We start from the raw sequence: 243,793 nt of genomic DNA on the forward strand, positions 1-243,793 counted from the left end.
AGTCACTTCTACAGATTGAACCCAGAACATTCCTTCAGATGATCCAACAATCTTGTAAGAGCCTGTTACTAAAGCTAAGTCCTCCCCCAAAAGATAATAAAATAAAGTTGTCCCTCTCTGCTCTAAGTTTCTAGAGTGACTTCTGTGTTCTATCAAGGCATACCTGTACCTGGTATAGAGGAGATGGGCACCTGGAAGCCCATTTAGACCAAGGAGAGGATCAGATCACAGAATTTCATTCAAACATCTGAGAAACACAGGCTAACTTTCTGACGGACTTAGAGGTTTCAAGGCAAGAGCATCTGGCTGCAATCTGGCCTCCACAAGAGGTCTGAGAAGAGAGACAACACAAGAGGATCAAGCCAAGAGATGAGAGAATCCTCATCTTGACACCATTTGAGTAGCCAGATCAAGCAATGTCTTGTGCCAAACCTATGCTTGGACTTTCGAGTTACACAAGCCAATAAATTTCTCCTTCTATGTAAGACAGTTGGATTTGGACTAGTCCATCGTTTGTCCAAAATATAACTCAGCAGGCATAATGATGATCACTGGAGAGAAACCACAGAAGAGCAGGGGTCAGAAGGCTGCAAATCACATGTTCTCAACGAGGAGTCAGCATCAGAATCAGAGCATTTTACAAGAGACAAATGGGCCTGGGCCTTCAGATCACATGGGGGGACTTCTTTTAGAGGAGGTGGTTCTCATGTGCACCATGGCAGAACGTGGCTGCCATGGATCTTCCCCCACAAGGAAGGGAAAACATAGCAGGGGACGTTCCCTGAACACACTTGAATGTTTGAATCCCAGTTTCAGGTACAAACATTAGTTTTTACTTAATTTTTATTTTCTTCTTTTAGGGTTAAAAAAAAAAAAACCTTAGCATCGAATCAGTCAGTTCTGTAACCACCAGATGAGAATCCTATCAAGTGAAATATTTCAGCCCCGCTTGTGTGAGCTGAAGCAATTGGGCCATTTTTAAAAATTGTAATAAATAAGTGAATATATAATCAATCCCTTGAATGCTGGCTCTCCGTTCTGTGTGCTCCCAGAGCTGTGCTTTTTCATCTTGATTCTATGCCCCTGAAAAGAAAAGCAGTGCAGGGAGAAATGTTGACAGACTGTTCTCCGTGACGTCAGCCAACAGAAAAAGCTGAACGATTGATGCTCATTCCAGAAACTGTTTCTACTGTGGGTTTTTGGTGGGTGCAGATTTAAATAACCCTTCCTTTTGTGGAGTAAGCATTAACTATTTGATACCAAAAGCCACCCAAGGAGAGAAGGCAAACGTTTTGATGCCTGCAATGTGGATAAGACAAAACAGAGATGGAAATACAGCTATGGAGTGAAGAACTTCACAGCTAAATACTGATCAAGGATTTCTGAAGTGCCTGGTCAGGGCTCGAGTAGCCAAAGACAGACCAGACAGGCCCCAGTGGGTCAAGAAATTTGCCATCTCCAGAGAAATGAGCTTGGTGAAAAAGCATAATTATTTGATAGAGAATTTTATCTTTGGAATCAAACAAAAATTACTCAAAGGCAAAGCTGGGTAATCAAACCAGCTGACTCTAAAGCATGACTCATGGGATGGTTCTGAAGTCAGTTCCCAAAGATAATTTCTGCAAATATCGTGAGTGTCTTGGAACGTGTGTGCAATCTTTGTGGTCCCACTTTATTTTTTTATGGAGGTATAGTTGATGTACAGCATAATAAAAGTTTTGGGTAACAGTGCTTCACAATTTTTAAAGGTTATAATCTATTTATAGTTATTATAAAATATTGGTTTTAGTCCTTGTGCTTTACAGTATATCCCTGTAGCTTATTTATTTTATACATGGCAGTTGTACCTCTTAAGCCCCTCTGTTGTCATCCCTCTTCCCACTGCCTCTCCCCACTGGTAATCACTGCTTCGTTCTCTAGTTCTGTGAATCTGTTTCTTTTTTGTTATATTCCACATATAAGTCATATCATATGGTATTTGTCTTTGAGTTATTTTATTAAGCATAATACCCTCCAAATCCATCCATGTTGTTGTCTGAGCTGCCACTTGAAAGAGGCAAATTCATTTCATGTAGAAATTCCATTTTTGTTTTTTGTTTTTAGGAACTTATACAGGCTTAAAAAGATCATGTATTTAAATACTTGGTTGATGGAAATTTTCTCTAAACTGAATTTCCCCATACCTTTCCTGGATGTGGGGGCTTATTAGGCCGCTTAAACATTAACATTAAATTATGCTGGCCCATTGCCTCTTCCCAGGCGTCCCCTTTAAGGCTCCCTCTGGGTATTTCTGGAGTCTTGTCAGTGTGAAAGAACAGTCTCATCCCTCAGGACCTTCTGCCTGGCCTCTCATTGCTGACTACGGCCCATGAAGATTCTCATGACCCTTTTGGCCCAATCTTTCAGGGCACCACCTTCCCTTTGAGCCCCTATATACCCTGCAGACGTGGGCCACCCCATGTTGTATTTCCTTCCTGGACCCGGTTCTCCAAAGTCCCTGCTGCAAGCAGCTCACTGACCCTCTGCAGCTTCTTTCTAATCCCATCCCCTCATCTACAGGGCAGAGGGACAGATGCCACAACATCCAACTCCATCCTACCTCCCCACCAGTCTCTGAATCAAGGTCCATCACCTCTGCTTTTTATGCCAGCGGATCCCTGAGCTGCCTGCTAGCTCGTGACTCCACCTGACGATGACTCCCCATCGGGTTCAACAGCAGCTGAAATAAAGATCAGGCAAAGGCCTTGAGAAGTCAAATTCCGTCTGTCACCTCTCTTGATTCTGACAGCTGATTTCAGGCCAAAGCTTACATTTATTTAACAGAATGGGGTATGGGCAGGCGGCCACTGCTTTCCATGAAAGGGGTCAGAACCATGTCTGCAAGTCACCATTTGATCAAGACACACCTCACAGAGTCCAGGGGCCAGGGATGGTCAACTACCTGGCAAGACCAGTGGGCATGACAGTGCCACAGATACTATATAATAAATTATTATACCAGGTTTCTTTTAGGGACTTCTGTTGGGGGGAGGTGCTCACAGTCTGCTCTAGAAAGGCTGTACTGTTTCGATTCTTTTACAGGAAAAAAAAAAGGCTCTACCTCATATGGTTATGGGGAGAATTAAATGGAGTTTCAGATATGGGGGTTAAGTCCTCGCATCTTCTCCTCCCCACCCAGCGTCCTTCTCCCAGCAACTTCATAGAGCTGTACAGTTTATTTGAACATTTGAAGAAAATGATGTATTTATATTAAAATAAGCATGAATATATTATGGAATCAGATACAAAAATTCACATGAATTTTTAAGATAGAATGAGGGACTTAAAAGAAATTTTATCTCTGCTGCTCTGGGGCATGCGTTACTCTTGTTAGTGATCCTTTTGCAGTAAAGTTGTGAAAGTTCTGGCTTGGGCCCCAGGGAGGCACCCACAGCTCTCTTACTGACAACCCACAGGGTTGGCCTGTGTGTTAGAGGAACCTCTCTGAATGCGGCGCAGTGAGGCGGAGGAAAGGGAAGCTGGGTTCTGAGCTCAGCCCCGTGTAGGAGTTGTACACGGTGCCTCTTGGATCCAGAGCCTCCTGTGCCAGGAATCCACAGTGTTTCTCTGCAGGTCTCCCACGAGCCCACATCACCCAAGGACAGTGAGTCTCAGGGAGGGGAAGAACTCTCAGCTGCATGCTGCTGAATCTCCCTACTCCTGCACCTTCTGATGAAGGGTCCCCATCCTTGGCAGCTTCCGGCCTTCCTCGGTTCCAATATGAGGATCCCTGAGGCTGGCTGTCCTGGAGGAGGCCACACTGCCTCAGCTGCCAGGCTGTGTCCAGGAACCGGCCCTGGGGCTCTCTTGGCCCTCCCCTATCTTCACCCGCCCTCCACCCCATCAGTGATCCATCCCAGACAGGACAGTGTCAGCCACTCCACATCTAACTCCAGGAGAAGGCGACTTCATGGTTTTTCCAGAGGGGACACAGGACATTGAGTTTCTAGTGGTCTTGGATTCTGAAGCATGAAGATGAGGCTCCTGGGACCCCCAGAGCATTGTGTGGTAGGGGAAGTGTGTGACCCCAGGTCACCCTCCCTTTCAGGAAGCTGAGCCCCTCCGGATGCCTCAGAGAGAAAAACCAGCGCTTCCCCACATGGTTCTTCAGTGGCCGCCACCCTGGACATCGGAGGTGTGGCTTCTCCTGCCAGATGCATGCCCACAGCCCCGGAGAGAGCACGGACGTGACGACTTGAAAGGCTTCCACTTATCACCGAGAAAGCAGGAGGAGGACAAGGACCCTCTGCCTGTGCGTGCTACGGGTGAACAGGAAATGGCTCCAGCCTTTCCTCCTCGTTGCCTTTGCTTTCTGTTTCAAGTCTGCTGCCTGCACCTTTGAGTCACGCCAGACACGTTAGAACAAACAGTAAGAAACAAGTCTGCTTATAAGGGGAATGTCCTGAATTCTAATAAGTCATTTTCTCTCCTAAAGGCAACAGCATTGCTTCCAGGTTCTGAATTGGACTCTGACTCATCTTTCTCTGTGTGTTTCCGTCCAGGAATGTGGTAGACATGAAGCTCCGGGGATGCTTAAGAGACCAAGTAGGGTCACCAGGGTCATTGCAGCCACACTTTCAGAGGCCTCAGCCATGGCTACACCTGACAGGCAGCCAACCAATATTCATTGAGTAAGTGTTGACAGACTCTGTGATAGCTGCTTGAGATGGAGTGTGGAGCAACATGGGCAAAATCTCTACCCTCCTTAAGCTTGAATCTAAAGGGCAAGAAAGATAGGAAGCAAATGTGCTTATTATGAAGGAGAAGGACGTGATATCACAGGCACAGGTAAAGGGGACAGAGCTCGGCTGGGGGTGAGGGAGAGTAGGAAACCTTCTCCCCAAGAAAACGGCAGTTAAGCTCTCAAGGAGTCGGCTTTGAACAAATGAAGGGAGGGGCGGAGAGCAGACGGCTCCAAACTGAGGGATCAGCTTACATGGAAAGCCCTGAGGTGAGAAAGTGGGTATGTTTAAGGAATTCAAGCAGTCCAGAATTCTAGAGCAGAGGGAACAAGGGAGGTGTGCAGGGAGGTGGGCAAAGGCAGTGAAAACGTAGTTGGCACTGGGAAGCAATCCACAGGTTCTGAGTAAGGAAAAGGCACTGGCAAATTTGCATTTTGTTGCTTGAGATCTGAGTTCCCTGACCAGTGATTGAACCTGCACCCTCAGCGGTGAAAGCACTAACCACTGGACCACCAAGGAATTCCCAGATTTGCATTTTTAAAGGATCTCTCCAGCTGTTTGGGAAGAATGGAGTTGGAAACTGCGGAAATTGATTCAAAGAGACTATTGAGCTATTGAAATCATCTGGATGATAGAGGGTGAAGATTTGCTAAGGGCCAGTGGCAGAGAAGCTAGAATGGGGAGAATGACTCAACAAAAGACTGAGGAGTGACTGGGTGAAAAGTTGGGTCTTGGCTGCATGCCAAGGGAGGCATGGGCAAAAGGAGAATCCAGGATGACCCGTACTCTGCCGCTTTCCACAGTTAAGTATTCATTGCTTCCTGAAATGTTCCACACCAGCTCCCATAAAAGCAGAGATGCTCCATTCAAGGGTGCCATCTTGAATTTTAAGTCCACTTAAGAAGGATGAGAAGTGTGGGACATATGGATGGGGGAGAAGACCAGCAATTTCATTTCTAATGTGTGGAGAAAGCCAGAGCCTTCCGAAGGCTGCAGACCCTCCCTGGCCACCTGTTTCTTAGAATGGCCTTTCTGAGCATCCCTTTATTATAAAAGTTGTTGTTGTTTAGTCACTAAGTTATGTCCAACTCCTTGCAACCCCATGGACTGTAGCCTGCCAGGCTCCTCTGTCCATGGAATTCTCCAGGCAAGAACACTGGAGTGGGTTGCCATTTCCTTCTCCAGATGATCTTCCTGACCCAGGGATCAAACCTGGGTCTTCTGCATTGCAGGCAGACGCTTTACCTTACTAGCCACCAGGGAAGACAATTATAAAAATGGATCAGCATAATTTCTGCAATGAATGTTCTGCCAAGGAATAGAGGCCATTGTATTCCAAAGACAATTCACAGCAACAAGGGCTGGGCACAACATTCCTGCTGATGGCAAGAATCTTGTGTCTGGAGCTTCCGGTTAGTGGCATTGAAAGCAGGATGGTCTGACATTAGGAAGAATTGTCTCTCTAGGCTCAAAATAGTGCAGGTTGTTCCAATGCCACTTCCTTCTGCTACACCTCTCCACCCGCTGCCCTTTTCTTTTATCTTACACTGTCTGCTTCCCGCATTGCAAACAGTGGTGGTCACTGGGGGATGGGGCTCCCTCCCTCTAGTGGAGACCTCATTTCATGATAGTCAGGGGAGTGTTCACTGAGCATTGTATCTGTTAGGTTACTCTTGGTTATATACATACTTGGCTGAAAAAGGTCAAATTTGCTCAAACAACAAGGAAAGCTGTTATATCACATGATTGGGAGTCCAAACAGAGATGGACTTCAAGTTTGTCTGATCCAGAAGCTCAGCACTTGTATCACGGACTCAGGTCCATGTCTCTGCTCTGCTGTTGAATGTGTTGGTTTCATCCTGGGCTGACTTTCCTCTAGGATGCAGCATGGCTGCTAACGGCATTTAGGCTGCCTGTTGGCTTCTGGCAGGAGAGAAGTGCTGCTTGCAGCAGCTCCCCAGGAGAGGAGGGAGGAGCCTTCTCAGAAACCCCAGCAAACCTCTCCAGAGGTTTGACACAAATAGGGCTGGAGGTAGGAATGCAGTCACTTTGCCTTGTTCAAAGGTGCTGTGTGTGTCAAAGGGGACACCTGGATAGAATTGATTGTTCTTTTCTAATTATATAATTTTATTTATTTAGGCTGCACTGGGTCTTCAATGCTGCACACGGGCTTTCTCTAGTTGCGGCGAGCAAGGGCTACCCTTCGTTGTGATGCGTGGGTTTCTCATTGCAATGACTTCTCTTGTTGTGGAGCACGGGCTCTAAAGTGTGCGGGCTTCAGTAATTGTGGCACACAGGCTTGGTTGTTCCATGGCATGTGGGATCTTCCTGAACCAGGGATTGAACCTGTGTCACCTGCATTGAAGGACAGATTCTTAACCACTGGGAAGTCCTGGAATTCTTATCCAGAAAAGTCCTGAATTGGACACTGGGTAAGCAACTCCCGGGGTCCACCACAAGCTCTGACTGGGATAAGCAGTACAGGGGCTGCAGGAAAAGAGAACTGTGAGTTTTAAAAAATCATTCATTATGGAAATTTTCAAACATATAAAAAGTAGACAGAACAGTGTAGCAAATTTCCATGTGTGCATTGCCAAGCCTCAACAATGATCAACTCAAGGTCCTTTCATCTATTTGCTTTCCTGCTCCAATTCGTTATGAAGCAAATCCTGAACATCATATTACTTCATCCAAAATTGTTTTAGTTTGCATCTTTAAAAGGCAAAGGTACTTTTTAAAACCAAACCACATCATCATGATCTCAGTTAAAATAAATAATAGTAATTCCTTAGAATCATCAAATTATCAAGTGTTCAAATTTCCAATGGTCTCATATATGACCAACATTTTTTTTTCCATTTGTTCAAAGGTAAGTTCTTAGAGATCAGCATTGTCCCACCTTTTATCTAAGAAGATCAAGACACTGAGATATGAAGAAATTTGACTTATCCCAGAGCCAATAAATAAATAAGACTTTATTTATTGATTGATAATTCTATCCTACCTCTTTTTATGATATGTTTGAAGCAGGTGATTACATAGTAGAACACCCACAATTCATTCATCACTTAGCAAATAATTGTTGACATCAGCTATGTGCAAGGTACTTAATGAGGCCACTGCAGTCAATAACACTTGAGTCTATAATCAGAGAAATTGAGCATTGATTCTAGGGCCTATGACATTAGACACGTCTCCCCCTCCACCTGCCATGGTGCCTAAAGACCCCAGAAGAGGCAGCTTTTGGATTAGAATTGTCTTGGGGACCCTTATGAATATGGGTTGTTTAGTTCTAAGTCATGTCTAACTCTTTTGCAATCCCATGGACTGCAGCCCTTTAGGCTTCTCTGTTCATGGGATTTCCCAGGCAAGAATACTGGAGTGGGTTGCCATTTCCTTCTCCAGGGGAACTTCCTGACCCAGGGATCAAACCCATGTCTCCTGCATTGGCAGGTGGATTCTTTACCACAGAGCCACTGGGAAGCCCCTCTTATGAATATACATGCATATTATTCTAGAAGACAGTTGTTCTTTTGGGCTGCCCACATTGAACACGTCTTATTTAGGAGGAATTCTAAAATGAGAGCAATCCTAAAATAGTGAAACAGGCTCCGTGTTCTACTATAGAAACAAAATTTATGGATAATCTTTTTTCCCAGCTCCTGACAGCTGGAGAGAGACCCGGAACCTGGTGCTCCAACCAAATACTGTAGCTGGGACCATCCATCTTGGAGAAGTGGTCCAGGCCAACTGGAGAGTATCCACAGGTGCCATGGCCACGTCGAGTCCAAGGAAACAGTGCCAAGCATCCAGTCACAGGGGCAGCAACCAAGAAGATGGTTCCTGAGGTTCACCTTTGCCTGGCTTCATTGCCCACTGCACCCTGGTTTGTGCCTTCTGCTTACACTGGATGCTGCCTTGCCTTTCAGTAAGTGACTTTTCTGCTTAAGTGCCTAGAGTCACTTCCAGATCTGGACAACTGAAACCTCTGACTCAGTCAGCTGAGAATAATCATCTATTAACACCTTAGCTCTTTTATGATGTTCTGTCTTGCCCGCTATTAAGAAGCAAAATGAACTCCAGGATAGGGACACTTTGATGAACCCTGCAGGGGATGTGAGAGGTTCAGAACTTCCATGTAGAAGTCAAGAATATTAGTGTAAGATGCTGGGTGACTAGAGGTTGTAGAGAAACTGTCACCTCCTTTCCAAATCTGCTGAGGGCTGACCCTGAAAAATAGGTCAGTGTTTCACAGTGATTTGTGCTAATTACAGCACTGTGTCTGGAAGGAGGTGATATATTTTTCCCTAGAACCCCAGATGGAGAAATGGGCTCCACCAGCCCCTGCTGTTTCATTCTGGGCTGGAATTCTGGCTGAAGCTCTCAGAGCAGAGATTTACAGGGTGCTACTGGGGAGTCAAGCTGCTGTGAGTTCCTGTCTGTAGGAACTGGGTGGACTGGGCTGTGTGTGCTCTCCCATGTGGAAGAGCTCTGCTCCTCCAGGCAGTTCTGCCAGCACCAGAGCTGAGGTGTCTGTCAGCCTGGTCTTAGGTCCACAGCTCAGGGAGACCAGTCTCAAAATGCCACAGCCCTGGGCTTCTCCCATGGGCTCTTTCACCTTTTAAACCAAGATGAAGCAAGAGCGTCTGCTTGCTGGTCAGAACACCCACTGCCCTTCTAGCCTCATGCAGGAAGTTGCTTAATGAACTCAAAAATAATTACTCGCAGAGAGGAGATTTCCTACATTGAGTCTGTGGTTTCCTGCCCTTCAGATCGGGCTTCCTGGCCTCCTTTCCAGGGCCTCTCACTGCCGGTGTATCTTCCTGGGCTCAGATACCTGTTTTCCCTCTCCACCAACTCAATCCTTATTTTTGCCCTACTTTATCTTCCTTTTACTTTCCGCTGCAAAACTTATTTTATCCCATACCCATACCCTTGTGCCCATTAATGTTTGCTTTCTGGAAATATTTCCACTTCAAGAGAGTTTTATGGCATCCTTGGCTCTCTCTCCTGCTGAACTAGACTGAGCATACATGTATCTTTGGCCTTCACCCCACTTCTTCCCAATATGATACTGTTAGGGTTGAATTGTGTCTCCCTGAGAAATATGTTGAAGTCCTAATCCACAGTACCTCAGAATGGAAGATATTTGGAAACAGGGTCATTGCAGATGTAATTACACTGGTCACTGTTTGTGACCCCCATGGACTGCAGCATGCCAGGCTTCCCCCATCCTTCACTGTCTCCCAGAGTTTGCTCCAATTCATGTCCATTGAGTCGGTGATGATTATCTAACTAATTAGTTAAGATGAGGTTGTAACGAAGTAGGACGAGCCCATACTTATAAGGACCTGATCCAATTTGACTAGTGTCCTTATAAGAAGACAACCATGTGAAAACACAGGGAGAATGCCATGTGACAACAAAGGCAGATGCTGGAGTCATACCGGTGTAAGCCAAGTAATACCAAGATTGCCAGCAATCACCTGAAGTTAGGAAGAGGCAAGTGTGGGTGGTTCTCCTACAGCATGTCCTGCTGACTCCTTGATTTTGAACTTTTAGCCTTCAGAACTGTTGGACAATAAACATTTGTTGTTCTAAGGCATCCAGTTTGTGGCATTGTTGTGGTTGCCCTAGGAAATGAATACAAATGCCATAGGGAAGATCCCAGGGACTTGCTTCTAGACCCTCTTCTGCCACCAATCCTGAACTTCACCAGGCTTCCAGTACTTACCTGAAAACCTCCTTGGGGCAAATAAAACTGATGTTTCCATAAGTGAAGAAGCTCTCTAGAAATTTAAATTCTGTAACCCATAATATTTGAGGTGGTTGGTTGACCCTCACTGCCTTATTGTGTTTCCCCACCTACTCCAGCTGCTTTTTTTCCCTCACAGTGAGTAACCACTCAGCATCTTGCATGAGGCTATTATGGATTATGTGCATGGTTTGTTGCCTGACTTCCCCCTGCTGGATGGTAAGCTCCATGAGGGCAGGGATCTGATTAATTCACTGGCACAAAGTAGGCATTCAATAAACCTCTGTTGAATAAACAAAAAGTGAGCCAGGACATTTCCAACCCGACCACACGGAAGGGGTACAGTTCCTCTGCAGGAGGCAGGGTGGGGTGGAGTCGGGACAGGGAGCAGGGCTAGGAACAGTGAATATAGTGTTCAGGTGGGTGGAAATGGAAAGGTTGTTTTTCACTTGTCTGAGGAATTCAAGCAAGAGATACAGCAAAGGCATGGCCTACCTTGGATCTTTCCATCTTGTGATCTTAATAGATCCCTGCTGCTTGAGGGTGTCAACACCAGTTGACTATCAGTATAATCCCACCCAGAGTGAAAGAGGCCACCCCAGGATTCCTTGAGCAGCTGACGTCACCCACTGTTGACCTCTTGTTCTCAGGCTGGTTTGTCCTTGTTCTTTCTCTGACCTGTGTAGGGTGAGATGAGCTATTTAGGTAGTAGTCCAAGGGAGACCCCTCTGAGAGTTCACCTCAGCACACCTACCCCCTTGGCCTTTTGAGAAATGGACAGGGTAAGTTGTTTCTTTTATATATCATTTTGTATATATATTTATTTATTGGCTGTGCTAGATCTTCATTGCTGTGAGTGCTTTTCTCACAATGATTGTTGTTTTCAGTCACTAAGTTGGCTCTGACTCTTTGTGACCCCCACGGAAGCATGCCAGGCTTCCCCTGTCCTTAACTGTCTCCCAGAGTTTGCTCCAAATCATGTCCATTGAGTTGGTGATGATATCTAACTATCTCATCCTCTGCCATTCTCTTCTCCTCCTGCCCTCAATCCTTCCCAGCATTAGGGTCTTTTCCAATGAGTTGGCTCTTCGCATCAGGTAGCCAGAGTATTGAAGCTTCAGCTGCAGCATCAGTTCTTCCAATGAATATTCAGGGTTGATTTCCTTTAGGATTGACTGGTTTGATCAGCTTGCAGTCCAAGAGACTCTCAAGAGTTGCGATGATCAGGGGCTACTCTGTAGTTGTGTTGCACTGGCTTCTCGTTGCGGTAACTTCTCTGTGGCTTCTCTTTGTTGCTGAGCCCAGGCTCTAGGATGTATAGACTTCAGTAGCTGTGGCATGAGGGCTCAGTAGTTGTGTCTCCAGACTCTAGAGCACAGACTCAGTAGTTGTGGCTCACAGGCTTAGTTGCTCCATGGCATGTGGGATCTTTCTGGACCAGGGATCAAACCCTGCTTTGGCAAATGGATTCTTTACCACTGAGCCACCAGGGAAGCCCCTGGACAGTATAAGTTTAATGAAGGGGATGTGATGGGAGAAGAAAATCAGCAGCATGGAAACAATCTTGTGACAGTGTTTATAAGGACTAAATTTCCAAGAACAGATGAGCACGTGTCACCAAGGTGGACAGGATAGAATAAATGGATACAAGTCTTTAAAGTTGTTAAACCAACCATCTTCATAGTAGGCACTTGCTTTTCTCTAAAGTGAAAACTATAGGCAAATTGATAATGTATTGGAGAAGTTATTAACTGATGTTTCAGATGCCATCCCAAGGCAAGAAAAGGAGGGAAAAATGCCTTACTGGTTTAAGCTTCTTCCACTGAAAATCATCAAACTGGCATTCCTCTTGGTGAATGGAGGGCCTTCATTTTCCAGACTTAGCTCATCCATCTTCACTTTCAACTCGATTTGTTTAGCTGCTGTGTGTCTCTGGGTTCCTTTTGCCTTTCCCCAGCACAGGCTCTATCCAGACCCCCATTTGATCATGAGGTGTTTAATTGCTGCCACTTTTGCCACTTCCTGGCAGTCTCAGGGACCTTGCGTGTGAGAAAATTGGCCAAATGTGTATACCTTTCTTGTCACCCATATCTCTTATGACTCTGCAAGTAGACAGTGGTAGAGTTTTTAAATGGATTGTGGGGTGAAGTTGTGGGGCTCCTGTGCTAACCCCTGTCTGACAGAGCTACACAGATCGCTCAATGCAGGGCTGGGCCTGGAACCACCACCCACAAATACCTGCTTCCTTCCTGCAATGGCCAGAAACAGTGGAGGAGCAAGGGAATATGGTAGAGACGTTTGATACACAGATGCAGGCTTACAAACTTCAGCTCTAAGTCACAGGGCCAAGAAAGAGAAATAGGGGGATTTTTCAATGGCCATTTACGCCCTGTCAGTGCTTTTGCCCATAAGTCCTGCACTGACATGAGGAAGGCATGAGAAGTGGGGCTCTAGAGGGCCTGACTTCGGAGGTCCCAGCTCCCTCTTGCCCCATGTGAGCACCCATGTACTAAGTATGATTCTCAGGTTTAAAGAAATACACTTTATATACAATATAATGCTTAGATGTAAGCCAACCACTCCTCTAGTGTTTGACCAAAGAGACACCAATTTGTCCTTACTTGGCCAAAAGAAAAAATGTGGTTTTCCCACTGGATTTTTTTTTTCCCCTGACACTCAGCATGTGGGATCTTAGTTCCCAGACCAGGGATCGAATCCATACCCCTTGCATTGGAAGTGCATAGTCTTAACCACTGGACTGCCAGGGAAAAGTCCCCCCCTGGGTGTTTTGAGAGATGGTCTCCAATGTGGCACAAAAATACCACCCCGTGAGCTGTATTCAGAGGCCAATTTCAGAGACTTAGAAGTTTTCAGCACGTTTAATTTTCATCACTTGAGTGCCCCCCAGGTCAGCTCTGACTGCGCCATGAGAAAGACCTTGTAACCAGCTCCGCCTCAGCCTGACGTCAGCTGTGCTGCAGTGAGTCAGCGCCTCTCAGCCTCATACCCGCTTCTGGTGAACTGTGCTTCTCCAAGTCCATCTCCATTCCATCTGGATTAATTCAATGGGGAGGGGAGAAGGAGGTACCAGTGAGGAGGGAAGTATTGGAGCTGAACCTACTAGTAGGAAGGAGCTAAGTCTTGTCCTTGGGTTCTTCCCAAGTCCTGAAAGAAGGCTGCCCTATGTTTGGTCCTTCCCACATAGAATAGACTTAAAAATTCCAGACAAGAGAAGCAAGCTTCGGTGGAAGAAACCCTGGGCATAGTTCTGCCTTAGTGACAAGCAAGGCTTGGAGAGTGGAATAGAGGTCTGTGGTAGGGACACAGACAGGGCCACTGGGTCTTGGTTTGAGGGGCACCAAGGAAGTGTCCTCATCTTTACTCCTTGGCAGGTTTCAGTGGAGACTTTCATAGCAGCAGCAGCAGTCACCTGGGTGTGTCAAACCAGGCCTCCATCTTCCTGTGACCACTGTCTTCAAATCCAGGTTCAAGTATACCTGAGGGTCTATAGACTTTCAAGGGGGTAAATGTTGATGCATGATCTAAAGAGAATCCACTTCCAGAGTGTTAACTTCCAAGTACAGATTTCTAAAACCATTTCATGAAATTTCCCGTGTTCCCCTCACGCATTGCAATTTCATGTGGAGCTTTGCGATAGGGTCTAAAAACCTCCTTAAGCCAGAAAAAAAGGGGAGATTGACGTATTGGTTTCTGGGGAGCTTCTTTAATGATTCATCAAGGCATCTTTGCCCCGTAGGGCTTTCTGTCCTTCCCTGTCTTGTACGTATTTCTGTTAAGCGTGGCCCACATTGAGATGCTCTAAATTTAGAACAACTAAAGCAGGATAGGTTAGTGGTGCTAAATTTTTTACATGATTTCTTTCAGACTCAGTCTGCATTATTCAGTAATTAAACCTATCTTATCAAACCATCTCATGAAATATTTATTCTAATTATAGTTTGTTCTCATCTTATGAAATGTTTAATCTTTTATAACTCCTAACAAAAATAAACTTTCAAACTAAGGATGAAGCATTTAGACGTTAACTTTAATTTCTGCAAGTGGGTATATATTTCTTTAGAGTTTTTTTCAGAAATACATGTCTAAAAATATTTGGAGACCATTGACCCAAAGAATGTCATGCTCCCCACCCTCGTTCCATTTGTGTGAGTGCCTCCCACATTCTAGAGCTGTGCTGACCAAGATGTAGCCACCAGTCACATGTTATTATTTAGGACTTGAAATGTGGCTGCTATGATTAAGAAACTAAAATTTAGCTTAATTTTAGTTGTAATAGCCACATGTGATTAATGGCTACTATATTGAACAGTGCAGCGATATTTCTATCATCACAGAAAATTCTATTGGACAGCAGTGGTCTAGAGTGTCCTAGAAACTGACATGACCTCTAGGGGTACATGTAGCTCCAGAAAAAGCTGTGACATGATCAAAAATATTTAATTTTTGGAAAAGGTAATTCAAGCACATGATGAAAAATTATAAAAGACAGAAAATGACTTAGAGGGCAAAATGAGTCTTTTTCTGACTTCTGTCCTCAGTCATCCAGTTTCTCCCCTTACCAGTTTCTTGTGATTCCCTCCAAAGATATTCTACACAAATGTATGCATAAGTGCATGTGTCTCTGTGGCAGCTGAAAAACATAGCCACAAACATTCTTTGACATTCCTCCCACTGAGAAATGAGGTGTATGCTCCCTCCCCTTGAGTCTGCATCAGTTCAGTTCAGTTTAGGCACTCAGTCATGTCCAACTCTTTGCAACCCCATGGGCTGCAGCACGCCAGGCCTCCCTGTCCATCACCAACTTCCGGAGTCTACCCAAACTCATGTCCATTGAGTCAGTGATGCCATCCAACCATCTCATCCTCTGTCATCCCCTTCTCCGCCTACCCTCAATCTTTTCCAGCATCAGGGTCTTTTCAAATGAGTCAGCTCTTCACACCAGGTGGCCAAAGTATCTGAGTTTCAGCTTCAACATCAGTCCTTCCAATGAACACCCAGGACTGATCTCCTTTAGATTGGACTGGTTGGATCTCCTTGCAGTCCAAGGGACTCTCAAGAGTCTTCTCCAACACCACAGTTCAAAAGCATCAAGTCTTCGGCGCTCAGCTTTCTTTACAGTCCAACTCTCACATCCGTACATGACTACTGGAAAAGCCATAGCCTTGACTAGACAGACCTTTGTTGGCAAAGTGATGTCTCTGCTTTTTAATATGCTGTCTAGGTTGGTTATAACTTTCCTTCCAAGAGTAAGCGTCTTTTAATTTCATGGCTGCAGTCACCATCTGCAGTGATTTGGAGCCCAAAAAAATTAAGTCAGCCACTGTTTCCACTGTTTTCCCATCTATTTGACATGAAGTGATGGGACCGGATGCCATGATCTTAGTTTTCTAAATGTTGAGCTATAAGCCAACTTTTTCACTGTCTTTCACTTTCATCAAGAGGCTCTTTAGTTCTTCGCTTTCTGCCATGAGGGTGGTGTCATCTGCATGTCTGAGGTTATTGATATTTCTCCAGGCAGTCTTGATTCCAGCTTATGCTTCATCCAGTTCAGCATTTTTCATGACGTATGCTGCATATAAGTTAAATAAGCAAGGTGACAGTATACAGCCTTGACGTACTCCTTTTCCTATTTGGAACCAGTCTGTTGTTCCACATCCAGTTCTAACTCTTCTTCCTGACCTGCATACAGATTTCTCAAGAGGCAGGTCAGGTGGTTTGGTTTTCCCATCTCTTGAATAATTTTCCAAAGTTTATTGTGATCCACACAGTCAAAGGCTTTGGCATAGTCAGTAAAGCAGAAGTAGATTTTTTGTGGAACTGTCTTGCTTTTTCTGTGATCCAGCGGATGTTGGAAATTTGATCTCTGGTTCCCCTGCCTTTTCTAAAACCAGCTTGAACATCTGGAAGTTCATGGTTCACGTATTGCTGAAGCCTGGCTTGGAGAATTTTGAGCATTACTTTGCTAGCGTGTGAGATGAGTGCAATTGTGTGGTAGTTTGAGCATTCTTTGGCATTGCCTTTCTTTGGGATTGGAATGAAAACTAACCTTTTCTAGTCCTGTGGCCACTGTTGAGTTTTCCAAATTTGCTAGCATATTGAGTGCAGCACTTTCACAGCATCATCTTTTAGCATTTGACATAGCTCAACTGGAATTCCATCACCTCCACTAGCTTTGTTCATAGTGATGCTTCCTAAGGTCCACTTGACTTCACATTCCAGGATGTCTGGCTCTAGGTGAGTGATCACACCATCGTGATTATCTGGGTCATGAAGATCTTTTTTGTATAGTTCTTCTGTGTATTCTTGCCACCTCTTCTTAATATCTTCTGCTTCTGTTATGTCCATACCATTTCTATCCTTTATTGTGCCCATCTTTTTGCATGAAATGTTCCCTTGGTATCTCTAATTTTCTTGAAGAGATCTCTAGTCTTTCCCATTCTATTGTTTTCCTCTATTTCTTTGCACTGATCGCTGAGGAAGGCTTTCTTATCTCTCCTTGCTATTCTTTGGAACTCCGCATTCAAATGAGTATATCTTTCCTTTTCTCCTTTGCTTTTTGCTTCTCTTCTTTTCACAGCTATTTGTAAGGCCTCCTCAGACAGCCATTTTGCTTTTTTTCATTTCTTTTTCTTGGGGATGGTCTTGATTCCTGTCTCCTGCACAATGTCATGAACCTCCATCCATAGTTCATCAGGCACTCTGTCTATCACATCTAGTCCCTTAAATCTATTTCTCACTTCTACTGTATAATCATAAGGGATTTGATTTAGATCATACCTGAATGGTCTAGTGGTTTTCCCCACTTTCTTCAATGTAAGTCTCAATTTGGCAATAAGGAATTCGTGATCTGAGCCACAGTCAGCTCCCGGTCTTGTTTTTGCTGACTGTATAGAGTTTCTCCATCTTTGGCTACAAAGAATATAATCAATTTGATTTCAGTGTTGACCATCTGGTGATGTCCATGTGTAGTCTTCTCTTATTTTGTTGGAAGAGGGTGTTTGCTATGACCAGTGCATTCTCTTGGCAAAACTCTATTAGCCTTTGCCCTGCTTCATTCTGTACTCCAAGGCCAAATTTGCCTGTTACTCCAGGTGTTTCTTGACTTCCTACTTTTGATTCCAGTCCCCTATAATGAAAAGGACATCATTTTTGGGTGTTAGCTCTAGAAGGTCTTGTAGGTCTTCATAGAACTCTTCAACTTTAGCTTCTTCAGCATTACTGGTCGGGGCATACACTTGGATTACAGTGATATTGAATGGTTTGCCTTGGAAGCAAACAGAGATTATTCTGTCATTTTTTAGATTGTATCCAAGTACTGCATTTTGGACTCTTTTGTTGACTATGATGGCTACTCCATGTCTTCTAAGGGATTCCTGCCCATAGTAGTAGATGTAATGGTCATCTGAGTTAAATTCACCCATTCCAGTCCATTTTAGTTCGCTGATTCCTAGAATGTCGATGTTCAATCTTGCCATCTCCTGTTTGACCACTTCCAGTTTGCCTTGATTCATGGACCTAACATTCCAGGTTCCAGGACCCAATGCTCCAATGCTCTTTACAGCATTGGACCTTGCTTTTATCACCAGTCACATCTCTGGTCTGCATAGGCATATGACTACTTCAGCCATTAAAATATGGTGACATTGTGTTGCTTTCCATCTAAAAGGCCCTAAAAGTTTGTACAGCTTCCAGCTTGTTTGCTGGGACACTTACTCTTGGAGCTCTGAGCTGCAAAGTCCAGCTAGTTTATGGCCACCATACTGGAGACAGCACATTCAAGGATGCAGGTCAACGCTCCCAGCTAAGTCGTACTTCAGCCACAAAAGCTAAAGCACCAGACTCAAGAGTGATGAAGCCATCCTAATTCATTCCCCATAACTCATAAGAGGTATTTTACAATTTGAAAGGTTTGGTAAAAACTTAGTAGAAGGTACTTTTAAAACTGAGCAGTGAAAAAATGAGTTAATTTGTAACCCCAAGGAAACAACTTTGCCCCATCAAAGAATAACATCCTACATGGTTCAGCTGTGAGTACTTAAGTCACAGTAACACAAACAATGAATATTGACTTAGCCCCAAATGGTGATATTACTACATTGGGAGGATGGAAGCAGGGAAATACACGTGAGGAGGAGGAAGGAAAGCAACTGAAAATGTCTAAAATTGAAGAAGCTAAAAATAGCCATATTATTTAGAAGTACAGATATAAATTACAGAAGAAACAGATGGGAGATACTAACGCATGGGTGGATGCCAGTAGGCCTGATCCATCAGAGAGGGAGATTGAATGAATGAGGAGAGGTCACTCAGGGACTGACTGGCCTTTGATAGGCAATGGACACATTGACCAGAGGGAAGGAAACAAGGCCAATGACTGTAGAAGTGTAAATTAAAGGTGGAAAAGTGAGGTAATTCACATCTGAGGTTTTCTCTTTTCTCAGTGAAATATGAGCAGAGTTTGTCAGCTGAGAGCAAGAAGCAGGAAGGGCTATGGGAGTTTTAAAGATAAAAAAGGGTATAGAAAAGTTGCTTCAGAAAATATGAATGCTGGTTTACCAAAAAACCACAGTAGTGTTGTTGAGCTGTTTTGAGTACCCCTTTGAGGTCTGTGATCAAAAACTTAAAGAGAAAACAGTCTTCTGACATGGCTTTTCCATAGTAACAGTAAATTACTTGAGTGCAGGTATGGAGAAAAGGATGGTCTTTTATAGCATGAGATAATAAAAGATGAGGGGAATGTGAGGATGAGAGTTTTTTGAAGGGAGTGTACATGGTGATGGACCATGAACCCTAAGCTGGACAAGAAGAGTGAACACAGGTGGCAGTTGCTGGATAGTAAAAAGTGGTGGAGTCAATAGAAGATTGACAGAGTTGAGTTGCTGCAATGGACACTTGAACGAGTGCATTGAAAGAGAGGAGGATGTGCAAGACAGTGGGCATTTGAGCTCGCAGAAGCCAGACGATGTCTGGTGGTGACAAGGTTCAGACTATGACCCTGAAGTGAGATGGAGGAATAAAAGGTCATTAGAGATGAGAAGGTCAAGGAGAAGGAGAAGCCAAGATGCTAGATGGGACATCTGTACGGTTAACATCTCTGTTAACAGGAGCTGTGCAGAGATGGAGAACAGGGGGTGTAGCCCCCAGTGAACGAGAACATGTGGTCTCGTCATAGAATCAGACAGCAGGATCCTCTAATGGGCAGGGACTTTGTGAGAAGGGATAGTAGTTACACCCTGGGAGCAACAGTGGAGAACAGGCAGGCACCAACATTCCTTCCTGGCCTTAAAGAGAGCTGTCAAAATAGTGTGCTCAGGACCAGCCAGGCTCTCACTAAGGCAAGGAGGAGTGGGGAAGGTTGTTACAGGCTGAACTCAGGAGTCGGGGGTCAGGGGTGTCTGGAAGACACAATGGAAATGTTTGTGAGGAAATGGAAAGGAAGGGTGGAAAATTGGGACAAATCATTTGATGAGCAAAGCAGGAAAGAGATGCAACTCTAGGTGGCAATGGATACTGGAAAGGTCTGCTCTTCTGGTGGTGGTAGAGGAAAATAAAGTCCGATCTTGTCTCTCGCTTGCTTGGGATCCTCCAATGACATTCCACCAAATAGAGTACAACTGAACTCCTGACAAGCCCTTACAAGGCTCGACATCAGCGGTGGTCCAAGTATGGTCTCTGGACCAGAGGCATCAGCATCACCTGGACCTTGTTAGAAATGCAATTCTTGAGCGCTGCTCCAGAGTGACTGACTCTGAAGCTCTTACCGCCACACTGGCTTTTTTTCTTTCTATTCCCAGGCTCATACTGTCCTCAGGGCCTTTGCTCCAGCTGTGCCATCTGCCTGGAATGTGCCTGCTCCAACCTATCTCGTGTTCTCTCTCTCTTTCTCCCTCTCCCTCACTCTCCTCCTATTCAGAGACCGCTGTATCTCACCCTCAGTTCTAATCCACAGTGATCTTATTTCTTCCAGCACTTAACACTTCCTGAAATCTTCTGTTTTTTAAACTGTTTATTTCTGTCTCCCACAGTAGGACATAAAGTGCGTAAGAACTGGGAACTTCTCAGGTTTTTTTACCACTATGTCCTCAATACAGGGCTGTTGAATAGTGAGGTGCTCAGTAATTGCTTGTTGAATAGATGAAAAAAAAGATGGGATGAATCCTGGTATTTCTTTTATTTTGAGGGACAAGAGATACACATCCCCTGGGGATCTGTTCGAACAGAGATTCATCTAGGTGGGATCCCATTTTCTGCATTCCTAACAAGGTGTCTGGTTCAGAGGGCTCACTTGGTCTCAAATACTTGGTAGTTTGGCAGCTTCTGGGCTGCCCTGGTGGCTCAGACGGTAAAGAATCCACCTGCAATGCAGGAGAACCAGGTTCGATCCCTGGGTTGAGAAGATCCCCTGGAGAAGGGAATGGCAACCCACTCCAGTATTCTTGCCTGGAGAATTCCATGGACAGAAGAACCTGGCAGGCTATAGTCCATGGGGTCACAAAGAGTCAGACACAACTGAGCAACTAACATTTGCAGCTTCCAGGCAACATCCTGGACATCCAGTCACATCTGTACTGATTGTATTTGACTCTGGCCAGAAACAATGGTAGTTTTCCTGAACCAGCTCTCCTTGGGGAGGAGAGATGTTTGGGCTGTTTCCAAAGATTACAGAATAATTAAAAGATGCTTACTATGGAGGCTACTGCTTTTAAAGGAGCCAAGTTTGGCTGAGAACAAGTCCAATTTTTCCAAAGTAATAAAGAAATAAGAGTCTAGATAATTGCAATCTGTGACTAATCTGTTAACTATAAAGTGAGGAATTATTTAAATCTGTTCCCAACTAAATCATTTGCTAGGAAAGCCAACAAGAACCAGGAGAGGGTTCAATATGCGTTTGGCCTCTTCTCTTTCCTGTTCATGTGCTCTGGGGTGCCATTAGCCAGGGAAAATGGCAAAAGAAGGAAGTCTAGGGCTGTGTTATCTGAAAACTCAGATAGCAAACACTGCAATTGAAGACCACAAGCATCAGATAAGCGTTTCTCAGAATTGATTGCTAAGATATGATCATGCAACAAAGAGTTTTTCATTAAAAAAAAAAAAAAGTTTGGAAAATGCTGGGTTATGCAAACAAATTAGAATTTTCCAGCTCCAGGACTTCTCAGAGGCATCAGTATGCTAAGCTACTTGTGACTCACCAACAGCTTTCAGTACAGAGCTTCTGCTAAGAGTGTCTCATAGGACCTGTGTCCCGTGGAGAGACCCTTGGGAAGGTTCATTGGAGGACGCTGGCTCTCGTTTAAGTTTTTCTTAAATGAGGCAGGCTGAGCAGAGATGAGAAATAGGACCAAGGAGAGAGGCACAAGTAAGTGATTTAACATCAGGCCCCTCGCTCAGCTTTCTGCCTCCCAGGGACTTATAATCTGAATGACCCACCTGTTCCAGCATTCCCCAAAACAGTCCCTTCATCTCCCCTTCTTTATCTTCTGTATCCCATCCCCTCAGAGCTCTGTGGAAACACTGAAAGAATTATCCACTGTTGTGAGTTAATTTGAATATCTCTCCCAAGGGTAGTAGTATTTTAAAGAGGATTTATGGAATGGTCCTATTTGACCCAAAGAGATGGTTGTCTATTGAATTTCAGGCTGGTGGGAGTGGTTTTTGACTTGACGAACCCATCTATCCTTACTGAAGGATGTCTACTTCCAGATCCTGGAACTGAGAGGCAGGGTGGTTGGCTGATGAAGAAACATCTCTATCTCCACCTGTCTTGTTCTATGAATCTGGGTTGGTGGGCCCAGCACCACTTCACCACCACAATCCTTCAGCCAATTCTCTTCAAAGTGGGACCCTGGAGAACACTTGCTACAGTTCCAAGTATTACTTTACAAGCATGCGTGCGTGCTCAGTTGTGTCTGACGCTTTGTGACCCCATGGACTATAGCTTGCCAGGCTCCTCCGGCTGAGAGATTCTCCAGGCAAGAATACTGAAGTGGGTTGCTGTTTCCTTCTCCAGGGAATCTTACCAACCCTGGCACCAAACCTATGTCTCTGGCATTGGCAGGTGGATTCTTTACCATCTGAGCCACTAGGGCTTCCTATAAGTGCCTAGCATGTAGTAGGTTTAATAGTTATTTGCTAAACTGAGTGTCCAGTTATGTTCACAGAATTGTTTTTAGCAGACTTTATTGCTGTTATTTCAGCAATATTCCTTGATTAATGTAGTGGTTGACTATAAATCTTTACACATTTTGCTTTTCTACCATTTGCCAACCAAGTATGAGCACATTGAATGTGTCATGAACATTTTTTATGAAGATTTTTCAAGTTTTTTTTTTAAAGGTGCTGGGATATTTAAAGCTGATTTAACCAATCTAATTCTCTATCAATTAGTAGGCTTCCAGCCACTAACAACATAACTGCAGCTTGAAATAAGCCATAGAAATGTATTATGTGACAAGAAGGGCAGGCCTACCTTCAGGGCTGACAGATTGATTCGTTGGCTCACTAGTTGCTTCAATCTGGTGTCGAGACCAATGCTGCAGTTGCAGTCATCCTGCCGAGACATGCCCAAGTCTAGAGGAAGGAGAGGGATGGATGGAAGGACCATCTCTCACGGTGGTTCCCACACTGGAGCAGTGAACAGTCTCAGAAGTCCGCTGATTTCCCTCTGACTTGGCCAGATTTAGGAGACGGCACGGACAAGTCGGGCGCCACCTCTGGGAGGGCACAGGCAGACACCGTGTGAGATTGGCTCTAGGCAGGAAACGGGTGGCTCATGAAAACCAGGTAAGGCGAGTTGAGTTAAAGGGTGGGATTCTTTACAAAGGTGTGAGGACGGAATGGAGAGACCAGAAAAATACCATGGCCCCCGCGGATTATAACAATGGGGACACAGTTACCGCCTGTTTTTAATTTCTGGAAGTTACTGTAACAAATGCCTACAAACAGGTGGCTTAAAATGATAGAAATGTTTTCTCTCATGGTTCTGGGGGCTAGAAGTTGGGGACTCCCTCTGGATGTTCTCAGGGAGTTCGGTCTTTGTCTCTTCCAGACTCTGCTGGCTGTGGCAGTCCTCGACTTGAGGCCACGTGGCTCCAGTTCTGCCTCTGTGGTCGCATTGCTTCCTCTCTTCTGTCTGTCAGACCCCCCTCTGCCTCTCTCTTGTGAGGATACGTCATTGGATTTAGGGCCCAGTTGGATAATCCAAAGTTATTGCCGCTTCTCAAGATCCTTAACTTGATTACGTCTGCAGACCCTTTTCCCAAATAAGTTAACATTTTTGATCTGGGAAAGAGGATTTGGATGTCATTTGGCGGCTGCCATTCTGCCCACTGCATCACCCCAAGGCCTGCAGCAGGAGGGCAGGGAATACAGAGACAGAAAGAGCTGTGTGGAGTGGGCCTTCTGAGGGAGCCACAGGCTCCTAGAGAGAGACAAGGCCAGCCCAGTGGGAGGAAGCCAGAGGAATCAATGCCATAGCCTCACACTCCTGTCTCCCTTTGATCTCCTACTGGAGTCCCACACTAGCCAAACCCAACCAGAACTTTTGATGTTTTCCACAGATGTCAGCCTCTCGGGGCCCAGAGTGAGGAAGAGAGAAGTGGGTCTGGGAAGGGCAAAGGGAAGATACGGACGGAGCATGATGAAGACAGCATCTATAGGCTTCTATAGGAAAGATGAAGGGGGAATAGTTGCTCTGAGGCAACTAGCCATCCCCACCAAGTTCCCAACTCCCTGGACAACAGCCCACTGACTCCCTGACGCTCCCCACAGTTTAAAGGAAGCACATGCTACGTTTAAGTAAGCAGTTACTGTCCTGTTTACAAAACAAGACACATTGGTTACAGAGAATTTTTAACTTAAGGAGGACATGAAGACAATAGATGTTATCCACAATGCTTCTTTGTGGGGCTTCCCTAATAGCTCAGTTGGTAAAGAATCTGCCTGCAATGCAGGAGAAGTGGGTTTGATCCCTGGGTTGGGAAGATCCCCTGGAGAAGGAAATGGCAACCCACTCCAGTATTCTTGCCTGGAGAATCCCATGGATAGAAGAGTCTGGCAGGCTACAGTTCATGAGGTCGCAAGAGTCAGACATGACTTAATGACTAAACCATCACAATGCTGCTACACGGAGCTAACCATTGTGGACACATTGGCAACTTCCAGTTACCACACTTCCAGGATGTATATGCGTATTTCTGTGTGCTTTCAACAAAATAAGGGGAATCTGTATGTGCTGTTGGTAATACAAGCTTTTTTCCACTTATAGATACATCATGAGAATTTCCCATCCACTTAAATAATCTTAAAGAAGCAGTGTGGTTCAGTAGTATGTGACTATGTAGTATGTTCAGTGGCTGTATGGTATTCCACGATATGGCCATGCTCTGCTTGTCACCTGAGCTGGCGCTGGGCCGACCACTCAACTTTGAGCTTCAGTGTCTTCCGTTCTCTCTCCTTCGCCACCTTCCCCAGAACTGTTTCTCCAGAGATTCTCATGTACCCACATGACCTCCTGTCTGAGGAGCACCCCTCTGGTGGAACCCCTTAACCAGGCGCATAACAATGAATTTAGGGCCTCCCTGTATTATCTTCATACCTCTCCCTACCCTTGCCAACTTCTCTGTTAGCTGTACCTTGCAGAAGGCTTCCTTAGTAAAATATTCTCAGCTTAACATTACCCACTTTGTGGGGTTTTGCAGCTGACAGTTTCTCAATGTCCCTAAAGAGTCAGTTTAAGGAATTTGGGGGCAAGACAAGAAACCCATGTCCCTCTGCTCTCAGTGAAATCCTAACTTTTTAGGCTGAGGTCTGTCCCAAAGACCATTCCTTGAATTTAGGGAGCAATCTCATGCCTGAGGCCTGAGAGGCCAGGAGGTAAACGAGACTTCTCAGGTGCTCCCACAAGCAGCCTTGGCATCTGTCTCCCGTCCTTTACAGACATCCCCCAGCCAAGGTGGAGCCTCCATCAGGACCAGCCACCTGTGTGCTGTCCCCAGAGGTGTCCACAGCCATCCAGTAAAGAGCTCAGGTTTCATGGCCTTTTCTTACCAGAAGGTTTGAACAAACTCAGGACCCTGCACAGCTGGGAGTCATTAACCTGGAATCAAAGGGCAGCATCAAGGGGATGCAGGGCCTCAAACCCAGTCTTTGGGAGTTGATGAATCAGCCTCAAGGCAGAACTAAGGGGCCCCAGCTGGATGTCAACATATATCCTGAGCCATGGAGGATGGGCTGAGGGGCATCCCAGCTGTTTCATCTTCAGGATGAACAGCTGAGGGCGCTTTACAGAGAGGGAGTGGTTTTCCCTTATCCATTGGTCCCTGGTCCTTCTGCTAGAGTCCAGGCTGTTGCCTTGGCCTAGAAACCTCACTGCGTTGGTCAAGAGAGGGCTGAGATAGACTCCTGGAAAAATCAGGGCTGGTCAGGGGGTCTCGGGCAGAATCAACACTTCAGGCCACCAGCCAAATTGCACTTTCTGTTTCCCAGGGCTTATAGGGGAGCCTATAAAGAATTCAGCTGACACATGTTTAAAAGACACTTGCTCCTTGGAAGAAACACTATAGCAAACCTAGATAGCATATTAAAAAGCAGAGACATCACTTTGCTGACAAAGGTCCATATAGTCAAAGCTACGGTTTTTTCCAGCAGTCATGTATGGATATGAAAGTTGGACCAGAAGGAAGGCTGAGCACTGAAGAATTGATGCTTTTGAACAGTGGTGCTGGAGAAAATTCTTGAGAATCCCTTGGACTGCAAGAAGATTAAAACAGTCAATGCTAAAGGAAATCAACCCTGAATATTCATTGGAAGAACTGATGCTGAAGCTCCAATACTTTGGCCACCTGATGCAAAGAGCTGACTCATTTGAGAAGACCCTGATGCTGGGAAAAATTGAGGGCAGGAGGAGAAGGGGGTGACAGAGGATGAGATGGTTGGATGGCAATCACTGACTCAATGGACATGAGTTTGAGCAAACTCTGGGAGATGATGAAGGACAGGGAAGCCTGGCGTGCTACCATCCATGGGGTCACAAAGTGTTGGACAAGACTTAGTGATTGAACAAACAACAAAAAAATGAATAATTCAGCTGACACATAAGTTCAACACGTTCAGTTCAATCTGTCTGTATTCTTAAGACTAGGTGATTCTTGCCTTCACTGAAGTTACCCCAATGCTGGATTGGAGGGCCATTATAGTTCCATTTCCTCTTGGGAACACCCACAGAGGCCTCTCTCCTCAGGCAGGAAGGCCTGCCCTCTGATTCCCTCTCCAACCCCTCTCCTCTACTCCCCAAGGCTGTCCTGTCCCAGGATCTTTCCAACAAACCCGGTCCCTCCCAGCCATGCTTAAAGTAATATTCTCTCCACAGAGCCCAGCATGAGAGGCGACACCAACCTCCCCCTTCCTCCTTGCCAGCTCTGAGCAGGCCTGAGCTCTGGAAGGGCTGCAGCAGCGGCCTCTGAGCCCCTAGGTGGGAAAAGCTGGAAGGGCCAAGAATGTGCAGTTACAGACCAGACTTCCTGCCTCGGGTGCCCTCTGATCTTCCGTAATTACAGCTTCCGGAAGTGGTTGGCTCCCCATCTAGAAAATGGAGATAATGAGCCCCAGCATCTCGGGGCTATTGAAGGTGTAATTGATTCATGGTGGCGACACGCTTGGGAATCCTGGCCTGGAATCCAGCGGAGGCTGCTGTCAACAAGGTGAGGGCACCCGAAGCAGTGTGGGGGTGGCCTCCCTCAGCCTTAAGTTCTTCTCAGCCCCAGATTCGTCAGACTGTTCCTAACTGTTCTGCTACCAGAACCCTCTGTGGGGCCAGGATGGTCTGTTCCTTCCCCCTGACCTGGAGTGCCCTACCCCTAATTCCTAGTCTAGTTAATTCGAATCACACCTTGCTGAAGCCCCACCTTCTTTTAGGCCTTACTGTTTCTACCATGAGCCCTGTTTGATTCCATTTCTGTGAAGTCCTGTAGATCAAACGTTTCTCAGGCTCTGCAGTACATGAGCTCTTGTCAAAATGCAGATCCTGATCCAGAAGGTCCGGGGTGAGGCCTGAGAGTCAGCATTTGTAGGAGCAGTAGGACAATGCTGATGCTGGTCTGAATGATACACTTTAAGGGCCAAGCCACGGATCTTACACCCTCTACCAGAGGATATCTTTTTAGTTGCGTAGGCCTTTATTTTTTTTTTTTCCAAATAAGACCACTATTTCTTTAATTCAAGCCTATTAGTTCAAACCTTACAACCTTTACTCTTAAAGTCAATCATTTAGGCTGTTTGATAAAAACAAAAATATGAAACTAAGTGATGTGGATGACTGTATAGTCTTTGTCACTTTTGGCCTCCAAATTTGTTTCTGTATTTTGTCGAGAAAACCTTGATACATGCAAATAGTTAGAAATGGTTAAAAAAAATGTTTAAGTAATGACTTATTTGGAAATTTTAGGATATTCTTCATAGTATGTAATCTTGCTAAGAAATTGTTCTCCTTTACAATCACTACACTAGGAAGATTTAGTCCAAGTTCTCCACAAAAGCATTTAATTTGGCAGCACAAGTTAATCCTTTGCTGAATACAATGTGTGAAAATTTAGTCTGTAATAATTTTCAGCAAATCTGTTGTTTTATTACTATTTTAAAGTGTAATTTTAAAACAAATTCAAATCAAGGAAATTGGAGAAGCCTGGAGCAGGTTTCCCAACCTTGGCCCTATTGCTGTTTTGGGCCGGATAAGCCTTTGTTGTTGGGGGGTGGGGGAGGGGACGCTGTTCTGAGCCCTGTAGGATGATTGTCAGCCTCCCTACCCTCTGCCCTCGTGGCTCAGATGGTAAGCAATCTGTCTATAATGCAGGAGACCTGGGTTCAGTCCCTGGGTAGGGAAGATCTCCTGGAGAAGGGAGTGTTCTCCAGGGGAGTTCTTGCCTGGAGAATCACATGGACAGGGGAGCCTGGTGGGCTACAATCCATGGGGTCACAAAGGGTCAAACACGACTGAGGGATTATCTTTCTATGTATCTGTCTTCTACCCAATAGATGTCAGCACCACCTCCCCATGTGCCACCCTCCCACCCCCCTACCCCGCCTCGCCCAAAGTTGTGAGACTCAAAGAAATGTCTCCTGACGGTGCCAAATGGCAAAATTTTGCCAAAGGGCAAAATCATTCCAGCCTTTGAGATCCATGGCCCTGGAGGCACTAGGAAACAATTTGAAAACTCACGGGTCTGTAGCCTCCATTTGGCACTTTGCCCACCTGCCTTATGTTGTTAGGAGGCCCCCTGTGGCAACTCTAGCAGTTGTAAACTCCTTGCCAGCAGGACCATGAAGGAAACGTCAGCAAACACTGTGAGCAGTGACTTGCTTCCTGGGGATGATTGACAAATGTTTGTTTATTGATAGAGCTGTATGTATAGGCACTCATGTAGATATTTAGTGAGAAATCTGAGATAAGGAATGTGAACAAGTTTTGAAAGCATGAACATATTATAAAATAAATGTAAGAGTCTAAGTGCATTTATTTACTTCAACATCTCATCAGCCTATCCCCTTCTCCACAAAATATGAGCAATGAAAAATTCTTACTTCTTCCCTAAGATTTTCTTTATTCTTATGGAGTTGTTTCACCTCTACAATTGATTAACTCTGAGGCTTTTAGAACATTTCTTAATTGCTTTATATCTTACTTTGTTCATCTGTAGACTAGAAATGATGATATTCATTTCATAAGATCCCCTTTTGGGGATCAAATGAGATAATATAGGTAAAGTACTGAACCACCTGAAGAAGTCACAAAAGAAACACCTAGTAAATGTCAGTTGTTGGTTCTGCCTTTGGCATGCCTTTTTTTTTTTTTTGAGTGCTGAAGAATTGATGCTTTTGAACTGTGGTGTTGGAGAAGACCCTTGAGAGTCCCTTGGACTGCAGGGAGATCCAACCAGTCCATCCTAAAAGAAATCAGTCCTGAATATTCATTGGAAGGACTGATGCTGAAGCTGAAACTCCTGTACTTTGGCCACCTGATGCGAAAAGCTGACTCATTTGAAGAGACGCTGATGCTGGGAAAGATTGAGGGCAGGAGGAGAAGGGGACGACAGAGGGTGAAATGGTCGGATGGCATCACTGACTCAATGGACATGAGTTTGAGTAAAGTCCGGGAGTTGGTGATAGACAGGGAGGCCTGGCGTGCTGCAGTCCATGGGGTCGCAAAGAGTCAGACAATACTGAGTAACTGAACTGAGCTGATAATTGCTTTGTAATGTTGTGTTTCTACTATACAACTTGAATCAGCTATAGGTATACATATATGCCCTCTGTCTTGAGTCTCCCTCCCACACCCGTCCCACTCCTCTAGGTAACAACAGAGCACTGAGCTAACTCCCTGTGCTATACCGCAGCTTCCCACCAGCTGGCTATTTTACACATGTTAGTGTATATATGTCAGTTCTACTGTCCCAATTTGTCCCACCCTCTCCTTCCCCAGCTGTGTCCCCAAGTCTGTTCTCTTCATCTGTGTCTCTATTCCTGCCCTGCAAGTAAGGTCATCAGTACCATTTTTCTAGATTCCATATACATGTGTTAATATGTGTTTGTTTTGCTCTTTCTGACTTCACTCTGCATGAGAGACTCTAGGTTCATCAACATTCGGTGTATCTTTAAATATTCTTTCTCTAAAGAAGAGAGGTGGCAAAGACAATATGAAACAGCAAATAAGCTAAATGTCTTCTCCATTCAGCTTTAGAAAGTGTCTTTCACTAACTCAACTTCTGCTTATATACACACGTTCCCCTACTCGCCCAGCCCCTCCTCTCCATTCTGCATCCAGAAAGGAAGTTATCTTCCCCCACCTTTACACACACTGTCTCTAGAATTGCCATCATCCTCTCAACCACACAAACCAGGGAGCCATCCCTTCCCTTATTGATAAGCTCTCCAAGTTCTACTAATTTCAATTCTGAAAGGTGAATTGCCACCCCCGGAGTGTATTAGTCACTCAGTTGTGTCCTATTCTTTGTGACCCCATGGACTATAGCCTACCAGGCTCCTCTGTCCATGGAGTTCTCTAGGCAAGAATACTGGAGTAGGTTGCCATTCCCTTCTAGAGTCTTGCTTTAGCTCAAGCCTTCATCCGACCTACTCGAACTATTGCTGAGGATCTCGTTTTTTTCCCATGTCCAGTAGTGGTCCCTTTGAAACCCTACTCCACTGTGTTTCTAACCTGACTTCCCTGCTCAACACCATTCAGTGATTAATCACAGCTTAGAAAGATCAGGTTCAAGTGCCCAGACATGATACACAAAGTCCTAGCCTCGCCTCAGCTCTCAGCCTCATCTTCCTCCCCTTAATAGATCCCACATGCTGCAGCTAAGGGTTTGCATGCTACAGCTGAAAGACCCCACATGCTGCAACTAAAGATGCTGCAACAAAGATAGAAGATCCTTCATGCTACAGTTAAGACCCATTGCAACCAAATGAATATTTTTTAAGAAATGTTAAAAAAAAACACCCAAACCTGAAAAGAATAGAGAAAAAAGAAAACAGATAATCTGGTTCTTCCCATGCAGTTTCTGTATGTCCTGTCATCACCACACGTGCCACCCCTCAGTGGCAGAACCTTGGAATGCTGCCTTCTCAGTCATCTTTCTATCCTAAGTAAACACACAGCTGTTTGTCAGGGTGGAGACATTTTCCTAGAAGCAGCCTGATTACAGAGTGATCTTCACCACCTCATTCCACCACAGCAGTTGGTCTTGTTTCATTTCTTCTGTGGACCAGCTGACTGATGCCATAGACTGAACCAGATTGCTGGACCAGCACAGTAGAAAGCTTCTGGTGAAAGGAGATGGCAAATGAGGTAAAGGTTCCGAAAAGTGTTCAATAAAAATACCTGTGCCATGATGGAGCACAGTGCTCTGTCCTTATGTTGAACCAGAAGGCTTCCTAAGCCTCAGGGTGAGCGTGTTTGCTGGACTGCAGTCATCCTCATGGATTAAAAGCATTTCTAAATGAAAAAAAAACAAACAAACAAAAAATGAGCTTTCTGGACTGCCATAGGTAATGTGCCCTTTGGGGCTAATGTTGCCCAGACCTAGGTGTGAGCTGGTGAAAGTAGTGTGGGTGTATGTGTGAACACATTGCCTGGGACACCTTGAGAATGTGTGGCAGTGTTTCTTAGCATCACCCCATCCTGGCTCTGTTAGTGCTAGTAGGTACAAAGTGGCTCTTCTGTGGGGCCAGCTTGATAAAGCTTTCTGAAAACATCCCTGTCCCAGTGCTCAGGAAAGGAGTCAGAGAATGATGCCAGGAAAAGAAAGGAAGAGGATCAGGGAGCCCACAGAGGAAGAGTGAGGGGCCTGGGCAGGGCTCCACTGAGCTTGCGCTAATTCCTATAACTGCCTATTCCTGCCTTGAGATGCAACGTTGTCTGCTGGAGGGAATGCACACTTATGGCTCAGCCTTTGTAAGAGAGGAGAGGAGACTTATGAGGAAATTGATCCTTCTTATAGTAAACTGGCCCTTCAGTGGCCTGAGGAGTCTCAGGTGTATCAGATAGCGTCCCTCCTACAAACCAGTCCTTCCCTGCGTGACAAGAAGTCAGGGACAGGCAGAAGTAAATCCCTCCAGTCATCTCCTTCCATGCACTGGTTGGCACTCACAACACCCTACTTTCTGCCTGAGAGGAGAGAATTATGATTCAAACAAGTGGGAGTCTCCTGCCAGTGCTCCTGGGGCCTGGACAGTGAGCACGGGGTGGGGAGAGGGTTGCAGGCTGATTGAGCAGGTGTCTCTGAACCTCCCCGTGGCCTGCAGCGCCATCTGTGTGAGTGCCTGGCAGCAGCAAGTCTTTATTTCCATCATTATCGTTCTTCTACTTGCCACTTGTCCCTACCCCAGTGCTGACCTTAAAATGGGGCAAATTTTACATTTGGGTCTGTGGAAAATCTGGCTAAAATGTACACAGCCGCCTTCTAACTTTGCGCTAGGCTCCCAAAACACAAGGGTTATCTTCCGATTCATTCACTGTCTTTAACTTTGTTTCTGGTCTCCTCTAAATGTCTTTCTGGTGACTAATAGCCTGTAAAGGCACATTGAAAAAGTTGAAGAGAATTGAAATATGAAGAAATAGTTTTGAGGTTGATGAAGCTTCCTTTTGGATAAATCTACCTTTTACTGTAGGCTACTAAAAATATATTTTGAAAGGAAGATATTAAGCCAGGTCCTGCTTGGGACATTGCCCTTAGTTTCTCTTTTAGGAGACATTCAAGAGCAGAGTGGAAGGAGCACCTTTATTTTCACTGCTGGTGTTTCAGTTCAGTTCATTCGCTCAGTCGTGTCCGACCCTTTGCGACCCCGTGGACTGCAGCACACCAGGCTTCCCTGTCAATCACCAACTCCCGGAGCTTATTCAAACTCATGTCTCCTCAAACTCATGTCCATCGAGTTGGTGATGCCATCCAACCATCTCATCCTCTGTCATCCCCTTCTCCTCCTGTCTTCAATCTTTCCCAGCATCAGGGTCTTTTCCAATGGAGGTAGTTAGCTCTTTTGCTGATCACTTGACAGGATGCTGTCAAGGATGCCACAAAAGGAAGAATAATCAGTGCAAAAGAGCAATGAGTTGGGTCCTCTGCTATCAGGCTCTATGAGAAACCTTGAGAGAAATGGAAAATGTCTGAGCCTGTGGAACTCCTGGCTTTGCTCCTCCTGCTGCTGTTGCCCTGAAGAGACAGCCGTTAGCCAAGGATGCAAGGGGGTATTTCTGAGAATTCTCTGCAATCTTTTGGCATTCCCCATCCTCAACTTACCTCAGGCTTCTCAAGGATGCAATGGTTGGTGTCCACAAAAAAGCAGGTGGAACAAGCTTCTAAAACGTCCAGTTACCAGGATTGCAATTTGGGTTTCCTAGGAGACAGACTGTGAGATGGAGATTTGTGTGCAGGTGGATTGTTGGAGTGTGCTCTCAGGAACAACACTGTGAGGGAGTGAGGGAAACAATGGATAGGAGAACTGTAACGTAATGAACTGTGATGGGGAGGTCTCTTCTCTGAAGCTAGGAAGACCCTCTGGAGTTGTCTCAAATTAAAGCAGGGGGGCCAGGCCTTTGGACCCTCATGTCAACTAGATCCCAGCTGACCAGAAAGGGGTATAAACTTGGGTGAGGTAGCTTCCTTCAGCCAAAGGCAGTTCTTGGGAAGAGGCTCAACTGAAAGCTGAGCCACTGGCAAACAGCTCTCCTCCAGCAGCTGAAGGAATAAGTGCCTCATTCCTGAAGAAGGACTCCAGGCCATGCACCACAGCATCCAGCACAGTCCACCCCTTGTGAGTTCAGTATGCCTTTCAGAATCATCAGTTTATCCCACTGGAAATGCTCTACTCTCCTCAAGTGGAGGAAACATCCTCCTTAAGTTTCCTTTGGGGAGCTTAAAATAATGTTAGTGATACAAGCCCCAGCTCCCACTGCTGTAGCTGGTCTTAATAAAACTGATACCCATCATCTGTTACCCATTCTTGACTTTCTTCAACCTCAGCTAGCACCTCTGCTAGTCTCTGTGGCTACCCTGTTGGGGGAATCAGGAATCATCCCTGAGGTTTCTGAGTGCTTGGTTACCATGCACTCCTCAGGCCAGAGTTGCTGCACTTGTGATTTACCATCACAATTGGACCGAGGACTAGGAAACAGAAAACAGATTTACAGACATAGAGAACAGCCTTGTGATTGCCAAGTTTGTGGGGGGGAGGCGGTTGGTGAGGAGGGGAAAGGAAGTTTTGGGAGTTTGGAATTAGCAGATGCAAACTATTAAGTATACGATGAATGAACAACAAAGTCCTACTATATAGCTCAGGGAGCTATGTTCGATATCCTGTGATAATAATGGAAAAGAATATGAAAAAGTATATACATATACATATATATGGGCTTCCCTGATGGCTTAGTGATAAAAAAAAATTCACCTGCTAATACAAGAGACATGGGAAACACAGGTTCAATCCCTGGGTCAGGAAGATTCCCTGGGGGAAGACATGGCAACCTACTCCATTATTCTTGCCTGGGAAATCCCATGGACAGAAGGCAGGCTACAGTCCATGGACTCGCAAAGAGTACACAATTTAGTTACTAAAAAACAACAACATATATGTGTGTGTGTGTGTGTAACTAAATCACTTTCCTGTACAGCAGAAATTCACCCAACATTGCATCAACTATACATCAGTAAAATTTTTAAAAATGGGCAGGAGGAGTATCAGGAGACACCCAGTGGATTATCTGGGTGCCAAATATAACCTACTTTGTCCCATTGTGTAAAAGCAGTCTATTTACTCCTGCTGATGAGGAATAAGTTCTCTCCTACCAAGAGAGTAACACCTCTGCTTGTCTGCTGTCCTCTTTGCTCAAGGAGCCCTAGCGAACAGGCGGCAGTCATAGCTTAAAGCTGAGTGGGACTTTTTCTATGATTCCTGGTGGAAGAGTTTCTCCCTCTGGGAATCAGGACCTCCAACCTGCTGAGATTTTCAGGAGCTATAAGCACAACCATCCTCTCCCATCCTTCCCCCTGCCCCTTGACTCCTGGACATATGAATTCTACCTACTGGGGATACAACCCTTCATAATGGTCATTATTTTAGGGTGCATCCTGGATCCTAGAAGATGGCACCTCAGTTTTGTCATCCTATTATTCAATCAGGTTGGCGAATTCTGGGTAGAATGGTATAGAATCATGGTCATGTGTCCACAGCATGCCTCCCTGGCTGTAAAATGAATCTCTTGGTCTTTTGTGTTACTATGCAGGATTCTGTGTTAATGGATGAAACATTCTGGAAGCCCTTGGACAGTGATGTTGGAAAGGAAAATTGAAACCTATGACATGTGTCCATTCCAGTCAAGAGGAAGCACTGACCCTTGCAGAATGGGAGGAGTCCAATGTAACTAGCTTACCAGCGATTGATTGGTTGATCCCACTTTATGGGGAATTCAGCGTTGTTCCTGTTGCCAGTCTGTTAGACATTCAGCAGTGGCGGTAACTAGACTAGCTTTGGTGAGTAAGAATATAGATTACCTATTGTATTTTTTCTTGTTAACTAATCAGCTTTTGGGGTTGTTTATATTAGTTTTATTGTTTTCAGTTCATTAATTTCTCCTTAAATTTTTATTAATTCCTTTTTCTTGCTTTGCTTTTTTTAATCTTGCTATTTTGTCATGACGGTTTTTTCTTTTCTTTTTTTTGCTGATCTCCCTGGTCATGCTGCTTTTTCAGTCAACATTCTCTCTTGAATGGCTTGTCACAGAAAGATCTTGGATGAGGTATCAGCCCAAAACTGCAGAGTCTGCTGCCCCAAAGGCTCAGAATGGCTTCCCATCTTCCCTTCTTCCCTTCCCCTCCTAATGGATATTCATTTCTGGCTGTATGTCTTCATCTTGCTATAATTCAGGAGACTAAACTGTTGTCAAGAAGTCATTAAGGTACCTTGCTAGGATAAGAGACCTGTTGTACTTTTTGTGATTTGTATGTGTGTGTTTTTCCTTGGTATCCTTGACTCTGCCCTTGGCTTAAAAGGATAGTAATAGAGAACATAATCTTGGACATTAGGGTCCAAGGAGTAGCTTCTCATGGATACCAACACATGGACCAGGGACTAGTCTGAATTGTCCTGTTGTTGTCCAGAAACTGTTTGAGTTTCTGCAGTTCAGCTAGGGAGGGGGTTTCCTTCAACCTGCCTGAGCCTCAGTTCCCTGTCTCTGTAAAATGTCCTGGCTGGTGCACTGTGTGAACTGGATGAAAAACCTCCCAGTAACACTTAGCACATAGTACTTGCTCAATAAATATTTGTTGACAGGACATTATTGTAGTAACAGGCTCCCTACATGACTCTCAAGTCTTCCTGAGGGCAGTTAGTCATCTTAGTCACTTCATCTTCCACCCGAACATTGAATATACACAGTAAGTGCTTGTTCAGGCTGACTAATGTCTATGGGGGAAAATCTGGTATCCCTGAAAAGTGCCCAGATGTGAATTTTATAATGCAGCCCTGTGCATGGGTGTAGTTAGCAGGAGGTATCTTACTCGAATACAACCCGCATACAGCAGCAGTTAATGATGGTGCCACTTATTGGGAATCTCACCACAGACTCATTTGGCCTGGCCAGCCCAGGTAGGTTTGCCTATAAAGCCAAAAGTGTGCAAGATGCAGTTTTATTTTTAATTGCCAAAACTTTGAAGTAACCAAGTTGTCCTTCAGTAGGTGAATGAACAAACTGTACAGCCAGGTAATGAAATATTATTCAGCACTAAAAGGAAATGAGCTATCAAGCCATGAGTAGACATGAAGGAAGCAAATGTATATTACTTAGTAAAGAAAGCCGAACTGGAAAGGCTACATAGTACATGACTCCAACTATACTGACATTCTGGAAAAGACAAAACTATAGAGACAGTAAAAAGATCAGAGGCCACCAGGGTATAGCTGGGAGAGAGAAATGTATAGGCAGAGGACAGAGGATTTTTCAGGCAGGGAATCTATCCTGTATGACACTCCAATGGTGAATACACGTCATTACACTCTTGTCCAGTTCACACAATGTACAATACCAAGAGTGAACCCTAGTGTAAATGGTGGCTTGCATTGTATCAGTGTAGCTTCATCTACTGTAACAAATGTACCAACTTGCTGTGGGCTGTCAGTGGTGAGGGAGATTATGCAAGTATGGAGACAGGCTGTGTATGGGAACTTTCTACACATTCTGTTCAATTTTTCTGTGAACCTAAAATTGAGCTAAGAAAAGAGGGGGAAAAAGTCGGTTGGATGAATGAGTGACAGATTTATGTGATGGGGATGCTATGAGGGCAGTGCATCTAGGGAGTTAAGGAAAGTGAGACTCTATGATGGGCCTGTCTCCTCCAGTCTTTGCTTGCAAAGGATCAACTCAGAAAAAATAAAAAATGATTACAGCCACATATTTTTCTAATCATTCAAAATGAAAATAGTTCCTTTTGACTCTGATAAATAAAAAGCCTACTTTTACAACCTAGGTGGTCTATTTTATTGAAAAGAAAAATGTCATTGGTACTAACTTTACTTTGTAAGTTTAGTTATGTGATCGTGGGCTTCCCAGGTGGTGCAGTGGTAAAGAATCCACCTGCAGTGCAGGAGACATAGGTTCAATCCCTGGGTCAGAAAGATCCCCTGAGGAAGAAGTGGCAACCCACTCCAGTGTTCTTGCCTGGGAAAACCCACGGACAGAGGAGTCTGGTGGGCTACAGTCCATAGGGTTGCAAAGAGTCAGGCACAATGAACTGAGTGACTAAACATGCACGCACATCTGATCGTGTTTAGAAAGTAACAACATGAAGCCAGGTATCTAATTTTTCATTCTGAAGTCAGGGGATTGACTCTTGAAGCTCAGTAGATCACTGTCAGCTCAGTTGACCTGTCCTTGTGCTAGCTGTCCTTGCATTTTCACACAACTTGGGGAGTCCAAATCCCAGGTACTAAGCAGTAATGTGGTTAAAGTGGTATTTTATAAAGATTAGTATGTCAGCTGTGACAAGAATAGATTCTACCAGGGGACAAACAGAGCCAGAGAAACCTACTGCCTGATGTTACCACAACAGTTGGGAAGTGTCAACTGAAAAAAAAAAAAAAAGAAAAAATGCATAACCTAAAAGTTAAGAATTTTTTTTTTTTTTTTTTAAATTTTGGTTGTGCTGGGTCTTCACTGTAGTGCATGGGCTTAGTTGCCCCAAGGCATATGGGATCTTAGTTTCCCAACTAGGGACTGACCCTGCGTCCCCTGCATTGGAAGGCAGATTCTTTTCTTTTTTTACTTATTTTAATTGGAGGCTAATTACAATATTGTGGTGGTGTTTGCCATACATTGGCATGACTCAGTCACAGGTGTACTTGTTTCCCCCCATCATGAACCTCCCCACCCCACCCCTCTGGGTTGCCCCAGAGCACCAGCTTTGCGTGCCCTGCTTCATGCATTGAACTTGCATTGATTATCTGTTTTACATATGGTAATATACAAATTTAAATGCTATTCTCTCAAATCATCCCACCCTCAAGAAGGCGGATTCTTAAGCACTGGACCACCAGGAAAGTCCCCAAAGTTAAAAGTTATGTTTTATTTGGCAGCTAAAACTGAGGACTTACGCCCAGGAGGCAGCCTCTCAGATCAGTCTGAGAGACTGCTCCAAGAAGCAAGGGAAGAACTAGGTTATATAGGAGTTTTGCAACAAAGACCAGGTAGTCAGAACATTGAAAGGTTACTGTTAATTAAAGAAAACCAGACATCTCAAGTTAATAAGTTTAGCACTTTTCTGTGTATGTAAGATACAAATGACTGGGCTCATTGAAATCATTCGTTTGATAAGTGCCTCAGCTATCTGAAGCCAGGATCTTGGGCTGTTTCATCCTGAATCTCCTCAGGGTTAACTTGTAATGTGATGGCTTGACGCAACACCCTTTGTTTGCTGATATGGCAGACAAAAATTTTTCACTGTGACAGTTGCTCAGTCATGTCCGACTCTTTGTGACCCCATGGACTGTACAATCCATGGAGTTCTCCAGGCCAGAATACTGGGGTGGGTAGCCGCAGGGGTAATAAGGACCCAAACTCTGGTGAGAGCCATGGGATTATAGAAAGGAGTGTGAGGTGGCAAGAGTACATGAAATGTCAAGGCCATCAAGGAGGGGCAGAAGTTGGGCACTGGGTGTTGTCACATGGCCTTGTCTCTTGGGAGATACACATGGTAAGGCCTAAAATGAAGGCCTGAAATTGTGTGCTACCTTGACAACTGGCTTTGGGCTTCCCAGGTGGCTCAGCTGGTAAAGAATCTGCCTGCAATGCAGGAGACCTGCTTTTGATCCCTGGGTTGGGAAGATACCCTGGAGAAGGGAGCAGTTACCCTCTCCAGTATTCTGGCCTTGAGAATTCCATGGACTATTCCATGGGATCACAAAGAGTCAGACATGACTGTAATCTTGCTCATTACATTACAAGTAATATTGACAACTGGTAAAATCCAAAGAGCCTCAAATGGTCTAACAGCAAGCCTCTGTCCCCACTTGGCTCCCACAAATGAGATCCTCCAGCCAAACAACCCTCCTCATCAAAGGGACGCGGCACTATTCCTGCGTATCTAGAGGTAGATTCCAGTTTCCCAACCAGCCCACAGAATCTTTCAAACAAGCCGATCATATCTTTCCATGGGAAGCAGGGATCACTCCCACCCTCCTTTTTTTAAAATTTATTTTTAGTCGGAAGATAATTGCTTTACAATGTTGTGTTGGTTTCTGCCACACAGCATTGTGAATCAGCTCTAAGTATACCAATACCGCCTCCCTCTTGAGCTTCCCTCACAATGCCCCCCATCCCACCCCTCTAGGTCATCACAGGGCACCAGGCTGAGTTCCTTGCACCCCCACCCTCTTGATACTAAAAACCTGCCTCCCACAGCCCCTGGTTGTTCACTCTGTTCCCAAGTGCAACCCTCCTGTGACTTCGCATGACATGAGTGTCTTCCTTCCCTGGGCTGTGAGCATGTTTGAGCATAGGTGGCTGTGAGTACATGTGAATGTATATGACCAGTGCTGGGCGTCCTTTGTTCAGCCATTCCGTGACCCTAGGGCAGGAATCTCTCTCTCACCAGTGAGGTGAATCACCTCTTGGTAACTCAAAGAGGATGCAGCACAGTGAAGGTGAGGCAGAGTTCAGTTCCACACGTAGAGACAGAAAATTTCAAAGCCGGATAAACCTGTCTTACCCCAAATAAGGAAATAGATCTCGAGGCCAGGGTTCTTGACTGTCTGTGCCTTTTCCACATCTCAGTAAGGATCTGAAAGGCAAGGGGTAGGGGAGCTATATAAAGGTAAACATCATTGAATGATTGTATGAAAAAGTATAGAGGTTCTGAAGGGTGTTCTCCTCCTCCAGAGTGGATTTACTTTTGCTTCTGGAAAACAGAATCAGGCTATTTGCCTTAATCCAGACTTGGAGTGCCCTGATCTGAGTTGGAATTCAATCTTACTGTTGACAGAGCTGTTTCTGGTTCTTTGTTACATCTAGGTGCAGCCCTTCAGGGATCACAACTGTGAGCCCAAGGCCCCTTCTCCTTGGGGAACCCCCAGTTCCAGTTTTTATTTTCTCAACCATGTGAGACTTTGCTCAGCTTCTCTGTCTCTTAGGCATCCCTTTCCTTTTTCCTCAGAGCCCTAGAAGCATTTGTTTGGGGTTCCCACCGCAACCCCCCCACCCCCCCACCCCCCGCCCCCAGCTTTACTGAGATACAATTGATTAGCAATCACTTTCTGATTGTATCCTCAGCCTCTCAGCCCCACTTCTCCTGTGAATCAGCAACTTCCTGGAGAGGAGAAATAGCCCCAACCTTTGCCTCACCCAGATGCATTTCCTTTCTCTCTAGGACCCTGCCCCTAATTTCTGCTGCTGTGGATCTCTCTCTTCCTCTTTTAAAATAGACTTCATTTTTCGTTTTTATTTTTTTGGCTGTGCCTCAGGATATGTGGAATCTTAGTTCCCAACCAGGGATCTAACCCTGGTGCCCTGCATTGGAAGTGAAACAGGAGCAACGAGGGCAGAGCACAAGCTTTGATAGAAGGACCTAGTCCTAGGACGCAGCATAAACTGATTAGAATCAAATGGGTCCAAGATGGCAGACAAGTCAACTTCAACTAGACCTTGATCCTCAGTATATGCTCATTGTAACACATCAGCTAGCTGAATGACACACCCAGAGGCACTGTGACAGTTCCAAGGCTAACCTTCAAAGACCAAAACGTGAGTGGTTTTTGGAAATCTCCGCCCCCTTCCTCAAAATGGTTGGAATAATCCTCCCACTCATTAGCCTATGAAATTACCCAGCCCATAAAAAAAGCTAACCACCCCACATTTCAAGGCCACACTCTCCCTCTGCAACAGCCCACACACTCCATGGAGTGTGTTTCTTTCTGCATAAATCTACTTCTTACCTATCACTTAGTCTCTCACTGAATTCCTTCTGTGATGAAACATAAAGAACCTGAGTTTTATTAGGTCCTGAAACCAGGTCTGTGATCTCAGTTGGAAGACCATGGGTTTTGGCTGGGTTCGAGTCCCAGCCTCCTGGGTTTGAGTCCCAGCACATGAGTTCATATCCCAATCTGAGGAAAATGGTTTCAGACACATGGTGTCTTAACCACTGGACCACTAGGGAAGTCCCACTATGGTAATTCTCTGATGACTTCAAACAGATCACTCTTTAAATATCCAGCTCTTCTAGTTGTGTTCAGTGGAAAGTTGTGTATTAGTTGCTCAGTTATGTCTGACTCTTTGCGACCCCATGGACTGTAGCCTGCCAGGCCTCTCTGTCCATGGAATTCTCCAGCCAAGAATACTGGAGTGGGTTGCCATTCCCTTCTCCAGGAGATCTTCCCAACCCAGAGGTCAAACCCAGGTCTCCTGCATGGCAGGCAGATTCTTTACCATCTGAACCACCAGGGAATCCACCCAATGGAAAGTTGGTCCATCGTAAATTGACTGTTATACCTAGAGTGAAAATTCAGTTAACAAAGCATTCACTGAAAGTCTAGTATTTGCTCAGTATTGTGGAGCTTCAATGCATAAAAGAGAAATAACAGACTTGTTCTCTGACCTTCATTCATGTGGAGAGACAACACATGTAGTGACTGTGTGGTACAAAAAGAGTACACTGTTAGGAGAGAAGGGAGGCACTAGAGTGAGCTATAATAATTCAAGGAACTCTCCTTGGTTCCTCAACTCCGACACCAGAACAGCACCAAAGTCTCTTTGTTGATCAGTAAACGTGTGTGCAAAAACCTGCTTTTAGAAAGAGACTGAGTCTGGATTGGGGAGCATGTGGCCAGAGCGTGCCTGGTCTCAACATAGCTTTGGCCAAAACATTGCCTCATAGTACGTGGTGCCCTGTGGGCAAGTTCCATGCAGGGAGATGCTTCAGCATTATGTAGCTTCTTTCCTTTTCTCTTTGAGTGTTTCTCATTTTCCTTTCCTACCTTTGAATCAAAACTAAATTGAAATCCTTCTATTGAAATGGGCAAGAGAATTTGCCTACAAATGACCTGTCATTGTCATTCTGCATCATCTCACTTAATATTCACCCTTGAGGCAGGAATTATTTTCCCATCTGGCAAGTTTAAAAGGTAAACATTGAGGTTCAAAAAGATTAAGTCACAGCATTGGAAAGAGGTAAATATTTACCTTCTCCACCACACCCAGGTTATGCCCTTTGCCAAAAGTCTTCTCAAACAAAAGGTGCTTTTCTTTTTGTCTTTTCTTAGTCTCTCAATTCCCCCTAGTAATCACCTTTCTAGAAAGTCTAATGCCCAGATATATTGGGAGATGATTTTCAATAAGCTTTCCCGGTCTCTGTATGAACTCAGTTAGCTTACAAGTTTCCCTGAGGCAAAAGTACCTTTTATTTTGGTTGATGTCAGAAAATCAAAAGAACACAAATGTTGTAAATGGTTTAGTTGAGAACAAACTGCTGTCTTTTCCATTGGGAAAACAAAAGAAAAACAGAACCACCTACACCACCACTTAAGTTTGCAGCTTTATTCCCTTAGGCCTGAGAGACAGTTAAGGGGTATGTTCTGTCCTGTAACAAGGAGGTCTAGAAACATCATGGGCAGGTTGGGAAGATGAACCAAAACTTCAAGCAGAATTCTCTAGATGGTTACGTGAACTCTTCCATTTACTATCCATTTCATTCAGCTCCTTTCACCCCCTCACCTCCATGTGGGGTTTTTGGCTCATCCCACTGACCCCTTCACTCACAGATAAGCCTGTCGCTGATCTCCGGGCTGAGAGGGACAAAGGGCTCACGGCAGGAAGGCTCAGCACATCTGCTATTTGAGAAAGATACCTTGATAAGCTGCTTCCTTGGCTTTCTGCAAAGCAGCAGGTAGTGACCAGCCAGAGTAACTTCTGGGGAGGGTCAGAAGAAAATGTCAGATGTGGCTGCAGCTTGGGAGAAGGGGTGGAGCGTGGGGAGGGATGAGGAGAGATAAGAGCAAGGACGTGCAGAGCAGGGAGAGTGGGCAGGCCCTTTGAAACCTAGCCACTATTTTCACTCTTCAGTAATGACTCTTTCCTTTGAAATGATATCAAGTGAATCCACTGTCGTGTGGGCAAAAGGCTGAATGAAACCAAGAATTTCTGCCCACTGTCTAGTCAAGTCTGCTGCTGAAGAAGCCAGACGGAGCCCAGTTCAGCCACACACAGCTCAGAAAAAGTAATCCCCTGTTAATTCAACCCTGTTGAGGCTTGAGTTGTGTCCCCACAAAATTTGAAGTCCTAACCACTCCCAATACCTTACAAAGTAACCTTATTTAGTGACAGGGTTTTCATAGAGGTAATCAAGTTAAAAGGAGCCCATTAAAGTGGGCTCTAATCCGATATGACTGATGTCCTTATAAAAAGGGGGAATTTGGAGACAGACGCACAGGGAGGATGCCATGTGAGGATGAAGGCAGAAATTGGGGTGATGCTTCTACAAGCCAAGGAATACCAAAGATTGCCTGTGAAAGGCCAGAAACTGGGAAAAGGCATGAGACAGAGTCTTCTTCACAGCCATTAGAAGGAACTGATATTGCTGACACCTTGATCTCCAACTTCTAGCCTCCAGATTTGTGAAACAATAAATTTCTGTTGTTTAAGCTACCTAATTTGTGGTATTTTGTTACAGCAACTCTAGCAAACTATCCCATCTGGTGTCCTTCTCAAATATATTTCCCTAGATGATTGCAATCATTTCCTATCAATAAAAAAGCTGAGAAACTGAAGAAATATGAAAGGATAAAAAGATCAAACTATGGACAATGTAGTCAACCTTTTGTAAACAAAATCCCAGGAATGATTTGAGTCAGGAAAATAAAGACAGAATGACTGACACCTCATCTAATTTTCTTCATCAGTTGGGGGTGGGAGGGAAAGAGTTGGCTTGATAAAAGGATGTTTGAAAGTTTTGAATGCTAGAATGATAAGAGGCTATTGCAGAATTACAAGAGGAAAGTGTAAAGAAATATGGCAGAAGTTGCTAAACAGGCAGTTTGCAGGTGAAGTGGGATGAACTATAAAAACAAGGAAAGAATGAGATCTTTGGGTCTGTGTATTTTTATATGTTGTATAATGTGCACTGTGGATTTATAACTTATCTCCTTATTCTAGAAGTGAGGTGTTTTTAAAAATGTAATCAAAGAAAACAAAGTGAAGGTTTGAATAAGGGCATTAGTGAGAGACCCAGAGAGGAGGCAAGAGCTGGAAAAAAGTTGCTTAATTTGTTCATCGATCCTTCTCCTACAGCTATGCCATCACACAGAGGTGAACCCTCCTGGCAATGTCCTTGTTTCCAAATGGTATTGTGGAATAGATCTGTGTGTAGTCAGAGCTCCTAGAATTAAGAGACTTCCTGCTGCCTTTGTGTGTATTCTAGTGGTTGTTCCTTGTACATCTGTCAGAGAAACAGTGTATGCTTCTATTAGAGTTAACATCTTCCCAAGTGAGACACTTGGGAACTCTTAACTGCATTGCAACGGGTGCAGCATGTGACCTCCTCCTAGAATATCTTACGTAAGAGACACTGGTTACATAGATTAATCTCCAGTAGTGGAGAGTTCTCTATTATACTGGCATTTGGGGAAGAGGCTAACATCTACCAAAGAGGCTGACAATATCAGAACCTGTCTTTTATTATAGGCTTCATGGAAACAATTTGACTCCCAACTCCCACCTTTCTGTAATAAAATATTATAATGTAGAGGATGTTCCTATGATAAGAACATAATGTGATACATTTTGTATAGTATGAACCAAGACAACAAGATTTGCTACCTAGATTCTAGCATCACAGATTGTTCAAAGGAACTCTTTCATAGAACGTAAGATTTGAATACAGCTTGTAGACACATGTAAACATGCATAATATCCCTGGATCTTATGACTCTCATTCAATGCCTGAGAATTCAGTTCCACCATAGTCAGCCATATCAAAAAGGGAAGAATTGTAAAAGGGCAAAAGTTTGACTCCAGGTAAGTAAATAAAGGATTATCACAGCAGAATTCAGTCATTGGCTGCCAATGTTCTTGGAATTCTTTTTTCTCTTATGGTGCCGATGTTGTGTCTCATCCCACCCTACTCCACCCCCATTGAAGGCACTCCCTGCCTGCTCTCCCTTCTTGATCACAACATGACCCTAGCAAGGAGGAGCCTCAGATGAAGGAGGAGAGGGTCCAAGGACCTCTGCAGCTGGCCCAGGGCTCTGTGGTTCAACTATGGCAAAGAACTTATGCTAGTCATTTCCTGCTGGGTAGTAAAGTTCCCCAGAGCTGGGAACAGTGGAATTCTAGCAGAGTTTCTCTGTCTCCTTTTAATAAGGAAGTGATATGGCAATATGTCACCCCATCATCCCTGGAGAAGGAAATGGCAACCCACTCCAGTATCCTTGCCTGGAAAATCTCACAGAGAGAGGAGCCTGGTGGGCTGCAGTCCATGGGGTCGCAAAGAGTCAGGCACGACTGAGCGACTAACACTTATACTTACACACCCCATCATCACTCATTAATTTAAGCATTTTTTCATTTAATAAACATATATTTGATTGGGATGGGCCAGGCAGTATGAATATGACTTCAAGAAGCTTCCCAATCATCATCACTAAGATCTTCAACACATGTTTATCAATTATACATTGTAATAGGTACTGAAAATGAAAGACCTGGCCCATGTTCTCAAGAATCATAAAGGAAGAGGTTCTGTTATGTACACTGAAATCTCACTAAATTTACCACTCTTACCTATGAATGATATTAAAATACTATAATGTACATGTTTCAAAGCAGTGATTCTCAACTTTGGCCCATGTGCAGATCACCTAGGGAGTTTAAAAGAAAAACTCTGATGTCCTCAACCCCACCTCACCAGTTGAATCAGAATTTCTTTGAATGAGATCTAGGCATTAGTATTTATTTTGAATGTCTCCAGGTGATTCTACTGTACAACTATTACCGAGAACCATTATGTTAGAATTTCTGCCTGAAACAAGAGTCTGAAACATACCTGGTACATGGTAGGTCACCTGTGATATCTTTTATTCTAGTATTTTGTCTATCTTTATTTGTCACCAAGCTCCCAGGAGGCTGTCTGGGTACCAAATAGGAGTAGAGTAATTTGCCATTCCTTCCCACTCTTCCTCCTTGCTAGAAATACCTGGAGAGAACTAAATCACATTAATATTTAGGATTTGAAATGTGCTCATCAAAATGTTCTTACTGAGGAACCTTTAAACTCAAATAAATGACTCATTACTCTTATTCACATGGATATATCAAAGCCCATTATTATCTATAATTATAAGATAGTATTCTGACAGCAACATCTCATTACTCCCCACAGCTAATGTTGAGAGGCTAGCTGGAAAAATTTTAAACATATTGATAAAATAAGGCACAAAAAGAAAATGGTAGCAGTATTGGAGCCTGTATATTTTGAATTCAGAATGGAATAGGGAATATGCAAAAATAAAACATTTTTTCTCTTATACCTAAACATTGGAGTGTAGCTCACTTCAAAAGACAGAATATCCATGGTTATGTGCAGCCACTGGCTGTTTGTTTGTTTTCTAGTTGGCTTATTTCATTTTGTCTTTTTAATAACCAATTTCTACTTAGTCACTGGAAATTTTAAAAAATGCTTTTGATTTTATTCTGTTGATAGTATGGTAGAAAACATTACATCAAACAGATTTTGGAAAGAATCCAGAGTTTCAAGAGGGCCTGAGAAGAGAAGGAAGCTTTCTAGGCTATTGCCCATGAGGGGAAATGATTTCCTTCATTCATTCATTAAATACATATTTAGTATTGACTGACTGAATGCATAAGGGAAGGAACACGGGCCCTTGGATCACTAAAGGAGACCTCTGGGTTAATGCTTTCCAGGAAAAATGTTTTCTTATAGAATTGCCCATGCCTTCTCCACATAAAAGATGACACTTTCTTTTTAATGTGAATAAATTCACCAATAAATATTTTCATTTATATGAATCTTTATCACAGCATGTTCAAGTGAAGGCTTGCAGATTTACAATGGAGGAAAGATGTGTTTCTAGGCCAGTGGGTGCAGGGGGAGTGAGATGGTCAGAAGAAGAAAGAAAATGGGTATTATTTTAATCTGATTCTTAGATTCAGTCAGTTGTTGGATCACAAATTATGGCTTGGGGTTTTGATTTTAGTTTAAGTTGATTATTTTTCACCCTAAATAAAATATATCTTTGCTTCCTAAGTCTTCTGTTAAATGTGGCAACCCTCAAAGACAGTGGAGGGGAAACAGATGAATCTAATGTATTTATATCGATCAGGGACCTCTGGTCTCCTTGCTACCTGGCCTGGGATATGTCCTTCAAGGACCATTTTTATTTAGTTATTTATAATTAAGTACAGTTCCTTTCTAGTCCTAAAATAAAATGGCACACCATACCTACACATATCTCTCTTTTTTTATTTTTTTATTTTTTGACTTTTTGATTTTTGTCTTGGGAATAGCCAATGTTGTGATAAACGTTGTGATAGTTTCAGGTGAATAGTGAAGGGACTCAGCCGTGCATATACATGTATCCATTCTTCCCTAGACTCCCTTCCCATCCAGGCTGCCTTGTAATGTCGAGCAGAATTCCCTGTGCTATACAGTGGAGAAGGACCATTTTTAGATAAGCAATGACTAAGCTAGGCTCCCGTGGTTAAAGCAGCACTTCTCACACTTAGCATGTGTTTGCATCACCTGGGGCCAGGGAAAACGCAGGTGCAGTTCAGCAGGGCCGCGGTGAGGACCTGAGAACCTGCATTTCTAACAAGCTCCCTGTCTTGTCGATGTCCACCAAGTATAGTAATACTTTGAATTGCAAGGCTTAGGGGACCTCTGGCTGGTCATAATAAAAGGGAAGACTGAGTAATTTCTAAAATCTTTTCTCTACTGAGGAGCTTTCCCAGACTGATCAAAGCAAGTCTGTCCACTTATTTCCCGGATAAAATCTATAATATTTGGGACAATATTTAAGACAAAGGTTATATCTGAAATCACCCATGTGTGTTTCCAAGTATCAAGAGATCTGGTGCTTTTTATCAACATAAAACTAATCTTTAAGGTCAGGTGACTCCAACACAATTGTATGTACATAAAAGCTATATAAATAGTTAATTGGATCTATCTTTGTGTTTAAAAATATGTGTGATTATATAGTTTTCTTCTATTTGTTCATGTCTGTCTTGACTCTCAGATTGAAAACTTTGCGGGCAGACTGTGCCCCGCTTAGACCCATAGAAATCAGCAAACATAGGATCCAGCAAGACACCTGGGATCAGCTAGTTCAGAGTTGTCCAAGGATTGCACGGCTACCACTGGCAAACAAGGGGGATGATTTTTTATAGAATATGAGCAACATTTTACAATTTTTTAAATAGTTGTGTATATATTTTAATATGTTTTAGGGAAAGCTATAACTAGCACGTCATGTCCAGGATTTCGTGGATATTATTACTAGAAGAAAGCAAATCCCGGTTTGATTTCTGGGTCAGGAAGATCCCCTGGAGAAGGGATAGGCTACCCACTCCAGCGTTTTTGGGCTTCCCTAGTGGCTCAGCTGGTAAAGAATCTGCCTGCAGTGCAAGAGACCTGGGTTCGATCCCTGGGTTGGGAAGATCCCCTGGAGAAGGGAAAGGCTACGCACTCCAGTATTCTGGCCTGGAGAATTCCATGGACTGTATAGTCCATGAAATTCAGTCCATGACTGAACCACTTTCACTACATTTACTTAAATCTTATTTTTTTACTTATTTATTATTTTTCACTATGCTGGATCTTTGTTGCTATACGCAGGCTTTCTCTCGCTGTGGTGAGCAGAGGCTACTCCTTGTTGCAGTGCTCGGGCTTCTCATTACAGTGGGTTTTCTTGTTGTGGAATGCAGGCTCTAGGGTGTCGGGCTTCAGTAATTGCAGCTCATGGGCTCTAGATCACAGGCTCCATAGTTGTGACTCCTGGGCTCTAGAGCCCAGGCTCAATAATTGAGATGCATAGGTTTAGTTGCCACGCGGCATGTGGAATCTTCTAGGACCAGGGATCAAACCTGTTTCGCTTGTATTAGCAGGCAGATTCTTTGCCACCGAGCCACCAGGGAAGCCCTACATTTACTTAAATCTTAAAAGTGAGGTACTGTAAAGGCAAATATAATATGAACATCATTTCTGTAGCATATTGTTAGTTGTTTAGTCACTAAATCAGGTCTGACTCCTTGGAACCCCATGGACTATAACCTGCCAGGCTCCTCTGTCCCTGGGATTTCCCAAGCAAGAATATTGGAGTGGGTTGCCATTTCCTTCTCCAAGGGATCTTCCCAACCCAGGGATCGAACCCGCATCTCCTGCATTGACAGGCAGATTCTTTACCATTGAGCCACCAGGGAAGCCCTCACTGTAGCATATGCATATAACAAAAATTGTGAGAGTTGTATGCACATGATTGAGTTTTGGGAAATAGTATTAACTCATCATAATTGATGAAACTTGAGCTTAGACGTATCACCATATTTCAAAGAATTTAAGATGCTATGGATCACAGGCCGTGTCCTGATTTCAAAGGGCTAAAATGTAAGAAAATTTAATGAATAAATGAAATATGAAAGTGGCTTACTCAAACATCTATGATTGAGAGTGTTTTAAAGGTCATTTTCTTCTCTGAGAGCATTTCTGCCTAAATAATCATCACTAAGTGATGACCCAAAGGAATAACATTCTCATGGTGGAATGTCAGGTCTTACCTATGGCAGACGGATATGTGAAATGGATTCAAGCAAGAGCCATTGAGTGGTCCCCTGAAGTAACCCTTATAGAAGATGACCTGCTTCCCCCATCAGTGTTTCTCAGCTGAAGACCAACAGAAGAAACAAATCTGTAGATGAACAAGTTGGATGCATTACTCATTTGAATAAGGGAAAATAAACATCTCAGCAAGAGATGAGAGAAAGGACCTATGATGTGATTTGGGTTTGTGTCATGTGATTCTGGAGGACTTCCCTGTAACTCAAATGGTGAAGAATCTGACTGCAATGCAGTAGACCCAGATTTGATCCCTGAGTTGGGAAGATCCTCTGGAGAAGGGAATGGCAATCCATTCCAGTATTCTTGCCTGGAGAATCCCATGGACAGGATCCTGGCAAGCTACATCTCTGGGATCACAAAGAGTTGGACACAACTGAGCAACTAACTACTACTACTATGTGATTCTGAGGAGGGTCAAGGAAGTAGGCCTTGCTCTGGATTGGGTTCTATCAGAAATCAAAGCTGATTCTATGATTTGACATCTTAATACCTCTTATCTAGAAGGTGAGGAAGTGAAGAAAACCCAATGCTGGAGTTGATAAGGAAGCAGCACCCACTCCTATTAGCCAGGACAGGAGGATATTTGGTCATTGTTATGGTTTGGAAACATTAGTGCCTGTTCAGACATAAGAACAGAGTGGTCTGGTCTTTGCCTTGATCCATCGTGGTCATAGAATGACCTTGCCCTATGTTCGTGTTCTATAAAACTGTTTAACAGGAGAACAAGGCTTAGCTGAGAGTGCTAGACCAACTCCTGGATGCTGGGCTCTTTTTCTTTCTTACATCTTCCTCTGTAGCTCCTTCCTGAACCACCTTGCTCCATCTTCAGACAAAATGCCAGATACAAATTGTCAGCAAGAGTTTTATATTATGTTAATGAATTTAAGACCCAGTCTTGTCTCTGGGATGGCAAATGCCTTTGTTTAGTTCTGAAAGATATTGCCCCATTACTTTGTGTCTTCAGGAGAATGTGATCTTCAGCCATCCGTGACAATCAATACTGTACTTCAGCAAAGGCAATCATCCATGTGCTCATCAGTTAATCTTTCCCCAGACACCCACCACCTTCAACACACACACTCTTTTTTTTTTGTGTATGACAAAGAGGAATTGCCCTACAGAGAATTCTCTGTGATTTCTGTGCTTGGTCAATAGTATCTACTGATGGTGGCAGAAAAAGAAAAGCATCTTGGGAGACAAAACTCTCTCAAAATCTGTGATACTAATGGATACCACCTCCTCAAGCCTAGAGGCACTATTAACTATTGGTAAGTAAAAGGAATTAAGGTAGATTAGTGATTGTCAGGATCCTGAAGTTGGGGGGTGGGGAGGATAGGGGACTCCTTTTGGGAATGATGAGAAAGTTTTGAAATTAGATGGTCCTGATGGGTGAATATACTAAAAACTATTGAACTGCACACTCAAAAGAGTAAATTTTGTGGTATGTGAACTATACCTCAGTTTTAAAATTTTTTCGAAGGAAGTGAAAAGCAAGAGAGGGCGGAGAGGCTTCTCTTACTGGTTATTGTTAGATTTGCTTTTTTTTTTTTTTTTTAATATTCATTTGACTGTGTGTTGCCGCACTCAGGATCTTCAGTCTTCAGTGAGATGTGTGAACTGCTAGTTGCGGCATGTGGGATCCAGTTCCCCAACCAAGGATCAAACCCATGTGCCCTACATTGCAAGGCTGATTCTTAACCACTTGACAAGCAGGGAAGTCCCACATGTTATGGAGTTTTAAAGGTCATCAGAAATGTAGTGTTTAGTATTTACTTAGTTACAGATTTACTATTTGTAATCAAAGCTTTCTCCTCTGGATGAAAGTAACAAGTAGAATTGGTAACTGTGGTTGACCCAGTATTCACCACACTAACAGGGTTGTAAACTCTCTCTTTGGAAAAGTTTCAACTGAACCAGGGCTGTTCTGCCCTCTCAACAGTAGTTTCTAAAAAGATTTCTCTAAAGGCTGAAATCCAATTAAGAGTGAGAAGGAAAAAAAGCATTAGAAAGCATGTTTCTGCTTTCTGTGCAGGTTTATGGAGTGAACATGAGGGCTCATAGCATTCATTCATTCATTAGTGTGGCAGGTGTTCTGTCAGGCCCTGGGGGATGCAAAAACAGAGGGGTCACATAATCAAGGAACTTCAAATGCAGTTGTACCACTGAATATGCCTCTACATAGCTGAGCTTCTTTTTTTTTAATATCTACTTATACTGATTCCACAGCAGTGGAAATTAAGACTCTAGAACTTGGAAACAGAAAAGATAAAGGATAGTCTTATTCCTTAGTTAAGTAAAAACTCCTCTAAGTGAGGAACCCCATCTTTTCTAAGGACCTCTTTGAATCCAGGTGCCACTAGGGTAGTATTTATGTCAGTACAAAGGGAAAGGGTATCTGGCAGGGGTGCCCCATCTCAAGCCTTGTTCTTCCATTTTCCTACATTATATTGGGTAGTTTTCTCATGTAGACGAGAGACCCAATGCTGGAGTTCATAAGGAAGCAGCACCCACTCCTATTAGCCAGGACAGGAGGATATTTGGTCATTATTATGGTTTGGAAACATTCTTATTAGTGCCTGTTCAGACATAAGAACAGAGTGGTCTGGTCTTTGCCTTGATCCAACGTGGTCATAGGCTTCCAGATATTCTAACATGAGCACTCTTTTTTAAAAGAAAATCATAAAACTTCTGTATGATAGTGATTTAAGTAGCTGTTGGTTGAGAAAATGCATTCACAATAGATATGCAATAGAAATGCAATACAATTTTGCAATATTTTATATTTTAATAAGCATGGCAGCATCTGTACACATCTGAAACATATAATACTATCAACTCAGTTTATATACAATTCTTAATTTCTCAACTGTCCAGTTTCCAAAGATTTAAAAGTGAGAATGTGGCAAATTTTTTATACTCTATGAGTGGGGTAGAAAATTGATACCACCTTTTTGGAAAGTAATTGGGCAATATCTATAAAAATTTTAAATTTAATTGACTCAGCAATTCCACATCTATACAATTACCCTACACATGTTTACAAAATGAAGAATGACACTTATTGCAATGTTCCGCAAAAGAGTGTGAAATCTGGAAACAGCAAAAATATTTTAATGAGGGACTGGCTAACCAATCATGTAATAAACTACTTTATAGCCATTGAAAAGAATAACTTCTGTGGCATATTATTAAGTAAGACTTCAAGTTACAAAATAGCATGTATGGGATGATCTCATTGATATATATATATATATATATACATGTACATATATATATATACACACACATATATATACACATATACATATAGTCTGCAACAGGAATAAGCAACATTTTTTAGCCTTACACTGGAATTTCTCAAATTCAAGTAATGTATGGATCCTCTAAAGGAAAACAGTTCTTTGGATATTCTCTATTAACTTAAAATTTTTAATCCTATATTTTACTTAGGTAGATACAAGTATTAGAGATCAGTGTACTCTTTATACACTTAGCAGCAACTAGGGGATCCCAGAGAGTTAGAGCATTAGTAAAAATATAAATCCATATTGTAATGTATTTATCCTCTAATTAAAAATATGTATATAAATCCAAAGATAATTTATAAACTATGTGCTAAAAAATTATGTAATAAAAACTCAAACTGATAGATGGTCGTGTTATGCTGAAATGAGAGCTCTGATGAAACTACGATTAGAGAGAGGTGTAATCTCAATTACAAGTCTATATTAAGTCACTTTGCACCTGACTGTGGTAATACTCTTTCTATTTATTTATTGTGGCTATGCTGAGTCTTTGTTGCTGTGCACAGGTGTTCTCTAGTTGCTATGAATGGACGTCTCACTACAGTGGCTTCTCTTGATGCTGAGCACAATTTTAGGCATGTGGGCTTCAGTAGTTGTGGCTTGTGGGTTCAGTAGTTGTGGGTTCAGTAGTTGCGGCTTGCAGGCTCTAGAATGCAGGCTTAGTAGTTGTGGCAAGGACTTAGTTGCCCTGAGGCATGTGGAATCTTCCCCAACCAGGAATCTAACCTGTGTCCCCTGCATTGGTAGCAGATTTTTAACTCCTGGACCACCAGGAAAGTCCAGTAATACTCTTTATATTGCTATCATGCTATGAAATATGAAAAACTTCATCATGTCTATGTCTGAAACTCAAGATTGTCAGACCACATTTAACTAAATCTATGGATTGATTTTTAATAATATGACATGATAACTCTAACTGGTTTTACTCCCTTAAAAGTAAATTAGCCTCTAATTAAAATAAATTAGTTAATTTAAAAAAAAAAAATTTAAAGTAAGGTTACTATTGCAATGTTTTTAAAGCATCAAATATTGTGGGGAACAGGAAAATATCTGAACCTGCTCTATTTTTTGCAGATATTGAAAAGAAATGCAGTTTCAACACAGCGTTCACAGTCAAAGCTTAGAAAGAAAATGTTAATGAGTCTTTCATATCATTTACAAAATCACTATAATTCAAGTTTTCTTATCATTGTTTCTATTTCGTCTGCAAATGAAATGTTCAAACAACCACCAGTACAATGTCGTGTGGCTTTCAGATAGCCCCAATTCACCATCCACATATTAAGTCTGCTTCTGGCCTTTTCTCATTATTCCTCATTAATTCAAGTAGTATATTACTTATTTTAATTATGTTAATTTTCAGGATGTCAACTTGAATTCTCAACTTATTAAATACCTTTTTAAACTTGTCTTTATGTATGAAAATGCCTCTCTAGTGCAAATTAAAAAATAATTCAACTTAAGGTTGACAGATATCATTTTGATGTTGGGACCTGACAACCTTATGGCAGTTAGACCTGCTTTCCAACTTACAAACTGTTAAAAACCAGAAAAAGTCAGTCATGTTTATGGCACGAGAAGTAGGATTTTTAGTGAGTTTTACTTTTCCTTGTCCTTTCATGTGTAATTGGAATGTTTTTCAGTGATCATGATTATTGACACAACCTTAAATGTAAACAATAAAACTGGTTTCATTGTGGGAAAAAATAAAATATGCTGTCACTTGACTCCTGAAGTTATAAACACAAATGAAAACCAAGGTGATAAAACTGAAGTGAAGTGAAAGTCGCTCAGTCGTGTCCGACTCTTTGCAACCCCATGGACTATACAGTCCTTGGAATTCTCCAGGACAGAATACTGGAGTAGGTAGCCTTTCCCTTCTCCAGAGGATCTTCCCAATCCAGGGATCAAACCCAGGTCTCCCGCACTGCAGGCAGATTCTTTACCAGCTGAGCCACAAGGGAAGCCCAAGAATACTGGAGTGGGTAGCCTATCCCTTCTCCAAGGTATCTTCCTGATCCAGGAATTGAACCAGGGTCTCCTGCATTGCAGGCGGATTCTTTACCGACTGAGCCACCAGGGAAGCCCTGATAAAACTGAGGTCTAGCTTTAAGTTGAATGCAGTCATCTTCTAGAACCTGGATGATGGTATTTTTCATATTTAAGTATCAAGAAAGCTGTGCAAATGAACAGATACAATTACAAATTGTTGTGGTTGTTGTTTAGTAGCTAAGTCTTGTCTAATTCTTTTGTGACCGCATGGACTATAGCCCGCCAGGCTCCTCTGGCCATGGGATTCTCCAGAGAAGAACACTGGAGAGTTGCCATTTCCTTCTCCAGGGCATCTTCCCAACTCAGGGATCGAACTCACGTCTTCTGCATTGACAGGCAGATTATTCACCACTGAGCCACCAAGGAAGACCTACAGTTACAAATAATTTTGTGTAAAGAACCCACAGGCTTCAGACAATAGGTCTGTAACCTCTAGGGGTCCTTAAACCTGGCTGAAGAAACACTTTATATCCTTCTGTGTTGTTTAAAATTTTCACAATAGGTGAGATAAAAGTAGAAGTGGTGCCATCTTATAGTTACTTACCTTCTCACCGCGCCACCCTACGCGCCCCTTCTCCTTTTTCAGGTTTTCCCTCCCACTGTGTGTCTATTGGACATGCTCTTTCTCACCGACAGCCAGTGATGGAGAGTGATCACAACAGACCAAGAATTTGGTGCCGAGTCAGAAGCCCAGAACAGCAGAGTGCAGGCTGTGATTGAGGGGTTTTAGAAGTTAAAGCCTAAAACCACAGGTAGTGGCTCCACATTAGTAAAGCAGATTCTCAGAGTGCCCTGACTGGCTGCCAAGGTCTGGATTTGAGTAGGGGCAGCACAGAGTCCCCCAGAGGGACTCTGCTGCACGCTGGGCGGCTACCTGAGATGACAGGTCTAACTCTTCTGCTGTGTGGGTAGGATCTGGACTTTGGAGCCTAGCCAAGTTGGTGGGCTTGGTGACCCAACCAGGACTGGTCAGCCTCTCGAAGATGGTTTCAACCACCCACTTCACAAGGAGACTCAGAAGGTTAGAGGAAACCTTAAAAACTCACTGGTGTAATTCTTTATTAAATGGAGGAAAAGGAGTCTTATAGAGATTTCCCGCTTGCCCAGTGGATCATCTGGAGTTAGAATCCAATTCTCTTGATGGCCCAGAACTCTTTAAAATTATAACACATTGCAAATTCATTCTCGCTGAGAAAAAACGCCTTCCCCCTTTGTGAAAACCACCGACAGCGGCATGCAGAGTCTGTTCAGCGGGACAGGTTGGTGGCACCCACTAAGGCCAGAGTTCTGTTTTAAAAAGTTGTCTTTTAAGACCTTCTCTGCCCCTCCCCACCTGCTCCCTCTCTCAGAGACTGAGTCCCCTACAGGAACCGTGCTGTGACTGAGATTTGTGTGTCCCCAAGAGTTAAGAAAGTGCTCTCAGGGGGAATGGGGCAGGTGGGCAGAGTGGGGAGAGAAGCAAGTGTGTGATTCGGACAAGCCCAGAGGAGGGGAATGTAGCCTGATCCCACAGAGCACCTCTGAAGCGGAGAGTACCCTTTCGTCCTCTTGACCTGAGGCAAGGAGGTTAGTGTTTCATACCCCTGCCTCCTGGCCAACGGCCTGCCTGCAGGAGCTGAAATTCCGGGGCACTGCTAAGTGCCCCCATGGCAGGCAAAGCTGCTCCAGCAACCCAGGGGCAGGCCTCTGCAGAAAGCTGCGGGTGTGGGCATTTGGGAAGCACAGATGCCAGAGGAGGGTCACACGGAGCAGGATGGGGACCCAGGTGATGTGGGGAGCCGCAGCAGCCTCCACAACACTCCCCCAATATCATACTATCTATCAGATTGCTGCCCTATTTCTTTGGCAAACCAGATTGAACAGATTACAGACTTTAAAAACATACATCAAGAAAGAATCTTCTAGATCATGGGTTGGTAACCTTTTCCTGTAATGATAGTAAATATTTTAGGCTTATTGGGCCACAAAGTGTCTGTGGCAACTGCTACTCAACACTTGGAAAAGCAGCCACAGACAACACATCAACAAATGCACGCGCATCAACCAATTCCAGTAATACTTTATGAACAGTAGGAAATGTGGAAATTTGAATTTCATGTGATTTTCACATGTCATGATATATACTTCTTTTAAAGCCATTCTTGGGCTTCCCAGGTGGCACTAGTGGTAAAGAACCCGCCTGCCAGTGCAGGAAACGTAAGAGACATAGGTTCGATTCCTGGGTCGGGAAGATCCCTTGGAGGAGGGCATGGTGGTGCACTCCAGTAGTCTTGCTTGGAGAATCCCATGGACAGAGGAGCCTGGTGGGCTACAATCCATGGGGTTGCAAAGAGTCGGACGCAACTTAGCAACTTTGCACGCAAAGCCATTCTTAGCTTGTAGTCCATACAAACAATAGGCAACAAATTTGTCTTTGAACCAATTTGCCAACTTCCACCCTAGATCAATGGCTTTCAATTTGACCATGACTGTAAGAAAAGCACTTGATATTGTATTATAACCTACAACATACATAAATACCTATATACATATATATATGTAACTTGTTACATATATATATATATGTAAAACTTGTTTCATAAAATAGTTCTTACATTTTCTTTTTTTAAAGTTTTATTGGAGTATAGTTGCTTCATAGTGTTGTATCAGTTTCTGCTGTCAGCTATACATAACTTCTATCCCCTCTCTTGGCTCTCATTTAGGTCACCACAGAGCACGGAGTAGGGCTCCCTGAGCTGTGGAGTTGCTTCTCATTCGCTTCAGTTCAGTCGCTCCGTCGTGTCTGACTCTTTGCGACCCTTTGGGCTGCAGCACACCAAGCTTCCCTGTCCATCGCCGACTCCCAAAGTCCACTCAAACTCATGTCCATCGTTGGTGATGCCATCCAACCATCTCATCCTCTGTCGTCCCCTTCTCTTCTCACCTTCAATCTTTCCCAGCATCAGGGTCTTTTCCAGTGAATCAGTTCTTCTCATCTGGTGGCCAAAGTATTGGAGTTTCAGCTTCAGCATCAGACTTCCAATGAATATTCAGGACTGATTTCCTTTAGGATGGACTGGTTGGATCTCCTTGCAGTCCAAGGGGCTCTCAAGAGTCTTCTCCAACACCATAGTTCAAAAGCATCAATTCTTCAGCACTCAGCTTTCTTTATAGTCCAACTTTCATATCCATACGTGACTACTGGAAAAACCTTAGCTTTGACTAGATGGACCCTTGTTGGCAGAGTAATGTCTCTGCTTTTTAATATGCTATCTAGGTTGGTCACAGCTTTCCTTCCAAAGAGCAAGCATCTTTTAATTTTATACATAGTAGTGTATACATGTCAATCCCAGTCTCCCAATTCATCCCATTCCCCTCAGTTCCTGCTTGGTATCCATACATTTGTGTTCTTTACATCTGTGTCTCTATTTCAGCTTTACACATAGGATTATCTGTACCATTTTTCTAGACTCCACATTTATGGGTTGATATACAGTATTTGTTTTACTTTTTCTGTGAACCTATAAACTCTGATTTTTAAATTTTATTTTATCCAACTTGGTTTTATTTTTAAACACTGTCGTGATCCATTGACTTGTTTTTCCAACCCATCAATGGGTCACACCACTTCCAGTTTGCAAAACTCTGTTCTAGATCAATCGAAGTCTGTGCTCTGGAGGGTGGTGACAGCGCTGTCACAGTAGCTGTTTTGCATTCATCAGCCCTGACATCACTTGGAATTTGTCAGTAAATAACATAAAGACCAAAAAAAAAAAAAAAGATGCTATCACAAACCTGTCAAGGACAGCATGACAGGTTTACCTGCCTCAACCTGCCTGGTACCAGGTGTTTCAGGAAATTTCAGATGGCTCCCTGTCTTTCTTGATGTAGGAAGCATGAATTTTATTTGAACTGAGCAGAATTCAGAGCAAAAAAAAAAGAGAATTTAAAGCAACTGCAAGCCTCAACCTGAAACCTCAAGTTTGGCAGTTTCAAAGGAGACACTGGACCATTTGCATTATAGCCATGCTCACCACCAGCTGAAATATTTGAAAAGTGTGACAATTTCAAATAGTAACCTCCTGGTATAAATCAGCTAAATATTGAAGAGAAACCAGAGCACAGTTGGCTTTTTAAAAAACAAAAACAAAGCAACAACAATAACAAAACCCAACAAACCTATTCACTATGATTGGAGGCAAACAATGAAATGTCTGGTGCTTTTATCTGACGGAGGCTTGCTTCATAGTTTTCACCCTGTAGTTCAGTGGACATAACTGGCTTCTGGAAAACGGGGCCCAGGAGAAATTTGCCTTTGTCGTTAACAATTGTCCGCTTCCCTCTTGTCACTTTCCTCTGAATTTCCTGTCTTGCCTTTTTAAAGATGGGATGGAGAATGGGGAATATGTTTGAAATCCTATTAAATGATTTCAGGGTGAGTCCTATTTTAACGTTCTCCTCTTCGCCTCCTATATTCCCCCTAATGCATGTGGATCACTGGGATCCTTCTGCCTCTTTCTCTCCTCAACTTCAGTTCAGTTTAGAAAACACCTATTGTGCACACTGCCCGAGGCAGCTCTCAGGGACAGTGGTTAATGAGACAGGAACCTGCTCTTAAGAAACCCAGAATAGCATTAGAGCCTTCAGTTCAGTGAGGTGAGATGCACTGAGTTCTTTGTTAGCTGGGAAGTTATTGATAATCAGAGTGATGCTAAGCAATTAATCATTGCTCACAGGCACAGAGATCCTGTGTAGCAGGATTATGGTCCAAAAACGGAAGCCTCTTATTTCCAAAGTCCCAGGTCTTTTATGTTTCATGTAGAAAAAGATAAAGATTCTTAGTAACTCTGTGAGAGAGGGGGAAAGAAAACATTAACTGATGATGAACACATGTAAAGAAATACTTCAAAAAAAGGATCCCAGGATATCCTAGATTCTAATAAATTTTATTTTCTTATCTAAAATGGTCTTTTAAAATATCTTAAAATATGCCATAGTGTATCCATATTATGTTTTGAGTTTTAAGATAGTCAGTTGTAAAAAAAAAAAAAAAAAAAAAAAAAGATAGTCAGTTGTTATAAAGAGTAATTCATTTTTCTGATTATAGAAGATTTAAACATGCTTATTTTTAAAACTTTAAACAATAATGATAGAAAGTAAGACTTATCCCAAATCTCATCTTCCATTATTCAGTGTATGCTCCTCTGGTCTTTATACTACAAATTAACATGCATTCATACATATATTCATATATATATATATATATATGTTTATATAAGTGACCACCTTTGCCTTCTTGTGTCATGGTGGAAATTAGACACTGAAAAGACTTGTAAACCGAAGAAACCAAAATAAGCAGAGGGAACCGCTTTGGAAGTGACAGGTACAACAGATGAAACACTGTACTTAGCACTGACTACGTTGGAAGGGGCCTATAGACCTTGAGGGGAGAAGGAGATGGCAACCCACCCAGTATTCTTGCCTAGGGAATCCCGTGGAAAGAGGAGCCTGGCTGCTGTCCATGGGGTTGCCCAGAGTCGGAAACGACTGAAGTGATTTAGCATGCATGCATGCATTGGAGAAGGAACTGGCAACCCACTCCAGTGTTCTTGCCTGGAGAATCCCAGGGATGGAGGAGCCTGGTGGGCTGCCGTCTATGGGGTCTCACAGAGTCGGACATGACTGAGGCGACTTAGCAGCAGCAGCAGCATATAAGGTGGAAGTGAACTCCCTCAGTCGTGTCTGACTCTTTGTGACCTAGTGAGCTGTAGCCCACCAGGCTCCTCTGTCCACAGGGATTCTCCAGGCAAGAGTACTGGAGTGGGTTGCCATTTCCTTCTCCAGCAGATCTTCCCAACCCAGGGATAGAACCCGGGTCTCCTGCATTGCAGGCAGACTCTTTACCCTCTGAGCCACCAGGGAAGCCCCTATATATATAAGGTATATAAGTGTATACATAATGTAACATTTTAAAAAGTTATAGTTGGTATATATATATATATATAAATATATACACACACACCTATACGTACATACCATATATATGTATATATGATAACTGCTTAAAAAATTATATTTGGGGCACTCTTTCCATATAAGCCTGCCTTATTTTTTTTAGCAGTAGCTTAACATTCCATGCATTGTATGCTTATCCAATTAAATGGTTTTCAGTTTTTAACTCTTAATAACAATCCTACAGCAAACAGCTTTAAACATTACTTACACGTACAAATGTAAGCATAGAGTACATTCTTGGGATTGATGTTATTTACTCATAAGAGTATAAACACAATATGCCAGATTATTCTCCCTCCAACAGGACATAAGGATTTCTCTACAACCATGAAATGCTGTGTGTGTTATAGATTGTAAATTTTCACAATCTAGTGATGGGAAAAATGAATCCTGATTGTTGTTTTAATTTGAATATTCAAGATTGCTAGTGAGTTTGATCTCTATTTCCAGGCTTATTAGCCACTTGCTTTTTTTTCCATTTTGGGGGGGATATAATTCACATAACACAAATTCACCATTTTCAAGTACATATGTCAGTGGTGTTTATTATATTCACAGGCTTGTGCAACCACCACCACTTCTGTCTAGTTCCAAGACATTCGGGATATTTCCTATAAATGAAATCGCACAGTAATATATGGACTTTTGTGGACTTAGCATAATGTTTTCAAGGTTTATCCATGTTGTGGCAGATATCAGTACTTTATTTTTTATGGCTGAATAATATTCCATAGTATGGATATATCACATTTTGGGTTTTTTTTTTTCAAGATTTATTTATTTGAATTGAAGGATAATTGCTTTACAATATTGTATTGATTTCTGGCATACTTCAACATGAATCAGTCATAGGTATGCATATGTCCCCTCCCTCTTGATCGTCCCTCCTCTTCCCCGTCCCCTCCCACCCCTCTAGGTGGTCACCGAACACGGTTTGAGCTCACTACATACGGTAGTGTGTATGTTTCCATGCTACTTTCTATTCATCTCACTCTCTCCTCCCGCCAGCCGTGTCCACAAGTCTGTTCTCAATGTCTGTCTCCTCTGCTGCTCTACTAGTAGGTTCATCAGTACCATCAGTACCACAGATTCCATATATGTGCGTTAATACATGACCCTTGTTTTTTTCTCTTTCTGACTTACTTTACTCTGTATAACAGCTGACTTACTTCACTGTGTATAAACATTTTGTTCATACACTCATAAATTGATAACCATTGGGTTGTTTCCACTTTTTGCCTATTATGAATAAGGTTGCTATATACATTTGTGTACACGTTTTTGTAACAACATATATTTTTAAGTTTCTTGAGTATATACCTATGATAGAATTGCTGGGTCATATAGCAATTCTATGTTTAAATTTTTTCAGTTCAGTTCAGTTCAGTCGCTCAGTCGTGTCCGACTCTTTGCGACCCCATGAATCGCAGCACGCCAGGCCTCCCTGTCCATCACCAACTCCTGGAGTTTACTCAAACTCATGCCCATCGAGTCAGTGATGCCATCCAGCCATCTCATCCTCTGTTGTCCCCTTCTCCTCTGCCCCCAATCCCTCCCAGCATCAGGGTCTTTTCCAATGAGTCAACTCTTTGCATGAGGTGGCCAAAGTATTGGAGTTTCAGCTTCAGCATCAGTCCTTCCAATGAACACTCAGGACTGATCTCTTTAGGATGGATTGGTTGGATCTCCTTGCAGTCCAAGGGACTCTCAAGAGTCTTCTCCAACACCACAGTTCAAAAGCATCAATTCTTTGGTGCTCAGCTGTCTTCACAGTCCAACTCTCACATCCATACATGACCACTGGAAAAACCATAGCCTTGACCAGACGGACTTTGTTGGCAAAGTAATGTCTCTGCTTTTTAATATGCTATCTAGGTTGGTCATAACTTTCCTTCCAAGGAGTAAGCGTCTTTTAATTTCGTGGCTGCAATCACCATCTGCAGTGATTTTGGAGCCCCAAAAAATAAGTCTGACACTGTTCCACTGCTCCCATCCATTTCCCATGATGGTGATGACAGATGCCATGATCTAGTTTTCTGAATGTTAAAGCTTAGGCCAACTTTTTCACCTCCTCTTTTCCACTTTCAATCAAGAGGCTTTTTAGTTCCTCTTCACTCTTCGCCATAAGGGTGTGTCACTGCATATCTGAGGTTATTGAATATTTCTCCCAGCAATCTTGATTCCAGCTTGTGCTTCTTCCAGCCCAGTGTTTCTCATGATGTACTCTGCATATAAGTTAAATAAGCAGGGTGACAATATACAGCCTTGAGGTACTCCTTTCCCGATTTGGAACCAGTCTGTTGTTCCATGTCCAGTTCTAGCTGTTGCTTCCTGACCTGCATACAGGTTTCTCAAGAGGCAGGTCAGGTGGTCTGGTGTTCCCATCTCTTTCAGAATTTTTTAGGCACTGTCAAATGTTTTCCATGTGACTGTATCACTTGTGTTCCAATCAGCAATGCATGAGGGTTCCAGTTCTATACGTCTTTACTAATATTTGTTATTCTCCTATAATTCCCCAAAATATAGCCATCCTAGTACATGGAAAGAGGTACCTCATCATGGTTTTGATTTGCATTTCCCTAGTGACTACTGAGGTTGAGCAATTTCTGATGTGCTTATTGGCCATTTGAATATCTTCTTTAAAGAAATATCATTCAAATGCCTTGCCTACTTGAAAATTGGTTTATTTATTTGTTCATTTTAAAATTGTTTAATTGTTGACTTGTAAGTATTCTTCACATACTGTTGGCACTACCAATTCCTTATTACATGACTTGCAAATATTTTTCCCCCATTCTGAGACTTACCTCTTCACTTTCTTGATAGTGTCCCTTGATACATTAAAAATTTTTTAATTTTTTAAAAGTCCTATTTATTTTTTTCTTTGGTTGCTCTGCTTTTGCCATCATATCTAAGAAAATTTTGCCAAATCCAAGGTCACAAAAATTTACATTTGTGTTTTTTCCTATGAGTTTTCTAATTTTAGCTCTTAAACTGAGAACTTTGATCTATTTTGAGTTGACATTTGTATATGCTATGAAGTAGGTGTCCAATTTTATTCTTTTGACTGTCAATATCCAGTTGTCCCAGCACCCACTTGCCTTTTTTAACCCTATACGTTTTCCGGTCTTACCTTTTCCCCATTTTTTTCCTTCTTGGGTTGTTCAGGGGCATTTTTATAAATTTGTAAGGGTTATCAGTATAATAAGAAAATCAGTCACTTCCCATGTGGATTATAAATATTTTTCTCAACTTATGATTCATCTGTTAACTTTGCTTCTGGTAGGTTTTGTTTGTTGGTTATTTTTACATTCCTTTGTTGGATTTTTAGCTCTGCAGGTGTTTTAAATTTTTAGTCATCAAATTTACCAGTGTCTGTGTTTATGGCTTCTGGTTTCCCTGTCAAGATTTCCTCTGTAGAATGTCTTCTGAAGTGGTAATAAAGCACTGAAGTGTTAGAGATCAACATCATGAGAAATCTGCAAGTGACAAGTGAAGCTATGAGGATAAGTGAGTTCTCTGGAAGAAACTATACAGAGACAGCAGAGAGGTGGGCCAAGTACTGTGCCTGCAGAAGTATCCAGACCAGGGCTGAAGGGAGAAGATGAGAAAGAAATCCAGAAGAAATAGACGAGTGAGGAGGATGAGGAAGTTGACAATATAGACCACTAACCAACAGAAGCAAGCAGGGAGTTATTGAGAGGCAGATTCAGCAGGAGTCCCGGGAGAGCAGTGGGATATCAGATGGCAGTTCATGCCCAGATGTATATAGAGGAAAAAGGAGACAGCTCATCTAGGATGTGTGGCAGTGAGAAGATGATCATTACAGGAGGCTAAATGGTCTAACCAAGGTTTATTTTCTTTACAGGATAAGAAAAATGAGGTAATTTTGCTGTGGTTTAAGGTTAAGAACAGGAGAGTTTTACTGATTAAAAATAAGGATTTAGGTAGCTTAGTTAATTCCCGTGATGCTGGGGATTTAGATTCCAAGAAAATTTGAAAGCTCTGTGAGTAGAAGCTAGAAGGGGTGGGGTGGGGGGGGGGGGGGAGCCAAGCATTTAAGTGAGTTAATATAGGTAAAGTGCTTCTATAGTACATGTATAAGTTTTGGTCTCTGGGGAGCAGACACAAAGATGGAACTGGGAATGCAAAAGATTATTGGGCGTAATGCCATTAACAGATAAAAGGAAAAGGAGGCAAGACTGGGCAAGGAAAGCCTTGAGACCAATTTGCAGATCTGTTAGCAACTCTGCCACCCCACAGGGGAACTCTGGGGTAAGGCTGCTCATTAGAGGAGTCCTGAGCTAGGCAGCATCATCTTTTAGGATTTGAAACAGCTCAACTAGATTTCCATCACCTTCACTAGCTCTGTTCGTAGTGATGCTAAGGCCCACTTGACTTCGCATTCCAAGATGTCTGGCTCTAGATGAGTGATCACCCCATTTTGATTATCTGTGTTGTGAAGATCTTTTTTGTACAGTTCTGTGTATTCTTGCCACCTCTTAATATCTTCTGCTTCTGTTAGGTCCATACCATTTCTGTCCTTTATTGTGCCCATCTTTGCATGAAATGTTCCCTTGGTGTCTCTAATTTTCTTGAAGAGATCTCTAGTCTTTCCCATTCTGTTGTTTTCCTCTATTTCTTTGCATTGATCACTGAGGAAGGCTTTCTTATCTCTCCTTGCTATTCTTTGGAACTCTGCATTCGAATGGATATCTTTCCTTTTCTCCTTTGCCTTTAGCTTCTCTTCTTTTCTCAGCTATTTGTAAGGCCTTCTCAGACAACCATTGTACCTTTTTGCATTTCTTTTTCTTGGGGATGGTCTTGATCCCTGTCTCCTGTACAATGTCACAAACCTCCATCTGTAGTTCTTCAGTCACTCTGTCTATCAGATCTAATCCCTTGAGTCTATTTGTCACTTCCACTATATAGTTGTAGGGGATTTGATTTAGATCATACCTGAATGGTCTAGTGGTTTTCCCTACTTTCTTTGATTTAAGTCTGAATTTGGCAATAAGGAATTCATAATCTGAGCCATAGTCAGCTCCCAGCCTTGTTTGTGCTGACTATATAGAGTTTCTCCATCTTTGGCTGCAAAGAGTATAATCAATCTGATTTTGGTGTTGGCCATCTGGCGATGTCCATGTGTAGAGTCTTCTCTTGTATTGTTGGCAGAGGGCGTTTGCTACGACAGTGCGTTCCCTTGGCAGAACTCTGTTAGCTTTTGACCTTTTTCTTTTTGTTCTCCAAGGCCAAATTTGCCTGCTACTCCAGGTAGCTCTTGACCTCCTACTTTTGCATTCCAATCCCCTATGATGAAAAGGACATCTTTTTTGGGTGTTAGTTCTAGAAGGTCTTGTAGATCTTCATAGAAACCATTCAACTTCAGCTTCTTTGGCATAAGTCGTTGGGGTATAGATTTGGATTACCCTGATATTGAATGGTTTGCCTTGGAAACAAACAGAGATCATTCTGTCATTTTTGAGATTGCAACCAAGTACTGTATTTCAGACTCTTTTGTTGACTATGATGGCTACTCCATGTCTTGTAAGTGATTCTTGCCCACAGTAGTAGATAAAATGATCATCTGAGTTAAATTCACCCATTCCAGTCCATTTTAGTTCACTGATTCCTAAAATGTCGACGTTCATTCTTGCCATCTCCTGTTTGACCACTTCCAATTTTCCTTGATTCATGGACCTAACATTCCAGGTTCCTATGCAGTTGGACTATACTTCCATCACCTATCACATCCACAATTGGGTGTTGTTTTGCTTTGGCTCTGTCTCTTCATTCTTTCTGGAGTTATTTCTCCATTCTTCTCCAGTAGCATATTGGGCACCTACTGACCTTGGGGAGTTCATCTTTCAGTGTCATACCTTTTTGCCTTTTTGTACCTTTCATGGGGTTCTCAAGGCAAGAATACTGAAGTGGTTTGCCATTCCCTTCTCCAGTGGGCCATGTTTTGTCAGAACTGTCCACCATGACCCTTCTGTCTTGGGTGGCCTTACAAGGCATGGCTCATAGTTTCATTGAGCTAGACAAGGCTGTGGTCCTTGTGATCATTTTGGTTAGTTTACTGTGACTGTGGTTTTCATTCTGTCTGTCTTCTGATGGATAAGGATAAGAGGCTAACAGAAGCTTCCTGATGGGAGAGACTGACTGAGGGGGACACTGGGTCTTGTTCTGATGGGTGGGGCCATGTTCATTAAATCTTTAATCCAATTTTCTGTTGATGGGCAGGGCTGTGTTCCCTCCCTGTTGCTTGACCTGAGGCCAAACTATGGTGGAGGTAATGATGATAATGGTGACCTCCTTCAAAAAGATCAGTTTTCATTCCAGTCCCAAAGAAAGGCAATGCCAAAGAATGTTCAAACTACCACACAACTGTACTCATCTCACATGCTAGCAAAGTAATGCTCAAAATTCTCAAAGCCAGGCTTCAACAGCATGCGAACCGTGAACTTCCAGATGTTCAAGCTGGATTTAGAGATGGCAGAGGAACCAGAGACCAAATTGCCAACATCTGCTGGATCATCAAAAAAGCAAGAGAGTTCCAGAAAAACATCCACTGCTGCTTTATTGACTATGCCAAAGCTTTTGACTGTGTGGATCACAACAAACTGTGGAAAATTCTTAAAGAGATGGGAACACCTGACCACCTGACCTGCCTCCTGAGAAATCTGTATGCAGGTCAAGAACAACAGTTAGGACTGAATATGGAACAACAGACTGTTTCCAAATCGGGAAAGGAGGACGTCAAGGCTGTATATTGTCACCCTGCTTATTTAACTTATATGCAGAGTACATCATGAGAAACACTGAGCTGGATGAAGCACAAGCTGGAATCAAGATTGCCGGGAGAAGTATCAATAACCTCAGATATGTAGATGACATCACCCTTATGGCAGAAAGAGAAGAAGAACTAAAAAGCCTCTTGATGAAAGTGAAAAAGGAGAGTGAAAAAGTTGGCTTAAAACTCAAAATAACATTAAGATCATGGCATCTGATCCCATCACTTCTTGGCAAACAGATGGGGAAAGAGTGGGAACAGTGAGAGACTTTATTTTGGCGGGGGGGGGGGGGTGTGCTCTAAAATCACTGCAGATGGTGACTGCAGCCATAAAATTAAAAGACACTTTTTGGAAGAAAAGCTATGACCATCCTAGACAGCATACTAGAAAACAGAGACATTACTTTACCAGCAAATGTCCGTCTAGTCAAATCTATGGTTTTTCCATAGTAGCTATAGTTTTTCCATCCATAGTCATGTATGGATGTGAGAGTTGGACTATAAAGCAAGCTGAGCACCAAAGAATTGACGCTTTTGAACTATGGTGTGGAGAAGACTCTTGAGAGTCCCTTGGCTGCAAGGAGATCCAACCATTCAATCCTAAAGGAAATCAGTCCTGAATGTTCACTGGAAGGACTGTTGTTGAAGCTGAAACTCCAATAATTTGGCCACCTGATGGTAAGAACTGACTCACTGGAAAAGACCCTGATGCTGGGAAAGACTGAAGGTGGGAGGAGAAGGGGACAACAGAGGATGAGATGGTTGGATGGCATCACCAACACAATGGACTGAGTTTGAGTAAGTTCCAGTAGTTGGTGATGGACAGGGAGGCCTGGTTTGCTGCAGTCCATGGTGTCCCAAAGAGTTGGACAACTGATGGACTGAACTGAACTGGGCTAAGCAGCAAGGGGCCTGGCCCCAAACAACAGTCATGGGATGATAAGTGTCAAGGATGTTGGGACGGTTGTGGAGGGTTTATGGGCTTACAAATTTAAGTAGAGACCAAGAGGTGAGTTGGTAAGAGTGGAGTATTAGAGAAGATAGGGGAGGGGAAATAGGGGCTGTAGATTAATAGTTGATGAGATCAGAGAGGATGGGGGAGGGGAGGGAACATCATATAGAGTCCTTGTAAGACTTTGGCTTTTGTGTAAGTGAAATGGGCTTCCACCTGCCAATGCAGGAGACATATGAGATGAGGTTTGATCCCTGGGTTGGGAAGATCCTCTGTAGGAGGGCAGGGCAACCCACTCTAACAGTCTTGCCTGGAGAATCCCTTGGACAGAGGACCCTGGTGGGCTACAGTCCATAGGGTTGCCAAGAGTCAGGCACGAATGAAGTGACTTAGCACACATGCATAAATGGAATGAGAAAAAGACTGCAGGGTATCGAGCAGCGGAATGACATGACCTTCCTCAGTTCAGTTCAGTTGCTCAGTCGTGTCCGACTCTTTGCGACCCCATGAATCACAGCATGCCAGGCCTCCCTGTCCATCACAAACTCCTGGAGTTTACTCAGACTCATGCCCATCGAGTCGGTGATGCCATCCAGCCATCTCATCCTCTGTCATCCTCTTCTCCTCCTGCCCCCAATCCCTCCCAGCATCAGGGTCTTTTCCAATGAGTCAACTCTTCGCATGAGGTGGCCAAAGTACTGGAGTTTCAGCTTCAGCATCAGTCCTTCCAATGAACACCCAGGACTTACCTCCTTCAGGATGGACTAGTTGGATCTCCTTGCAGTCCAAGGGACTCTCAAGAGTCTTGTCCAACACCACAGTTCAAAAGCATCAATTTTTCAGCGCTCAGCTTCTTACAAAGATGATGGGTGCTCCTTTAAGAACAGGATGAGTTTAAGAATAAGGCATGGAAGCAATGAGCCCATGGGCCAGGGTGGTGGCAGTGAAGATGGTTGAGACAGTCAGATAGATTCTGGATACGACTAGAGCCAATAAGATTTTCTGATGGATTAGACATGGAATGTGAGCAAAAAAAGAAGAATTAGGGATATAGCTATGTGTATTCATTCTCCACTGCTCTGTCGCACATGACCTCCAAACTTATAGAACTGTGAGGTAATAAATGAGCAGTGTTTGAAGCTGCTACACTTATGATGATTTCTTATGGCAACCATGGAAAATGAACACTTTCCCAAGAAGCTTACCTTTGAATATTTATTGCACTAACATCTGTCACTCCATTCTGTCCACCATTAGACCTAATTTTACCTCTTGGAGCTGTGTAGACAGCACATCCTTTCTTAGAATACAGCCCATTTGACCCTTCCTTCCCTTCTTTGGTCTGGATTCCCTGGGCATTCTCCACCCTAGTTACTTTTCTCTAATGTATTGGTTTTCTTTAGTTCCCTGGATTTGCATTCTAGATAAATGTGAATTTACTATAACAACAATATGTTTCAAAGCCTTTGCCAATTTGCAGTATCTTACTCTTCTATTATAAAGGAGAACATTCCTGTCTGTATTACTGAAAATAAACATTATTTCTCTGGATCATTAACCATTTTATTGTCCATAATAGAAAAACATCATTTAGAATGACCTGGAATCGAGGACAATGAAGTAGAAAATTGTCAGAAAGCTTTCAAAAGTATGAATCTGCATGAACATTATAGATTGTGATATTTAATTAGGATTAAAATCCAATGCTTAGGATTTCTCCAAGTGACATAAACTCAGTGAAGAACAGCAGCATCTGGGGTTAAGATGTTGTATTTCATCTGTCCAGCCAGGCCTCTGCTTGGAATAAGTTTCCTTCCTTGGTTCTTACAACATGAGGCGATACCAGGAGCTTTGCGAAGACATCCGGGAAGGCAAATGGGGCTCCTTATTGTCATTATCCTCAGGTGAGAGCTCCTGAAATCTCCCAGCAGCATGATTCATGGCCAGCCAGAGAAAAAAAAAATGGATAAAATGAGGGGGGGGGGAACCTTTAGATTGAAAAAATGGAGGAAACCTAGGAAGGGGAACAACATCTGAAAGATCATTAAAATGATTAACTATCTCATTAAAAGGTGACTTTAAAGACAGAATGACATGAGAGAAGTGGGGCCACTGGGAATACTTTGGAAAGTGACCAAGAAACTAGGTTTGATAACTGAAGAGAGTGGGTGATTGTCTTGTTTTCTCTGTATTGGATTTGAAGTTACCAGTTTTATGCATAGATGGACATTTTTCTTCAATCAATAAGTTTAACTTCTTTGGAAGAATGGCTGTCTTATGATTTCTTTGAATAAGATAAATAATAAGTACTTGGAAAATAATTAATTGAACTGAAATGAAGTTGCCTGTTGACTGGCTAAATAACAGATGAAGGCATTGTTGTTCTAGTTAGAATACAGATCTCTTGGGAGAAAGCTAGATTGAGTCAGAAGAAAGCATATGTTTCTGATTCCTCCATCCTTCCTCCTCAAATAATCTACTGCTTGGTGATGTTTTTTTTAAAATGTGGTCCTAGGACTTCTACATTAGAATTGTCTGGTGTTGTTTATTAGTTGAGAATGCTACATCCTACTGCTCAGATTAGACCCACTGAATCAGAATCTGGAAGGTACTTGTGTTTTTCTAAAGTTGAAGTGTAATTTCACATACAATTAAATATATATTTTTTAATTATATCATTCAATAGGATTTGAAAAATATGTATACCTTATGTAACCACCATGCCAATCAGGACTTCTATCATTCCAGAAAGTTTCCTTAGGCCCCTTACAGTCAATTAACCCCACTCTCGAGAAGGAACCACTATTCTCATTTCTATCACACCACATATACCATTTTGAGTCAGGCTTCTTTTGTTCAACATGTTTTGATATTCATCCATATTGTTACATGTATTGGTAGTTCCTTTTTATTGCTAAGTAATATTCCATTTCAAGAATAATCTGCAATCTGTTTATACATTCACCTGTTGATAGACGTTTGAGTTGTGTATTCCTTTTCTAGGCAGTGTAATTAGTGTTGTTCAGTCTGTAAGTCATATCCGACTCTTTCGGGACTCCATGGGCTGTAACCTGCCACGCTCCTCCGTCCATGGGATTTCCCAGACAAGAATGCAGGAGTGGGTTGCCAGTTCCTTCTCCAGGGGATCTTCTTGACCCAGAGATTGAATCCACATCTCCTGCTCCAGCAGGCAGGTTATTTACCACTCAGCCACAAGGGAAGCCCCAGGCAATGTAATAAATTACCACCAATGACGCAGTTTAAAAAACACACAATTATTGTCTCACAATTTCCATGCATCAGGAGTCTAGACATGGCTTAGCTGGGTCCTGTGCTCACAGTCTCCCAGAACTGGATCCACAGTGTTAGCCAGGCTGCATTCCTGTCTAGAGCTCAGGGACCTCTTCCAAGCTCAGAAATCGGATCCTTGCAGTTGTGGAACTCAGGATTTGGCTTCTTACTGGGCATCGGTTGGAGGCTGCCCTCTGCAGTTCCCTGCCACGTGGCCCTTCCATAGACAGTTTACAATAGGGCTGAGTGCTCCACCAGGCCAGCAGGAGAGCCCCCCTTTCAGTGCACTGAAACAGAATCTTTTAAAATACAACTGTAGGAATGATGCTCTGTCATCTTTGCTGTATTGGATAGAAGAAGTCATAGATTTCACCCAGGCTCTAGGAGAGGGAAGTATACAAGGCTGTGGGTTATCCAGAGTCATGTTAGAGTGTATCTACCGGAAGTTGCTTCTAATTTTTAGTTGTTATGAATACTAGTACACAAGTCTTTTTAAAAAAACATTTTTTTACTGAAGTATAGTTGATTTATAATGTGTTACTTTCTGCTATACAGCAAAGTGAATCAGCTACACATATCCATGTATCCACTCTTTTTAGATTCTTTTCTTATGTAGATCATTACAGAGTTTTGAGTAGAGTTCCCTGTGTTTACAGTAGGTCCATGTTGATTATCTAATTTATATATAGAGGTGTGTATATGTCAACCTTAGTCTTCCAATTTATCTCTCCCCCTTTTCTCCCCTGTAACCATAATTTTTTTTTCTATATCTGTAACTCTGCTTTGTAGACTAGTTCATTTTTACCATTTTTCAGATTCTACATATAAGTGATACCATACATTATTTGCTCTTCTCTGTCTGACTTACTTCACTCAGTATGACAATCTCTAGTAAATTCATATCACTGCAAATGGCATTATTTCATTCTTTCTTATGGCTGAGTGATATTCCATTGTATATATGTATCACATCTCCTTTTCCATTCCTCTGTTGATGGATATTTGAATTGCTTCCATGTCCTGGCTATTGTAAATAATGCTGCAATGAACATCGGGGTGTGTGTATCTTTTTGAATTATTGTTTTCTCTGAGTATGTGGCCAGGAGTGGGATTGCTGGATCATATGGTAGATCTATTTTTAGTTTTTTTAAGGAAACTCCATATTGTTTCCCATAATGGGTGTACCAATTTACAATCCAACCAACAACATAGAAGGTTCCCATTTCACCACATCCTCTCCAGTATTAATTGTTTGTAGGTTTTTTGATGATGGGCATTCTGACCAGTGTGAGGTGGTACCTCATTTGATTTGCATTCCTCTAATAATCAGTGATGTTGAGCATCTTTTCATCTGTATGAAAGATATATGCCCTTTTGGTCATCTGTATGTCTTCTTTGGACAAATGTCTGTTAGATCTTCCACTCATTGTTTGACTGAGTTGTTTGGTTTTTTGTTATTGAGCTACATGAGCTATTTGCATTGATATATTTTGAAGAGTAACTCTTTGTGGGTTGCTTTGTTCACAAATATTTTCTCCCATTCTGTGGGTTGTCTTTTCATTTTGTTTATGGGTTATTGCTTTTTTTTTTTACAAAAGCTTTTAAGTTTAATTAGATCCCATTTGTTTATTTTTGTTTTTATTTTCATTATTCTAGGCAATGGGTCAAAAAGATCTTGCTGCAGTTTATGTCAGAGAGTGTTCTGCCTATGTTTTCTTCTAAGAGTTTTATAATATCTGACCTTACATTTAGGTCTTTAATCCATTTTAAGTTCATTTTTGTGTGTGGTGTTAGGGAATGCTCTAATTTCATTCTTTTACATATAGCTGTCCACTCTCCCAGTACCACTTACTGAAGAGACTGTCTTTTCTCCAGCTCGTACACAAGTCTTTATGTGAACATATGCTTTCATTTCTCGAGTAAATTCCTAGGAGTGGAATTGCTTGATCACAGAGTAGGTATGTGTTTAACCTTATAGGAAATTGGCAAACAGCTTTTCAAAAAGACTGTACAGTTTTACACTCCCATCAGCAATGTAATAAGAGTTCCAGCTGCTCCTCTGCTATACCTGTATTTGCTGTTGTCTCTCTTTGTCATTTTAGCCACTTTCTACTGGATGTGAAATCTGCATTTTTAATGAGCTCTGTGGGTGATTCTTACACATACTCATCCCTGGCCTTAGAGACATGAGTCATGGAGAATGGTTTCAAGACTAGTCAGTTACAGGTTCCTCAGACGTCAGTCCCCAAACCTAACTGATCAACTGAATCAGAGGAAGCATTTGTTAAACACAGATTCCAGGCCCTACTTCAGACTTCTGGAATCAGCATATCAAGGACTATATTTTGGGAAACTACATTTTCCAAAAACCATCTAGGAGATCCTTTTCCCGGCTATGGCTGGGAACCAATTCCCTCACATTTCCAGACCCAATGTTGTCTTTGGTATGCTCCTCACAGAGGCTTCCCTGGTTGTTCAGATGGTAAGGAATCTGCCTGCAATGTGGGAGACCTGGGTTCGATTCCTGGGTCGGAAGATCCCCTGGAGAAGGGAATGGCAACCCACTCCAGTATTCTTGCCTGGAGAATCCCCATAAACAGAGGAGCCTGGTGGGCTACAGTCAGTGGGATCACAAAGGGTAGGAATGAGTGACTAACACTCACAGAGGAATCGTCTGTGAAGCGGATCTAGGACTTTGAGAGGGCACCTGGGTACTCCCTTCATTAGTAAAAATCCGTTAGCATGCTGACGAGCTTGTTTGCTTCCTGTGTGTTTTCTTACCTTAATGTCACTGCTTCACAGGAGAAAACAAGTTGGGAAGTTGTAGCTCCGGTGGTTGGCTTGACTAATGAGACATTTCTTATTTGAGTACCTTTTTCTCCAAGTGTAACTCAGTGATCTCAAATAGTGACATGTTCAGGAAGATTTTAGTTTCTTTAAGAAATAATACTTTGAAAGATACTTTCTGTGCTGGTGAGAACTGGACGTGAGCCGGGGAGGAAGGCAGAGCACTCAGCAAGCAGCTGTAATCCAGGTGCAAAGAGCTGAGAGCCGGAAAGGGGAGGGGCCTCTAGGGCCCTCAGCAGGAGCACCCACCTGAAGAAGGGGTGACAAAGACCCCTCCAGGCTGCTTCTTTAATCATCATTTTTCCCATTACTTTAAAACATTTATTTCTCATCAGAGGATAATTGCTATGCAATATTGTGTTAGTTTCTGTCATACAAGAACATGAATTAGCCAGAAGGATACATATGTCCCTGCCCTCTTGAACCTGCCTCCAACCACTGCCCCATCCCCACAGCATCCTACCCACGTAGATCATCACAGAGCACCGGGTTGAGCTCCCTGTGTGATACAGCAACTTCTGCTAGCTGTCTGTTTTACATACGGTAATGTGTATGTTTCAGTGCTCTCGCAGTTCACCCCATCTTCTCCTCCCCTGCACTGTGTTCACAAGTCTGCTCTCTATGTCTCCATTGCTGCCTGAAAATGGGTTCATCAGTACCATTTTTCTAGATTCCACTCATGTATGCATGCTCAGTCACTTCAGGCATGTCTGACTCTTTGCAAGCCCATGAACTATAGCCCACCAGGCTCCTCTGTCCATGGGATTCTCCAGGCAAGAATACTGGAGTGGGTTGCCATTCCCTCCTCCAGGGGATCTTCCTGACCCAGAGATCAAACTGTTGTCTCCTGCATTGCAGGCAGATTCCTTACCAACTGAGCCATGGGAAAGATCCTAGGTTCCATGTGTATGTGTTAATATGCAGTATTTGTTTTTCTCTTTCTGACTTACTTCACTCTGTATAACAGGTTCTAGGCTCATTCACTTTACTCAAACTGACTCAAATTTGCTCCTATCTATGGCTGAGTAATATTCCATTGTATATACATATCACAACTTTATCCATTCATCTGTCAATGGGTATTGAGGTTGCTCCCACATCCTGGTTATTGTAAACAGTGCTGCATTGAGCATTAGGGTACATGTTTTTTTGTTTGATTTTGGTTGTTGTGTTTTTGTATTATGGTTTTCTCAGAGTTCATGCCCAGTAGTAGGATTGCTGGATCATATGGTAGTTTTATTCCTAGTTTTTTAAAGGAATCTCCATACCATCTCCATCATGGCTATATCAATTTACATTCCCATCGTAACAATCATTTTTTCAGAAAACCATGCTCATGTGAATAGATACAACTGAAGTCTTCTCTGATCAGCAGTCTTTTCCCCTCAGGACAGACCCAGGGTGGTAGTCTGTCAAGGGTGAGAGCATGGAGGAGGGCTGCTAGACACCCCCATGCTCCTGGACTTGAGAGGGACAGAGGGAGGGACAGAGGCCAGGGCATTTGACCAGCCACACACACCAGTGTGGGATGAAGAGTTGAGAGAATGTAGCCCCTGAACGAGGGGACCTCTCACTGTCTGCTGATTAGTGTCTTTGGGGTTCACAACCCTCTGCTTCAACCACAGGGAAAAAGAAATAAAATGGTGTCTCAACAACCTGAATATAGAGGGTGTCTAAAAAAGCCTGCGCACATAGAATAAACTTATTTTTAAACAGTGTACTACTGCATTTTCAAGTAATATGCTCCTTGCTATTTTTTTCTTTAACCTCCAGATACCTTTTCAGGTAAAAAAATTTTTTTTCTAAATTTCAGTACACCGTAGAACATTCACAAAAGTCTGAGTACTTCTTGTGCTTTTCCAGATGAACAATTGGACTCATTGCTTTAAAGTTAGAAGTTCTTCATGTGAAAAGGTCTAGAGATGGAAGAACATACTAAGCCTAGCACTGGAAAATATAGCCAACATACTGTTTAAAAATAACCTGTGCCAAGTTGCCCAGCTTTTCAAGCACACTGGACTCTGTCCCACTTAGATCTCGCAGCGAGTGAGGACCTGGGTTCAGGAAGATCACACAACTTGCCCAGGGTCCCCTAGTGGCTCAGGGGCAGAGCCAGGATTTAAAGCTCTCCTGTCTGAGGACCAAGCCCACTTCTCTCTCCTTCGAGCATCACCTCTGAGCTCTGACCTCCACATAGGCTTGTTTTGAGGCCGTGCGCTTTCCTAATACCCTGAGTTCAGCCTTATTCTATGACATCATCAGTTCAGCTCTTAACACTGTTAAGGGCTTCAGGAAGGAGCCATTCTGACACACCAGTGAAAGTGATGGACACTTCCCCCAAACAGTTGAAATTTTACTCATGAAGGCCATCCATGGACTCCCTTGGGGATCATGGTCCCAGGTAAAGAACCACTTCTTTTGTCTGTAAGGTTCTCTGTTTTTCTACCTCCACCTAACTTCAGGGCTGATATGTGGTGGAGTTCTGGAAATGTTTTCTCTTATGTGAAAATGTTTTAGAAACTGTTGAAAGAAATAGGAGGAGTCAGTGAAGCAGAGAATAAAGGGGAAAAATCTCTTCCAATAACAATGATATTATGGCTATTACAAGGCCAAGGCATGATGATTCCCTTCCCTTTCAACAGAGTCCATGGGATGATAAAGGCACGCTCACAAGGCAGCAGCTGTTGGTGGTCCACTTCCTGTCCGCAGCCAGTGTGCCCGTGATGTGTGCCCATGTACAAATCCAACCCTAACTGTCCCCTGGGGTGGAGGTGCAGGGAGGTCAGGGAAATGGGCATACGAGTCTCTTCCATGGGGTACCCAAGAGGCTTACCTGCTTCGTTTCCTATCTCCTGTACAAATAGACGCTGATTCTTTGAGGTGCTGGTCTATTTTTTTTTATTGTTGAGAGTCAGAAGGATCTATATCTCTGCTTTTCCAGAAAAAGGGTGCAATATTAAACCAATCTTCAAAGTCCCTTGAATACAGAATGTTCATTCCCTCCAAGCTCAGAAAACATGTTGAGAATGAATCAATACCCTTCAAATTTTCTTCCTGACTGTTCCTTGTCCCCATATCCCTCCCACCATCGCCCCAGAATCCTCTGCTGTACCACACACACCCTAGCCTGATGGCTTTATTGTCCCTCTGGCGAGCATTTCTCACAAACAAAAACAAGTGAAGCGCTCAGCTTGCATACAAACATTCCATACTTGCGAGAGGTGCTCATTCACTAATGAATGCCTCCCTGGGGCTTCAGGGACAGGAAGGCAAATGCAGGATTAGGGACTAAGAAATGCAATTACTGATCTCTTGGGCATAAGCATCTTAATGAAGTGAGAATGAGCCAGCGACCAGCCCAACTCTTGGAAAGTCTTTTCCAAGTTGCACTGCTTACATCGTCAATAAATATATTCTGTGTGCCCTCAGAGCAGGTCACCTTGACAGCTGCCCACATGAAGAGACTTCATGAGACATAAAGAGTATCTTCATGCATGCCTGCAATAAATCTTTTGGAGTACTCACTATGTGCTGGATGCTGTGCACAGTCTGGTGGATGCCTTGAGCTCAGGTCTAATGGAGACACGAGCATCTGTATTAGAGGAAAACACTGGGGACTTAGAAGCAAGTAGGAGAAGCATTGCCCCCAGGTAAGGTGGCTGCAGCTTGCCACTAGTTGAAGCTTTGTAGCAATTAGCCTGAAGTGTGTGGGGAGAAGTGGAAGAACTTGGGGAAGGTGGTTCTGAGCAGAACAGACTATGTGAAGAGCCAGTGGAAGTGGTGGGCTGGAGCCTGTTCACACCTACTGGAAGAGCCTCTCCTCCCAACCCTACATTTAGTGACTTGATGCCAATAGCCTGAACTCAGTTGTGGAGCACAGGCTCTAGGGCATGCAAGCTTCAGTAATTCCGGTTTCCGGGCTCCAAGCACAGGCTCAATAGTTGTGGTGCCCAGGCTTAGTTGCTCTGTGGCAGTGGGATCTTCCCAGATCAGGGATCAAACTCCTGTCTCTTTACCACTGAATCACCAGGGAAGCCCAGGACTGCCACATTTTGAACCATGCGATTCCATTCATAGTTTACAACTGGATGTATCTAAAAGCAATCAATTCTCAGGGTCGCCAGCCATGTAGGAAGAGATGAACTGAGCCATTAAATCCTCTGAGCCTGGAAGGAGGAAACACTTGGTGAGTGAGGCAGGGAGAAGCAAGCTCAGGGGCTGAGTGCATGTCTTGAGAGAAACTGAGAGGTACAGTTAGAGTCACACATGCCAGTGAGGTTAAGGGGAACAGAAGCAATAAGGTGAGGAAGCAAAAACTATGAGAAAGCAGAAATAGTGAAATGGAGGCGCAGGTGGGCAGAGGAACTGAGGAGGCACAAATGGCAGGCCACCTGTGTGAAGCTGGACAAATTCCTCCTCCACTTTCACCCAAGGTTACTCCAATTCCTGATCTGCCTGTGGCAGGGTATTTGGCTTTGAGGGGATGTTTCCCACTTTTTAAATTGGTAGCAATAATGGCACAAGTAGAAACACAGCTCCCAACACTTATTTTTAAAGGTAACCTGAGTGTGTCTCTGTCACTGAAACTATAGTTTTTACTTTGAATGATGTAACTGTAGCATGATTATAGCTCACACACACACAGCTTTTTTTGTCTGCTTCCTGGATGTGAGAGAAGTGAGGTGGTCGGAATTTCCACTCACACCCCCCAAATAAAGGCCATGACCCTTGAGTACCCCGGCACATCCTTGCTTACTTTTCTACATGGGCACAGACTTCTTCTGTGGGTCTGCAACAGTTTGAGGGGATTTGGAGTTCACTGATCTCAAATAACAAGAGCACTTTGCAGGAACACCCCTGCTTCCTGAAGTTGATTTTATTCTGATGAACTCTTATCAGTGAGCAGTTTTGCCCTAAAAATAGTTTCTGAAAAGGCTTAAGCATTGGCTACCTCCTAAAGAGAGAGAAACAGAATGTATAAATGGAAAATGCATCTGATGTCCGGCCCCATCCCCAGTTGCTTTGACTCGCATGAAAAAGAAATGTTTTGCAACAACTGAGATATTTAGCTCTGAAAATTAGCCAGTAAAGAGCTACTTGGATAACGTTGAATATTTTTTTTTTTTTTTACAAATCTCCCTTTGAAATAAATAAGACAGAGGTTCCTTTCACTGCCATGGGAGTTTTCAGCAAAAGGAGAAAGGAGGACTTGATAAGCTCTAAACAGCCTCAGAGGCCATTCATAGACTTCCTAGCATGTTCTGTCATTTCCCAGCGCTGAAGGCCCTCAATGTGGCTTCTCACTATTGGCATTGTCCCCCTCCTGCACTCCCTTGCCAGCTGAGCTCTATGAAGCTTATAGCTGTGATGTGTAGGAAGAAGCTGCCATCAGACATGGTCATAGACTCTGCAGAGAGAGAGATGAGCTGGGAACTGTGGCTGTCGGAGATGAAGCATATAGGGCTGTTTTTGTCCCTCCTGAATCACACATCCGGTCTCCTGAGCCCAGAGCTCTAACAGCAATCTGGAAAAACCCCTGCTGTGGAGCATGGAGGGAAACCATCCCTTTCTGGCAGAGAGTTCTCTGATTTTGCCTCCAAGCTGCCTCCAGAAACAATATCTACGTTGCCTGCTTCTTCATTGAAATGCCCTCCTCCCTGCTCCGTTGCTGGTGGGAGTCCACTGACTTGGCTGCAAGATTTCCATCATTTGGGGGGTCCTAAGCAGATTCTGACACCTGAGCAGGGCATCATGTGCGAGCTCACTATTTCCTCTCCTGGAAAAGCCTCCTCCCCTTCAGGTTATTATTTCCTCAGATTTATGACGACACATTCATCTCAAATTTTGTTTGAAAGGGTAATAGGTATAGCCTCTAGAACACCCCCCCACCTCCTCCAGCATTCCCTGAAAGCCTCTTTCATTCTCTCTATCTATGAGTCAACTTCTTTGTTATAGACACTGATTTGTGGTAGTTTTGATTCCACAAGAGTTACCACTGGGGAGAGGGATGAGGGGAGGGGCAATAGAGGGGTAGAAGAGTCAGAGGTACAAACTGTCAGGTATAAAATAAGCTACAAGGATATATTGTACAACATGGGAGAATGTAGCCAGTATTTTATAATAACTGTGAATAGAGTATAACCACAATTTTGAATCATTATATTATACACTCGTAACTTACATAATATTGTACAGCAATTATACTTAAGAAAACAGCTCTTCCATTTATTTGCCAGCTGTGAATGAATTTCCCAGATATCCTTTCTTGTATGCATTCAAAATAAGTCTGGATAAAATAATCATGAGACGATCCTAATGACATTGTACCCTAGAAGGATACCCTGTAAGTCCCTTTAAGAACTTCAAAGTGACGTCCATCTTTGATTGATTCAATTATAATAGCTGAATAAACCCACATAGGTCCAGAGGGAAGTCCACAGACCCACTAACATCTCCCCTCCCATTCCATACCAGCTTCTCCTCACCTCCTCATAATATGGTCCCTTCTCACTCTGAGCCTGGGGCTCTTTGACATTAGAGCCAGGTCGGGCTTTATAAGGAGGTGTTAACTACAAAATGTAATCTAGGAAACTGAAAAGACAGCCACACTTGCAATATATTGCCCTCCCGTATTAGATAGGGAGTCTTTGGGCTGTAAGTAATAGAATGATGTAAGTAATAAAAAATATAAATTGGGTTTAAACCATTTTTATTGGTGAGAGCCATTTTCGGTGGCTCAGTAGTGTTGGCACAAAAATAGTCACTCTTCACTCTTCCACTCAGATCTCCTCAGAGAGTTGGCCTTCCTCCCTCCTGCCTGTTGTCTTACAGTCACATGGCATCTCATCTCCACACAAAAGTGAATGGGCAGAAGAAGACTCAGGAGCTTTCTTCTAAAAGAGTCTGCTTTATTTATTTATTTTTGAAGTATTGATTTAAAGTTTGTATTAGTTTGTGGTGTATAGCAGAGTACCAGTGTGTGTGTTCTTTTTCATTGTCTTTCAATCATCGTTTATTATAGAATATTGAATATAGTTCCCTGTGCTATACAGTAAGCCCTTGTTTATCTATTTCATATATACTAGTTTGTATCTGCTTGGAGAAGGCAATGGCAACCCACTCCAGTACTCTTGCCTGGAAAATCCCATGGACAGAGGAGCCTGGTAGGCTGCAGTCCATGGGGTCGCTAGGAGTCGGACACGACTGAGCGACTTCACTTTCCCTTTTCATTTTCATGCCTTGGAGAAGGAAATGGCAACCCACTCCAGTGTTCTTGCCTGGAGAATCCCAGGGACAGGGGAGCCTGGTGGGCTGCCGTCTTTGGGGTCGCACAGGGTCGGACACGACTGAAGCGACTTAGCAGCAGCAGCAGTTTGTATCTGCTAATCCCAAAATCCTAATTACCCCTCCCCAAAGTCTTCCCCTTTAGTAACCATAAGATTGTTTTCTATGTCTGAATCTGTTTCTGTTTTGTAAATATTAATAAGTTCTTCTGTGTCATATTTTAGATTCCACATATAAGTGAAATCATATGATATTTATCTTTCTCTTTCTGACTTACTTCACGTGGTATGATGATCTGTAGGTCCATCTGTGTTGCTGCAAATGGCATTATTTCATTCTTTTTATTATGACTGAGTAGTATTTGATTGTATGTATATACCGCATCTTCTTTATCCATTCATCTATCAATGAACATTTAGATTGCTTCCATGTCTTGACCATTATAAATAGTGCTGCTATGAATATTGGGGTGCATGTATCTTTTCAGATCAGAGTTTTTTCCAGATGCATGCCCAGGAGTATGGATCATATGGTAACTCTATTTTGAGGTTTCTTAAGGAAGCTCCAAACTGTTTTCAAAAGTGGCTGCACCAGTGTTACATTTCCAACAACAGAATAGAAGGGTTCCATTTTCTCTACACCCCATCCAGCATTTGTCATTTGTAGACTTTTTAATGATGCCCATTCTGATCTGAATGACGTGATAGATACCTCTTTGTAGTTTCGATTTGCATTTCTTTAATAATTAGTTAAGTTGAGCATCTTTTCATGTGCCTCTTGGCCATCTGTACATCTTCTCTGGAGGAATGTCTGTATAGGTGTTCTGCCCATTTTTTTGATTGAGTTGTTTGTTTTTTGGTTATTGAGTTGTCTGAGCTATTTGTATATTTTAGAGACTAAGCTTTTGTCAGTCACATTGTCTGCAAATATTTTCATCTTGTCAATAGTTTCCTTTGCTGTGCAAAAGCTTGTAAGTTTGGTTTGGTCCCATTTGTTTATTATTGCTTATATTTCTATTGCCTTGGGAGACTGACTATGAAAACATTAATACAATTTATGTCAAAGAATGTTATGCCTATGTCTCTTCTAGGAGTTTTATGGTGTCATGTCTTACATTTGAGTCTTTAAGCTGTTTTGAATTTATTTTTTTGTGCATAATATTAGGGAGTATTCTCACTTCATTGATTTATATGCTGGTTGTCCAACTTTCCTAATACCGCTGGCTGAAGAGACTGTCTTTCCTCCTTGGCATGTTGCTGCCTCCTTTGTTGAAGATCAGTTGACTATGGATTTACGGGTTTATTTCAGGGCTCTCCGTTCTGTCCAGTGACCCATATGTCTGTTTTTATGCCAACACCATGCTGCTTGGATTACTGTTGCTTTGTAGTATCATCTGAAGTCTGGAAGGATTGTGCCTCCAGTTTTCTTCTTTTTCCTCAGAATCGTTTTGGCAACTCCAGGTCTTTTATGGCTCCATATAAATTTTAGGATTATATGTTCTAGTTCTGTGAAAAATTTCATGAGTAATTTGCTAGAGATCACATTAATTCTGTAGATTGCTTTGGGCAGTGTGGAACAAGGGTCTGCATCTTTGATCTGAGAAAGGAAGCCAGAACTCAGTTATATGAGTGGTACTAGACCAGTCACTGGTGAGGGAAAACCATGCTGCCCTGACTGACTAATCGTTATCCATCTCTGGGGCTATAAATTAGGATCAGAGCCCACCTTCCCTGAAATCAAGGAATCTAGTTCTGTGATGAGGGAAGAAAGGAAAGGCAGGGAAGATGGTTGTTGGGAAGGCAGAAACAGTGTCTGCTCTAACCACTAAGCTTGCTGATGCCTGGAATCCCAAAATTGCTTCATTGGTGCTTTAAACCAACAGAGGCTCTGATCCCAGTGAAAGAAAATTCATCACATGTTCAAGTCAATTACATCCAGCAAATATTTAGTTCATCCTATTCTTTAGAACAATACTGAATAGGAGAAAAGAAAAAAAAATTTATTAACAGCAGTAGTGGTGTGCTTGTAAATCTTTAGCAACCAGGTGGGAAGGAACCTTGATTTACAGTTTGCTGGTTTCCATTGTGTGACTACTCCTGCCATGGTTGGTTTCAGGCTACCAATGGTTTAGCCGCTGGCTCACAAAATTCCAGAGAATATAACAGTGAGTTCTTATGAGCTCATATGAATCAACTCTAGCACACCGCTGAATGAAGGTACTTGGCACTATTGTGCCAGGCAGTTGTGCTTTACACATTTATCTGTGCTGTGTCTCCTTTATGCTAGCACTTGTAAAGTAGATATTGTTGTTACATTTCACAGAAGGGAAGCCTGGGCTCAAAGCAGTTGAGTCTCTTCCCAGTTCTTCTAACACTAGGTACCAACAGGATGCCTATGGGAGCTTCAAGCTGAGAAAGCTCCAAATACTGGCAATTTTAGCCAGGTACCAAACAAACCCTTATTACTAGAATTGTGTGCACTGTCAACTCTTAATGTCCTTGGAGTAATAAAGACTAAGGCATACTGAAAGTCACTGGGTGCCTTTATTCTTGTTTTGAAGAAAAGAAAAAAGAGAAATGTAACGATCTCATCAGAAACATCCAAAACAGAATACCTTCTGTTCTCCTTGTGAATGCTCTACATCTGAGAGAAAGGTTAGGTCCTTCTTGTTTTTTGTGACATCAAAAAGAAATGTTTCTAAAACTACTCACATTGGCATTCATTCCTACTTTTAGCTTTACATGGAGGAGCAGGCCTGTGGTCGAATGTATGTCTTACAACATGTGTATGTCTTTATTGCAGAAATACTCCCCAGCACTCTGTGAGTTGTGATGCTCACTTTTCCCCCTTGCCCACCTCATTTGGTTATAGTGAGGTGTAGCAGTGGTGACATGGTGTGTGGAAATGCCGCATGACGGTGTTGTACTTCTGAAAATGGACGGTACCCTTGTTTTTGTGATAACTCAGTTGGTAAAGAATCCTCTTCCAATGCAGGAGACCCCAGTTCAATTCCTGGGTCAGGAAGATCCCCTGGAGAAGGGATAGGCTACCCACTCCAGTATTCTTGGGCTTCCCTGGTAGCTCAGACAGTAAAGAATCTGCCTGCAATATGGGAGACCTGGGTCAATCCCTGGGTTGGGAGGATCCCCTGGAGAAGGGAACAGCTACCCACTCCAGTGTTCTGGCCTGGAGAGTTCCAAGGGGGTCGCAAAGAGTCAGATACAACTGAGCGACTTTCATTTTCACTTTCTTGTTTTTGTCGCCACAGGCAGCCTTAGCTCAGGCTGTTTTCTCCTGTCAATGAGCCTCTCCTCACGAGAAGGAAAACATTCTGGCTCCCTTTCCCCTTCTCCTGGTTCACATTTCATAATCTTGCCCTCCTGTTTACTGACACAGCAGGTTGGGAAAAATTCTCTTGGTTGCACTTCATCAGTCAGGGGCTCCAGCAGAGTCCGCGTCATCCACTCTCCGTGCAGAGATGGGAAGGAGCTGCTGATCCACTTCTGGGAGATTCCACAGCTGAGTCTACCTGGTGCCCCACCTCCACAGTCTCGGGGTGAGGTTGGTGGCTAGCAGCCTCTCTCATTGTTTCTGGCTCATTGGCCTGGTGCTAGAGTGAGGTTTTGGTGCAAGCCTCCATCCCCGGGAGCGGCATGAACTCTCCCCAGGAGAACTCCTGCACTGTTCAGAGCCCGGGAAGATGCTAAGAAGATGGAAAGGTGTTTTTTTTTTTCCCCCTGATGACAGACTGCACTGACAGGACAAATGTAGCCTCCTCTCTTTCCCACCTTATCCAGATCCTACCTGGATTGCTCCCTCTGAGATCTCTTCCCTGAGGGCTAGCCGGGCAAATACAGCAACCCAAGTTGTTCAACAATACACAAAGGGCCCTAAGAGCTGGGTTCCCCTGCTTACTGCTCCTTGACTGTGAACAAAGTGCATTTGCTCCGCTCAGAGTGCATCTCTACGGCTGCCACAGGCTTTAAGGAAACCACTGCAGCATTTATATAATTTCAGAAAGCAATTATACTCCAATTTAAAAGGAGAAGAAAAAATGGGAGAAAAATAAAACCTGCTTCCCCCAAATAAATAATTATCTTACAAAGTTGTCCTCTCCCAGATGTCGTCAGGCATTTGCTAATTAGCTACTAAACACGACCAGGAAATCACCCTGGAAAGAGACAGAAGATGAAGTGAAATTAGCCAGAAGTGAGAACTCAAATCCGACTGGTAGAAAGCAACCAAATTTGTGCTAAAAGGCAAATTCTGGTTACAGGTGAAGGTGTCTCTTGACACCTTGAATTCGTGTTGCCTTTCCCCTCAAAAGTGAACCCGTATTTTTGGAGTTCGTATTCTGAGAAATAGGATTTAGAAGAATCCAGTGAGAGACAGGGACCACTGCTGATAGTTCTTAAAGCATGTTGTGGGCAAAGTAAAGCAGATTTTAGAATCAATGCCACTATAATGTGTTTGTGTTCAAACATATTATAACAAAAATCGTTTATCTTGTCTGTAACCGAGTCTCTCTTGTCACACATTCTGTTTTCTCTTGTGGTTTTTGAGCCATCTCCCAGGTTCAGGTTAACACTGTTTTAGCAGTGTACTGCCTGGTCATTATATGCTGGAAAGTAATGCCACACCTTTGCTGAGGGCTCTTAGAAAGTTTCATAGCAGATAGATGGACAAGCTTTGCTCAAAGAGTGGTCTGTAGACTCCTGGAAGTCCACAAGACCTTTTCAGGGGATTAGAAAGGTCAAAACTATTTTCATTATAATACTAAGATGTTATTTGCCTTTGCTGCTGCGTTGACATTTGCACTGATGGTGTGAAAGCAATGGTGGTCAAACTGCTGATGCTTTTGCACAAATCAAGATACCAGGCAGTAGTCATTGTGTTCTTCACCACCACAAAGTCACAGTGAAAAAAGAAAAAGACAAGCCAGTTTCGGTTAAGAATTTCCTTGGTGAAGCAGTTAAAAAATATTAATTTCATTTAATCTTGAGTCTCTTCAACATTCTTTCTGACATAATGGGACTTCCCAGGTGGTGCTAGTGGCAAAGAACCCACCTACCAATGCAGGAGACAGAAGAGACGTGGATTTGATCCCTGGGTCGGGAAGATCCCCTGGAGGAGGGCATGGCAACCCACTCCAGTATTCTTGCCTGGAGAATCTCATAGACTGGAGCCTGGCAGGCTACAGTCTATTGGGTCACAAAGAGACATGACTGAAGTGACTTAGCACGACATAATGGAAAGAACAAAGCACTTCTATACCCAATATAGCTCAAAGAAAAGCAACTATGTGTTTCAACTTTGAGCTCAACTACCCTTTTTTTCCCCATGGTTATTTTGCAGACATTTTCTTGAAAATGAATCAAGTGGGCCTACCACTATTAAGAAGAATAACTGACAATATTTGTTGCCAATGATAAAATTCAAGCTTTAAAAAATTACTAAGATTACCAATTTTGGAAAACTCATATCCACCACCATGAACTTGACAACTTCCCAATACTTCAAAATTTTTCTAACATTGTTAGTAATGATATTAATGAGTGTTATTTTTTTATATTGTATGACAAAATGCACAAGCTTGGAAGAACCAGTATCAGTGAAACAATATTTTCTAAGTGACTAAATATGGTGATATTACAAAATCATGCATGGGTCAATCCAAATCAGGCAGGACAGAAGAATGGATTTTAATGTAACAAAGTACAAAAATTTCATTGATATGGTTTCTTATTTCACACTGAACTAATCTTTAAGAAACTGCCAATTGTTAAGTTTGGGTATAGTATCAAAGAATATCCATGATTAAGTGAAAAGGCTGTTAAACTACTTTTCCTTTTCCAACCACATATGTGAGTGACACTGGATTTTTTCCAAAAAAAAACTTATCAAAAAATGTAATTTTTAAGTGATCTAATACATAGATACTTTAAAATTTTTAGTATGGTGAGTATTGATAGACATAATCTTTATTACACAAGCTTTTTGAGGCTCTTCAATACTTTTTAAGAATACAAAAGGGTCCTAAGTACAAAATGTATGAGGCCACTGGACTAAACTAGGCACATTGGAAATCTAATTAGAAAGCAATAAGCTAATCTTAAACAGATGTGCTAGAATCTATGTGACCAATCGAGTTGTTCCCTATAGACTGGACACTGGTGAGAACCACTGCAGTTGAGCAACCATTAGAACCTGTCTTCAGTATCCACAGGACATACACACACAGTCTCACTGTTTTATAATCACAAGGCACTTTGGAACTCAAGTTAGGCTATCTAGTTGTGACAAATTCACTCATTGCAAATTCGATCTCAAAAGGCTTTTATCTACCTCTAAAAATAAAATCTATCTTCAAAGAATGAATGTTTGCTTTCTTAGCAGTAAGCAAACAGCAAAAAGCATTTGCCATAGACTCAACAATTTAGGTACTGGATGGAATTTTGAAAGGTTCTGCAGTGAGGAGAATGCCAGAAAGAAGTCTATTCATTTGTCCCTTTATTCAAAACAATATTGACCACTATGGGTCAGTTGCTGAGCTGAATGTGCGGGACATGGTGCCGAGCAAAACAGTCCCTGTCCCTTGCAAAGCAAGATGAGACATTAGACAAGTAAGCACATGAAGAATGTTTGTTGGTATAAATGTAACAAAGGAAAAGCACTGGCTGCATGAGAGAATACAAGCAGGGGAGATTACCTTTAGACAGGTGAGCAGAGAGGCCTCTCTGAGGAGGAAACAGGTATACTGAGACTTGAAGAAGGTGCTTACTATGTACAGAATGAGGGAGAGTGCTCCAGACGGGAAGGAAGGCAAGGTCTTGGGTCATCCCCATTTTGGAGGGTTAAAATGTTCTGAAATGTGTGGGTGAAAGCATAAGCTTAGATGTCTGATTGCCTGGATTCCATGCCAATGGAATAAAAATCAAGCTTTACCACCAGCAGGCTGTCTGACCGTAGACAAGTTACTCAACCTTTCTATATTACAGTATTTTCATCCATACAATGGGAAAGGCAGATTTCTCTTGCTTAAAGATATTTCCTGTGGCTGACAAGACAGAATTCATGCAAAGTTCTAGGCTTATAGGAAAAAATCAATAAATATTAGTAAAATAATATTGTGTTTAATCACTCAGTCGTGTCCTATTCTTTGCGAACCCATGGACTGTGGCCCTCCAGGCTCCTCTGTCCATGAGATTCTCCAGGCAAGAATACTGGAATGGGTTGCCATGCCCTCCTCCAGGGGATCTTCCCAACCCAGGGATTGAACCCTGGTCTCCTGTATTGCAGGCAGATTCCTTACCACCTGAGCCACCAGGCAAGCCCAAGAATACTGGAGTGGGTAGCCTATCCCTTCTCCAGGGGAACTTTCCGATCCAGGGATCAAACCAAGGACTCCTGCACTGCACGTGGATCCTTTGCCGGCTGAGCTACCCGGGAAGCCCTAATAATATATTGACTTGCAGGAATTGAAGTAGTTGGCCAGGCTGCAGTATCATGAGGATACATTGCTGGGAAAACCAGCTAACAAAACTCAGAATTCAGGGACTTCGCTAGTGGTCCAGTGATTATGACTGCACTCCCAATGCAGGGGGCCTGGGTTTGATCCCTAGTTAGAGAAGTAGATCCTGCATGCCGCAACTAAGAGCCTGCATGCTGCAACTACAAGCCTGAATGCTGTAGCTAAGAGCTTGCATGCTGAAGCTAAGACCTGGAATAGCCAAATAAATATTTTTTTAAAACTTGAAATTCAAATGCATGCTAGGGCTAGAGTTTGCAGAAGGGGTTCATCTAAGGCACAAACAGGTGGAGACTGAGGCTGTGAATAGGAAAGAGTGCCAAGTAATGAGCAGGACAGATGGGAGCATGGGCAACCAGCCCAGGTCAGGACTCAAGGGATGGGACAGGCAGAAGCCCAGGTTTGGTCTCATCAACTAGAATCAACCCCGGTAGGCTTCATTATCCCAAGACGGGGCCTGTCCAGTAAGGACAGCCACCAACTCGTTGTTCATGTTTGCACCATTAGTGTGTTGAGCTCAGTTGTGCTTTCTCTATATTGCCCCTTGGTGCTCTGTCTTCCTGGAAAATGTGGGTGACAGTAGGAGAGAATTCACCCAGGCATCACGTGGAGGCTGGCATCTCTGAGTTCCCATGCTCTTCAGATTCTGTTTCTGGCTCTAGGGCCCTTGTCCAGATGGCCATCTGTTCTTTGCTTCTGTAGCCTAAAGAAGGCTGGGATGACTTGGGCTCTCTATCCGAACAGCTTCATATTTAAATAAAAACATTGGGGCGTACTTGCAATCTTTCTGTAAGTCTCTCAGAAAATTCCAAGGGGAGAGATGTAATGTTGCATGACACCCAAGCAAGCATCCTAACATTCCTTTTTAACTACATATTGCCCCAAGGTCTGGAGAAAGAAATGGCACCCTACTCCAGTGTTCTTGCCTGGAAAATTCATGGACAGAGGAGCCTGGTGGGCTACAGTCCATGGGGTTGCAAAGAGTTGGACACGACTTAGCGACTGAGCACACCCCAAGGTCCCTCTCACCCCAACAGCTGCTTCTCTCTCTTTCTCTTTCTCTCTCTCCCTCTACACTTTCTCAAACGGCCATGACGACTATTCTAACATCTGCTGCTCCTACTTCCTTCATGGGGAAAGTGAAGAAGGCTCTACTGTGTGATCCTATCACACCACTAAAGGGAGAAGCAAAAGCAGGTGAAGTTGTGTGTCTCTGTCACGCAGCCAGGTCATGTTCAGCAGTGTAGCAGGGGACTTGGAAGCTCGTGTGAGCCTAGTTCTTAGTCTGAGTCACTACAATGACTATGGAAATGATCAAGCCTCTGAGAGAGCCATGCAGAATTTCTCTATGTTGTGTCTAGTCCCAGAGTTTATTTTGCAACGCCATGAACTGTATGTAGCCTGCCAGGTTCCTCTGTCCATGGGATTTCCCAGCAAGAATACTGGAGTGCATTGTCATTTCCTTCTCCAGGAGATCTTCCCAACCCAGAGATTGAACCCAGGTCTCCAGCATTGTAGGCGGACTCTTTACTGTCTGAGCCATGAGGGAAGCCCAGAGTATATACACACTTGAAAACATACCCTATTTTCCAGTTAAAGAAAGTGATATTGCAAAATCAATTGTTGTTCAGTCACAAGTTGTGTCTGACTCTGCGAACCCATGGACTGCAGCATGCCATGCCATTTTACAAAATGTTGGTATGAAGTCTGAAATAACATTATCATCCACCCTCTGGCAATGGTGTGCAATGAAACACTGAACTGAATATTTTCTGCTGCCCCCTCCATGTCCTCTTTGTACCCCTCTGCTTCCCGTCCTGGGCCCTGGAGGTACACCTTTTTGAACTGAATCAGCAGGTGAGCTTGCTGCTTCGTTGCTACCACTAAGGAGAAACAGCAGCTGAGAGGGAGATGAGGGTAGGAAGGAGAGCATAGCTGGGTATTGATTCACGTTCTGTGCTCCCTCGGTGCCGGTTACCACAGGCTGGCATCCTCTTCTAAGGCCACAGCTCATTGCAGGTGGCCCTTTCTCTATGGAGCTCCCTCCCTCAGCTCCTGTTACTTCTCTGCTTTACCCCTTCAGGCCTAGAGGTGACAAGAGTGCCTCACTCTTAGACCCTGGATGTAGCACCAGCCCTGTGGTTTCTCAACACATCCTGTAAACAGTCCCTTTGTTGTGTCCATCTTTTTCCTGCCAAGACCCTGACTCTCATACCCCTCTAGTAAATGGACATCACACAAATCAAATTGAAAACTTCAGAGTAAGAAAAGATGAGAACATTTAAGAGCCCTTGGGACTTCCCTGGTGGTCCAGTGGTTAAGACTCTGCACTTCAACTTCAGAGAGTGAGGGTTTGATCCCTGGTCTGGGAACTAAGATCCCACATGCTGTGCAGTGCAGCTAAAAAAAAAAAAAAAATTTTTTTTTAAACTTAAGAGCCCTTATTTGGAAAAGACATTGATGGCAGATGGATTCGAGAAAATAGTTTGGTTTCTATTTTGCTTACAACTTCATAAAGGAAAACGGTCTGTTATTCATTTAGTAAAGGACATTTTTAAATGTTTACTTTGTTTTGAAGTTAGCCATAGATACAGAATATATCAGAAGCTTGGAGTGGAAGATTCCATGCCCTTCTCGCTTCTTCCTGTCCTGAGTTCCCTTGAGGGCTACAGAGCTGCTGCTTTTCATGTGGTAGAGTCCTGCCATCTAAACACAGCATTGTAAAGCTTTTCCTCATTACATGAGCCTCGGTTCTTTCTGAATAAACCATAGCCTTCATGGCACACTTCTTGTAGAGGACCCTACATTTGTACGTACCCATTCCTTCACATCCCATCATCAGAGACTTTCCTGCCACATTAATTTCTTAGCTGCTCTCCACTATCTTTCAAGTATACAGAAAGAGTACTTTGCAAGTTCCATCACCCTTGAATTGCATTGCTTCTTAGATGTTTCTAGCCAGTGGTTCATACCTATGCTTCCTCTGAATTTTTTTGAATTTTGCTGTTGAGGGCAGAGATTACATCTTTGATCTTCACATTGCTATCCTCCCTTTTACACAGCATTTGTTTGGGGCGGGGGGAACTTAATATGAACTAGATACTGTGCTAAGGCATGCAATAGTGAGAAAAAAGAGACCCAGTTTCTACTTCCATGGATAGTATAGACTAGGAGAAAAATAATAAGCAAATGGGTGTGCTAATAAATACATAGTTGCCATCTTCAATATGTATTCTGAAGTAACCACGTACAGTGTTATAAGAACGTGTAATAGGGCATTTGTTCCATGCTGAGGGGTCAAGGAAGGCTTCTAAGAGGTGGTGACACATTAGCTAAAATACAAAGGGTGAGCAGGAATCAGTTACATCAGTGACTCTCAAGAAGGGGTGTTTTGCCTCCCAGCGACATTTGGCAATATCTTACAGACATTTTTTGTTGTCTCAGTTGGGGTGGGGATGTTGCCGGCACTGAGTGATAGAGCCAAGGGATGCTGCTTAACATCCTAAGATGCACTGGAAAGCCCCACAGTGAAGAGTTACCTGGCCCCAAATGTCCATTGCACGAATGTTGAGAAACCTGAACTCAACAAATTATTCCAGTTAGAGGGAGGAATGTGTCCAGACCAAGCTCACACCCAGCCTGGCACAGAGAAGGCACGCAATGTTGAACTCAATTTCCAGTTTAATTTGGTTGGTGCCTCACCTGTATTTTTCTTTTCTGTCATTACTCTGATGGGTAAAATTCTGTTTTACAAGGCTTGGGTGGAAATGAATATGACAAAACCATTTCTCTCCAAAGTGTTGCTGAAAGCTTGATTCAGGCAAAAGAGTGAAAGAGAGGTAATGAATGTGAGAATTTTTCTTTTACTCTAGACTGCTTGAAAATAGAAAATTGCCTCTCTATCATGACTGATGTGATGATTCCTTCAAAGTGAACCTTTGTGGTTGGGGTCCCTATATGATGATCTTGGTTGAGCTGAAATGAAAATTAAGGTTATCAGAGACGAAACAGAATAGGGGATAGGAAAAAGGGTGAAAGGGACCTAAGATCTGTAGAGTACTTTCTAAAGTCAAGGCTTGTAGGCACATTATTCATTCATTTAACAATTATTTATCAGAGCTTAACTGTCCTAGATACCCAGGCTTGGAAAAATAAAAATCTCAGAAACTAGTACAGCAACGTGTACACAAACAAAGAGTGATAATGAAATATGAACAGTGCCCCAATATTGTTAATTTTGCCTCACGTCTGAGAGAAAGCCTGAGCCCATGATGCCTGGCGTGGGGGTGGGAAGGCATTTCCATCAGGGAGCCTTCACCGAGGAGGGACTGATGGTTATGCAGCTTGAAGGTGGACTATGAAGATACAGAGTGGAAACTCTCAGGGATAGCACATAAAAAGCCAACTGTGAGAAAGCATGTCAGGCTTGGAGTGCAGTAGGCATGAGGTGTGGCTGAAAGCGCATGTCACTAGCGGGTGGGTAGACAGGGGTGAGGAGAATTGGCAGAGGGGAAGTCATGGAGGGCTGCGTGCTGTGCTGAGGAAGCAAAGGAAAGGCACAAACAGATGTGCAGGTTCAGAATGACCACTCTGGCATTATTGTGGAGACTGGACAGGAAGAAAGTGAGACAGGCCAAGAGCATCTAGTTAGGAGACCACTGGAGTTAGGAGACAAGTAGGAGTCCAGGCAAAAATATCTGATCACAGAGAAATGGTGCTGTACACGGGCGCAATTAATGGGTGGTCAGCAGGAAAGAGGAATTTGCTTTACCTTTATTTTGAAGGGTTTTAATTTGGCAAATAATCCATTGTTAATGATAATCAAAAAGTAAAGTATAAAATAAAAACCAGCAGGAATTTCAAAACAATGGCAATTTAACTTCCATTACAGATTCTTTGAGACATTGTCACGTATGAGTACAGTTCAGTTCAGTCGCTCAGTCGTGTCCGACTCTTTGCGACCCCATGAATCGCAGCACACCAGACCTCCCTGTCCATCACAAACTCCCAGAGTTTACTCAAACTCATGCCCATCGAGTCGGTGATGCCATCCAGCCATCTCATCCTCTGTCATCCTCTTCTCCTCCTGCCCCCAATCCCTCCCAGCATCAGGGTCTCTTCTAATGAGTCAACTCTTCACATGAGGTGGCCAAAGTACTGGAGTTTCAGCTTCAGCATCAGTCCTTCCAATGAACACCCAGGACTGATCTCCCTTAGGATGGACTGGTTGGATCTCCTTGCAGTCCAAGGGACTCTCAAGAGTCTTCTCCAACACCACAGTTCAAAAGCATCAATTTTTCAGCACTCAGCTTTCTTCACAGTCCAACTCTCACATCCATACATGACCATTGGAAAAACCATAGCCGTGACCAGACGGACCTTTGTTGGCAAAGTAATGTCTCTGCTTTTAAATACGCTATCTAGGTTGGTCATAACTTTCCTTCCAAGGAGTAAGCGTCTTTTAATTTCATGGCTGCAGTCACCATCTGTAGTGATTTTGGAGCCCCAAAAAATAAAGTCTGACACTGTTTCCACTGTCTCCCCTTCTATTTCCCATGAGGTGATGGGACCAGATGCCATGATCTTAGTTTTCTGAATGTTAAGCTTTAAGCCAACTTTTTCACTCTCCTCTTTCACTTTCATCAAGAGGCTTTTTAGTTCCTCTTCACTTTCTGCCATAAGGGTGGTGTCATCTGCATATCTGAAGTTATTGATATTTCTGCCAGCAATCTTGAATCCAGCTTGTGCTTCTTCCAGCCCAGCGTTTCTCATGATGTACTCTGCATGTAAGTTAAACATGGCCTTAATTACATTGTTATCATCTATATGAGGCAGGAAGCACCTTCAGTGGGAGGTGAGCCACCTGTTCTGGACCTCAGGCCAGGACTGAGTCTGGTTCTTCAGGAGTCAGTGGAGCTGGGAGGAATGGCCTGATGTGGGCTTGAGAAGGGGAGCTGGGAAAACGAGAGATTTGAAATGATGGCCCCAATGTCCAGGCCAGGGGACAAAACTGTCAATCTACAGAAGGGGAAAACAGGGAAACCTGGAAGGTTGTGCTTAAAATACTGAAACTGTAGAAAGTTAATTTAACACAGTGAGTTACAGGAATGTAATCTATTCCAGCCCAATGTATTTATGACTGGTGTATCAGATTACTTCACATCGTGTAGAAGAGGTAACTGGACTTTCCTTGGGTAACAATGGGAAGTCTCAGTGAAGGACCTCTGAGTGTGATATAAATGACTTGTGCAAACCCCTTAGCCAGATGTTCAAGGCCTTCCATCATTGGGCCCCCACTTACCAATAAAAATTCTTTATGCTTGTATAGGTTTTTGTGGTTTATATAACATCTACACACACAATGATATTTTATATTCCCAATTACCCTTGTGGGTTGGCAGGTAGATGTTTTGCCATCTGCAACAATAAAAGCTGAGAATGACAGAAACTGAGTACTTTGAACAAATAGTCATTACTAGGCAGGACCAGTACTGGAAGCTTTGTGAACTGTTTCTTAGATCTTTCCATTCAACATGCTTCATCCTTCAGGTTCCTGATCCTGGAATTTGTTCTCTCCTTTCCTCCTTCATGTCTTTGCTCACACATTTCTTTCTGCCAAGAATGGACTTCTTGCCCCATTTCTACATATTTTTCAAGGATCAGATAGTATTTTCCCCTAAAGCTTTCTCTGACATACTCTCAAGCCCATCAGCCAGAAGTAATCTCTGCATAGCTTCTCTCCCCATTGCATTTTTGTGTGGGCTTAAGATACCTGTCACTTTCTATTTTGCACCATAACTAAGTGTGTATATGTCTTGTCTCCTCTACTAGGCAATAGGCACCAAAGGTGTATACTTTCTCATCTTTGAATCATTATAGCACTTAATAGAAAGTGTTACTAACTTGGTAGAAAGAAGACATTGTAGCAGGCATTACTGACCCTTTGAATGAATGAGTGAAATAGGTTTAAGTCCCAAGGACTTGGTCTTTGGAAAAGAAATTGTTTCTAACACTTTCCTCGCCCCCTAACCCCATCCCCTCTTATTCCATGACTGCAAGCAGAAACACACTCTAGAAAATTTCAAAGATTACCAGGCAGTGTTCCTTCTGTTTAATTTTAATGGAAATTAAAACTTCTTACACAAAGTCTGCTGGATCATTGAAAAAGCAAGAGAGCTCCAGAAAAACATCTATTTCTGCTTTATTGACTATGCCAAAGCCTTTGACTGTGTGGATCACAATAAACTGGAAAATTCTGAAAGAGATGGACATACCAGACCACCTGACCTGCCTCTTGAGAAACCTGTATGCAGGTCAGGAAGCAACAGTTGGAACTGGACATGGAACAACAGACTGGTTCCAAATCGGGAAAGGAGTACCTCAAGGCTGTATATTGTCATCCTGCTTATTTAACCTATATGCAGAGTACATCATGAGAAACGCTGGGCTGGAAGAAGCACAAGCTGGATTCAAGATTGCTGGCAGAAATATCAATAACTTCAGATATGCAGATGACACCACCCTTATGGCAGAAAGTGAAGAGGAACTAAAAAGCCTCTTGATGAAAGTGAAAGAGGAGAGTGAAAAAGTTGGCTTAAAGCTCAACATTCAGAAAACTAAGACCATGGCATCTGGTCCCATCACTTCATGGGAAATAGATGGGGAAACAGTGGAAACAGTGTCAGACTTTTATTTTTTTGGGCTCCAAAATCACTACAGATGGTGACTGCAGCCATGAAATTAAAAGACGCTTACTCCTTGGAAGGAAAGTTATGACCAACCTAGATAGCATTTTAAAAAGCAGAGACATTACTTTGCCAAGCAAAGGTCCGTCTGGTCAAGGCTATGGTTTTTCCAATGGTCATGTATGGATGTGAGAGTTGGACTGTGAAGAAAGCTGAGTGCTGAAAAATTGATGCTTTTGAACTGTGGTGTTGGAGAAGACTCTTGAGAGTCCCTTGGACTGCAAGGAGATCCAACCAGTCCATCCTAAAGGAGATCAGTCCTGGGTGTTCATTGGAAGGACTGATGCTGAAGCTGAAACTCCAGTACTTTGGCCACCTCATGTGAAGAGTTGACTCATTAGAAGAGACCCTGATGCTGGGAAGGATTGGGGGCAGGAGGAGAAGAGGATGACAGAGGATGAGATGGCTGGATGGCATCACCGACTCGATGGGCATGAGTTTGTGTAAACTCTGGGAGTTTGTGATGGACAGGGAGGCCTGGCGTGCTGCGATTCATGGGGTCGCAAAGAGTCAGACACGACTGAGCGACTGAACTGAACTGAACTGAACACAAAGTCAATCAGGGAAGAACATCAAACTTGAGTCAAGATACATGGGAAACCAGTGTTATGTTTGGGAGTCTTGGACCTTTAACTTAAATCATTTCTGATTAAGAACAAGGATCCTAGGACCATGGTGGGGAATGTCTTTGACTAAGTATCCCAGGGTTCCTTTTCACTGCTTCCTAGTCTCACCTTCCTTAGCATGCAAGAGGAAGGCCACTGAGGGGGTTTAGCTCATAGTTTGAAAAAGAAAGATTCCCATTGACAATGGCTTCCTGGATCTGATATCTGGAAAATGTATACAGTGCAGTGGAGCATGGAAAATGGGATTCTGTCCACAAGACACAGGAAATACATCTCAAATTCACAGGTAGGGTTTCCTGTCTGTGATTCTTCCCACTGCACCCCACCCCACCTTCACCGGGCAGCGTGCTGGATCTCAGTTCCCCAGCCAGGGAGTGAGCCCAGGCCCATGGCAGTGAAAGCATGGAATCCTAACTGGACCACCAGGGAATTCCCTTCTTGTGTGTGATTTTTAATGGATGGTCCTGAAATTCATTCTGTGTTCTTTCCATTGGTTATATATACCACATAATTTTTAATGTTCAAACAAAAACAAGATAGACCTGAACTCTCCAACTCTTGACCCTGTCTATTAATGGCTATTTGGTCAAAGTTCTCAGTTTGTCTCATTCTCAGTTTCTGTTATTGCAGATGGCAAAATACCTACCTGCCAATCCCACAGGGTTACTATGAATATAAAATACAGTAAAGTATATGAAAATGCTATATAAACTACAAAATGCCATACAATCAATTTATCATTTATCATACATACATAAATACATTTAATCACATAACCTGATTAAAAAATGGACAAAGAACTTGAATAGACATTTCTCCAAAGTAGATACACAAATGGCTAGGAACATATGAAAGACGCTCAATATCACTAATCATTAAGAAAATGTAAATCAAAACCACAATGAGGTATCATCTCACACCAATCAGGATGGCAACCACTAAGGAAAAAAACAAAACAAAAAGTGTTAGCAAGGATAGAGAGAAAGTGAAACCCTTGTGCACCGTTGGTAGGAATGTAAAATGGTACAGCCCCTGTGGAAAACAGTACAGAGTTTCCTCAGAAAAGTTAAAAATAGAATTATCATATGATCTAGCAATTCCACTTCTGAGTATGTCCTCAAAAGAATGGAAAGTAGGGTCTCAAAGAGAGATTTGTACACCCTTGTTCACAGCAGCATTGTTCATAATACCCAAGTGTTTATTGATGGGTGAATAGATAAACATAATGTGGTATAAATATATAAATGGAATATTAGTCAGCCTTACATTTAAAAAAGGAGATTCGGCAATATTGTCAAAATGGCTATTCTACCCAAAGCAATCTATAGATTCAATGCAATCCCTATCAAGCTACCAACGGTATTTTTCACAGAACTAGAACAAATAATTTCACAATTTGTATGGAAATACAAAAAACCTCGAATAGCCAAAGTAATCTTGAGAAAGAAGAATGGAATTGGAGGAATCAACCTGCCTGACTTCAGACTCTACTAAAAAGCCACAGTCATCAAGACAGTATGGTACTGGCACAAAGACAGAAATATAGATCAATGGAACAGAATAGAAAGCCCAGAGATAAATCCACGAACCTATGGACAACTTATCTTTGACAAAAGAGGCAAGGATATACAATGGAAAAAAGACAACCTCTTTAACAAGTGGTGCTGGGAAAACTGGTCAACCACTTGTAAAAGAATAAAACTAGAACACTTTCTAACACCATACACAAAAATAAACTCAAAATGGATTAAAGATCTAAATGTAAGGCCAGAAACTATAAAACTCCTAGAGGAGAACATAGGCAAAACACTCTCTGACATAAATCACAGCAAGATCCTCTATGACCCACCTCCCAGAATATTGGAAATAAAAGCAAAACTAAACAAATGGGACCTAATGAAACTTAAAAGCTTTTGCACTACAAAGGAAACTATAAGTAAGGTGAAAAGACAGCCCTCAGATTGGGAGAAAATAATAGCAAATGAAGAAACAGACAAAGGATTAATCTCAAAAATATACAAGCAACTCCTGAAAGCTCAATTCCAGAAAAATAAATGACCCAATCAAAAAATGGGCCAAAGAACTAAACAGACATTTCTCCAAAGAAGACATACAGATGGCTAACAAACACATGAAAAGATGCTCAACATCACTCATTATCAGAGAAATGCAAATCAAAACCACAATGAGGTACCATTACACGCCAGTCAGGATGGCTGCTATCCAAAAGTCTACAAGCAATAAATGCTGGAGAGGGTGTGGAGAAAAGGGAACCCTCTTACACTGTTGGTGGGAATGCAAACTAGTACAGCCACTATGGAGACAGTGTGGAGATTTTCTTAAAAACTGGAAATAGAACTGCCATATGACCCAGCAATCCCACTTCTGGGCATACACACTGAGGAAACCAGATCTGAAGAGATACATGCACCCCAATGTTCATCGCAGCACTGTTTATAATAGCCAGGACATGGAAGCAGCCTAGATGCCCATCAGCAGATGAATGGATAAGGAAGCTATGGTACATATACACCATGGAATATTACTCAGCCATTTAAAAAGAATTCATTTGAATCAGTTCTAATGAGATGGATGAAACTGGAGCCCCTTATACAGAGTGAAGTAAGCCAGAAAGATAAAGACCATTACAGCATACTAACACATATATATGTAATTTAGAAATATGGTAACGACAACCCTATATGCAAAAACAGAAAAAGAGACACAGAAGTACAGAACAGACTTTTGAACTCTCTGGGAGAAGGTGAGGGTGGGATGTTTCGAAAGAACAGCATGTATATTATCTATGGTGAAACAGGTCATCACCAGCCCAGGTGGGATGCATGAGACAAAGTGCTCGGGCCTGGTGCACTGGGAAGACCCAGAGGAATCAGGTGGAGAGGGAGGTGGGAGGGGGGATCGGGATGGGGAATACGTGTAACTCTATGGCTGATTCATATCAATGTATGACAAAACCCACTGAAATGTTGTGAAGTAATTAGCCTCCAACTAATAAAAAAAATTAAAAAAAGAAAAGATTCGGACACATGCTACAATGTAGATGAACCTTGAGTACATTATGCTAGGCGAAATAAGTCAGTTATAAAGAGACAAATACTGGATGACTCCACTAATGTGAGGTACCTAGAGTAGTCAGATTCATAGAAACACAAGGCAGAATGTTGGCTGCCAGAGGCTGGGCGGGGGTGGGGTGGGAAATGGGAGTTGTTATTTAATGTGTATAGAGTTTCAGTTTTGTAAGATGAAAAGTTCTGGACACTGGTTGCACAATAATATGAGTATACTTAGCAATACTGAACTGTACAGTTTCATTTAATTGTAAACTGTACAACTAAAGTAAGTTTAATTTTTAAAAATTAAAAATCAAAACAAAAATGTAGAACTGTATGAAATCCAAGGGAATTTCAGGGTGTTGTTAATTTTCTTTTCTTTTTTTTTTTAATTGGAGGATAATTCATTTACAATACCATTAATTTTCTTGACTCACTTCTCTGGGAAGATGGCAAAAGTTGGATGCTATTATTTCTTATCAATTTTGTTAACTTTGAGTAAACTTTGAGTAACTTTGAGTAAAAGGAGGCATTACTTGCTTTATAGATCCTGTATAGTTCTCTACTCAATAGCACTTAATTCATGACCAACACTAGGTATAGGATAGAAAAGGAAAGGTGTGTTTCTGTCCTGGGACTGGCAGGGGTATGTGGGAGGAATCATTGTAAACTTTATGAATTGCAATAAAATGCAAGGTGAGAAGTGCAAAGAAAATGGGTCAATAATATGGACTTTTAAAGATGGTTATAGAATTAAGTGTAGGCAAAGGCCATGTCTTTCTTCCTTACCATGCCATGCTCAGCTCTCAGATTAGGCACATAAGATATTCAGTGGTCAGGGCTAAATGACTTGAAAGCACCTCATTCAGTGCCTGGTAAATGACAGGGCCTGGGACATGACCTCGCTCCGTAAGTATCCGTTCTGTCCTTTCGCTTCTTCCTTCCCTGCAGTTCCCCCCTCTTCTTCCCTCTTTCTGTGGGACATCACCATAAAGGCTGATACTCTGTGTGCAAGAAAGATTTCTGTCCTCAGAACTCATGCGCCTTAATTCTATATCCTATTCTCACCTCGTTTATAAGTGTTCAGGAAAAAAATTTTTGATGTTTTTTCCCCAGTGTTACTCAGGGGGCTCCTCAATATGGGTTGTGATAATAAAGCCAGTGTTTTAGTCCACTCAAACTGTTTAATTTTTAAAAAGCTTTCTTGTAGTTTCTTTAAATGATAGTTAATGTAAACATATCCTTAATGATCAGAAAGTTTAAGAAACCAGTAGTGTAACTTAAAACGTTAACCTCTTTTTAAGTTTATAGTTTTACCTTTGATTATGAGCTAACAATGGTGGCTCAGTAGGCAAAGAAGCTGCCTGCAATGCAGGAGCATGCCAGAGATATGGGTTTGATTCCTGGGTTGGGAAGATCCTCTGGAGGAGGGCATGGCAACCCATTCCAGTATTCTTGCCTGGAGAATCTCATGAACAGAGGAGCCTGGAGGGCTACAGTCCATAGGTCGCAAAGAATTAGACTGAAGCGACTGAGGATAGCACATGAGCTAACAAATACAGTAGGAAATGTGGCGGCTATTTAATTCTGACTCTAGACAAAATACTGCTAGTTTTAACTTTTTTAAGGACAAAAAGAAAATCACTTATTCTGGATGCTAAAAACTCTGTTATAACCTGTACCTAGCCTTATTTATCTTGAAGCATTATAGAAGAGGAATATGACTATTTTTTATTCTACATAATTTTAGAACTAAAATGAGCCCTGCAGATAACCTCCTCACTTTACAGTAAGGACAATGCGCCTGGAGACATTTCATGACTTCTCCAAGTTCACAGGGTAGTTAATGCCAAGGTCAGATGAAGATACATGCCTCCTGATTCCTAAATGAGAGTTCTTCAAACTATATTGCTTCACTGTGTTCAATGAAACAGTCCAGGGAAGAAGCAAACAAAACCAGACGAATAGTAAATGGATGCAGAATTGGTATAGCAAGCAAAGGAAAGGGACAACCACAAACACTGGATCCTCATTTTTTACAAAGAACTTTAGTGGGAAAATTAAGACAATAGTTGTTCCAATCCTGGGTTTGCTGTAAACATTTTAAATGCAGCATCTTTAAGTGACTGGAAACAACCTTGGACAATTGCAGGCTCAGTCTGAAATCTCTGCCTGTCTTCTCTTCACTCTTTGTGACCTCCCTCTAGAAACCATGACTGTAGAAAATTAGGTGGCATAATCTTGTGCTACAATTAAAGGGGCACAGGGAATGCGGTAAGACCTCACATTGTTTTGGAACATGGTTTGAGGCTTATGAAATTGACAGGATTTTCTTTCTTCTCTTTTCCTTATGACCCTCCATGCAATCTCCCCATTCCTGCCCATGAAAGTGTCAGTCACCCAGTCGTGTCTGACTCTTTGCCACCCCATGGACTGTAGCCTGCCAGGCTCCTCTGTCCATGGAATTCTCCAGGCAAGAATACTTGCCTAGGTTGGGTTGCCATTTCCTTCTCCAGGGGATCTTCTCAACCCAGGGATTGAATCCGGGTCTGTCTCCCGTGTTGCAGGCAGACTCTCTACCATCTGCACCATCTAGATAAAAAAATGAAAAAATTACAGGAGGAAGCTAGAGTCAAGGAAAAAAAAGATGAAAGAATGGGAGAGGAGACAGAGGGAGAGAAAGAGGAAGATGAAAATTAGAGAAAAGAAATGAGAACCAATGGGATGAAGCTGTTTAAAATACTCTGATGCAGAATCACCTGGTGTATTTCTTAAATGTAATTTCTGGGCCACATTCCAGATCAGCCAAATTGGGATCTATGGGAGTAACATCATTTAAAAGTAAATGAAAAGCTTTTTGATAAAATAATTATTCTTCTTTTTGTTAATTTTTTTTTTTTCTCTTTTTTTTTTTTTTTTTGTTAATTTGATTTCAAATTTGCAAATCCATTTGCTTCTTTAAAGCTGGCAAAAAGTATTCCACTTATTTGCTTAAAAAGCTTTTCTTTTTTTATTCTACACAATTGCTGATAACCTTACTTTACACAAAGAAGTTGGCGTATTTTCACAGACATCAAAGCAGCTCAGAGACACAGCACCTTCCCTCAAAAGGATGTGCTCTAAAGAGAGTAGCAGGATAGTGTCAGAGGCATCCTCTTCTGCCAGAGGCGCTGCAGGTGCGGGTGCAAGAAAACCCACACTCCACCTAAAGCAGTGTGCTCCTTGTCTTTTCCTTCGGGGACGTTTGTTGCAATGTTTTCTAAATCACAGGTCTTCTGTTCATCATGAGGCTTTTGCTTATTGGTACTTGGCTAAAGTCAGAATACTGCCTGCCATGTTCGCAGTCCCATTGGAAAGTTCCATCACATGTCATCTGCAGGGTAAAATCTGTTTCCACTGTGTCAGTGGTCAAATTTCTGTATGGTAGGACCTGCTGTGCTAAACGACCCTGGACAGGGTGTCTACACCTGAGTGCACTTGTGGTGCTGGATATTTTATGACATGTCCCCATCAAGCTGTCCCTGCAGGCCTGGGGGTTGCCGTTCAGAAGCACGCATTTCAGTTGCCTGGCCTGTTAGTCACGGCCATGTTAGCAATCCATGTTGAAAGGACCTGCTGTGTCATGATCATGTTGTCTAATCGTACTGAACGGTACCTACTGGGTAAGTGATCATGTTGTGTATCCGTATCTGGCTGGGCCTGCTGTGATAGTGATCACGTTGTGTGTAATTGCGCGGCCACCCTGGGAATTTATTGCTATAGATCAGGCAACAGGGCAGAGGAGAAGTCAATAATTGTGCCTGCTCTGGGCTGTTAGCTGTACTGTTGAGAGCAAGCATCAACTTCCTGGGTGGGAAACAAATCTTCCATTTGCAGATGGAAACAAAGTTGACATTCTCAATTCTAAGTATTTTGGGGGCTATTCCCCCTCTTACTCTTTCATATAATGGTACATTATTTCTAATTAGAATAAGGTGACTCTAAAAGTGATGAATTCTGTACAGTCTGCAGGTTATATTAAAATTAACAAATAAAATCCAGCATGAATATTCTCCATCTTAGTCAAACAGAATGCCGTCAGAGCTATTAATAAATTTGTAAAGATAATGAAGAAGAAATATCTTGTCAGAGAACACAGTGCCAAGGATGTTTATTGTTCTTTTTGGCTAAACTCTTGTCTGAAGAATTTTCTCATCTCTCAGAAGTCAGGAAAGGTGAGTATGTTCCAAAGGAAAGGTGTCTTATATTCCAATATTTTCCTTTTAATTAAGTTATATCAATGGATCATCAAGAGAAAAAAGGTAAGTGATGGCACTGGCTTCATAAGCACAGTTAGTATATATATATATATATATATATATATATACCACCCACCCCCTCACTCCCTGCCCCAAACCTCCAACTTCCAAGGTGGCTCAGTGGTATAGAATCCACCCGCAAATGCTGGAGACACAGGTTTGATCCCTGGATTACGAAGATCCCCTGGAGTAGGAAATGGCAACCCACTCCAGTATTCTTGCCTGGAAAATTCCATGGGCAGAGGAGCCTAGCAGGCTACAGTCCATGGGGTCACAAAGAGTTGGACATGATTGAGCTTATGGAACTCTTCTTTTGGAAAAAGGCCTTCAGAGATAGTTTATAAATCTTACAAGCAAACCAGTATCATTACCTCCTTCCTCTGTGACCAGAACAAAAACAAAAACATACTATTTCAATGGCCTGCTCATTTTGGTCACGAGGTTTGACTGTGAAGAATGTCTGGATCTTTACAAACCCAGGCAGGGTATACATCAGGGTGGATATGTTCTAACAGATTTGTTGAAAATCAGCAGATAAACTTTATATTCAAACATCATTTGTAAATTATTTTGGAGGGCCTCCTGGTGTGTTAGAACTTCTGCTGATATCCTTTATAATCTCACTTGTGAAGGTGGTAGCATTATATTACAGATGAACATAAACTCAGACACAAATGAGTGCACAGATTAAGATACAAGATTTTGCATGCATAAGGAGCCTGTTTCTGTCTGATTTTGAATAGGAAGTAACCTTGTTGCTATTTAGATAGATACCTGAACTTTTAAAATTAGCTTTAGAATTTCCTAAAATAAGAAGTGAACGGAAGCAAAGGAGAGATGGAGGGAAAGAGGGAAAGAGGAAAGAAGGAAAGAAAGGCAGACTCTTCCTCTCAAATCTGGGTTTTAAGGTCACATGATACATATATTGATGAGAACTTTCAGAAAATGAAAAATAAATCAAACTTTTCAGAGGGTTTGCTTAAGTATTGAGACATAAATATGTCTGTCCTTAAGAAAGACAGTATCTTTTCACTTCGAAGTCCTCTTTGGCAGGACCCTGTGGCCATGATGATTTTAATAATAGTTCCACATGCCTGGGACCCCAGACAGGGCCAGGGAATGAGATGAGATGGGGGGCTGGGGTGGGAGGAAGTCCTGTTGTTTAGTGTTTGTATATGTGTGCTGAAATGAGCACTAGTTTAAAGAGTTTAAAGTAAACCATAAGCCAGAGTAGAAATGTAGGGTCTCATCTTATAAGCACTACAGTTCTAATTGTATCTAATTTAAATCACCTCAAGCCTGGGTGACTCAGTGGTAAAGAACCTGCCTTCCAAGAGACTCAAATTCAATCCCTGGGTCAGGAAGATCCCCTGGAGAAGGAATGGCAACCCACTCCAGTATTCTTGCCTGGAGAATCCTATGGACAGAGAAGCCTGACTGGCTATAGTCCATGGTGTCTCAAAGAGTCAGATGCAACTGAGCATGCACGCAAGCCATGGAAATAAAAAGGCAGAGGGCAGAGAAAAGAAACAGTAGTCTGCTTTAAAAAAATTATTTATTTATTTAGCTGCACCAGTATTAGTTTTAGCATGTGGGATCTTTAGTTGCAGCATCTGGGATCTAACTCCCTGACCAGGGATTGAACCCAGGCCTTCTGCATTGGGCGTGTGGAGTCTTAGCCACTGGATCATCAGGGAAGCCCCTAGAAATAGTAGTTTTAGTGTTGAATGGGCTTCTACTATTTGCCACTGTGTTAGCAATTTGGCACTGTGTTAGCCAATTTATACGGTATTATCTCATTTAGTTCTCATGAGGAGCCTATGAGATGGGCATAGTAGATCCATTTCACAAGTAAACTCCCACAGCTTAAGCAATATAACAAGAACTGTACAATACATGGAACCAAGCTTGGTCTCTCTCCCACATCCAAGTGCTCCCTCATCTGACTTTAATTTTTTACAAGTTATTTTTCTTTTCTTTTTTAAAAAAATTTATTTATTTTAATTGGAGGCTAATTACTTTGGCCACCTGATGCAAAGAACTGACTCATTAGAAAAGACTCTGATGCTGGGAAAGATTGAAGGCAGGAGGAGAAGGGGATGACAGAGGATGAGATGGTTGGATGGCATCATTGACTCAGTGGACATGAGTTTGAGTAAACTCTGGGAGTTGGCGATGGACAGGGAGGCCTGGCGTGCTGCAGTCCGTGGGGTCGCAAAGAGTCAGGCACGACTGAGTGATTGAACTGAACTGAACTGAACTACTTTACAATATTGTAGTGGTTTTTGCCATAGATTGACATGAATCAGCCATGGGTATACATGTGTCCCCCATCCTGAACCCCCCTCCCACCTCCCTCCCCATCCCTCAGGGTCATCCCAGTGCACTGGCCCTGAGCACCCTGTCTCATGCATTGAACCTGGACTGGCGATCTGTTTCACATATGGTAATATACATGTTTCAATGCTATTCTCTCAAATCATCCCACCCTTACCTTCTCCCACAGAGTCTAAAAGTCTATACTTTATATCTGTGTCTCTTTTACTGTCTCGCTTATAGGGTCATCATTTCCATCTTTCTAAATTCCATATATATGCGTTTGGACATAACTGAGCAACTGAATTGAACTGAATACTGTATTGGTGTTTTTCTTTCTGACTTACTTCACTCTGTATAATAAGCTCCAGTTTCATCCACATCATTAGAACTGATTCAAATGCATTCTTTTTAATGGCTGAGTAATATTCCATTGTGTATATGTACCACAGCTTTCTTATCCATTTGTCTGCCGATGGACATCTAGGTTGCTTCCATGTCCTGGCTATTGTAAACAGTGCTGCGATGAACATTGGGGTACACGTGTCTCTTTCAATTCTGGTTTCCTTGGTGTGTATGCCCAGCAGTGGGATTGCTGGGTCGTACGGCAGTTCTATTTCCAGTTTTTTAAGGAATCTCCACGCTGTTCTCCATAGCAGCTGTACTAGTTTGTATTCCCACCAACAGTGTAAGAGGGTTCCCTTTTCTCCACACCCTCTCCAGCATTTATTGTTTGTAGACTTTTGGATAGCAGTTATTCTGACTGGCATGTAATGGTACCTCATTGTGGTTTTGATTTGTATTTCTCTGACAATGGGTGATGTTGAGCATCTTTTCATGTGTTTGTTAGCCATCTGTATATCTTCTTTGGAAAAGTGTCTGTTTAGTTATCAGGCCCATTTTTTGATTGGGTCATTTATTTTTCTGGTATTGAGCTGCATGAGCTGCTTGTATATTTTTGAGACTAATTCTTTGTCAGTTGCTTCATTTGCTATTATTCTCTCCCATTCTGAAGGCTGTCTTTTCACCTTGCTTATAGTTTCCTTCATTGTGCAAAAGGTTTAACTTTAATTAGGTCCCATTTGTTGTTTTTTAATCCATCTATCTAGAATTATTATTATGATTTAACCACTACAGAGTGGCTTATGAAGTAGGAAGTAAAGATTTCTCTCTACCACCACCCCTTTCCCTGAAATCTCATTTCCTCACTAGAGGGAATATTTCCAGAGAAGAGTCCAGGATTATCTATGCCTAAAATAGATTTCAAGTGTTGTTTTCTTTGTTAACCACTCAGGCATGTTTTAGACAGCTGGTAACATTGCGTATATGTGATGAAACATACCATACAGGCCCTTTCAGCCCCAAGAAATAGAGAAGTAGTAAGAGAAAGGATCAAGAAGGTCATTAGAGTCTTCAAGCAGCAAGCTCTGGACCAAGCTATGTTGTTGTTGTTCAGTCACTTAGTCGAGTCCAACTCTTTGTGACCCCATGGGCTGTAGCACGCCAGGCATCCCTGTCCTTCGCCATCTCCTGGAGCTTGCTCAAACTCATGTCCATTGAGTCACTGATGCCATCCAACCATCTTGTCCTCTGTCATCCCCTTCTCCTCCTGCCTTCAATCCTTCCCAGCATCAGGGTCTTTTCTAATGAGTTGGCTCTTGTTTGAAAGCTCCAATACTTTGGCCACCTGATGGCTTCATCCTCAGTTCTTCCAATGAATATTCAGGGTTGATGCCCTTTAGGATTGATCTTCTTTCAGTCCAAGAGACTCTCAAGAGTCTTCTCCAACAATACAATTTGAAAGCATCAATTCTTCAGCACTCAGCCTTCTGTATGGTCATCTGTAGGCATGGCCTGTGTGCCAGCCCTAAGGGGAATGTCCATTGCTGTGAAGGACGCAGAGTGGATGAGTGTGGAAGATGCGGAACTTGGTACAAAAGCCTCTACACACAAAGCTAGAGAACAAAGCTGCCAAACAGCTATTGCCACCAACTAGAGGACAACCTTCATGTGGATGCAGCATGCAGAAACACCCTTCTTCCACCCTACCTCCCCACACCATCTAACCTGAGAGAGCGATGCATGTCTTGTTATGCAAAGGCAGAATTACCTCTAGGCCCATCCAGTGAATGGGTTTCCCAGGTGGCACAGCGATAAAAGAATCCGCCTGTCAATGCAGGAGACACAAGAGACACAGTTTGACTCCTGGGTCAGGAAGATCCCCTGAGGAGAGCTTGGCAACCCATTCCAGTATTCTTGCCTGGGAAATCCCGGGCTACAGTCTATGGGGTGGCAAAGAGTTGGACACAACTTAGCAACTGAACAACCCTTAGCTCACTGCAAGAGCAGTGGGGACAGATGTCGATCTATGCACTGGTCCTTGTTAAACTCTTTTCTTTCCAAAAAAGAATGTTAACTCTATCCTCCACAACAGTCATTTAAGGGGGCCCTTAATTGGGCACTTATAAGAGCCACGCTTCAGGCAATTGCAATAGAGCCACACTTCTGAGCTCTCAGTCACAGGTTTATCAGGACACAGTTGAGAGAAAAACACTATTCAGGGAGAATTGCTTGGATGCCAAGGAGTTCCTTCATCCTCTGAGCTCTGCACGGGGTGTGGCTCATGGCCTCAGACATGCAGATCAACTCTAACCCTTGCAGGATAGCTTATGCTGGATTGCAAATGAAGTCATTGGCTTAAATGGAAAGTTACTAAAAGAAACAGCCTGGTAGATACCCCCTTTTGTGTCAGTTGTAAAGATGCTGCTGAGGTGTCTTTCATACCACCTAGTTGCACTATTTATGACCTCTTGGATATTTTAACTCAGGCCAGGAAGAATTATAAATCTTCTGAGCAATCATTTTACCTAATGGACATTATGACCTGGAAGTTGCCAAGGTTCTCTATTTTCACATGACTAGGAAACTTACAGCCCAAGTGTTATTTTAGCATATTTTTAACTACTCTCAAAACTCATTTGAAATCTTGTCTAAAACAAGGTAAGGGGGTGTAGGTGAGTCAGTAGATATCTAGGTAATTACTGTATTTTATTTCAATATTTTCTGTTTTCTTTCTGCCAAAGTCACCGTTGATAACTGATGAAAGGCAAGCAGTGCTGTTTTCTAATCTGTTGCCGTTTCTGCCTCCTAAGAAGTTACTCTGGAGTTTAGGGGATTTTCAATATGTTGATACCAGGAACTTTTCTTAGGAAATAAATCATTTTGTTCTTAGGAACAAAAATATAAGGTCAATAACATGTGGATGCGTGCTAAGTCACTTCAGTTGTGTCCAATTCTGTGCAACCCTATAGACTGTAGCCCACCAGGCTCCTCTATCCATGGAATTCTGCAGGCGAGAATACTGGAGAGGGTTGCCAGGGGATCTTCCTGACTCAGGAATTGAACCCACATCTTTTAAGTTTCCTGCAATGACAGGTGGGCTCTTTACCATTAGAACCACCTGGGGAGTGTGTGGCTGTTACTAAATCAATTCACTCATTTTCTTTAATTCAGGATTCTAATTGCATATTCCATTCACAAATCTGTGTTTATAAACACCAGTCTTTTGGTGGTGGGAGAGAGAAAAAATAGGTAAAGTAAGCCACATTTAGAATAGCAACCCAAGGTTCCTAACAATGGCCTCCTCTCAGTTTAACACTTGGGATCCCAGAGAGCTCAATGCCTCACTTGCTGACATACGCTAGCACATCAGTGAAACTGGACTGCCCTCACAAGGAGAGAGAAGCCACCTTCCAAGTTACCTTTCAGAGATGCTTGAGGAGAAAAGGATGTGCTGGTGGGGATGCCAGGGAAGACAATTGAGAAGAGATGTTATAGGAGACCTAAACCGACAGGAGGTGTGAACCTGCAGCTCCAGAGCCCCAGATTCTTCACTCCAACTCCCCACCTCCTAACACAAAAGGTCCAGCCAGTTCCATGGATCTAACGGAGGCTTTGGCTGAATGGCAGCTGCGCTGAGTTTAAAGTGTGGAATTTCCCAAGGGTAAGGGAGCTGGGCTGGAAAGGATCCTATCTTACCTCCTGTGGCCTTGCTCCAACAACTGTTTCTCTGTTTCAAACTCAGCACTTTATTAAAATAAGTAGGATCATAATCATCACCTCTGTGGAACCTTGTGGCTCTCAGAAACCCAGAGTCCTGAAGTTACATCTATACCGCCTACTTGCTGTTTGGACACAAGTAATTGTCCTCGTCAGATTCATTAGCTCTGTCACAAGAGATTTACTTATTTCTGGTATCTATCCAGAAGTTTGAGTGAGCAGCATCAATCTATTCCATGTGTGGGGCATTGGGTGTGTTTTCTGGTCAGGGTGGGGCAACAAATGAGACAGGCTGTTGGCGTGATTCAAAACTGAGTGTTGTCGACCCTATGGAGCTATGTGTTTCCAAGTCTATTTCATTACATCTGTCTCATTTTTTTTCTTTGGTTACTAATATACAGAGCTTATGGGCTGATTATTTTTGAGTCTATCTGTATCCTTTGTGGAACTTGGGAAGTAAATCGTCAGCTTATACACAAGGTGGCACCCTGTGATTCCAACCAGGTCTGAGAGGAACGTTGCTGCTAAGAGACAGAACCATAGCTGCAGATTTTTATTTAGCGTCTGGATTTCCCACTGTGGAAATATAAAGGTGGAAGTAGATATTTGGGGGTATTACCTGTGAGTGCAATATCTGTCTCTGTATCTCAAAGATTCAGATTTGCTGCAGTCAAGGGCTCTGGAACCAGGGGGCTGATTCCAGTTGATTGTGATGAATGCAGACCCCACATTCAGATTACGTATGGAAAACAAGGAAGCTTTATGGGTACTGGGCTCATTCCTGGCAATATAAGGGGGAGGGGAGGGGATGCAGTTCACATACCAACCCAATTAACTTTCAATTGGGTTTGCTGAAATAAGGAGCCAATTAGAAAGAACATGACATTTACAAAACTCTGGAGTAGTTGAATAGCAACTGTGTTTACTAGCTTTAAGATTTCTTTCAAAAAGTAATTTGTTCATTACTTCGAAGCTGCCTGCCCTGATCATAGTATGGGGAAGTGGAAACTGGAATATGATCCTGATTCTTACAGTTTCTTGACCTTTATTGAGTTTAGACTACATTTAGAAGTAGTTTTATTTTGATATGGCTTTAAAACTATAGCTAATTCTGGGGTGTTTATATTACTACATTTGCTTGACCAAATGCATGTCTTTTGAAATTGGTCCAGTGCATATTTGAAATGGACTGATTTTAGAATGACTATATTCAGCTCATTGTGCATGGAAATTAAAATAGACTATTAAGCTGCACAATCATTTGGAACAGGTTTTGAGAAAGACATTTTATAACAGGCTCTACTTCAAAAGTTGAAAAATATTTTCTGTTTAACACTAACAAGTCTATGGATATTCAACAAATAGATTAGAAATAAACTTTATGAAAAATAATATTTGTATACAAATAAAAGCTACTTTCCAAATGTGAAACAGAGCCATTCTGGTTTGGGAACTGAATTCGAAGCCAAGAAAACACAGGCTGCATCTCACTTGAAAAGTCTATTGTGTTATTTGCCTCAAACTGTTTTATTCCCAGCTCTGTAATCATTACCTATGGTGGGGCAAGAAGAAAATGGAGATCAGGAGGGGAAATCTGCTACATGGTAAAAGAAAAAGAACAAAACAGTTACTACAGCAAAAACCCATTCCTGCAATAGAATTTCAGATTTCAAAAGAGTTTCTTCAAATTTCTTTAATTGATTCTAAAATTCCTAGGCCCAAAGGGTGGAAGCTGAAGAACCAGTTAGATCCTAAGAGCAAATACTGGTGTATGTGCATGCTAAGTCACTTCAGTCGTGTCTGACTTTGTGTGACCCTAGGGACTGTAGCCCACCAGGCTTCTCAGTCCAAGGGATTCTTCAGGCAAGAATATTGGAGTGGGTTGCCATGCCTTCTTCCAGGGGATCTTCTCAACCCAGGGATCAAACCTGTGTGTTTTAAGTCTCCTGCACTGGCAGGTGGGTTCTTTACCACTAGTGCCACTTAGGGCTAAATCAGGTGACAGGCTAATAAGATTTATCAACTCCAAGCTAGAGTGGAATGGCCTCAGTGTCACTGAATTTCTTCAGGAAATACCGGTCAACAAATACATATGGTAGGTGCTGGCTATGTATGAGGCACAGAACTGGGGATATGTGAGTAACAGAGCAGATATTGTTCCTACCCTCCTTAAGGTTATGGCATCCTTAGGCTCTGGGTTATGCACTCTATTAGCCACTGGTTGGAAGGTCTCAGTAATTTGGATCAGCAACTTTAGAATGTTTGAACAGTCAGTATTGAAGAGCTGGGATAACAGGGTGGCACTGCTGAGAAAACAGGAGTTTTGAAGTCAGGCTAGACCTGGATTTGAACCCACTTCTGCAAGTTATTAGTGTTGAAATTTGCCAAACTATTTGAGCTTCAGTTTCCTTATTAGTAAAACTGTAATGTTTCTTCAGAGTGCTATATTGAGAATTAAGTGGGATTCAATTAAAGTGCAATTATTTGAGGTAATAAAGTACCCCTAGAGTGGCTGGTATATAATAGATACTCAATATTTCCTTTTTTGAGAGAGAGAGTGGCAATAAATATAGGGTATAGAAGAAAGCTAGATGTGCCAGATAAAAGACTGGGTGACTCATATCTTCAACCACTGCTTCCCCTCACCTCTTTCAGGCTTGACTCCACTGCTGACCTCCTCCCAATAACATCTTGTTCTTCCTTGCAGAGAACCAACCTGTACCAGAGGGTAACACTTGGATCAGGGCATACCCGTAAGATTAAGGAACGTATCGCTTACAAGAAGTGAGTCACTGTACCTCCATTGTTTTCAGCAACAAAGTGGATGCAAAACACTCAAGCCCCACTAAACAGTGCCTGAATTCTTGCTGGGTGAAGGGGTTAGACTATGCCAAGCAGTCCGTATCCACCATTTTGCCTTCACAGGGGGAGGTGGAGAGAAAAGGGAGGAGTTCAGGCAGGGAAAAGAGAGGAGAGTAAGTAGTTGATCAGGGGAGAAAGTGGAGGAAGAGATGGAGCTTTGATGTCACATACAAATGACTGGGAGTAAGTTTTTTTTCTCTTCTAGATGTCAGCAAACTATCTACTTTCTCTGAGTTAGGAAAGATATCAATTATTGCAAAATGGCAAAATGTTACTCTTCCTAGAATTTTGTAGGAAAACTGTAGTGCTTAAAGTCTAACCAAGGAACTCAGTTAAATGAGATTGATGTCAACAATAGCTGGTGCTTATTTGAGTCAGCTGGATTTTCTCTCCTCTTTTTTATTTTTTTTTTTCTCTCCTCTTTAGAAGTTCTCTAACTGGTTCAGGCTTAAGAAGTCTCCTTTCTCTGAACTCTCCTGGCAATCAGGGTTTGTGCGACTCATTTGTTAACTAATCATGTCTACTACCTTGTGTCATCACCTATATAGTTTTCTTCAAGTGATCAATTTTTCTTTTTTTTACTGTCATTCTTCATTTTGCTTTCTGGTTGCCCTGCTCTTCAATTATTTACTTCTCTAATTGTTATTCATCTTTCCCGCCTTTCTGCCATCCCATCAATGACAAAGTTGCACGAAGAACTTTATATCTCAAACTTCTTTGCGCCTTCCACAGTACCAGTACTTTATACAGACCTGTCACTTTGGAAATGTGTGCTGCCTTGGTTAAATTTTATAAGCTTAATTTTTAAGAAGTCTATTTTTGAAATTAGAAATATCTATCATCCACTAAATAATTTTATGAAGTTTGGGAGACCAGGTTCGAGTGCACTTGTTGCATCTGGCGTTAACCCTCACTGCAGCCGTTAGCATCCTCCCGGCGAAAGCGAGGATGCCTTACCTTGGAGAGCTCTTTCGGTCAGGTACCGAAGAGAGGATGCGGGGAAGAGGGCTGGGACCTTGTGAGTCTTCCGGGTGGGCAAGACCCGACGGGTCTGCGCCCCTCGGAGTGGGGAGAAGACATGAACCTTTCGCACGTCTCAGGGCTGTGCGAATCGGAGGCGGCGAAATGAGCCGGCGCTCGGGGCGCCTTAGATAAGCTCGGGGCTCTTTATAAATACAGGCGCGGTGGGGCAGTTGTGGCTCCCGTTGACATCTTCCCTTCCCGCTTCAGCATAATCGCGCTGCTCAGCGCAGCAGTTTTGCGCGGCGCCTTCCTCGGGGTACCCAGCGAGCGGGGTGTCGGGGCCGCGGAGGCAGAGGCGCACGCTCAGGGGACGCGGGTTAACTTGCGCACCTGGCACCTGCCACACGGCGAGAGCGCGGGCTGCCGAGCGGACGGCGGCCGTCGCCGCCACCCCCTTTCTCCGGAGCGGCCGGAGGCTGAGCACGCTCCCGCGGGCCGGCCGCGCAGCGGAGAGAGTGGGTGGGCAGGCGAGGGAGGGGAAGGGAGAGGAAGAAGGGAGGGAGGGAGGGAGAGGGCGAGGCGCGTCCCCGCGGCGGGGGCGCGCTCTCGCGCGGGCTGCCGGGATCGCTCGCCGCCGCTGTGGTAATGTCCGCCATGTTGGCCATGGCGCAGGGAGCGGATCGGGCGGGCGAGCGGCGGATCTAGTGTGTGGAAGCGGCCGCGGGCGGCGGGGGGCTGTTTTCGGGCGGGGTGGGCGCCCATGCTGTGGCCGGGGGCAGTGAGGAGGAGGAGGAGGAGCGGGCCGGCCGCGCTGCACTGAGGAAGGAGGTGGAGGAGGCGGCGGGAGTCCTCCCCCCCTCCCCGCCCGCCCCGCCGCCGCCGCCCGGGCTGTTCCTGTGAGGCGGGGAGACAATGAGTAAACTCTCCTTCCGAGCGCGGGCGCTGGACGCCGCCAAACCGCTGCCTATCTACCGCGGCAAGGACATGCCTGATCTCAACGACTGCGTCTCCATCAACCGGGCCGTGCCCCAGATGCCCACCGGGATGGAGAAGGAGGAGGAATCGGTAGGGACTCGAGTGTTTATTACCCCCCCTTCTCTCCTCCCCCCTCCCCTTTGTCAGTCGGGCCTCGCCATTCACAGAGCGCTTTACGCTCGCTGGAGGGCGCCGCTGCCGCTCCAGCGCATGGGACCCTACGCCGGCGGAGTAGCGTAAACCCTTTCGGCCGGCGCAGCGCCCGCCCGCGGCCGCCATGTTGTTGCGTCCCAGTGTTGTGATTAGCTCGCAGCGCCGCTTACGCTGCCGTAAGGGGGCCTTGCCGTAAGCGGCGGCCGGGAATGGCGCAGGGGATGTTCTGGCCGCACTTGGCGTACGGCCTCTGTTTACCTCTTCCCCACACCCCGCACCCCCGGTGTGAGATTAATTAATCGGCAAGGGACCCTTTGGCTAGGAAAGATTGACCCCCCTCCCACACACAAACACTTTTAGCTTTAGTTTCGCATTGGGTTCTCTTTGAAATGAGTTACGGAAAGTAAAGCGCTTTCAAAACAAGCATCATCGTCCTCCTAGCAAGGTAATCCTCGTTCCTCGGCCCTCGTTGGTGCAGAGGGATGGAGGTGATGGTGCAACACTGCGGCGGGAGAGGGCGGGGGCCGCGACTAGTAGCAGGATGTAGCGTTAGAAAGCCGCTGACCGGCTAGCTCCGTGGCCCGGAGCTAGTCGTTTCTGCCTGCCTAGGGGGGACATCCCGCTCCATGCGCTGTGTTAGAAAGGGACCGGGGATGTGCTGTCCTCGGGCCGCGTCCCCGACAATTGTCATGGCTTGGCGGGGGAGGGGGGCGTCTTTTAGAAGTTGAGGACCTACTGCATCCAAGTTGACAGCTGCATTATTTTTTTTAATTAATAATAGCAGTTTAGGGCAAAATGCTTTCCCCGGATGGTCTACATTTTGGATACGGTTGAATTTCACTTGACTTGACAGTGTTGATGACTCTTGGAGTGGTGTTACTTGCGTGCGAAGTTCATAGTAACTGCACCCTCAAGAATTTCTTCAATGAACCTGTGGTCCCGCCTTATTGTCAACCCCGGTGTGTGTGGATTGGCTCTCTTGCTTCTGTGACTGTCAAAAGAAGGCCCAAGGTTTCTGTGATTGGTTTTCTCTTTTGACTATTAATATTGCAGGAAATGCTTTTATGCTTTTGATTGGCTGCTCGAGTTGTGACCTCATTATATTACCTTGCTATTACTACTTTCTGCTGTGATTTAATCACATTTCTCGGGGTTTGATTATTTGAAATCCCGGGCTTTCCGTAGAAAATGAGTATGTCCTCAATATCACATGAACATTCAACTTTTAAAAAAATAAGGAAGTTGAAAACCCAAGATTTATATTGAAGGTTTAGAGCTAAGTCATATGTGAAAATTCTATTTTTAATTAAAATTTATTTCTAGCTTAGCTCAATTTTCCATAGGAAAGAAAATTAAGGGAGTTATAATAGGTATGAGAATTAATTTAATTGAACTTTAAGAAACACAACTTGGGATTCCACAGAGTTGCATTTCTATTAATGTCATCTCCTGAAAAGAACTGGTGGCTGATGAGTCTTAAAATATCTGTATTATATATTTTTACTTGGACCTTATTATTTTGGTTTGGGAAGAACTTGAGTTAAGAAACTTGTTCTAGAATGGTTAGCCCCTGGATGATATATTACTTTCTGCAGATAGTGATCAGCAACATACTTAATTATTGCTTTAGGCCTTAAGTTGCATAGGTCTTGGTATTATCTTGATTTAATAAGAAAATTTGCAGTTTAGTTCCTGCCTTAAAAATAAATGCTAAACCCCCTTAAGATCTTGTACTATTAAACTTTTCTATAAAGCTTGTGATTTTCCATCTAGAGCCTGGGTGCTAATTTTTATTATTTTTAGTAGTCTGCTTCAACTGCCCAATTTTAGGGAAGAAGAATTCCAAATTCTGATAGAACTAGAGTTGAAACTCAGGACTTCCGATTCTGTCCTGTCCTTTTTGGCTCTTTAATGTTACAAGTGAAAGTTCCTAAAATCAAAAAACTGAGCAAATCCTAACAGTTAAGATTTTAAGTCTAGGGTCTTTTGCATCCCAGAGTGTCCACTTGGGATGTTTTTTCTTTTTCAGCAGTCCATTGCCATAACCACTTGGCAACCTTGTCTCATTCTTTTTCTTTTTTAAATTAAAATATAGGTCAGAAGACTTATGCTTTCATGAATAATAGCCAATTCGGTTCTTCTGGTCTTATTTATAGGACTTATGTTATTAAGCATAATTATTTGTTCACTAAATGTATATGTGTGTGTGTGTGTGTGTGTGTGTGTACGTATGTATCGTGGTCAGTATGTGTGTTTGTATCTGACTCTTTGTGACCCCATGGACTGTAGCCCCCCAGGCTCCTCTGTCCATAAGATTCTCCAGGCATAAATATGGGAGTGGGTTGACATTTCCTCCTCAAGGGGATCTTCTCAACCCAGTGATGGAACCTTCATCTCCTGAGTCTCCTGCATTAGCAGGTGGATTCTTTGCTACTGAGCCACCTGGGAAGCCCATACTTGTGTGTGTGTGTGTGTCTGTGTCTGTGTCTGTGTACTTCCTTGATAATTCTAAGCAGCAATAAAATAAAAGTTTCGTGAATGTTTCACTTGTGTTTCAACTTCTATTATCAAAATATTCTAACTAGTTCCTTTAAGATAGTATGTTCTTTTTAATCACATAACTTCTTTTAAAAAAAACCCAAGGAAAACCTTGGCTTTTGGATTTATAATTGTTTTTGGCATTTCTACATCATCTGCAGTATGACCTCTTCCTGCTTGGTTGGTAGTATCCTTTGACTTCACTTTATAAACTTCATGCATCTGCTACCCCCACACCCCAGCATCCCCCACCCATAAAGTTAAGGACTGTCTCTGTTTAGCTGTTGGACTGTCATTAATGACTTTGTGTAGTTATTAACTCAGTTTTGAGTTACATTTTGATAATGCCTAGGTGAGGTGGTTTAGGTGTTCTTCAGCACTGAAGCATGCTGTCATAGTCAGACATATTCATACTCTTAGCTCTTCTCCTTTGGACATGGAGGCATACTTGTTTTCTTCCCTTTCCTTATTTTCCTTGTCTTTGCCTAAGGTCTCCCAGTTGGCATTGTTTTATAATTCAATTTCTGTAGTGTTTCTCATGGCACTTGCCTAGGTAAGATACTGTAAATTTAGGTTTACCTAGAATCTGGACAACTGGAAAGATTAGGTGATTCATATTCTGCTACCTCTCCAGGAGTGTTGTATAGTGATAGTTAATTTTAACAATAGCTGCCATTTTTTTAATACTTCTTAAGCCACAGTTACCAAGCTAAGAACTTTATATATATTGCTTCATTTAATCCTCTTTAAAATCACCTTTTTGATATAATCTGTATAAAGTAAAACATACCCATTTAAGGCATAGAGTTCAATTGAGTTTCAGCAAGTGTGTATACCCATGGAAACATCATCACAATCAAGATATAGAAACATATCAATTATCCTAAAGGTTCCATTTTGCTCCTTTGGAAGTCTCTCCCTCCAGTAGTTCTGAGCTTTCTTTCACTGCTGGTTAGTTTTGCCTTTTTGAGAATTTCATATAAATGCGATCATATGTTTTCTTGTGTTTGGCTTCTTTTGCTCAGTGTGATGCATTAAAGTTTCATTCCTGTTGTGTGTATTAGTTCACTCACTGAATATGGAATAGTATTTCAGTGAATTGATATGGTATAATATGTTCATTCATCTATCTATTGTTGGATATTTGAGTTATTTCCAGTTTTTGGTTTTCATTTAATCCTTGTAACAGCCCTAAAGGTCTCATTGCTGATAACTGGCAAGACTAGAATTCAAACTCTTTAATGTTACAAAAGCCCATTCTCATAACCACGGTGCTTCATATTGACTTCTTATAGAACCCTGAATTATCTTCTGAACTGTTATTAAGTTCATTACAGTTTCTGTGAATAATTTTTGCTTTGTGTAATTACAGGGAACTTTAAAAGCTGATACTGATTTTATTGGAATATTAAATTATTAAAAAACACAGTTTTTCATCACTTAACTTTTGCTGTAAGCCTTTCACATTTCTCCACCCCCACCCCCCCTTTTTTCTTGGAAATCTGTTAACTTTCTTTTCCCTGTACTGGCACCATTATGTTTGTGTGTTTGTGGTATCTTAAGCATGTAAGAAAGTCATCGCAAACTATTCTATTTTATTTAGATTTTCTCCTAAGCAATTGCAACCTTTGTAAGGGCAAGGATCTTTACGTATTTTGTTCATTAACATACTCCAGTTGCCTGAAACTGTGCCTTAGTATGTAATATATACTTGATAAATGTATGCTTGTTGAATGTTGGATGAGCTTCTATTTCTATAGCAAGAGCTGAACACTAGCTCTGTGTGTGTATAATTCATTAGCAGAATTTGTTAAGTTATTCTCCAAATACTCCTTTTGGTTTCTTACTTTGAAGCTATGTATAACTAAATACTAAATCTTTTTAGATTCAAGGGACAGATCTGATAGAGTGCCTGAAGAACTATGGATGGAGGTTTGTGACATTGTGCAGGAGGAGACAGGGATCAAGACCATCCCCAAGAAAAAGAAACGCAAAAAGGTACAATGGTTGTCTGAGGAGGCCTTACAAATAGCTGTGAAAAGAAGAGAAGCAAAAGGCAAAGGAGAAAAGGAAAGATATACCCATTTGAATGCAGAGTTCCAAAGAATAGCAAGGAGAGATAAGAAAGCCTTCCTCAGCAATCAATGCAAAGAAATAGAGGAAAACAATAGAATGGGAAAGACTAGAGATCTCTTCAAGAAAATTAGAGATACCAAGGGAATATTTCATGCAAAGATGGGCTCAATAAAGGATAGAAATGGTATGGACCTAACAGGAGCAGAAGATAAGAAGAAGAGGTGGCAAGAATACACAGAAGAACTGTACAAAAAAGATCTTCATGACCCAGATAATCACAATGGTGTGATCACTCACCTAGAGCCAGACATCCTATAATGCGAAGTCAAGTGGGCCTTAGGAAGCATCACTACGAACAAAGCTAGTGGAGGTGATGGAATTCCAGTTGGGCTATTTCAAATCCTAAAAGATGATGCTGTGAGAGTGCTGCACTCAGTATGCCAGCAAATTTGGAAACTCAGCAGTGGCCACAGGACTGGAAAAGGTCAGTTTTTATTCCAATCCCAAACAAAGGCAGTGCCAAAAAATGCTCAAACTACTGTACAATCGCACTCATCTCACATGCTAGCAAAGTAATGGTCAAAATTCTCCAAGCCAAGCTTTAACAGTACATGAACTGTGAACATCCAGATGTTCAAGCTGGAATTAGAAAAGGCTGAGGAGCCAGAGATCAAGTTGCCAACATCCACTGGATCATCAAAAAAGCAAGAGAGTTCCAGAAAAACATCTATTTCTGCTTTATTGACTATGCCAAAGCCTTTGACTGTGTGGATCACAACAAACTGGAAAGTTCTGAAAGGGATGGGAATACCAGACCACCTGACCTGCCTCTTGAGAAACCTATATGTAGGTCAAGAAGCAACAGTTAGAACTGGACATGGAACAACAGACTGGTTCCAAATAGGAAAAGGAGTACATCAAGGCTGTATGTTGTCACCCTGCTTATTTAACTTATATGCAGAGTACATCATAAGAAATGCTGGGCTGGAAGAAGCACAAGCTGGAATCAAGATTGCCGAGAGAAATATCAATAACCTCAGATATGCAGACGACACCACCCTTATGGCAGAAAGTGAAGAGGAACTAAAAAGCCTCTTGACAAAAGTGAAAGAGGAGAGTGAAAAAGTTGGCTTAAAGCTCAGCATTCAGAAAACTGAGATCATAGTGTCTGGTCCCATCACTTCATGGGAAATAGATGGGGAGACAGTGGAAACAGTGTCAGACTTTCTTTTTTGGGGCTCCAAAATCACTGCAAATGGTGACTGCAACCATGAAATTAAAAGACATTTGCTCCTTGGAAGAAAACTTATGACCAACCTAGATAGCATATTAAAAAGCAGAGACATTACTTTGCCAACAAAGGTCTGTCTAGTCAAAGCTGTGGTTTTTCCAGTAGTCATGTATGGATGTGAGAGTTGGACTATAAAGAAAGCTGAGCACCGAAGCATTGATGCTTTTGAACTGTGGTGTTGGAAAAGACTCTTGAGAGTCCTTGGACAGCTAGGAGATCCAACCAGTTCATCCTAAAGGAAATCAGTCCTGAATACTCATTGGAAGTACTGATGCTGAAGCTTCAATATTTTGAGGCCCCTGATGCCGAGAACTGACTCATTGGAAAAGACCCTGATTATGGAGGAGAAGGGGACGACAGAGGAAGGGATGGTTGGAGGGCATCACTGACTCAATGGACATGAGTTTGAGTAAACTCTGGGAGTTGGTGATGGACAGGGAGGCTTGGCGTGCTGCATCCCATGGGGTCGCAAAGAGTCAGACACAACTGAGGGACTGAACTGAAATGAAATCTTTTTATTTCCTCTTAAGTCAGAGGCCTCTTTAAATACAGAATTTTCTGCACATAGTGTAGCTGCAGTATTGGTGTTTATCTCCTGTTAATTATGCCTCTCATCGGTGTATGTAGCTTTGCGTAAAATACCTCCTCACCTCAGAGTGAGCCAACATCCACATGAAGCACGTGACCCACTTATTTATTTTTTTTTAAAAGACCATGGCTGGTTTGAATTGCCATTTCTACCCTCATGTTAGTTGCCTAATTTTAGTCATCTTAATATTTCAAGTGATATTTTGAATGATAGAATCAGAGTATGTTCAGTCTTTCTATCCTTTTTGGTACTAAAGTATTTCATGTTTCATAATAGAGGGGTTCATGAATATAAAATACAGTTTTGTAGATGATATTGTAAAAATATTACACGTTTATTCTTCAGCAAAAGCAAATACTGGCCAGATATTGTGTAAGTGCCAGATTTTATCTAAATAAGATATTGGATAACTAAACAGGTTTGAATATCAAAAGTGTATGGACTGCTGTGTGTTGAAGTGTTGTTAGGATTTAAAGAAACATACAATACAGATCTTGCCTTAGGGAACTTGAATGAGTCATAAAGTCACCCTGACAGACATTTAAAAGAGCATTAAAAAAAATGAAATGTCAGTATAGTTAAAAGGAATTAAGAGTAAACCAATGCTGGAATATAGAGAAATGCTTCTTGGAGAGAAATGTAGCAATTTGGGCTTTCAGGTTTGGTTGTATAGTGTAAGTTGAAGCAAATACTTGAGTGCAGGAATATTTAAAGCAAGTTCTGTGGTTAAGTAGACTAAAGGAAGGTTCTTCCATGTTGCTTTTTTTTTTAATCTATGCTTGTTTATACTTTTTCCCTTGCTGATAGAAACTTCAGGAGGGTAGCAGTCTGTTTTTTTCTGAGCACATTATTCTCTTAGCTTTCTCCTTTATTTGGACATGTAGATGGCTTTCACTTCTTTTCTTTCCCTTCCTTTCTTCCCTGCTGTATCTAGACACTGTTTAGAACATGGACAGTGCTATGTATATATTTGGTGAATGAATAAAAAATAGTTGGGATGGAGATTAGATTTTTGAAAGGGTAGAATTATAGCAGATTTTAGATAGTTTTAAATGCTAAGTCCAAAAGTTTGTAGGAAGATGTATTACAAAGTATTTTTGTGAGTATGAAGTGTTTTTCTAGTTTTGATTCTGTTCTTAAGTGACCATATCATTTGGGAAAATGTGCCCACTTTCTCTGAACCTCATATCATTCATCACTATCATCACAGCTACCGTTTATTGAGTGTACGTTAGCGAGTGTGTTGAGTATGTGCCAGGCACTTTATTAAACAGTTGGTTGTTTAGAGCTCATATAATGGTAGGATGTGTAGGTGCCATTATCTCTTTTCCAGAAGAGGCTGAAGCTTCATAAATTAAGCAGCTTCCCCCACCTATACCAGAACACGGGAGAGCCAGTATTAGAACTTGTGCCCTTTGGGTGATTGACTCCAGGGTTTTTATCTTTACCATTGCTCCATCTGTAAAATGAGTGGGTTGAAAACTAGATGATATCTAAGGTTCATTACATCTGTTCTTGTCTATCGTTTATTAGCCCATGGGCATGGAGGAGTCATTTTGTCTCAGGGAATGATGTTATGAAAGAAACTTGGTGAAGGATGCCTTTTGTAAACACATTCGTTGTTTTGAAAAGAGGCCTAAAAATATTTGACAGGTGGGACCATTAGGTTGATTTCAAGTAACAGAAGCCAAATTTGATTTCTTTAAGGTTCCTGGGGGTTGTTTCATAGACAACAAGGAAGGGTTGAACAGTCAACGCTTGGCCCTCCAGGAACCAGGGCAGCTGTGTGCCCTTCAGCAGCAATGACATTGAAAGTGAAAGTCGCTTAGTTGTGTCCAACTCTTTGCGCCCCCATGGACTATGTAGTCCATGGAATTCTCCAGGCCAGAATACTGGAGTAGGTAGCCTTTCCTTTCTCCAGGGAATCTTCCCAACCTAGGGATCGAACCTAGGTCTCCCGCATTGCAAGCGGATTCTTAACCAGCTGAGCCACAAGGGAATCCCAGGAATACTGGAGTGGGTAGCCTATCCCTTCTTCAGTGGATCTTCCCGACCCAGGAATTGAACCAGGGTCTCCTGCATTGCAGGCGTATTCTTTACCAATTGACCTATCAGGGAATCCTGGGTGGCATTAATATCACTCAATTCTAGTAATTATCAAATTTTTGAGAAGTAGTGTGGGCTTCCCTCGTGGTTCAGTCAGTAAAGAATCTGTGTCTATTACAGGAGATTGCCTACAGTGCAGATCTGGGTTTGATCCCTGGGTCAGGAGCATCCTCTGGAGATGAAAATGGCAACCCACTCCAGTATTCTTGCCTGGGAAATCCCATTAATAGGGGAGCCTGGCAGACTATAGTCCATCGGTTTGCAAGATTCGGACACGACTTAGCAACTACACAACTGCCACCATGGGATAGTGGTTAAGTGCATGTATTCTGGAGCCAGACTATGGGTTTGAGTCCTCAGGCAGGTTAATTTCCTCTGTAAAATATCATGGTGTTGTTGGGAAGATGAATTGTAGTGTGCTTGGGATAGTTTGTGACATGCAGCAAATGTTCAATAAATATTATCTATTATTACCATCGCCATTATATTTCTTTTAGTTTTGAACTCCAGGTTCCTTCCACAGCTGTAATCCAGAGGGTAGACTTTGGGGAAAATACCAGGAATAAGGGCTGAAGACAGTGGACAGTTCTCTGATTAGGGGTTCTGAGGATAGACATTAGGATAATCTCCTAAATCTCTCTCTGTTGAGATGTGGTTATCTTATGTCAGAGTTTAATACTTAATACTTTAACAAGTATTAAGATCAGTGTCACTTTTGAAGGCAAGAATTTTATAAAGTTACACTAAAGAAGTTATTGAAATAAATGCTCAGTTCATCTGTCAGACTTGAACATGCTTGAGTATTGTGTTTAACCACATTGTAGTAAAGTTTCACAGTGTTACGCAAAAGGAACAAACAAACAAAAACGCTCCAGATTCCTGAGGTAGAGGATTATTATTAATTTAGCTTGTATCAGTTCAGTTTAGTTGCTCAGCCGTGTCCGACTCTTTGCAACCCCGTAGACTGCAGCATGCCAGACCTCCTTGTCCATCACCAACTCCCGGAGTTTGCTCAAACTCATGTCCATTGAGTCAGTGATGCCATCCAACCATCTCATCCTCTGTCGTCCCCTTCTCCGCCTTCAGTCTTTCCCAGCATCAGGGTCTTTTCCAATGAGTCGGGTGTCCTCTAAGTCAAGGAACAGGGGAAGTTAGTATACAATTGCTGTCAAGGGCTCCCCTCGAGGATGAAGCTTAGCTAGGAAGCTGCCCTGAGAGATCTGCTGCTGGTGGATATATAGCGTCATGATTAGAAGTTATGAAGTTACATTGTTTTAATCCATAGTTTGACGCAAGGTGAATGTGTATACTTAGTTGTGTTTTTGCAAACTTCAAATTTGTAAGGTGTTTTAATGAGATGGAAATGCTTTGCCTTACATCTTTTTTAATGAAAGTTGAATGAAGGACTATAAAAGAAAGTCTCCAAAATACTTTTAAAGAAAGCAAATCCTTTACAATTACTAATTTTCAGTGTAGTAAGGGATGAAATTTTGTGTGACTTTGAATAAATTATTTAACCTTCCTAAGCCCTTAGTTTCCTCATTTGTGAAATAGAATTGAACCGAGTGATCTTTAAAGTTCCTTTGGCTCTAAAATTTTCTTGCATCTGCGAATTCACACATCCACCTACTGGGCATATCATACAGAAGGTAAATCATATGAAAAGAGCTAACAGATGAGAGACTGAATATTAGGAAGATATTAACGTGTAAGATTTAATTCTTTAACATTATTGCTATGCTGTCGATGTGGTTTAGGTTTCTTTTTTGTTTTTTTAAGGAGGATCAGTTACATATCCACTGTCTCGTGATGTTTTTTTCCTAGAGATCAAGAGAGCAATCTACTCTGTTTGTTTTGGGTATGATGTGTTTCCTTGCTTTCATGAGATTTTCTTTCACTTTCTTTACTACTCTTACTCATTGCTATAAATGTTCTGAATTTGGGTATACTTTTTGCTTCATAACACAAGTTTATTTTAACTTTTCAATACAATGTTTTTCACTTGGTGTGTATGTATGGATATGAATGTATGTATAAACAGAGTGAGTACATGTGAGATAATGGACATTTATTTTCTCAAGTAGACCAGATCCCCTAAGGATGTTATCGTTTCTTTGTTTTATTCAGCACAGGCTGAATGCCTTCTCAGGCACTTAAGTGATAGAAAGTTTGTAGTACAGACATTGGCTGTGATCTTGACCTCTGGGATTGAGTTTGATTGTATTACTGAATAAACAGCTGGCATCTTATTTCATTTTAAGTAGAGTTGAAGTAGAGAAATGGTAAGGAAGTATAGGAGACAGCATGAGGAGCAAAGGATTATAGGTAGAAATGAGCCATGGAGCAGACCAATGTAGAGGGTACAGACTGTATAGCAGAAAGTCCATTATAATTATTTGATTATCTTAAAACTGACTCTTGATTATTTTTTGCCTGTCTACAGGCAAACATGGAACAGAAGTTCAGCCTACTTTATTATGCAGTCCTGTTCTTTGTGTGATTAATATTGGAGAAAGAGGTCAGTCACTTCCAAATTCTCCCTAGTGCCGTTTCCTTTTATTTGCTTTGTTGTTGTTCAGTCGCTCAGTCATGTCTGACTCTTTGCAACCCCATGGACTAACACACCAGGCTTCCCTGTCCTTCACCATCTCCAGGAGTTTGCTCAGACTCAAGTCCGTTGAGTTGGTGATAGAACCATCTCGCCCTCTGTCGTCCCTTCTTCTCCTGCCCTCGGTCGTTCCTCAGCATCAGGGTCTTTTCCAGTGAGTCGGCTCTTCCAATCAGGTGGCCAAAGTATGGGAGCTTCAGCATCAGTCCTTCCAATGAATATTCAGGGTTGATTTCCTTTAGGATTGCTTTATGTTTCTGTTTTCTTGTCAGTTTTACTGTGCAGTCTGAGGAACGCAGAGTCCAAGAGTCAGCCAAGCTCGCTCTAACTCACATCCATATCTTTGCTTCTGGCTTTCTTACCTCCTTTTTTGTTGTTGTTGGCAGAAGGATATAAGGTTGTTAGTTGGGGAGTCAGCAAACAACCAGCCCTAAATTGTACAGCTAATTTGATAAAGTTATTGGAACTTTGAAATTGTGGCATAGGTTTCAGTTTTGGCTTCTGTCACTTCTCTCTAGGCAAGATAAATTATCTCTTTAAGCCACATTTCTTCATATGTTTAATGAGAAGTATCTCAAAAGGTAATTTTAAAGATGAACTTTTTGGAAAAACTTTAAAGTCAGTGCCTCATACAGGTGACTGGATTTTTGATTATTAATAATAATTTCCAGCTATACAAGATAATAAGTGTGAAGAAATATAGAAGAGTAAAATATACAGAGTATCTCCATGCATTACTGTATGGCATAGTTTCACTTTTCTTCTCCTGACATTTAAATAAGTTTTTATAGTTTTGAAACATTAGCAAGTTGATACACATATTTTGCTCCTTCTATCTTTGTTTCCTGGCAGAGCAGTTAGTAATCCAAGTAAAAAATGAAAGACTAAAGATTAGCAGCCAAGAAAACCAAATCTTCAATTAATTCTCAGTAATAATTGAATCATAAATAGTTGATAGTAAAATACTGTATTTGTTTTTAGAAATAATTTTTATTTTAGACATATTAGTCATAGAGGAAAATAGAGTTTAGCGATGAAAATTGTTCAGTGGGTGGTGTACACTGGAGAAGTGAATGAAGAAAGACGTTCCAATAGACCAGTGAACCCTGGTATGAACACCTGTTTGGAAACTTTGGGAAGCACGGTACTGAAGAGGGTAATCTTGTCACTTATTTGATCTTTGCGATGTTGCTATAAGCTGCGACATTTTTGATACTCAGTTTGTAGTTGGTTGTATGGACTGTCCATGCACGCCAGGATAGTTGTTTCATCAATGTCCTGCCCACTGATTTCTGGTAGCATTCCAAACTGGGATAACCCCCACATGTTCCCTCCCTCAAATTTTTTCAGTGAGAACTGTTGCAGTTGAATTGAGAACCATTATATCCAAGGTTGCTCCTTTTTTAATTTGGTGACTTGGACTCCTTTGGCAATCTGTTGAAACTCTTCAGGACGATGTTTTAAATGCACAAACAAGTTATATTGAAATAAGTTATCAAAATATTAAAACAGTTTTTAATTTGCATACTTTATTAACATAATAGGGATCTAGAGTTGAGTCTGATTATCCTAATAATCCTAAGTATTTTAGTAAATGCAGCGTCTGTAACATGACAATGAAAATACTTATCATTTCTGTTGGGTTTTGCTAGGTCACGAGTATTACCAGTACTACTGTGATCTGTTACCTATTGTTAATAATTGAAGAAAATGTTAAATTTGTTAGAAGTTAATGAATTAGAGAAATGATTTATTTTCTCACCCAAGTTCATGGACCCCCTCAATTCTTTCTTTAGATGTTTTGGAGATCTAGGACCTGAGGTTCAGAACCCCTCAGGAGTTTCTGTAGCCTGAATGGCAGTTGCATTCCTGTATCTTACTTGTCCCAAATACATAGTCAGGCTACAGGTTTTATCCCCATTATTATAAAGAAAATGCTACTATAAATGGAGTTTTTTTCCATGTTTAAGACATTGTCTAGCTTTTTTAAGTTGAAAAGTAATTGGCCCACATGATTTAAAGATAAAAACCTAATAGCCAAATATAATATACATAAAATTTAAATGTCCTTTCCTACAACTCCAGACACTCTATAGAGGCAGCTTATTTGTAGCATCATGTGTGTGCGCTTAGAAGTAAACAAGTGCTTTTTACTTGGTAAAGTGGACAAGTTTTTCTCTTGTATTCATTTTGTAAGTGAGTAATACGTGACCTTAGTGTTAATTTCTTAATCTAGAGTCATAAAGTCAGGTAATTTTGATTTTAAGTTTCTTCCCTTTAAAATCTTGGAGGAATTGAGAGTTGGCATATTGTAGTTTTCTGTTGAAGTTTGGTTATCAAAGCTTAACTTCATGTTCACATGTGGGAATTTGCTTTGTTAGTAAGCATTTTGCATTGTTCATAGTAGGACTTTTATTTTCCTATGTGTAAAATATATTAAATTCAGATTAACTGTCGATTAAGTGACTCGTCAGTGTGTATCTTCTCTAACAATTATTTATAGTTTTAAATAGCATCCTGGGTCAGAAGAGCATCCGTAGGGTATCCCTTTGAACAAAGCTGTCTTATTTCAGATAGCGCTTTGGTAAGATGGGCCTTCCATACACTTTGTCTTCTGTCAGACTTCCACTGTAGATGTCTGTGATGTTTATTCATTCAGTAAATAGCTCTGTGACCACAGGGACAGTGTCTGTGCTACCTTTGTGTCGATCATCTGGTACAGTGAATGGCATATGGTAGTTGCTCACTAAATATTTGCTGAGAGAATAAACGTTTGCATTGTACTTGACATAAGGAAAGGGATGAGATGTATTTGTACCTGTCTTCAGCTTGTTGTCCCACAGAAAAGAGTATACAGATAACTTCATATGAGGGTTAGTGTGCTATGTGGAAGATAAAAATGATACTGTGGAAATTTGTGTCACAAGGGGACATCCTTTGAATTGGAGTAGTATATATGATGGAGAAGGCAATGGCACCCCACTCCAGTACTCTTGCCTGAAAAATCCCATGGAAAGAGGAGCCTGGTAGGCTGCAGTCCATTGGGTCGCTAGGAGTCGGACCTGACTGAGCGGCTTCGCTTTCACTTTTCACTTTCATGCATTGGAGAAGGAAATGGCAACCCACTCCATTGTTCTTGCCTGGAGAATCCCAGGGACGGGGGAGCCTGATTGGCTGCCGTCTATGGGGTCGCACAGTCAGACATGACTGAAGCGGCTTAGCAGCAGCAGCAGCAGCAGTATATATGAATTTGATAGTTAGTTGAATGTAATGTATTGTTTAAATAATTTTTACAAATTAGTTTTGAAATTATTTCCATATGCTAGCATGCCATGAGTTTTTTAAACATTCATGTTATTACTTTTTGTATTGGGAAGTGTGTGATGCCCACAGAAGTTGTTAGAGGGTTGAAAGAATTTTTATGGTCTCATGTAAGTTCACCTCTTAGGACGGGAAACTAGTGTTAAGAATAGTGCCTGTTAAAAGAGTTCTGGGGGAAAGACACTTTTGTGTTACGGAGGACGGTCTGAAGAAACAGAGCTGCTTGATTATTACACGGTATGCAGATTGACTTTGGTGTAAAGCACGCGGGGGACTTTTCATAAAGAAAGTACTGTACGAGGAAGAAGATGGTTATACATTAGAGGTGCTTTGGTAAGTAGCAGTTATCCTTTAGCTTTATTTGAAATAGCTCAACCATCTTAGCAGAATTCATCAGAGCTTTCAGAATACCTCAAGAAAAAAAAAATACAAAAGATTTAGGTCAGTGATTCTCAAACTTTGGCATGCTTCAGAATCACCTGGGCCACTAATCAACTGGGCTGCATTCCCAGAGTAATAGGATTCAGTCAGTGTGCAATGGGGCTCAGGGAATTTACATTATTAACAATTCCTGGGTGATCCTAATGCTGCTTGTCCAGTGAGAACCCTCAGTTTAGGAGGGAGAATAGTGAGTCTCATCTTGGCCGCACGTCACATTGTCTGGGATGCTTTTGTAAAATGCATGTGTAGGCTTTGCCCTAGGTTTACCAATCAAATCACAAGCCATGGGTGATTCTGATCCTAGATAGGAAAAAAGAATTAGTACTTGTGCCCATGATCTCTGCCTGTCTGCCTTGCCACTTTACCACTCCTTTCAGGGTTTCTTCTCCTGTGTTCTTGTTCATTGGCTTTCAGACTTTTTTGGCTGTAACTCAGTGTGTTTGTACCCAAAATAAAATGTAGCTCGACACACACATACATACTAATGTACAATCAGGTTCTGTTTTTTGCAGTAGTTCTATAAAGTTGCCATGAACAATTAGTAGTGAATACTGAACCATTGCTTTGAGGAAACAGAGGGCTAGGCCCACTTGAGCCCCTGGTCACAGTATTTCAGTTCAGTTCAGTTCAGTTGCTCAGTCATGTCCGATTGTATGCAACCCTGTGGACTGCAACCTGCCAGGCTTCCCTTCCATCACCAACTCCTGGAGCTTACTCAAACTCATGTCCATTGAGTCAGTGATGCCATCCAACCATTTCATTCTCTTTTGTCCCCTTTTCCTTCCACCTTCAATCTTTCCCAGCATCAGGGTCTTTTCAAATGAGTCAGCTCTTTGCATCAGGGGGTCAAAGTATTGGAGTTTCAGCTTCAACATCAGTCCTTTCAATGAGTATTCAGGACTGATTTCCTTTAGGATGAACTGGTTGGATCTTCTAGCTGTCCAAGGGAGTCTCAAGAATCTTCTCCAACACCACAGTTCAAAAGCATCAATTCTTCAGCACTTAGCTTTCTTTATAGTCCAACTCTCACATCTATACATGACTACTGGAAAAACCAAAGCTTTGACTAGGCGGACCTTTTTGTCAAAGTAATGTCTCTGCTTTTTATTATGCTGTTTAGGTTGGTCATAAGTTTTCTTCCAGGGAGCAAGCGTCTTAATTTCATGGCTGCAGTCACCATCTGCAGTTATTTTGGAGCCCCCCAAAATAAAGTCTGTCACTGTTTTCCACTGTTTCCCCATCTATTTGCCATAAAGTGATGGGACAGGTGCCATTATCCTAGTTTTCTGAATGTTGAGTTTTAAGCCAACTTTTTCACTCTTTCACTTTCATCAAGAGGCTCTTTAGTTCTACTTCGCTTTCTGCCATAAAACAATTAATCCATAATCTTGTATTATATATGTTTCTGTTAAAGATACTTTTACCTGTTGATTCATTGACATTAAATTCAGCTAGCAGTACTGTAGCTCATGCCTGAGTGAAACTTGTCTAACACGCATACTTTCTCTGTAAGGCATGTTATAGCCTTCTTCTGCTCAGAAACATTAGACAGCATTTCACTGCACTTTGGGTGAGGGGTGTAAACAATGATATCATTTAAAAAAAACCCACAAAAATGTGAAAAGTATCACACTAAATAGAATGTTAAAAAGGACACTTATTTACAGTATGAGATCTGAAACAGGAAATCAGAACATTGCCTTGTTTGACCTCAACTGGAAACTTATAGATCAGTGGGAAGTACTCGAAGTATTGGTTTTAGGGTCACAGATAAATTTTAACAAGTAGGTGAATTTGCAGACATGGAATTTGTGAGTAATGAGAATTGGCTATACATATATATATGTTTCTCCCCCTTTTCATTTCTGTTTTGTTATATTGATTTCATGATTTGCTGGTGGTTCAACCCAGTTTGAAAAACACTGCTATTATTCAGCAACAGGGGTTATATATTATTTACTACTTACGGAGTGGTAAGTCGTAAGTGATATTAAACTCTCTCCATGTACACACACACACACACACTCTGTCATGCTGTCTTATTTTAGAGGACTTAGGGTTTAATCTTGGTGATAGGGCATTTGGCTTTTGGAGATATATCATCAGGCTTATATTTGTGAAAGATCATTGTTGTCAGATGGATTGTGGAGGGCAGCATGTGGGTGGTGGTGGCAGTAATGGTCAACTAGAGACAAAGATAATGATGAGGCCAGTGCACTGGAAAAGTGATTTCTAATGGTGTGTTTTCAGCAGATTTGTGACTAAAAACAATTTTGATGCATTGTGAATTGAGAGATTTCAGTCAAGTCTCAATTTTATATCAGGGTTTCTTAACTAATGTTTCTGGGACCTAGATAAACTTAATGGTATCTGTGAACTTACTGATTTTTTTTTTTTAACCACAGTTTTATATGTATGTCTCCTCTTTCTCTCCAATCATTATATTATTAATGGACTAAATGATTTAGAAAAAGTTAAGAGTCTGTTTTTAGTAGATAATACAGTTTTTTTCCATTGGTAATCTTCATTTTATATGAATCACAGAGTTCTAAATATTCTGAGATGTCTAAGGTATTTTAAAAGTCCAATACTGAGTTTATACTGTTGTGAAATGCAGAATTTTATTTATTGATTCTTACAGTTTTTAGATGGAAGCATGTCATTGAAGAATATAAATGTAGTGAATTTAAGGAAGAGTCTGTGTTTTAAGCACTAAAGTAAAATGTATTGTTGGCCTCTGTTGCAGTGGAATTGTGTTTAGAAACAATGGCATAGTTAAGAGTTGCCTAACTTGTTCTTGTTTTACAGTTAGGACATTAATATAATGCAGTATAGTACTCATTCTGTGGATCCATTTTTTTTTCCCGTCAAAAAAGGGGTATCTTAATTGTCCAAACGCGACTTTTTTTTTAAAGAAATCATATTTTCTCCTTAGATTGAGTTGTGACTTTCCTCATATTTGAATTTTCTTAGGCATTTTATCTTTATATTCTTAGCATTTAAAAAATAATCTGATAGGGCTAGTCACTTCTCATTTTTTTTAAAAAAAATTATTTATTTTAATTGGAGGATAATTACAGTATTGTCATAGTTTTTGCTGTACATCAGTATGAATCAGCCATAAGTATACATGTGTCCCCTCTCGATTGTCACAGAGCACTGGCTGTGGGTGCCCTCTTCATGCATTGAACTCGTCCTGGTTATCTGTTTTATATATGGTAATGTGTATGTTTAGAGCTTTTCTCTCAAATCACCCCATCCTCTCCTTCTCCCGAAAGTGTGTTCTTTATGTCTGTGTCTCCTCTGCTGCCCTGTACATGGGATCATAGGTACAATCTTTCTAGATTCCATATACATGCATTAGTATACAGTATTTGTCTTTCTCTTTCTGACTTACTTCACTCTGTATAATAGGGTCTAGGTTCATCCACCTCATTAAAACTGACTCAAATGCATTCCTTTTTATAACTGAGTAATACTCCATTGTGTCTATGTACCACAACTTACTTACCCATTCATTTGCCAACGGACATCTAGGCTGCTTCCCAGTCCTAGCTATTGTAAATATTGGGGTACAGTGAACATTGGGGTACATGTGTCTTTTTCAGTTTTGGTTTACTTCTCCCATTCTTACTGCTCGCTTTTTTTCAGAGTTTTTCTTACCATTGTTGCTTATTTATTTTTCTATGTGAATTTATAATTGTTTTCTCTAGCTCCAGGAAAAAAATACTGTTTTTATTGGAATTTCACCATACATTTTATAATTAGCTTATAGAGAATTGACATCTTTGTGATGTTGACTTCTTATCCCCGAACATGGTTTATTTCTTCATTTGTTGAAGTCTGTTTGAATGTATCATTCAGGAACATTTTTCTTTTATTGGCTTTATGCATTTTGGTTAAGCTTATTTCTAGGAATCTTATCTCTTTGATTGCTTTTGTAAATGTCATCTCCTTTTGTATTAAACCTTGTAATTTGTTATTTTTATTTTGAAGAGTTGTTGGCTTCTATATGTTAATATTCTATCCTGTGACTTTATTAAGTTATTTAATTGTTGATACTTGTTGCAAAAGAGTGAGACACAACTTAGCAACTAAACAGCAGCAGCTTGTTTTTGAATAGATTCTGTTGGGTTATTGAGATACAGATACCATATCACTTGCTTATAGAGATCGTTTTACCTCTGCTTTTCCAAACAGTATACCTCTGCTGCTGCTGCTGCTGCTGCTAAGTCGCTTCAGTTGTGTCCAACTCTGTGCGACCCCATAGAATTGTATACCGAAATAACCTTCAATTCCATGTTAAGTAGTTGTGGAAATGATGGGCGTTTTTATTTTGTTTCTGACAAAACACATGTGAATGTCTCTAGTGTTTTTTCATTAAATAAGATGTACGTTATTCAGGATTGACTTATAGATGTAGAAAACAAAGTAGGTATTTATAATAGAATATAAATTATACCTAATACATAAAAATATATAAAAATCTCTAGCGTTTCTGTCATGAGGATTGAATATTTTCAAATGATTTTTCATGGATTTTCCAATAGGAAAAAAATGTGACTTTCCCTTTAGATCTAATAATTATCGATTATTTAGTAATGGGATATTATTCTTTTAAAATGTTTTTGTTTTATTTATTTTTTTCTGTAAAGGGGGTTGGAGAGATTTGGCCTCCTTGTGGTCAAAGGTGGCCACCCCATAGCTTCTAAATTTATTTCTACCTAAGCAGCCATCTCTGGCCAAGAGTAGTGATTCATTCTCATTTCTGACTTTCAAGGAGATGAAATGATTGGCCTAGTTCCCGGTCAGAGATCTAGCCTGATCCAGTTGACTGTGGTTGGAGTAAGGTGGGGCCATTTACCAACTTGGTAGGTGGCAGCACACACCTTAGGAGACGATGGCCATTGAGTGACATTGGTGGGAGTGAGGCACACAAACGGTATCTACTGTAATTTTACATTCTGCTAGACCAGAGTTATTAATGCAGTTAGCAGAATTGCAGTTTTATTGTACAGATGAAGATTTCTTTTTGTAGGTTGTATTCTTTCACTGGATCAGCTCTGAATTTCTTAGCTACTCTCTAGTACATATTTTCAGTGGTTATTTGGAACTGAGAAGATCCTAAAGGGCCCTCTGAGTCACCTTCTACCTCTAACTTCCCAATGGGTGAGGTTTCTTATTCTTAGTATAGGCATACTATTGTGTATATATGATATTGACATTTATTGGTAAGTGTGGGTTTTTTCCCCCTTCACCAAGTAATTGTCTGACACCAGTGGAGTGTGCTATAGTTCAATTCAATTCTGACACCAAAAGCCAGATAGAAGGAGATACATAGGGCAGGGTATGGGGAAAGGGGCATGGCATGTCCCTGTGTTCCCTGAGAGTGCCACTCTCCTAGCACCTCCACATGTGCACCAACCTGGAAGATCTCTGAACCCAGTCCTTGTGGATTTTTTTTTCCTCTTTTTTTTTTCCCTTTATTTTTATTAGTTGGAGGCTAATTACTTCACAACATTGCAGTGGGTTTTGTCATACATTGACATGAATCAGCCGTGGAGTTACATGTATTGCCCATCCTGATCCCCCCTCCCACCTCCCTCTCCACCCGATTCCTCTGGGTCTTCCCAGTGCACCAGGCCCGAGCACTTGTCTCATGCATCCCACCTGGGCTGGTGATCTGTTTCACCATAGATAATATACATGCTCTTCTCTCGAAACATCCTACCCTCGCCTTCTCCCACAGAGTCCAAAAGTCTGTTCTGTACATCTGTGTCTCTTTTTCTGTTTTGCATATAGGGTTATCATTACCATCTTTCTAAATTCCATATATATGTGTTAGTATGCTGTAATGTTCTTTATCTTTCTGGCTTACTTCACTCTGTATAATGGGCTCCAGTTTCATCCATCTCATTAGAACTGATTCAAATGAATTCTTTTTAACGGCTGAGTAATATTCCATGGTGTATATGTACCACAGCTTCGTTATCCATTCGTCTGCTGATGGGCATCTGGGTTGCTTCCATGTCCTGGCTATTATAAACAGTGCTGCGATGAACACTGGGGTGCATGTATCTCTTTCAGATCTGGTTTCCTCAGTGTGTATGCCCAGAAGTGGGATTGCTGGGTCATATGGCAGTTCTATTTCCAGTTTTTTAAGAAATCTCCACACTATTCTCCATAGTGGCTGTACTAGTTTGCATTCCCACCAACAGTGTAAGAGGGTTCCCTTTTCTCCACACCCTCTCCAGCATTTATTGCTTGTAGACTTTTGGATAGCAGCCATCCTGACTGGCGTGTAATGGTACCTCATTGTGGTTTTGATTTGCATTTCTCTGATAATGAGTGATGTTGAGCATCTTTTCATGTGTTTGTTAGCCATCTGTATGTCTTCTTTGGAGAAATGTCTGTTTAGTTCTTTGGCCCATTTTTTGATTGGGTCATTTATTTTTCTGGAATTGAGCTGCAGGAGTTGCTTGTATATTTTTGAGATTGATCCTTTGTCTGTTGCTTCATTTGCTATTATTTTCTCCCAATCTGAGGGCTGTCTTTTCACCTTACTTATAGTTTCCTTTGTAGTGCAAAAGCTTTTAAGTTTCATTAGGTCCCATTTGTTTAGTTTTGCTTTTATTTCCAATATTCTGGGAGGTGGGTCATAGAGGATCTGCTGTGATTTATGTCGGAGAGTGTTTTGCCTATGTTCTCCTCTAGGAGTTTTATAGTTTCTGGTCTTACATTTAGATCTTTAATCCATTTTGAGTTTATTTTTGTGTATGGTGTTAGAAAGTGTTCTAGTTTCATTCTTTTACAAGTGGTTGACCAGTTTTCCCAGCACCACTTGTTAAAGAGGTTGTCTTTTTCCCATTGTATATCCTTGCCTTCTTTGTTGAAGATAAGGTGTCCGTAGGTACGTGGCTTTATCTCCAGGCTTTCTATTCTGTTCCATTGGTCTATATTTCTGTCTTTGTGCCAGTGCCATACTGTCTTGATGACTGTGGCTTTGTAGTAGAGTCTGAAGTCAGGCAGGTTGATTCCTCCAGTTCCATTCTTCTTTCTCAAGATTACTTTGGCTATTCGAGGTTTTTTGTATTTCCATACAAATTGTGAAATGATTTGTTCTAGTTCTGTGAAAAATACCATTGGTAGCTTGATAGGGATTGCATTGAATCTATAGATTGCTTTGGGTAAAATAGCCATTTTGACAATATTGATTCTTCCAATCCATGAACACGGTATGTTTCTCCATCTGTTTGTGTCCTCTTTGATTTCTTTCATCAGTGTTTTATAGTTTTGTATGTATAGGTCTTTTGTTTCTTTAGGTAGATATACTCCTAAGTATTTTATTCTTTTTGTTGTAATGGTGAATGATATTGATTCCTTAATTTCTCTTTCTGGTTAGTGTATAGGAATGCAAGGGATTTCTGTGTGTTAATTTTATATCCTGCAACTTTACTATATTCGTTGATTAGCTCTAGTAATTTTCTGGTAGAGTCTTTAGGGTTTTCTATGTAGAGGATCGTGTCATCTGCAAACAGTGAGAGTTTCACTTCTTCTTTTCCTATCTGGATTCCTTTTAGTTCTTTTTCTGCTCTGATTGCTGTGGCCAAAACTTCCAAAACTATGTTGAATAGTAGTGGTGAGAGTGGGCACCCTTGTCTTGTTCCTGATTTTAGGGGAAATGCTTTCAATTTTTCACCATTGAGGGTAATGCTTGCTGTAGATCTCTGAACCCAGTCCTTGTGGATTTTTTTTAATGGAGGCTTCAGTTACATAGATACAGTTGATTAGATCATTGGCCATTGATGATCAACATTCTGCAACAGCTCTCCCCTTCCCAGAGGTGGTGGGAGTGGACTGAAAGTTCCAATCCTCTAATCATATGATCCTGGTCCTCCTGGCAACCAACTCCCATCCTTAGGTGCTTTCCACATGTCAGTTAACATTAACCAGACATGGTTGAGAGGGATTCGTTAAGAATTATCAAGACACTTTTATCAGTCTTATCACTATGGAAGTTCCAAGGGTTTTAGGAACTCTGTGCCAGGAATGGGGACAAAGAGCAGATATATATTTTTTAAGTTGGAGTATTATAGTATTACATGTAATTTAAAAAAAATTAAAATTTATCTATGTTATGTGTAGTGATATTATTTTAGCCATAATTTTGTATTTGATAGATGTCTTTTAAAAATAGATCTGTTGAGGTATAATTGACACATAACTGCACATACTTAACATGTACAGTTTTACCCTGTGAAACTATTACTACTGTCAAGATAACAAACATATTTATCATCTCCAGTAGTTGTTTCCTCATACCCCTTTATAAGCCTCTCTCCCCAAATACTGATGTTTTCTATCACTGTAGATTAGTAGTTGTGTTTTGTAGACTTTCACATAAATGAGATCATACAGTGTATTTTCTCTTTTGGTCTGGCTTCTTTTGCTCAGCATAGTTCATATTTTAGCATGTATTATTATTCATTCCTTTTTATTGTGGAATAACGGTTTCAGTTTATGGACATACCACAGGTTTATCCATTCACCTGTTGATTGAGTTTTGGCTCTGACAAATAGGGCTGCTGTGAGCATTTGTGTGTACACATCTACTTTTGGGTAATTAATATCTAGGGGTAAAATAGCTTTTTATAATCAGTTAATTTAAAAATTATAACTTAAAAAAGACTTTCCCAGAGTGGTTATATGCCACACAGGTACCTTTTTTGAGATGTCTACTTACTTTGGGACCTTGTTACTCAGTTTGGTCTGTGGATTTGGTGTTATGATTATCTCGGAGCTCCTTAATGTTTCATGTTTCATCCTACAGCCTGTTGAATCAAAATATTCATTTTGAGTAGATCCTTAGGTAATTCAGATGCACATTTAGAACTTGAGAACTCTGGTTTAGAGCAGTAGTTCTCAAGCACTCCATCTTCCCCCTCCAACCCCCCCCCCCCCTTTTTTTTAGCTATAACTTCTTGAGGGTTTTGACACTTATATGAAATTCTCAAATGTGGCTGGGAGATAGAAGAAGGTTTTGTAAAGTCTTGACAGATAATATTGATAAATGTGAAATGTTCTGCTACCTTCACATGATTGCTTCCTGTTGATTTATTAATACTTAAGGCAGTGAAGTGTTGTGCCTGTTGGCCATTTCAGATTTGGTGGTTTCATGAGGAATTGCTTCCCAAACATTTTTCTAGCGTAAAACTCTTCAGTTTTGCAGAATTTCTTGTGGATGAGAGATACTCGTTTTCTTTTTGTGTAATTTTTCTGGTAAATGGGTCCATTTGTTAGCATTTTTCCCCCCTAATATTCTTGTTTTCATAACCAGTGATATAATTTTGGGGTATTTTCATATATAGTTATCTTTTAAATTTTCTGTATTGGTTACTCTTAGTGGTCAAGGAATGCAAAATATTATCAGCCATTGACTGTTAATAGATAAGTTAACTGAATATCAAGTAATGCTTTTTAAAGCTAAATATCCATCATTTATTTTGCTTGCTGTTTTGAATTTTTTGTATTACTACTCACTCTCTCATTATTGTGTGAATATTTAAGACCAAGCCACATTGATGTGTCACCTTCCTAAGTTAGTGTTGATGTTGAAGGTCATGGTCTTAATGACATTAGAAAATTCTCAAATTGGAAACAAGATTTCCGGACTTCGCTGGTGGTTCATTGGTTAAGACTCCATGTTTCCAGTGCAGGGGGCATGGGTTCCATCCCTGGACAGGGAACTAAGATCCTATGTGCTATGCAGTGTGGCCAAAAAGAAATAAAACAAGGTTTCAAAACCCAATAATTAGATAACAAGAGAGTAACATTTACTTTGTCAAGTGGAACAAGTTAATGATATATAACTTATAGTTTTCCAAAAGTTGCTTTGTCAGACATTCTAGAATTATAATGCTTGTGATGTTTCTACACTGCGAGATTGCTATCACTTTCCTTTCTGTTTAAGATATCAGTTATTCTGGTCATCAAAGCCCTTTTATCCCCATTTCTTGACATCCTCACAAGCAGTTATGGGAGAAAGAGAAGAAATGGGTGATTTGATTCTTATTCATTTAAAATTTAACACAGCTGTTTTTCTGAAGAGAAAGATCTTTTCCCTGTTACTAAATTATAAAAGGGATTTGTTACAAATAGGCTGTTATCTCTTTAGCTAATAAATGTCTTTAAATACAGGTTTACAGTGGGAAAAAAAACCAGAAACACTAATAATGTGACTGTTTATTTTATTGATTTTTAGCAAAAGCTAATGTATTTCTTTGGGAGGCAAAGTTAATGAAGTACCTGCAAGTTTACTTACAAAGGCAGTATTTAGAACAGTAGAGGAGTGTATGGCAAGCATATTTTAGGCCTATGTTTTTCAAGTTTTCTGTGATGAAAGGCCAGTTATGTGGGTTTTTAAATTTTTTTAATTCATTGTTTGCTAATACCTTTCTCAAGTATAAGAAAAATGAGTTATTAGAAAAGTTAAATAAAAGAAAAATGTGGAAAAAACAAGGACTCTTATTTTTTAATTATTAGTTTTAACTAACAAAATTACTGTCAGATTGCTTCGGAACTTTGTAAATAAATGCTTATTCTAAATTTCCTTTCTCCTAGAGAACCACAATCTGAGTAGCACTGCTTTAGACTGGTGATTCCCATGGATTTAGTATCACATTAGAACTTGTTAGAAATGTAAGTTGTCTGGTTCTATCCCAGACCTACTGAATCAGAAAATTCTGGTAGATTTGTTCAGCAGTCTGTTTTAACACAAGACCAGCAGGTGATTCTGCAGCACTCTGAAGTTTGAGAGCCACAGCTGTGGCCTTCTTCGTAAAATGCTGATTTCTTAGGAGGAACTGGATAGAGTTTAAACTCTCAGTGCCAGCTGTAAGTAAAAGAATGAAATATAGGGTTGGTTACACAATTAAATAGGTCGTGGATTCTTAAAAAATAACACATGTAATTAAAGATAGAAAGGTTTGATGTGCTGAATGAATGAAGAGAAGATTCTGGTGTTTTGATACCAGGACTATGGACCACGTAATTAAAACTATTTTGATAGAGTTGAAAAGTTTGACATTGGTCTCACCTAGATAAAGTTTTCACCAGTCAAAACTTCCTGATTGTAAGACCTCAGGGTTGCATAGCAACTGATTCAACCAGCTCTGAGTTTGATGTTTGGCAGGACTTTTTAGTTATATATTCATAGGGTTAGCACGTTGTTATATTTCAGTGTTTGAAATGGGGTCTTTGTCTTAATCTGTGTTTTATTTTCGTTGTCGCATTGTAACTAGTAGATAGAAATACAATTGATTTTTGTATCCTGCAATATTGCAAAACTCACTAATTTTAGAAGGTTTGTTCATAAATTCCCTTGGATTTCCTACTTAGAAGATCAGATGTGTCTGTGAATAAAGGCAATTTTACTTCTTTTCCTAGTCTGGGTACTTGCTCACTCCATCTTTCTGCCTGCCTGCCTGCCTCTGTCCCTCCCTCCTGTCTGATGGTTACACTGAGTCAGACCTCCGGTATGATACTGAATAGAGGTGTTGAAAGCAGATATCTCTGTCTTCATACTTTTAGGGAAGAAGTATTCATATTTCAGTTAAATGATAATGGAGTTTTTCAGCAGATGCCTTTGATCAGTTAGAAGAAATTCCGTTTTATTTTTAATTTTCTGAGAATTTTTGGAGTGGACGTTGAATTTTGGAATGGTTTTTCTATGTACAGAGATGATCATATAGCTTTTCTTACTTTTTTTTTTTTATTGTGATTACATTGATTTTCAGTGTAAACCAGTGCTGCATTCCTGGGATAAACCCCATTTGGTCATATATTGTCCTTTTATTAAACTGTTGGATTCAGTTTGCCAATTTTTGCTTAGAATGATTACATGTATATTCACAAGGGATACTTGTAGTTTTCTTATGTCTTTTTCTGATTTTGGTATCAGTGATACTGGCTTCACTTCAGTATCTTAGAAATCTTTTTGTAGGATTGGTGTTATTTCCTCTTCACATATTTGGTAGAATTTACCAGTGAAGCCACCTGTCCCTGGGGCTTTTATATTTGAAGGTTTCTAACTACAATACAATTTCTTTAAGCTATAAGATTATTCAGGTTATGTGTTTCTTCCTGAATGAGTTTTGGTAGTTTGTTTCTTCTAAGCAATTTGTCCTTTTCATCTGATTGACTAGTTTATTGGCATGAATTTGTTAATAATATTCTCTAGAGTGATGTTGCCCCTCTGGTTTGTGACTTTGGTAATTTGTGTCTTTTCACTTTTTCCTTCATTGATGTGGCTAGAAGTATATTAATGTTATTGATTTTGTTGAAGAATCAGCTTTTAAAATTTTTCTCTTATTTTTTTCATTGATTTCCACTTTATTTCCTTCAGTTTACTTTGGGCTTAATTTGTTCTTTTTCTAGGTTCTTAAGGTGGAAGCTAGTGTCATTGATAGGAGACATTTCTTAATGTTTAGAAGCTATAAATTTCCTTCAGAGTGCTGCTTCAGCAGCATCTCACAACCGGTTTTATTTTATTTTTTATTTATTTAAGGTGCTTTCCAACTTCCCATTTGATTTCTTTTTTGCTCCCTGAGTTATTTAAAACAGTGTTGCTTAGTTTCCAAATACTGAGTGATTTCATAGAGATCATTCTGTTACCAGTTTCTAACTTAATTTCATCGTTAGGGCATAGTTTGTATGATTTGAATTTTTGTAAATTTTTTGTAATGTAGTTTAGAATGTATCCTGTCTTGGTAAATGTTCCCTGTAATTATGAAAAGATAAATACTGCCTTTGGATGGAGTATTCTGTAAAATGTCAGGGAAGTCGCCTATATCTTTGGTGACTTTCTACTATTATTTATTATTGAACGTATGGTATTAAAATCTCTAACTGTGGATTAATCTTTTCTTGAAGTTGTTTTAGTTTTATTTTCGTGTATCTTGAAGCTCTGTTATTAGGTACATAGATGAGTAGGGTTGTAATATTGTTATTCAGTTGCTCAGTTGAGTCCAATCTTTGCGACCATCCATGGACTGCAAGGCATCCCTGTATTTCAAGTTTGCTCAAACTCATGTCCCTTGAGTTGATGATGCCATCCAACCATCTCTTCTGTCATCCCCTTCTCCTGTTGCCCTCAGTCTTTCCCAGCATCAGGGTCTTTACCAGTGAGTCAGCTCTTCGCATCAAGTGGCCAAAGTATTAGAGCTTCAGTTTCAGCATCAGTCCTTCCAGTGAATACTCAGGTTTGATTTCCTTTAGGATTGACTGGTTTGATCTCTTTGCAGTCCAAGGGACTCTCTAGAGTCTTCTCCAGCACCACAATTTGAAAGCATCAATTCATTGGCATTCAGCCTTCTTTATGGTCCAACTCTGATATCTGTACATGACTACTGGGAAAGCCACAGCTGTGATTATATGGACCTTTGTTGACAAGGTGACATCTCTGCTTTTAAATATGGTGTCTAGGTTTGTCATAGCTTTTCTTCCAAGGAGCAAGTGTCTTTTAATTTCATGGCTTTTAATTTCAGTCACCATCCTCAGTGATTTTGGAGTCCAAGAAAATAAAATCTGCCACTCTCTCCATTTTTTCTCCCATCTGTTTGCCATGAAATGATGGGACCAGATGCCATGATCTTAGTTTTTTGAATGTAGAGTTTTAAACCAGCTTTTTCACTTCCTGACCTGCATACTGATTTCTCAGGAGGCAGGTAAGATGGTCTGATATTCCCATCTCTTTAAGAATTTTCCACAGTTCTTGTGATCCACACAATCAGAGGCTTTAGCATAGTCAGTGAAGCAGAAGTAGATGTTTTTCTGGAATTCTCTTGCTTTTTCTATGATCTAGCGGATGTTGACAGTTTGATTCCTCTGCAGTTTCTAAATCCAGCTTATACATCTGGAAGTTCTTGGTTCATGTATTTTGAAGCCTAGCTTGAAGTATTTTGAACATTACCTTGCTAGCATGTGAAATGAGTACAGATGTACAATAGTCTGAACATTCTTTTGCATGTATCCATCATTATGGTATCATAAGAGTATTTTCACTGTGTACTCCACCTGTCTATTGTCCTCCTCCATCCCCCTTCAACTACTGATCTTTTTACAGTCTCCATTGTTTTGCACGTTCCAGAATGTCATATTGTTGAAATCATTTTCAGAAGGGTGACTGTGGGACTTGAAAATCTGTGGATATTGATATATGCAAGGGCTCCTGGAAGCAATCCCTGTTTTATACTGAGGGAAGATGACTGTTTCCTTCATGGGTGGTGTCTTTGGTGTTTAAAACAGAATTGCCATACTCAAAGTAATCTAGGTTTTCTCCTGTGTTATCTTCATAGGGGTTTTAGAGTTTTGAATTTTACATTTAGATCTTTATCCATTTTTGTGTTAATTTTTCTGAAAGATGTGTCTATATTGTTTTGCATGTAAATGTCCAGTTGTTCAAGTATCATTTATTGAAAACTGTCTTGACTCCATTGTATTGCCTTTCCTCTTCTGTCAAAGATCTTTTTTTTTTTTTTTTTAAAGATCTATTGACTATAATTATGTGGGTCTATTTTTGGGCTATCTTCTTCCATTAACCTATTTGTCCTTTCTCCAGTACCACTCTTGTCTTGATTATAGTCTTGAAGTCACATAGTGTCAGCCCTCTAATTTTTGTTCATCTCCTTCAGTGTTGTGTCAGCTAATTTTTTAACTCTCCATATAAAATTTAGAATCAGTTTGTCAATACCCACAAAAGTAACTTGCTGGTCTTGATTAGAATTGCGTTGAACCTATTATAGATCAAGTTGGGAAGAATAGACATCTTGACAATATTGTCTCCTGATGAATGAACATGGACTATCCATTTATTTAGTTCTTTGATATTGTACATCCTTGCCTGGAGAATCCCATGAACAGAGGAGTCTGGCGGACTACAGTCCATGAGGTTGCAAGAGTTGGACACACAACTTAGCGACTTTCATTTCATTTGATATCGTACATTGGAGTTTTGTGGTTTTCCCTCAGACATAGGATGTGCATTTTGTTAGATTTACACCTAGCTGTTTCATTTAGATTGTTGTTCATATAAATGATTTTGTGGTTTTCATTTCAAATTTCACTTGTTCATTGGGTAGTATATAGGAAAGCAACTTATTTTATATTTACCTTGAATCCTGAAACTTTGCTAAAATCATTAGTTCTAGGATTTTTTTTTTTTTTTCAATTCTTTCAGATTTTCTACTTGGGCCATATGTCATCTGTGAACAAAGACAGTTTTATGTTGTTTTCCCCAGTGTGTATATCTTTTATTTCCTTTCTTAGGAGTATTGTTGCATTCACTGGAACTTCCAGTGTGATGGTGAAACAGAGTAGTGAGAGGGACATCCTTGCCTTATATCTGACCTTAGTGGGAAAGCTTCAAGTTTCTTACCATTAACTATGATGTTAGATACAGATTTTTTTGTAGATACTCTTTATCAAGTTCAGGAAGTTCTCTCTTCCTAGTTTACTGAGATTTAATGTGATTTTTGATACAGTTAGGTTTTGCTCTCTCATCTTAATGTTTTCCGTGTGTTTCGTCTGTTCTTTGTTCCCTTTACTTATTTTGCCTTCTTTCGGATTACTTATTATAATTCCATTTTATTTCTATTCTTGGCTTATTATGTATAGGTCTTTGTTACTTTAGGGACTTGGTTCTCAGTGGGGTCTGATTTATTTCCCAGAGGACACTATATAATTCCTAGAAACATTTTTTATTTTTTACAACCAGAGGATGCTACTGACATCTTCTGGGTCAGGGATGCTGGTAAATACCCTACAAAGCACAAGGGAGAATTCCCACAACAAAGAAATACCTTTCCCAGAATGTCAGTAGTGCCAAAGTTGAGAAACTCTGATTTGGGGTATACATCTTTATTCCAGTCTGCCTTCAGACTGTTATACCACTTAATGTACATACAGTGTAAGAACTCCGTACTTTGGCCACCTGATACAAAGAGCTGACTCATTGGAAAAGACCCTGATGCTGGGAAGAATGGAGGGCAGGAGGAGAAGAGGGCTCCAGAGAATGAGGTGGTGGGATGGCATCATGCACATGAGTTAGAGCAAACTCAGGGAGATAGTGAAGGACAGGGAAGCCTGGCATGCTGCAGTCCATGGGGTCAGAAAAAGTCGGACACAACTGAGCGACTGACTGAACAACAGCAGCCACCTTCACATTGATACACTACTTAATGTAAGTGTAAGAACCTACAGTAGTGTACTTCTGTTTCTCCTTGTCCAGCCCATGTGCTATGATTTTTATTTAAAGAACCAATTATTTTCAAATACTTTTAAGTAATGAGGAAAAGATATTTTCCCTTGTGGTTATCATTATTCCTGCTTTTTATTAATATCTCTTATATTTAGACTTTCATCTGGTTCATTTTTATTTTTCCTGAAAGACTTCTGTTAACATATCTTGTAGGGAAAGTCTGTTGGTGATGAATACTTTCAAGTTTTGTACAACTAAAAATGTCTTTTTTCACCTTTTTTGCATGTGGTAAAGCAAAATATCTTCTTAACAATTTATAAATGTGCATTACAGTCTGTTAACTTTGTAACTGGTTCCTAATTGGGAAAGGAGTACGTCAAGGCTCTATATTGTCACCGTGCTTATTTGACTTATATGCAGAGTACATCAGGCAAAATGCCGGGCTGGATGAAGCACAAGGTGGAATCAAGACTCCCAGGAGAAATATCAATAACCTCATATACGCAGATGATACCACCCTTATTGCCATAAGGTGAAGAGGAACTAAAGACCCTCTTGATAAAAGTGAAAGAGGAGAATGAAAAAGTTGGCTTAAAACTCAACATTCAAAAAATTAAGATCATGGCATCCAGTCCCATCACTTCATGGCAAATAGATGGGGAAACAATGGAAACAGTGACAGACTATTTTCTTGGGCTCCAAAATCACTGCAAATGGTGACTGCAACCATGAAATTAAAAGGTGCTTGCTCCTTGGAAGAAAAGCTGTGACCAACCTAGATGGCATAACAAAAAGCAGAGACATTACTTTGTCAACAAAGGTCCGTCTAATCAAAGCTATGGTTTTTCCAGTAGTCATGTATGGATGTGAGAGTTGGACTATAAAGAAAGATGAGCACTGAAGAATTGATCCTTTTGAACTGTGGTGTTGGAGAAAACTCTTGGGAGTCCCTTGGACTGCAAGGAGATCCAACCATTCAATCCTAAAGGAAATCAGTCCTGAACATTCATTGGAAGGACTGATGCTGAAGCTGAAACTCCAGTACTTTGGCCACCTGATGTGAAGGACTGACTCATTGGAAAAGACATGATGCTGGGAAAGATTAAAGGTGGGAGGCAAAGAGGGTGACAGAGGATGAGATGGTTGAATGGCATCACCACCTCAGTGGCATGAGTTTGAGTAAACTCTGGGAGTTCGTGATGGACAGGGAAGCCTGGCGTGCTGCAGTCCACGGGGTCATGAAGAGTCAGACATGACTGGGTGACTGAACTGAACTGAACTGGTGTCCTTATATGAGGATGAAAGAGACAGAGAGGAGAATATCATTGTGACAGTGGATTGAAACACTGTAGCTGCAAGCCAAGGCATGCCCAGGATGTTGGCAAATTACCAGAAGCTAGAAAGAGGCCAGGAAGGATTCTTCCCTAAGGTGTCAGAATAATTGTGACCCTACAGACACTTTGATATTGGCTATCTATCCTCCAGAACCACAAGACAATTTCTGTTGTTTTAAACCACCCAGTTTGTGATACTTTGCTACAGGAGTCCTAGGAAGTTAATGCACTTAGGTATCAACTATCTGGAAAGGAAAACTAAATTTTTACAGGTGTTTGCTTAAAAGTATGAAACATCATACTTTGATGCCCCTTGTTACAAATATATCAAAAGATGGGTAAAGTATCGAATGAAATCAGGAGGATGTGGCCTTTCTTCAATACAAAGGCAACATTTTTTTAAGGCCAGAAACAGAAAAGAAATAGAAAGTTGTGAGGAGGGCAGATAATATGGACTTCCCTGACTTTAGATACTGAGTAAACAGAAGTTTCCAGGACCTAAAGTCACCTTCAAGAAGAGGAACTACAGTGAGATTTGCTGCTTGAAGTCTAGAACTGACTATGGCTCCTGGTAAGATACAGGATACATAAACAACAGCCTCATGACCAACAGATGAGCAAAGCCTCAGAAGACACTAAGCCAAGAAGATGAGTTTTACCAGAACTTCAAAGGGCCAAACATATTTATTTTATCTACCCTTCTAGAGGGCAGTGAAAGCATGAAATTAAACATGGAATTACCAGATGATCCAGCAATTCTGCTTGGTATATACCTGAGGAAAATGAAAACATTAATTTGAAAAAAATACATGCACTTCAATGTTCATGCAGCATTGTTTACAATAGCCAAGATATGGAAGCAACCTAAGTATCCATCAACAGATGAATGGATAAAGAAGAAGCATACATATATGTGTGTGTGTGTGTGTATAAAGATATATGTATAAATACATATATGTACAAGTAGAATTTATAATTTATACACAGTGGACTATTATTCAGCAATAAAAAAGAAAATAGTTTGCCATTTACAACAACATGGGTGAACCTGCAGTGTATAATGCTTGGTGAAATAAGTCAGAGAAAGAGAAAAACTGTCTATTGCCACTTATATCTGGAATCTGAAAAATAAAAAAGCAAATATAACAAGAGTGAAACAAATTCATGGAGAACAAAGCAGTGGGGAGAGAGAAGGAAGGAAGAGGATGATAGAGGTCGGGAATTAAGAGGCACAAAATAAATATGCTGCAAGGATATATTATATAACACTGTGAATATAGCCAATATTTTATAATAACTTTAAATGTACTATAACCTATGAAATATAGAATCACTATGTTGTACACCTGTAACAGAGTATTATAAATCTATACTTTGGTTTTTGTAAAAAGCAGGACATAAAGTTGTAAAGGTGTCTCCCCTCCCCAGTCTACCAGATAGGACAGAAATTATATCACTAGAAACAACTCTAGACCTTTATCTGCATAGACATGGCGCCAAAAGAAACATGATAGATTTTAGTAACTAGCACTTACCTACCATTAGTTTCTCTCTAGAAATCTCTGAACTGAACTATGTAAATTGCATAGCAAATCTCTAACTTTGCCTTTATTTTTGGAAAATATTTTTGCTGGATATATATAGAATTGTAGGTTGACAGTTTTTCCTTCTAGTATTTTGAAAAATGGCGATCTAGTCTTTTCACTTGGATTATTTCTGATGAGAAATCAGATGTCATCCTTATCTTTGTTCCTCTGTGTGTTAGTATCCTTTTTCTAGTCTGGTTAACAGGAGCAGTTGATTGTTCTAGCCCTGAGTGATAGGCTCTGTTCCCTCTAATCCTTTGTTATAGTTCATTCTCCATTGTTAGTCTCTTCACACACAAGTGCTGATGAATATTTTGCTGAATACCCCAGGAAACTCTCTGCAGATTGCCTGTGTTCTCTCTGTGTGTAGTTCTCTCCTCTTTGGTACTCTGCCTTATGGATTTTAGTTGCCTTAATCTTTCTGGACTCATTTCTGTTTCCTCAGTTCAAAAGGTCTTCTCGCCTTTGCCTCAGTTTCATTCTTCTGCTCCACAACATGAAATACTTTTTCAAAGTAATAAGATGAGGCATTCATGGGGCTCTCTGGTTTTGTTTTCCTTTTCTCAAGTATCATTGTCCTTTATTACCTGATGTCTTGTGTCTGAAAAACCATTGTTTCAACTCTTCTGCCCGAATTTTTTCAGTGTTTCAGGTATAAGGGTAAACTCATTCCCTATCACTTTTTTTTTTGGTAATTTTGTTTGTTTGTTTTAAAAGTCCATGTAACAGTCACTTCACCCTATTAAAGTGTGCAGTTCAGTGATTTTTAGTGCATTCACAATGTTGTGCAGTGTCAATTGTTTTATTCCAGAACACTTCCATCACCTTAAGAAGAAACCCCATTAATCACTCTCCATCCTACTTATTCACACCTCTGCTTAATAGCTACTAATATACTTTCTTTGATCAAACCAGTCAATCCTAAAGGAAATCAGTCCTGAATACTCATTGGAAGGACTGATGCTGAAGCTGAAACTCCAGTACTTTGGCCACCTGATGCGAAGAACTGATGCGAAGAACTGACTCACTGGAAAAGACCCTGATGCTGGGAAAGATTGAGGGCAGGAGGAGAAGGGGACGACAGAGGATGAGATGGTTGGAGGGCCTCCCTGACTCAATGGACATGAGTTTGAACAAGCTCTGGGAGTTTGTGATGGACAGGGAAGCCTGGCATGCTGCAGTCCATGGGGTCACAAAGAGTTGGACACGACTGAGCAAGTGAACTGATACTTTCTTTATGGATTTGCCTATTTCTGAACATTTCCTATAAATGGAATCATATATGGCCTTTTGTATCTGACTTCTTTTACATAGTATACAGTTTTAAAGGTTCATCCATGTTTTGGTATACATTAGTACTTTATTCCTTCTTATAGCTGAATAATATCCACTGTATATGTTTCATCTTTGTTGGAGTAGAAGTTAGCGGCTGAAACCTTTTAACTGGTTTCTGCTGCTGCTTTTATCTCCCATAGAGTTAAGATTTTACCTTGGCGGGTAATTTTAATATGTTGCCAGGATGGAGAATCAGATTTAGAAAGTACTAGAAGAGAAGCAGGTTTAATTATAATAGGATAAGGATTTATATAGACTTTTTTTCTCTGTCTTTTTCTATCTCATCCTTTCTTTATCATGGAAGGAATCAGTTTAGGTGGTTTTAAAGATCAGCACTGGTTGCTTTTTTGTAGTACATATTCTCTGAGTAAATTGTAGAAAATGTAGAGAAGAAAATAGAGACCAACTACAGTTTCACTACCAATACTTTGACACATTTCTTTCCAGCTTTGATTTTTGCTTTTTAATTCTCCATTTATGCATGCTTTTACCTGTCATTCTATTTACCTCACTATACTTGAGATTATCTTCAATATCTGATTTTGTTGTGTGCCATTTCTACATAATTTGTATTTTCACATGTCATTAAACTTTTTCAAAAAGTTTTAATTGGCAGTATGTAAGATTATCATGGATATATTGTGATTATAGCAGTACTGGAGATAATACGGTTGTTTCCAGTTTTACTTAATGTAATTATTGTGTAAATAACAGATTAATTGTTAGAAAGTTTTAGAAGGCTTAGAAACATATTACCAAACTGTTCTCTAGAACTTACCAACTTGTACTTTAACACATTCTCTAGCACTCATTCTTGAAAGTGTCTGTTTTATTCATCACAGTTTTAGCATCATTGTGAATAATTGCTTTACCAGCAGGTTTTGTGTACATTAATTTTTTGTTTACATCAGAAGTTATTTTTTCTAGATTTTTAAAATCAACTTTATTGAAGTATAACTTGCATACAGTGTAAAGCATTCATTTATTTGGCTTCAGTGCATGCCAAGTGAAAGTCAAAGTATTAGTCACCTAGTTGTGTCCAATTCTTTGGGACCCCGTGGGTTGTAGCCCACCAGGCTCCTCTGTCCATGTGATTCTCCAGGCAAGAATACTGGAGTGGGTAGCCATTCCCTTCTTCAGGGGATCTTCCTGGCTCAGAGATCGAACATGGGTCTCCAGCATTGCAGGCGAATTTTTTTACTGTGTGAGCCACCATGGAAGCCCACAGCACAGGCCATGCGGGATTTTGGTTCCCCCATGAGATCAATACCCCTCCCGCAGTAGAAGTGCAGAATCCCCTAGCCATCGGGGAATTCCCATAAAGCATTTATTTAATATACCTGTATAACCATCACTCCAAACAGGAATAGAACATTTTTATTCCCCATGGAAGTTCCATTTAACCTATTTGCAGTCATAACTTCCATTGTATTTTCAGGCAGCTGCTGATCTGATTTCAGCTGCTATAGATTCGTTTCTCCTATTTTCAAACTTCATATAAAAGAAACCATACAGTGTGTTTCATACACTTCAAGCTGGATTGAGAAATAGGCAGAGGAACCAGAGATCAAATTGCCAACATCTGTTGGATCATAGATAAAGTTAGTCCCATAAAGGCTTCTATGTACCTTTTGGATCCTCTAAATAGTCTCGACCACAATTAGAACTGTTTGAAATTCTACTGAGACTGAGGTAACCCCTCCTGGAAGGGTGCCCTGATCCTCAGCCTGTTCAGTTGGGAGCCCCACATACAGGGGCAAAGTAAGAGGACAGAGGGAGCTGAAGATTTCACACCCAGATCTGTACCCGTAGGACATAAATCTGGCATGTCTCACAGAGAGATAAAGAGGAATATATATGGTACTTCTACCCATTTTTCTTGTTTTCTACAGAACTGGTGTAATTATAAAACAGTATTATAATTGAGACCCTTCAACCAATCAGTGTTCCCCGTGTTCCAAAGGACACTGTGGCCATTCAGTATCACAGAAGAAGATCAGGCATGTCTTTTTAAACTCTGGGGATCGGTGGGAGGGGGGTTCAGGATGGGGAACACATGTAAATCCATGGCTAATTCATGTCAATGTATGGCAAAAACCACTACAATATTGTAAAATAATCAGCCTCCAACTAATAAAAATAAATGAAAAAATAAAATAAACTGGGGATCAAACTTGTCCCAGTTTTTTTTTTTAATACATTTTAAAGGAGTGGTTCTGAAATGGTTAGCTCCCATCTCTAAGAGAGAAAGAAGCGGGATCCACAGCTGTGGCTTCTTTCCACTGGAGGCATTCCTCCCTGCTCTAGATGGGGGTGTAGACAGACTTTCCACCAAAGCTTTCCTTCCCTGGTCAGACTTAGTCTGTCCCTTACAGGCGCCAAACTTGTCCCTTCTGGTTCTACCATTGAGGTGGGGCGGAGATACAGCAGAGGTAGACCTGATGGCATCTCAAATTGACTTAGTTACATACCACGAAGACCTTTCTTTGATTTGCCCTTTTCCTCTGATGCCACCCTGGGTGGAGCAGAGTAGTTTTCCCAGAACGTTTCCCAAGCTAGGACTACTAGGGGCAGCATCCATCAGATGTGTGTCTGTGCACATTCTTGAGTATAGTCCTGACCGCGGTAGAAATGGTGAGTCATAAAGGGATAAACAACAGCCAAGATGTCCCTTCTGAGTGTCACCACACCAATATATGTGATAGCAGAAGGGTTGGCCAGCGAGGAAAAAGTGATTTTTGTCCTCAAGCTTCTAGGACCAATCCTTCCAGCTCATTTCCACAGATTCCACAAAAAAATATCTAAGGCGTTGAGACAAAAGCTACCAGAGAGCCTCCTCTGATCCATTAACAGCACTACCAAGTGAAGAAGCCCATTGCACTTCCAGTCTGACCAGATCCTGCAGTTCCCCATCTGTGTCCTCAAAAACCTCATGGTCACCAGCAGTCCTTCTGTCCACATAGATCGAAGGCACAGCCATGACACTCACTTTCGGATCGGTGGCCCTTGAGGCAGGCAGCCAAGAGAGTGACCTCTAGCCTGAGAGACATTCCTGGAGCTAGAACTCTGCCTCACTCCCAAACATGCTCTTGTAACTTCCGGCTCCTAGCAAGGCTTTCATACTTGGGGTCTAAGTAAAAGTAAATAGTTACAGCATGGATCACAATTTCCTTGAAAGTCTATGATCTGACAGATTAGGTTAGTAGTTCTAATTCCCCACGCAATTACGAAATGGTCAAAGGGACCAGGAAAAGGTGGCTGAGAAAGGAAAGTTCGGTCCACACGCTTTGCCCATCTCTGGTCACTCCGCTAGCAGGGATCTTGGGTGTCTCTTGGCACTGGCAGGTCGGTATAAACCCCCGACAAGGCTCCCTTTTGGGGGCTGCCTTCAGTCATTACAAGGCACTGTGAAACCGCAGAGCAGGATTCATCACTTGCTGCTTGCAAGGCATGTCATTCATTCACACAAGCACACCATAGAGTTAGTAAAGTAAAGCGGAAAACGTGTGTACTGAGAAAGCAGAGAGACTAGAGCTCTGAGTGTTCTTACCTTGTCCTGAAGATCCCGGATGAGCCCCCAAGACGGTAGCTTATGGTGGATGCTGTTGGATTTGTGATCTCCGAAGATGATGATTTAGCTTCAGGACCAGGGACATGGCTTGATCACTCAAGAGCTTTTGTGTAGCAGACTTTTATTAAAGTAAGAAAAGGGACAGAGAAAGCTTCTGACATAGACATCAGAAGGGGGACAGAGAGTGCCCCCCTCGCTAGCCTAAGCAAGGGAGTTATATACTTTTTTAATTAGTTATTACAGTAAATCGAAAGAATGTCTCAAGTTGTAAAGATGTTACTAGACCCACTCCCGTAATTTGTATTTTAAGATAACAGGATTAGTCAGAAGGTTTTCAGGAAGGAGAAACTGTCCTCAAGCAGGATCAGTTCAGTTCAACCTCTCAGTCATGTCCGACTCTTTGCGACCTGGTGGACTCCAGCATGCCAGGCTTCCCTGCCCATCACCAACCTCCGGAGCTTACTCAAACTCTTTATCGAGTCAGTGATGCCATCCAACCATCTCATCCTCTGTCATCCCCTTATCCTCCCACCTTCCAGTCTTTCCCAGCATCAGGGTCATTTCAAATGAGTCAGTTCTTTGCATCAGGTGGTCAAAGTATTGGAGCTTCAGCTTCAGCATCAGTCCTTCCAATGAATGTTCAGGACTGATTTCCTTTAGGATGGACCGGTTGGATCTCCTTGCTGTCCAAGGGACTCTCAAGAGCCTTCTCCAACACCACAGTTCAAAAGCATCAATTTCTATGTGCTCAGCTCTTTTTTATAGCCCAACTCTCACATCCATTCATGAATACTGGAAAAACCATAGCTTTCACTAGATGAACCTTTGTTGGCAAAGGAATGTCTCTGCTTTTTATTTATTTATTTATTTTTTCTCTGCTTTTTATTATGCTGTCTAGGTTGGTCATAAGTTTTCTTACAAGGATCAAGCGTCTTTTAATTGCATGGCTGCAATCACCATCTGCAGTCAAGCAGGGTACATTATTATATAATCCTTGGTGGTGGTTTAGTCGCTAAGTCGTGTCCAACTCTTGCGACCCCATGGACTGTAGCCTGCCAGGCTCCTCTGTCCATGGGATTCTCCAGGCAAGAATACTGGAGTGTGTTGCCATTTCCTTCTGCAGGGGATCTTCCCTACCCATTGCAGGCAGATTCTTTAACAACTGAGCTACAAGGGAAGCCGCATACATAATCCTTAGTACCGAGTTTAAACTGAGTTGTTTGTTGTGTAATCGTCAGTTCCAGGCTTAAAGAAAAAACCATTTTATGTGACTAAGACTAAGGAATGTAGAGAGAGAAAAAAAAAGATGTTTGTCATTTGTTCCTCATTGAGAATTCCAGACCCCTATCTCCTCTTTGAGAGCCCCAGACCCTTTTTTCCTTCTTGGGGACCCCAGACTTCTTATCAACCTGCCTAGGAATTGACTCTCATTGTGGGCATGCATTTTACTTTTCAGGTGATGGGTCACGTGCGAAGTATATATTTATAAGAAACTCCCCAACAGTTTACAAAGTGGTGATATCATTTGACGCTCCCACCAGCAGTTGATATTATCAGTTTCTTAATTTTAGTCATTTTGGTGGTATGTAGTCAAAACTGTGATTTTATTTTGCATTTTCCTGGTACACAGATGTTGAACATCTTTTCAAGTGCTTATTGGTCATTCCTACATCTTATTTTTTGAAATATCCTAAAATTGTTAGCTCATTTTCTTTAAAAATAGGGTTGTTTTCAGGACTTCCCAGGTGGTCCAGTGGTTAAGACTCTGTGTTCCTAATGCAGGGGCTGTGGGTTCTCCCTGGTTGGGAAACTAAGATCACACATGCCTCACAAAAACCCCCCACAAAACAAATAGAGTTGTTTTCTTATTATTGAGTTATAAGAGTTCTTTATATATTCTGCATACAGGGCCTCTCACGTACTTACTGTGAATAATTTTTCCTCCAGTCTGGCTTGTCTTTTCATTTTCTTACGAATGTATTTTGAATAGCACAATTTTTTAATTTTGAGAAAGTCCAGTTTATCAGTTCTTTCATATATAATTTGTTCTGTTTTATGTCCTAAAGAAATCTTTGCCAAACCCAGGGCCACTAAGGTTTTCTTATATGTTCTTGTAGGTATTTTACAAGTTTAGACTTTGTGTTTCGGTCTGTGACCTATCTTTGAATAAATTTTTGTGTGTAATTTGAGATAGCAGTATGGGTTATTTTTTCCCCAAACTGACATCCAGACAATTTGTTGACAAGACTTTCCTTATCCCCATTCAGTCCCCCCATTAATTGGGCACCTTTGTCTAAAAATTCATTACGTGTATGTGTGTGTGGGGATCTGTCTTTAGACTTGTTTCTTTTCCATTGCTTTATATGGTCATTCTTATGCTGGTAACATGTGATTTTGAATAATTTAGCTGTATATTTTGTAATGTAGCTTGTAATCAGATCTTCAGATTTTTTCCAAGATTATTTTTGCATTTCTTTTGCCTTTCCATATGAATTTTAGAATCAGCTTGTCCATTTCTGTTAAAAAAAAGCCTGTTGGGATTTTGATTGGGATTTTTGTTGATTATTATTATCTCTCTGTGAATCAGTTTTGAGGAAAATTTACACTAGTAAATATTTTGAACAGTATTGAACCTTCCAGTTCATGAACATACTGCAGCTTTCTGTTTATGTTGACAAGCAAGTTTTGCATAGGCATATTTACTGTCCCTAAATATTTAGTGGTTTAATGCTGTTCTAAATGGTAATAGCTTTTTATTTTCATATTCAGTTGCTAGGATAATAGAAATACAATTGAGTTACAAATATTGACTTGCAGTCCACAGTTCATTTTTCAGTTTTAATAACTCTGTTGAGATACCGTCGGATTCTCTCTCTCCATGACCATGTCATGTACAAAGTTTTACTTTTTTTTTTTCTCCCAATATGCATGCCATTTCTTTTTCTTTCCTCACTGCACTGACTAGAAACTCAGGGAGAATAGACTTTTGGGGGCTTGTTCTTGATCTTAGAGGAAAAGAATTCATTCTTTGACCATTGAGTATGATGCTATCTGTAGGTTTTCTGCTGTACTCCCTGCTCTTTATCAGATTGAGGACATCTTTTTCTTGGGTGTTGAGAAAAGGTTTTGAATTGTCAAAATTTTGATTTTTTTTTTTAAATTTTGTTCCTAGAATTTCACCATTTTGAGTATTGCACCTTAGTGGTATATTGTAATAAAAATCAGAAACTTTTAGCCTTGACAGTGTGCCATGGACTATTCTGAACACCTTACTAACTTATATAATCATTACAACAATCCTTTGAAGTATACATGGTCTAAATTTTACCAGTGAGCTTTAAATCATTGTTTTTGAAATGAACTTAAATTCCATTCTTTCCCAGTCCCTTTTACTGTAGACATGAATATTCATTTCTAATAAATGAGGTTTATTTGTTGTTTCTCTTTGAGTTCTAATTTGGATTCTTTTGCATCATCGTTAATTTTGATTAGAGTATGTGAAACATTAACAGGGTACTAAAATTCAGAACTCTTAAAGAGTATATCCTCAGAGAAATGTCTCTCCTTATCCCTTCTACTCCATCCATAATAACCTATTCTTTGTAATTCTTAGCTAATATATGATCAGTTTTGTGGAATTTCCATGAAGACTTCAGATTAGGGGGCATGGAGTGTAAAGTTTGATAAGTAACTGTAAGAGCTACTTTATTTGGTTGCTTAGGTCCTCGCTTGCTTTTTGACCACTTGATTTGCCTTGTGCTGAGTGGTCTCTTAAACTTATTATTAGTGTGTCTTTATCAGTCCTTCCCTATTTGTAGCTTTTGCTTCATAAAATGATTATTTGAATATAAATTACTATTGATACATCGATATTCATAAATGTGTGAAGAAATAAAAATCTTTTTTATGAATTGTGGATTTTGGGTCATGCTTAATACTCTTTGGCTTGAATTCTGCTTGTCTGATACTAGGATGGGTTTGTCTTTCTTACTGTCTTCTATCACCTATGAACTTTATATACATTCCTTTTATTCTTTCTGACCACTTTTTGGGGGTGATGATGGGTAGGATATTTCTTGTATAAGCATATAATTGAGTTTAGAATTATGAGGCAAATTGAAAATCTTTCTGTTTTCACAGATGTTATAAGTCCATTCACATTTATTGATATGGCTGAATATGTTTGCTGTCAACTCTTTCATAACATTTAACTTTTTGTATTATGTTATACTGGCTAGTTTTTAAAATTTTGCTCCGATCTTTTTTCCTTCTCCCGTTTTTAGTTGCATTATTTCCACTTTAGTGTGCAAATGTTTGTACATTAATCCTCTAGCCTTTTTCCCATCTTTGAGATACATGTATGTGTGTGTGTGTGTGTATAATTTTGCTAAAGTTTTCCATCGATATCTTGGTTAAATGAACCTAAGATGAAGATGGCCTATACTAGTCATTTGTGGCTGTTGAGCATTTGAAATTTGGCTAGTCTGAACTGAGATGTTCTATACATGTAAAACACATGTGTTACATACAGGTTTTATAGGGCTTGGTATGAAAGAAAAAAATGTAAAATATCTCTATACCTTTTTATATTGATTCCATGTTGAAATAATTTTTGGATATTTATATTGACTTAAATAAGATATTAAAATTAATTTCATCCTGTTTCTACTCTTTTTACTGTGACTACTGGAAGATTTAAATGTGTGGCTCACATATGTAGTTCCCATTATATTCTGAACAGTGCTATTCTAGTAGATTTCTCAAAAGTCCCCTATTAAAGTCCCTGAGTACTTTGTGTAGCTTTGATACTTAAAAGATAACTTAGCTGGATGTAAAATATATGATTCATACTTTATGTTCGTTGAGGTTTCTGGAAATGCTGCCTTATTGATTCTTTGCTTTATATGTTTATTTTAAAGTCTGATATTCATCTGATTCTTTTGACTGTTTAAGTTATATGTTATTGTTAACTATTATTGTTTGCTTTGAGGATTTTTTCATTATTTTTGAAATAGTTTTATTTGAATATATGCCAGAGTCTGTTGTTGTTGTGTAGTACTTCTGCCAGGTATTTGGTTAGTGTTTTAAAGTGTAATATCTTAATCATATTTAGGTGTAGAGTAGTGTTAGCTGCATGCAGAGTGTTACGTAACATATCTAGCACTTTTCTTGGAAAACTGAAACTCTGTACCCATTGAACAACAGCATCCTTTTTCTCCTCCCCCGGCCCCAGACAACAACCACTCTTTCTAAGAATTGGACTACTTTATTTAGACCTCATATAGGCAGTGTAGTATTTGTGCTTTTGTGACTAGCTTATTTCACTTATAATATCCTCAAGATTCACGCATGTTGTAGCATGTGTCAGAATGGTCTTCCTTTTTAAGATTGACTAATATTCCATTGTATGTATGTACCACATTTTGTTTATGCATTCATCTGTCAGTAAACACTTGGGTTGCTTCTGCCACTTGGTTATTGTAAATAACACTGCAAGGAGATCAAACCAGTCAATACTAAAGGAAATAAACCCTGAATGTTCATTGAATGGATTGATGTTGAAGCTGAACCTCCAGTTCTTTGGCCACCTGATGTGAAGAACCAGCTAATTGGAAAAGACCATTATGCTGGGACAGACTGAAGGCAGAAGGAGAAGAGGGCAACAGAGGATGAGATGGTTGGGCATCGCTGACTCAATGACATGAGTTTGAGCAAACTCAGGGAGATAGTGAAGGACAGGGAAGCTTGGTGTGCTGTAGTCCCTGGGAGTCACAAAAAGTCGAACACAACTGAGTGACTGAACAACGGCAGCAACCTTCAGATTGATATAGTGACTCAGTGGATTTGAGTTTGAGCAAGCTCCGGGAGATGGTGAAGGACAGGGAAGCCTGACATGCTGCAGTCCACGGGTTCGCAAAGAGTTGGACACAACTTAGTGACTGAACAACAACACATAAAAGATCATATCATCTGTGGGCAGAGATATTTTTACATCTTCCTTTCCAATTTGGCATTTCTTTTTCTTGATAATTGCTCTTCCTAAGCCTCCCAGTACTGTGTTGAATAGAACTGGCAAAAGCAGGCCTGCTTGTTTTGTTCCTGGTCTTAAAGGAACAGCTTTCAGTTTTTCACCATTGAGTATATTGTTAGCTGTGGGCTTCAGATGATTTCCTTCTGTTGCTAGTTTCTTGAGTGTTAGTATCATGAAAGAGTTTGGATTTTTTTCAGCATGTCAATTGAAATAATCATGTGATTTTTGTCCTTCATTCTCTTATGTGTATTACATTGACCAATTTTCATACATTGAGCATTCTTGCATTCCAGAAATAAATCCCACTTGGTCATGATGTATAATCATCTTCATGTGTTGTTGAATTTGGTTTACTAGTATTTTGTTGAGGACTTCTGCATATTGGTCTGTTGGGTTTTTTGGGTTTTTTTGTTTTGTTTTACTTGTAGTGTCCCTCTACCTTCCCCCTTCTGGTTATATTGAGATATAGTTGACATATAACATTGTATTCAAGTGTATAGCATAATGATTTGATATATGTGTATGTTGTAAAATGATTGCCACAATAGGTTTAGTTAACATCTGTCACCTCACACAGTTACAAAATTTTTTTTCCCTTGTGAGGAGGACTTTAAGAGGTACTCTCCTAGCAACTTTCATGTATATAGTACTGTATTATTAACTGTAGTCACCATGCTGTACATTACACTCTCAGGACTTATTAAACTTATAACTGGAATTTTGTACCTATTGACTACCTTCACCTATTTGCATATCCCCACTCCCCATGTAGTATCTGTCTGATTTTGATTTCAGGGTAATACTGGACTTGTGAGTTTGAAAGTTTTCTCCTCTCTTCAGTTTTTTTTAGATTTTGAGAAGGACTGAAGTCTTTAAGTGTTGGTAGAATTCTCTACTAGTGAAGCCATCTGGTGATGAGCTTTTCTTTGTTGAGAGTTGTTTGTTTAATGACTCAATAGATTCAGTATCATTTCTGTAGTTCATGTTTTTAATTTTTTCATGATTTAGCCTTTGTAGATGGTATATTTTTAGAAATTTATGTTTCTTCTAGATTAGTTAACTTGTTGTATAATTGTTAATAGTAATCTCTTATGATCACCCTCTCCCCTCCTCAGGGGCATCAGTTTTAGTGTGTCTTCTCTCAGTTTCTGATTTTTGGTATTTGAGTTTTTTTTAGTTCATGTAGCTAAAGTGAGAATGAAGTCGCTTGATCATGTCCGACTCTTTGCAACCCCATGAACTATAGCCTACCAGGCTTCTCCATCCATGGGATTTTCCAGGCAAGAGTACCAGAGTGGGTTGCCATTTCCTTCTCCATCATGTAGCTAAGGGTTTGTCAATTTCATCGATCGCTTCAAAGAACTTTTAGTTTTGTTGGTGTTTTTAAAAAAAATTTCTCTGTTCTCATTTTCATTTATTTCTACTCCAGTCTAATTTATTATTTCCTTCCTTCAACTAACTTTGGGTTTTGTTTGTTCTATTCCTAGTTCCTTGAGGTGTAAAGTTAGGTTGTTGACTTCAGATCTATTCTTTTTTAATGTAGGTAGGAATTTATTGCTATAACCTTCTTTCTTAATATTGCTTTTGCTGCATCCCTAAGTTTTTGTTATATTGTGTTTTCATTTGTCTATTTTCTAAATTCCTTTGTCATTTTTTTTCTTTTGACCCATTCATTGATTGTTTAAAAACTATGTTGTTTGGTTTCTGCATATTTAAATTTTCCAAGTTTTCTTTTGCTGTTGATTTCCAATTTAATTGGAAAAGATAGTGGTTGTAAAAGGTACTTGATATGGTGTGTCCACTGACATAGTTTTATATTTAATTGTTTTTATGTTTTTTTATCTTTTAAATTCTATACCAGAATTAAAAGTGACTTATGCATCACCATTACAGTACTACAAGATTCTGTATTTGTCTATATATTTACCTTTACTGGAGAATTTTCTATTTTTCAGTGGTTCTATGTACTAATTAGTGTTTTTGCTTCAACTTGAAGGACTCTCTCTAGCAATTCTTATAAAAGATAGATCCGCTGGTGATTAACTCTTTCAGCCTTTGTTTATCTTGTTAGGTCTTTATTTCTTTGATTTTTGAAGGGCAGTTTTTCCAGATTTAGTATTGTGGTTGGCAGGTTTTTTGTTTGTTTCAGTGCTTTGAATATATCATTCCACTACTTTCTGGCTTGTAATGTTTCTCCTTCTAAGTTTTAAAAGATTCGTTAGTTTTGGGTGCGCTGGGTCTTTGTTGCTGTGCTCAGGCTTTCTTTGGTTGTGGTGAGTGGGGGCTACAGTCTAGTTGCAGTGTGGCTTCTCTTGTTTTAGAGCACCAGGCTTCAGTAGTTGTGGTGAGTAGTCTCAGTAGTTTCACACAGGCTCAAGCGCATGTGGACTTCAGTAGTTGCCATGTGTGTGGACTCAGTAGTTGTGGCCAGGGACTTAGTGCTCCGCAGCATGGGAAGTCTTCCCAGGCCAGGGATGGAACCTGTGTCCCCTGCCTGCATTGGCAGGCAGATTCTTAACCGCTCTACCACTAGGGAAGTCCAAGGCCTGTAATGTTTTTGATGAGTAACTGCTGATCATCTTGTGGATGCCCCCTTGTACCTGATGATTTGCTTTTTCCCTTGCTGCTTTGTGGACTCTCTCTGTCTTTGACTTTTGACCCTTTGGTTATTTGTCTTAGTGTAGGCTTTTTTGAGTTCATCCTAGTTGTCTTCTTTTGAGCGTTTTGAATTTGGATGGTCTTTTTGAATTTGGTAAGTTTGGGACCATTTGTTTCTTCCAATAAGCTTTCTGCTCCTTTTTCCTCCTTTTAGGGCTTCCATATGTGTATCTTGATCTGTTGGTGGTGTCATCAGTTTCTTAGGTTTTATTTTATTTCTTTCTCTTTGAGTCCACTAATTCTTCTGCTTAATCAAGTCTGCTGTTGAGTCCCTAGGTTGATTTTTTTTTTTTTTTTTCCAATTCATTTATTGTAATCCTCAGGTCCAGATTTTCCATTTGGTTGGTTTTTTTTTTTTAATGTTTTCCGTCTCTTTCTTGATATTTGCATTTTGTTCATACATTGTTTTCCCTGATTTTGTTCATCTGTGTTCTTTTAGTGCATTGAACTTTATTAATATTTTAAGCTTTTATTGTCAGATAATTCACCAGTATCTTATTTCTTTAGGATCAGTTTCTGGAGGTTTATTTTGGTTTTTTGGCCTTGTATTTTCATGCACCTTGTTTTTTTCTGTTATAATTTGTGTGTTTGAAGAAGTAACTGTAACTCCTAGTCTTTATGAATTGGCTTCATACATTGTAAGAGCTTTAGCAATCAACCCAGGTAGGGAGTCTGGAGTCCCTCAAACCTTTTCTGGAGATGCATCTTCCCTGGGCACGTGCACATAATTTCCCAGTTAGAGGGGTTCCGAAGATTTTTATTAGGAACTTGTTGTAATCTTTTGCTCCCTCTGGTGTTTGTCAGTGTTACTGCGAGTTTTCAGATGTGGTGACAAGCCTCTTAAGTTCTTTTTTGTTCTCCACAGCGCCTAGTCACCCAAAGAATGCTGGCTCAGTTAGCCTTCTGAGTTAAGTGAGACAGAAGATGGTCCCTTGGGCAACTCCCTCAAAAGCTGAAATTTTAGATATACGTTCCACTCTTCTGTTTGCCTCCCAAGGAAGAAGCTGTGAGCTGAATGTTTTCTCCTGATTGCCCGAAGCAGTATCAGATCCTGTCTGGTGATTCTAGTTCTTGTGTGCCATCTTGCTCCCTCTTGGGCTTTTTTTGATAAGTAGATTCATATATTTTATCTTAAATACTAGTTCTATTTCATTTTCTCTTTTTTGCTTTGTTTTTTTTTTCAAGGACTCCACTTATATGAATGTCGTTTCTTCTTTGCCTGTTTTTATAGTCTGTCATCTTTCTTGCTCATTTTACTTCTTTCTTCACTTTATTTCTATTCACTTGGTTATTTGACATCCTATATAAAACACACTTAAGTCTTTGAGTATATTTTACGCTAGGCTTCTCATAATTTTAGTTTTCATCTCTGAGGTAATTGTCTTTTTCTTTCTTTTTGCATTCAATCAACTCTTTCCGTTTTTTTCCTGAGTCTTTTGCATCCTCCTCTGAAGGATGCAATCTTAGTTTTTTGTATATTTGGGGTAGGTCACAACGTTCTTAGTTTAGTAGTGCCCGCTTCTGTCTGTGTAAGCTGTGTGGAATGATCTGCTTTGAGGAGTAGGCAAAGAATAGCTTGTCTTATTCTGGCTCTTTCTAGCTAGTGGTTCACAATCCCCATAATTTTGTTTTCTGCAGTACAAGTGAGATGGGCTCAGTTTAAAATTTTTTTTTCTTCTCCATAAGTATTTGAAACTTATTCTTTTGATTTTTGTCTCCAAGAATTTTGCTGCACTCTGTTCTGTGCTGATGGTTCATCTGTGATTCAGTTTGTTGTTGTGGCTTAAGCTTTTCAGTCCTTTACCTAGTACGTTTATAATTACAGTGAGGTAGAGTAGATAATTGTAATTATTCAGTCAGCTATCTTTAGTTGGAAATTTTAGATGTGAATTTTTAAAATATCCATGAATGTTTAACTTTGTATGCAGCCTAATTTGATGGATTCTGAAACCTAGCCTGCATATTGGGGCAAGATGGAAAAGAGGCATACAAACAATGATTCAAATTTCAGTCCTGCTAATTTATGTCATAGAAATCATAGAGTTTTAGTTTACTCATCTCCAGAAGAAAAAATATTTCTACCTTGTACCTTGTGGAATTGTGCTTGGTACTTATACATGACAAGAAGTCATTAATTGTTTAGCATCTTTTAGTTTGTGTTTAATGGCTTACCATATAATCTCATGTGTTACTAGGTAGAGTATAAAGTGTACAGAAATTATATACATTTTTCTTAATAATTGATGCTTTCATATTGTGTGGAGAAGACTCTTGTGAGTTCCTTGGACTGCAAGGAGATCCAGCCAGTCGATCCTAAAGGAAATCAGCCCCGAATATTCATTGGAAGGACTGAGGCTGAAGCTTCAATACTTTGGCCACCTGATATGACGAGCTGACTTATTGGAAAAAGACCCTGATGCTTGCAAAGATTGAAGGCAAAAGGAGAAGGGGGCAGCAGTGGATGAGATGTTAGATAGGATCACTGACTCAATGGACCTGAATCTGAGCAAACTCTGGGAGGCAGTGTAGGAGACAGAGGAGTCTGGTGTGTTGCAATTCATGGAATCTCAAAGAGTAGGACACGACTTAGTGACTCAACAACAAGTAAATATTTCTAGGAAAACGCAAAAAATGTTTAGATATGTAATACGATAGGCGTCAAAGGATATTTCAGAATGTCAAAGTAACCATGAGAAGTGATTTTGTGTTTTTGGTGGAGAGTGTTCCTTCATTTAAGATGTTAAACTTATATATATATATGCGAAAGGGCACACAGAAGGAATAGCATTTTGTGGAATGTTCTATCCTGTATTCTTCCAGGCTTTTTTTCAGGGCACTAGAGGTCTGTGTTATATTTTCTACTGTTACCTAAGAGTTCTAGTTTATGGATATAATATAACAATTTATATAATAATTATGTATTTATTGCTAGTTAAACTTTTTTTTTTTTTTTGGTGTGAGAAACAGTGCCATGATGAGCATTTTCATTTAGTCAGTGTTGCCCATTTGTTGGTTGCCTTTTGATGAATTCCATTTGTGGAGTTAGTACGTGAAAGGCATGCTTTCTTTCTTTTTTTTTTTTAATTTATTTATTTATTTTTTCAGTGGGTTTTGTCATACATTGACATGAATCAGCAATAGATTTACATGTATTCCCCATCCCGATCCCCCCTCCCACCTCCCTCTCCACCTGATTCCTCTGGGTCTTCCCAGTGCACCAGGCCTGAGCACTTGTCTCATGCATCCCACCTGGGCTGGTGACCTGTTTCACCATAGATAGTATACATGCTGTTCTTTTCGCAACATCCCACCCTCACCTTCTCCCACAGAGTTCAAAAGTCTGTTCTGTACTTCTGTGTCTCTTTTTCTGTTTTGCATATAGGGTTGTCGTTACCATCTTTCTAAATTCCATATATATGTGTTAGTATGCTGTAATGTTCTTTATCTTTCTGGCTTACTTCACTCTGTATAAGGGGCTCCAGTTTCATCCATCTCATTAGGACTGGTTCAAATGAATTCTTTTTAACGGCTGAGTAATATTCCATGGTGTATATGTACCACAGCTTCCTTATCCATTCATCTGCTGATGGGCATCTAGGTTGCTTCCATGTCCTGGCTATTATAAACAGTGCTGCGATGAACATAAGGAAATTAAGTAGTGCTTGGTTTTTAGTTGTTTTTAAAAATTAGGTAACATCACCAATGTATAATGCAGCATGTAACAAGAGCATTACTCCTGTCAATCTCTTCCCCCACAGTACAATGACAAATCAAAACTCTGATACCTATTTTCAGGATTTTGTGTGTGTTTGCCACTGATTATAACTATTATATGAAACACAGTCCTCAAGAAGCCTTGTCATTGTTTTTTATGATTTCTTTTTTTTTTTTTTTTTTTACAGATTGAGAGACTGATAATCTGGGTATGGAAATGGTGGCTGAAAATTTATTCGTAGAGCTAAATTTAGTCTGTAAATAGGGGAGTATGTCATGGTCTAGCTCCTTAAATTTCTGGCTGCATCTGTCATCTGTCTGCTGCATTAAGGAGGAAAGTCATCCATGATCTGTTTTTAAATTTTTCATTTGTAAAATTAATGTTAAATCTTAATCTATTAAAGATGTATTTCAAAAATTAGATTATACCTAAAAATATATTTAGGACAAAGTCAAATATACTCAAAAGAATCTCTTCAAATATAAAATGTGTGCATTTTTTTTGTTACCTTTGTCTGTAGATTTATTAGCATTATAAGAACCTGTTTTATAATCTTTATCAGACTTTTCTAGTAAGGATGGGATAGTCAAGAGACATTGGAATCAGAGTCCTGAAATTTCTCTTATATATCATTACTATTTGCTAAGAGTAAGTCACTTGTTTCTTGAGTGCCATTTATAAAAATGGAAAATAATATCTACCCTCGTGTCCCAAGATTGTAAGGAGCTAATAGGCATGTGATTGTGGGTATAGTTTGAGAACTATAAAATATTATATCAGAGCAGGGTGACATTGCATACTGTATCACTTTCTTTAACCAGGAGAGGTGAAATATCAAGGTAATAGGAAAATAAAGCTTCCCAGGTGCCTCAGAAGGTAAAGAATCTGCCTGCAATGTGAGAGACCCAGGTTTGATCCCTGGGTTGGAAAGATCCTCTGGAGAAGGGAATGGCTACCCATTCCAGTCTTCTTGCCTGGAGAATCCCAGGTAAGAGGAGCCTGGTGGGCTAGAGTTCATGGGGTCACAAAGAGTTGGACACGACAGAGCAACTTTCACTTTCAACAGGAAAATACAGGGTTAATTAATGCTACAAATCACTGGCCTCACTCAAGGCCTGGCTTCCTAGTTTCTTGATGCTGTTTGTGTGTTTGATCCCCTCAAAAGTTCTTAGTCAACTCAGAAGTTTTACTCCAAATAGATTTTAACTAAATTGATAGTAATATTTGTATGAAAAGTATACTTAGTGCTTCAGCTTGGGATTCTGTCCTATGAAGAAAAACATTTTCTGAAGGTGAAGAAGCTCTCAAATCTAAGCCAGCACCCACTGTCCTGTCCCTTTGTTCAACTGCTTGCCTTTTTTTGAACGTCTCTGGGCTCTAGTCCATTTTGGATATTCTGTTCCCTGTGCCTGGATTGTTTCTTCTTTTCCTCTTTTGCCTTGCTAAATCGCTATTGATCCTAAAACTCTTAGTTTATGTTTTACTTCCTTTGGACATCTTTATCTGTTCTCCCAGAATGAGTGGTTTGACTAATTGTGAAGAGACATGCCTGTCAAGCTCAGATGTGATTGCATACTTAGATAATCTGTCTTCCACTAGCTAAGTTCTTTAATGGCGAAGTCTGTCTCTGTCTCATTCACTCATAATTCTCAGTGACAGGAATAGTATCTGCTGTCTACCAGGTGCTCTGAAAAATGTTGAAAGAATGGCTCCTGATACATAAATCTTAATTTATGCAATGCAGTGTAGCCAGATGATACTTGAAGGAATTTCAGAAGCAATCCATTTAGATATTTAGGAACGTTAAAGAGAGGAGGCAGTGTGGCTAGAATAAAGTTTGGGAGGAGAGAAGTGTGAGGTAAGGTCAGAGAGAGATAAAGTCTTGTAAGTCGTTGAGTGATTTTAACCTTTAAATATGAAGCGGATCCTGTGGGGAATGACATGGCCTAGTTTACCTTCTAAACAGTAAAGGTGCTTTGTTGGAAATTGTTCATGGTGGGTCAGGGAGAAAGTATCTGTTAAGTGGTGAGGTATTGAGAAGTTACTAGAATCCGGATGTATACTATAAGAACTATTATTTCGTCTTTGTTAAAAAATGCTTCTTGCCATGATGGTAAAAGAGTCTGTTGGTTATCGTTTTCTCTTGTCTCTGAGTTATTGAGAATTTTGTGCTTTTGAAGCTTGAGGTGTATAAATGCAGAAGATACTTAGAATCCGATATAAATTCTTTTCCTGTTATTTGCTTTTATTTGTGTTATCTGCTATTGGTGATAAACACCTCAATTAATTTAGCAAACAAGGGGTCAGTTTTCTTGTAACTGAGATGTTAAATTCTACTTTGTGAATACTTATTTAAAAATTCTGCTCATTAAAATTGTAGTCATTTAAGGTGATACCGGTATGTATACAAGTATTAAGGGAGAATAATGGCAATGTTTCCTGAAGGTCTGTAGTAAAGGAACTGCTGTTTTTTTTTTGTTTTTTTTTTTTTGAACTGCTGTTTTTTAATTGATTTTTAAAGTACTTTGCAGTTATTAAACAAAGTAAATTTTAAGTAGAATTTTGTTTTGAATTGACATTATGAAAACAACTCACATTGCTTGCTTTACATTTTCCAGGAACATCACTTACAGCGAGCTATTTCAGCACAGCAAGTGTTTAGAGAAAAAAAAGAGAGCATGGTCATTCCAGTTCCTGAGGCAGAGAGCAACGTCAACTATTACAATCGCTTGTACAAAGGAGAGTTTAAACAGCCAAAACAGTTCATTCATATTCAGCGTAAGTTTGTTAATTCATTCTTTTTTGTTTGTAATTTAAATTTATCAAACAGTGAAAAATCCTTTCTCTCTTTTTACACAAAGAAATTTTAATTTTTAGATTGATACCCACTGATTTATAGAAATGTGAAACATGAAAGAATAAAATTCCTCTGTGCTTATATCTGAACTTCAAGATCATTTTGATTGTTAGTTGCATTTGGAACAGTTGATGGTTATGTTGTATAGGATTTTCTGCAGAACTTACACTTATTATACAGCTAGAAGGTATAAAATAATATCTTTTTTATGTATATTTTTGCATATTATACTTTTTTAATACATTTACTATACAGCTATAAGGTATAATGGATTACCATACCCAAATAAGGTTTATTTTCCAAGGCCTAGTGGCTATAATGCTGATTAGGGGCAAATCTGAAATTTTTTAGAATTAGATCCTATACCTCTACCTTCTTGTAATTTTTATAGAATTCTAATTCTTCCTCCTTTGATCCTCTTATTTTTCTCCCCATTGTTATTTTTCAAATGATCACCATCTCTGATCTCTCTGATCTTAAACTGTTTCACTGATCTCCTAACTGTTCTATTATCCTTACCCTCTTCTATTCTATCTTCTCCACAAAGTCCACTGGCACCATAATGGGCTTCCTGAAGTGTCTGTCTGATCAGATTATGACCTGGGCTTAAAATTGTACTGTGTTCTTTATTTTATAGTAGCAGTTTGCAGCTAATTTTGCAGACAGATGCTAGTGTCTTAGTATCTCGTCTGGTTGTATTTGGGGGAAAAAAAACAAAACTTGAAGTCATTTGTTAAAATAGTGTTGAGGGCTCTGCGTCAAGCCTACCTGTATGAAAATCTCTGGTTTGCAGCCTGGTAATAGGTATTTTTAAAAAGTTGTCAGGGTAATTCAAAACATCTCCAGATTTACTGCTGACTGTAAGATCTAGTATTTTTCATCAGTTCTCAAAATGTACATTTGTCATATTTGAAATGAGATTGCATTTTAAATTGCTTTTTTTCTTGATTAAAGTATGGTTTGTCTAAAGAGAATTTCTACTTGTTTTTGCCAGGCATCTGGGGACCAACCTGAGACCACCTTAAAGTCTTTGCTTGTTTTGTTTTATTTGTTTGCTTTTGGACCACACTGGTAGCTTTAGTTTTACTTGTTTGTTTTTAGACCACACAAGTAGGCTGCAGACCTGCTTGGAATTCAGTTCTCAAGGAGAGATTTTCTTCCCCCCTCCTTCCACCTAAGGGCAATTTGAGAAATATGGTTTCATGTTGTTCCTTTCTGCATGGCTATTTTATTTATCTTATGCTGAAGTCCTTGCCCTTTGATATAGAGCTTTATGTAGGAATACTATATAAATTTAAATATGAAGCTTTTTCTTTTTCTTTCTTGCAGTTCATAAAGTAATGGTGCATCTTGTAATTGCTGGCATTATAGATTTGACAGAATGCAATAATAGCCAGTCTCTGATTTGATTTGTTACCTGCTCCCCCCTTTAACCTCATTTCCTGTTGCTCTTTCCCTCCCACTTTATACTGTAGGGAATAAGATTTTTCACATTTGCCTTGTTTCACATTTCACATTTCCTTGCATGTGCTGTTCAAGTCGTCTTTCCTTTTCCATAGCTTAAGATCTTCTAACTCCCTTTTGCCGCTTAACCCTGATTTCTCATTCTGCCTCTCCTTTGCTTCATCTCAGTACCTTGTATGTACCTCTGTCAGAGGACTCACCATACTTTATTGTGATTATTTGTAACCATTCTTTCTCTCCTTTTAGATTGTGAGCCCCTTGAGGGCAGGGACTATGTTTTATTTTCCCTTTGTATCTTTAGAGTCAAGTGCATGGCTTATAGATGCTCAATAAAATGGCTTGTTTGTTGACTGGTTCAGTTGTTTTTAAATGGCTTAAAAGCCCTTAAGTGTCAGAACCATTTTCCAGAGACTCTTTCCCCTAAGCATTCAAGAGAAACACACTTGCAAAAATTATTTGTGTGATTTGTTTTCTCTATGTCTTTGACTTTGAATCCCTTAGCTTGTTGAATTTACCTTGTCTTTGTATCAGGAATGAGATAGCTGTTCATAATAGAAATTTTAAGCATTTTTCAAGCTAACATATCCCCACTCCTCCTTTTTTTGTATTTTAATAACAGTATAGCTGGACAATAGGACCATTTGTAAAACCCATTCTTGGCAACCAAGAACCAGAAATTGGATGTAACCCATCTGGGTCAGACCCAATAGATAAAATAAATATTAATATTGTGTTGTTTTTTTCTCCATTTCATTTTATTCTATTGCTGCAATAAATAGAATAAAAATAATAGAAAATTATTTTAGCTACTTCCTTTTTTCTCGATGAGTCTGTTAGTGTATATATCTTATATATACTATTCTATACTAAATTGTGCTACACAGTTTTTTCTGCCTTTTCTATTTATATTTTAGTTTCCTCAGGTTTTTATGTAGTCTTCTGTTGTCATTTTCAGTGTATATATAATTTTCCATCAAATGTATATTCCATTATTTGCATGCCTTTTTGCCTACTATTGGGCGTCCTTGGTGGCTCTGCTTTAGTCTGCACCTTCCAATCCGTCATCCACATTGTCACTTTTGTGATTGGTAGCCGTTTAGAATGTTTCCAAGACTTACTGCTGCCTATAGGATAACATTTTAACTTATCTGTGTGATGTTTAAGGCCCTCCTTTGTGCCTGTCTAGTCACAGTCTGCTATGTGTTCTTCCACCGTGACATCTTTAAGATCTTTTTTCTAACCCCTCTAAGCAGAGTTCCTGACAGTGTTTACCTCAAGCCCTCCTGTTGTGTGCACACCCTCATTGTGGCATCAACCACCTGTAGTTGTAATTGTTTGCCCTCTGTTGCTTCACAGGTTATAAGGCTCATTGAGAGAAGGGACTTTTTTTTTTTTCCTCTTAATTTTTACTGCTTACTGTAGTACCTAGCATATGACTAGGTATGAAGTTAAATATTTTGCTGAATAAATCATGAATGAATGGTGAAGATAAAAGCATACACATCTTGACATTTTTGAGACATTGATCTTGTAGGATTCAAAATTGTATACAGAATTGATAATATGAGAATAAAATCATTGACATGTACAGTAAACTTGAGAGACCTGCCGTGTGAACCCAAATCAGGAATTGAGCTCAGTTGTTCACCAGCAACGTCATTATGTCGTTTTAGGACAGAAAGTGTCTGCCTAGGAGTTAGGATGGAATCACTCCAGTCTTGGTGTGGATGTGAGATAAACCTGATTATTCTTTCCTATCCCTTTTGGTAGTAGTTCTCCTTAGTAACCTGTATTAGTATTCTGGAGAACTTACTTAATCACAACACACTGTGGTATTTTGACCAGGTTGAAAGCATTTTGGTGGCATGTAGTCTTTGATGACCCAAGATACTCAAACTGTTCCTCATTTCAGCTAATTCTACATATTGGTCAGTTGTGTGACATACATGGAAAATGCTACCTCCATTTTACTTACTGTTATAATGGATTTTCTTTGGGTACCTTAACCCAATGTTAAAATTCTTTCATTTCTTATCTTACAGAGTTTAAAAACTTATTAAATTCAAGATCCAAATTTTTCCTCTTAAGGAAATGACTTTGTTTACATTGCAGTAAATTCTTTATTTTGACCTCCCATTATCCCTTTCATTTAATGTAATATTTTACAGTATCTCAGAATTTTAGAACATGAAGGAACTTGAGATACTGTTTCATAAATTTTCTGAAGTTATGTCCTGTTTTGAACTCAATTAAATACTTCTTTGAATCAAGACTCCTTTGCATGTTTTGAAATGAAGGTTTACTTAGCGTTCTCAGTACATTGCTCCTACAAACACAGATAAGTAGAACATCACCTGTTTCTTGGCTGAAAGAGTCCAGGAGAAAGGACTGGTGGGGATAGCACCCTTTGTTATTTGTCAGGCAGGGCGACAAACCCAATCAAAGGAAATTGAATTCTGCTGTTTGTGTCTGCAGCCCACATCTGAAGTCCTGGGAAGATACCTGTCTGTGTGTGTACGCTGCTTGTACACGTTAGTACACTTGAAGCTGACTCCTTAGTTCAGTGAAGCTGATCATTGTCAAGTCTTTACTTAGAAGAAAAATTGCACTTGTTTCGTATCACATGGATTATTTATTCTACTATGTTTTCAGCAAGAGTGAGACAGATGCTGATCTAACATCCAGTGTCAATCTCATTATCCTTGAAATGTTTTTTGCTGTTTTCCTCATTAAGCAAAAATGATGATAACTGACTGTTTGCCTTCATAGGGCAAATATGTTTTGATTGGAAAGAATTGAAAAAGATCCCAAATGAAGAACATTGTTTTGTTTGTACAATAAAACTTTTTGGTGAAAAAGATACATTCTAGGAACATCATTTCTTATTAAAAAAAATCCATTTTTTAAAACTGGATATCTGTTAAGAAATCAGATTGAACAGAAATGATGCAACACAATTAAATATCAGAAAAGCCATGCCAGAAGTACAGAAGTGGATTATATCAGGTTTGTGGAAAACACGTTCTGGGTGAAGCTAGATTCCAGGTTGAGGTGGTTAGAAGGATACTGGGGGCAGTGAGCAACGTCAGGCAATGAGGGCACCCTACATTCAGACTAGCTGTCTTTAAGGATCTCCTGTCTTCTCTGAGGATGCTTATACTTGTGCTGAGCCTCTTATCCTTGGATAAAGCTGTGAGTGTGGACACTAGTTCTGAAATGGTAGAGTAGTATCTGGGTAAGTACTAATCCAGGAAAGGGTGAGGAGCCCTAAAACTTAGAAAATATTAAGTAATGAGTAATGACAGATATTTGGGAAAGCATTATAATCATTTGACAGTCTGGGATAGAGAGGTGAAAGAGAAGTCTTGAGTATAAGGAGTATGCCCCTTGGGCTTGTGTGCCTTTTCTTATGTTTACTTATGAAAAATACCACAGGCATTTTTTCACAGAACTAGAACAAATACTTTTTAAATTTGTGTGGAAATACAAAAAACCCCAAATAGCGAAATCAGTCTTCAGAAGATTGTAGGAATCATGCTCCCTGGCTTCAGACTATACTACAAAGCTAGAGTAATCAAAACAGTGTGATACTGACACAAAACAGCCATAGATCAATGGGGAACAAGATAGAGAGCCCAGAAATAAACCCACTTGCTAATGGTCAGTTAATTTGCAACAAAGGAGGAAAGAATGGAGAAAAACCGGCCTCTTCAGTAAGTGGTGCTTGGAAAATTGGACAGCTACTTATAAAAGAAAGAAATTATAACATTCTCTAACACCATAAGCAAAACTAAGAATGGATCAAATGTGAGACTGGATAGCATAAAACTCCTGGAGGAAAACATAGAACACTCTTTGACATAAATTGCAACCATGTTTTCTTGGATGTATCTCCTAAAAGAAACAAAAACAAATGGGACCTAATTGAATGTAAAAGCTTTTACACAGCAAAGGAAACCATTGACAAAATGAAAAGACAACCTACTGAACGGGAGAAAATGTTTGCAAATGATAAGACTGATAAGGAATTAATATCCAATATATATAAATAGCTCATGTAACTCAACATCAGAGAAACAACCTGATTTTAAAATGAGTAGAACTGAATAGACATTTTTCCAAGGAGGATGTGCAGATGACCAACACGCATGTGAAAAGATGCTCAACATCACTAATCATCAGGGAAATGTGAATCAAAACCACAGTGGGATATCACCTTGCACATGTCAGAATGGCTGTCATTTAAAAAAAAAAACAACATTGCTGAGGATATTGAGAAAAAGGAACCTTTGTACATTGTGAGTGGGGAGGTACCTTGGTGCAGCCATTGTGGAGAACAGTATGGAGGTTTCTCAAAAAACTACAAATAGAACTATTATTACAACAGTTGCGCTTCTGGATGTATATCTGAAAAAAGCAACAGTAATTCGAAAAGGTACATGTACCCTGTTGTTCATAGCAGTATTAGTTACAACTGCCAAGATATAAAAGCAACCTAAGTGTCCATAAACAGGTGAATGGATAAAGAAGATGTGGTATATACATACACAATGAAATACTACTTAGTCATAAAAAATGTTTTAAGAGCATGCTTCAACGAACTTGTAAGTAGAGTCTGCCTTTGAACCAGGCAGACAGATTCCAGAATACATGCTTTTTTTTTTCCTCAGCTTTGTTGAGATATAACTGACATACACCACTATATAAGTTAAAGGTATACAGCATAATGGTTTTTCCTACACAGCTTTTGAAATGATTTGTTGTTGTTTAGTTGCTAAGTCATGTTTGACTCTTTGAGACCTCATGGATTGCAGCATGCCAGGTTTCCCTGTCCCTCACAGTTTCCTGGAGTTTGCCCAAGTTCATGTCCATAGAGTCAGTGATTCCATCCAACCATCTCATCCTGTGTTGTCCCCTTCTCCTTCCTTCAGTCTTTCCTAGGATCAGATTTGAAATGATTACCAGAATGAATTTAGTTAACATTTATCACTTCATATACAGAAAAAGGAAAGGAATAAAAATATTTTTTCCTGTGATGTGAACTCAGGATTTACTCTCTTAACAACTTGCATATGTAACATATTAGCTATGTTAACTATGGTCATCATGTTGTATCTTACATCCCCAGCACTTATAACTGGGAGTTTGTACCTTTTGACTACCTTCATCCACTTCTCCCTCTCCCAACCTCCCATCTCTAGTAACCACAATATAATCTCTTGTTCTATGAGTTTGGGATGGTGTGGGGTAGAAATTCTTTTTATCTCCACTTGTGAGATCATAAAATATTTGCCTTTGTCTGTCTGACTCAGTTCATTTAGTATAATGCCCTCAAAGTCCATTCATAATGCCCGTGAATGGGCAGGACTTCATGTTTTTTGATGGCTGAATATTATTCCATTATATATATATATATATACCACAGCTTCCTTCATTCACTTACTGTTATGCAGTTAGGTTGTTTCTGTGTCTTGGCTATTGTAAGTAACACTGCTATGAACATGGCGGCGGGGGCAGGTGGGGGGGGTTGCGTCATATATCTCTTAACGTAGTTTTCTCATTTCCTTTGGCCATATTTCAAGAAGTGGAGTTGCCTAAATCATATTACAGTTCTGTTTTTAATTTTTTGATTTCACATAGTGGTTGAATTAATTTGCATTCCCACCCACAGTGCACAAGGGCTCCACGTGCTCAACAACATTTGTTGTCTCTTGTCTTTCTGATGCTAGTCATTCTGACAGGCATGAGATGATATCTTGTGGTTTTGATTTGCATTTCCCTAATAATTAGTGAGGCTGAGTATCTGTTAGCTATTCATGTATCTCTGTTGGACAGATGTCTTTTCAGGTCCTTTACACATTTTTTATTGGATTGATAATCTTTAAAATTTTTTAGATTTACAGAAAATTGAGCAGATAGTACAGCAAATTCCCACATACTGCCTCCTACACACACACACGCACCTCACATACCCACACACAATTTCCCCTACTACTGTCTTGCATTAGTATGGTACATTTGTTACAGTAATGTAGTCAGTACCTTATTAACTAAAGTCCGTAGTTCTTATTACTATTTCCTGTTTGTTTTTTACAGTTTTAATGAATTTTTAAAGATCCATGTCATAGATCCATCATTACATTACCCTACAGAATAGTTGAATTACCATAAAAACTCCCTGTATTTTCACCTATTCATTCCTCCAGATCCCCGGCAACCACTGATCTTTCTGCTTTTTCTAGTTTTGCTTTTTCCAAATTGTAATTTAAGTGAAATTACACATGACATGGGCTTTTCAGGCTGGTTTTGTTCACTTAGCATTATGCATTTCAGGTTCTTCTCTGTTTTTTTTACTTGATAGTTCTCTTTTAAATTATTGAATAATATTCTATTATATGGATAATTCAGTGTTTGTTTATTCATTTACCTATTGAAGGACATGTTGGTTGCTTCCAATTTTAAAAAATTATGAAAAATCTGTCTTCGTTTTTTGTGTGGACATTAAGTTTTCAGCTCTTTTGGGTAAACACCTAAGAACACAGTTGTTTGATTATACAGTAAGGCAGTGTTTAGCTTTGTAAGAAGCTGCCACACTGACTACTTCCAAAGTGGCTATTTCATTTCTCATTTTTCATTTTTACTATCAGTGAAGAAGAGTTCCTGTTGCTCTGTATCCTCGTCAGCTTTTGGTGGTGTCAGTTTTAGAATTTTAGCCATTCTAATAGGATGTAATGGTATCTCATTCTCTAATAGCCTAGGATGTTGAGTACCTTTTCATATGATTAATTGCAACTTGTATATCTACCTGGGTGAAGTGTCTGTATCTTTACCCATTTTAAAGTTGGGTTCTTTGTTTTCTTATTGTTGAATTTTAAGTGTTCTGTATATATTTTTGAGTACTTTATCAGATCTGAGTTTTGAAAATATTTTCTCCCAGTGTGTGACTTGTCTTTTCATTCATTTAATAATGTCTTTCATAGAGCAGGAGGTCCAGGTTAATTATTTTTCTTTCATGGAGTTTGCTTTTGGTGATATTTCTAAAATCTCATCACCAAATATGATATCATGCAGGCTTTCTCCTGTGTTACTTTCTAGTAGTTTTATAGGTCAGTGTTTTTTACATTTAGGTCTGTGATTCATTTTGAGTTAACTTTTGTGAAAGGTGTAAGATCTGTGCCTAGATCCATCATTTTTAAATATGGGTGTCCAATTGTCTCAGTGCTGTTTGTTGAAAAGATTATTCTTTTTCTTTGAATTGTCTTTGCTACTTTTGTCAAAGATTAATTGACTGGATTCATATGGATCTATTTCTGGGCCCTCTAGTCTCTTTCACTGATCTTTTTGTCTGGTTTTTTTTTTGGTCAGTAGCACATTGTCTGAATTAGTGTGGCTTCACAGTAAATTTTGAAATCAGTTTTCTGACTTTATTCTTCAATATTATGTTGACTATTTTGAATTTTTTTGCTTCATATAAACTTAAGAATCACTTTGTCACTACTGATTGATGCACAGAATGGCTTGCTGTAATTTTGATTGAGATTTCATTGAACCTTTAGATCAAGTTGGGAAAAACTAATAGGTTAACCAAATTGAGTCTTCCTTCCAATAACCATGACTCTCTTTCCGTTTATTTAGTTCTTTGATAATGTCTCACCAGAGTTTTGTTGTTCTCTGCATGTATAACTTTACATAATTTGTTAGATTTGTATCTTTGCATCATTTTGGGGGGTGCTAATATAAATGGTTTTGTGTTTTTAGTTTCAAATTCCACTTTCTCATTGCAGTATATAGGAAAGTGATTGATTTTGTATAGTAATTGTGTGTTCTGCAACCTTGCTATAATCACTTAGTTCCAGGAGTTTTTATCAGTTCTTTCATAGACTGTATGAACACCTGTAGACAACCTTGTCATCTGGGGGCAAAGTTAATTTTTTCATTTTACTCTATTAGCTGGGGCTTCCAGTACAGCGTTGAAAAGCAGTGGTGAGAGGGGGCATCATCCTTGCGTTGTTTCTGATCTTGTTAGGAAAGCTCTTAGTTTCATACCACCAAGTACAAACCTTTCTGTAAGGTTTTTGTAGATGTTCCTTATCAAGTTGAGGAAATTTTCTTATGTTCCTAGTTTGCTGTCAGTTTTTTTTTTTTTTTTTTAATTTTTTTATTAGTTGGAGGCTAATTACTTCACAACATTTCAGTGGGTTTTGTCATACATTGATATGAATCAGCCATAGATTTACACTTATTCCCCATCCCGATCCCCCCTCCCACCTCCCTCTCCACCCGATTCCTCTGGGTCTTCCCAGTGTTGCTGTCAGTTTTTATCATGAGTGGGTGTTGGATTTTGTTAAATGGTTTTTCTGCATCTGTTGATACAATTTTTATTTTTTCTTTGTTGATGTGGTAGATTACATTCATTGACCTTTTCCAGCTTTTCATACCTATGATAAATCCCACTTGGTCTTGAAGTTTATTTCTTTTCATACATAGTTAGATTCAGTTTGTTAGATTAAACTTTATTGAGGATTTTTGCCTCTATGTTCATGAGTGCTACTGGTTTGTAGTTTTGTAATTTCTTTATCTGAGTTTGGTATTAGAGTAATGTTGGCCTCCTAGAAGGAGTTAGGAAGAATTCCTTCTGCTTCTATCCTCTGAAAAATGTTATAACAATTGAATACTATTTCTTCCTTGAATGTTAGATAAAATTCACCAGTGAGCCCACCTGTACTTGATGCTCTCAGTTCTGTAAGATTATTAATTGTTGACTCAGTTTCTTTAATATATGCAGACCTATTCATAGTGTATATCTTTTTCTTGTGTGAGTTTTGGCCAATTGTGTCTCTAAGGAACTAGTCCATTTCATAAAGGTTATCAGATTTGTGGACATAGAATTGTTCAGTGTTCTTTGACCATCCTTTTAATATCCATGGATTCAGTAGTAGTGTTCCCTATTTTTAAATTTCTGACATTGATAATTGTGTTCTCTGTTTTTCTTAGTGAGTCTGGCTAGAAGCTTATTGATTTTATTGATCTTAAAAAAAAAAAAACTCTTGGTTTTATTGATTTTCCTCTATTACTGTTCTTACTTTAATTGATTTTACTCTTTTTTATTCTATGTCTTACTTCTGCTTGCTTTGGATTTAATTTGCTTCTTCCTTTCCAGCTTTCACAGGTAGAAGACTTGATTTTCTATCTTTCTTGTTATATTTCAGGGTTGCAAATTTTCCTCTATCACTGTTTTTGTTACATCCCACAAATTTTAGTGTTACATTCTCATTTAGTTCAAAATATTTAAAAATTTTTCTTGATATCTCATCTTTGACCATATTTGTAAGAGTAATGTTTAATCCATAAGTATTTGGGGATTTTCCAACTATCTGTTACTGAATTTTTATTTTGTATGACTGAAATTCTAAACAGTTCCCTGTTAACCCTACCCCCAGTACCTGACAGTCTCCATTCTACTTGTTGTATCTATGAATTTGTCTGCTTTAAGTGGAATCCTGTAGTATTTGTCTTTTTGTGACTGGCTTATTTCATTTAGGGTGATATTCACAAGGTTCATCCATGTTGTAGCATATGACAAGACTTCCTTCTTTTTAAAGGCTGAATAATATTCCATTGTATGTATGTACCTCATGTAGTTTATCCATCCATCTGTTGGTTGATGGATGTTTAGGTTGTTTCTGTATCTTGGCTGTTGTAAATAACATTGCAGAGAACATGGGTGTTCACATATCCCTTCGAGATCCTATTCTTAGTTCTTTTCAAAATTTGCACAGAAGTATGATTGCTGGAAGTGAGAAATAGATTTAAGGGACTAGATCTGACAGACAGGATGCCTGATGAACTATGGACGGAAGTTCATGACTTGTACCGGAGACAGGGATCAAGACCATCCCCGAGAAAAAGAAATGCAAAAAGGTACAATGGTTGTCTGAGGAGGCCTTACAAATAGCTGTGAAAAGAAGAGAAGCGAAAAGCAAAGGAGAAAAGGAAAAATATACCCATCTGAATGCAGAGTTCCAAAGAATTGCAAGGAGAGATAAGAAAGCCTTCCTCAGCGATCAATGCAAAGAAATAGAGGAAAACAACAGAATGGGAAAGACTAGAGATCTCTTCAAGAAAATTAGAGATGCCAAGGGAACATTTCTTGTAGAGATGGGCTCAGTAAAGGACAGAAATGGTATGGACATAACAGAAGCAGAAGATATTAAGAAGAGGTGGCAAGAATACACAGAGGAACTGTACAAAAAAAGATCTTCACGACCCAGATAATCACGATGGTGTGATCACTCATCTAGAGCCACACATCCTGGAATGTGAAGTCAAGTGGGCCTTAGAAAGCATCACTACGAACAAAGCTAGTGGAGGTGATAGAATTCCAGTTGGGCTATTTCAAATCCTAAAAGATGATGCTGTGAAAGTGCTGCCCTCAATATGCCAGCAAATTTGGAAAACTCAGCAGTGGCCACAGGACTGGAAAACGTCAGTTTTCACCCCAATCCCAAAGAAAGGCAATGCCAAAGAATGCTCAAACTACTGCACAATTACACTCATCTCACATGCTAATATGGAGAAGGCAATGGCAACCCAGTCCAGTACTCTTGCCTGGAAAATCCCATGGACAGAGGAGCCTGGTAGACTGCAGTCCCTGGGGTCACTAAGAGTTGGACATGACTGAGCGACTTCCCTTTCACTTTTCACTTTTCATGCATTGGAGAAGGAAATGGCAACCCACTCCAATGTTCTTGCCTGGAGAATCCCAGGGACAGGGGAGCCTGGTGGGCTGCCGTCTATGGGGTCGCACAGAGTCGGACACGACTGAGGTGACTTAGCAGCAGCCACACACGCTAATTAAAGTAATGCTCAAAATTCTCCAAGTTAGGCTTCAGCAATACATGAACTGCGAACTTCCAGATGTTCAAGCTGGTTTTACAAAAAGCAGAGGAACCAGAGATCAAATTGCCAACATTCACTGGATCACCGAAAAAGCAAGAGAGTTCCAGAAAAACATCTATTTCTGCTTTATTGACTATGCCAAAGCCTTTGACTGTGTGGATCACAATAAACTGGAAAATTCTGAAAGAGATGGGAATACCAGACCACCTGACCTGCCTCTTGAGAAATCAGTTTGCAGGTCAGGAAGCAGCAGTTAGAACTGGACATGGAACAACAGATTGGTTCCAAATAGAAAAAGGAGTATTTCAAGGCTGTGTATTGTCACCCTGCTTATTTAACTTATATGCAGAGTACATCATGAGAAACGCTGGGCTGGATGAAGCACAAGCTGGAAAATCAAGATTGCCACAAGTAATGTCAGTAACCTCAGATATGCAGATGACACTACCCTTATGGCAGAAAGTGAAGAACTATAGAGCCTCTTGGTGAAAGTGAAAGAGGAGAGTGAAAAAGCTGACTTAAAGCTCAACATTCAGAAAACTAAGATCATGGTATCTGGTCCCATCACTTCATGGCAAATAGATGGAGAAACAGTGGAAACAGTGTCAGACTTTACTTTTTGGGGCTCCAAAATCACTGCAGATGGTGATTGCAGCCATGAAATTAAAAGACGCTTACTCCTTGGAAGGAAAGTTATGGCCAACCTAGATAGCATGTTAAAAAGCAGAGACATCACTTTGTCAACAAAGGTCCGTCTGTTCAAGGCTATGGTTTTTCCAGTAGTCATGTATGGATGTGAGAGTTGAACTATATAGAAAGCTGAGCGCCGAAGAATTTATGCTATTGAACTGTGGTGTTAGAGAAGACTCTTGAGAGTCCCTTGGACTGCAAGGAGATCCAACCAGTCTATCCTAAAGGAAGTCAGTCCTGGGTGTTCATTGGAAGGACTGATGTTGAAGCTGAAACTCCCAATAGTTTGGCCACCTGATGTGAAGAGCTAACTCATTTGAAAAACCCTTATGCTGGGAAAGATTGAGGGCAAGAGAAGGGGACAACAGAGGATGAGATGGTTGGATGGCATCACTGACTCAATAGACATGAGTCTGAGTAAACTCCGGGAGTTGGTGATGGACAGGGAGGCCTGGTGTGCTACAGTTCATGGGGTTGCAAAGAATCAGACAGGACTGAGTGAACTGAACTGGTGATTGCTGGATCACATGGTAGTTCTACTTGTAACTTTTGAGGGACTTTTTTTTTTTTTTTTTACAGTGGCAACACCTGTTTTACCATCTTATCAACAGTGCACAAGGGTTCCAATTTCTCCACTTTCACACCAAGTGTAATTCTTTTGTGTTTTGTTATATTTTAATAGTGGCCATCCTAGTGAGGCTAGTAAGATGACTTCTCCTTATAGTCCTGATTTGTATGTCCCTAATGTGTTAGTGATATTGAGCATCTTTTAGTATGTTTGTTGGATGTTTGTATATCTTTTTTGGTGAATTGTCTGTTCAGACCCTTGCTCATTTTTAAAGTCTGTTATTTAGGTTTTTGTTTAAGTTATTGGAGTTGTTTATATGTTCTGGTTGTTAACCCCTTATCAGATACATGGTTTGCAGGTATTTTCTCCGTGTTCTCATTCTTCCTTTGCTTGTTTTCTTTGCTGTGCAAAACTTTTTAAGTTTGATGCAGTCCCATTTGTCTCTTTTTGCTTTTGGAGCCTGTGCTATTGGTATCATATTCAAGAAATCATAGACAAATCCAGTGTCACAAAGTTTTCTCCCTCTGTTTCTTCTAGGAGTTTCTAGTTGATGTTTGTATATGATGTTAGAAAAGGGTCCATCTTCATCTTTTGCATGTGGATTTCTGGTTTTCCCAACACTGTTTGTTGAATAGACTATCCTTTCTCCATTGTTGTGTCTTGGCACCCTTTTTGATCATTTGGTCATATATTACATGACAGTTTATTTCTTGGCTCCCTGTTCCATTGGTCTTTATGTCAGTACCATATTGTTTTGATTATTGTGTTATTACAGTATGTTTTGAAATCTAAAATCTATATTCTAAAATATGGTATTTTATATCTACCATAGGGATGATTTTTGAAAAGAATATTTGGTGAAATCTTCTTTAAAGAATCTCTTTTTGTAAAGGAAATTATTCCTTTCTCTCTAACTCATGTTTTATATATTTGGATTTTCTTCCAGGTCTATTAAGATTTCTATTGTAAATCTTTCTAATATCTTCTATATATTGAGTTTATTTCCTAGTCCATTTAATATTTTGCTAACATTAGAACAAATGTGTTTGTAAGAATACTGCTGTTTAATTTCTCAAGTTCCTATCCATTTAGTGGCCTAGAGACTTAGGTTCTTTTTCTGTGACTTATTTATTATTTACACTACTAGATATTAATAGAATGTATGTTCTTACTCATTTATTACATATAATTTTAGGATTAGTTTGTACTGATTAAGCCAAGATACTGTATGAACCCAAAGGTCTTGAGTGAGGTTTTTTGCTGATGTACTGTACTCATTGAAAGATTGACTGAAAGTGAATGAGAAAGATAAGAGGTTTGAATTGAAGAATCTGGGGGAGAACGTCAGTACATAGGGTTCACTGACCCAGAACATTTTCTCCAAACACATTATTTTTAGAGTCATGGAGTAACATGACTTTTATTTTTAAATAGATAATGCATTTAGAAGTTTCCAAAATAAAAGATATACAAAAACAACCTCATCCCTATCTACTCTCTACTCTGAGTCACCTTCCCTTTGTAAGTAACCGCTTTTATTAGCCTGTCTGTTTTTAGGAGTTTGTAATACAGATTCACATACATAGGAAATTATATTTTTATACCCCTTCTTTTACAAAATTTAGCATACTATATATACTCTATAGCATATGTTGTTTGTATGTTTGTGTGTATAAGAGTGTAGTCTGGGAATTATCCTATATTAGCATGTAGAGTGTGTCCTCACTCCTTTTTGCTGCTGCATAAATAGTCCTTTGTGTTTGAGATGTGCCAGTTAATTATCCAGTTTCTTATGGAAAGAAACTTGGATTGTTTCCAGTCTTCTATTATTACAGTTAGTGACTTAGTGAATGATGATGAATATAAAGAATTTCATAAAGGTATAATTGTATCTTTTCCTTACAGAAGTTGTCAAATTGCCCTCTGTAAGGGTTAATAGTATTTTGGATGTCTTCTAGCAAGGTATGAAAGAGCTTATTTCCCCATATCCTTGTCAAAAGACTGCTTTTGAATTTTCTGATTTTAGCAGTTCAGTAGGTACTAAATAATATACCTCAATGTAGTATTTTTTTTAATAAACTTTTCATTTTGGAAAAATCATAGTTTTTATAGGAAGGTTGTGTACAAAGTGTTCCTATATACCTCTCATCCAGTATTACCTAACACACAGACTTTATCCTGATTTCTCAGTGTAGTTTTAATTTGGATTTCTTATAAATGAGGTTGAGATTCTTTTCATATGTTTAGGATTCATTAGCAATCTCATGTCCTGAACTGTTACTTGTCCAGTTGTCTCTTGAGTTATTGGAAAACAAGGGAGGAAGAATCTGAAGGAAGAGAAAAGAGACGACTAAGGTAAAGCATAATTTGAGAGAGAATAAAAGGATCATTATCTTGATACACCTGACTTTTTTAAAAAAATCAACTATCACATCCCCTCGGTCCTGTCTAATGTCATTAGACTCTTTCCCCTCTCTAGTGATGAAAATCTCTACCTAAAAGTTTCAAAATACCCCCTTACTCATTTTCATGGTCTGTAGTTCCATGAAAGTAGCTCATTGCTACTAATTTTCACCAGTAATACTTGTCGTTTATATAAAATATGAATTCTTCAAAGTGGGAGAGGAGTGTAATTTGTTGGCTATCAGCAAAAAGACTACAGGAATGAATAATCTTGAGTATAACACAAACCTAGAACACTTTTTAGAATAAATCAGCTGGTGGATGGATTTGGATCACTATGTTATCTTATAGAAAGTAGCCTTGGACGCTTTTGCACTTCATTTTCTTTTTTTGTACATTGGGAAGAAAGTGTAAGTGAGGTCTCTGGTCAAGTCTTATAGCAGTAGAAAATCTCAGAGAAGCAGAGTCAAGAATTCTGACTTAATTAACATTCGTATGATCTATTGGTACAACATTTAGAACTGCTAGTTTTGCACGCTATCAGAACCTTGGAGAGCTCCAAGCAAAGGAGGGGATGGTGCTTGGGTTGCCTCTGAACTTTAAGATGTACTAGTTTGTCATTACCTACTTTGAAAGTAATTTGAAGCCTGAGGATTTTAAAATACATGAATTTAATAAAAGTTATGATGAAATAAAAGTTCATCGTATTTCACATTAGGCATAAGTAAAGTTTTACAATCTTTCAAGAGTAAAGACTTGTATTTAGGTTAGAGATTTTCAAAATGTTGTTCAGCATCACTTTGGAATGTGTTCACATACCCCACTTCAGATCTGCTGTGTCAGAAATTGTTTCAGTCAAGCAAGCTCAGCAATCTGTTTGATTCAATCAAATGATTCTGGTGAGTGCTTAAGTTTGAGAAGCACTGTTTTAAAGGCTTTGATAATATTAAAGTAAAGGAGAGACTTGTGAGCCTTTGTCAGATTCCTGGACTTCCTTAGAGTTAGGTATGTGGGATCTTAGGAAGATGATTTATTCCAACTACTTCTCAGTTCATAGTCAGAGCCTACATTAGTATACACTGGCTTCCATTTCACTGGGATTTAGATATGCAGTAGCACTGCTGATGCTAGGTTTGTGAAACTGATCAACTCTATTTTTTATATATATATATATTATATATATACTTTTTAATATTTTTGTTTTATATTGAAGTATAGCCAGTTAACAATTTTGTGATAGTTTGAGGTGGATTAGCAAAGGAACTCAGCCATATGTATACATGAATCCATTCTCCAAACTCCCTTCCCACCCAGGCTGCAGCATAACATTGAGCAGAGTTCCACATGCTATGTAGCATGTCTTTGTGGTTATCCATTTTAAATATAGCAGTGTGTATATGTGCATCCCAAACTCCTTAACTATCCCTTCCCTGCATCCTTCCCCCCTGGCAACCATAAGTTTCTTCTCGTAAGTCTGTGAGTCTGTTTCAGCTTTGTAAATAAGTGCATTTGTATTATTGCTTTTTAGATTCTACATATAAGGGATGTCATACAATATTTCTCATTCTGTGTCTGCTTTATTTCACTCTCTATGACAATCTCTTGGTCCATCCATGTTGCTGCAGATTGCATTATGTCGTTCTTTTTCATGCCTGAGTAATATTCAATTGTATATATGCACTACATCTTCTTTACCCATTCCTCTGTTGATGGACATTTTGGTTGCTTCCATGTCTTTCGCTGTTATAAACAGTTCTGCAGTGAACTTTGAGGTGCATGTATCCTTTCAGATCATGTTTTTTTTCTGAGTATATGCCCAGGAGTGGGGATTGCAGAGTCATATGGTAGCTCAATTTTTGTTTTTTTAAGGACATCCACAAAATATTTTCTCCCGATCTGTAGGTCAGCTTCTCATTTTGTTTGTTTCCTTTGCTGTGTAAAAGCTTTTGAGTTTAAGTAGATCCCATTTGTTTATTTTTGTTATTTCCATTATTCTGGGAGATGGATCAAAAAAGATATTCCCGCAATTTTTGTCGGAGAGTGTTATGCCTATGTTTTCCCTTCATATATTCATTTTATATATATGCTTACAATTTCAATGGACATATTGTTTTGAATTTTTGTCCTACTGTTTGAAAGTGCTTTGTAATTATCTAGCCTCCTATCATGGAGAAGGCAGTGGCAACCCACTCCAGTACTCTTGCCTGGAAAATCCCATGGGTGGGGCCTGGTGGGCTGCAGTCCATGGGGTCGCTAAGAGTCAGGCACGACTGAGCGACTTCACTTTCCCTTTTCACTTTCATGCATTGGAGAAGGAAATGGCAGCCCACTCCAGTGTTCTTGCCTGGGGAATCCCAGGGACAAGAGCCTAGTGGGCTGCCGTCTATGGGGCCGCACAGAGTCAGACACGACTCAAGCGACCTAGCAGCAGCAGCAGCAGCAGCAGCCTCCTATCCAAACTTATCATTGATAATTGATATATTTTGTAGTTAAGCATATTCTCTTTGTTCCTGCTACTCTCTCAGTCTGGAATTACCTTTCATCACTTATTCTGTGGTTTACGGTATTGTTATCTATCTTAATTTAGAAGGGAGCCTGTTACACATGTTGTACAGTCAGTGTTTGTTGTTACTGGATTCAGTGGATTAAAAAACATAATTTTGGAAATTGTATAGGAAAGGAAATGCAGAGCTGGAGGAAGAGATAGATCAGAGTTTTTAAGTGAACAACACTCTTGTAAGTGTTACTGTTAAAAGACGAGCCTTTACAAAATAAGTTGTACTGGTCCTTCTGTCTTATTTTATTGCTTGCATCAGAGGGATTGGATATTGGCAGGTAGTCCAGAAATAAGCATTCAGAAAATTTGAAAAATGAATGAAAATAGGAGCTTTGTATAATATTGCTTCTTTTTACATTAAAGAATTATCATCAATAATTCATAGGTAACTTGAAAATTTTCTTAATGTAAAATAACTTTAAATGGGGAAGTCTTATAAGAGTTTGTTTTCATTTTAATTTTTAATGTTTGTTTTTAACAAATCCTTGAGTGCCTGGTGCACTGGGTCCGCAATAACTTGTTTCACATGCATGGTAGTCAACTTGCATTTACTTGTAAATAAATCTTTTTATCTTTTGCTATTAAATGCTTGTAATGTATTATCTTAAGCATTTCAGTCCATGGCTGAACAGAAAACAATCTTTTAATTTATCTCCTTTTGACTATCAAGGAGCTTTTTATTATAGTTATAGTGGAAGAATCACTGAACTCTATGAGTTGAGATCCTGAAACCTGTGCTCAACTCACCAGAGTTTTTAACCTCATTTTTCTGATGTATAAGATGTTTCCAGTTTTAGATATCATGTAACTTTTGTTATTTGTAAATTTTTTGTGTCTTGCTTTTAAATATGACCCTGCTGGTCAAAATGTACTAAAAAAAAAAAACCTGTAAAAATGAAAATTATCCAGACTTTATGACGCTGAGATATTTACTTTATTAAATATTGCTTGAGTAACCATTTAGTTATGTAGTTATTTAAACATCTGGGTTCTGGTCTACGACTCCCCTTAGGAACTATTACTTTTTAAGATTTTTACCAGGAAAGAGTAACTGCTATATGATTTGAGTAAAGCTAATTGGCATCTAGATCTCCCAGCATATCTTTGTTTGTTCTAGTTTTCCTCTTGACAAGTTGCCATAGATTTTAAAAATTGGGGGAGGGGGACTCAGGAAACAATCTGAGTATCCCTGTTCCTTTCTTTTAAATTTTTTGACTGCTTTTGTTTAAATTTTTTTCTTAGGAGTCAGCTTTTGCCTCTTGGGGCTCGGGGGCTGTGCGGAGTGGGACTTGGGCCTTTGCCAGACGTTGCGTGCTATTGATGAGCCCAGTGTAGTTTCTCTTTACGGTTTTGGCGCAGACGAGCTTATGATTAGATGTACTGTAGACCAGACAGATGACCCTAGTTTAGCCATTATTTTACAAGATCCCCATTACTCTGTGCTCTGTGGAAAGAAGAAAGCAGAGGCTCCTAGTCTTCATATTTGTAGGGTGTTCTGCAAGTTGTTGAAAGTAAGGATATGTACCTAGATGACCAGTGTATAGTGCTTCTTCAGGAAATCTTCACATTAATGATGTTTTCTGAATAAGCGTCCACAGATATGGTAGGGTACAGTCCTAATCTTTTAGTCCAGACTGCACCATTGAGCCTTTTAGCAGATAATACATGAGATGTTTCCATCTCCTTCACGGTTTCCTTCATGTTTTCAGATTTCTCAGTATATGATGTGTTTGTGAATATTGGTAATGTATTCTCTGGTCACTGTTTCTTTAATGGCAGCATGGCCTTTTTTCTCTTTATTTCCTAGAGCCATATTACCTGGTAATTATTATTTCTGGTAGGAAAGGAAGAACATGAGGGATACTGCCAAGCTTGTTTTAAAAGGGTTTACTCATTTGAAATGGAAGTAAGCACACACTATCCGTCAGTGGTGCAAGTCCCTTCCAAAGAACTAAAATTCGGAAACATGTACGCAAGTTAGCCTCTTTACTATAAGTATCCAAAAGAACCATGACATACAGCCATACCCCTCTTCTAAATCAGAGGACAGAAAAGACATACACTGGGCAATGGTCATGTAATTCAAAGATGCAGCATAATACTTTGTTAAGGCAAACAGTGTTGAGTCCCGTCTGAGCAAGGTGCTTGGCAAACATGGAGCTGAGTGGTACTGGGAGGGACTGCTTTCCACATTTCCATTTCTGGACATGGCCCATGCCCTCCAACACCTCGGCAGGTCTCTGTTAGTTCCCAGGCTCATCCGCGGGCAGCTGTGTTGCTGGACCAGTTTTGAAGTTGAATAGTTTTGGAACTAACCAGATGTGGGTGAGACTTGGGACATACTGTAGGAGAAGTAAAGTAATGACTTTTTAAAAAACATACCCACAAAAACAATGTTTAAAAACCCAATGACCACCAGATATGTGTGTCTGAGAGGAAAACCTTGAGAGACAAGTAGTTCTTTTTGTATATAGGAGTGTTTACAAGTGTAATATTTTCATACCCAAAATGTGGAACTATGGACAGAGATTCCTCTGCTTATCTCTGGGCATTATACCTAGCTTTCTACCTAACCCATTAAATAAGCACTTAATAAGTTGATTTCGTGCTAAACCAGGATTTTGTATGTTTTACAAACATCTGTTGATTCACTCTGTAAACTATTTCTCTGGTATGTGTAGGAAATAGGTATTATTTCTACACGGTACTTGTTGTTTGGCTGCTCAGTCATGTTGGACTCTTTGCTACCCTATGGACTGCAGCACACCACACTTCTCTGTCCTTCACTGTCTCCCAGAGTTTACTCAAACTCCTATCCATTGAGTCAGTGATGCCATCCAGCTGTTTCATCCTCTGTCCCCTGCTTTTCCTCCTGCCCTCAGTCTTTCCCAGCATCAGGGTGTTTTCCAGTGAGTTGACTCTTCACAAAAGGTGACCAGAGTATGGAGTTTCAACTGCAGCATCAGTCCTTCCAAAGAATATTCAGGACTGATTTCCTTTAGGATTGACCGATTTGATCTCCTTGCTGTCCAAGGGATGCTCAAGAGTCTTCTCCAGCACCACAATTTGAAAGCATCAGTTCCTCAGCTCTCAGCCTTCTTTGTGGACCAGCTCTAACACCCATACATTATTACTGGAAAAACCATAGCTTTGACTATACGAACCTTTGTCAGCAACGTGATCTCTGCTTTTTCATATTTTGTCTAGGTTTGTCACAGCTTTTTTTCCAAGGAGGAAGCTCTTTTAATTTCATGACTGCAGTCACCATCCGCAGTAATTTTGGAGCCCCCCCAAAATCAAGTCTTGTCACTTTTTCCATTTCTTCCCCTGTCTGTTTGCCATAAAGTAATGGTACTGGAGGCCATGATCTTAGTTTTTTTGAATTTTGGGTTCTAAGCCAGCTTTATCGCTCTCCTCTTTGACTTTCAAGAGGCTCTTGAGTTTCTCTTTGTTTTCTGCCTTTCTAAGTCACTTCATGTTTTTGGCAGTGTGAGCAAGAAATAGTAGTAGGAAATTATGAAACCCTACTGGTGCTTCTAGAAATGGATGCTGGTGATGTTTGCATAGCATTGTGAGTATACTTAATATCACTAAGCTGTATGCTTAAAACCGGTTAAGAAAATAAATTTTCTCTTATGTGTATTTTACCACATTAAAAAATGAAATAAAACACTTTCTCTTGCCATGCCCATCCAAAAAAAGCCCTTTAAGTGAAAATTCTATAATTATATATATATAATTATATATAATTATATATATATATAACCAGCTTTATATATATATATATATATATATAAAATTGGGAATTATACAAAAAAGATCTTAATGACCCAGGTGAACACAATGGTGTGATCACACTCATCTAGAGCCAGACATCTTCCAATTTGAAGGCAAGTGGGCCTTAGGAAGCATCACTACAAACAAAGCTAGTGGAAGAGATGGAATTCCAGCTGAGCTATTTCAAATCCTAAAAGATGATGCTGTTAAAGTGCAGCACTCAATATGCCAAAAAATGTGGAAGACTCAGCAGTTGCCACAGGACTCGAAAAGGTCAGTTTTCATTCCAGTCCCAAGGAAGAACAATGCCAAAGAATGTTCAAACTACCACTCAGTTGCACTCATCTCACACAATAGCAAAGTAATTCTCAAAATTCTACAAGCTAGGCTTCAACATTACATGAAAGAAGAACTTCCAGGTGTTCAAGCTGGGTTTAGAAAAGGCAGAGGAACAAGAGAAAAAATTGCCAACACCAATTAGATCATAGAAAAAGCAAGAGAATTCCAGGAAAAACATCTGCTTTATTGACTATGCCAAAGCCTTTGTGTGGATCAAACAAACTGGAAAATTCTTCAAAAGATGGGAACACCAGACCACCTTACCTGCCTCCTGAGAAATCTCTATGCAGGTCCAGAAGCAACAGTTAGAACCAGATATGGAACAATGGACTGGTTCTAAATTGGGAAAGGAGTATGTCACGGCTGTATATTGTCACCTTGCTTATTTAACTTCTATTCAGAATACATCATGTGAAATGCCAGGCTGGATGAAGCACAAGCTGGAATCAAGGTTGTTGGGAAAAATATCAATAACCTCAGATATGCAGATGACACCGCCCTTATGGCAGAAAGTAAAGAGGAACTAAAGAGCCTCTGGATGAAAATGAAAGAGGAAAGTGCAAAAATTGGCTTAAAACTCAGCATTTAAAAACGAAGGTCATGCATCTGATCCCATCACTTTATGGCAAGTAGATGGGGAAACAATGGAAACAGTGACAGACTTTATTTTCTTGGGCTCCAAAATCACTGCAGATGGTGACTGCAGCCATGAAATTAAAAGACGCTTACTCCTTGGAAGAAAAGCTATGACTGACCTAGACAGCGTATTAAAAAACAGAGACATCACTTTGCCAACAAAGGTCTATCTAGTCAAAGTTATGGTTTTTCCAGTAGTCATGTATGGATGTGAGAGTTGGACTGTAAAGAAAGCTGAGCACCGAAGAACTGATGCTTTTGAACTGTGGTGTTGGAGAAGACTCTTGACAGTCCCTTGCACTGCAGGGAAATACAACCAGTCCATCCTAAAGAAAATCAGTCCTGATTTTCTTTAGGAAGGACTGGTGCTGTAGCTGAAGCTCCAATACTTTGGCCAACTGATGCAAAGAACTGGTTCATTTGAAAAGGCCCTGATGCTGGGAACGATTGGAAGGCGGGATGAGAAGGGGGCGACAGAGGATGAGATGGTTGGGTGGCATCACCGACTTGATGGACATAATTTTGAGCAAGCTCCAGGAGTTGATGATGGACAGGAAAGCCTGCATGCTGCAGTCCATGGAGTTGCAAAGAGTCAGATATGACTGAGCAACTGAACTGAACTGATATAATTATGTAGATAATTGCCTGTGAAATATGTTTTCTATGCATTTCTCTTGTTAATTGATGGATTTATAAACTATCTCATTCATTACAAAGAGAGCCATGGCATGGGGTTATACAAGTGATAAATTTGTATCATTTAGGATACTATAAGAAAAATAGCATCAGGATAGGTAATCTACATAAGATTATTTCTTATGTCCTTAGTAATACAGATTTGCTGTACGGACTACTCTGCACAAGTGTTTATGATACTAATTAGCTTAACAACAGTGAGTAAAGGGAGGGAATGAGTTCAGTACTACATGGAAGTTGTCTTGTTTCTTTTATGATTTTCCTTGCCAAAGGTGGCTGGAATAGTAACAGGAGGATTAAAATCTTCATTAGGGAAGAGCAAATGCTTTACCTTGACTGCTCAGCATTTAATGAGCCCTTCCAACTCTATATTAAAAAATTAAAAAGAAGTACTTGCACCTAGAATTTCTTTCCCAGAAAGATAATATCCCCAGCCTTGCACAGCTCTCACATAGCATTTCTTCCTGAAGTCCTAATGTACCAAGTTCCCTTACAGTCCGTGTTGTCTGAGTATCTACAAGGCAGCAGTTACATTCTGGGGTTTTTTGTGCTTTTTTAGTGTTCCTTGAGGTAGTAGCCAGCTATTCTAAGTTGCTTACATGACAATCTATTACAACATTTATGGTTTGTTTGAGTTCTAATAAGTTAGATGGACTTGACATAACCCTGTTATTATTGACATACAATTGTACATATAGAGGATTTTTTTTTTAGAAACTCATATCATGTTATAGCAGAAATGTGTATACTTTTCATAGTGTTAATGAAAATGAAACTATGGTTGTTGTTGTTTAGTTGCTCAGTTGTGTCCAACTCTTTGTGACACCATGGACTACAGCACTCCGGATTTCTCTGTCCTCCACTATCTTTCAAATGTCTTTCAGAGTTTGCTCAAATTCATGTCTGTCGAGTCGCTGAGGCCATCCAACCATCTCATCCCCTGCTGACCCTTCTCCTGACCTCAGTCTTTCTCAGCATCAGGGTCTTTTCCAGTGCGTCGGCTCTTCACATCAAGTGGCCCAAGTATTGGTGCTTCAGCTTTAGCATTAGTCCTTCCAATGAATATTCAGTGTTGATTTCCTTTAGGATTGACTGGTAAAAAGGTCTTGCTGTCCACAGGACTCTCAAGTCTTCTCCACCATAGTTTGAAAGCATCAAGTTTTTGGCACTCAGCTGTCTTTATGGTCTAACTCTCCATGACTACTGGAAAAACTAGTAACCAGCTTTGACTATGGGCTTCCCTAGTAACTCAGATGGTAAAGCATCCACTTGGAATGCAGGAGACCAGGGTTCAATCCGTGGGTCGGGAAGATCCCCTGGAGAAGGAAATGGTAACCCACTCCAGTATTCTCGCCTGAAAAATTCCATGGACAGAGGAGCCTGGTGGGCTACAGTCCATGGGGTTGCAAAGAGTCAGACATAACTGTGCGACTCACACACACAGCTTTGACTATACGGACCTTTGTCAGCAAAGTGCTATCTGCTGTTTCATACTCTGTCTAGTTTTGTCATAGCTTTTCTTCCAAGGAGCAAGCATCTTTTAATTTTGTGGCTGGCAGTCACTGTCCACAGTGATTTAGGAGCCCAAGAAAATAAAATCTGCCCCTCTTTGTACATTTTCCGCATCTATTTGCCATGAAATGATGGGACCAGATTTCATGATCTTAGTTTTTTTGAATGTTGAGTTTAAGCCAGCTTTTTCACCCTCATGAAGATGCTCTCTAGTTCCGCTTTGCTTTCTGCTTTTAGAGGGATATCATCTGCATATCTGAGGTTGATGATATTTCTCCTGGCAATTTTGATTCCAGCTTGTGCTTCATCCAGCCTGGGCATTTCACATGATGTACTCTGCATAGACATTAAATAAGCAGAGTGACAGTATCCAGCCTTGATATACTCCTTTCTCCATTTTGAATCAGTTGTTCCATGTCCAGTTCTCACTGTTGCTTCTTGATCTACATAAAGATTTCTCAGGAGGCAAGTAAGGTGGTCTGGTATTAGCATCTCTTTAGGAATTTTCCAGTTTGTTGTGATCCACACAGTCAAAGCCTTTAGCCTAGTCAATGAAGCAGCAGTAGATGTTTTTCTGGAATTCCCTTGCTTTTTCGATGATCCAGCAGATGTTGGCAATTTGATCTCTGGTTCCTCTGCCTTTTCTAAATCCAGCTTGAACATCTGGAAGTTCACGGTTCTTGTACTGTTGAAGCCTGGCTTGGAGAATTTTGAGCATTACTTTGCTCAAAAGTACTTAGCGTATGAGATGAGTGCAATTGTGTGGTAGTTTGAGCATTCTTTGGCATTGCCTTTCTTTGGGATTGGAACGAAAACTGACCTTTTTGAGTCCTATGGCCACTGCTGAGTTTTCCACATTTTCTGGCATATTGAGTGCTGCATTTTAACAGCATCATCTTTTAGGACTTGAAATAGATCAGCTGGAATTCCATCTCTTCCACTAGCTTTGTTTGTAGTGATGCTTCCTAAGGCCCACTTGACCTCACACTCCAGGATGTCTGGCTGTAGGTGAGTTACCATACCATCGTGGTTATCCTGATCATGAAGACCTTTTTTGTATAGTTCTTCTGTGTATTCTTGCCACCCCTTCTTAATCTCTTCTGCTTTTGTTAGGTCCTTGCCCTTTCTTTCCTTTATTGTGTCTATCTTTGCATGAAATGTTCCCTTGGTATCTCTGATTTTCTTTGAGAGATGTCTAGTTGTTCCCATTCTGTGTTTTTCTCTATTTGCATTGTTCACTTAAGAAGACTTTCTTATCTCTACTTGCTGTTCTCTGGAATTTTGCATTCAGTTGGATATCTTTCCCTTTCTCCTTTGCCTTTCACGTTTCTTCTTCTCTCAGCTATTTGTAAGCCTCCTCTGACAACCATTTTACCTTCTTGCATTTCTGTTTCTTTGGGATGGTTTTGGTCACTGCCTCCTATGCAGTGTTACAAACCTCCGTCCATAGTTCTTCATTCACTCTGTCTACCAGATCTAATCCCTTGAATCTGTTTGCCACCTCTACTGTGTAATCATAGAGGATTTGATTTAGGTCACATCTGAATGGTCTATTGGTTTTCTCTACTTTCTTGAATTTAAGTCTGAATTTTTTAGTAAGGAGCTGATCATCTGAGCCACAGTCAGCTCCAAGTCTTGTTTTTGCTGACTGTATAGAGCTGCTCTGTCTTGGCTGCAGAGAATATACTGAATCTGATTTCTATTTAGGTGCTAAGTTGTTTCTGACTCTTTGTGACCCCCATGGACTATGGCCCACCGGGATCCTCTCTGTCCATGGGATTTTCCAGGCAAGAATACTGGAGGTGGGTTGCCATTTCCTCCTCCAGGGAATATTCCCTACCCAGGGATCAAACTCAGGTCTCCTGCATTGCAGGTGGGATTCTTTACCTGTCACACATTCTAAATTCTGCTCTTGTTTCTTTCTGGATGCACCCTGTGGCAGGATCATAGTTTGCCAACCAGGGATTGAACCTGTGCCCCTTGTATCGGAAGCACAGAGTCAAAATTTACTGGACCACCAGGGAAGTCTTTAAATTCTGATCTTGTAGTGGGAAGGCAGTCACAGATGACTCAGATTTGGCTAACAGTTACTTTGATGATTCCTGGTTTAATTCTAAATACCTATTTTTCTAACCATCTCAAGTTAGGCGGAGAAATCGGGGGAAAACGCACTATTAAGGCAATTTTATTAATTCCATGTACATAATATAACTATTCTTTCTTATCTAAAGATAACAGTCCAACCAGTTGTCATAATTTCATGTTCTACATACCTTAAGTTAATGGAGTAGATTTATAAAAGAGAAAAAATATTTCACCGGCTTGGGAAAATGTGGTTCTGAGACTTCATTATAAGGAGGGATATAGGATGTGCTAGGGATTTTTCAAACCTACTTTCAAAATTTACACTGTTAATAAAGTTCTTGCCTAATCAACACTTTATTTTCATTAAGAGCCTCAATTAGAGCAGATTTCTGTATTGACCATCTAGTGATGTCCATGTGTAGAGTCATCTCTTTTGTGGTTCGAAGAGGGTGTTTTGCTATGACCAGTGCATTCTCTTGGCAAAACTCTGTTAGCCTTTGCCATACTTCATTTTGTACGCCAAGGCCAAACTTGCCTGTTATTGCAGGTATCTCTTGACTTCCTACTTTTGCATTCCAATCCTCTGTGATGAAAAGGATGTCTTTGGTGTTAGTTCTAGAAGTGTTCTACTTTAGTTTCTTCGGCATTAGTGGTTGGGAGCATAGACTTGGATTACTGTGATGTTGAATGGTTTGCTGGAATCAAATGAGATCATTCTGTCTTTTTTGAGATTGCGCCCAAGTACTGCATTTTGGACTCTTTTGTTGACTATGAGGGCTACTCCATTTCTTCTAAGGGATTCTTGCCCACAGTAGTAGCTGTAATAGTCATCTGAATTAAATTCACCCATTCCGGGCCATTTTAGTTCACTGATTTCTAAAACATTGATGTTTACTCTTTCCCTCTCCTGCTTGACCACATCCAATTTAACCTTGATTCATTGACCTAACATTCCAGGTTTCCTGTGCAGTATTGTTCCTTATAGCATCAGACTTGACTTTAGCACTAGACACATCTACAACTGGGCATTGTTTTCGCTTTGGCCCAGCTTCTTCATTCTTTATGGAGCTGTTTCTTCCCTCTTCTCCAGTAGCGTATTGGACACCTACAGACCTGAGCTCTCATCTTCCAATGTTATATCTTTTTTGCCTTATCGTACTGTTCATGGGGTCCATTCAAAATTATGGTGGTCCATTCTGAATATTAGTGAGTACCTCATCTTGATTTTTGTCAGTTCATAAAAAGAAGCCGTTGACTTCAGGGACCCAGTATTGAATTTCTGGCCAAATTTAGAACTCAGCTTCTCAGAGCTAGACAATCCTTAAATAAGATTTCATTTGAAATAGCAAATTTCTTGCACACATCACTAAGAATATTTCAAGCAATATCTCTTAATAACCTGCCTAATTGGTAATTCTCTTTGTTAATGGGTGATAAAGCCTAACAGCCAAGAGAAGAAACTGTGCCCCCAAAAGTGAAATTTTGAAAATTTTAATTTCCTAGCAATTTTTCTTTACCTTTCATGCTCCTCTACCTTCTTTGTTTCCCCCTCATCCCACCCTCTGCCTCTTGTAACCACAAGTCTGATCTCTCTCTGTGAATTTGGGTTTTTTTTAGGTTCCACATAAAAGGGAGAATCATACATTATTTGTCTTTCTTTGACTTTATTTCATTTAGTATAGTGCCTCAAATCCATCTATAATGTTGCACATGTTAAAATTTTTTTTTTTTTTAAAGAAAATTAGTCTGTCAGGCGAGTGCCTCTTGTTTTTTTAAGTCTGTTTTATTTCCAATGGTTTGAAATGCCATTCTCCTCATATATTTTGTATTTTGAGTTTATTTCTGGATTGTTAATTTTGTTCCATAACTTCTGATTATGCTGTCAAACTACCATGAGAATAAGTGTTATCTTTTTTAATATATTTGTTAGTTTATGTTTTAATATATATATTTGTGACCCTTTGTTTTTAAAATAAATAATTCTAGTTGCTATTTTTAGTGTTCTGTTAAACTTTAAATCATATATGAATTAAAATTTATTTTCAGCTAATTCCCTAAAACCAATTTTTTGATATCTGCTCGTGAACTCTGGTCAGTACTTTATGTATTTTGGGAGTATTCTGTGGTCAGATATAAACACTATATAACTCCATGATTTCTCCTGAGTTTGAAGATTTTTTTTTTCTTTTCTAGCCTTTAATCTAGACAATGAACAACCAGATTATGATATGGACTCAGAAGATGAGACCTTATTAAATAGACTTAACAGAAAGATGGAAATTAAGCCTTTGCAATTTGAAATTATGATTGACAGACTTGAAAAAGCCAGTTCTAATCAGGTACTGTACCTTGTAAAAATGTCTCTTAACATTTCATCTAATTAGCAGTTTTATTTTGCATTTTTATTTAGACCTAAGTATATTACAATTTACAATATTCCTTGACAGTTCAAGAAATACTTAAGCATACTGTCTTTTAATAAGAGTATGAAAAGTACAGTTCTGACTTTTTTCTTGTTTGGATATAAAAATAATACAAGTTACATTGTTATAATATCTTCTTGATCCTTTTCATAGAGCTGTCTTTTTGGCACTTCATTAACTAAAATTGCTTGGTTGAATTGCTTCGTTAGTCATCTCACATCAATAAAGTTGCTCAGATTTGTATTAAGGTGCTTTTACCATTTAAGATTATTTTAGTTTTGCTTATTTATATACCATATAAAATTTTAAGTTAAGGAAAAATTATTTACAAAGAAGGAATTTTCTTTAGTGGGACATTCTATACATGATACAGGGAATGTAAAAACAGAACAGAGAATTGCTAAAGTGGAAAACTCTAAGGTTTGTTTAAAGCATTTCTACATGTGCATAGAAAATAATAAGAATGTACAACAAAATGCCAGCAATGGTTATATTTAGGTGCTGGAATTATTGGTGATTTTTATGTTCTTTTTCTGTGTTTCAAATTTATTATAATGAGCATGTGTTGATATTACAGTTAAATTTAAAAAATAAAAGTAATTGTTGGTATGCCTGTGTGGTATATTAATATGCTAATTTTTATTAATGTAGTAAGAAGTTACTGATATAAATAAACTTTTTACACTAGACTGTTTAAACTTTTCACTTGTTTAACTATACAAATTCATTATTTTCCCCCAATTTCCAAGTTAGTCCTTTAAATCCCTGAGGTATTACCAGCTCTTCAGAACATTTCCCACACTTATCTATTGGAAAATGATTTTGCTGCATGTTTAGCCTGTCTATCAGTCTCCCCACAACTCATTTTGATGGAAAGTAATATGAAGTATACTAACCAAAAAAATGCATTAAGACTGAATTTTGTAAAATTCAATTTAATTGTATAAAAAAAAAAACCGAAAAGAAAAGATGGATTATTTTGACTGAATTATCTTATAGGTTTTGTATAGTAAAAGATCTCCTCTATGAAAAATAATTCTACTTGTATTTTTGAGAGGTTGTCTTTTCTTATTGGATATTTGTTTTAATCATCAAGGTGAAACTCATTATAACTAGTGCTCACAGTTTTCCTAAGATTTTGATCACTGGCATCAGATATAGTTTCAGTTTTTATTCTTTATGTGTAAATTTTCCTAGCAATCCTAGTCTTGATCAGACTTGTGTTATTTCTGCTGTTTTCCATGATTGCTCAGAAATTCTCATGGTGGCTGAAATTATGTCATCAGAAGCTTGCAGCTATTTTTTCTGTAGATTGCCTTCATTCAGTTAGTAATATTTTTAATGCTCAAGTGAACAAGACAAGTGGCAGAAGCTTTTTCTTTGTGAACTTACCATCTAAGTGAGTACAGGATAAGCAAAAAACATGTCAGCAATGCAGTTAACTATCCAGTATGATCAGCATCACCGACTCAATGGACATGAGTTTGCACAAACTCCAGAAGATGGTAAAGGACAAAGAAGCCTGGTGTGCTGCAGTCCATGGGGTTGCAAAGAGTTGGACATGCCTGAGCATCTGACCAACAACAATAATCAGCATCATCCTATTGGAGTTCTTTTTGCTCACATGCAAACTTCCAGGTCATAAAACAATCACATGCAAACTTCCAGGTCATAAAACAATCGACTGGGTTCTCAGAGCATGATAGCATCTGCTTTCTGCAGAGGAGATGAAGGTGAAGGTTTTGCCACAGGAATAAAAAGGTGGTCATATTAATAGAACCAGAGATTAAATAGAACCAAGCAAAAGCCAGACCTTATTCCAAGTGTCTGATCTGGGAATTCATGGGTTTCTTTATTTGCTCATTTTGCGAGCTAATACAATACCAGATTCCAGGGCAAGGAATCAAGTTTATGGTTAAACTGGTATTTATTAGATTGGTAGAGAAAGACATAAAAGACGGACTGAGGCAAATGCTTCTGCTGCCACTATTCTGTGAATACTGTTGCAGTGAAGTTATTATTGAAAATTCCCATTGCCAGAGTCCGTGATTATTTTCAGCCCCCATCCTTTTGTCTTATTTGAGCTCTCATTTCTTAAAACTGACATCACCTTTGGTCTTTCAAATATAGTTCATTCCCTTTTGGTTTCCTTAATGATATTTTATGCCCATTTCTTCTAATTTTCTTTTACTGACTCCCTTTTCATTCATCTGCTGTAAATATTAAGGTTTCTTAAAATTCTCTTCTTGGTGTTCATATCCTGATTATTTGGGGGTTAATCACCTCATTGAGGATTTTTGTGTGTGTTATAAAATACGTATGCCTTTAGCCTTGACCTCTTTCTTAAGCCCCAGGATGTTCTTTTTTCTCTTCTTGTGCTGCCTTTTGGATTCTCCGTCTAGACCCACAGACTCTCAAGTTTAATTTTTGTAAAACTTAATCTCTTAACTTCAGATGATCTTATACTGTATTCATTCTCTCTTCAGTGACTCCCAAAACTTAGGATCTTGTGGGTTTTTAAAATCCCTTATCTTTAGTCCCTAAATTTCTAACTCTTCCTTGTGCATCTGTATGTTCCTTGAATACTCAGTCTTCAATGATCTCTTCTCTCATTTCTTTAGTCTTTTTCTTATTGCCCAAAAATGTGCCAAGGGTCCCCATTTCCAAAAGAGCCCTTTCACTTGAGCCTGTCTTTCTCAATAAACTACCACCTTCTGTTTTTTGGCTTTTTTTTTTTTTTAAGTCACAGTTGCATTTTCAAATTACACTCATTCCACATGCTAACAAGGTAATGCTCATAATCCTTCAAACTAGGCTTCAACAGTATGTGAACTGAGAATTTCTAGATGTACAAGCTGGATTTAGAAAAGGCAGAGGAACCAGAGGTAAGTCACCAACATCCATTGGATCATAGAAAAAGCAAGGGAATTCCAGAATAATATCTACTTCTGCTTCATTGACTAGGCTGAATTCTTTGACTGTTTGGATCGCAACAAAATGTGGACAGTTCTTAAAGAGATGGAAATACCAGGTCACCTTACCTGCCTCCTAGAAATCTGTATGCAGGTCAAGAAGCAGCAGTGAGAACTGGACATGGAACCACAGACTGGTTCAAAATTTGGAAGGGAGTGCCTCAAGGCTATATGTTGTCACTCTGCTTGTTTAACTTCTATGCAGAGTACATCATGTGGAATGCCAGGCTGGATGAAGCACAATCTAGAGTCAAGATTGCTGGGAGAAGTATCAACAACCTCAGCTATGCAGATGATACCACTCTAATGGCAGAAAGTGAAGAGAAACTAAAGAGCCTGTTGATGAGGGGGAAAGAAGAGAGTGAAAAACCTGGCTCAAAACTCAGTATTCAAGAAACTAAGATCATGGCATCCTGTCCCATCGTTTCATGGCAGATAGATGGGAAAGCAATGAAACAGTGACAGACTTTATTTTCTTGGGCTTCAAAATCACTGCAGATGGTGACTGCAACCATGAAATTAAAAGACCCTTGCTCCTTGGAAGAAAAGCTATGACCAACCTAAACAGCATATTAAAAAGCAGAGACGTCACTTTGCCAACAAGGTCCATATAATCAAAGCTATGATTTTTCCAGTAGTCATGTACAGATGTGAGAGTTGGACCATAAAGAAGTCTGAGTGCTGAAGAACTGATGCTTTCAAACTGTGTTGTTGGAAAGGATTCTTGAGAGTCCCTTGGACAGCAAGGAGATTAAATCAGTCAGTCCTAAAGGAAATCAACCCTGAATATTCATTGGAAGGACTAATGCTGAAGCTGAAGCTCCAATACTCTGGCCACCTGATGTGAAGAGCTGACTCACTAGAAAAGACCCTGATTGCTGGGAAAGATTTAAGGCAGGAGGAGAAGTGAATGACCAAGGATGAAATGGTTGGATGGCATCACCGACTCAATGGATATGAACTTGAGCAAACTCAGGGATGAGAGTAAAGAAGAGGGAAGCCTGGCATGCTGCAGTTCATGGGGTTACAAAGGAGTTGGACATGACTGAGTGACTGAATAACATTTTCAAAAAATAAGGCATATTGTTTAGCTTTTACTCCATTTTAGTTTACTTATATTGTACTGTGTAAGGCGATTGATGGCCTCCTAATTGTCATCCAGGAGCCTTTTTTTAAGTCTGCACTCTACTTAATGTCCCTGTAGTATTGGATGTTGCTGATCTCCACATTTCCTGACTCTTCTTCTTTCTTCACCTCCTCTTCCATTTGCTCCTCTGCCTCTTACTTGTCGCTATTTCTTTTGGTCTCCTTTATTGAAGGCAGACTCTTTACCATTGAGCTACCAGGGAAGCCTGAGTTTTGTATATAAGCAAAGTAAATGATCTTTGTTCTCATGGAGCTAGTTGCAGTCTGTTGTTTTTCAGTCACTCAGTTGTGTTCGACTCTGCGACCTCATGGACTGCAGCACGCCAGGCTTCCCTGTCCTTCACTCTCTCCCTGAGTTTGCTCACTTATGTCCATTGAGTTGACGATGGCATCCAACCATCTCATCCTCTGTCGCCCCCTTCTCCTCCTGCCCTCAATCCTTCCCAGCATCAGGGTCTTTTCCAGTGAGTCGGCTCTTCACATCAGGTGGCCAAAATATTGGAGCTTCAGCTTCAGCATCAGTCCTTCCAACGAGTATTCAGTCTAGAAGAAGAATAATTTTTATCTCCCATCCCTTACCCTCAAAATAAGTAAGTCCAGTAAGTCAGAGCTGTCTTGGAAATTATAAATTTATCACAGATCCCTTTGCCAATTAAATAGTAGTTTCCACTGCTTTCTAGTGGATGAAGTGCTAAATGGCAGGACTTTTTTCTTAGGATATAAAAGTAGTGGGATTCTGTTTTTGTGGATTTTTAATCATGTGGTTTAATTTGTGGCTATTTTGTCTGTAAATTAATCTCACCAGTCAAATTTAATGTTGTCACCATGATAGTAGAGAGGCACTCATACTAGTTGCCCTAGAATAACTAAAGCTAATTTTTACAGAATGAGTAAAACCAAAATTATCCAATAAAATGAAAGTTGGTCATATAACAATATAAAAACAGAAGTTGACTGAGAAAATACTGTTAACCAAGAAAAGTAATGTCAGGATGTTTAAACTGTGTATTGGGTTCTAATTACCTCAGCTGTAAAGAGGGTACTTAACTACCAGGCAGGACATTTCTAGCAGGAGCAAGAAGCACCAAGAGAAGAAAATCTGAGGCATTGTTTTAATCTGCTGACATCTTCTGCAGAAAGATAGGAAGCAGTGTTATTTTGATAACACTGTATAGGAAATGATTCTGTGGGTTGATGGAAAGAGATTATCTTCCTCCCCACTCCAGGATTAGATTAAGTTCTTGATTTAATCAGTGAAGGTTATAAAATCTTATCAGAAGCAGAGTGACCAAACAGTTGAAGCACATGCAACATATCACAGCACTGTTTCCCTTGGTAACCAGAGCTACCAGTTATGCTACAAAGCTCTAAGCATGTGGTGGAAGTTTGTTAGATCCAGAAAGCTCTGTGGGTTTTTTTGTTTTTTTTTTTTTTTCTTCATTTATTTTTATTAGTTGGAGGCTAATTACTTTACAATATTGTAGTGATTTTTGTCATACATTGACATGAATCAGCCATGGATTTACACGTATTCCCCATCCCGATCCCCCCTCCCACCTCCCTCTCCACCTGATCCCTCTGGGTCTTCCCAGTGCACCAGGCCCGAGCACTTGTCTCATGCATCCAGCCTGGGCTGGTGATCTGTTTCACCCTAGAATATACATGTTTCGATGCTGTTCTCTCGAAACATCCCACCCTCACCTTCTCCCACAGAGTCCAAAAGTCTGTTCTGTATAAAGACCAATACAGTATACTAATGCATATATATGGAATTTAGAAAGATGGTAACAATAACCCTATATGAAAGTTCTGTTCTTATTCTGCCACCATCCTTATAGACTTTGAAAGTATACATCACCATTCCAGAGAACTTCAGTTAATAATGGGAGAGCGTCCACTTCAGGCTGATGTTTGGAAAATATTGGTTCTTTTGGTTTGGTCTTATGTTTCAGGCTCTGGCTGTCCTCTTTAGAGACCATGTTACTCAGTCTCTCAGATGCACTTAAGCTGACTCCACTGAGACTTTGAATAAACCAAACAATGGCCATTTATAATTGTATTGCACTAAAAGTAACTATCACATGGACTGGGATACTTGTATTGATATTGTCAGTGTCGTCTCTTCCTGTAGTCACACCATCTTGGCAGCCAAACTGTAATAAGAAGCCAACTAATTAGCTCTAGTAGTCACTATCATAGGACTAAAAATACAAATGATCATTGTCCAAAAGATCATTACATTTATTCCATTAAGTAATACCAATATGAGAAATCAAATCATGTAAAAAATATGTTTTGTAAGTCATACTTTCTTAAATTCATACAACCACCAAATTGATTAGTATGCTAATCTTAAAATTTCAGTGATATTTCCCCCCCATTTCCAAGTTTTAGGAGATATTTCAGTTTGTTTTGAAAATAAATCTTCATCTCTAAAGTAATAAAAGTAAAAAGGTTGGGATACCACCACTTCAATAAGCATTCACAGCTTTTTAAAACTCCATAATCTTTTTCTAAGCTTCACTACAAATGGATCTTTGTAACCCCTAATCCATCTTGTCAGCCTCTCTGATCTTCGAAAAGAGCAGGGAAACAGATGTGACCAAGCAAATTTTTACAAATTTTACTTTTGAGATAATGTCAGCATATGTTGTCTGCATTGATAAAGGAGAGAGAGATCCCTGAGATGCCACTGTCCAGACATGACATTGTCATCAGCAAGATGAGTGTCGAGAATAAGGATTCTCTAGTATTTAATCAGCTTTGTTAGAGAAGTTGTTCTGTATGTGACTGGTACAAAAAATTCAAGATTGTATAGTGTGGAAAATTCTGGAAACATGCTAAGTTTGTCCTTTTCAATATCAGAGGAGTCATGTACATATTCAGTTTGCAATATATTAGAAAGTATTCATCATTTCTTTTGGAGGGAGGTAAAAAGAAACCACCTGTAAATTCTATTTTCTGTTGAAAAACAGAAACACTTAATGATGCTAGTAGATAAAGACTAGTAGATCCTCCAGTGTGTGGAATCGCAGAGTATCAGAATTTTGAAGGATTCTGGATGTCTCTAGTTCACGACTTACCTAAGTCATAAATCTGTTGTAGACTTCTCATTAATTCAGGCTTCTTAAATATTTTAAGTGGTGGAACTCACTACCTCTTAGGGCAAATATCTAATTTTGGTAAATCTTACTAATAAATTCTTTGTTAGATTGAATTGAATTGTGTTTTTTGCCATCATGATACCTGATCATAACTGTTAGACTGATCACATTTTTTTCCTGTAGACAAAGTTTAATCTTTAAATGTTTTCCCTAAGGATTGTAGTTGATGACAGTTTTTATTTTTTATTTAGCTTGTAACACTTCAAGAAGCAAAACTGCTGCTAAATGAAGATGATTACCTTATTAAAGCTGTATATGACTACTGGGTGAGAAAACGTAAAAACTGCAGGGGACCATCCCTCATTCCTCAGATAAAACAAGAGAAAAGAGATGGCTCTACCAACAATGACCCTTATGTTGCCTTTCGGAGGAGAACAGAAAAAATGCAAACTCGAAAGGTAATATGCAAATTAGGTTTAACTGAATGTACCTCGATAGTATTTAAGACCAATATTTTTTTTTCTGCCAATAGCTTGAGTAATTTTGAGTAATTTGGACATAAAGTGAAGCCAGTGACATTGTTGAACTTTATTTTAGAAAGCCTGCTCTTCGGTAGCCTCTATCCCCCAGTTGTTTGCAATGTTTGTTTAATGTTTATTTAATACCTATGAGCTTTATAAATCTATTGATTATATCATTTTAGGCTTGCAATTGAAGTGATATGAGGAAATTCGTGTTATGAGGAAACAGGAGTTTTGAGTTCTTCAGTAAGCTATACATTCTATACATATCCTCTATTTGGAAGCTTAAGAGTTCCTTTGAAACCATATTCTAAATCATAAATGTTAAAAAGGACTTTACTCCCTCTAACTACTGTGGGGTCAGGGGAAGTTGGTAAGGGTTCATTTTCAAGCCTGTTCTGCTGACAGTCACAATTAAGACACTAAGACAATGAAATCTTTTTCTCCTTTTCTGAACTGTCAGTTGTGTCAGATTTCAAATTGACAAACTTGTCCTCACCTGGCTTTCAGAAGCAAGATGAGCCAGAATTCTAAGAGAAACTGGGTCTCATGCTGTGAAATGATATAGTAAAGAAGAAGACATTATTTTGGGGGGGGTAGTCACTGTCTTCCACTTCTCATAATTAATAATAAACACCAGACACACTAACACATTCTACAACATTGTAGAATATTAGGGACATATAAATGTAAAAAACGGAAGGAATTGTAATTGGAGGTCAGCGTTTTCTCTGGATTCCTGTTTCTCCTAACATGGAGTGCTTGTCCTTGTCAGCTGTTAATATAACAGCTGTGAAGCATAACAGCTGCCAGGGATAGTACATTTTAGGGGGAACTCTTTTGGTTAACAACTAGTTTTTATAACTATTTCTTGGATCTCCCAAATGTGGATGACATTCCCTAACCCAGACTGAGTTTTCAGTTTGGTGTTTTGGTTCTTGGCTATAGAGATATTAGATATTTGATGAAGATTAATGCCTTGTTTAGAAAAGACTATAATGAGATAAGTTTGTAAATACAGTAAAGTTTTATAAATTTGGATATGCGGAAGGAGAGGTTTATCTGAATTATTGAAATATCTGAATTTCCAATTTTTAAGAGAAATATAATTGGTTCAGTTGTATTGGAAAACAGAGCAATATATTTTGAAGGAAAAGTACTGTTGGGTTTCTTTTAATGGATAGGCATGAAGTACTTAAAATAGCAGTATTATTGACATAAAAAACAATATTCCTAATATTTAAATGTGTTTTACTCTTAAATAAGTTAAATCACTATTTTCTAACCAGCATGTTTGAGAATTGCTAGAAACAAGTTCCTGTGTTGAGGCATTTCTCCATTGTAATAACTAGGCCAACGTTTTCCTGACACTGATTCCTGCCCTTCCTCTTACATGTTATTTTCATATTCACATCTAGCATGGTACTTTTCTTTTTCAATGGTCTTTTTATTTCTCTGTCTTTAGTTGTGGGGCCAAAGACTATTCCCCTTCATATATACTATTGTTTCTTGGAAATGTCTGAGTTTTAAAATGAGAAAATTGGGAAAGCAATCGAGAATGAGCACCTTAAGTGTTCCAGAGGTGCATATCCATTGGGATATGCAAAAAATGAATACTAGTTAACAGAGGTTCTCTGGTTCCTTTCCTATTCCCACAAACTTAAAAACATTCCAGAGGGTATAGCTATATAAATAGCTGGTGCAAAGGCTAGAGTGAAGGACTTCTGAAATACTTGCTTAGAAGTCTAGAACTTAATTTTAATCATTAAACTAATGTTTAGTTTGTGAGTGCTGAAGTGCTTCAGGGCATCCTTAAGTGAGATGGTGTTAAGGTGCCAGCATGTCTGAATGCACTGGCTGGGAAGGCTTGAATCAGCATATACATTGATGTGTTTAACCCACAGGTGAAACTGTTAACATCTGTGCCTTCCTTCTCTCCTCCTGTGTGGCCCAGGTGAAGCAAGATAGGCAGGAGAGCAAACTTCCAGGGTGGTGGTTCTAAGTCTGGCTGCACATAACAATCACTTATGAATTAGCCTTGGTTTACAAAGATCTATGGTTAACTATAAATTATAGCAGTTTGAGAACCGCTTCCCTAGAGATTTGGCAGTTGATCAAAACTGTAATATGTAACTGGAATAGGAAGATGGGAATTTGCTCTAAGCAGAGTTGGTTGTGGAGAAGGGTAAAGGGAATGAGTAAATTTGAATATAGGGAGTAGACAATCTTAAAAGCACAGAAAAGATGTCACTATGAACTTACAGATTTTAATATTGCTGCAGCTAGAAATAGATATAAATCTGGGCTTGTTTATGTACATAAATGTATTATAGGCTTATTTCCTAGCTCTGTTCACTTAGAGCGTATAGAAGCAGTTAGTGTTAAGTCGCTCAGTCGTGCCCAGCTCTTTGCAACCCCATGGACTGTAGCCCATGAGAGTCCTCTGTCCATGGGATTTTCCAGGCAAGGATACTGGAGTGGTTTGCTATTTCCTTCTTCATCAACCAAGTACCCTACATAAAGCTAAAATCATGACTCCCTGAGTTGGTCAGGTCATAAACCACAGTTCCTCCTCCCCTCCTGCTGCCCCACCACCATTTAGCCTTCTTTTGAAGTCTCTATAAGAAGTGTTCTTCAAGCCAAGAGACAGAAATGTAGATGTTCTAAAACAGTGAGGAAACCTCTAGATCTGGTTTTGACAGAGATGAATAGTGAACAAGGCCCAAATTAAGCAAGACTCCAAAAATTCACAAAGAAGTTATCTGAAAGGGAAGAAGCTGCGTAGCTGGTATTTTGTTGTTTAGTCACTAAGTTGTGTCTGACTCTTTGTGACCCACGGACTGGAACCCACCAGACTCCTCCCCATTTTGGGGATTTCCCATGTAGAAGCAACTAGAGTAGCATGTAAAAATACTGTTTTCCATTAAAGGAAACCAGGGCTTCTTAAAAAAAAAGGTTGATTTCAGGTCTGATACTAGGAAAGCATAAAGGTAAACTTGGAACATTCTGCTTTGCCAGAATATAAAAATGTGATGAGAGCATGTTGGAGCAGTGTCAGACGGCCTCAGGAGCCATCTTAAATTAGGGGGACTCTGCTGATCACATCTGGGGGAGTTTGTGTGTCACACACAGTAAGGAGGGTAATGGATTATAACTCACAAGGTAACCCTTGCATCCATACTGATATAAATGTATAGATAGATGATAGATAAAAGAGAATGCTTTTCCTTATCATAGATTTCCAACTTAAAAATGTCAGTGGAATGATGGTGTTCAAAAATCATCATCTGGCAACTACCATTGTTTCTGGCAAAAGTTAGAATTAACAGATGATAAACTGATGGGGGAAATTTGATTATATAAAGTCCCACAGTGTACTTTTTAATTAAAAACAGAAAAGAAAAATAGTCATTTGACTAGAGAAACCTGGCAAGCACCATCTTAATCGAGTGATCAAAGTTAACATCAGCAGTAATCTGACAAATAGGTATCATTTAGCTCCTGGTACGATGAGCAACTGGAGAAAGAAATGGCAACCCGCTCCAATATTCTTGCCTGGAGAATCCCATTGACGGAGGAGCCTGGTAGGCTACAGTCCATGAGGTCACAAAGAATCGGACACAACTGAGTGACTCCACTTTCTTTCTTTCTTTCTTTCTTTATGATGAGCAAGGGACACAGTTTCACTTCTGTAATGGTCATACCAAAAGTTCACAACCTCAATTTAATTGTGGAAAAACATCAAAGAAACCCAAATTAACAAACATTCTACAAAAATAAATGGCTTCTACTCTTCAAAACTATCAAGGTCATGATCATGATAGAAAGACAGAGGAAGTATTCCAACTTATAGGAGATTAAAGAGACATGGACCATAAAGAAGGCTGAGCGCCAAAGAATTTATGCTTTTTAACTGTAGTGTTGGAGAAGACTCTTGAGAGACCCTTGGGCAGCAAGGAGGTCAAACCAGTCAATCCTAAAGGAATTCAACCCTGAATATTCATTGGAAGGACTGATGATGAAACTGAAGCTCCAGTATTTTGGCCATCTGATTTGAAGAGCCAACTCATTAGAAAAGACCCTAATGCTGGGAGAGATTGAAGGCAGGATGAGAAGGAGGTGACAGAGATGAGATGGTTAGATGGCATCACTGACTCAATGGACATGAGTTTGAGCAAACTGTACAAGATAGTGAAGGACAGGGGAGCCTGGTGTGCTACAGTCCATGGAGTCACAGAGTTGGACATGACTGAGCAACTGAACAACCCCAAAAGAGACATGACAGCTAAATTCAATTTTAATCCTGAATCAGGTCCTGGACTGGGAAAGAATTTATTATTTATAATAAATTTTAATAATAAAAATTATTATTGTCCCACTAATGTCCTTTATAGCAACATTATATAAATATAGGAAATCTGTATATACTAACTTGTATTTCTTGCTGTGAAGGACATTAGTGGGTCGATTGGTGAAATATGAGGAGAGTCTATAAATTAGATAATAGTTTTTATATCAGTATTAATTTCCTGATTTTGATAATGTTACTGAGATTGTATAAGAGACTGTCATTATTCTTAGAAAATATACATTAAAGTATTTAGGGGATGAAGGCATTATATCTTCAACTTGAAAAATATTTTAAAATACTGTTGCTAATAAGTTATATATGTATGCATGTGTTTATATACATACATGTATGTGTGTCATAGTCCATTTGTGCTGTTGTAACAAAAATACATAGACTGGGTGGCTTAAACAATGAATATTTATTTCTCAGTTCTGGAAGTTGGGAAGTCCAAGATCCAGGTATTATCAGACTTGGTGTCTATTGAGGGCCTGCTTCTTGTTTCATAGATGGTCCTCTTGCTGTGTCCTCACATGGCAGAAGGGGCAAGAGAGTTCTCTGAGGTCTCCTTTTTATAAGGGCACTGATCCATTCATGAGTACTCCCAAAGCCCTCACCTCCAAATAAAAATCACATTGGATAGTTAGGATTTCAACATAAGAATTTTCAGGTGATGCAAATGTTCAGTCCATAACAATGTGTATATACATCATAGAGATATATAAAGCAAATGTAACATATTAACCTTTGGGGAATCTGGATGAAGATAATATGGGGATTTTTTATACTATTTTTGTAGCTTTTTTGTAAATCTGAAATTATTTCACAATAAAAGGTAAAAATAGAAGAAAGGGCAGGAGTGGGGTTAAGAAAAATTAGGGAAGCTACTTATTTGGGCCTAAAGAGAGCAGAAAATGAATGAGTAAGAAGGGGCAGAAGTGCATAGTCCAAGAGAAACATTTAGTGAAGAGGAGGACAACTTTAAAATGTTCTGATGCACTTTTTGTTCAGCTGGTGTTATTTATCTTTTGAACTTGTATTTCTTTCATTCTTATTAGACTTTAAGCCTTTTGAGAATAGGGGACATGTGAAATACTTTCTACAGAGAGCAATACTGAAGTATTCAAGTACTTTGTACTTTAATATTTGCTCTTGGTTATGTTCTTTTTTTTTTCAATCATAAGGTGCAACTGCTGCCTGGTTACAAAATATTTTGCTTAAAACTATGCTTTAGATTTTTGTCTTTTGTCACATATATTATTGAAGGGGGAAAGTGATATATTTTCCTTGGATAAGATTAAAGGGTGATTTATTATTCATAACATAGTATTTTTTAATATTCAGTATGCACCACCTTAATGAGATTTAGTTTAAGTAATGTTTTATAGGTGATGATTAATTTTCAAATACAAGAAACTATGCAAAAGAAAGAAGTAAAACTTTGTATCTTCTCAAGTTTTATTTTCTCTTTTATAATCCTCCAATACGAAACCTGGCTTTCTTTGGGTTCAGATTTCTAATGTCACATTGCTTTATTAAGTAATGTATGGAAAGCTTGCTTAAATGCAGTCTGTCTGAACATACAGAATGAGGAGTGGTAGTGATCTGTTTTTAAACAGATAGTTCCACACCTAATAGAAAGTAAGAATTCTGTGGCTATTTGATTGAGCAAAATATTTTTATTAACAGTAACTTTTATATGCAGGTGATGCTGCTAATTATAACTGACCCTTCTCTAGTTATTCGTTAGAACTTTTACCTGTGAGTTAGTTCAAGTTACTTTTGACACTTCAAAGTAAGAATTTATAATGAAATCCAGACCTTTTACTAGTAGATCTCTTTTCTACTCTGCAATGAGGTTTTACTACATTCAGCATGATAATTCCATTCCTTGAGATCCTTTATATTCTGTAATCTGTTTTATATCTGAGTTTTTAAAGTGAAGCTTTGCTTGTCATTGTGAATCTTTACATTGTAGTGAATTGAACTGTCCAGCCCACGATTAGAAGGCTGAATGGATGAATAGCAACTCAGTTTGGCTATTTTTAGATAACCTTGATTTGACAGAACTGTTTCTCACTGTCATTGAAAAAGACCTTGTAACAATAAGAAAAAATTACATTTTTTGATATAGTAGTTTTTGTTTCAGGCAGACTTTAAAAATTTTATGTTAGAATTAGCCCATGTGTGTCATTCCGTCTTTTCAGCATCTGGGAACATTTTTTTCTGAATATTTATTGAGATATTTGTTTGTTTGTTTGTTTTTTGAGTTAAATAGTTTCTCTTGATGTAATTGCTGTTTACTTTTTTGTGTGTAATTTTTTTTTTGTAATTGCTGTTTAAATGTATGTGTGGTTTTTTGTTTTTTTTTTAAGCATTTTGCTTTTATAGAATGAATTTGGGTCTGATAAGATTTTGATGAATGAAGCTGGAAATGTGGACAGTTGGATTCAATTCTTTAAACTTATTATTTTGAATAGAATCGAAAGAATGATGAAGCCTCTTATGAAAAGATGTTGAAACTGAGACGAGAATTTAGTAGAGCCATAACAATTTTGGAAATGATTAAGAGAAGAGAGAAAACAAAACGAGAATTATTGCACTTAACCTTAGAAGTTGTGGAAAAAAGGTAACATTGCTACTCTTACATACCAGTAATGCTTCAGTCAAATGAAAGGCAAAATGTAACCAAATTTCAACTTTATAACTATTGAAATTGATTATCTAACAATATCTCCATTTTTTGAAAATTGTGATTGCTAGTTTTTGCTTTTTGTTTTTAAACCATTAAGTTGCCAGTTTGGGTTGCAAATTTGGGAGATATTTTTGTGTATAGTATAGATCAGATCCTCTGTTACACTTAATTTCTTGTTGTTGCACAATCATTTAGTTGTATTTAGAAAAGAACTTGGAGATCATATTGTCCCATTCTCTGTATTAAAGTTTCTGTTAAACGTAATTTGAGAGAAATAATTGTTTAATTGATTTTATTTTTTGATTAGTTAGGAAACACTTGTTTCAGTGCATTTTGAAAATGTATTCGCCAATGTAATAATCGTTTTCCTACATAATTAAATAGACTCTGCTAAACCTAACAAAATTTTGTTTGTTTTCCTGAGGTAAGCATTCTAAAACATCATTTCCCAGTGTTTGAAAATATGAAATATATGAAGATTCCATCTTCTGTGTATCTTAGAGATTAGGAGAGGGAGTTGTTTTGTTTTTCAGTTCAGTCGCTCAGTCGTGTCTGACTCTTTGCGACCCCATGAACCACAGCACACCAGGCCTCCCTGTCCATCACCAACTCCCGGAGTTCACCCAAACCCATGTCCATTGAGTCGGTGATGCCATCAAACCATCTCATCCTCTGTCATCCCCTTCTCCTGCCCTCAATCTTTCCCAGCGTCAGGGTCTTTTCAAATGAGTCAGCTCTTCGCATCAGGTGGCCAAAGTGTTGGAGTTTCAGCTTCAGCATCAGTCCTTGTTTTGTTTTTACTAAATCCCAAATATGAGCTTCCTTTGTTCCCATACGTTTTCTCTCTTAAGAATAATCCAATTAATTGTTGGCTCTGTTTGATTTGTTGTGTTCCAAGTAAATGGTGTATCATTGGTTTTTTATTTCTATTTTATTTTTGAACTGTAACATTTTCTTACATATTATTTACTTTTCAAGATATCATTTAGGAGACTATGGTGGTGAAATCCTTAATGAAGTGAAGATCAATAGATCAGAAAAAGAATTATATGCCACTCCAGCAACTCTTCATAATGGAAATCATCACAAAGTCCAAGAATGTAAAACTAAGGTGAGTATCTTCTGGGGAGAAGCATGTATGATAATATTGACTGGACAGTTGGTTTCTGAAATTGTCTTACAATAGTTTGGTTACAAAGGAAGATTACTAACATGTTTGAGTTCCTACTTTTTGCACTTTGCTAGGATTTTTTACATGCATGTTGATTCGTTAATCCTTGCCCACATCCGTTTGAGGTAGATTTTTACCTCTGTGTGACTTTTAGATCATATAGTTATTAAGTGGCAGATTTAAGATTTTGAGTCTAGGTCTAACACCAAAAACCATGTGTTTTTTCAACTATGCTATCTTGCATCCCTACAGAATAATGGTAATTACAGCTTAGTTATTATCACTGCCGTAGCAAATCCTGCATATCTGTGATGGCAGGCATCAAAATTAAGCCTTTCTTCATTGAGACTATTCAAAGTTACTGTCCTCACTATTGCCATAACCAGCATTTATCAGTTGTTGTTTATCTTGACTTGGGAACGTCCTATAACTGCTAGAACTCAATTTTTTCCTAATAAAGAGACTAGTGATTAGTTTCTTAGACTGAAGAGTTACATTTATTCATTATTCACTTGGTGTATAAAAGCATTCAGTTGAGAAATGCGAAAGTTAAAACCTTTGAAGAGCTTATATTTTTAAAAAGAAACAGGTTATTGGATGAGTTTTTAGACAGTAGAGCTCTACTGTGTAGCAGGCTTTTAAAAATGGTTTAGGGTGTTTGTGGAAAATTCATCTTTTAAAAACCCGCACGATCCTCATTTTTCATGGGTTCTTTCTTAAAGGTCAAGGAAGAATGTGGAGTAGGGAGACACCTCCATTATTCAACTGTGTCAATTCAAACACCAAAGTTCTTTCTTATTAATCACAGGCATCTAGCCCACCTTCCCTTTAAATCACACTTACTTTGCCATAAACCAGACAATAAATGTCATTTTGTACATTATTTTTAAAAATCCAGTTCTAAATCAGTGCTTTTCCTATGCATATTATTGTTAGGTATAGAATATGAAAATCTCAACCCCAAATTACTGCAGAATCAGCCTTTGTTATATATTGATTCTTAATCTTAGATCACCTCTAAGATTAAACACCCACACTATTTAAATACTAATTTTAGAAATATGATTGCATTTGACATAGTTAACTATATTTCCTTTGTCACACATCCTACTTTAAAATATAAGTAGTTTCTGAGAAGTTGGGGATTTCTTTTTGATGTCATAGCCATGCCCATTGTATGAAAGCATTTATATCTCAATAACTCAGTGTTTCAGCAACATTTTCATCATGTATAACATTTTTGACCCTAAAGTAGTTTTAATGAAAATCTGAGCTACTTGAAAAAATGTAAAACTTCCTAAGTATTTTTACACTTTGTTAACGCTTGTAATTTGATGCTTAGAACAGTGATTTTTAAACTTTTTAAAGTAGATTCTTATTTATTAAAAGGAATGCCAGTATGTTAAAACAGAAACAGCTGCTCTGTTGAGGATAGCTGGGTTCTAGACTCCACCCATCAGTTAGTCTCTGCCAGATAGCGTCTTGCGTGCCACCAAAGAACTCTGGGGTACTTGAAGACAGTTTGATTATTGTTCAGCTGAGGTAGTAATTAATTCTAAAAAGTGAAGGTTTCTTCCCTAATTAGTAAGCTTTTCTGTCTCAGAAAAGTTATTCCACGTGTAGATATTTTTAAAAATTGGAAATAAGCATAGAAATGAATTAGTGAATTTATAATCTAATTCAAGTCATTTTAAAAATAAAAGTAGTCAATTTTCATCATTAATCAGTAGATTTAAATAAAATAAAAATAGAATTTAAATACATTTTAAATGATGGATTGCATAATAGAGGAATTTTTAAAAATCACTAACATCTTAAAGTATTGATAACAATATAAAAAAGTAAATTTAAATGTCATAATTATTTTTCACTGTAATTTGTGAAAGCAAAGCACTTTTTAGCTTATCATCAATAGTTTCTGCATATTAAAACCAGAAAATAAAATCACCTCCTGTGTAAAAATGTATGTTTTTTCAAAGAGCAGTATAGTTTTTTATGATTTCTAAAATGATTTTCATTTCTTCCTTTCGGGGGAAAAATCATCATGTAAACAGCACCCGCATCACTTGTCTTTGAAAGAAGAGGCTTCTGATGTGGTTCGTCAAAAGAAGAAGTACCCAAAGAAGCCTAAAGCAGAGGCTGTGCTAACATCTCAGCAGCCCACTCCTGAGACTTTGCCTGTGATCAATAAGAGTGACCTTAAGCAATATGACTTTCACAGCTCAGAGGAAGATGAATTTCCACAGGTGCTTGTTTTAAAACTATTTTACAGACATTTTCTTCTAGTCTTTTATATTGCTCTATTTTAAAACATAATATCTTAGAATTTTGATTCTTGCTTTCTTCACCTGATGTTACAACATAAACGTTTTCCACATTATTTATGTAGTTACTGAAATGGTATTTGCTTTCTGTTATTTTCTATCAGTTGAATATATTTTATTTCTATTGTGTAGCATTTAGGTGGTTTTAAGCTCTCCCTTTTATAAAAATGAGCATCTCTACCTCATCCCTCCATATTTGAAATAGATGATTAAAAATGGAATTCCTGAGCTAAAGATTATAAATATTTTAAGACATTTAACACATAGTTGTAAACATTCACCAATAATAATTCCCATATTCCATCAGCATTGTATTTTACAACTTTTAATGAAAATTTTGCTAATTTATTTGACAATAACTATTTGACTCCAAAGAAGATTTAGAATTGGTTCAAATTTTAACTTGTGAAAATAATTCTTTGGTTATATTGTAGCAGTTTTATAGCAAATTTTAACAGTTTAAAAATCTAAATTTTTGTTTCATATGTGCTGTCTTTTAAAACAAGACTTTTATATACTAAAGGATTGATTTAAAAAAATACATTGTTTAGCACCTGGTGTAGCAGTGGCCTCCTTTTTTCTTCTTCATACAGTATAGGAAACCTAGAGAGAGTACTATAACATGGGTTATACTATTTCAACATTTTGACTGACTTGCTTAAAAAAATTTTTTTTAAAACAACACAGACAGATAAATTTGGAAGCAAGACAGTTTATAAAACTCCTTGTTGTAGTAACTATTTAAAATCTGGAGTTTATATAAAATTTGTCTTCTTTGGCTTGATTATATTAGTTTTACTTTTTTGTAGATGATTTAGTTTTTCTAGCCCAGATAATATTTCAGCATTCATACACATTGTAACAGTGCACAAACTGTGTTTAATATCCTCTTTAAAAGCACTTAAATGAACTCATTTATTAAAAGTTGTCAGATGGTCTTGCTCAAGGTTATGTGGCAGTCTGGATGAGAGAGGGCAGTTAAAAAAAATATTAAAAAAATAAGTAAAATTGCCAGAGGATTATGTTGTTAGACTCAGACAGAGCTTTGAATAGTCATGGAACATGAATTAGATGACATTTTGAAGGAATGAGGGCACATATAGTAGGTCTTTTCAAGATAGAAAATGTAGGGAAGGGTCCAAGGCAGAGAAAACAGCATATTAGAAGGAACTGCTAGCAGTAAGTTTAAGTGAGGAGTGAGATGGTTAGATCAATACATGTATAAAAGCCAATAAAGTTTTGCTATACATTCCTAGCCTTTTAAGAATGATGCTAAGGGATACTGTGTCAAGTAGAAACTTTTCCTATATTGCTAGAATCAGTCTATGCAGTCTGATAGACGCACTCATACTAGACCTATATTCCTCATCTATTAAGGAATCTTCATCTCTGTTCTAAAGTCTTATATTTATTCATATAGTCCCCATTCCCACATGAAATTGCATTTTGAAACTTTTAGGTTCCTCTGAGTCCTTGTACTGTGTTCTTAACAACGTTAATTTTTATAATGGTATCCCTGGTTGCTAAGTAAGCATGTACCTATAGTTGAACATTATTCAGTGAGGCAGCTGTTTAGAATGTGGCTCTTACAAAATCAGGATTTTATTGCTTAAAAGATAATTAAAATAATCATATGCTTCTTCTGTGTCCAATAAACAAGAATAAAGGAATAGGGAGCCTTAAAGAACATTGTAACCAGACTTCTCCAACTGATTTGCAACAGAGCAGAATACAAATCCAGTCTCTTCTCAGTGATGCTTCTGATTCTCCTAACATCAAGGCTGTCTTCCTGTATCTCAGACTAAATCCTGGAAACCCCTCCTTGGGTAATCCAAAGGAAGGGATGCAAAAAATTTCTGAGACTTTGTGACACTTCCTGTGTACATTCTGGAAGAGGTAGTTGCTTTGTAAAGGAACCAAACTGTAAAATTCACATTTGGGATTTCCTTTCAAATTTCAGGTTTGAGTTTGGTTCCCTGGGAAGAAGAATCAGCCCCAGCTTACTGTTTCTGTGTCTCCCCCATAGGGTTGGTTGGAGGTATATTGGAACCTCAAACAAATGCCTTTCTCCCCTGGATGATCCTGCTCAGTGGTAATTACCACGGTTTTGAAATAATGTGGAGAAAGCATTTTTCCTCTCAAAATAGGAAGAGAGGGATTTGTGAGGTTCAAAAGTTTGCAAGTAAATGTGGTTGAGCCAGCGTTGTCAGAAAAAGAGATGTACTCCAAAGTGAAATTGCGAGACAACTGAAACTTAAGTACCAAAACTTTTTTTTTTAAATTTTAACCATTATGGGTAGAAATTTATCTAAACCATATTATTTCCTGCCATATCAGAGTATATTTGTATTTCCCTTAATCTGTTTTCGATAACATAACGTTTGCTATAATGCACCAGTGCTGCCTTAGAGGTCCACTCAGATTATGTAGGGGGATTTATTTGTCCTAGTCTCATTTGGTGCTATGCTTTTTAATGTGTGACAACTTTTTGAAAGTCTTTATTCTTTTGCTATCAGATGGTGAGATTAGTACTTCTAAACCAGTCTGCTTACCTTTTAGCAAGTCCTCTTTCCTCTTTTGATTTTCAGCTTCTGATCTGTTAAATTTTAAAAATGATTTTAAAAACATGTGGGGAAATAAGGGACTCCCCTTTCAGTGCAATGTAAGAACTTTTTGGCTTTGAGGGATGGGAGGCTATTCATAAGCTTTTTGTATCTTCCTAGTTTTAGGCTTTATTATAGAGAAATGAAGTTATTGTATAAAAGCATATCTGTCTGTAGATGAAACATAATTATTATTACAAAGTATTCATGGCCACATACAATATTTATAAAATGTATAAATGGGGTATGTAAAAACCATACTAATTATTTTCAAGCTTAAAGTGTTTATATACATGTTCAGAAACAGTTAAGCAATACCACGTGAACTTACCTGCAAGAACTTACCCATTAAAAATGATTATTAACCATACAAAATTTCTGCTAATCTTTAAATATTTTGGGAAATTCACTACCTACTGTATGTAATGTGGAGTGATTCACTGTGATCACATTCTGATTTAAGACCATTACAAAGATTGTTGACTTTTGGTAACTCCTAAATGGAATGCTTCATGCCTCTTTTGTAGGTACCGTCCCCAGCATCAGAACCCGAAGAAGAAAATGATCCTGATGGTCCCTGTGCTTTCAGGAGGCGGGCAGGATGCCAGTATTATGCTGTAAGAACTATATTTTTTGTGGTGTTTTGGGAACTGGAATTAGCAGATAACTCATGTCAAGATGACTTCAGTTGAATTCAGTTGCTCAGTCATGTCCAACTCCTTGCGACCCCCATGGTCTGCAGCACACAGTCCATTACCAATTCCAGGAGATTACTCAAACTCGTGTCCATCAAGTCACTGATGCCATCGAACCATCTCATTCTCTGTTGTCCGCTTCTCATCCCGCCTTCAATCTTTCCCAGCATCAGGGTGTTTTCAGAAGAGTCAGTTCTTCACATCAGGTGGCCTAATATTGGAGTTTCAGCCTCAGCATCAGTCCTTCAAATGAATATTCAGGACTGATTTCCTTTAGCATGGACTGGTTGGATCTCCTTGAAGTTCAAGGGACTCTCAAGAGTCTTCTCCACACCAAAGTTCATCAATGCTTTGGCGCTCAACTTTCTTTATAGTCCAACTCTCACATCCATACATGACTACTGGAAAACCTATAGCTTTGACTAGATGGACCTTCATTGACAAAGTAATGTTTCTGCTTTTTAATATGCTATCTAAGTTGGTCATAGCTTGTGTTCCAAGGAGCAAGGGTTTTTTAATTTCATGACTGCAGTCACCATCTGCAGTGAGTTTGAAGCCCCCCAAAATAAAGCCTCTCACTTTTTCCATTTTTTCCCCTTCTATTTGCCATGAAGTGGTGCGACCGGATGCCATGATCTTAGTTTTCTGAAAGTTGAGTTTTAAGCCAACTTCTTCACTCTCCTCTTTCACTTTCAGCAAGAGGCTCTTTAATTCATCACTCTCTGCCATAAGGGTGGTGTCATGTGCATATCTGAGGTTATTGATATTTCTCCCGGCAGTCTTGATTCCAGCTTGTGCTTCATCCAGCCCAGAGTTTCTCATGATGTAATCTGCATATAAGTTAAATAAGCAGGGTGACAATATACAGCCTTGTCGTACTCCTTTCCCAGTGTGGAACCAGTCTGTTGTTCCATGTCCTGTTTTAACTGTTGTTTCTTGACCTGCATACAGATTTCTCAGGAAGAAGGTCAGGTGGTCTGGTATTCCCATCTCTTTTAAGAATTTTCCACAGCTTGTTGTGTTCCACACAGTCAAAGGCTTTGGCTTAGTCAATAAAGCAAAGGTAGATGTTTTTCTGGAACTCACTTGCCTTTTCTGATGACCCAATGGATGTTGGCAATTTTTTCTCTGGTTCCTCTGCCTTTTCTAAATCCAGCTTGAACATCTGGAAATTCACAGTTCATTTACTGTTGAAGCCTGGCTTGGAAAATTTTGAGCATTACTTTGCTAGCATGTGAAATAAGTGCAGTTGTGCTGTAGTTTGAACATTCTTTGGCATTGCCTTTTTTTAGGATTGGAATGAAAACTGACCTTTTCCAGTCCTGTGGTCACTGCTGAGTTTTCTAAATTTTCTGGCACATTAAGTGCAGCACTTTCACAGCATCATCTTTTAGGATTTGAAATATCTCACCTGGAATTCCATCACCTCCACTAGCTTTGTAGTGATGCTTCCTAAGGCCCACTTGACTTCGCATTCCAGGATGTCTGGCTCTAGGTGAGGGATCACACCATCATGGTTATCTGGGTCATTAAGATCTTTTTTGTGCATTTTTGTGTATTCTTGCCACCTCTTCTTAATATCTTCTGCTTCTGTCAGGTCCATACCATTTCTGTCCTTTATGGTGCCCATCTTTGCATGAAATGTTCCCTTGGTATCTCTAACTTTCTTGAAGAGATCTCCAGTCTTTCCCATTTTATTGTTTTTCTCTATTTCTTTGCATTGATCATTGAGGAAGTCTTTCTTATCTCTCCTTACTATCCTTTGGAACTCTGCATTCAGATGGGTATATCTTTCCTTTTCTCCTTTGCCTTTAGCTTTCTTTTTTTCTCAGCTATTTGTAAAGCCTCCTCAGACAACCGTTTTGCCTTTCTGCATTTCTTTTTCTTAGGGATCGTCTTGATCACTGCCTCCTGTACAGTGTCACGAACCTGCGTCTGTAGTTCTTCAGGCACTCTGTCTATCAGATCTAATCCCTTGAATCTATTTGTCACTTCCAATGTATAATTGTAAGGGATTTGATTTATGTCATACATGATTGGCCTAGTGGTTTTCCCTACTTTCTTCAATTTAAGTTTGAATTTTGCAATAAGGAGTTCATGATCTGAGCCACAGTCAGCTCCTGGTCATTACTTTGCCAACAAAGGTCCATCTAGTCAAAGCTACGGTTTTTCCAGTAGTCATGTATAGATGTGAGAGTTGGACTATAAAGAAAGCTAAGCACCGAAGTAGTGATGCTTTTGAACTTTCATGTGGAGAAGACTCTTGAGAGTCTCTTGAACTTCAAGAAGATCCAACCAGTCCATGCTGAAGGAAATCAGTCCTGAATATTCATTGGAAGGACTGATGCTGAGGCTGAAATTCCAATACTTTAGCCACCTGATGTGAAGAATTGACTCATTGGAAAAGACCCTGATGCTGGGAAAGATTGAAGGTGGGAGGAGAAGGGAACGTCAGAGGACAAGCTGGTTGGATGGTATCACTGACTTGATGGACATGAGTTTGAGCAGGCTTTGGGAATTGGTGATTGACAGGGAAGCCTGCTGTGCTGCAGTCCATGGGGTCGCAAAGAGTCGGACACAACTGAGCAACTCAATTGAACTGAACTGAGGAAATGGAAAGCTAAGAAATGCACTGTATGTCATTAAAGAGAGGCAGTATGAATTTAATCTGTGCTTGCTTGCTTTTTTTTTTTCTTTCTTAAATTATGAAAGTATGATAACACATTTATAGAAGACGTGGAAAATACAGAACAAAGTTGCATATAGCTCCAACATTTATTACAATTCTTTTGTTAAGTAGATAAATTAAGATTTTTAGTTGAATTTCAATACTGAACTCTCAAAAATTAATGGAATGAATATACAGAAAAGTAGAAGCATATTGTAGACCTGAAAAGCACCAGGCACCAATTCAACATAATTGAGATTTATACAGTTTTCACACAACAGTAGGATACAAATTCTATTCAGGTTTTCATTGACTACAAACTGGGTGACACTAGAACATATTCAGGTACCTAATATAAGGTCACGCATGCTTTCTTGAAGTGCAATTTTTGAAAATCTTATTGAAATCCCTGTAATATATCTCAGTAGCAAGTTTATAAGTTACTAAATTCATTATCTCTAGAGTCGCTGAGAGTTGGACACTACTGAGCAACTCAACAGCAACTCCTACATAAATGTTAAAAGCCACATTGTTCTTTAACGATATATTTCTTTTAAAATATATCTTAAATGTATTGATAGTCATAAAAATTTAAGTTATTTTGATGAGTGAACTTCTGTATCAGTTTTATAGAATTTTACCTGGTTAACATTTAAATCCCAGTTTTAAAGTTTTATATCTAAATTTTAATTCTTCTGCTAATACTGTAGTTACTTTATTTTTATCATGATTTAACTTTTCTTCATTTCAGAATTATTCTATGAGTTTTAATTTTTTTTTCCTTTCTGTGCAGCCTCGTTTGGACCAAACTAACCGTTCATTTGGAAATTCAGAATTGGCAGATTTGGATAAGTTAAGATACAGGCATTGTCTTACAACACTCACAGTCCCAAGACGATGTATAGGATTTGCAAGAAGGCGAATTGGCAGAGGTGGAAGGTAAACTGTTCGTTTTGACGTGCTATTTGTTTCCAAGATAGAAGGTACGGTATCAAGAAAATGTTTTTAAGTTCTTCTAGGTAATATTTGGCTTTATATTGCTTTTCAGGGTCATAATGGACCGGATAGCCACAGAACATGACCCAGTCCTGAAACAGATAGACCCTGAAATGCTGAATGGTTTTTCAAGCGCTTCCCAAACTATAGACTTTTCTTCTAATTTCTCTCGGACCAATGCTTCCAATAAACATTGTGAAAATAGACTGTCCCTTTCTGAAATATTAAGCAATATCAGATCATGTCGACTACAGTGTTTCCAGCCAAGGCTACTAAATTTACAGGACAGTGATAGTGAAGAATGTACCTCAAGAAAACCAGGGCAGACTGTGAACAATAAAAGAGTTTCTGCAGCATCTGTAGCTTTATTGAACACCAGCAAGAATGGCATATCAGGTAAGTTGCTACTTGTTAAAAGTATATCCTCTTCTCTTCTTAATTTTTCATTATCCACTAAATAGACTTTCATGATGAATTTTGAAGGTTTATTTTCATGATACTACTGAGGAAAGGAATTTTAGCTTAACCTACGTTTTTTTTTTCCCAGTGTAAGAAACTAAACTCTATTATTGTGGTTTGCATTTTAACCAGAAGTTCCTAACTAGTACCTGTAAAACCACTCACTTTGAATGTGCCTGGTATGGTGAGTGTGTAGGGAGAATGTGTAGAGAATTATCTCTGGGCAGAGTGATTATTAGCTGCTATCAGATCATCATAGCACAAAAGTGTTCTTGTTATAGAAAGCTTAACACACTAACCTGACAGGCTCCTCTCTCCATGGAATTCTCCAGGCAAGAATACTGGAGTGGGTTACCATTCCCTTCTCCAGGGGATCTTCTCGACCCGGGGATCAAACCCAGGTCTCACGCATTGTAAGCAGATTCTTTACCCTCTGAGCCACCAGGGAAGCCTCTTTCCCTTTCACTTTCACTTATTGTATTAACTTTGCTTGAATGTAAGCATTGCCCCTCAGAAATGCCATTAAAAAGCTTTCTTTCTGAAAAATGTAGTTTTGGTCTAATAATATACCTCTCTAATTGAGATCAAGAAGTATTTTCCATTTTAAGAGACATTGTACTAAAATTAATATACCTCGGCATTGTAAATAATGTGTAACATCTACAGACTCTAAGATGTAATTTTGATTTGTTTTCTTCTGTGGATAGTCTTCTCTTTATCACATATATATAAGTGTATAATTTGTAAATGTCTTTATAATGTATAAATTGCAAAAAATGTGTGGTATCCAAAGGCAAAGCTAGATGTGGCTTGACTTAAACTGTTGATATCCTTTCTTTCTGTAAAATGTATTTATTTCTAAATTATTTCCTGGACAGTGTATTTTAGTATATAAAATTGATGTGTTACACTTCTTCAAAGTGATTTTAAATCATTTTAAGTTGAAATTTTGTCTCAATAGTGTTCAGTCCTTTTTAATTACTGAGCTGTTTATTTTCAAACTTTACTTAGACATTTGTCTATGTAAAGGTTGTTACGGAAAATTGGATTTGTTTGAATGATTGGAAGTTGGCATATCATTTCTCCAAATTAATTGGTTAATTTTCTCCCAAACGAATTTAGGTAAGGAAAATGGTATCCCATTATATAAAGTTCATGAGTCTGTGAAATTTATTGACCTTTTGAAGCTGAAATGGATTAATACCTAATATGACTTTAGACAGCAGGATTCTTAGAAGTGTGAAAATAGTAAGAGCCAGACATCCTGGAATGTGAAGTCAAGTGGGCCTTAGGAAGCATCACTACGAACAAAACTAGTGGAGGTGATGGAATTCCAGGTGAGCTATTTCAAATCCTAAAAATGATGCTGTGAAAGTGCTGCACTCAATATGTCAGCAAATATGGAAAACTCAGCAGTGACCACAGGACTGGAAAAGGTCAATTTTCATTCCAATCCCAAAGCAAGGCAATGCCAAAGAATGTTCAAACTACCTCACAATTGCCCTCATCTCACACACTAATAAAGTAATGCTCAAAATTCTCCAGGCCAGTTCAACAATACATGAACTGTGAACTTCCAGATGTTCAAGCTGGTTTTAGAAAAGGCAGAGGAACCAGAGATCAAATTGCCAACATCGGCTGCATCATCAAAAAGGCAAGAGAGTTCCAGAAAAACATCTATTTCTGCTTTATTGACTATGCCAAAGCCTTTGACTCTGTGGATCACAATAAAATGTGGAAAATTCTGAAAGAGATGGGAATACCAGACCACCTGACCTGCCTCTTGAGAAATGTGTATGCAGGTCAGGAAGCAACAGTTAGAACTGGACATGGAACAACAGACTGGTTCCAAATCGGGAAAGGAGTACATCAAGGCTGTATATTGTCACCCTGCTTATTTAACTTATATGCAGAGTACATCATGAGAAACGCTGGGCTGGATGAAGCACAAGCTGGAATCAAGATTGCTGGGAAAAATATCAATAACCTCAGATATGCAGATGACACCACCCTTATGGCAGAAAGTAAAGAACTAAAGAGCCTCTTGATGAAAGTGAAAGAGGAGAGTAAAAAAGTTGGCTTAAAGCTCAACATTATGAAAACTTAAGATCATGGCATCTGGTCCCATCATTTCATGGCAAATAGAAGGGGAAAGAGTGGAAACCGGCAGACTTTTATTTTTGGGGGCTCCAAAATCACTGCCGATGGTGATTGCAGCCATGGAATTAAAAGACACTTACTCCTTGGAAGGAAAATTATGACCAACCTAGACAGCATGTTAAAAAGCAGAGACATTCCTTTGCCAACAAAGGTCCATCTAGTCAAGGCTGTGGTTTTTCCAGTAGTCACGTATGGATGTGAGAGTTGGCTATCAAGAAAACTGAGCACTGAAGAATTGATCCTTTTGAACTGTGGTATTGGAGAAGACTCCTCAGAGTCCCTTGGACTGCAAGGAGATCCAACCAGTCCATCCTAAAGGAGATCAGTCCTGGGTGTTCATTGGAAGGACTGATGCTGAAGCTGAAACTCCAATACTCTAGCCACCTCATGCGAAGAGTTGACTCATTAGAAAAGACCCTGATGCTGGGAGGGATTGGGGGCAGGAGGAGAAGGGGACGACAGAGGATGAGATGGTTGGATGGCATCACTGACTCAATGGACATGAGTTTGGGTAAACTCCAGATTTTGGTGATGGACAGGGAGGCCTGGCGTGCTGCGATTCATGGGGTTGCAAAGAGTCAGACACGACTGAGCGACTGAACTGAACTGACGAATATTAGGTCACATCCTTTTTTTCAGCCAACTCTAAGACATTATTCAAATTATATAACTGAAACTCCTGTACCAAAAGTTACTCACAATAATTTTGCCAAAAAGAGAGTTTAAAAACATATCAACCATAAGCATTTATAACTAGATTTGACCATAGTTTGAATTTTTTCTCTACTAATGAATACCATAACAAAAGATTGATTTTAAATGTTCCTTCTTAACTTGAATATGGCCACACATTTGCAGCTTTCTACTGTACTTTTCTGAAACACTTCCGATCTATTTGACTTGACTCTTCCAGAAAATGTATATGTTTCTCGTTACTATATCATCACTACTCTGCATGTATGGATTCAGAATGTAATCAGTCTGTACAGTCAGCTCTAGAATTTTATGACACTACCATGTATCAGCGTAAAGTAAGCATTTGAAATATTATTTTAGGCTTGCATACACTTCTCCGGGAATTTAAATCACATATATGTGATGCTGTTATCATAGATAATAAAATTATTTCTATTTTCTTCATCAGAAAAAAATAGTGGTTTTGGTCTATGCCATTTTTCCTTTCTTATGTTTATGTTTGTTATGTAACGGTACTGTGTCTCAACTTAGTACCATTCCATTATTTGTTATTAAAGAATTTTGTTCATGTTTTCTCTCTGCTAACTATAACCCTCTAAGGTCATTGAAGTCACAAGGTGGTTTGTTTTTAACAAATTTCTTTTGTTTCAAAATATTAGGCACGGTATATAAATTCATAATGAAACATATTTTTAACACCAGTTTTGTGAACAACTGAAAAGCTGTAGCAGTTATTTGTTTGTTTGGGCCACCTCTACAGGGCCTGCGGGATCTTAGTTTCTCAACCAGGAATCAAACCTGGGCTCACGGCAGTGAAACTGTAAAATCCTAGCTATTGGACCACTAGGGAATTTGCCCATGGCAGTTTTAAGTATGCCCCTTACCAGTTATATTCATTACATAGTTTCTCCGTTCTGGATAGATCATTTAAATTGGATTCAGTTACAGTTCAGTAAATATGGATAGAAATTCCTTTTCTACCTGAAAAGAATTTAAGGAATTTCTTAAAAGTTACATTTTTATATTTGATGTGCTTAGTCAGTCATGTCTGGCTCTTTGTGACCCCATGAACAATAGCCCACCCGGCTCCTCTGTCCATGGGATTCTCCAGGCAAGAATACTGGAGTGGGTTGCCATTTCCTTCTCCATTATATTTGATGGACATATGCAAAAGAATTGAATCCTCATACATTTGGTTTCTCTTAATCGGTGTGTCTGTAACACTTGTGCTTTCTGCTTGTTAGTGGACTTGGTCAGGAGAACGTGCGTGTCTTTAAGAGTAATAGGACTGATAGAGAACCATGTTTTTACTTGGCAGAGAGTATCAAGTACTGAATTTTCTGTTCCACAGCTGGGAAATTCACAGCAAATAAAGGGTTTGGTCAGAAATAGAAACCTGATACACCTGACACCTGTAGTATTTATTTGTATCACAAGTTCTTAGTTCTTAAACAACAACCTTGAACTTGAGAGCCATTTACAGAAAATTTTCTTACTTTTATGTTGTTAATAACCCAGTTAATGTTTTTCAAGTCATAGTTGCTGTGTCCTGAATGTATTCTAATTATTATTTTCGGTACCATACTAAATGGACTTAAAGGGAAACAAATAGAATTGTGTGTCCTAGGTACTAGTAAGAACTAAAACTGAAGACTTCATTTAGTTAATTATTAAATAAAAGTATGTTATCTTAATTGAAAGCCTATTCTCAAAGAAAAGGAAAGATAGATGTGCTAAATAAAGGAAGTGGATAACCAAGGAAAATTATTTTTAATACATAATTATTTAGGATCTAACATATACAAGCCACTATGTTAAGTGTTCGGAAGTTGCAGAATTTTAGGAGACAATAATCCTTACCTTCAGGGAGCTTATAACAAGCAAATATTATATTATTTAAATAAATAGATGATAAAGTTTTCAGTCATTTGAAACTGCAGTATTTATTCTTTTGAGATACTATTCTTAAATCCCAACCTTAAGAAAATATATTTCACATCTAAAAGTAGCATTGCTTGTTCAGACCCGAAGGGCATGTATGTTTAATCTTGGGCTAGACTAATGCACAGTTGCAGTGTCTTCCCAATCTTTCTGAAAATGGTATAAAATGTTTGCAAGCATCAAAGTTTTTTAAAAAGGAAAACTATGTTTTAACACTCGCTGAGGTACTCACAAGGACTTATTTTTTAAGTTAAAGTCACTTCCAAAGGTGAGAAATGGATTTAGACTTCAGGAGTTTGAAAGATTTTAGTTTGACTGCTAAAGGAAATCATACTGAAATTTCAATTATAACTATTTAGCTTGGGTTTCAGAAGTTTAAATGGATCTTTAGTCTGCTTTATCTTCACATTTCATTTGTTCCTCATTCCCCACCCCTTTCACCCTCTCCCTTCCTGTCTCACCTCTCATCTTCACCCTGGTTAGTATCCCCACAGTTTTGCAGTTTTCTCATTAGTTACATTAGAGGATGTGAATAGTCCTGGATTATATTGTTGGCTTTTGTAGATCAGAAGATTTGTCCTTAGAGTAGGTCCAGTGGTTTTTTGTCACCTTTACCTGGTTGCTTGCTATTGCCTAGAAGGATTAAAATAGGATCTCCTCCTCCTCCTCCATGTAACCCCAGATCCAGCTTTTAAAACAAACAGGCATTGCATATAATCAGCATTGCTTCAACAAGGTATGTATTAAAACATATTATAACAGACCTACCTGGTAGATGATGAAGTGCCAAATAATCATTTTGACTTTTAGATTATTTTTACTATCACATTAGATGTTCTTCATTAAGCTGCAAAAACTTGGTCTAGGCTAGTATTTTAAAATATTCATAGCTTCCCAAGAATCACTTTATCCTAATTTTAGAAGAACACTGCATTAAAAGTTAAAAGGTTATTTTTTCAAAGGTAGCAGATAGAAGCACAAAAATCATGTGTTTATACTCGGTTGTGGGGTGGTCATCTAAAAAATCCAGAATGTATTTCTATTCAGTGTTTCTTTTTATTAGTTCATCAATGAAACAACAGTGAAAAGTTGACAAATACTTGTAAAGATTTCACACATACTCAAGAATGTTTTCTCTGGGCCCAAGTTCAAAAAGCAGTGATGTAAAGCTTTATTGATATACCAGTGTAAAATCTAGTGGAGATACCTAGAGTATGGTTGTATTGGATCACTGTCAGATTATGAGAGGGAAAGGTGATAAGGGATCAGGCTAGCAGAGCAGCTTGTAGGAACCACATGACTGAAAGATAAAAAACAAAATGAGGGATGCCTGCAATTTTTGAAAACAGAATCAACATTCAAAGGGTGGTGACAAATATTCTGTGGAAAGCTACATGGATTCATCTGAGGAATGAAAGCAGACTGATAAACCCAAGGCAGGTAGAAAGACAGCCAGAAAGGTTAGAGGCTTTAGTAAAAAACAGACTGTCAGTTATATGCTCAAAATATTTAGAAATGCAAGTGTGTTACTAATGTACAGAATGACAATTTGCATATGTAAAAGGGGAAATTCTGTAATATGTTACCCAGGGAGATTTGCAAAACCTCTTAGGGAAGGGAACATTTCCTGCCTTTTGCCTTCATAAAACAATCAGATTGTAGTTACTTTTTAAATTTTTTTATTTATTTTTAATTGAAGGCTAATTGCTTTACAGTATTGCATTGGTTTCTGCCAAACATCAACATGGATCAGTCATAGGTTTACCCATGTTCCTTCCCACTTGAACATCCCTCCCACCTGCCTCCCCATCTCACCCTTCTAGGTTGTTACTGAGCCCTGGTTTGATTTCCCTGAGTCATACAACAAATTCCCATTGGCTGTCAATTTTACATATGATAGTATATGTTTCCGTGTTACTCTCTGCATACCTCCCATCCTCTCCTTCCCCTGCCAGCTGTGTCCATGAGTTTGTTCTCAGTGTCTGTGTCTCCACTGCTGCTCTGAAAATAGGTTCATCAGTACCATCTTTGTAGATTCCATATATATGTGTTAGTATACGATAATTGTTTTTCTCTTTCTGACACTTCACTCTGTATAATAGGCTCTAGGTTCATCCACCTCATTAGGACTGACTCAAATGTGTTCCTTTTTATGGCTGAGTAATATTCCATTGTATATATGTACCACAGCTTTTTTATCCATTCATCTGTTGATGGACATCTAAGTTGCTTCCATGTCCTAGCTATTATAAATAGAGCTGCAATGAACATTGGGTTACATGTGTCTTTCCTCAGGGTATATACCTTGTAATGGAATTGCTGGGTGATATGGTGGTTTTATTCCTAGTTTTTTAAAGAAATCTCTGTACTGTTTTGCATAGTAACTGTATCAATTTACAGATTGTCAGTTACTTTTAGACTGACAGGACTTGGACATGTTGGATAGGGTAGATTTATGACCAGCATGAAATTTACTTTTAAGCTAGCAACTTTTGATAGCAACTAGTAGAAAGAACTTGACTTGACCCTAAGCAAGAGAAACAGATATGGTTTCTTTTTTCATAGATTCCCACTTCTTTATGTCACTACCACTGTTCCAAACTTGGGCCCCCATCCTATGTCTCGTTCCTAAAGAGATATTTTCACACTATAAGTGTGACATTTTCCTGGTGTATTTTAATACTTATCTCTTGATAACTCAAAGTTACTACAAGAAATAAATTTCTTATGGATGTATTTCGGTAACTTATGAAAGGAAAAATAATCAGTGGAGAAGATGCTTTCCTTTTGATCAGTACTATGACTGTGTCATTAAAACCGTACTACATTTCTTACCACTTTCATTCATCTTTACAAAATGAAAGAGGTCAATTATGGAGGGGGTACTGTATGTGTTCCAATTCTGTGTCATGATTGCTGTTTTTGTCTGAAGAGTGTTTAATGCTCTGGAAAATTCTGAATGGGAAACATAAGCATTTTTCAAGCCCAAAACACCTTAAAAAAACAACAACAAACTAGATGTTAAGAATGAATCTAACATGCTGAGTTTGAGGTAAAGAGGAAGAAGAAAAAAAATGAATTTAATATTTTAAGCATATCCATATTTTTGAATTAAGTTTTACCATCAGTGGTTTTCAACCAGTCAGTAGCAGAATCAGGAATGAGAATTTTGGTATTGAAGCCAGCCTGAGTTTTTAAGAAGTTGGGCACACTTGACCATTAATTTGAGTGATTTCAGTGAAGTCTTGGTTGGGATTTTATGCATTTTCTATGGTGAAAAGGATGGAGTTCTTGAACAAATTAATGGCTTCAACAAGTCAGGGCAGTAAGTAGACATATCCCTCCCCAGACCAGGAAATTTTATTAGCATCCCTTTTTGATATCTACATAAATGATCATCTTTTCATAAGAACAACTAGAATACCTCTAGTCGGCAATGTTTTGTTAGTAACTACTAACCAAAACTAATTTTGTTGCTAAAAGAATGCAATTTGTTCTTTCTAGTAATTTATATATATATATTTTTTGATTAGTAAGATTTTATGATTATCTGACTTAAAAGATTGTGAAAAATGAAAAAATTCTCATTATCCTCATTTCTTTCTGAATTTTTAAATAGCTGCTGAAAGTGTATCCTGTTTGGTTTATTCCTCACTTAAAATTCAGTGCTATGGATTTCTCACCTTTTCATCACAACATAAACCTAAGCTCTGGACAAACATCAGGCTGAATTTGAGAGTAGAGTATACTAACACTAGATTACAAGTCCACTTCTTCTGGATTGGCACACTGATTTATACACATAAGACTTAAAGAGATTTATTTGAACTTAAGGTTTTCCGTCCTGCCTTTGTATCTAATAAACTATTTTTAATCTCTTTCCCAAGGTTCTCATACAGCTGGAAATTAATGAACACTTCACATTTTCATTTGATTTTGAAGATTTTAAATTTAGAATTTAAGTTATTATTTTTTATTTAAAAATAGAATACTTGCAGTGAATTTAACATGTGCAAAGAAAGACATTTGATTTTGTTGGTAATTCAGTAAGATAACTAATGTGTACTTCAAAAATACAGGTAATAGTGAAATTTTAGAATGAGCACTATCATAGGCCCGTCTTCTAAAAATAAAGTTGCTATCTGTCTAAGAACTGTTTCTCCATGACAGTCCAGTACTGATTCTAATGATAACATTGTGTAACAGAAATGAAGGCCTATCTAAAGCTTTGTCCATCTCTGGGGCTTAATTCCTTCATAGAAAATAAGCTGTATTTTGCACAACTTGTTATGTCTAATTTGCCATCATATGTGTGTGTGTGTGTGTGTGTGTGTGTGTGTGTACATAAATATAAAATTTCCCATTTATGATTCTGCTAAATGGAAAACTTTGGTGGGGATTTCTCGTTAAGTAGCTGCAGGTATAGTCTCCTATCTAAACTCCTTCAAGTCATATTGATTAAGTTAGCTAAATTACTTTTAAAGTTTGACTTATATTAGTAGAGAATTCTTTATGTGTATCTTTTCTTCCCAACTACATTGTAGGACTTTATAGCAGGGACCGTCTTTTAAATTTATTTTTTTTCTCTGTATTCATTCTTAACTCTTAATTCAGCACTTTTCATCTTAGATAGTAAATACTTGCTGATTGAGTGAAATAGCTAGGAGAAAGGAAAGAAAACAATAAAGAAAAATAGAGTAAAATGGCTCTGGTAGTACATGTATTCTGATGTGATTTAAATGTTTTGTGGCTCTAATAATATAGTGACTTCTATGGAGATAGCTTTGTGTCCTCTGAATAAGTTTATCAGTGATGTACTTAAATATCAGTGAGTGAAAGTTAGTTTGCATTTCTTTGGGAAAAGTGTTTCTTATTATAACTTGATAACTTTTTTAAAAGTAATTTTTTAAATAAAAGTTTTAAATGTCTTATTTTTGACATTTAGTAACTTAACACAGTTGGTAATAGCATAATTGATTACATCTGAGGATGCATTGTATCTTTGATTTTCTAACATCTCATTTCTAGTCCATGTTTTTGTAGATAGTACTTACTTCAGGCATCTGTTGGCTTAACATGTGGTTTAAGTCTGAATAAATGGAAGAATCCTCAAATTAGAGCTGTATTATACAGTAAAAACTACAAATAGCAACTTTTTAAACATGTATTATTAGAAGGTCATAGATATTAGTATAAGCTACTTTGGCTGAAGGGTGTATCATTTTTACCCTGTTGTTTGTTGCTGATGTATAATATGTCCTGTGATTTGATATTGCTTTTCATCTTAATTGTGGAGTAACTTCAGATTGTATTCTACTTGTTAAAAGTACTTTAAAACATGCATATTTCTAAAATTAATGTCCTTTGCCAGTGTCAGGGGGCATCACGGAAGAGCAGTTTCAGACTCATCAACAGCAGTTAGTTCAAATGCAAAGGCAGCAGCTTGCTCAGCTTCAGCAGAAACAGCAATCTCAGCATTCCTCGCAACAGACACATCCAAAAGCACAGGTAAAGCTGTCTTTGAATCATGGTTATGTCCTTTCATAATTATGTCATTTTAAAAAAATTTTAGTCAAGTCACAGCAGATAACCTTGTTATTGCTACTCTTGGTTTTGAAGATCAAACCTGTGTCTTTTTCAGTTAATTTACCTAATTTTAAGTGACCGGTTTATGTTTCATGAGAGGAGCACTAAAGCCAAATATAGTATTTTTAATTTAGGAAAGAAATTGCTACATATTTTTAGAAAGTTCACTAAGAATTCATAGAAGTAATTATATACTCTTAGAACCATCATGCTCATCCCTACTCCCCCCAAAATGTTCTTTCCAAGGATATGATTATCCCAACCCCTTCCTAAACTGTGCGTTGTGCCATTTGAATATGCCCCATAAGCTGGGAGATAATTGGCTTGTGTAATAAATCCAGACAACATAGTCCTTTGTCCATTTGAAACTCATTTCCCTGAAGGAAAAAAAATTGCTCCTAGATGAAGTTTTCCTTAGGCACAGTTAAATGATTGACAGTAGAGACAAGACTGTATAAATAAACACCTAGTAACAACATAATTGCTAGAAGAAAGAAGCCCTGCCAGCACCTTGAGATGAGCCTTTGAGACTCACTTTGGACTTCTGGCCTCCAGAACTGTATGAGAATAAATTTCTGTTGTTTAAACCCTGAACTAGTTTTATACAGAATCAAAAGGAACATGACCATTAAACTTGCCTTTGTTTGCCTTTTATGAATCTCAGGTAATTTCAGCCTACTGAAAAGTTAGGCTAAGATACATTTTTACATTGGGACCAAAATGGCTGTCAGTCATCTCTGTCATTTCATTTTGCCAACAGTATCTAGATTGTCAAGTATTTTTAAAAATTTATTTATTTATTTTAAATGAAACAAAGATGATTATTTTTAATGATGAAAGGTACAATTCACAGAGAAGATACACATCATAAACCATTAGACACTTTAACAACAAATAAACAAAGATATATAAAGCAAAAATCAGAAGAGATATAAGGGAAAAAGATATATAATCATAGTGAGACATATTAACGATTGTCAAGTATTTTTAAAGGCTTGGAAAAATGAATAGGGCATAAAGATTTGGATTGTTTATTACCCTAGCTCTTTCTCATAAATAGTTGCTTCCCAGTTTTTAGTAAATTTCTTATTTCACAGATGAAAATAGTCTATGAAGTCCTAGATCTCTTAACATAAACACTTGTAACTGTTCAGAATGAAAAAGGCAACAGCCTCTTGGGTTTTCTCAGTTCTTTACGTGTTTGTGAACTCACATCTAAAAAGTTGAGAGTTTAACTTTGTTTATTTTATAGGGCTCAAGCACCTCTGACTGTATGTCTAAAACACTTGACTCAGCCAGCGCCCATTTTGCTGCATCTGCAGTGGTCAGTGCACCTGTTCCAAGTCGCAGTGAGGTAGCCAAGGAACAGAACACTGGCCACAACAACATAAACGGTGTTGTCCAGCCTTCAGGTAAGCCTGTTGTTTCAAGTGATACTTACTAGCTCAAAGTTGCAACTCAGTGATTTGAGATATGGTTCTTGATTTTTAAATCCAGAGGGGAAACATTGTACAAGAAATCAGTTAGGACTCCATAATTTCTATGGCTATGTGTGGTGGAATAGCTTGATGTTTCTAAAAGTCACAGCAAGCCCGCTCCCTGTGTCCTCCCATGCCCAGTTGATACCTACCTGTGTAACAGTCCACCCTGCCTAGTTTTCTACATACTATCATTTGCCTCACATCTTAGCAGTCACATCAAGCTAATTGCTAACCATCATTGTTGAGTCATTTGTGCATTTATAAAAAGGAGAACTATGTTAATAGTCCAGATGGTCTGTCAGTAAGCTGGAAATTAGATTTACCTTCCCAGTCTTACACACTCACAGACCTGCTTTCTGTGACTCCTCCTTGTGAAATACAGTATTGCTGTGAAACTATTTCTGCTTCATATTACCCTGAGTCCTCAAAGATTTACTCTTCCTGTCAGCCTTTAACTTCTGCTCAGACCCTCGGGTTTTCCACTTGCTGTTCCATATACCTGTGATTGTGATTGCCCTTCCTTACTGATGTTCTTGCTTGTGTAAATTCTAATAGAAGTCCAGTTTTCATCTCCACCTGCCCTCAGTCTCCAAGAGGACCTCTCTGTCCTGTTATACAGTTTTCATATATGAAGGCAACAGAATACTTTGCAAAACCATTTTATGCAGGCTAGTAGAAAGAGGGTATCTTTGGGCTTGTAAAGGTGAATATGCTGTTACGGATTAGAAACTCTCTTCAGAAATTTAATTAGATTGCAAATGTTTGCATTTCTTTTTACTTTTAAACTCCTACTCTTTTAAAGAGTTTAATTAATGTCTTATGAGGTGAATTGAACAATTTTTTTTTTCTTCTCCTTCAGGAACCTCTAAAACATTATACTCCACCAATATGGCTTTATCATCCAGCCCAGGGATTTCAGCTGTACAACTTGTAAGGACAGTTGGCCACACCACTACAAACCACTTAATCCCAGCATTGTGCACAAGCAGTCCTCAGACACTTCCCATGAACAATTCCTGCCTGACAAACGCAGTGCACCTCAATAACGTCAGTGTTGTTTCTCCAGTCAATGTGCATATCAATACACGGACTTCAGCACCATCGCCAACAGCCTTAAAACTTGCCACAGTTGCTGCCAGTATGGACAGAGTGCCAAAGGTTACTCCTAGCAGTGCCATCAGCAGCATAGCCAGGTGTGTGTGCCTGTGTGTGTGTGTGTATTTCAAGTATCATTCTGTCTCTTTCTGCTGGCTCAGATCCTGTGGGAGGAAAAGACTTCCTTTTTTTTCTTTTACTGCTCAAGCCGTAGATAACTTGTCAACTGATTGACTTGCTTTTCAACAGATACTGAATATCTGCTTACTAAAGCTGTGTGAATTAGATCATTTGTTTAAGGTCCCTAGTAGAATGTTTAAATGCCAATCAGAACTGTTATTTAAAAAAAGGGGGAGGATAGTCCACATCAACTTGGGAACCATCAAACTGAAAAAATATATCAGCTATTTTAGAAGCTTGAGTTACTCTTATATTTCTTCTTTGTAGTTTAGGCAGTCTGGCAGGCTAGAGTTATTGTTAGCTTTCAGAGCTTTAGTTTTCAAATCAAATTTGTATTTTTTTTTTAACATTATACCCAAAGGGAAAGTAAATTATTCTGTGTATATTTTAGAAGTGAGAATATCCTGGAATTAACTAAATCTATGATAATGCATTTCAGATTTTTTTTTTCTTTCTATGACACTAATGCATGCAAACAGTGAATCAAAAAAATTGGTCTGCATGGATTAATAACTACATGACCATAAACCTGTAAAACTGTAGTGGAAAGTAATTTAAGCAATATTGTGCTCCTAATGATTATTATTTATGAGCATCATATGCTCTGTCTATTGTAAAAGGCTTGAATTGTCCTATGTTATACGTTTCATAAGTAATTTATCATTGACTGCTACTGAAATACTGTGTTAAGTTGCTATTTTTCCTAAGTAAATAATTATAATCAAGTTCATAGAATTTCTTAACTGAAGAAAACCTTTCCTCATTCTTGTATGGAAATTGTAAAAACGGGAAATGTTCTTGTGTAGTATGTTTAGTTGTAATTATATAAAACGCATCTGTAACTACTAAATGATAAACATCATATTCTAGAGAGTATTAATGTTTATTTTACTCTTTGCCTTATTATAGAGAGAACCATGAACCAGAAAGATTGGGTTTAAATGGAATAGCAGAGACAACAGTAGCTATGGAAGTGACATAACCTAAAACATGTGGCTTTGACCTGTGCTGATGGTGTGCAGTCATTCATATTCCAGCTGAATGCAAAAGGCGAAACTCTGTGGATCACAGAGCGTAACAATGGACCTAAATGGACTATAGTATATCGGATGTTAAATCGATATATGATGTATATTTTGTAAAATTGGGAAAATCACTACCTTGTAAAATAGTTTATTTGTATCATCAATATTATTTCTGTTACTTGAATAGTAGATATTCATCATCATGCTTTTGCACTTGAATTTGCAACTGAATGGATTTTAAAAAATAATTCTTTAATGGGATCATGAGCATGAAATGGGATCCTGCATCACTTGTTTTAACTATTTATTTTGCCATGTTTACATTTTGTATCTTGTAAAAATAAATCCAACTTTGTGTCTAAAAAGTTAAAGATTCATAGCTAGGAAATGAAATTCTTGTAATTTTTTTCTAAAGGAACTGTAAAGTTTTCACTTGGTTCATTTTGTTTCACAATTTGACTAGATGGACTTTTTGGTAAATACTTTAGTGGCATTTCACTGTCAAATATGAAGTTCAAGGCAAAATAGTATTTTCTATTACTGTGCAGGGGAAAGGGATGGATCGATACATGCAAATTTAATGTAGTAACTCACTTTTCCATATATTTTGAATGTATATTTCTATTTATAATACCAGTTTATAAAAAATGATTACACAGAAAAAAAGGACTAGGAAAAATTATGCATCTAGTACATTTAAACTGTGCAGGTATGAAAATTTTTCAAGGATTACATTTTATCCGAAGACTGCATATTTTAACTGGCTTTAAAACTGTAACACACCACATAAAGGATATTTTACCAGGTATGTATTGCATTATATCATTGCAATAATTATTGGAAGTCTAGATATCGAGCCATCCCAGGTGTTGGGAGGGGGGGAGGGTTGTGGCAAGATTGTCTTTTCAATTTTGGAGAGTTTTCCTGTGGCTACAAGGCAAGTAACGGGTTGGAAAAAGTCTGACTGTAAGCGTTGGACACCTTCATAGTGTAGTGTTTTAGTGACTTTTTTTATACGGTTCTTGTATATTAGATACGTGTAGTGGTGTTTCAGAATGTTTGTTTATGCACTAGTTCAGACAACTTTCCCTGTTACTTGTTCTTGATAAGTGAAAACTGCAGGGAAATAAAAATACATATCAAACATGGACATGCTGCATATGTGTTTATTTCACAATGTGCACACAGTGTAAGTGAAGATTTAAGGGAGATGATAGCACTTAACAGCACTTTTCATTTTCACAGTGCTTTCCAAGCATTAATGAAAAGAACTATAAGAAGCTCATCTGTGGGCACTATTGGGTTTCAGATAATCCAATATAAACTACCTTTGATAGAAAAAAGTTCTTAAAATATTTTGCAGAATGTAAGTAATTTGCAGTGTAACATTCATTGAAATCTCATAAGTGAGCCTCATTTTATAAATAAAAGTTTAGAATTATATTGCAAGGGGGTTTTGTCAAGTAAGTACTGGGAAATATTTTTAATGAATATGATTAAAACCATTTCAACCTACATAATTTTATACTTTACATTTTTTATATCTGCAGTCCTGAAAGTTGTAAATTGATATGTCAGTTGAATTAATGGGCCAAGATTTCTGCTGAGAGTGGTTTTTATTCAGGTCCTAAATATGTAAGTCAATTTATAGTCAAAACCGTAGGAAAAAATAAATTTAATTTCTTCGTTGGTTGTGACCTGATAGGATCCATGCTCGTTTCTGCCATACTACCTCTGGAGTTACTCATTGCTGATGATATAAAGAGAATAATTTTGATTTGATATGTAGTTTGACTGTATTCATTCTGCCTTTAGTTGGATGTATCTCCTTGCTATTAAGAACTCAAAACAACTTTAGTGCCAATTTCAGAAAAAAAGTTTTATTTCCATTTTATCGAAGTAAAGCATGAAACGAAGTTGCCTTGTGATATACATGTTATAAATAATATAAAACAAAAAACTGTCTACAGTTTCTGGAGATGTGGCGAATTCAGAATTCATCAAAAGCTGATAACAAGTTTTGTTTTTTAAGTAAAATAGAAAAATAGGCCTTATTTTGATGGGGTTG

General features: G+C 39.7%; 1 protein-coding gene across 2 annotated transcripts; it reads left to right on the forward strand.

Annotated features, from left to right (window-relative positions):
- Nucleotides 1–116,995: 116,995 nt before the first annotated feature.
- EPC2 (enhancer of polycomb homolog 2) lies at nucleotides 116,996–242,875 on the forward strand. Of its 2 annotated transcripts, XM_043487715.1 has the most exons (14): nucleotides 116,996–117,435; nucleotides 171,572–171,731; nucleotides 201,630–201,775; nucleotides 209,333–209,539; nucleotides 216,431–216,579; nucleotides 217,624–217,756; nucleotides 219,871–220,062; nucleotides 223,271–223,360; nucleotides 226,900–227,045; nucleotides 227,155–227,498; nucleotides 237,730–237,866; nucleotides 239,197–239,356; nucleotides 240,285–240,618; nucleotides 241,610–242,875. In XM_043487715.1, exons 1-14 carry the CDS (start codon nucleotides 117,283–117,285, stop codon nucleotides 241,680–241,682), a joined length of 2,424 nt encoding a protein of 807 aa, XP_043343650.1. In that variant the 5' UTR covers nucleotides 116,996–117,282; the 3' UTR covers nucleotides 241,683–242,875. The 2 variants fall into 2 exon arrangements, with proteins under 2 accessions (XP_043343650.1, XP_043343651.1); XM_043487716.1 differs by lacking the exon at nucleotides 219,871–220,062.
- The last annotated feature ends 918 nt before the right edge of the window (nucleotides 242,876–243,793 follow it).

This window comes from Cervus canadensis, chromosome 15 (genome assembly GCF_019320065.1).
Source record: "Cervus canadensis isolate Bull #8, Minnesota chromosome 15, ASM1932006v1, whole genome shotgun sequence".
NCBI classification, from domain to species: domain Eukaryota; kingdom Metazoa; phylum Chordata; class Mammalia; order Artiodactyla; family Cervidae; genus Cervus; species Cervus canadensis.

Coding starts and splice junctions, on each gene's coding strand:
- EPC2 (XM_043487715.1), top strand. CDS start 117,283: ATGAGTAAACTCTCCTTCCGAGCGCGGGCGCTGGACGCCGCCAAACCG. Junction 209,540..216,430: donor AAAAAATGCAAACTCGAAAG/GTAATATGCAAA, acceptor TATTTTGAATAG/AATCGAAAGAATGATGAAGC. Junction 216,580..217,623: donor TTAGAAGTTGTGGAAAAAAG/GTAACATTGCTA, acceptor TTACTTTTCAAG/ATATCATTTAGGAGACTATG.